This window comes from Tiliqua scincoides, chromosome 8 (assembly GCF_035046505.1).
Source record: "Tiliqua scincoides isolate rTilSci1 chromosome 8, rTilSci1.hap2, whole genome shotgun sequence".
Classification (NCBI taxonomy): domain Eukaryota; kingdom Metazoa; phylum Chordata; class Lepidosauria; order Squamata; family Scincidae; genus Tiliqua; species Tiliqua scincoides.
In genome coordinates, this window is record NC_089828.1 from 34,382,950 (window position 1) to 34,663,331 (window position 280,382).

Sequence of the window (280,382 nt, forward strand, 5' to 3'; positions counted from 1 at the left end):
CTTATTTCCCACTCCATGCTTTCAGTGCTCTCATACACACCAGTCATAACCTGCAGGATAAGCTTATCTTGGTTTGCATGGCATAGTACAGTGTTCTTCAACCTGTGACCCCAATGGGGTCATGAAGCTTCATCTGGGGGTCACGGCAACCTTTCAAAGCCTATGCAAGAGAGGGCTTGGTTACAATCTAAAAATGGTACTACCTTAGGGAAACTGAGTTCTTGACATAATCCTGCTTGCTGTCTTGCTCTGCAGTTCCTGAGGCCAGCCCTGCTTAGGCTGCTATCTCACAGGGCTGTTGTGAAGACACAAGAGGTAGGGGGAAATGGAACGGGTCAAGGTTGGATCGGGTCCTGGGAGGGGGTGGGGATTGGCGATGGGTCCCCAGTCTCATACTTTGTTTTTTGGGGTTGTGACATGAAAAAGGTTGAAGATGATTGGTGTAGTGGTTATGGTGCTGGATTTAGACCTGGAGGATTCAGGTTCAAATCCCTATTCAGCCGTGAATCTGCCTGGGTGACCGTGGGCCAGTCATTATCTCTCAGCCTTACCTACCTCACAGGGTGAGGACAAAAAAGGAGGGAAAGAAGCCTGTACACTGCTCTGAGCTCAATGGAAGAAGGGTGGGTATAAAAATCTGAAAAATAAATAAATAAAATAAATATCCATTTGGATCAGCCCTCTGAGTCAGACATTCCCATTTGCACCACGTCCTTCTTCTCATGACAGGGATAGGGTAGGGAAGAGAACATAAGAACAGCCCCACTGGATCAGGCCATAGGCCCATCTAGTCCAGCTTCCTGTATCTTACAGCGGCCCACCAAATGCCCCAGGGAGCACACCAGATAACAAGAGACCTCATCCTGGTGCCCTCCCTTGCATCTGGCATTCTGGCAAGAGGAACCCCACCACCATAGTATCAATCCGGATTCGGCCTCTCATAGCTCCTGTTAAGGAAAAATGTAGCATGCTATCTCTAATGATGCACTTAACAGAAGGTATAGCTAGGCACATCGCAGAAGGAAAAACAAGAAGGAATGATCTCTGTCCCAAAGGCTCACAGTCTCAAAAAGGGATCTTTTCAGGACCTTTCTTCTGTTGTAGCTTTTCTTAATGATTGGAATTGTTCTGGCACAGTTAAAATGTATATCGATTCAGTTGTTCCAGAGAGCCCTCTAAGGAAGACATCCAAAACTTGACGGGAATTACCCATTTATTAATAACCATTACTTATTTAGATTGGCCTCGTGCATTGTTCCCAATTTTACCCCCTCATGAATTGGCACTGGGACTAATGATACTTGCAGGGCCATAGGCATGGAGAAGGGGTGTGTAGGAAAATGTTCCCTAAGAATATTCCAAGGGATGTGTATTTGTTTTCAAATGAATGGGATCCAAGCTGAATGGGACCCGTTTGGTTCGGGTTGACCTAACCAACTAGGGTTGGTTCCTTTTCTTCCAAAATGAGTAGGTCACTCCTCCAGTAGGCCTCACCTATTATCTCTCAGTCTCACCTACTTCACAAGGTTGTTGTGAGGACAAAAGGAGGGAAAGATCTGGGTACACCACCCTGAGCTGCTTGCAAGAAGGGCGGTATAAAAATGTGAAAAATAAACAGATATCCCAAGGCCTCCTTGCTCAGGTAGACTTCTGCTCCAAGCTGTCCAACCCCCTTCCCCTTGGTGGCCGCTACTCAGGGCCCAAACCTGTCCAACTTTCCAGCACTGATGCAGCTGTGATGCAGCCCCAAGGTAAGGGAGCAAATATTCCCTTACCTTGAGGAGGCCTCCAGGACTGCCCCCCTCCACTGCAGGATGCAGCACATGCCCCATTGGCATGGATGCATTGGCACCAGAAAATTGGATAGGATTGGGCCCTCAGTGTGGTGCACTGTGTTAGGCTGCAGCTTGATGCATGCATACTTTGCGAGTAAGCCTCACTGGACCCATGGATTTGCTTCTGAAAAAAACCGCGCTTCAGCTCCTGTTGTAAAGATATCTGGGGCTGCAACCCCAAGTTCTTGTCACTCAGGCTGCTCATGCATGAAAGTGCCTTGCAAAACACCTGCCATCAAATCTCAGGGCTCTTCTTCCCTGTGTTGTGAGAACTTAGTCACTGAGCCCTACCTAAGGGAAGTTTTTCACCCCCCAGGGAAATGAACGAAAAGGAAAGGAAGTTGTCGTGACCAGCCCGGGCATATTTCTGACTCAGAAGCCCAAAAGTTACTCCGCTGACTCAGCACACCTCTGGTGCAGCTGGGTGCTCAACAAGGAAGAGAGAGCCGGGTTTTTTAAAGCAAGAGAACATGATTGTCAAGATGATTGAGAAGAACAGGGCTGGCCTTAGGAGCTGAGGGGCCCAATGCAAAACATTTTAGAGGCCCTCCCCACCCCCACCCTACTCACCAGGACGAGTGGCAGTGGCGAGGCACCCAGCAGTGGCATCACTATCAACCGCTTCTGGGGAGGGGCAATTCCAAGCCAATTAGACCAAGGGGCAGGTAGGCGGGTCATTCAGTGGCAATGCTCCACTCGTCAGGCTCTCCTTGTGACACTTCGGCATAGAAGATTCCATGCTGGAGTGTCAGCTTTGGAGCGATGTGCCAGATTCAGGCACTCCACTCACTGCCACAGTGTGGGAGGCCTCCAGGAATGGGCCCCAATTTAGACAAATTGGTCAAGGCTGGCCCTGGAGAAGAAGGCCTTGGACTCAGGAAATGCAGGGACAGGGCTCTCTCCAGAGATCACTCGACACCAAATATTGATAGCAGCCAGAAATATTGATCATACCGTAGGTACCATGAACCCTCCTCCCTCTTCCCAGCAGTCCCCTCACTCATCTGAAACATGATCTGGTTGTATCAATATTCTTTTTGTGTGGTGTTTTACTGATGCATATGTGAGCATCGTTAAAAAGCACACCAAAAGAATTCTGATGCAGTCTTACAGATGACCACATCGATATGTTTTCGGCAGTGTGTTATCTGCATGCGTCAATAGGGTGCAATGGGGCAGGGGAAAAGACACAAAGGACTGAAAGGAACTGAAAGTTGCTGTGGCAAAATAAGCATGTTGCAGTATTAATTTTAGAAATGCGCCTCATGAAACTGGAATTCAGTGGAATTCTGGAGTGCAACACAGCATAAGTGAGCCAGAGAAACAATAGAGGAATAGAACAGAAACATCAGGACATTTCTACATACCGCTCTTCTACCTGAGATCTAAAGTCCATCTGAACCCTCTGGAAAAAGACCTCCTGAGCGGGCATACCAAATGCTGCCCCCCACCTGATGATGCACCAGGCTCTATGCCTCCCACTCATCAATGTTCTAGCTCAGCACTATCCTCCCCTCCACACTTCCTCTTCCTCTCTGCCACCCTTTTCCAATCCTTTCTACAGCAGTGGATAAGATTGTTGCCCTGCCCACTTGTGTTGCCGATCGCAGCTGAGTGGCTTCCAGAGAACAAGTCCGCTGATAGCTCAATCCTGACTTTCCAGCACCAATGCAGACGTGCCAATGGAGTGCAGGCTGCATCCTGCAGTGTTGGGGGGACGGACAACAACAACAGTCACAGAGGCCTCCACAAGGGAAGGGAACATTTGCTCCCTTACCATAGAGCTGCAAATGTGCCTGCATGGGTGCTGGACAGTTGGCTAGGATTGGGTTGTAAAACCATGAAAAGCTACCAGACCAGCCCTCCACCCGCACAGGCCTCTGTCTTGCCTCATTTTTTTACCCACGCTGCCACACAATGTTACTGCAACCTGTGGTGCATGGGTGATAAAAACGGCCACTGCAAGGACGGGCCAGTCACATTTTGGAGCTCCTGCTGGGAGCTACAGGAACAATCAAAATGCTCATTTTTTTTCTACAACAACAAAAAACCCAATAACATTGCAATGAATGGGGAATGTGAAAATAGATCTTCACTCTTTGTGTTTATCCCATTTGTTCTACAGCAGGTTTGTTTCGGATGGGTGGAATTCTACACGAATGTGTTCTATACATGCTGGCCATGCTAGAGTGTGAAAGGGCACTGGCAGCAGGTTATGAGATAGTTGGTAAACATGTCAAAAAAGCAAGCCAGTCATTTGAGCACATCTCTCTGGTTTCCAAAATACAAACAGATTTGGCGATGGCATGACTCTAGATCTGGAGTCCCTCCCACTGTCCCTGTGAAGTCATCTAACTGGTTTGGGCTGTAAAGAAGGAAGCATTGCATGGGAACAACACCCCCTGTCCATCGGCGTTTTTTACTTGTGACCTTAAATCGTTCTGATCTCTGACTGCCCCATGGCCCTATGTCACCCAGCTATTCACTCATTCACGTCTTCAGATAATCTCGTTGGGTAACAAGATTAAGGAGATAATCTGCGGGACATTAGTAAGAACTGCAGACTGTCTCCCAGAAATCACAGTCCATATGGGGGCGGTGTCTCCTATAGCCTTCCTTACTGACAGGGTCCCCTATAGGGCACTGTGTATATCCTACCATTCACTCAAAGCAATGAACTAAGTACTAGAGCAGACCTAGGGATGTGCTGGAATTCCTCTCTTGCCAAAATTTTCAGTGGAAAGCATCATTTCAGATAATTCCCGCTCTCTGGCAGAGCAGATCTGATAACTTATTGAGAAGTTTATCGTTTCTGCATGTTCTCACCATTTGCATAATAGCATGTATTTAAATTCATACTTTGTAAAATGACAACAGTTTGGGCAGGAAACAACTTGAAAAATGCAATACAATTCTTCAGTGATAGGAAAAAGATCTAGGGTTTTCGGCAGAGGAGAGTGCAATGGAAAGTAAAGGAAATGGCATGAGGTTTGGACAGAATAGAAACTAAGATGTCTGTCTATCCCTTAGTGGAATTTGATTTTCAACAGTCTCCATCTGATCTTTTGGCCTTTCGTGCAAGATGGTGCCACATTCTGCCTTGAGGACTGGTAGCTTGGAACTGCAAATCAACATGTAGCTTGGACCTATCAGGGTTCATCTAGCTTTTTACTGATACTCATGCACATGTACGACTAGGGGCGCAATCCTAACCAACCTTCCAGCACTGGCATAGCTGTACCAGTGGAGCATGTGCTTTATCTTGCAGTTGGGGGGCAGTCACAGAGGCCTCCTCAAGGTAATGTTTGTTCTTCTACCTCGGAGTTGCATTGCCCTTACCTCGGTGCTGGAAAGTTGGTTAGAATTTAGGCTTATTGAATTTAGAATCCATAGGCTAATGGGTTCTGAGCTGTCTGTGACAGATCAGGAGAGGGATCTTGGGGTGGTGGTGGACAGGTCGATGAAAGTGTTGACCCAATGTGCGGTGGCAGTAAAGAAGGCCAATTCTATGCTTGGGATCATTTGAAAAGGTACTGAGAACAAAACAGCTAATATTGTAATGCCATTGTACAAATCTATGGTAAGGCCACACCTGGAGTATTGTGTCCAGTTCTGGTCGCCACATCTCAAAAAGGACACAGTGGAAATGGAAAAGGTGCAAAAGAGAGCGACTAAGATGATTACTGGGCTGGGGCACCTTCCCTGTGAGGGAAGGCTACGGCTTTTGGGCCTCTTCAGACTAGAAAAGAGACGCCTGAGGGGGGACATGATTGAGAAATACAAAATTATGCATGGGAAGGATAAAGTGGATAGAGAGATGCTCTTTACACTCTCACATAACACCAGAACCAGGGAACATCCACTAAAATTGAGTGTTGGGAGATTTACAACAGACAAAAGAAAATATTTCTTTACTCAGCGTGTGGTCGGTCTGTGGAACTCCTTGCCACAGGATGTTGTGATGGCATCTGGCCTAGATGCCTTTAAAAGGGGATAGGACAAATTTCTGGAGGAAAAATCCATCCATGGCACATACACAAGCCATCATGCGTATGCGCAACCTCCTGATTTTAGAAATGGGCTATGTCGGAATGCCAGATGCAAGGGAGGGCACCAGGATGCAGGTCTCTTGTTATCAGGTGTGCTCCCTGGGGCATTTGATGGGGCCGCTGTGAGACACAGGAAGCTGGACTAGATGGGCCATGGCCTGATCCAGTGGGGCTGTTCTTATGTTCTTAATTGCGCCCTAGGTGAAACAACTCAACAAAAATCTCGATGCAGTCACACATGTGACTGTGTACCACCCCAAATACTTAGTTATTTATTTTGAAACATTTATACCTTGCCTTTCCTCTCCCAAAGAGAAGATGGGTGCCCATGGGGCCAGTGATCTTCAAAACAATAAAACCTAATCAATCAAATCAATACAAACTGGGAGTTTTACTGTATTCAGGTTCAGGGAAAAGGTGGGTCCTTCCAATATTTGATGGGTTGATCCATTTATTGATTTATTTTGCTATGTAAACCACATGGTTGAAAAGCAGTATATAATATTCTGAACAGCCGCAGCAACAACAATAATAGTGGATGGGGTTTCTGTAAAATCTGTATTCTGAAACGGCTTACAGCAAGCGGCTGCTCCTGGATTAATAGCGGCTTCAAGGGAACGGGCAAATTTCAGTAAGAAAATAGTGCAAGATAAGTTACCTCCCATGTCTTTGCGCATCACCGTTCTGATTGGAATCAGCGTCCCTCTGGCTGCCTTTTGTGAAGCCACACATGCGGATGGATAAAACAGCGATGAGGGGTGGATAAAGGCAGAAGTGATGAGAAGTAACAGAAAGCTACAAGCACTCTGTTAACATCTGGGATTTTGACATGGGGGGAAAGGAAGATTTCCAATGCATAGCTTCCCTTATGGGAACAAGTAATTCAGGACTCCAAAATGGGTGGGGAGGGGGAGGTATTTGGATTAAAACAAAAGGAATGGAAGCATTCCTCTTATGAATTGCACGTTGCGCTTGGAGGGACCGGCCCTCAGTGGGAACAGGACTCCCAAACCTTGTTGGTTATGCCAAGTCTCCGCACAAAGATTTGGGAAAATAATAACCTGCTACAAGCATATTCAACAAGTACAGTCAACTTTCAAAAAAGACTTAATGGGACCACGGTGTCTAACCTTACCAGCATCTCCCAGATCATAAAAATATTTCAATCAAACACAAATATATGTGCCTGTATGTTTGTTTATCTAGATGATCTGTCTGCTTGGATGCTGTTGCTGTCATTCCCAATTTACAAAGGTTGTTTGCTTTGTTTTGTGGAAATGTGTTGGCTCCATCCGTAGGCTTTCTGTAATTTAGAATCTGCATGCTAATTGTTTTGTCCCTTTCCCTTTTCTTCTGGGGCAGTATTCTGTATGGTAACGTGTCTTTCTTCTTGTTTGTCTTTTCAAACTAATAATGAAAAAGAGAAAGTGGAGGGAAAGGAAATACTCCAGAGTCCCTCTCCTCTGATGCGAATGGTCCTTCCCTTCTCACATCAGCCACAGCTGGCCCTGGAAGCCAGCTTGAACTTGCAACCAGGCCAGAGTGGCGTCATGTTCAAGTTTGCCTTTGTATTTGGAAACGAAGATGGCGGCAGTACAGAGAGTTTTTGACTCATGCCAACGCTTTGAACGGCTTCTTTGCCACGGAGAGATTCAAGCAAAGTTGATAGCGTCCACCTCCAGGAACGGTTTGTTCCACATCAAAGCAAGGAATTGCCCTCTTGGCCAAGCACAAACTGTTTCAAAAGCCAGCATCTGGCAAGATAAGGGCTGCTGCTTTCAGGGAAGGGTATGCTGGCACTGGCCACTGGTTGGCAACCTTCAGTCTCGAAAGACTATGGTATAAGCCTACAGCACCCAGTATTCCCAGGCGGTCTCCCATCCTAGTACTAACCAGGCCTGAACTTGCTTAGTTTCCAAGAACAGACAAGATCAGGCATCTTGCAGGCCACTGTGCCAGCTGATTCTGGCTGTGCCCAACCAGTGCCAGTAAGAGCATCATCATTCTCCCCACTGCCCCTTGTAGCCACAAAGGGTAGGAGTGTCCGAATTTGCAGGAGAAGGGTGGCAAGCAGAAAAGTAGAAGGGTATAGGAGTTAGAGTATTAGACTAGAAGTGGGGAGACCCATGTTCAAATCCTCGCCACCATGAGGTGCACTGGATGATCTTGGACTCTCTTTTGTACAGTTGAGCCTATCTCACTGGGTGGTTGTGGAGAAAAAAGAGGTACCCCATGAATGCCTCCCTGCTCCTTGGTGGAAGGGTGGGACATATATACTCATAGGACCCACCAGGGGGGTGAAGAAGGGACCTGAGAGGCAGCACAGTATAGTGATTACAAGTTTGAATTTCAACAGGGAGGACCTGAGTTCATATCCCCACAGAAGTGAACACTTGCTCTCAGCCGAGCTTATAGTAAAAGGTTAGTGTGGACGACAAGACACTTCCACCTTCTCCTGAACTCCTTGGAGGTAGGGTGGGATGGAAGTGTACTGTAATTAAACTTATAAAAGACTGGCATGGATTTCGTTTGGATCATATGAGTGTGTTCACACACAAGAGGCCGGTTCTGTAGAAGCAGCCCAGTGTGACTCAGCAGACGATGCCATCAGTCACAGCTCCATTTTCTCATGCATTTGCCACGAGGGATATGACACACACACAGACTTGCAGGTCAGCAGGCTGAGAGAGGCAAGATTCGGCAGCTGCTGGCAATGATCTTCCTGATTCTAGCTTCTCCCTCCCCTTTGATCAAAATTTGCTCAATTGTAGGGTCCTTGGGGCAAGTCTTTTTTTCTGTTGGTTACACCCAAAGTATAAAATACATGAGCCACAGATGTCACAGCTGTGTCTCCTTGCTCTTTCTCAAATGCAGTGTTTTTCACGAGGAGTTCATTCCAGTGCGGACTCTGCAGTTTGAATAAGTGAAATTTGAAGTGAATTACAGAGTTCCAAGGAGAAACATCTGAAACGTTTTCAAAGGAGGTCAAGCAAGTTTCCAGAGGACAAGTGAAATTTCCCAAGTAGGTTCTGCACATCTCTTGCCCATTCAGGGGTGATGCTTGTGAAATTCTCCGCATCTGAATTTCTCTCCTGGATTTTGTAGTTCCAAATCTCCTGCTCTTGTTTTCAAAGTGAAATTATCCTCCAGTGTTGTTTTTCAGTCCTGAATTTTGTTCAGTGCACTGTGCATATTTACTCTGCCACAGCTCAGTTCCTGAACTTCATTCATGCATATTCCTACCTCCCCCCCCCCCCCATTTTACCAATGTGCCTGTGGGTATTGATAAAACACTGCAAAATAGCAGTCTTTATGAGATCATATGTGTGCTTGCATCAAGGTTCTTTTAGTGTGGTGTTTTACTGATGTGAATTGATAAAACATCAAGTGAATGTTGATGATAAACAATGACAAAATGATAAAACATCTTGGCCGGCTTGTATAAAGATTCCCCCAGCGTAGTGCACGGAAATGTTCACATTTACGCAATGGGCCGCATGAGCATTGGTAACATAGAGAAGGGAAAAAGGTAAGCTAAGCTAAAAGACAGTCAGCTCTATGGTCATGTGGGAAACAGGCCAAGATGGGCGGCAGCTGAGAGTGTGATGTGGGTTTCCAAGAAAGCATTGCCTTGAGGCAATGGGGCTATTTAACTGGGTGAATGCCTGCTCTTTGACTGCTCATTCTAAACTCCACACTTTACACAATTCCAAAGAGAGTACACTCCTCCCCCTGCAATGATGGTCTGCACCTCTAGAATAACTTAGAGTGCATGTATGCTCTTGTGTGCATGATGCACAAACATGCGCCTCATGTGCAAATGGGCATCTGTGAACAGAAAAAAGGCCTTTCCTCAATGCTTTGGGGGGGGGGCAGCTCTCTCTCTCTCTCTCTCTCTCTCTCTCTCTCTCTCTCTCTCTCTCTGCTTCACTTTACCAATCAGCTCCTTGACCCCCAACTTAGATCATTTGAACTCATGTATTCTGTGCATGCACCAGTGAGAACAAAGCTGTCATTTCCCACACGTAGCAAAGGTGAATCTGTAATGGCAGGAAATCATTTATTAATTCTTGGATGACATCTGCTCCCCTCCCCTCTACTTTTGATTTCCTGCAGCAGTTGCTTATTCAAGGGATCCAGGGTAGACACTGGAAGGAAGAGGAAACAGGAAACACAGAATAGGCTGGCACTGAATGAAAAACAGTTCATGTTTTAAAAGAAGAAGAAGAAGAAGAGGAATCCCAATGTTGCATCTCTAGAAAGATAAGAATCAAAGCCAGACATTTCCCTCAATGGTGAATGCCTTCACCCTTAGACCCAGGTGTGGTAGTACTGCTGCTACTATCATTTCATTGCACTCTTTATATGCTTGTTGGGACCTATGGAAGTGGTCTTTATTGCATGTTTTTCCTGCACTTCCTCCAAAGAACTTAGGGAGAAATAGTGGGTCTCTCCTTTTATCCACACAATAACTCCTGGAAGTGGGGTTGGCAAAAAGAGAGCAACTAGCCCAAGACCACCCAGTGGATTTCACAGCTGAGTGGGGCTTTGAGCCCGAGACCCCTGATCCTACTTCAGTGCTCTAACCAATACACAGCAGTGCCTCTCTTTCTGTAATTGGAGGCTGAAAACCACAGCCAAAACCATTGCCAGAATCCTTGCTGTAATTAATATTACTCAACATTTTGGCAGCACTTTGAGATACAGGGTGTGTTCCAGAAGTCTCTGTCCACACAGTGCTTACAGTCACAATGTTGGCAGCAGACAACAAAAGGGGAGGAGGGCACGGAGAGGCCGTAAGCACACAGGAAAAACCCTGCTGGACAAGGGCAAAGGCCTATTTAGTCCAGCATCCTGGTCCTTACAGTGACCCACCAGCTGCCTCTGGGAAGCCAGCAAGCAGGAGAAAAAGGCTTATTTCTCTCTCACAATTGCAACTCTGCAACTAGGATTCAGAGGCACAAGAGGTCAGAGTAAGCAAGTCTGGATGGAGAGGTAAGCACTTTGAATAACTGAGAGGTCTTTGCCTCAAGCAGCTTCTCTCAGTCTCACTCATCTGTCTGTAAAATGGGGATAGTAATGATGACTGCTCTACAGAGTTTTTGAAAGGATGACTGAGAACATGAACATGAAACTCTTCAAATACCATACATAACAACGTACAGTAATAATACTGTATTATTGTTGTTGTTGTAATTGGCATTGTTATTTAAGTATTACTAGCTTCCACCCAGGCTCATGTACCCGCCTTGCTTGTGATGGCACTGTTGACTAAGCCCTGAAGTAGAGATGCCACCTTTTCTTACTGGCCCTGCTCATATGCATTTAACAGCATTAATTATGTGGAATTTTTCGGTAGAAACGAGGCAGGTGAGAATGTTTGCTGGCACCGTGAGAGAGCACAATGGCAAGAAAAAAAGTTTTGTTTCTACATGCCAGCTTAAACACACAGGCTCCAAGCCAGGAGAAAAAAGTTGGCAACCTTTGCCCATGATGAACTTGGACATTTTTCCAGGCCTGACGTCGGGTCTGTTCTCCTCTCCAGATTATGCCGGGGGGAATCTAGGCCTGAAATGGCCTTTGTGTGTGTTCCTGCATCTGGATCCAACCCCAGCAGCCGGAAATATTGCAATCCGGGAGTCAAACAAGCAGTGCGCTGCTTGTTTGCCGTTTGGGGAGGGCAGGTTTCCACGGAACTGCCAAGGTTTCTGCGGAAAAGCCCTCTGAGTGTGCAACAAGAGGTCATGCATGGATTGGTGGTGGCGGCAGCAGTGGGGGGGGGAAGGGGTCAACTGCCAATCCCTCATGCCCATTCCTGCCCCCTTCTCCCCCCCCCCGCCACTCCCCTCTCTGCCATTGGCTGGCCAGTAAATAAATAAAAAAGCAAATTAAACAAACAGAGAAGAGGGTGGTTTATATAATCGCTGGGACAGCTTGTTCTAAAACTCTGCACGGATTAAAGGGTTGGCAACAGCTGTCGGTCATTAAACAGGCGGACTTCCCTCCCCCAGCTTCCAACCCCCCTTCCAATTATGGCTGTTCATGTTGCAAAGCTTTCGTGGGGGGGGGGGAGAGAAAGGCAAAAGCCCTCTAGTCAACTTCAGACTATTTTTCTTGCAGGAAACGGTTTAGAAGGCACCCAGGTTTGGGACTGGAGAGAGGAACAGTTTGGGGTGCAGGGGAGGACAGAGGAGGGAATCCATGCGTTCGCCAGACCAAGGCCTCATTGTGCTCTAGGGTTGGTATATTCCCATCAGGAAGCTGGATGGGTGCCAGTTTTTCAGAGTCTGTGCCCAATGGCAGAGAAGGAAGGAGGGGGGCACATTCCTGAACATAACATAAGAACATAAGAACAGCCCCACTGGATCAGGCCATAGGCCCATCTAGTCCAGCTGCCTGTATCTCACTGCGGCCCACCAAATGTCCCAGGGAGCACACCAGATAACAAGAGACCTGCATCCTGGTGCCCTCCCTTGCATCTGGCATTCTGACATACCTGTTTCTAAAATCAGGAGGTTGCACATACACATCATGGCTTGTAACCATAATGGATTTTTCCTCCAGAAACTTGTCCAATCCCCTTTTAAAGGCACTAGGCCAGATGCCATCACCACATCCTGTGGCAAGGAGTTTCACAGACCGACCACACGCTGAGTAAAGAAATATTTTGTCTGTCCTAACCCTCCCAACACTCAATTTTAGTGGATGTCCCCTGGTTCTGGTGTTATGTGAGAGTGTAAAGAGCATCTCCCTATCCACTCTGTCCATCCCCTGCATAATTTTGTATGTCTCAATCATGTCCCCCCTCAGGTGCCTCTTTTCTAGGCTGAAGAGGCCCAAACGCCTCTGTTCAACCAATCCAAGCAAATGTAAAAAGTTTCTCCTTTTAAACTCTGGTATCTTTTTTTCCTTCCATTAAAACTGGAGGCCCCTTATCCTCTGAAGGTGGTGATGATGGGGGATGTTTTCAAAGTGCACATGAGTAAGAATGCTCTTTTTTCTCAGCTGTTGGGAAGGAACTGAGGCTCGAGCAGGGACTCATGCAGGGGGCAACAGCAAGCTTCCTCTAAAGATGCAGGGGATTCTCCTGCAATTCTGCTTGGGGAGAAATTGATGCACCTAATTGCTCCTAATGATGGATGAGCCTAACAGGTTCCCCCTTTCCTCCAGCCCATTAATAGGTGGGGAATATTGGGGGGGGGGGGCATTTTGGTGAAATTGGTGAGGAGAGTGTTTTGAAATTCTTCCAAACGTGCGGGGCAGTCTACCACTGGTTGGTATCAAGTGCTGTCCTTGCTTTTTCTTTTTTCCTGTTTGTTACCCATTTGTCAGCAATGGCAGTGAGCAGGGCCCAATTTATAGTTTATGCTACTTAAACTATAGCTTACAGAATCAATTTAGGAGGGGCCTCTACTGCTGCTGAAAAGTTTTTAAATATGCTAATTAAGAAATCATAAGAACAATAAAGTATTTTGATTTTGAAAGCACTTCGTAATGCAAACAGGCTTAGTGAAAGTTGATGTTTAATGAGTTTTCTGTTGCAAACATAGCTCTTTAATATTTCTATTCTCTCTGCCCTTTCTGTTAGAATAATAAACTCTTTTTGCGAATGTGATGGAGCAATCGTATGCATCTTCACTCTGAAATATGTCCCATTGTATTCAATGGGTCTCACTCACAGGTAAAAGCAAATAGAACTGCAGCCTAATTCTGGTCCTCATAGTAAGAACAGCAACAGAGCTCATCTCAGCAACCAGATCCTGCCCTCAGCTACGATCCCCATGCAAAAAGTCCTAGGAATTATGCTATGTTATAATGCAAATGATCCAAGTGGGTTTCTGAAATACAACACTGGATGCCTATTTATTTATTTTTAGTTATTTTTCACATTTTTTAATAACGCCCTTCCTTCAAGCAGCTCAGGGTGGTGTACATAGTTCCTCCTCTCCTTTTGTCCTCACAACAACCCTGTGAAGTAGGTGCGGCTGAGAGGTTAGTGACTGGCCCAAAGTCACACAGGAAGCTTCATGGCTGAGCCAGATTTGAACCTGGACTTTCCAGGTCTAAGTCCAATTCCTACACCATCCTGGCCGTATTACCATTTTTTTTTTTTTTTTTGGCAACAAAATGTTCATGTCAAACATTAGTCTCTAAGAATTTTTGGCCCACCATGACTTGCAGTACAGAGGTTAAGCAGAACTGCATCCCTGCATCCCTCAATGATAAAGCCACACCAATGGAGAGACAGAACGGACCTTTCCCCCATTGCTGCCTAGAAGAAGGAAAGTCCAGAGTTATGGAATGTGGGGCAGGGCAACAGACAGCCTCTTCTGCAGGTGGGTAATTCTTCCTGCACTTCTTCATAGTCGGGGAATGATCAACTGCCTCAATCATAACCCAGTGCAGAGGCAGGACAATAGTACTAAGTCCAGCCCAGGCCTGTTGGAAATGGGAAAAACCAAAGCAGCAAAACATGCAGAGATACAACAGCCCCCTCCTGCTGTGAATAATTCTGTTGTCTCCCTCTGTCTGCCCCAGGAATGATCTGAGCGCTCCAATCTCACCCTGATGACACAACTCAGTTATACCAAGGGAAGGGATTCTCAGACCAGGGAATCATGCAGAAATGTAAAACGCAGACTCTTCCATAGGTACTCTAGGCTCCCAAGAGCACTTAGTTATTTGATTAATTTATACTAGCAGATCCTTGCTTGGGGTGTGAACCAACTGGCAGACAATGGGCAAAGTTTGGAAGAATCTTCTGGAAGTGTATGTATTTATTTCTGTTTTATCCTACTCCTTCCCCCTCTCCCCAGTTTCTTGGCACAACAACCCTGTGAGGGAGGTTAGGCAGAGAAAGAGGGGCTGGCCCAAGGTAGTCCAGTGAGTTTCATGGCTAAGCTGGGATTTGATCCTGAGTTTCTTCGGTTCTAGTCGGAGACTTTTAAGAACCATACCACGTGAGCTTGTAACATGGGGCTGACTAATGCCATCTCTAAGTGGTATTTAAAGCTCTGTCAGAACAGTGAAAGTCTGGCTGTTTAACAAGCTGTACCACTGATTCGTAAAAATGTAGATGTTTTCTAGAGCTGCAAGGAGATTTGCATGTTGCCCTCTTTCACTCAGTGCAGGTCACTGGTTTAATAAGAAAAGTGGTGTATAAAAGCAGCACATTCGTCATAATTACAGATATTCCTGGATACATAGCCAGTGAACCAGACTTAGTTTTTTTGCTCACACTCCTCCAGCCTCTTTGTTGCTCAGCTCCCATTAAATAGGGAGAAGGTCACTTCCTTTGAGTGAAGCTTTAGGCCGCAATCACGATAAAAACATTTCTTGCATTCTGATTCCTCCAAGATTCAGCCAACGCCTCTTTGGCACATGTCCATCTCCCTCCCTGGAGCTGATCAGCTCCACAACGACCTCTGCTGACCGAGATTCCCTTTCTGTTTGTTTTTTTAAATTTCTTTGGCTAATAAAATAGCTGCCAAACAATCAAAGGATCCATCTAGTCCTTCTTTCCACATTGGCCAACCAATTGTGCCTGGGAAGTCCACAAACAAGGCCTGAAAACAAGCAGAATCCTTTCCCCTGCAGTTGCACCAAAGCAACTTGCATCCCAAGATAGACTGCTCTAAACATGGAGGTTACACCGGCTACAATTAAGAAAATATGAATTGCTCAACTGATTCAGACCAAACAATCCTCCTTTTCATCATCCTGCCCCCAACATTAGCCAGCCTCCAGAAAGCACTCAAGCAACGTGTGAAGTCTTCCATTCTTGCTTATCCTCAGAAGTTGATATTTGGTGGTATGCTGTCTCCGGTAGCATAGCTGGAGGGGGGCAGCGCACTCGACCTGGTGGGGGGGCAAACGGCCCCTCCCTTCAGAGCCATATGGCTCGCTTTGCCACCCTGCCAGGAATGGCTCTGAAGGGAGGGGCCGCTCGCCCACCCCCTTGCCAGGCTGAGTGCTCTGCCCCCCCTCCAGCTACACCACCAGCTGTCTCTGAACATGAATACTCCATTTAACTATAACAGCTAACAGCTCTTGGTAGACCATGAATTTATTGAATCCTTGCTAAAAGTTATTTCATCTAGAGGCTGCATTTCTAGTTATTGTGATAATGAGTTTCACAAGTAAAATTCATGTTCCATGAAAAACTACTTCCTTTTTAAATATATAAGTATATATAACCCAGTGCTAATCAGTTCCATTACATGACTCTTGTTCTAGTAAACGAAAGAGGGAGAGGTTTTCATCTCCATCCGCTCTCTTCGCACCATTCATGATTTTTTGCTGTGTCTGTCCTTTTTTTAGAAACCAGGAAGTCCTCCGATGCTTTTGCTACTTGTTAGCTACTTTAGGGAACTTGATCCAACTCCTCCAACCCCTTTTGATTTCCCATTGCAGATGAAGCTAATTTTCTGGACAACGTTCAAGTGCCAGAAGGCTTTGAATCTGACCTCTTCTCTTGTTCCTGCCTCTCCATGCTGAAGGGAGCATCACCTGTTGGATATCTGCTTGCCACATAAATGCTTAAAGGAAAGCACACTCTTTGAACTTTTCCTGGTTGTTCAGAACGGTCTTGTGTGCTCCTGCACTGCCACCCAGCGGCAGCAAGTATAAAAATGGGGGACCACAAGTTTAAATGAAATCAGTTTTGGTCTGATCTGAATGATCCTTTCTCAGGTAGTGGAAACGAGGGAGTCCTGTTTTTAGATTTCAGGAGTGGAGCATGAAATTCCTACTAGTTGGCTTCTTTTTCCTTTTATTTTTTTCAAGTTATGGTACTTGGTGGTGCCTCTGTGGGCGGTGGTGCTGTCGGCAGCAGCAGCATGGTGGAGTCAGATCTGGCTGGATATCCTTTTTTCCCCAGGAGTGCCATTATCAATGACACCTAAGTATGTGTCACTGAAACAACTGCATATTCTTCCCCTGCTTAATCTGCCTTCATTTCCCTCCCTTGTGTCTGTCTGGAATGTAAGTTCACTGGGGCAGAAATGTGTCCTCTCCTGTGTAAAGTTTCATGGACACTGATGCATCATCATCATCATCATCATCATCATCATCATCATCATCATCATCACTGATGCGATGTCATCAAAAGACTTCTCCAGTAATTCCCAGTACTGTGAGAAAGGGAGAAAAAAATTCCCTTTCTCAACTCTTTTATCCCCCCACCTCTGTGTCTTTTTCCCTAATTCCAAACATTCTCCATTTGCAATCTGAAAAACAGCAAAAAGAAATGAAATTCTTTGACAAGACCAATTCCAGGTATTGGAAACAAATAGCTGGAGTTAGAGGAAAAACTCTGATGAATCAGGACAGCAAGGGGGCAGTATGCTAAATCAGGGGTGTCCAAAGTTTTTGTCAGGAGGGCCAAACCATCTCTCTGACACTGTGTCGAGGGCCGGGGGGGGGGGGGGAAAGAATTAATTTACATGTAAAATTTGAATAAATTTACATAAGTTTACATAAATGAATATATTAAAGATGAGCTTATATGAATGAATGAAGGTCTTGCAATAGCTCAAGGCCTATAAAAGGCCTTGCACAAAACAAGGCTGGCCTTTCCTTTGCTGCCACTGCTGCATCACAGATGTGAAAGAGCAAGCAGTGGAGGGAGCCCTCATCCCACAGCTCACACGAGAGGTCAAACAGTCGCCCTCACGCTAAGAGAAGTTGCGTTGGGCCAGTGCGAGCTTCAACAAATCTCCAGAGAGCCAGGCTCATTGGAGACTGGGGGCTCCCTGAGGGCCGCATTGAGAGGCCTTGTTGGCTGCAAGTGGCCCCCCGGGCCGGGGTTTGGGCGCCCCTGTGCTAAATGTTGCTCCCCTTCCCAGATGATGTGCCAGTCTCCATTCCTCCCAGTCTCCGGTACTTTAGTCCAGCACTCTCTTCTGCCCCATTTCTTCTTTCTGTCTTTCCCCCTTTCCCTCTTCCAATCCAAGGAGACGGGGGGGGGGGGAGCAGCAGATGCAAGTATGTAGACAGAGATAGGCCACCACACCAATCTGCTGCCTGAGGCAGCTGCTTCAGTTGGCCTCATAGATGGACCAGTCCTGGCAAGGGGACACTGAGACTTGTTGTGAGGACATAAGGAAGGAAGGAACAATGTACCCCACCCTGAATTCATTGGAGGAAGGGCTAGCATGGGTCTGAGGAGACCCATTGTGGAACAGAAGGCTTACACAGGTGTAAGGGGATTTAAATCCCCTGTCCCTACTGAAGTCACCCAATCCCCCCCCCCATTCAGAGTGCCTGTATTTGGTGAAGCTGCACCAGTGGAGGAGATAGGACTGGGCTGTAAGACTGTGGCATCTAAGGCTGTAGCTAAAGCTGTGGATAAAGCATCTATGGATGTGGCTGTGTCCAAGATTAAGTAACCATAGGTAGGATTATATGTGCTTATAATATCAGCAAGTTTTCATAGTGAAGTTGTTCAGAGCTTAATGTAAACACAAACTCAGTCCTGGACCTCCTTAAACATGCTCCTGGTCTCCTCCAAAGCATGAGAGTGAACAAAGAGGTCTGACATCAGATACTTGCAGAGTATCTTCTACTCACATCAACAAGTAATCCCCACTCTCCTGGGGTTAAGGAGCAGGGCTTTTAGGAGTTGAGGATGTTGGCTTCCAGGCAGACTTCAGGGCTGGCAGCCATAATAGCTAAAAGAGCACCTCCATGGATGGAAGTGGCTGACCAAATGTTATGGGGCACAGTGTTGTGGTTGTTTGTTTCTTTCCTGATCTCTTTGTGAACTTCCAAGAGAGGACAGATTCCTGGTCTGATGGTCTCTTCTAAAGACATAAAAACCAAAACTCACTTTTTTTTCAGGCTAAATGGCCATTCTGAAGCCCATAGAAGCTGCAGGAGGGTGCCTCTGCGGGTCTCAGAAGAACCTCTGGGGGGTATCCCTGGTATCCGCAGTTTCAGGTGACCATGGGGGGATCCCCTGAGGATACCCGGGCACACCTGTACTATGTGTCAATCCAAGTAAATGGAAGGATCATGTACTTGGAGGATGCTGGCCATTAGCTGTGACCGCTAGATGGAACTTTCCTGTGCAGAACAGTCTACTTCCAAGTGGCCAGTGCTGTAGGCAAATGGGGAGAATCCATCAGTTTTATGCCCTGCTTTGGAGGCTTCCCAGAAATATATCTGGGTGACTTCTATTGAAACAAGGTGCTGGCTAGGAACGGAGAATTGCACCCTTTGCTCTCCAGAAGTTCTGCCCACGACCCATGGAATCTCCATGTTCAAAGACTGTCTACCTCTGAAAATCAGGTGGTGGGGACAAGTGCCAGCAGGAGAGAGTTCGCTGTCTTTAAGTTCTACTTTGGGGGTTTCCCAGAAGTAAATCTGGCTGACCACAATTGGAACACAATGCTGGGCTCAACTGAATTTTGAGCCATTCCCAGTTCTCTCTGCTGCTTTTCCTGCTTCTTATATCACCTTCCCAGAGCAAGAAACTTGCCCAGAAGCTCCTCCTTCCAGAAGCCAGCTGTTAGCATTTCATTTGTGCCCTGGGGTGGGTAGAGCAATTGAGGTCATGAATGCCTAAGCCCTCATTTAATTTTCCAAGGGCTCCCACAGCTTGATGCTTGTCTGCCTGCACTCCTGTTGAGGAAGAGGGAGGGCCTTCTGTGGGAGATGTTTCGATGGGCTTCAAATATCCCTGCTGGCTGTGTACCTGCCACCTTAGCCCTCCAGGTATCCTAGGGATGAGCAAATTATTGTTTCAGAATTTCACTTGGACCTCCATGCTTGGCCACTGACGAAATTTCCTTCCAAAGATATTATGCAGCCTATGACAGTGGGTGATGGTGTCACTCTACAGCAAATGGCTGCTAACACTCTCTCTCTCTCTCTCTCTCTCTCTCTCTCTCTCTCTCTCTCTCTCTCACACACACACACACACACACACACACACACACCCCTCAAAAAGCAAGAAAGTCAAATTTCTAAATTGTTTTTAGTCACATCCCAGGAACAGTATGATGGACAGAGAAAATATGTGATCTAGCTGATGTTCTTAATTGTTGCTAATGGGACCTCCATGTTCAGAGCCAGTTTACCTGAATATCAGGGGCTGAGGACAAAAAAACAGAGGGCTGTCTCCTTCATGACCTGTTTGTGGATGTTTTGGACACATCTGGCCAACAAATGTTGGAAACAGGATGCTGAATGGGGTGGACCTTTTCTGTGCTTTTCTGCACTCCAGCAAGCCTGCTTACAAGAATGTAAGTTCTAATGAAGGATGAGCCAACTCACTGCTAACAATCTGGACAGAGAATGGAGTCTCCACGCCAGGGGGAATCTATCACAGAATACCAATTTTATGAGAGAGAAGAGTTCTCCCAACCATTCCTAGCCAGCATAGCTAAATGGAACCTCCACGTTTAGCAGCTCGCTACCTCTGAACACCAAATGCTGCGGACAAGCAATGGAAGGGGTGATTGCCTTCATTTCCTGCTTGTGGGCTTCCCAGAAACATCTGGCCACTTCTGGGAACATTTATTCCAGTCATCATCCCATTTTATTCACCAACAGCCCAATGTTCTGTCCGATCAATTTTTTAAAAAGACGATGCCTTGGTAGCAGCCTTGCAATATACATCTGCTCCAGCAAGGAGCAGCATGGACTCTTAGGCTCTTCATAAATGTCCAGGGCACTTAAAATCCTTTGGCCGTGACCGCTAGTGTTGCCGATCAAGGCGAGAGATCGCTGGTTTTTCTTTTGCTTGGCGTAACCGCGTCAGGCAGCCGGGGAACACGGCCCACCCATCAAGATCTCTCCTGCCCTCTAGATCTAAACAGACTCCACTCTGATAGACTGGCAATTAGAACATACAGCCTCTCTCTTTTTGCAAATTGTTTGCTTCTGTGGCAGAGTTGCATTTTGTTGTTTGTGTGTGTTTCTTTTTCTCCAGTACCCCTGAAAAAATTTGGGAAAGTTTCAACAGAGAATAACGGACCTTGGTATTTCCCAAAGATCTGAGAGCCGACAGTGTTTCATTTTCTTGGAAGTAAACGTCACTCTTGCACCCCAAAAGATTTCCTAGGACAGGTTGAGTATCCCTTATTCAAAATTCCAAAATGCTCCAAAATCCAAAACGTTGTTGTCTGTTGTTTGTTGCTGCTGCTGTTTAACAGCTGATACAGGTATTCTGATGGTGCTACTGTGCTGCTTAGGGCCCAGTCCAAACTGGCACTTGGGCTGATACAAGTCCCTTGCGCCGGCCCGGGAGTGTCGCAAAAGTGCCATAAAGCGCTGATGCGGGCCCTGTAGAAAAGGTGTCGGCCGAGCTTATGGACAGGCAAGGTGGGACTGTGGGTGAGCGGGTGGGCAGGAAGTGGGAGGCGGTGTCAGGATCCAGCAGTTATGCCAGAACCTGACCCCATTTCCAGGTAAGTCCTGGGCTGTTTGTGCCACCTCATCAGGTGGTGCAGATCTGAGTAGACCCATTGGGGTTGCTGCAGTGCAACACGGGAAACATTCCCCCTTGCCCTGGGCTGGCTTGCGGTCAGCCCCTAACTTGCCCTGGATTCACTGCTGGCCTGCCTGTTTCCAGCACGTTAGGTTTGCACCCTTAGTTACTCTAAACATTTTATTTTTCACTGCATTAATGGTATATATTTTTTTTTTACTGTTAAGTACTTATGTACTTAAGACTTGGGTCCCATCCCCAAGATATCTCATTAGGTACATGCAAATATTCCAAAATCTGAAAAATCTCAAATCCGAAGCACTTCTGGTCCTAAGCATTTTGGATAAGGGATACTCAACCTAAAATGTCTTGGTCCCAGAGCATAGACTGAGGGCACCTGCTTTACCTGCTTTGCTGAATCAGAGGGCCCAATCCTATCCAACTTTCCAGCACCAAAGCAGCCCATGCCAAGAGGGTATGTGCTGCATCCTGTGATAGAGTGACAGTGATAGAAGCATCTTCAAGATAAGAGAATTTTTTTTTACCTTATTTCAGAGCTGCATTGTGGCTGATTGGTGCTGGAAAGTTGGTTAGGTTTGGGCCCTAAGTAGGTCTGATCAGTGCCTGGGGGACCCCATGCACTCTGCCTTGAGTTTCATGCGGGACCAGGATCCAGCATTTAGGCTGGATCCTAACCCCCAATCCCAAGCAGCCCGGCTTTACACTGGGCCACTCGGATCTGCACAACCCCTTTAGGTGGCATGGATTCAAGTAGCCCCATGGGCAGCTCCTGCACAACATGGGGTAAGTGGAATGAATGAATGAATTCCCCATACTCTGAGATGCGCTGCAATCTGGCCCAGCCCTGCTCTGGATACGGCGCAGGCCAGCTGGTCTGCCTGCTCCAGAGTGTGTTAGGATTGGACTGTATGATAACTTTTCTATTAATACTTTGCTTTCCTTTCATAATGGCGCTCAAAGTGAGGTACATTGAGTTACACATGGTCACCTGTCTAGGCAGGGTTTGTGAGGATCCTTGGCAAGGCCCCTGCCGCTGGGCCTCTTCTTCTGTGTGTGGCCCCCTGCTTAATTTTAGGGGCTTCTTATTCGGACATCAGCAAATTATTTTTCCTTGTCAGGCAGCCACAGGCTTTCAGTTACTCTTCCCAAAATGACGCTGAAATAAATTTCATTCTGGAGCATGACAGGCAGAAAAATATGGCAGTCCTCTCTGGTGATCACCATTTTTTCCCCACAATACCCCAGAATGGTAATGCTACAATGGAGGCCTTGTGGGAACAAATGGCAATTGCCAAAGGGCCCAAGGGTGGTCCTCAGCAGTGGGGCATGTCAGGGTGCGTATGTCCCCAGAAGCTGCCCAAGTTACCATGTGCTGATGCTGGAACTGCATCCACACACTGACCAGACCTAGATTTTCTTGGCTTCAACAACATGATTTTCTCATGTACATTTGTGTGAGTGTGTCTCTGTGAGACACTGGTAGTAGTCAAGCCTCGAGCGGTGACTCATACAGAGACACAATTCAACAACTGGGATTGATTTATCCTTAAGGGGCTAATTAAGGGAATTGCCTTTAGGCAGCTTCCAAAGGGCAATGCTTAAGAACACTCATCCTTTGGTGATGTGAGACTGAGCTACCACATAGTGCTTTGAAGCTGAGCAGGAGATCAGAAGGATGAATCCTAACTGCACTCCATTTGGTCATCCTCTGATTGATTAGATATATTGTATGCACCAATCATTTACCTTTTAACCAGACATGTAATTAACATGTAAGGTGTGTATTACCAAATTCTCACCACAGGGACCCCTCCTTTATTTGAAATGCTCAACAAAGGAAGCCAACAGCATACAAAACCAAATTTATCCCTCATTGTTGGAAGGAAAAAGTCATAGTCTTTGATTCCTCATATCCTAGTATTATTTTACACCATGGGCCAAAACAGATGTGACTTTGGATTCCCCTACGTTCCCCCTCCCTTCACAGCAATATCAGCTTCAAGGAGGAGATTTTAAGCGAGAAAAACTGCAAGGGAGGCACACCAAGAGCCCCAGTCTAGAGGCAGGTAGACAAGTTTAACCTGGGATGCTGAGAGCTGGCATTGGTGCCGGGGCAAGATGCCCGATTGCCCTCCCTTCCTAAATTTTCCTACAAATCAGATGTTACTAACGTGTTTTTAATTGACAGTTTTAACTTAGCATGAGCAATATTGAAACTAAATGAAAACATCAGAATGGGATAATCTCCTTACTTTGAGTAGTGCTACTGCATTTCTTTTCTTGTACCTCAGCGAAGTACTCCTCATTTGCTTTTGCTTTTTCTAATAATGCATGGGCATCCAAGGACCGGCTTTCATGATCTCCCTCACTACTATGTGATGTTTTTGTCTGATCTTGGAAGCTAAGCAGGGTCAGGCCTGGTTAGTACTTGGATGGGAGACTGCCTGGGAATACTGGGTGCTGTAGGCTTATACCATAGTCTTTCGAGACTGAAGGTTGCCAACCAGGGGAAATAAACTGCCTGGTCTTTTATTTTAATTAATTCATTTTACCCCCCTCTTTTTTTTTCTTTTCTGTGTTCTTCTGTGCTTATATTTGAACTTCATACTGTTAATTTCACCTTCAAATGATGCCCAAACGCAAGTAGACTTGATCCAATGCCATGTGTTCAAGACACACACTAAATAGAAGGAGGGGCGGAGTTTACTATTGAGGCCTAGGAATTCTGTGAACTAGGGCCTAGTAGTTTTGGTCTCAAGGTGTAAGTTTCACTTTTCCCGTGTCTGAATTGTTACATGCTAGTGCTTTTCAGGGACGTGCGGTGGGTGGGGAAGCAGGTGAGTCAGCAGAGCCTCCCTGCCGGAGTCCTTTGAACAGCACTGCTGCCGTGTGAGGCACCCACAACTGACGCACTTTGCTCTGTGCGTGGGTTGTTGGTGCTTGGGTGCCTCACATGGCAATGGTGCTTTTTGAAGGACTCTGGCGGGGAGGCTCTGCCTCACCTGTCTCACCTGCTCCCCCCACCCACAACACGTCCCTGGTGTTTTTGGAGAATACCTGAGCTGTGTTTCCACTACAGCTTTAATCCACTTTCAATGCACTTCTGTTTCCCCAATGCATTCTGAGAGAACTGTGGTTTATTAAGGAATCTGACAGCTGTTAGAGCTACTCTTAACAAACTATCATCTCCAGAGTGCTTTGGGGTAATAGAAGTGCCTTGAAAAGGCTGTAGTGGAAATTCAGCCCTAGTTAGGCTGAGATTAAGGTACCCAAATTCATTTTGTAATACATTTGTACTGTATAGTTTTGTCATGGCCCAGCCCCCCTGGAAGACCAGGCCCTGGGTATTTTGCTCCCTGCCCCCCCTCAGGCCTGTGCCTAGTTTTTTAGGTTGTAATTTTAAGAACTTAGGTTGCTCTTTTAAAAATTGTGTGTCTTTAATTCTTTTACTCTAATTCTGGTTACTCAAAAGTGAGTGTGTTGAAAGCTTACTCCCAAGTAAGCATAAATAGGATTGCAAGCTTAGGTTTACCTGGGAGTAGGTTCCATTGAAGTCAATGGCGCTTCTGAGTAGACGTGCCTAGGCTATAAATTACTGTTAACCAGCATTCTGAAAGCTTTAAAGATTGAAGGGTGGTATATGGAATGTTTCTCTTTATGGTTTCACTTTTCCCAAAATGTATAGGTCAAGAAAGATTATCTCCTACTCCCAAGTCTTGTGGCACAAACTGGCTTATGCTAATAACTTGCAAACAAAGTACAATGGTCAGAACCCCAAAGAAGCAACAAAACCAGGACCCAGGAGGTGAGATGGTAATGATATGAAACATGACATCATTCATGCATGTATACATTATATGCCAACATATATACAGTAAGTGTGTGAAACATGTAAATGTGTAAGTTTTACATTGTACTGTGTAACAAAATTTGAACAATTTCATGTTTATCTGAATATTTTGATGTTTATTAATTTTGGTGTGAGGATTTCAAAAATGCCGCTGTTTTTGGCGTAGCATCAACAATTTAGCCACAACATATGCTATGCAGTTGTAGGTTACTATATGTACTATAATGCATTAGGCCAGTGGTCTTCAACCTTTTTTGTGCCACAACTCCAATCAATCAATCAATCAATCAATCAATCAATCAATCAATCAATCAATCAATCAATCAATCAATCAATAAGAGACTGGGGACTCACTGTTGGTTCCCCCCTTCCTGGGACCCTATCTGCCCACTCACTGCCCTGTTGCCGTCCACTCCCTGCCCCTGTTACGCCATCCCAGTACACTGTAACCAAATATTCTTATTTGAGAGAACAGAAAAAGTTACCATGAAGCTTGGCACTAGTGAAAGCTATTAGCACAATTGCTAAGAACCTGAGCAGGACTGGGACGCAATCTCCTAGTACTTGAAGGGGTACACCAAATGCCACCCCCTTTACCAGGTGGTGCTCTAGTCCAGTAGTCTTCAAACATTTTCATTCCTGTAAGTTGTTGCAACTTCAAATCCGAGATTTTGTGACCCCTGTGGGGTCATGACACCACGGTTAAAGAACACGGCATCAGGCATTGTTAGACAAGAAAACAGAACTTAAGATGACTAAAAAAGTTTTGATACAAAAAAACCTAAGATTACCTTTGAAATCAGTGCCTCTGAACTGTATAAGGAACATTACAAATTTGACATAAACAATTTTTGTGTTACGCAACGTTATGTAAGGTATCTTTTCACAAAGAAATGTGAGGCATATGTACCTGACCTAGATAAACTACGTATATGTAAATATGTACCTTGTATATAGAACAGAGAGTGTATAAATAAGCATCATGAAAACATAGAAGGAAAAAACAAGGGATTTAAAGGAACACTATGTTGTCATGAAATTTTAATGCTCCAATGATTTATAAATAAGGTCCATTTCTTAATAAATCTGCCTGCTAGTGAGCTGGCCATATCTCTTTTATTATGCGAGCTTTTTCAGAAAGGGTGCCCAGAGGTACATTCATGCCGGTCAGCCATAGGAGAGATTGCTGGAGATTTCCCGTAAGATGCCATGGCAAAGAATCTTTAATAAATAAATCTCTTGATTTTCAGTTGAATATAAGCGCAACTTAACTTATGATGGATTTAACCTATAATGCACAGAGAGTACTTGGATGGGAGACCGCCTGGGAATACTGGGTGCTGTAGGCTTATACCATAGTCTTTCGAGACTGAAGGTTGCCAACCATGGAATCTCACTCACAGATTCATAATATTGTGGTCCGAAATGTCAATAGCACATTATAAGAATTGACACTCTAAATGTTTCTCAAAGTCAAGCCTTCCAAATTGGAATTTGCCAATAGCTGAACTCTTGAAAAGCATCATAGAAATTCCAGCAAAATGAATCCATCAACGTTTTGGATCTAGCTTTAAAGTTTAAAGATGTAATTCTCATCCTCCCAAATTCTTCTTGGATTTTGCAGTATTCAGTGACCTGGTCTTCTCTTCAAAGTGGAACCAATGGATTAAGATATGCAATTGTTCTCAGTTCTTTTTGATTCTTGTGCAGCCTGCAGTTCATGTCTTGTTCCCTCCTGCACATTAATAATGTGCAAATGTGTGTGAAGAAAACACTTGCAAAAAATGCAAACTTTGTTTTAACTGTATGTCTGATTGTGTCAGAGTTCTTATTTTGATGCATTTTACCCATATTCAGGGGCACATGTGAGTGCTGGTAAAACACTGAACAAAAAGAACCTTCAAGGATCATATCTCTGATCATATCACAGTTGGATTTTTGCAGTGTTTTATCCATGTCTGTGTGTGCACTGGTAATGTAGAGGGGGGAAAAAATCCAGTGAACTGAAGGAACGGAAAATGCATCAAATTGTGCATATACTCCAGAATTTTCAAAACTAGTTTAGCTAGAATTTAGAAAGAGAGGGGTACAGTGCAGGGTGAACTTCTGAAACAATAGAGAAACAGAATGGCGAAAATCTACTCTACTCTAATCTAATACACAGGACTTTTCTCATAAACTTAGAGCATGCTTGGCCTTTAACAGAAAATCCACTCAGAACAACCAACATCTACTTACCATCCACCAAGTCTTAGCTGCCATGTCGTAACAGAGTTGCCATTTCACAGTACTCTCTCCTGCCTGTCCTGCGGCCCTGGTGGGTTTTGGGAACTCCATGCCACTGGATGAAACCAGGGCAAATGCCACTTTGGTAGGTCAATCCTACCCAACGCTCCAACGTCTTGAGGTCACTGTCAGCTGCCAGATGGTTTCATTCTGCATCCTTAGGTCAAAAGGAAAAAAAAATCTCTACCTATTTCCTCTCTGTCTCCCTCTCCCTCTCCTTCCCTCTCTCTCTCTCTCTGGATGAAAAGTCAAACAAAAGCAATAACTGAAGGATGCAAAATGGAATAAAATTGCTCCAAAATAAACCAGAGGTTTACAGCTGCTTTTTTTTTTTTTGTGCCTCTTAAACTGTTCTGTACTTGCAAAATGTGTCAGATCAGAAATAATAGCATGAGAGCCATTGCTCAGGCAGGGATGGAGACCATGTCTGATGCTCTGTCATCCTGTTATGGTTTGTGGGTGGCCGTGTAGCCAAAGAAACCAGCCTGGTGGTGTATGACACGGAGGTTGTGTCTCCTGAGGGGGTGTAATAACCAAGGGAACATACACTAAATGGTTGGTTTCTTAGAGTTGTTGTGAAGCCTCTTCCTCTCTCTCTCTCTCTCTCTCTCTCTCTCTCTCTCTCTCTCTCCCCCCCCTTCCCTGTTTATATTTCAATGAATAGAGGGTAGGGAGCAGCTTTCTGGTAGCTAGAGAAATGTGGTTTGGGGAGAAGGGAAGGGGGTCACAAGCACTCCAGCTGCTAGGTTAGTTGGCTTTTCCTGGGAGATGGTAGTCTATTAATGATTATATTCAGAACATAATTACCTTGTTGGATTAGACCAAAGGTCTATGTAATCCAGTGTCATGTCTCCAGATACTTCTGTGAAACTCAGAAGCAAGCTGTCAAGAATCCCCTCTTGGCTTGGTCTTCACAGATAGGCTGCCTCTGAATGTAAAGGTTCCATCAAGCTGGTCGAGCTAAAAGCCAATGATTAGACCTCTTCCTTTGTCCAATCTAGTTTGAAAGCTATCTCAGCTAGTGGCCATCAGAATCTGGAGGTTCCATATAGCCATCATGGCTAACTGGGGCTGATAAGATTCAATTCCCACAAACGCATTGAAGAACGGCCTTGCTGGCCCAGGTTTTCCATGGCAGGCAGCTAGATATTTCCAGGAAGCCCATAAGCAGGGCACCAAGGCAACAGCCCTTGCTTATTTGCTTATTCCAAGTGTTTGGTCTTTGGAGGTAGACTGCCCCTGAACATGGAAACTCCACTTATCACTTAGTTGATAAACATTCCCTTCCTGAATTTGTCCAATCTTTTAAAAAATTTTCTAAGGTAGTGGCCATCACCACTCATTTGTAACTTTTCAAAAATTTAAATATACTCCACATGTCACTCTCAGAGAAATCCAAGATAATCAACATCAACAGGTTAAACCAAATATTGTATTTTAAAAAAAACCAGAACAAAACATCAACGTGATGTTGTTTGCAGCATGACACATCAGTGGAGTATGGACTTATCCATGGCCCTTAGCTGCTAAAATATTGGCTCCTAGGACAGAGATAAGGAAAAGCTTCTTCACCCGGTGTTGAGCTGTCTTATGAAATTCACTGCTGTATGGCTCATCTAAATTCACAGAGGAGCGGCCTGTTGATGGCTATTGGGCATGGTAGCTAAACGGCACCTCTGTGCCTAGAGGTAGTTTATCTCAGAGGACCAGATACTGGAGGCGCATGGAAGAAGGCTGTTGCTTTCGTGCCCTGTCTGTGCTGTTTCCAAAAGGCAACTGGTTGTCCATAGTGGGATATAGGATGCTGCGATAGGTGGACCATAAATTGGATCCAGCTGCGGTCTTCTTATGTTCTTGGGACTTGGGTAAAGTAGCTCCCCTGTGGTGTACCACGACTCAGCAACTGAGGCCTTAATGATTGACATAAGGGGGTTCGGGCCTGCTATGCAGTCTCTCTGTTCCTGGCTGCTTCCACCCCCCCGCCCCATCTGCCACTTTGTGTTGCTGCAGTCATTCCAGGTGGGAGGTAACGTGCCTCAGCAGCCGCACTGTTATTTTCCAGTCCTTTGTAATTGTACATGACCACACAGTCGCCTCAGCCCTTACAACTCCCGGCAAAGTGGCAGCAGCTCTTCAGTGTGTGCGCACAGGCAGCTGGTAAGAAATGCTCTGCTGCTCCCTGCAGATCTGAAGCCCCAGCCTCTCCCGCCCCACAGAGCAAGGCTAGCAGCAGTCCTGACTGAAGGAGACAGAGAACCACTCTTCGGCCAGGCACAAACATGGAGAAACACGGCCCAGTTTTTTGTGCCTCTGTGAAAGGCAACTTCATATGTTCTCAGTGGCTCATGTGAAAGAGGGGTCAGAGCACGGGCTTTGCAACAGGGCTGGTAAAAGACCCTGGTGCCTGAGGCTGTGTGTCAAATGCTGCTGTCCCTTAACTGGTTCTTATGCCCTGGGCTAGAGAAGGAAAACGGGGATAGAGCGGAAGAGGAAGTGCGGAGGGGAGTGTTGGAAGTCACTCTAGCTCACCACTGTCCTTTCCTCCGCACCGACCCCTTCCAATCCAGGGAGTAGGAGCAGCGGCAGTGGAGGCCAATGGGCCAATGGAAGTAGGGCTTCCATAATCTGGCACGGGCCACTGCTGAACCTCCCCCTCCCATCTTCAAACTGCCCCTGGTCCAGGCCACTCCCTACCCCAAACTGCCCATTCTGCCACTTTACCTGCACTGGTGGAGCATCCAGGTGGTCCTGGCACATGCATGGTGCCTCTGGCCATTTCTGCTAGTGGCTCTGTAGGGCCTGATGGCAGGGTGACATTTGCACCATTGCAAAATCACTTATGCATAGCTGGTGGGGGGGGGGGAGGAGGCAAAACAGTAAGTACTGCAGATGCTGCAACACACGATGTAAGCGGTCCCTTCCGCTTGCAGTTGGAGCCATTCCAGGCAGCAACAGCAACATGCAGGAGACACCATTTGGTTCAGCAAGCACCTGCACGTTGCCAATTGCTGCCAGGAATGGCTCTGATGGTGAGTGGGAGGGGCCACTTACACAGGGCATTGCAGCACCTGCAGTAGTTACCGTTTACCCCCCCTCTAGCTATGCTACTGCTTACGGTAGCAGATTGTTAGATCCGCTACCATAACTGGCCCATAAGACTTGACTGTAAGAGACTTACAATTAACATTCACTCAACAGTACAAAGCAATTAGAAATAAGAACATTAGAACAGCCCCACTGGATCAGGCCATAGGCCCATCTAGTCCAGCTTCCTGTATCTCACAGCGGCCCACCAAATCCCCCAGGGAGCACACCTGATAACAAGAGACCTGCATCCTGGTGCCCTCCCTTGCATCTGGCATAGCCCATTTCTAAAATCAGGAGGTTGTGCATACACATCATGGCTTGTAACCCGTAATGGATTTTTCTTCCAGAAACCTGTCCAATCCCCTTTTAAAGGCATCCAGGCCAGATACCGTCACCACATCCTGTGGCAAGGAGTTCCACAGACCAACCACATGCTGAGTAAAGAAATATTTTCTTTTGTCTGTCCTAACTCTCCTAACACTCAATTTGAGTGGATGTCCCCTGGTTCTGGTGTTATGTGAGAGTGTAAAGAGCATCTCTCTATCCACTTTACAGTGAGGGGTTTGGAGTAATCTGCTTTGTCCCCTAGCAGTTGAAATTGAGGTTCCAGACTCTTCCCTCCAGAGGGAAGGGACAGAAGATGGGGAGATAGCATTGTCCTGTGGTAGAGCACCTGTTTTGCATGCAGAAGGTCAGTCCCTGGCAGCATCTCCCAGGCTGGACTGGGAGATATGAACCCCTCTCTGTAACTATGGATTGCTGCTGCCAGGCTGTGCAGACAATGCTGAGATAGATGGACCAAGGGCCTGATTCAGAAGAAAGCACATTCATCAGTCCTGAAGATGCTGAAGACTCAGGGGCTGGATGCTGGTGAAGATGCCAACTCATCCAAGAAACCTCCCTGTTCTCTTCTGGCCTCTGGCAATTGGTGGTCCAGTCCCTGTTCTAGGCTTTTCTCTCTAGAAAGAGATGTAAGTGAGCTTGGTGGCTGACTGATGGTAAACATGGCAACCCACAGAAGCAGCACTTTTTTGATCAGTGTCTGTATAAGGCAGTTTTAATTAAATTAAAAAAAAATTGAAGCTTCATGGTGCTGCATGCAAAAGCTCCCAGGTTCGATCTTGAGTGAAAAAGGATCTCAGGTCTCATTTGTCCTAAAATGCCTTCCTCTACCTGAATCCCTGGATGGAGAAAATATTGAGCAATATATGAACCAGTGGTCAAGCTGAGCATAAGATAGCTATGTGCATTTAACTGTTCACACAAAAGGACTAGTCATATCAGCAACATGGTGTCTGGGAAGTGCTCCAGCTTCCTGCACACCTTACTGATTTCAGCAGCTGTGTCGTGATCTTCCCTTAGTCACTCCACAAAAGCAGTGCTACACACACAACCCATCTGTCAGTTTCAGGCAGTTCAGGTGATGTGCGACCAGCTCCAGTTTGGCTGCCCCAGATCAAACAGTCATGTTGTAATGTATGCTTTTTCCCATTAGAGGGAGTATTCACTCTACACAGCACATCCTCACTGGTCTATACCAGATATTCATCTAGTCCAGCATTGTTTCCACAGGAGCTGCACTCTAGAAGCGCAGAAGCAGGACATGAAGTTCAACAGTCTGTCCGCCCCCCCCCCCTTGTTTTTTGGCTCCCTGGATCTTGTGTCCCAAGGTTTATGGTGTCTGAACATGGAGGTTCCATTTTTTTGTTATTGTTTTGAGTAGCCACTGATGTCTCCTCCACGAATCACACAGAGTACCTCTGCAGTACCACCTTTTCCTTTCAAATCCATTCTCAAACCCCACTTTCCCCAGAAAACCTTTGGCCCTACTATATACACAGTGAAATCTTATGCATGTCTATTCAGAAAGAAGCCCCACTGAGTTCAACGGGACTTACTCCCATTATTTAGGATTTCAGCTATATTCTGTGAATGAAGCCTAAGTAAGCATGAATGACATAATTGTATATTCTTCTCCAGTTTATCCCTACCTCCTGATTTCCCCCTTCCTCTGTCTTCTTTGTGTCAATTTTAGATTGCAAATCCCTTGGGGTAGTGTTTCTCAAACTGTGGGTCAGGACCCACTAGGTGGGTTACAAACCAATTCCAGGTGGGTCTCCATTCATTTCAATATTTTATTTTTAATATATTAGATTTGATGCTACCATAGTATGCGACTGCATTTGGGGAAATGTTACAGACCTGTACTTTTAACAAGCTATTATGTATATTCTTTGAACAATGATAGTAAATGGGACTTACTCTTTGGTAAGTGTGGGTAGGATTGCAGCCTAGGATTGTTAAAAATTTTCCTGCTTGATGATGTCACTTCTGGTCACAACATCACTTCCAGCAGGTCTTGACAGATTCTCATTCTAAAAAGTGGGTCTGGGTGCTAAATGTGTGAGAACCACTGCCTTGGGGCACTTGCCTTCTTATTCTTTGTAAAGTGCCAGACTCACAGATTTGTGTGATAATCAGTTAACCAATCATCAATGTTGTCTTTCTCAAGAGCCATTGAAGGTCTCATTATTACATATGAAGTGATCAACCTCTGTCTAGACTGTACCACTTGAAACTGCAGACTGAAGCTCACACAAGGGAGTAATTCCTCCATCTGAATATGAATCGGTCAATCTAGAAAAACAATGTTTTTAAAATGTGAGTTCTTATTAAAAACCTGGGATGGTGTCATAGTAAAATGAATACTCTCCTCTCATTCCCTGGAGTGAATGCTTCTTCTAAGATAATGTTTGCTATGACACATGTGTAGGTGGCATCAGAAGAAGCATTCTCTCCTATTTCTCACATACAGGATAGAATGCTTCCTCTAAGATCATTCTTGCTATGACACATTTAGAAGTGGGATTCCCCTTCTTTTCAAAACCAGAAAGGAATACCTCTTCTAAAATAGTGCCTGACAACGGGCATTGAAGAGACATTCCCTCCTGACTGAGGGCCCGATCCTGAATGCTCAGCATTGGCCCTCTGCCGGCACTGAGTCTTACATAAGAACATAAGAACAGCCCCACTGGATCAGGCCATAGGCCCATCTAGTCCAGCTTCCTGTATCTCACAGCGGCCCACCAAATGCCCCAGGGAGCACACCAGATAACAAGAGACCTCATCCTGGTGCCCTCCCCTGCATCTGGCATTCCGACATAACCCATTTCCAAAATCAGGAGGTTGCGCATACACATCATGGCTTGTACCCCATAATGGATTTTACCTCCAGAAACTTGTCCAATCCCCTTTTAAAGGTGTCTAGGCTAGACGCCAGCACCACATCCTGTGGCAAGGAGTTCCACAGATCGACCACACGCTGAGTAAATAAATATTTTCTTTTGTCTGTCCTAACACTCCCAACACTCAATTTTAGTGGATGTCCCCTGCTTCTGGTATTATGTGAGAGTATAAAGAGCATCTCCCTATCCACTCTGTCCATCCCCTGCATAATTTTGTATGTCTCAATCATGTCCCCCCTCAGGCGTCTCTTTTCTAGGCTGAAGAGGCCCAAACACCGCAGCCTTTCCTCATAAGGAAGGTGCCCCAGCCCAGTAATCATCTTAGTGGCTCTCTTTTGCACCTTTTCCATTTCCACTATGTCTTTTTTGAGATGGGGCAACCAAAACTGGACACAATACTCCAGGTGTGGCCTTACCATAGATTTGTACAACGGCATTATAATACTAGCCGTTTTGTTCTCAATACCCTTCCTAATGATCCCAAGCATAGAATTGGCCTTCTTTACTGCCACAGCACATTGGGTCGACACTTTCATCGACCTGTCCACCACCACCCCAAGATCCCTCTCCTGATCTGTCACAGATAGCTCAGAACCCATCAGCCTATATCTAAAGTTTTGATTTTTTGCCCCAATGTGCATGACTTTACACTTACTGACATTGAAGCGCATCTGCCATTTTGCTGCCCATTCTGCCAGTCTGGAGAGATCCTTCTGGAGCTCCTCACAATCACTTCTGGTCTTCACCACTCGGAAAAGTTTGGTGTCGTCTGCAAACTTAGCCACCTCACTGCTCAACCCTGTCTCCAGGTCATTTATGAAGAGGTTGAAAAGCACCGGTCCCAGGACAGATCCTTGGGGCACACCGCTTTTCACCTCTCTCCATTGTGAAAATTGCCCATTGACACCCACACTCTGCTTCCTGGCCTCCAACCAGTTCTCAATCCATGAGAGGACCTGTCCTCTAATTCCCTGACTGTGGAGTTTTTTCAGTAGCCTTTGGTGAGGGACCGTGTCAAACGCCTTCTGAAAGTCCAGATATATAATGTCCACGGGTTCTCCCACATCCACATGCCTGTTGACCTTTTCAAAGAATTCTATAAGGTTCGTGAGGCAAGACTTACCCTTACAGAAGCCATGCTGACTCTCCCTCAGCAAGGCCTGTTCATCTATGTGTTTTGAGATCCTATCTTTGATGAGGCATTCCACCATCTTACCCGGTATGGATGTTAGGCTGACCAGCCTATAGTTTCCCGGGTCCCCCCTCTTTCCCTTTTTAAAAATAGGCGTGACATTTGCTATTCTCCAATCTTCTGGCACCGTGGCCGTTTTGAGGGACAAGTTGCATACCTTAGTCAAGAGGTCTGCAACTTCATTCTTCAATTCCTTAATAACTCTTTGGTGGATGCCATCAGGGCCCGGTGACTTATTGATCTTTAATTTATCAATGAGGTCTGAAACATCTTCTCTTTTAACCTCTATCTGACTTAACTCCTTGGTCAGGAGGGGCTGTTCGGGCAGCGGTATCTGCCCGAGGTCTTCTGCCGTGAAGACAGATGCAAAGAACTCATTTAATTTCTCTGCCATCTCTAAGTCTCCTTTTATCTCCCGTTTCCCTCCCTCACCATCCAGAGGGCCAACTGCTTCTCTGGCGGGTTTCCTGCTTCTAACATATTTGAAGAAGCTTTTATTATTCCCCTTAATGTTGCTGGCCATGCGTTCCTCATAGTCTCGCTTGGCCTCCCGTATCACCTTCTTACATTTCTTTTGCCACAGTTTATGTTCCTTTTTATTCTCCTCATTAGGGCAAGACTTCCATTTACGGAAGGAAGCTTACAAGTCTGCCGTAAGGCACACCTGTGACACTCAGTGCCCAGTCAGTGCTGGTACTGGCTCAGTGCCAGTCTGCACTGAACCAGCGCCAGCCAGAGGCCCACCGCATGCCACCCAGAGCAAGGTACAAGCTCTGGGTGTCAGAGAGGTTATTTGAGGTGGGGGGAGGCATTCCGGGGCTGGGGGAAGGCCTGGTGGTATAGGGACTGGAAAGGGACCAGTGGGATCCAGAACCCTGCGTCGGGCCTCCTGGCCCAACACTGGGCCTCTCAACTCTGCACTGGCAAAATAGCCGGCTCAGACTTGAGTAGCCCCATTGTGGGAGTTGGGCCTTTCCCTGGCGGAAAGGGATGAATGACCCCTCCCCTGAGGAGATGCTGGTGGTTGCCCAAAGCCCATAGGATGCAGCAGTAGCCATTTTGTCACTGCTGCTCCTCTGACCACGGGCAGCTCAGGATTGGGCTGAGACAAAGCTGGCAGCCCTAATCTAAAAAGATTCCTGCTGTGATGCATAGTTGTATCATGGTTGTTGGAAGAGTTAGGACGGACAAAAGAAAATATATCTTTTCTCAGCATGCAGTTGGTCTGTGGAACTCCTTGCCACAGGATGTGGTGATGGCATCTGGCCTAGATGCCTTTAAGAGGAGATTGGACCAATTTCTGGAGGAAAAATCCATTATGGGTTACAAGCCATGATGTGTATGTGCAACCTCCTGATTTTAGAAATGGGCTATGTCAGAATGCCAGATGCAAGGGAGGGCACCAGGATGCAGGTCTCTTGTTGACTGGTGTGCTCCCTGGGGCATTTGGTGGGCTGCTGTGAGATATAGGAAGCTGGACTAGATGGGCCTATGGCCTGATCCAGTGGAGCTGTTCTTATGTTCTTATCTAAAAGCAAAGAAAGTTTTGGGTTTTTTCTCAGCTGCAAACTTATGTTCATTCAACCAATCTGTTAAGTGATTAAGAGCGCAATCCTAACCAAATTTCTAGCACTGACATAGCTGTGTCAATGTGGCATGCACTGCATCCTGCAGTGGGGAGGCAGTCAAGGGGCCTCCTCAAGGTAAGGGCATGTTTGATACCTTACCTTGGGGCTGCATTACGGCTTAGGGCGCAATCCTAATCCCTTATATCAGTGCTTTCCAGCACTGGCATAGCAGTGCCAATGGGGCATGTGGTGTATCCTGCAGTTGGGTGTCACTCACGAGGCCTCCTCAAAGTAAGGCAATGCTTGTTCCCTTCCCTCAGAGCTGCACTGCCCTTATGTCAGTGCTTTCCAGCTGGAAAGCACTGACATAAGGGGTTAGGATTGCGCCCTAAGACAGTGCTCGAAAGTTGGTTAGGATTGCGCCCTAATTGAGGTAGTCTGCAATTCTGCGCACATTTTCCTGTAGGATTTTTCCAATAAAACTCTTTTGAATAACTGACTGAGATTATTTTAGTCAGGTGAAGCTGTATTCCCCTTGCAACCACCAAAATTCTCCCAATTTGATAGAAAATCTCATTTTCTACAAAATCTTGTGGCAATTCATAGGGCTTATGTTGCATGAGGTAGCAAACTTGCTGAAGCTAAACAAGTCTCAGCCTGGTCTATATCACAGTAGCAGACTGCTTGATGTATGTGGTCTTGAGCTCCGTGATGGAAGAATGATGGAATAAATATATACACAAAGAATAAAAGAATAAAACTCAACTAGGGAAGAGCAAATTCCACCCATCCAATTCCTTTATTTTTCTATGGTTTGTATAGTTTTTTTTAAAAAAGCTGTCCTGCCTTGTACTCTTTCAGAATTTTTGTTTAATCTGAAGAGTTTCTAAAATTAATTCCACAGATGAACATGTGCAGCTTTCCACAACTTTCAGTTTCTTCAGTTCACTTGCTCCTTTTTCTCCTTGTGGGTTTTACTATACATACATGTGCATTGATGGAACACTGCAAAACAGTGCGTGATCTGCATCTTTAGGTATGATAGCAGCAAAATTCTTTTTGTGCAGTGTTTCACTGCTGCACACACTTGCTTCTGCCCATATGTGAAACACTGCACAAAAAAGAATCTTGTTACAGCAGTACTTACAATCACATCAAAATGGTTTGTTTGTTTGGCCATGTTTTCCAATGTATACAAGTGTGCATATGCCTCAGTAAAACACAGTGTAGTCTTCCGTTCCAAATACAGAAATAAGGAACAAAACAGCAGAGAATTCCTAATTGATCCATTTCACTTTGGACCCATGAGCAGATATTCAGAAGTCCACAATCGAAGAGGAAATATGGACAAGAATTTCAGAACTTGGTGCATCCCTGCTGCGAGAGAGACATCTACTTTACTTTACTTTATACTTCATTGTCATTGTACAAGTACAATTAAATTTCAATGCACTCCAAGACATGGACATAAAACATTTATACAACGATCATACAAGCAAACAATCATATAACACCTTCAGATCCATCCCACATTCGATACTACATATACTACATATACATCTATTAATATAAATATCTTAAAAAAGAATAAAATAATACTCCTGTGTCACTCAGAGATGTAATAAATAGACGATAAAACCCAGTAACCATTTGAAGATACTGCGTTATCATATTCCTGATGATCTACCAGCTAAGGTGTCTTTAAGATACAAAATCTCAGCAGATCAGGTGGTCTTTCATAAAACCCCACCCTCTTTGCCCCTCTCTCTTTCTCCCCCTTCTTCACGCTCCTTTTTTCGTCATCCTGACGTCAGGAGCTGTCCACAGTCCTTGGTGCTGAAGCAAGATGGCTGGCTGCTAAACACGAGAAGGAGGAGCTGTTCAGAAGGATGCAATTCTCTGGCTCTCGACACACACCCTTTCCCAAGCAACCTCCGAGCTGAAAGCCAAGCCAGAAAACCCAACCCGCAAAAAGAGGAGGCCCCTGAGAGAGTATCATGTCTCTACTTTGCGTTGGAGGTAAGGGGAGCTTATTTTATAAGAACAGCTTATGCAAATGCGCGGTTCATGTTCAAGCATCCAGTTGCTCAGCAGGGAGAAAATGGAATGGTTCTGCTGGCCCTTCAAATAAATGGGTTGCAAATGAGGATCTTGGACCACCAGGATCAGTCCAAATAAAGGCGTGGAAGAGAATCAGTAAGAGAGAAATTCTACCATTGTGTGCAGGAAGACTTATCGGTAAAGAGGGTCTGAAAATATATGCACTTCCGCCTAACTGAAAGTGTCCATCTGTCAGTGTAACAGAGGCAGGGTGATGGAGCTTTCTCTTGGGTATGGAACAGAAAGCTCCCCCCCCCCATTTTTTTTTCCTTGAATGGACACTATTGGTACAGCAGGTTGAGGGTGTGGTGTCTTGTTAACTGGGCTGGGGGGGGGAGAGTTTCATCCCACTCTGAAATTGTGAGATTTCAGTTCTACAAGGAGCTAAGCAGGGAAGGATTGGCTGCAATTTCTGCGAGCTTATCCCTCCTAATTGATTCACAGATACGGTGAATTAATTCTCCTTTTCCCCCCCATGCTGGTGTGTAGAGGTGTGGTTTTTGCCTCATTTCTTGAATATGCTTGTTACACTGACTAGATCCATTTTTTGAGACAAGCCATTGATGGTTCTTCTCTACACCTTTCTGGTCTCCCTCTTTATCAATGATTTATCCTTGCTGTCATCACAGAGGGAAGTTTTAAAGGCATTTTCCCTCCCACCCCAAGGCTCCAGCTGTTGTCAGAAATGACAGACATGGCATGATTAGATAGAGGCATTCCCCCACATTCTCCTGTGTTAAAAAAAATGCTAAATGGAGCAATACTGTTATGGCCAACAGAATGTTGGAATTAATTTCCACAAGATGTTGCAGCAGCCACTGGTTCAAATGGCTTTTTAGAAAGAATTAGACAAATCCACAAAGGAGGAGAGCTCTATCAAGGGCTATCAGCCATGATGGAGAACTGGAACTTCCATGGTCAGAGGCAGTGTACCTCTGAATGCCAGGCACTGCAGGGGAATTAAATGGTTTTTAAAAAGGGGATCAAAAGACACATTCATGAAAGAGAGGTCTACCAATGCTATTTTGCAGGTTAGCCAAATGATGCCATATACCACTTGACGTTCCAGATGCTTTCAAAATTAGTTTGCAAAATTCAGAGCCAAAGAACAAGGAACATTGTCACCTACACACCCCACTCTGTGGGACTTCCTGGAGGAATCTGGCATGAAATTGATTGAAATCTGGCATCCTTGATCTGATCCAGCAAGGCTTTTTCTCAAAGGGATTCAATACTGCAAAATGTGACTATTGCTAATAGGTTAGTTGGCTCTATTTTTTTAAAAAAATGGACAAGTTAAATAAATGTATGGAAGACAGTTCTATCAATAGAACTATGGATAGCGCTATTTAGTTGATCTATAAAATAAAAGTATTAAAAAATAAAAACAAATCAATATCAGTGATATTAGCTATGATTGTAGAACAGAACCTCCATGTTCAGAGGCAGTATACCCCTGCACCCCAGATGCTGGGGAGCAAAAGCAAAAAATGGTGGCCATTTTTATGCCTTGCTTCTGAGCTTCCCATCGGCACCTGGTTTCTGTTGGAAAGCTGGACTCATGGATCTTTGGCCTGAACCATCAAATCTATTTTTCAGTTCCTAGAGAGCGAGTCTATTAATGACTATTGACCAGGATAACTAAATGGGCCCTTCATGTTTGGAGGCCAAAGACAAAGCTACAGGAGACAAATGATAGAAGACTGTTGTTGATGTCCTAGTTGGCAGCTTCCTGAAGGCATCTTTGTGACTTCTGTGGAAAACAGGATCCTGGGCTAATGGTCTTTCAACTTGATCTGGTTTAACTATATGCGCCCATTTCAAAATGGGAGTTTTGCAGTTTGCAGAATTCAGAGCCAAAATCTACAAGGTGTTGGTTGGTGGAAGTCCCCCCCCCCCCCAACTATTTATTTGAATAGGTTGGAGGCAGCCCAAGATGTCTACAATCTACATTGCCATTAGACAGAATTGTTAAGCTTAATACAGTATTGTGTTGCAGCATGTGTGATCACCTCAGGTTGAAGAGAAGGCCCCGTTTGTCTTTCCTTCCTTGTCAATATATCCTCTTGATTATCCATTAAAACCATTGGCTGTGTTTGATTTCCCACTCACACTCCAGCTGCATCATCTCCATTCACAAAACCTTGCATGTCATTGCAGGCTTTTCAAAAACAAACAAACAATACTTAAGTGTGCAAATAATCAATTAAGGAAAAAGCAAACGGGAAAAGAGCAGGCAGCTTGCCAAGGCTGGTTACAAGAAACCTAATGCACACTGGGATGGAAATATTCTACACATTCTGATGTGGATTTTCCTGCCAAGACTGGTCCCTGTTTCTTGTCACTCCCTACAAATCACCCCTTGCAGAAAGGGATCGCCTTTCCCATCTGTGGTGTCAGATTCCTGTTCTCTGCTGATCATCTCATGAAGCATTGTGTGTAACTGAATCAAATGAATATGGCAATGAGAGCCTGATGTATGCTTATGAGTGGGGGAAGGTCCTTGCCATAGAAAATGGGGCTGCGTGCTTTTGAAAGAACCACCAGGCCTCTTTGCGCAAAAAGTTTTTGCTGTTTACTGCTCATCAGGCTTCCAAATCTATCAATCAGATTCTTTGGTGCCTGTCAGAAAGAGGCTAGGTGTGCTTGCAGCCTCTGGCTATGACATGCACTTGCTGGGAACAATTTATGAATGAATGTGCTACGGAGGGAGTGAACTGGAAGCAGCAGTAGTACCGTCATCGGCCTGGCTGTTTACATGGGACCTGTGTGAAGTCGACTGCCCTATTCTGGTCCTTTTTAAAAGAGCAGATTTGGATTTTCCTGGTATGTGCTTTCCCAAACAGGAGCATCCCTAAGACTAGAGGGAGGGCTAACCCTGATATTTTTCTGGCTGTTGTTTTTAGAAGGTAGCGGGGTAAGGTGTGATAAGCAGTGGCGGTTCCTCCTGTCCTCCCCACTAATCCTATAGGCCTCTTGATGATGCAGGGACCCAGTGCTGGTGCCAGATCAATAGGGGCCTGGGGCAAAGCCCTGCACTTGGATCCCCATGGTGCCCCCTGCCTGCTCCTAATGGTGTTTTGGAGCCAGTGCTGAGTCTCCAAGGGTTGATCTTAGCCAGGTGACTCTTCAAAGAGTGTGGATCCTTGGCCAGTGCACATCCTGGCTGGCCACTGACTCAATCCCTTGCAGGCACTTCTCGGGGACACTCCCATATACAGATGAGAGTACAGAGGGCAGAGGCAGTGTAAGCCTTGGCTGACTTGTGCCACCACTGCAACAGGTACTAGGGGGTTGAGAAATAACTGGCCAGGTGGACTCTTCCAGGCATGGGCTCTCTGCTTACACTTTGCCCGTTCCCCCATTTTTATATTTTTTAACTCCCAGAATTTATAAAGCAATCTTAGCAAGGGAGCAATGTTCCTAGCTCAGCCCATGCCCTTTACTGCTTGCTTTCAGCTTTCAGGGAGATTGTTCTTACCCAAGGGAGCATTCAGAAAATGCTCCTGCAACCAGAAGTCCACACCGCCACCTGAACTGGTCTAACCAAGACCACTGGCAAGCCTATCAATAATCACGTTGAATGGATCGGTATTAAAGTTTCTATTGCTTTTCTCTCCTTAAAGTCCTAAACTTGTGAATAACAAAAAAGAGCAAAACAAACAAACAAAAAACACCCTGATAAAACAAGAGAGAACCTCCATGGTCAGAGGCAATCTATCTCAGAGTACTGGATGAGTGAGACAAATGACTAAGGAGGGCTGTTGCCTTCATGCTCTGCTTATGAGCATCCCATTGGGGGCATCTGGCTGGATCTTGTTGGCAGCAGAAGGTACTAGATTTAGATGGTCCTTTGGTCTGATCTGGCAAAGATGTAACTGCATTCTTCAAGCACAACCATTCAAAATGAAATCCTTACATTTGGGGGCAGTCTGCCTGAATTCCAAATTCCAAGGAACAAGTCATAAGGGAGGGCTGTTACTTTGGTGCCTTATTAGTGGGCTTTCCAGAAACATCTGGCTTAGTCAGTGTTGAAAACAGGAGGTTGGACTGGACAGACTTCTAGTGCAATTCAGCAGGGCTTGTCTTCTGTGACCACCTCACTCTGCTGCATATGTAAATACAATCTGAGTCAGGTGTTTGGAGTCACTCCTCGGCCCCCTTGTGCGTCTCGCATAGCCCTGCCACCTCCCACTCTTTCCCTGGCTTTTTGCAGCTCCAAGTGGCACCTCCACCACCATTAATTTTGCTCCCTTCATTCCATCTTGGCATTCCCCCACTGCTCCCCCTCCCTCCCGTTGCATTCTGGCCAAGCGTCTGGGCAGCTTCGTTGGTATTCGCCGTGGTTTGCTGCCAGATTTGGCAGAGAGAGCCAATGGGGGAGGGGGGTGGAGAGGAACTTGCAGACAAGCATTTTCCATTCATATATTGTTGCTTGGATCATTCAGGCAGTGAGCTGTTCTCATTGCCTGGAAAGACACTTACTACGCCATGGGGCAGGAGTCATCCAGCTTCCCAAGGCAGCCTTTGCAGAGAGAGACAGCCTTTGTGCCTACTGGTATGCAGAAGGTCCAAGGCTCAATCTTTATTATCAATAGCTGAAACATCTCAGGAAATGGACCTTTCTTTGCCTTTCTGAGCCCCTGAAGAGCACCTCGAGCCTACCACAGCAGACTGTACTGAACCAGCCTAAATAGACAGGATAAGGTCTATTTCATACTGGATAAGGTTCAGACAGGATAAGGTCTGTTTCATACTGTACTGTATGACCAGAGAGCCAGGATGGTGTAGTGCAGGGGTGTCCAAAGTTTTTGGACACTGTTTTGGGGGCCGGGGAAAAAAAGAATTAATTTACATTTAAAATTTGAATAAATTTACATAAGTTTACATAAATGAATATATTAAAGATGAATTTTAAGATGATCTTTAAATATATTAAAGATGAACTCATATGAATGAATGACAGTCTTTATGGGCTCAAGGCCCATAAAAGGCCTTGCACAAAGCAAGGCTGGCCTTTCCTTTGCTGCCGCTACTACATCACAGATGTGAAACAGCAAGCAGTGGAGGGAGCCCTCATCCTGCAGCTCACACAAGAGGTCAAACAGTTGCCCTCATGCTGAAAGCAGTTGCATCGGGCCAGTACAGGCTCCAGCAAGTCTCCAGAGGGCCTACTGGACACTGGGGGCTCCCTGAGGGCCACATTGGGAGTCCTCAAGGGCCACAAGTGGCCCCAGGGCCAGGGTTTGGGCACCCCTGGTATAGTGGTTTGGGAGCTGAACATAGACCTGGAAAATCCATGTTCAAATCCCCACTCAACCATAAAGCTACCTTGGGTTGGTCACTATCTCTCCACCTCACCTACCTTACAGGGTTGTTCTGAGGACAAAAGGAGGAAAGGAACCATGTATACCACCCTGAGCTCCTTGGAGGAAGAGTGCCCATTCCCCCCCAAAAAACCTAGGGGGGATTTTGAGGAAAAACAGTTTGCTGTTTCAATGTGGGGCAGAATGTAGTGGTAGAGCCCATACTGTGAATGCAGAAGGCCTCAGGGAGAAGAGCTAAATGTGATGGCAAGTGTGAATTAGAGCTGATGGGTCAAGGAGTAGTGAACTGTAGATAAGAACTTCCCTGGTCTGAGCCTTGCCCCTTCAAAAAACCCAAGAACAAGCCACTCCTTCACTGCGTTAGCCTTCCCCATCTGCAATACGGGGATAATAATTGCATTGTTACCTTGCAGGGATGTGACAAGGACGACATCAAAAGAATGCATGTAATGCTCTCAGGATTGGCACAAGACCTCCTGGATCCTGGGATGGCATGGCATGGCAAATGCCGCCCCCTTTTTACCTAGTGATGTGCCAGCCTCTGCTTCTCTCATGTCCTGAACTGGAAAAGAAAACGGGTGGCAGAATGCAAAAAATAGGATGGAGGAGAGGCAGGTGCTGGGCTAGAGTGTCTCTGATGCTCAAAGACACCATGCTCCTCTCCACCATACTTTCTCTTCTGCTCCACTCCCCCTTTTCAGTCCAGGGAGTTGGATGAGGTGGAGCAATGGAAGCAGGTAATCCCTGCCAATCCGCCCTCTGAGGCAGTCACCTCAATCAGCCTCATGGAGGGACCAGCCCTGGCAGCACTTGGCACAGAAACTGCTGTACAAATGCTCAGTATTTTGCTCACACTACTGGGCTAGACTAGCCATATATGATTCCAAAGAAGCTGATTCCTGAGAGATCATCAGGAATGGAACTGAGTTTGGTCCCTGAGATCTCCACTCCTGGACGAAGTAGAGCTGGTGGAGCAACGGTCTTACTCCATAGAAGGCAGCTTCACAGGCATGAAGGACTCAAATTGCTTAGCAGTGTGCATACAGAAAGTCCTCAGATCAATCCTTGGTATCCCCTGGTAGAGCTGAAACCCAGGAGAGCTACTGCCAGTTGGAGTTGACAGTATTGGGGTAGGTGGATCAAAGAACTAAGCTACACAGAAGCTTAGGATCAAAGGACTAAGCTACACAAAGATCAGCTACACAGATTCAGTGCTTCCGAACCTTTCCCCAAAGAAGACCTTACTCCTTCAACTGCTTATCCGTCTTTCACTCCTGCAAGATGTGGCAGCTGACACTTCTTAGATGGCTTTGAAATGGGGGATTTGATTTTCCTAGAGGGGGAGAAGTTTCTCACCCTCTATTAGCCATGATAGCTAAATGGAACCTCCATGTCCAGAGACAATATACCACAGAAAACCAGATTCTGGGGAGACAACAAGCGAAGAGGACTATTGCCATCAAGGCCTGCTTGTGGATCCTACTGTGGGAAGCAGGCTGCTGGGCTAGATGGACCCCTGTTGTGATCCTGTGGGCTGCTTCAGTGGGCACCCTCTGCTGCACTCCTATTTTGTGATGTGATCCTGCTATTTCCCTCCCCCCCCATGTGCACTGTTGTTCCAAAACTGACAAGAACATAATCCTTGAAGGGGTGTGAGGAAGGGCGAAGTCACCCCAAAGCAATCTTTTAAATCTTCCTTTAACATTTCCAAGAACCACCCAGAGGGCCAAACAATGGGAAAATTGACCCATTTGGTTCTCCAACAAAACCTGACATTTCCTTTCAAGAAAATGGCAGAAGTGTTTGTGTTCATTAGTAGCACAGCATGGAGCCTCCTTACCATGTCCTCGAGAGGCATTTGCCTCTGCTTAGCACTGGAAATGGATACCTGCTTCCTTGCTCAGCTGGAAAAGCTTTGTGAAACAGACAATTATCCAGTGTGGAGAAAAGAGATAATCCTTTCCATTGGGCTGCCTTTTTAAAGAAAAAAAAAAATGCAGTGCCCTTCTGAACAGCGCAAGAGGTGGTGACAGTAGATCAAACCAACACCCCTCTTTGCCGTTTGCTAAATACACCATTAAAATGTTTCTGGGGGTCTTGTTAACAGCCATCACCAAAAGAGACAGCACTTTGGTAGCTTCTGAGGGCAAGAAATCCAATGAATAGGGTTAGGAGCTGAGAAACTCCAGGTGCATCTCACTCTGGGCTGCAAAATGAAGAGCCTCAAAGCACTGTTGAGCTTCTGACGTTGCCTTCTGCTGGTAAAGATGATGGAACCACCGAGTTAAGTATTGTCTACTCCAGCAGGTCCCAGACTGTGGGCTGTGACCCACTTGTGGGTCGTGAGTCAATTTTTGAAGGGTCATGAAAAACTTGTTGACCAGCACTGTCTATCAGTGGCTGTGCAAGGCATTCTGGAGTGCTACCCAGCCAACATGGGTTGTAGTGCTAAAAAGATTGGGAAGCACTGGTCTACTCCAGTGACTTTCCAGGGTACCAGGCAAGGACTTTTGGTATCTGGAGATACTGGAAGAATTGCACCGGGGATCTTCTGCATTCTCTGCCACTATTACAGCCCCATCCTCTGAGGTCCTTCCAGGTTCAAGGGTGACTCTATCTACCAAGGCAGTTTATTTATATCTGCTGTCTTTGTGAGTTAATGAACCCTCAGAGTCAGAAAGAAGCTATGCCTGAGCATAGCTCAATGGGTATCTGCTTTGCAACTAGTGCAACCTTCAGTTGAAGGAATCTCAGCAGGGCAGGTCCAAGATCTCCTGACCCTGAGGTAGCATGCCAAATACTTCCTCCCTTATGCAAAGATGTGCCAGCCTCTGCTCTTCCCAGTTCAGGACTATAAGTGTTCTAACTCAGCACTCTCCTCCCTTCCACATGTCCTCTTTCTCTCAGTCCTTTTCTTCCTGTTCCAATCCAGGGAGTGGAAGGAGGAGCACTAGAGGCAAGTAGGTGGGCAGAGGTCAGTGTCCCTTACCAATCTGCTGCCTGAGGCAACTGCCTCAGGTGGCCTCATAGATGGGCCAGCCCTGAATCTCAGGGAGCATGGCTGGGACACTTGGGAGTCAAGAGAGATCTAGCAAACAGCCACTGGAAAAGCCACTTAGCTAGGCTAGAAGGAATAAATAGGAACAGTTGCTCCCTCTCTACTAAGGAGAACCACCACTTAAACCGTGCCTCTTTGTCCAGATAAACGGGGTGGGTGTTTCGCGGACTCCCCTGTTCTCTGTTGATGTTCCTCATAGGAGAAGCCCACAGTGCTGGTTGCCTGCTAAGCACAGCATTTTGGGAGGGTGCAGGAGAGCTGCAGCTTTCCTCGGTTCCCTGCAATCACGCCTCCCAAACAAGTTTCTATTTTCAGCATGGAGCCAAAACCGACATCGCTTGCAAATCAGACATTGTTGAGGGCTGTTAATTGTAGGCCTGGCTGATGGTGCGCCAGCCCTGCGAGGAGGGGCACGGGGAGAAATAAATAGATCACTTCTCTCTTCCTCTCTCAGTGACAGCCTTGCTGCATTTTGAAAAGTAGGCTATCACCCCCGTCGAATGAGATGGCATCAGCAGGTGGATGAAACCCAGCCTCTGAGTATTCTTCCCCTCTCAGACAGATAGAAAATAACCCCCAGCCCTTTAGCAAGGGTAGCAGCATGCCAAAGTCATAATGACTCCATAAAGAAATGGCTGAATGCACTGGCTGCATCGTATGATAATCACCCTTCCTCATATGCACTTACTCTCTGTCTGCCCAAAGATCAATGGGTTGACAACCTTTGTGGTTCCCTTTGGTCACAAAGGAGGACAAGGCTCCTGTCACTTCAAGAGTCAGGTGCAAAACATGCAATTTAGGCAGGGCTCAAAAAGGCTGTACTTGTTGAAATTTCTCCCTTGGCTCTTAACTCTCCAGTTGCTGTGTCCCCCTTGTCCTGTGCTCACCCAGCTTCACTTTGTGTCCTCTTTCTGGCCTTCTGGGCAAGGTGGGGACTGGCCAGTAGATCTTCAGTGGGGAAGGGAGGGCTGTATTGGTGGCCATGCTCCTCTGGCCATGCAGCTGGTGGCTGTCACTTATATTTCCTCTATCCCCCTCCCCGATAATTATTTATTGATTGATTACAGTATTCATGTACTGTCTTTCATGTAGATTCGTAGACTTGAGTCTTGTAGATCTGAGGCAGTTTGCATAAGCAGGATGACCATAAACCCCCTTTTTTCAAATGGGTTTTTACTCTGTAAAACTCACAGAATCCTCACATCATGGTGCAACCATCGTCCTGGCTGCACAGCTCTTGCACTTCTGAAGCTTCTGCAGGCAGCTGCAAAACACACACAGGCTGGTTCTCAGGATGTTACCCACTTCTTGCCTGTTGACTTCTTCACACCCCTCTGTCTTTAGCCAGCTGCTTCTGGTCACCCATCAAAGGCAAGACCTGAATTGATCCTGCTTAGCTTTTCCAGGCAAGATAACAGTTCCACCTCCAAACCACACTGCCTGCTCTAATTATGCTGTGTTATCAGTGTTGTTATCCCCAGGGGACTTAAGGGACACATAAATGACAGCCACTAGCTGCTCAGGGGAGCAGTGGCACTGCAAAATTATGTCAGTGGCAAAAAAGGGGAGCCGGGACGAAAGTGCCAGGACAGCTGTTACACTTCCACCATGCCCCCGTTGAAAGGAACTGAGAGTGGAAGTAAACTGTGCATGTAAAATGTGGAAATGAAAGGAAACAGTGGAGGATTCTTCAACAGGTCATGTTCAAGACCCCCCACCACCTGAAACAACATGTCAAAGGCTGGTCCTCTTACCTGGCGGCACACCAGTCACCTCTGCCACTTCCTGAACTGGAAAGCAAAGGGGGATAGAGCAAAGGGGGATGGAGCAAAGTTTGGAGGAAAGGAGTGGGATGAACCAGACTGGGAAGAGGAGGAGTGGCAGAGGCGGGTGCTGCTTGGCAATCTATCACCTATATCAGTTGCCTCAGTCGGCCTCATGGATGGGCCGGCTCTGTTGCTAACGCATTTCTGGAAACAAGACCAGGTAATCTGGAATTCCAGAATGTGGGCAGAAATTTCAAATGGGGAGAATTTTGGCAGCATCCTTATTATCCATTTGAGAGAACCACACAACACTTTAGACATCTGCAGGCCTGTTAGAACATTGCTTTCTCATCATCGGAATGCTGCAATTATTAAAAGGTGGAGTTAATAATAATAATAATAATAATAATAATAATAATAATAATAATAATAATAATAATAATAATAAATAACTAGGTATTTATATACCACCTTTCTGGTTATCAGATTACTCCTCTGACTTTATTCAAGGCAGTTTACATAAGCAGGCATTTCTAAATCCCTCAAGAGGATTTTTACAATCATAAAGGTTTTGTCTTTCAAGAACCAACAACATTTCAGAATGGATCTACCTGGTTTGGTCTCACTTCTGGCCTCCAGTTCTCCCACGCAGGTTGACAAGCAGCTCCATCTCTCACATGGAGGGCAGCCAAGACGCTTCTTGCTCACACCAAGAGCAGGTGGAATCATTCAGCTGGGCTTGTCAGCTGCTTCAAGTTCTCGCCATTCTCAGCCATTCAGGGAGCTGCCGGTGTCCTCGAACTGGCGACCTTCTGATGTTACCCTCTAGAACCTCTACCCTCTAGACCAGACCTCCTGAGCTTTTGTTCACACACACACACACACACACCCATCCTGCTGTTTTGTTTGCCTCTCTTCATTTTTTTGTTTTTTGTTAATTATATAACAATTTGTTCCGAGCTTAAAATGGATCAAATCTGTTCCTGCACCTGGAGGATTGGGGAGTTTGGGCTTTGAAAGCTGCCCAGGCATTGTTAAGTAGAACAAGTTGCTGGCAAAGAGCAGAACCAGGGACATAAGAGAACTGACATCAAAACCGGCATCAAAAGATATGCAAAGGTTTGCAAGGTTAAATACCCCATGTTCAGACTTCATAATGATTTTCTATTTCTTTCTCAGAACCCGATAAATTCTTTGTATTATGAACTGTGTCCGGAGGGACATCCAACTGGTCTCTCTGACATGACTAAGTATGAATAAGACAAGTACTGAAAATCTAACGGTATTATGTAAGACAGAGGGCCAGTACCTTAAATTATGTGAACACAGAAAACTGCTTCCTATGGAGTCAAACCCTGGTCTAGCTCACACAGTACTGTCTACCCTGACTGGTAGCAGTTATCTAAGGCAGGGGTGCCCAAACCCCGGCCCGGGGGCCACTTGCGGCCCTCGAGGCCTCTCAATGCGGCCCTCAGGGAGTCCCCAGTCTCCAATGAGCCTCTGGCCCTCTGGAGATTTGTTGAAGCCCGCACTGGTCCAACTTTTCTCAGTGTGAGGGCGACTGTTTGACCTCTCATGTGAGCTGTGGGATGAGAGCTCCCTTCACTGCTTGCTCTTTCACATCTGTGATGCAGCAGTGGCAGTAAAGGAAAGGCTGGCCTTGCTTTGTGCAAGGCCTTTTATAGGCCTTGAGCTATTGCAAGACCTTCATTCATTCATATAAGTTCATCTTTAATATATTCATTTATGTAAACTTATGTAAATTTATTCAAATTTTAAATGTAAATTAATTCTTCCCCCCCAGCCCCCGACACAGTGTCAGAGAGCTGATGTGGCCCTCCTGCCAAAAACTTTGGACACCCCTGATCTAAGGCTTGAGACAAAGGTCTTTCCTGACCTGTAGATGCTGCCAGGGATTGAACTTGAGATCCTCCACATGCAAAGTAGGGACACTTCCACCAGTGGGGTCGCTAGGGGTGTGTGGGCCGCACCAGGTGACGCGTGGGGGGGGGGTGACGTGCCCTGGGGGAGGACGTGCTAACATCGTGGGGTTAGGAGCTACCACATCATGCCATATACTGTTGGATGTAGAATGGCCAGTGGAGTGCAGTGCAAAAAACAGAATTGAAATTGCTCCTTTCCTTCAAAAGTTATGGCCAAAAAACTGAAAGGAAAAAATGCATGAAGCCCTATGGAAAGTGAGTAGGCATACTTGCTGTTATATATGTAAGTTATGCAGGATTGAAATCCTGCATAAATGATTGGTCCAGACTTATGGCTGGCCAATCCGGTGATGGATTGAAATCCTACCATCCAATTGGCTCTCTAGTTGAGGTTTCAACTTCACCAATCATGGGGAGTCTGGGCGGAGCTAAAGGCTATAAATGCCAGGGGTGTTTGCCTTGTGTTTCTTTGCCAGGTTTTGTTCTGAAGATGAAATAAACATATTGAGCTGTTATATCTATGCCTTCCTTTATTCGCATGGACTCACTATATAACACTTGCCATAGTCCGTCAGAAAGGGCAGGCTGACAGGAATCCAACGACACCAGAATGGTCCTGATCCAGTAAATGCAGCCCCCCAAAAACACCCAAGGAGGTCCCTATTCAGCCCTATAGAAAGCAAGCGAAACCACGTGGCTGCGTTTACTCACGAGTAGACAACCTTGCTTTGCTCCGTCCAAAAGGGCAGACTGAGAGGACTCCAATGTCAGAATGGTCCTGATCCAATGAATGCAGCCCCAAAAAGCCCCCAGTTGCGAGTGTATGGAGCCCTATGGGAAGCGAAGCAGCTTCACGTAGCATTTACTCGTGAGTAGGCAGACGTGCCTTGGCTGGTGGTCAGGCGAGGCAAAGAATGTGAGGACACCAGAATGGTCCCAATCCGATGGGACTGGAGTGCAACAAAAGCCCCAGAAGGCAACCTCCCCCACCCCACTAGAAAGGACCAACAAAGAGGCTTGAACTGGTAATGGGAAAGTTTTCTATTTTGCACTTGCAAAGCTTCCCTCACAGCCCAATCCTACCCACACTTTCCTGGGAGTAAGCCCAACTGACTCTAATGGGACTTACTTCTGAGTAGACAGGCATAGGATTGGGCTCCCAGACTTGTAAAGCCAGGTGGGTCTTTGTATTGATGTGCTTGAAACAGAAGGACTTTAAACAGCACTGGGGGGGCTGGAAATCTCACTGATTCTTTTTTTGGGGGGGGGGGGTTATTGCAGGCAGGCTACAAAGAAAATTCACTTGGTTGAACAGGACTGGCTCCCCCTTATTTAATTATTTCTTTTATTTTAATTTAATTATTTATAATTATTTATTTTAATTTGCTTGATGATGTCACTTCTGGCCATGACATCACTTCCAGTGGGTCCTGGACAGACTGTCATTCTAAAAAGTGGGTCCCAGTGCTAAAAGTATGAGAACTGCTGCAATAAGGTGTTAGTCAGTTGACACGGGTGTGTGTGTGTTTGACTCCACAAGTTTTCAAGATCACTAAAATCAGAATTTGGAGGAATAATACCATCATGTTATATAGCAATCAATGCATAATTTCATGCAGAATGCAATGAAACAAACCACATTGAAATATCTGTGTTCTATCAAAAGGTACTGCCAAAAAACCAGTGGGGGCGGGGCAGTGGTACATCACCATGCCCGCCCACTGCATGGGGTGACGCACAGGCCTCCCGCACCGGGTGATGCAAATCCTAGTGATGCCACTGACTTCCACTGTGCTATGGCCCTTCCTTTGAAAGTCTCTAACCCAGCTCTCCTCATGTTGTTTGGGAATTCCCCACCCTCCACCTGTAGGAACTCTATAGTTCTGCCATGGGAAAGGAAATGCACTCTGTATCTGCACAGAAACACTTTCTAGTTTTCTTCAAATATTGCAGCGCTGAGCAGGCAACTGTATTTCCTGTCTGAAGAACAATTAAGGAACAGTCATAACTTTACACACACAGAGACACACACACACAGAGTGTGCATGATGTGTGTGTTGTATATATAGAAAGTAGTCATAGGGAAAAGGCCCCCTAGCAAAAAATGTTGTGGTAAGGGTATGTGTACATAGGAGAAGATCAATGCAGCAAGAACCTAAACAAATCCTGTCTAATCTGTTTAGAGGCATTTAATCATAAGGCGAAAATAGTTTTATGAACACTGAAAATAAGAATGCTGTGATTGTCAGTCCATCTACTGCCTTGGTCTGAGCACCAGAAGGCAGGTGGCAATATATTCTGCATGGAGCTATTGGGTAGACTGTGACACCCCCCCCCCCGCTTTTGCTTCATTAGTCAAGAGGACTAGAAACTTACTTGTTGATTTCAAGGAAAGCTAATCATTCAGGCACAAGACTGGAATACTGTATAATGTACTTGAGTGGCCTGATCCACCCAGTGCCTGCTTATGGATATGACCCTAGTGGAGGGGTCCCATGCTGGATCAAGCAGTTGTGTTGGGGAGATGGGTGTTTGACTCTTCCCTGTCTGACTTTTCTTGATCTGAATCACTGCCCCCAGAAGTTGCTGGCCTTGCTGGAGGAAAAATTACCTGCACAATAGGAGTATTTACTGATTTATTCATTCATACAGCACCACTTATGCTCATGGTGCTTTGCAGCACATGAAAGTTCAGGTCCCTGCCCTGAGGAGCTCACAATCTAAAAAGAAACACATGACAGACTATAGAGGGAGGGAAGTGGAGGCAAAGTAAACAGGGGAACAGAACATGCATTTATTTTGCTTATACATGTGTGAATATTCTAACCATTGAGGCTATTAGCAGCTTTGAGGAGTGATTTAAATTCAGAAAACAGCACAGGGGAAATTAACTCCTTCTTCCAGCATGCTGCTCTAATAGAAGCACCCTACCACGGCATTTGGCAGAGTCTGGTGTCCCCTCCCCATATGCATATACTGTAAGAAACACATAGGAAGTTATCAGATTTGGAGGGGGTCTAACCTCCTGAGAGGAAAATCTAACCCCTGAAGATGATCATGACGCCCAACATGATTCAGCAGATGCCACTGTCTTAGAGGGCCCACAGGAACTGAGCCCAGAGAAGCCTGAAATCCGGGCCCCATTACCCTCCAGCTGATCCTTGTGCCCCCACCCCATATCACCCTTTCCATCTTCTCTGAGACCTGAGAAGCAGAGAGAATGTCAGATCAGGGCCAAAAGACAAACCTGCCAGGGAGGTGCTGGCTTAACTACCCGATGTCTCACTCCTATTAGGTCTACTTGGGAGAAGGACAAGCAGGCACAGCTGCTGGATCAGGATCAGTCTAGATCCAGGTGGGGTTTCCTACCTTCAGTCTTGCCTGAGCATCCCCTGAAACATAACCTCCCAGTTCTCTTCCTGGCCTCCTCGCCCAGCCCTCTGCTACAGCTTCTGTTGGAGCCTTCCTCTCCATCATATTGCCCTCTCCAACACCAGTTTTCAGTCTGGACCTTCATCCTGAAGCAAACTGCTTTGGGCAATCAGGACCAGATAAAGGGCACAATGACTGCACCTCCTAGCCATGCCCCCATCCATCCATTCAGCATGGATGCGGGCAGCCCCTTCAACACAGGCCTTTGGTGTGTGTTCTGCCTCCCCCTCGTGTGCTTCCCCTAACGAGTTAACAGCCCTGGGATTTTAAATTCTGTATGTGCATGTGTGTGTGCTTGTCCACACACCATCTGGATGCAAAAGCTGACAAAAGATTAAAAATAGCCCCACAAAAGTGAAGAGTAGGAGGTGGAATTTAGCAAGGAGTGAGAAACTGCACAGAATGCAGTTTTCCACACCCAGGCTGGAGAGCAAGTAGCAGAGACCCTGCATCCCTCCCACTGGGTATGGCATCAGGATCTGGCTGGAGACATCTTGCCATCACATGTATATCATCACACCCGTGGCCTTTTTCTCAAGTGATCATCCCACTTTGACTAAACAGGGCAAGAAGGAAAGCAGGAGCACACGAGCTAGTCATGGCTTCTGTGCCAACACACCCTCTGGCCACCGAGCCCCAGGTATTCCTGTGCTCAGTGCTTCTCTGCAGAGGTTAGCAATGAACCAGGGGAGAGTTCCTCCCAGAATTCAGAATCCTGGTGAACCAGAATTCTAAATCATAGGGAGAAACTTTCTATGTGTTCAAATTGAGCAACTGGGGCATTCAGGGCCATGGTCAGGGAGTGCATCAACACAGGACATGGCTAGACAGGGTGCTCCCAGTCAGGACCATTCAAAGACCTCCATGTACATAGGACTGGTCCAAGATTTCCTGATGCTGGGTCTAAAGCTACCTTTCCCTGGTGAGGTGCCACCCTTTGCACCTCTTACTTTGGATTGGTAAAGGAAGCAGGGTGAAGAAAGGAGGAAGTATGGAACTGGGCTACTTGCCTGTCATTCACACTTCTTTTTCTGGTCCACTCTTGTCTTCCTTTTCCAATTGAGGGAGGAAGATCACTGAGACTAGTGGGTAGATAGAGGTGGCCACCCTGCACCAGTTGGCCACTTGTGGCCCATACTGTTGGCCCATACTGCAGCCTGCTTCATGTATGGGTTGTCCCTGCCTGTTGGTGAGGTAGCATGTCAAATACCACCACCAGCCCCATCTGGCAGTGACCAGCCACTGCTTCTACTCCTTCTCCTCCTTCCATTCCTGGTTGTTTTTTTTAATAAAGAGAAATGGAGCAAAAGACAAAATGTGGATGAAAGGAGAGTGGGAGGGTAGAGTGTCATGACACTCTAATCCACCATTCTCATCTCCTCTACACTTCTGCTCCATTCCCTTTTTGAAACCAGGGAGCAAAAGGAGGAGCAATGGAGGTGGGCCCCTCCCACCAAGCCACTATCTAAGTCAACCACCTCAGTTGGTCTCACAAATGGGCCAACTCTGCCCATGCTCCCCTTCTTCCCATGTTCAGGTACCAGAGGGAGAGAAGTAGTGAAGATGGCTTAGAGCCCAAAACAGTCCCTGGAACTGTGGAGGGGTTGGGACAGATATTTTGGAAGCATGTGTCTCATCTTGCCATCTCATCAAGTCAAGAACAATGATGGGAGAGATGGAGCACCTGTTCTCAGGAAGGCTGCTGATTTCTCTCTGTGCCTGACTCCTGTTTGCTTTGATAGCTTTCTTCCTGTCTGGGAAGGAAAAGCAAGCAAGAGTGATGCCCATGATCATTTTTGACCTACCAGAGGCTAATGTATTCAACATTCATGCGTTGATGTGCTGTCAGGTACTTGGGTAAGAGCTCTCTACAAGTACGCACTCAACAGGCCAGTCGTATGCAGACAGATTGGCTGGAAGTTGGGGGTGTTTTTTTGAACAAAGGGAGTCAAACAAAATGGAGCCCATTAGGTGTGGAGCCTATTTGTACTGAAACCTGTCTGTCCACAAATGGTCATGGTTCTGGGCCTCTTTCAAAAAATCTGTTTGCTGCCCATTTGTCTTCTCCCTTCAACCGATGCGAGGGGCTTATGGCCTAGCAGCTGAAAGTCTGGAGAGAGTCTGGGCAGGAGGTCTGGCTCAGTTGGTAGAGCTCCTGCCTTGTATGCCTGAAGATCTGAGGCTGCCAGTTCGAAACAACCAGAAGTACCCGAGAACTGATGACATGCTGATATACTGATGAGCTGACCCTCAGTGGCAGAGAGGAGTTGCCGTTAAGTGGAGCGTGGGAGGCGAAGGGCCAGAGAGAGGCCAGACTGGGAAGGAATCCAGCTGGAACGAGGAGTTCTATGAAAGATTAGAACTATTCAATTGTAAAAATCCCTACGGGGGTTTAGAACTGCCTGCCTATGTAAACCGCCTTGGATTAAAGTCTGAGGGGACAACCAAAGAAAGGCGGTATATAAATACCTGCATAAATAAATATAAGATATATCCAACTACAGTAGCCTGCATACTGGCTGCTAAGGACTGGGCTAGTGTGGCTGCATAGTGTTCAGCCTGCCCTAATTTCCATGGTTCACAAGTCAACCACTGCCACAGCATGTCAGGTTGAGCTTTCACCACATCCCATCCACAGCCAGCCACAAATGGCTCTCTGCCAACTGAGGAGAGGAGAGGGGAAATCCAGTGTTCCTGGAGTGGGGGGAGGGCACTGGCAATGTCCAGAACGCCATGTCACAGCTGCCAGGAACTGGCAGTAATGTAGTAGGTTGGAGATGCTCTGGGTGGTGTCAGGGCAGAAGCAAGATCTTGTCCAATTCACTGCTTGGAACCAGAAGAGAAAACTCCTGGCCAGTTGCCTGCACTGAGGGAGGGAAACCACTTCCAGGAGGGGAAGGTTGGGGGAGTAGAAGATCTTGGTCTTAAAGGGCCTTTTAGAAAAGGGCAAGAGGCTTGAAGGCCATTTTTGTGGGCTTCCCATCTGTGGCCACCTTATATGTGAAGAACATAGAAGGAAAATTTTTTTTAATCATCTGGAGCATCTGGAGTCAGAGAAGATGATGGTACTCCAAGATTTCTAAGGAAAGGGAAGCTGATGTGTGTTGGAATGTAGGTGCAACGCCATCTTCAGGACTCTGGAGTGTATTTCCAGATGCCTGAGACCATTTATCTTGTCTTCTGTGGTACCTGCAGGAGGAATGTCCCTTTACATCACTTCCTTCCTCCCTTCTCTACATCTCCCGCTCTCTCTCTTCCTGACCATCCAAGAAGCATCATCCAGGCTCCAAGTGTCATCCCTCAGACAGCCATTGCTGAGGAGTGTCCCCTTACTCCACACACAGAGAACAGCATCCAGGGTTCTCGGTTCTCTAAACTGTAGAAACTTCTGATACCTCAGACAATGCACAGGATTATAAACTATGAGTTTATAATTTTTCAATTTTCATTGGAAACCTCAACTGCCTTTGCTCCGGTGTACTTATGAATAGCAGCCAACTCGCTGGGTGGAGGAATTTTATTCTACGGGAAAGGGTTCTGCTGCCACTGATTGCTTTGCTTATTAGATCCCCCCTTTTCAGACAGTATCTTAACTGGTTGAAACCAGTTCTGAGACATTCAGGAGCGTGAGAGTTCAGAAGCTGGGGGTAGGTGAGGATCTGTCCTCCCTCATCTCTTCACTGCCTGGAATCTCTGCAACAGCAAGAAAAAGTGATGCCCCTGCAATGGCTTGGAAGTAGGTCAGTGGTTTTCTGGAAGCAAGAGAAATAGATTTAACCCACTCTCCTGGCTAGACTTGAAATAGGATGTGCAAGCAGCATGGAGGGGGGGAGTAAAGGAGTACTGCTGCCACTGTTGCCTTTTGCTTGGGAACCACTCCTTTTTTAAATAATTAAGTATGAACACATGACGCTGCTGAATACTGAGTCAGATCCCCAATAGTACAGCTGTTGATGATATGTCAAAACACTGACCTTTGAACGGCGGTTTCCAACCTTTAGGAGCCTGTGGACTACTGAGGCAAAAATTGAAATAGTTGTGGACCACATGCAATGCCAGTTGTGGGCAGTCTGTAACTCCCAAGTGAGCACTCCCCACAGACCACCAGAGACGGTGGAAAATGGACTGCCCACAGCCGCAGCCTTGAGTGTCTCCACCCTCACTAGTGGTCTGTGGGGAAGCATCTCCCAGGTGAGCACTCCCCCATGGATTACCAGAAAGGGCAGAGAATGGAAACCCACAACTGGTACTTCAGTGACAGCTGCATACAGTCCATTCTCCGCCCTCTCTGGTGGTCCATCAGGGAGTGCTTGCTTGGTAAAGCACTGAAAGTGATCAAAGGTGATATTTTTTTTTCCTGAGTCCTCGCAGACCACTTCTCAAGGTCTTGTGGACCACCTGTGGTCCATGGACCACAAGTTGGGGACTAGTGCATTTGAGGCATGTTTCAGGGTTCCTCTCGAGTTCCCCCTCCTAATAGGAGAAGTTCCAAGGAAAGCCAAATGAGTTTCTCTATGTAAAAGGAGGAGACAGGCTCCAATGCATGTGAAGTTTGATGAATGAATGAGTCTGATGTGATGAATGAGTTCTTAGTAATAAAAAGCACTTATCTGTATAGGAACTCAGTATGAACTCAGTGAAACTTCGTCAAAGATACAGAAAGACATGGGCTCCCATGAACTGGTAATGACTCATGTGCCTCTGAGCAGGGCCAGTTCAAGACCTCCTGATGCAGGACAACACATGCTGCCCCCGGCAGTGACGTGCTAACCTCTGCTCCTCCCACTTTCTGCTGCTTTAGCCGAGGGCTCTCTTTCCCTCCACTTTTCCTCTCCCTGTGTCTCCCTCTTTCTTTTCCAGTCCAGGGAATGGAACCGTGGAGGCAAGTAGGTGGGCAGAAATGGGTGCTCCCCACCAATTTGCTGCCTGAGACAACCGTTTCAGTTGGCGCTGCCTTTTTTGGTTTTGGGGAAGGGGAGTTTTGATCAGTCTAGGGTAGTCTTTGCACCTTTGCTGAAACTAATGTTTGAAAGAGATCTGGTGGTGTTGCAGAGTTATAAGACTTGCAGCTTTTCTTGGACTGGGGTGGACTTCACATATCCCTTGTTTGGATAGAAATTGTCCTGTTTTTGAGATGATTACAGTATATAGGGCCCAGTCCTATCCTACTTTCCAGCACTTTCCACCACAGTGCAGTCCCAAATGTTCCCTTACCTTGAGGAGACCTTTGTGACTGCCCCCCACCACCACAGGATGCAGTACCCACCCTGTTGGCATGACTGCATCAGGACTGGAAAGTTGGATAGGATTGGGCCCTTATTCAATGACTGGAACAGTTAATCAGCAGAGTGGCGGAAAGATGCAAACCTGTACACTCATATCTGGGAATAAGTCCCTTTGAACTCAATGGGATTTATTCTAAATAGACACACATAGGATTTCATTGTAAGTGACTGTAATGGATGAGCTCCCCAAGGCTCAGAGTAATATGAGATATTTCTTCCCCCATCCAAAATATCCTGGAAAATTGGTGTAATTTAATCCAAGCCAACAGAATCAATTCCACACACACACAAAAAGCAACCCCATACATGCCCACTCTTTGGGTCCCCAAGTTGCAACCAATGACTGAGTGCAAATGACTGAGCACAAGCTCTCCATGCAAATGACTGCACATGACTGAGCGTAAGCCCTCCATTTTGCTTTTCCAGATACGACCAACCACATCTGCACCTCTGCAAGGGAAAGATGTGTGGACTTAACTTTGGACAGGAGGTTTATGGGGTGATGCTTTTTCCTATCCAATTTGATTATTCTAGAAACACCTGACTTGAACTGAGTCATAATGCTTCCTTTTCTTTTTCTCCTTCCAGTCAAAAAAGCCAAATTTGATGGCCCCCAAGGTGAGTTTCCTTCTCCTTTTCTTCCTGGTCTTCTCTGGGTCCTGCCTGGGAAGTTATGTGACTAAGGGCGCAATCCAAACTGCACCCTATGCCAGCCCAAGTCCCTTGGGCCAGCCTAGGAGGGTCACAAACATGCTGTAAAGCACATTTGTGCCTCCTCGAGGGGAAGCCAGGCTGGTGCTCCGAGAAGCGCCAGCCTGGGGAGGCTGACATAAGCCTCCACGCCGGCTTCCCCTCAGCTGCTTGTGTTGGCCCGCCTGCGCCAACACAAGCAGAAAAGGTAGGCGTGGGGGGGAGGAGGAGGGAGGGAGGCGTTCTTGGGTGGGGGGGGGAGGCCGGGGGGGGAGGGCGGGGAGAACGGATTGGCTTCAAGCCACTCTGCTCTTGTCAGACTTGTGCCACCTCCAGAAGTGGCACAAGCCCAAGGAGACCCATTGTGGCCAGCAGCCCTTACCCAGGGCTTAAAAGTTTCCCCTTACCTTTGGCTGAGCTGCTTCTGGCCACAATCCTGCGCTGGATACAGCGCAAGCGTCCTTGCTTACCTGTTCCAGTGCAGGTTAGGATTGTCTCAACCTGGAGCTTACTGTTAGCCACATTCTCATTGGTCCAATCTGTTAACCTGTCGGGTTTACCAGAACCATGTTTAAAAAAGCTGGTTGTCAGAGCTGAAGCAGAGGCTGCATGTGGCACTAGAGCTTGGCACTAGGAGCCGGGGTTGTGCCTTTGAAAAGCCATGAGCCAGGAGAGGGGGACCAAATAAACCAGAGCAATGGTTTTCAAAATTATTACATCCATGACCCACTTTCTTGGCCACGGTGGCTACATCACACCCCAGAATGCCTTGCAGCTTCTGGGTTGGTCCCTGAATGCAAGGCTGCAAGGCATTCTGGGGCACAACACAGCCAATAAAGTGGGTTGTGTGCCAGTACTATCTAAAAGCCCCTAGACAGAATGGCTTGCAGCTTCCAGGTAGTGCCAGCCCTGTGACCCACCAAAAATCAGGTCATGACTCTCAGATTGAGAACCACTGGACTAGAGTGTAAGTGGGCAGGGATCATGGCTGTCACTCTCACGGGTCCATATCCTTCTCTGCTCTGGAAATTCCTGCTCCCATTTCACCTCAGAAAAGGGGTTATCCTACCCTGGCCCGCTTTCTTCTCTTCCCCTTTGGCTCTCCCATTGCAAGGCTCCAGGTCAACCTTGCTGCAGAGTGAGTCTCCCAGTCAGCTGGTGTCATCAGCGTTCCCCCTCCAGCTGCTAAATAAAGCACAGGGTGACAGTCCCTCCATTATCCCCAGAGAGTGAGATCTCCAGGCAAGAGCCAGTTGCCCTGACAACAACAGGGAAGCCAGCAGCACCCTCAACTGTGCTGCCACAGCCAACAGTGTCCTCTTTCCCCACTAGCAGAAGGTCTAAAAAGTGGGCAAGAAGGGAACTCCTGCTGTTGGCAGCCCACATCAGAAGCAGCTCCCAACACAGAGACAGGAGATGGCTGATTCCCAGGCCATGCTGCAGCCCAGACAGGACATCTTGTGTTGTTCTCCCTCTGTCTGGGAAGGACGAATGGCCAGATGGTAGGCAGAGTCATTCCAGGACCTAAGAATCTTGTTCTGCCTAGGAAGATGCTCCAGTCTGTGGCAGTGTACGGGACTGCAAATTCCGGTTCTTGTTTTGGAAGCCTCTGACAGCTGGTAAAAAAGGAGGATTAGATAGATTTTTTGGAGGAAAAGTTACAAGTCATGATAACTATATGCAGCCTCTGGGTTTTTGAGGTAGTCTGTCTCTGAATGCTAGGCACAAGGGAATGGCAACACAATACAGGCATTATGTTGTGTTGTGTGCTCGCTCTGGCACCTGGTGGGCCGCTGTGAGATACAGGACACTGATCTACATGGGCCCTTGGCCTGATCTAGCAGGGAACTTCTTATCAGTGGTGTAGCTAATGGGGTGCAGAGGGTAGCAATTGCGCTGGGCAACAAGCTTCAGGGGGGCAAGAAGCTGAGTTTGACACTAGTAGTCAAAATTGTGAAATACCATCATGTTATATATCATTGGAAAGGTAATTTAATGAAGAATGCTATGCAACAAACTGCATTGGAATATCTGTATTCTATCAAAAGTTATGACCAATTAACCAGAAAATGAATACACAACTGCCTTATGGAACAAAAAGTGGATTTTCATAACTCAGAACGGAACTATGAGCTGATTGTTTTGAGAGCCAATGAGATGTTATTATGATACAGCATGGAACCAATAAGCTGTTAAAATGCATCAGCTTTCATTTCCATGTATCATAATACAGTTACCCCTGCTAACTACGTAAAGAGGCATATTTCAGGTAGTGCTTCTTTTATATTTAATAGAGGGAAAATAACTGTCTCTCTTCACACTGTCTCCAACCAATAAGGGGCACACCTTTTATTTATTTACTTAATTAAATTTGATTTCATCATGAGGGAGCTACAAAATGTTCTTTGATCCAGGTAGCAGATAGATTCTTTAGCTGGGGGGATGCAGCAGAGCAGGTGGATGGTAAGCTGCAGTGGGGAGAAGCTAGGTTTTCCCCTGATTTTCACATTTTTAAAAGCCTGGGCATGACATCACTTCCAGTTGTGACATCACTCCCAGGCCATCATTTTGAGCTTGGCACCAGGCTACACAATCATTAGCTATGCCTCTGCTTCTTATGTTGTAAGCAGGTTCCTCCACAAACCAGGTTCTGCATGGGCTCATCGTATTTTTCAAAATCCAGAATTGCCAATCTTGTTTTTGAAGACTTACCCATTCTTTGTCAATACAGGCTGCTTGGGGGAGGGGTTAAGAGTTTCCAGAGAGAGAAATTAATGAGGGATAAATATAGGGCGTTAATCCCAACTGCAGAGCAACTGGGAAGCAAAGGTGATGGGGAAAAGATTCCTTTTTGTTCAACCCAGAGACTCTGTGTAGCTCAGAAGAGTGCATGCATTTTCTTCTGGCTGACTTTGGTTGCCTTCAAATTTACCATATTCCCTGTTTTGTATCACTTTCCCTGGTAGAAAAATTCAACACTTACGTGACTCTCAAAGTGCAGAATGTGAAGAGCACAACAATCGCAGTGCGGGGAAACCTTCCTAGCTGGGAGCAAGACTTCATGTTGTAAGTTCGGATGGGGGGTGGCACAGCAAAGATGGAGATAGATACAGCAAAGATAGATACAGGGCATGCAGTGGAGCGAGAGAGAATTAGGGGCTTGGACAAATACAAATCTATAGATTGGGCTGCACGTTTAAGTCTACATTTCTCTCTTTATTTATCTCTCTCTCAAATAAACATGTATGAGCCTAGAGCTAGAAATGTGCTAGCCAGCTTCATCTACAGTGAACTGTATATCATCATTGAACTGTGGCAAAGTGTGTTGAAGTACATTTGGTGGCTTTTCCATCAGCAGTCAGCAGGTGGTGCTGTTGCGCTTCTGAAAGACTGCTCTGGTAAAGCTATTTTAGACCTTGTGGATGTTTGCAGGGAAAGAGGTGCAGGAATGATGCCAAAACAAAGATCATTATTCACAAATGATCTTAAAGGGTCAGAGCATTTCTGCAGGTTGACTTTCTGAAACAGATATTGGTTTGCTTTTCTTACAGTGAGATTAACCGTCTGGATTTAGGGCTTACGGTGGAAGTCTGGAACAAAGGTCTTATCTGGGACACCATGGTGGGTACAGTTTGGATTCCCCTACGCACCATCCGGCAATCTAATGAGGTACGCATGGAGCTAAGGCCTTGGGAGCCTTCCTCCCAGCATTCAGCCATGATAGTTAAGTGGAACCTCTGTGTGCAGGAGCAGTATACCCATGAGAACCATAACATGGAGACAATCAAGAAGGAAAATTACTTTGGAGGCCATCTAGTCCGACCCTCTGCTCAGTGCAGGCAACTAGAACATCCCTAACAGATGGCCATCCAGCCTCTGCTTGAAAACCTCCAATGAGGGAGAGCCCATAACAGAACAAGGCAGTCTGTTCTAGTGGCAGATAGTACTAATAGGAAATTCTTCCTCGTATCTATATCAAACTTTCCTGTAATTTCATCCATTGATTCTGCTAGACCTGCCCCTCAGGAACACTAGCATAGCTGGGAGGGTGTTAGGCGCTACAGGGCTCTGAGTACCATGCCTGAGGGGGGTGTCAAGAGACCTCCCGGACGCAACAGGAAGTGCCTCCAGTCGCATCTGGGAGGTTTTTGAGGCATGGGGAGGCAGTGTACAGCCTCCCTGAGTCTCAGGAAGCCTCCTGGAGGCCTTAAAAGGCACTTCCAGTTTTGGCCAAAAACTGGAAGTACCTTTTGGAGGCCTCCAGAAGGCCTTCTGAGGTCTGGAGGGGTGAATGGGGGGGGGTATGGGGTGCCAAAAATTTGTGTGCCCCTGGGTGCCAGATGCCCTAGTTGTGCCGCTGCTCAGAACCACCAAATTCAAGCCTTCTCCTTCTTCTGTGTGACTCTTCAGATACTCGAAGATGGCAATTACTGTATACAGTGGACCCTCCTTAATTGTGGGTTCGGCACCTATGGAGCTGACTCAATGCAAGTGCCATCCTGTGCTGGAGGGCCTCAGATGACCTCCCTGACACAACAGGAAGTGACTTCTGGATGCCTCCAGAAACTTCCAGGATCATGGCAACATCATATGCTGCTACCATGTATCTAGCCATACCTCTGTATTTTCACTGGTGGCACTGAATCACACCAATTGCTGGTTGAATTCAAACCTCTTTTCTTCTCCCTCCCAGGAGGGCCCCGGGGAGTGGCTCACCCTTGACTCTCATGTCATCATGACTGACAACGAGATCTCTGGAACCAAGGACCCCACCTTCCACCGCATCCTCCTGGATACCCGCTTTGAACTCCCACTCGGTATGGCTGTAGCTGGGGGTTGGGCTGAAGGACACAAAGATTATTTGCTAGAATATGAAAAAAAAAAGCTTGGAAATGTGCATACAATACTCCAGTGTTTCTCAACCTGTTGTATCACTTCTCATGTACCAATTCTCAGGATGTCTAACGTTGATTTCAACCCATGGCCCTGCCCCTTCCAGTCCCACCACACAGAAGCTCCTGGGAGAGGGGGAAGGCAGGAAACTTTCACACTCTTACCAGTTGGCAGCTCTCCAGCTGATTGTCTGCAGCACTGCTGACAATCAAATGGTGAGTGGGAGCCTGCCGGAGACAGAAACTGATCCTCCAGCCAAAACTGGAGAGGCGGAGCTTCGCAAGGTAGGATCAGCTCCTTGTACCACTGGACAGTAGCTCGGGTACCATCAATGGTACCCATACCACTGGTTGAGAAACTCTGCAATACACTCAACCATTATTGCAGCGTGTTGTTTACTGGTATCCTGCAGCATACATGGCACTCCTTTTCCACTAGCCCATTTGATCCTCACAACAGCCCAGTGAAGTAGGTTATGTTCAGAAAAAAAACTGGCCTGTGTAGTGAGCTTCATGGTACAGTGGGGAGTTGAATAGGGATCCCTTCACCCAATCCTTGTCAAACATAGTAACCGCTACATCAGCAATTTTCAATATTTTTCTTCTCATGGCACACTGACCTCTGTGGTCTTTTCCTCTTGAGATGTTACTTCTGGCTTCTGGGAGACTCTTCTTCTGTAGTAACAAATTGTCTGTCCCTCTTTCTCCACCGACTCTGCAGTCATTTCATTACTACAGACAGTTGCCCTAGAAATAGAACTGCAGAACCCAGAAGAGATTTTCAGCTATTTTCAATGCTGTGCTCCAAACTCCCGTGGCACCTGTGAACCTTTTGCAGCACACCAATTGAAAAGTGTTGCACTACACTAGACTGGCTCCCAATTTTCTATACTCTGAAGCAGACTTCTGATGCAGAGACAACCATGTACCTCTGTAAGTCCACACAACTGTAGTATAGTGGTGACATTCTTTCGCAGTAGTTGACATGATATATAAGGGTGGAACACCATATTATGAGGTCAATGCAGAGTTCCCTGATTCCCCCACTTATGAGGCCCATGAAGTAGTACAGCCCAGACACATCAGTGAAAAAGAATCAAACATGTGGAATCTACTTCTTTGCATTTCTTTGCAGATTTCTGGGCCTGCTTAACCAGCAGAACCCTTGTGGAAAAGCCCCCTTTCCTAGATTGCAGCACTTCAGACTGCAGAAAAGAAATGCCATATCTGAATACTTTTGAACATTCCCCATGTTTAAAAAAGTTGCAAACCTACACACACCTGGGCTGCACTGATCTATATTTCTAAGGGTACAATCCTAACCCCTTATGTCAGTGCCCTCCAGCACTGGCATAGCGGTGCCAATGGGACGTGTGCTGCATCCTGCAGTTGGGTGTCACTCACGGAGGCCTCCTCAAAGTAAGGGAATGTTTGTTCCCTTACCTCAGAGCTGCATTGCCCTTATGTCAGTGCTGGAAAGCGCTGACATAAGGGGTTAGGATTGCACCCTAAATGTAGGGGGCGTTCAAATACATAATCCCCATACCTGAACCCTAAAGTGATCTAGGCCTTTGGCTGCAATCCTACCCACACTTTCCTGGGGGTAAACTCCATTGACTATAATGGGACTTACTTCTGAGCAGACAGGCATAGGATTGGGCTCTATGTATGTGGTTTTTTCTTCATATATTATTTTTCAGGATTCAGTTGATAATATGAACTGGTCAATCTTTCTCTCTCTCTCTCTCTCTCAGATATTCCTGAAGAAGAAGCCCGATACTGGGCCAAAAAGCTGGAGCAACTCAATGCCATGAGAGACCAAGATGATGTAAGTGGGGGAGAGAGGTGTGTGGGTTAATTTATTTTCCAAAAGATCGTCTTCCCTATTTCAAGCAGGAATGCAGATATTTTGGCCTTCTGACTTAACAAGGACTTGTTTCCAAAGTGGAAGCATGCAGTGCTTTTGTTTCCCCCCACAAAATTTCCAGATTTTGTACAGGGCACTATGCATGCAAAGTTGACCTATGCATGCAAAGCATTTTTTTGTGTATTTCCCCCATCTCTGCATTATCAATGTGCACATGTACATTGATAACGTACATTCTTATAACACATGTACGATCTTATAACACTGAAGAAAGAAAGAAAGAAAGAAAGAAAGAAAGAAAGAAAGAAAGAAAGAAAGAAAGAAAGAAAGAAAGAAAGGCCTTGATTTGATCATAAAGCATTAAGTGCTTTACAGGTGCTTTACTGAAGGACATGGGCATTGATGTGCACTGAGGTGCATTTGTGTCAAGATTCTTTTTGGACAGTGTGCAGGAATGTATGTGCACATCAGTTAAACACAGCACAAAAAGAGTCCTCATGCAATCATATGCATGAGTACATCTACATTTTTTTTTCTGCAGTGTTTTAGCAATGCACACCTCTGCCTCAGTAGCGTACAGAGATAGAAGGCACGTATCAATTGAAGGAACCAAAAATGGCAGCTAACTGTGCATGCTCCAATTCCAGAATTAATTTTAGAAATTCTCCTAGTTGAACCCGAATTCCGGAGTGGAAGAAACGACAGAATGGCAAACAATAGAGGAATGGCATGAAGGAAATCTATTTTTTACTAAAAGAACTCAGAATGGAAGTCAGCATATTCTGTACAGTATATAATAGAACAGATGAATTAATCAAGGAAAGAAAAAAAGAAGCAATAGGAAGGGAGTTTCTTAAAATAAGTTGTAAGTAGCCACTAACTTATACCGAGTAAGAATTTTCCTCTAGGTGAGCAGCCATGGACATTTTTGAGAATTGAATAGAATGTTTTTAAGACATTGATAAACCACAGATGATATGCAGGCCCCAATCCTAGCCCCCCACCATCACTTGTGGACTAGAAACTTTTGTGAACTTGTTTGAGAGGCTGTTTTAAATGGTGTCTTATATCTAGAGGTGAATTAGTTCCTAGTTACACAGGTGGTAGTATGTTCACTGCTCATGAGCTGTGCCATTGGGCAGGGAATAGTTGTTCAGCTCTGAGGTCATAGCAGGTCTAGCCAATCAAGTCAGTGCAGTGTAGTGACTAGAATGTTGTACTTAGACAGAGAGATATTGATCAGTTTGTCTTATCTTTTCCCCTCCTTCCAAACAGTTTTCGTTCCGGGAAGAACAAGAGAAGCCACTTCCTGTCCATGGCTCACAGTGCTGTAAGTTGCTGTTGTTTTTTTACTCACTCATGGAATCGTGGTCATACAATCCTGCCTCCCCCAAGGCCCCTTTGCAATTTAGGTTATGGAGTACCCACTCACGCACATACACACACACACACTGTGGGACTCCTATTAAATGCTCTCCCCTGGCTGGAGTGTTAGAGACCAGGTATCTCACTCAGCAGTTTAGGAGGGTTTGGCAGGAGGTGTCCAGAAAAGGAGTTGGTAATTTGGCCAATTTGGCCAATAGAAGTCCCACCTTTTCTTCTTGAGCCTTCCCTCTGTGTCTTCCTACCTCTCCCTTTGTCCCCCTGTGTTTCCCCACCCTCTTTTGAGTCATCTTCAGGCTGTGAAAGTAATTTCAGCAATTGAGGGGGGTGAGGTGACCCGTGAAGTTCACTGATGCTTCTCATCAAGGCTAACACATTTATGTCCTGGAAGACACTTCAGAATGAGAGTGACACTGTAGCTCCATTCCAGGGGGCATTTTGGGACATAAAAATGGCAGCTACCAGCCACCAGCTGCTGGGAGTAGTGGTGTTGGAGGATAGAAACATGCCTTTTTAAAATGCATCCCTGCAAATTCTAGTTTGATCCTTAGAGAGCTTTAAAAAAGAATTAGACAAATTCATGGAGCCCCAGTCTATGACTGTTACAACCATGAGCTGCGAGAGCAAAATGAAGCCTCCATATCCATAAGCAGTCAACCTTTCCAGAGTAGATGCTAGGAACAAATAACAGGGAAGGACTGTTCCCTTCATATTTTGCTTATGAGCTTCTGTGGTGGGTATAACTACAAGGTTCCCTGTTCTCTAATCTCTTCTTCCTTTTGGGGCTAAAAGTACTGACTATGTTTAGAGTTGGCCTGTCTCTTAAAGGGACATGTCTTCTTGGTTTTCTTTGTAGGCAACTGGAATTATTTTGGCTGGGGAGATCAACAAAGTAAGTATGCAAATTCCTCTCCTCCCCAGAGCTGGGTGCACAGTTTCCTCCTTCCTCTTTGGAAAGACCCTCCCTTCCTCTTCCCCTCACCTGAGCCAAATCTATTTTGCACATGTCACCCTTTTTCATGAGAAACAATGAGGTCTTTCATGATCTGAAGAAGATGCAGGCGCTCTTGAGATGCAGGGTGACCAGATACAATGGAGGACAGAATATCTGTACCTTTAACTGTTGTATAGAAGAGGGAATTTTGGCAGGCGCAGCTCAACTTGGAAGGGTTTAAAAAGTGGTACCTGCCAAAATTCCCTCTTCTATACACTAGTTAAGGGTATTCTGTCCTCCAGAGTATCTGGTGCATCTGGTCACTTTGGACTGTTGGCAAAAATTGGGGCATGCCCCCAATAAGGGTGGATTTGACTTCTTCAGTTGGTTGTTGACAGTGGCTGGTGACACCCCAGCTTTGTGGCTGCCTTTAACAAGTATACACAGGCTCCACCCAACACCTCCTGGCACCTGGGGCTGGCCTCCCACTTTCTGGATTCAAAAAGAAAAAGAGAAGAGCAGAAGAAGTGTGGAGGAGAGGACAACAGTGAGTAAGAGCATTTCCAGTGCTTTAGCGTAACCTTCTCTCCTCTGCTGCACACTCCCATTCCCAGTCAGTTCTTCCCCTCTCTTTTTTTTTAAGCCAGGAGAGGGAGGAAGAGGAGGAGGAGTGTCAGTGGGTAGGCAGATGGAGGTAGACCACACCTAACCAATCTGCTATTTCAGACAACCATCTTAGCTAACTTCATGGGATGTCTAGCCCTGGGTGCACAAAGGTGCTGAAGATGCCTAAGGAATGGGACAATGTCAGTCATTGAACAGGACAGAGGTATTATCCTGTTGTTTGCATCAAAACCTCTTAGAGCTGCTTCATACTCACAACATCAAGCAATGCCTGGAAAATGGACCATCACAGATGTACAAGTACAGCATTCATATGACCCTCAGACCCAATGGGTTGGAACTAAAGGTTCAAAGGAATAGAACCTCTGGATCCAAGCAGTGTTGCTGTTGCTTCCAGTTGAGTCAATTCATACATTCAGCAGCCAGCCTCGAAAGTCTGCAGAAGGATGGGCACAGGTGTGTAAACCTGTCCTCAGCTGATGGTGTGAACTGTCTCCAGTGAAAAGGATCTGGGAGGATATGGAAGTTCTCTCTGTGGGGTTTGATCTGTGATGGCTCATTTGGAAACGCTACCCACCGCTTGAACCTGCAACCAACACGTGATGGACATACTTGTGGGAAGGACCCTTAAATTGAAAAGTTAATCTAGTTTGCAAGATTTCACACAATATTTCTTCTTGAGGGTCGTGCTACCCATACCAACCTTAGAATGTCCCAATTTCCATGGGTATTAGCTGGAGCTGGCTTTTGGGACCCTCAGCAAACTTCCGTTCATGGGTTTCTCTTGATCTGAGACCCTCTAAAGGTCATGACTGGTTTACTTTGTAGGATGGGGTACGAGAGATACAACGATATTGGAGTGCAGGAGTCACTACATCAACACCACAAAGCCTGTGGGCACACAGAGGCAGCCTTAAGGATTGGCAATGGGACTTGCTGACTGCCCTGTGTCCTTGGCACAGTGGTGCCAACACCTGTGGAATTGCCTTGGAATTGCCAATGGTCATCATGGCAGCCAATGGTCAATGAAGGATGTTTACAAGCTCTTGAAGCAGTGCATCAGAGCATACCCTTAATTGCTCTGCGATGGATTATTTGCTCCACTTTCAATTATTGGGTTGAAAATAGTGGATACTTTCCCCTCCTTCTCCTTGGATTAATTGCATGGGCAATCCCAACCAGTCAGGGTTCACCCAGTAAACAGGATGACATCTCAATACTACCCAGTCAATCAGATTTTACTGCACAGTGGCACCCCTGAAGGCAAGTGAGAGCAACCAAAAATGAGGGCAGTTTAATGGAAAAGCAAAAATTTTTCACAAAGATGCCAAAAATCGGCAGCAGAAGGAGGCGTTTTTCCAGTGGTGCCAAGTGGCATTCACCTGCAAAGGTGAAGTCTTTGGAGCAATCCTGATTGTATTCAACATAACAAGGACTGCTGATTCAAAGTTAAAGCTGAACTGAAAACAAGACTCAGGGAATACTGTTAAAAACAATTTCTTAACATTTACAAGGACTCAGCTGTGTGGGGAAAACAGTGGGATGTGCTTTAGATACAGAGAGAGCTCCACAATGTGACGGTACCAGAGTTGGCTTTGCTCCTGGAGATCCCAGGGGATGAGAAACCAAAACAGGGGATAGATTTTCACATCTAGGGGATTTTTTCAATCTCTAATCTGTACCCCTTTGTGTACAACCTCCTGTGCCCCTCTGTTCCCTCTCCACTTCATTCACCCTATCACCAAAAAACATGCGACATGCATCGTTCGTGGCCAGTGTATACAGCTTCCTGCCCATTTGTTCTGCTTTTCATCGTGATTCTGTTGCTCTGTTCTACATTGGCTCTGCCTTGCCCTTCATAGTCTCCTGAAACTTCTGAAACCAACTTTTCAAATGTCTTTGCTTTCTTGCTTCTCTCTTATCTAGCACTTTCTTGCCTCTTCTCATGCTTTTTGTTCCTTTGATTCCCTTCTTTCCATAAATCACATCTGCCATTTCCCCTGTGCTAACCAGTGCTCCCTGCCATTTGCTGCTCCCTGCCATTGGTGTTTGACTTCCTGTACGGTACTGCTAATTACTATAGGCACTCTAGACCAGCCATTTTCAACCACTGTGCCATGGCACACTGGCATGCCGCGAATGGTCTCCAGGAATTTGGGAGAGGGTCATTTATCAATAGGACCAGTGGGGGATATGAGCCCCCATTGACAGCACAGTGTGCCTTGTCACTTGTCAAAAAGCTGATTATGTGCCTTGACCATTTTAGTGCCTTTCCAGTGTGTTATGAGATGAAAAAGATTGAAAATCACTGCTCTAGACATTTAGGGATAAGAGGATTTTTCAATTCTGTTCCTTTACTGTTTTATCTAGTTTGCTCTGTCCTGTGTTACACTTCTCCTGAACATCATTTTTAGAGGGAAAAGGAGGGATAGAAATATTTAAAATGAAGAAAAATTCTAATTTTAACTTTCTAAAATTAATTATTGAATTAGAGCAGTGCTTCCCAAACTTTTTAGTACCGGGATCCACTTTTTAAAATGACAATCTATCGCGACCCACTAAACAAAAATAATAATTTTATTTATTAATAATTAATAAATCATTAATTAATAATAATTGGCATCCCAAGGCTGCTAGAGATCTTACATATGGTATATGGGTGTAGATATTTTGCTGGACTTTCCCTAGAAATGGAGTTCAAGGACTGTTCCCCCAAACCTTTACAGTCATTCCAGGGTATCCAGAAGGCTGAACTGGAGAGCAAGATGTGCAGTTAGGAACTTCCAATCCAGACAAAAGGCTGAAACTGGGTTCTCACATGATCTACAGTACAGCATGCCAATTACTAGAGAAAATTGGAAAATGTGACATTTTAATTAGAAGGTATAAATATCACCTCATACCACTGGTTAGCATTCCAACTAACAATTTTCTAATGCAAGGACTGGGTGAGGCTGCTTGCAAAGTTGTTTTTTTAATGTTTCAAAAACTTTTCACAACCCACGAACAATCAGCTTGTGACCCACTGGTGAGTCCTGATCCACAGTTCGGGAAACACTGAATTAGAGCATATGCTTTTTGCCACAGCTTGCAGTTCCTCCAGTTCACATATGTTTACACACACACACACACACACACACACACACACACACTCTTACTCTCTCTCTCTCTCTCTCTCTCTCTCTCTCTCTCATCTGGTAGCAATCTGAATGTAATCATACGTAAGATTCATATGGAAGCTTCTTTTTGTGCTCATATAAAAAAAAATTCTGCAAAAAAGCTACACTGATGTGATAGGACAAATGATTGCATTAGGATTAATTTTGTGTAGTGTTGTACCAGTGAATGTATGCACTTGTGCGCATAGATAAGCCACCATACAAAAAACAAGCTTGATACAAATAAAACAAACGTGAGGACAAGGTTCTTTCAGACACAGCACAAAAATAATTTTAGTGCAATTATATCCTCTCATATCACTTTTGGCAGAGCTATCCAGTGGCGTAGCTAATGATCATGTTGCCCGGTGCAGAGCACAAAATGATGCCCTAGAAGTGACGTCACTTCCGGGTTTTGAATTCATACTCACTTTTCAAAATGAGAGAAATAAAAAATGTGCCACTTTTTGTTTGGCAGGCAGAGCTCGAGTTCTGCAGCTGCCTCACAGTGGGGGGGAGAGGAGGCTGTGGAGAAGCAGCCAGCCTGCTCGCTGGCTCACAGTGTCTGGGGGGGGACGAGGACTGGCAACAGGCAGGTGGGAGGAAGCCGCGCCTGACTGACTGAGGCCCCAATCTTATCTGCATTTACCTGGGAGTAAGCCCTATTGACTCTAATGGGACTTACTTCTGAGTAGACATGCCTAGGATGGGGCTCTCAGACTGTCTGTCTGAGGGGTGCGTGTGTGAGGGGAGGTTGCCCCCCCCCGCACCAGGCAACCGTTTTGTGTGGTGGGCAGAGCTTGAGTCCTGCAGCTGCCTCTCGGGGTGGGGAGAGGAGGCTGTGGTGATGCCGCCACCTGCTCGCTGGCTCACAGGGTTGAGGGGGGAAGAGGACTGGGCGGGCAGGCAGGAGGAAGCCACACCTGACCTACTGAGGCTCTAATCCTATCCTCACTTCCCTGGGAGTAAACCCCACTGACTCTAAGGGGACTTACTTCTGAGGGGACACGCCTCCTCCTCCTTCCCTCCCGCTGCTGCCAGGAGCGAGGTGGAGGCAGTTGCAGCCCCGCAGAGGAAGCTCCCTCACCTCAGAGCACCTCGGTGGGTTGGTTCTTGAGTGGGGGGGCTGCGGCACCAGCACTGAGGTAGCCCACAAAGATCTCCCCCAGCCCCACCAAGGCCTGGGGCGACGTGAAGCTGGCTTTTCTTGCCAGGAGCTTTCCCGCTCAGCTTCTGCCCGCAGCTCTGTCAAGGGCGGGCAGCCTGCACCACACCCCCTTCACTTTCCCTTCCCGCCCAAGTGAGGGCAGCCCAGACGGGGCTTCCCCAACCCCCCTCTGAGGGGCTTCCCTCCTCCCTCCCAGCTGCTGAAGGCTGCTGGGGGGGCAACAGTGTAGTCCGTAGCCGCATGCGTGACTTATACTTGGCTGCATGCGGCAATCACAGCGGACAACTGTTGCCCCCCCCAAGTCTTGTGTGGAAGTTGTTGCCACCCTAGCCCCTGATGTTGCCCCTCCAGCAGCTATAGCCCGGTGCATCTGTTATCCCCCTGCACCTCCTTAGCTATGCCACTGGCTTTATCCCTTTTGTTATTGTCACAAATTCATATTAGTATCATTGAAGAGAGGAATGATGGAAATGAATGGAAAGCTGTGGCAAACCTCATGTGCTCCAATTCTGGAATTAATTTTAGAAACTCACCCACTTAACAAAATTCAGAAGTAGTGAAAGGTAGGGCGGAATAAATTCCAAAACAATAAATGAATGGAATGACTATATTTCAATCATTCCTATAGGTAAGTGAATGGTTGCCATTCAGTCCTGTGGGGAAAAGGAAAGTTCTGGATCAGGGCTAACAAGATTGGGATTTGAGAACCGAACCTGCCTTCCATCTCTAACACCAGCTGGCCTGGCTCATGCTATCAGCACCTGTGGTGTGTGTGTAATGTGTTTATTGTGGATTGAGAAATGCATGGCCCTCCTAAGTAGTCCTTCAATCTGTTCTGCCTCCGAACCTTCACACCACATACACGTTTCACTACAATAACAGTTGCACATTAATCATTGTTATTGATTGCACATTATAACACTTGCACATTCATCATCTCACATTATGTGGTATTGGACCCCTTTTTTCAGATGATGACCCTGACAGCACTGTGGATGACCGGGATAGTGACTATCGCAGCGAGACCAGCAACAGTATCCCACCTCCCTATTATACCACTTCCCAGCCCAATGCATCAGTCCACCAGTACCCCATGCGCCACCAGCAACGAGCATCCCGGGATTCCTACACAGATTCTATGCAGAGCTATGAGATGGACTACGCTGACCGGCCAATCAGGTAGAGTGGGCGGAGCCTGGAACTTTCCCATATTGGAAAGGCCTGAAATTTCCCCAGCATGGGCACTTCCATTAAACAAGGTGTCGCTTATCTTAGAGGAAGGATTTGGTGATAGTTGATGCACAAGGTTTGATATATCAGAGAGGAGCAGGAGGAGACCATATCATGCTGGATCAGATCAATCATGGCCAGCCGATGTACTCCTGGGAAGCACATAAGCTTAGAATGATGGAGATAGCTTCCTATTGTTTGTCCCCAACTTTTGTTTACTCAGAGGTACACTGCCTCTGAACATGGAGGCTCCACTCCTAACTATTAAGGAAAATAGCCATCACTATCTCATCCAACAATTTTTGGCAACAGTTCTTTTTAAAGGGCCAGCTTTTGAACCAGGGCAACAATGTTGGTTTCTCCCCTTAGTGGAATCCAACAAAACCCCAGACAAAACAAAGGACTCCACAACTGAAGCAGAGGGCTCTCTAACATCCTGCTTGTCAGGACAAATGACACAGAGGCTTTGGCAGATCTCTCCTGTTGCACGCCTCAGCAACTCATTCCCACCTGCCTGTGTTCTGGTTTAAGAATGAGACTGAGGCATCTGGCACTGAGAGGCTTCTCAAGATCGTCCTACCAAGGCCTCTGTGCCTTTTCACACTGGAGAGGAAAGGGTTAAAGAATGTTTTGCCTTGTCATGCTCAGGAGAAAGCATGAAGGAGGCATAACAAAGGGAGAGGCTGGGGCTTTGCTGGGGACCAGATCAGAAATTCTTGGGGTGGCAGGTCAAACCCCCAGACTGCCAGTTGCCTATCCCTAATCCAACTGCATACTTTTAAAAGGATTAGCCCCTTCTCCACCCAGTAATCTAGTATGGTGTTTCAGATGGGGCTACCAGGTCATCCAAAATACTGTCTGCAAATAATGATGGGTTTTAGCAATGAATTGTTTTCCTGTCCTGGAAGCCCTCTTGGATTATTTTAAATAAATCCAGGGTAAAGATCTCCACCACCACCCCATACAAGGAAGGACACTGCTCCACCATATTGAAACACGCTGTTCTCCTAATTGCCTACATTCTGAAGTGGTTATAGGCCCAGGAGGATTCTGCCGCATGACTTTCCTGAAAGTCTGGCTCAGGTTTAAGCCCAGTGCACCATCAATGGCAAATCTGGGTGCCCCCCCTTTCCCCTTCCCTTTCCCCACCACTGGCATCTGAAGAAATTTCTGGACATGACATGAGCCATCTTGTCTGTCTAGCATGTGTAATGCCTCTTGTATGCTGATCCTCTTCCTCTTCCCCCCCTCCGGCAGACGCTATGGTAGCGTAGAATCTGCCGCGAACGGGCGCAGCGACGCTGAGTCCGCTTCTGAGTCGAGCAGGCGCACGAGCCGCCAGCCCTCCCTCGAGAGCAGGCGCTCCCTAGACCTATCTGATAGGTGGGTCTCTCTCTGTCTCTTGTCTTTCGCCGTGTGCCTTTTGCAGAGTAATGTGGTTCTTGGTTTTGCAACCTGGGTTAGGCCGTTAGCATCCGTCCAGCTGTGGCAGCCACTACCTCCCCACCTCTCAAAAACCATTTTTGAACTCTCAAAGTTGATTTCAAACCAAGGATGTAGGAATTCCAAACAACCCCCCCCCCCAAACACATCTCTATGCTATTTTCATGTGTCTGTTAGACATGTGTAGAGTGCTTTCTCCTCACAACTGCATAACCGCTAGAAGTCCCAACATATCTCAAGGCTGAAAAATGGGAGCAAGCTGTGATTTCTAATTCCTTAGAAAGAGTCATAGTGGGATACATGTACATACAATTGTCTCGATGGATCTCAATCACATCTTAATGGAAAATACTGGAGATCTACACCAAATTTTACAGTCCATGGTGATAAAATTGCCTGTATGGTCTCTTTATCTGTCCTGCACCCCAATTGAGAGCCCATGTCATTCCTAAATCGCAAGTCAAACTGTCCTCTTTGGTGCAGCACTGTTGAGTCACCATCAATTGCTATGTCCATCAGTGGTTAGACTGCTCGCAAACAGGAGCTGAAATGAATGTTCAGTAGTTGCAGTTGCTGGAAGGCAAGGGTAGAGGGAGAGAAAGAGAGAGAGAGAAAGAATTCTTTACCCAAAAATTGCAAATTGTGAAACCCCGAATTTTTACAACACCCGGTCCTTTCGGTGTTACCATTTCTGATACTGTTGGACTTAGGGACTTTAAAGGGATTACTCTCATATGAGTAATACATCATAAGTGGTTGCTTATTTTTCCACAAGTAGTCCTTCCAATTATTTTTCACAAACAAAATCTGAAAAGACCAGGAATTACAAAAAGAGAATTTGAATTTGGACACTTTAACCAAATTTTAAATTTGTACTAAATTTCATTTTGGCCCTATTTGTTTGGGATTGCTTGACTTCAACTAGGAAGCCAGAAGTCCAGCCTACTGAACTACTTCAGTGTGTGCGCTTGATCCTAAGCACCCTTCCTCAAGTTCAGAAGAGAAATGCAGTGTGCATCATCTATGATTGTCCAGCAATATGAAACTTTTGGTTTGACTAGATCCATCTTTCTGGCCTAGTCTGATCCAATGGAACAGATCTTTACTCCTTTACTGCTTTACTCCTTTCTTTCCTCCAAAGGTATTGAAACATGGTTTTACCAAGCAATTGCCTAGCCACGCAACTGAGACCTCCCTAGTTTCAGCAACAGAATTCAGAAATGGAATAGGCCAAATAAATCTTGTCTGTTCTGCTTGTTTCTCTCCTGACCTCTCCTGCTGCTCCATCATCACAACTGAGCTCAGGAATCTCCAGAATGCAAATCCTTCCAAAATCTCTAGAACTTGTGCCTCTCTCTTCTGCAGCCGGGTCTGAGGCTGAGCAGATGGGCAACCTTACAACTGTGTGAGGGACCTGCCCTCTTCCTATCGCCAATGCTGGAGGTGTGGTTTCGGTTTAACCCAGGTCTGTCCCGTATCATGTTTGCATGTGCTTCCCGTAGTAGCCCTTTGCACTTGCTCAGAGACAGTTTGGTGAATCTGTCATAGTGTCTCATCCAGGAATTAACACTACTCCAACTCTGCCCACAATGAATCTTCTTGCTTCCCCTGTACCTTCTGTGTACTCCTCCCTAATCCCTTTTGAGATTTGCTCCTCTGTAGCCTAAGAGTGGGGGGGGGGGGCATTGAAAATAATTTAAGAAATTCCCCACAGTGAAAGGGAAGGCTTCAACCCCTTTGCCCCAAGTAATCAGTTGAAGGGCTAAAGAAAGAGAGACTAGGAAATGGTTTAACAGATTTGGGGGAGATTCCTAAGAAGCAATTGACCTTCTCATCTCAGCAGAATGAGATGACTGAGTCTTGAGGTGGTGAAATGGACTGTGCCACTTTAACATACACATCACATTTTGAAAACTCAGGGAAAGGGACCTTCCTCTCGGACATGCTAGTATTCTGTTTGAAGGGAACTGGCTTTTGAGCATTCAGAAAACGGCATCCAAAACTTACGGTTGGATGTGACAGAATTCATTTATTACAGCAGGGCTCTACCACCTCATTTTAATGCTTATAAAGATCAGGCCCAAGATGTGCACTGTGAAGAGTCAAATCAGAGTTTCATCTGAACTCAGCTGTATAACTTGATTTTTTGTGCCAGAAAGGTTTTGGAAATGGGATGATAATGCATTTCCATTAAAAAAAAAAAATCAGTACCTCTAGCTTTGGATACTATTTTTCCCTAATGCTGCTCTTCCTATACTGTGTATGGTAAAAGGTCAACTATCATCTTGATCTCAGACACACCAGTAAGTCTAGGGGCACTGACAGTTACATGGAAAAATGCATCTGGTGTTTGCATCCATGCATAGATTTCTAGGCCCACCCCATTGGTTCCTTTATCATTTTGCAATTACACTCTATGCTGCATTACTGTTCTTCTTAATTCACATTTAAATAGAGAACATAGGGACTTAATTTCAGAATTGGAGCATGCACAATTTTCTGCAGCTTTCCATTCCTTTACTTGCATCTTTGCCTCCCTTTGTGTTACTGATATTCGCATATGCATTGATAAAGCCTCGCAGCAAAGCAATCTTTGTGTGATCTTCTCTATGACTTCGGAAAGGTTCTTTTTGTGCAGTGTTTCACTTTCATGCCAGTCTGCTCCTGAGCATTGGTAAAACACTGCACAAAAAGAATCATGATGAGATCCCACAAAGACCGCCTTTTTGTTGTGTTTTATCAGTGCACACTTGTACAGAGGTGATGCAGAGGGGAGGAAAGACAATCAACTGAAGGAGCTAAAGTTTGGGGTACAGTAGGCATGTGCACTACTTTATACAAAATTCAAAAATTAAAAGAACAACTGAACCAACCTAATGCCTCGGTTTTACTTCAGAAAGAAACTGTTAATATGGAATTTGGAGAGAAATACAGACGAGGAGAATTTCTAAAGTACCCTTCTTTGCATTGCAGAAAATGACCAAGTAGTCTAGGAGTTTTTGAAACAAAGTTTCCACTTATGAATGGGTAGGGACTATTTTTCTTTGGTGCTGATGCTTGTGTAAGAGGAGAGTGCCTCTGAGCATGTGTAGGTTGCTCCTCCTTTCCCACCCATGTCCCGAAGTTATGTCAGTAGCTTCCAGTCATTTGTAAACATCCTAGTAGAACATTTTAGAAGTGTAGTATTTAGGATTGAGGTGTTCCCTAAAGCAACAGCAGCCAGGGTCGTGTGTGTGGGTCCTTGTTTCTGTGTTCATGGCTGCTGTCTCTTTGTGCGGCTCGCTGTGGTGGCTTACTTGGATTTGTGGGGCCAGTTGAGGGTGGATCTGAGGGGAATGGTTATAGAAATGGGAATGTCTGGAGGTGGTGGACTGATAAGTCCTCACAGAGTATGTATTTTGTGAAAGGATCCTGTTCAGGGCCAGCTTGCACATTTGATCACCAGTAAACAACTGGTTTGACTGGAGAGATGCTTCGAAGTAAGCTGGGTTTCCATCACTCCTCCCTCCAAAGGACAGCTGACTAGTGGTGTGGTCACAACTCGCACTTTAAAGCCACACCTTTTCCTTACATTCTGAGAGATACTACCCTTCAAGGGGATGGATTTGCTCCTATTGCTCCTTGTTGCCCAGCACTGTGTTACTATGATATATTTGTTCATTCAGTGCATTTTTGCTCCTCCCTTCCTCCAAAGAGTCCTGGATGGTGCTCCATCCACCATATTGACCTCACAACAACCCTGTAAGAAAGATTCATCTGAGAGAATAGCAGCTCATTGCTGAGTGGGGAGACCTAGCTTTGGGCCTGGTTGTATATCATACAAAACAATAACCAAAGCAGACATCAGCCTGGTCAGCTGCTGCAGCCATACATACCTCAGTTGGCTCTGTGTGTTACAACTTCTAAAATAGCTGTGTGTGAACTCCACTCCATACAGAGGCCATGACATGAGCCACAAGGCTTGTCTTTAACATGTGAAAAATCTGCACAGGCCCAGCAAATTTGACCAGATTTTCATGAGATCATTGCACTTCACCACATAAATGACAACGCGTGTCTGCTGTTGCTATTTTGCCTCAACACTTCCTCATCACTCAGCCGCACACAAAAATGGTTGTGTCTGTGCTTCAACTCTTCCTTTTTCACTTTTAGGAAACCCAAATTCACTATCAAGGCACAGGATTTGTGGGAATCGCCAAAGGAGCTCTAATTCAGAGTTCCCAGTGCACTCACAAACATACTGTTCCTGGGTTTTTTGGGTAAAAACCATGGCAGTTTCCACTGGTTTCCCAAATGGTTTCCATTTGTAGATGCAACCCAATGGCATGTCTGCCCAATGTTATCTTGACCGCACAAGTTCTCATAGAAGACAAGTATGCAAATGGCAGCATTCAAAGGTGGAAGTATAATGAACAGATGCCTGTCAGCTTGTTAGGTACCTCAGGCAGCCATTTTGCGAAGTCACAATGAGTCTGGTGACAGGCAGGCTTGAGTGAGCCCAGTGTGACTTCTGTAGGCCCTTTTATAAGCTTCTGTGTATGTCTCTCTTTTTTTCTTGCTTTCTCCCCCCCAAACCCCGAACCCCCACTGCAGCCCCACAGGGAGCAGTCGCTACGCCTCATCAGCAGAGCTGAGCCAGGGCAGTTCACAGCTCAGTGACGATTTTGAGCCCGATGACGTGAGCCTGCGGGGTTCGGAGTTGGATGAGCGGGACGGCGATTCCTATCACTCCTGCCACAGTTCAGTGAGTTATCACAAAGACTCACCACGCTGGGATGAGGAGGAGGACGATGACCTCTACCTGGAGGAGGACGAATTCAATGGGGACTACAGTGAGGATGAGTACTACCCTGAGGATGAAGTAGTGGAACCAGAACTCGAGCCCTACCACGGGGACACATACCAGCAGCAGCAGCAGCAGCAGCAGCAAGCACCACTTGTCACTCCGCCCCAGCAGAAGCCACAACAGGCACAGCAGCAGAAGCCACCACAAGCTCAGCAGCAGCAACAGGTTCAGCAACAACCACCACAGGTGCAGCAGCAACAGGCTCAACAAAAACCCCAACAGGCGCAACAACAGCAGCAGCAGCAGAAACCACAACAGGTGCAGCAGCAACAGAAGCTGCAACAGGCGCAGCAAAAACCACAGCAGCCGCAGCCGCAGCCTCCGGAGCAACCTTTGCAGCAAGCGCAGCTAAAAACACAGCCGCAGGTACAACAGAAGCAGCAACTGCCACAACAAGCGGCGCAGCAGCAACCCTCAGCACAACTGAAGCAGCAGCAGCAGCAGGTGCAGCAAAAGTTGCAGCAACATCAGGAACTGAAGGAGGAAAAGGTGGAAGAGGCTCCTGCAATTAAGAAGGAAGAATTGCCAGTGGAAGAGACACCAGCCCAGGAGAAAGCCCCAGAGGAAGAACCCCAAAAGACAGAGGACAAGTATGAAGTGCAAGATGGAGGAGGGGGGAGGAGCAAACGTTATCCCTTACCAATTCGAAATGCCTTAGGGCACAATCCTAACCCACTTTCCAGCACTGGCTTAGCTGTGCCAGTGGGGCACGTGCTGCATCCTGCTGCTGGAGGGCAGTCACGGAGGCCTCCTCAAGGTAGGGCAATGTTTGTTCCCTTACGTCGGAGCTGCATTCGCCTTATGTCAGTGTGGGAAAATGGGTTAGGACTGCGCCCTTAATTACCATATCTGTTGGGTTTGTAACGCTGATCACCTGCTTTTCCACCAAAGGCTCAAGAACCGACACAGTTAGCAGTGGTTTGATTCAGAATGAACTTGGTACTTAGGAGCTCTCATGGTTCTCCTAAGTATGTGGTTCAGTGTTCTCTTCCAGCTCATAAGATTGGCTTCTGTGTGCTAATGGAAACTTACAAACGTTTTGGCCAATCCCCTGGGTGTTTCAATGCCTTATTGCAGGGGTGTCAAACTTGTTTCATACAGAGGGCCGAATAGCATACCTGGTGCCTGCTGAGGGCTGGAAGTGATGTCATTAGGCAGGAAGTGATGTCATTAAACAGGTCATAACAAAAAATAAGCACTTTTTCTCACTTAGGAACTCATTAGCTGTAAATGACAGAAGAGAAAATATGCAAATCTTGATCATATTTCAAGATATGGGAGAGCCCAATTTTCCTGTGGGCTGCCCTTTCAGCAGTAACTCCTTAGCACTGCTCAGCAGATGAGAGCCTGAGGGCCAGATAAAAAGCTTTTGCAGGCCACATCCTGCCCCTGGGCCTTATGTTTGACACCCCTGCTTTATTGATTCTTGCATAGCTGTTGAGCGTCCCATCTGGTAAGATCATGCCAGGGAAACTCAGAAGGTGTGTCTAGCTCTTGATCTCTGTGTTCTGGTTCCAGGGCAAAAGAGGAGGCTGAGGTCATCGACCCGAAAGCAAGGGCAAAAGCCAACTGGTTACGGGCATTCAACAAAGTCTGCATACAACTCCAAGAGGCAAGTGAGCTGGATTCCAGAACTCCCCAACCCGAGTTAGCCACTGTTTAGAAAAATCAAATAAGGGAATCTTAGGCTGCAATCCTATGCAAACTTGCCTGAGAATAAGCCCTGTTGAAGTCAACAGGACTTACTTCTGAGTAGATAAGCATAGGACTAGGCTGTAAGGCTCCTCTTTTATGTTTCTTTTCCCTATCAAATTGGTCCTCTGCTAGGGATATTTCTTAAATTCTCTTCATCTCAATTTCTTTGTCTATCATGCATCTACCCCCAAGCATCAACCCATCTGTGCCCAAACCAGTTTATTGTGCTTCTGGTGTTGCTTTGAGTTTGCATCTTCTTATGGTCCTGCTCTGAAACCCTTTCCCTTTGTACCTCTTCTCCATTAATTGAGTTGACAGTATATAATTTTTATTTTGTTTTGTTTCTAGACTCCATTCGCCATCTTTTTTCATTTTCTTTTGGCCCCCATGCTGCCCCTCCTGGTCCTTCTCTTTTCAGTTCAGCATTGCCACCGTCCTTGTCTCTGCGTCTCTCTGACCAGGTTTCATCATGAGTCCAGGTAAGTTTATGCAGCTGTCAACTGAATCACCAGAAGCTGTTTGCAGTGCACCTGGGAAATCAGAGATACTTCAAAAATTCATCACATCTGATATTCCTTCTGAATTTTGGAGTTCCAAATTACTCGGTCTTGTTTCTGAAGTTGTACTGATGCATTTGGAATACTCCATTTATTTCTGTGCTTTATTTCCAAAATTTGAACAATATGTGTTCATGCGTGCACATGTTGTCATGGCTTTCAGTCCCACTAGTTCATTCGCATCTTCTGTCCCTTTCACTATCAGTGTGATAAAACACTCCAAAAAAAACCCCCACGGTCTTAAGGGAAGGTATGCATGACTACATTGTGATTCTTTTTGTGTGGTGCCTTTTTGTGATGCACACATACACTGATGTTTATCAACAAAGCAGTGCAAAACAGCCATCTTGATGTGATCCATGAATATTGGTTAAAGAATTTTGATGCAACCGAATCCACAGTCACATCAAAATGATTCTGTGTGTGTGTGTGTGTGTGTGAGAGAGAGAGAGAGAGAGAGAGAGAGAGAGAGAGAGAGAGAGAGAGAGGTGTTTTATCAATACACACTGCTGCATATACATACCAATAACATACTGCAGGGAAAGAATTTCATTGCAGTCATGGATGTTGGTGGATTTGAGACACTGTAAAGGAGAATTTAGTTTTGCAACAGTTTGAATGTGGGTGAAGAAGGACTTGAGCATTGGATCCTGGCTACATGTTACACATCAGAAATAATTGCCTGGGAGCTAGGCTTGAAGAGCTGAGAATGCTGAAGCTTCCTCAGAAAGAGAAAAAAAAGCTTCAGGGGATCATAGAAAAATATAAGTAATGGCCAGGAGCACTGGCCATTCTTCAATAGATAATAACTGCAATTTGCTGCTGAAGGATAAGATAAGCAGAAGCAGGGAAGAAGAAAAGTGGCCAGTGGCTATACAATCTCCTCTATCTAATTAAAGGTCTTTGTGTATTTTACTCTTTTCAGCGGCTACTTGTCCCTTTTGTTTCCCCTCCTAACTCCAAATGAAGATTAGCCACTAGAACAGTGGTTCTCAAACTGTGAGTCGTAACCCACCAGTGGGTTGCAATCTGATTTGCAGCAGGCTGCAGGCCAGCACTACTTGGAAGCCGCAAGGCATTCTGGGGGGTGACAAAGTGGGTTGCAGTGGCAAAAAGATTGGGAAGTACTGCACTAGAGCTAAGTAGAGGAAAAGAGTGAATGGAGAAAGGCAGACAATGATCTCCTCCAGCTAATTTTCCTTACAGGGTTTATCTCTTCTTACCAGTTAATTGCCCAGTCTCCTCCCTGCCCTGACCCCTAAGGAAAAGTATCAGAGATCAAAAGGGAGAAACAAGGGATAGAGAAGGGTAGCTGGTGGCTACCATTGCCTCCAATTTCTGACTTCTCAGCAGAGTCTGGCTTACGCATGGCTACTCTCTCTGCAGCATTGCCCACTATTTTAGATTGTAAATTTCTTGGGAACAGGGACCAGCTACAAATAAAGATGGATATAATGCACTGCCATGCTCTTCTTATTCCATCCTTTGGTCTTTCTCCTTTGGGCGAGGCTGGCCTATCCATGAAGCCACTTGAATGACTTGCATAGTGCAGGGGGGAACAATGAAGTGATGTGGGGTTCCCTGTCCTCTGTGCCTGCCCACGCCCCTCCTCCAGTTCACCATGCTCTGTGATCCTATTCCTCCTTGTTGGAAGCAAGCAGAGAATTGGACCAGTGCAAGCCCCCCTCTTCCTTTAGCATTAACGCAGAGGAAGGGAGGCTGCACCAAAGCTGCAGGTAAGGGAGCAGCTCTGCTTCACCCTGCTTACCTGGCTGCTTTGCTCAGCAGCATCCAGCTTTGCTAAGCAGCTAGATGGCCAGGGTGGCATCAGCAGAGGCAGGCTCGCTTCAGTTGGCCCCCAAACTTCTGCCAGGCCTGCCTGTGAGAATGTACTATAGTCATGGCTGCAGCACTTCACTGGTGGGTTCAACTAATTTTGGTTCTTCCTCTCTTTCAGGCCAGAGGCGAAGGATCTGGGGAATCCAAATCTCTATGGTTTAAAGGCGGGTGAGTTACAGTAGTGAAGTTTGAAACATTCTTGGATGGATCTTGAATTGCTAAGTGGTGCAGGTGCTGCAATGTGGCGTGTAAGCAGCCCCTCCCACTTGCTATTGGAGCCATTCCGGGCAGTAATGGCAATGGAATTGCTTTGATGGCGAGTGGGAGGGGCTGCTTACATGGTTGCAACCCTGCGATATTTATCATGCTGGCCATCCTGTAGCTACACAACTGTGTGTGAGGAGGTGTCATGGATTTTTGTTCTGTGTGTTAATGTGTAAGGTGTGTAGTGCTTCCCCCCCCCTCCAGCAGACACTTAATAATACATCTTGGTATGTGTTAATTGTAAGAGCTAAAACAAATTTGCCTCCACTCCTGAAAAATCACATTCTTTTCTGTAAATATTCTTAAGAGTAATATCCAGGTGTGTAAAGATTTTGCAGTATTTGACAGTTTCTGACCACTGGCAGGCAGTAGCAGTTTATGATGGACAGATCCTGACATGCAATAGTGAACATTTTACAGTACATAACTGCTATCATGCATTAGTGGTCCATATTTATCAGGCCCTGATACATTATTTTCAACAGAATTGAGTGTTACATTAATTCATTCGCGTAACCCATTAAGAGAGGAGAATGTCTAATTCCATGTCATACTCCTGACATATTCCTTCATTCCTGACATTCAAATGGTCAGGTAAAAATTCAACCTCAAAATGCAGTTGGATTTTGAAGTTTTGCAGAATTCTGTTTCAGCCCTAGAATGTCACCTCCAGGTACTTTTTCACCCCAAGTTTGTTTGAAGCAGGAGAGTCACTGCTCATAGTACATCAATTCAACTTTTCTGTGGCAAATAAGCTGGATGGGTTTTTACAACTTTCCGAAAACCTGTTTTGTCCAGAGGCAACAGGAGGACAAAAGAACAGAGAATGGGAAGCAACAGCGCCCTATCAAATCATTATCAACTTCGTCAAAAATAGTATTGCTTGAAGTTTCGGGATTTGGGGCAAAATGAACTCTTAAGAGGGAAAAGACAGGTTGTACAAACTGATTCTCACCTTCTACCTCTGGCTATTTGAGGTGCTTCACGCAAAATGAAAATAGCCTGATTCACACATTACCATCAATGCAGGGTGCGGATGGTAATTGATCTGTACACCAGCAGTCATGCACAAGTATCTTTCAATGCCTGTATACATGATTAGACATCTAGAAGCCCAGTCCCTGTGTCAACTCTCAGAATGACTGTGTCATGACTGGAAAATGTATTCGTGTTATAAATTATTATTATTATGGAGGGTTTTATGACACATGGCAGGGTCTTCTCCATCACAGTCCCTCATTGTTGATCACCAGGTGAACATCTTTTTGTTGGCACAAGCACTCAGCTGAGTTCTTCACTACATTGGATGGTCAGTTGTGTGCTCTCAGGTTCTTGAATCATTTTAGTTATTGGTTTACTCAATTCTGCTTTCTTCCTTTAGATTTATTATATGGATTGTATTAAATTACTGTTTAATGTTATGAATCACTTTGAGGGCCCTTTTGGGTATAAAAATCAGGGGTGGTGTATGCCCCCACGCTGCCTGAATCCCCCCAATGCTGTTGCCTAATGCACACACACACACCCCTGTGGATGAAGGGGAGGGCAGGTGGGTAAACTAGTGGGTATGCCCTGTTTGCCCCTCCTTTTACTCCCCCTCCCTTTCCTTCTCCCCCTGCTCTCCATAGCTTCTCTTTGAAACAAATTGGAGCAACAATGAAGAGAAGGGGGGTAGGCTCCAAATTGCCTGTCCCTGCCTACTTTGGTGCTTTCCCTTGCCAGCTGTACTGGAGGCACGCCTAGAAAGTTGGAAGAGGATTGTAGTACCCAGTGAAGTAGCAGCTTGGGGAGGATGGTGGACAGATGGGCTGGAGGCAATAGCGTAACCAAAGGGGGCGCTGCAGTACTGCATGCACCGCAACTGTGTAAGCTGCCTCTCCCACTCGCCATTGGAGCCATTCAGGACAGCTACAACAATGTGCAGTTGCTCGCCATTTGCACAAGTGTTGCTGTAGCTGCCCAGAATGGTTCTGAAGGCGAGCGGGAGGGGCCACTTACAAGGCATGTTGCAGTGGCGCCCCCCCCTTCTGGCTACACTACTGGCTCGAAGCATGTCCTTTCACCACCCCTCCAACTTTCCATGCAACCATTTCAGTTTGCTTCATGTTTGAAACCCCATAGAAATAAATACATTAAATGAAATATTTATATATTGCTTTTCAATCAAAGTTCACATGGAGGTTTACTTAGCAGAATAATATGCATATGTACAGACATCTCTATCTATGTGCAGTGCATTGTGTGAATAACCCTACTAGGACTTCTGTTGGAGCAGCGGGCTTTGTACCAGTCCTGAAAGTATCTGCTTTTTCCACCTTCCGAAGTCGACCCTGATTGTCTGTCTCCAGCCTCTGCCCCTGTCTCTCTCTCTCCCACCCTCTCCCTCCTCTCTGTCCCTTTGCTACCTCCTGCTCCTGCGTTCTCTGACTCTTTTTGTCTTTTTTCCAGGCCTGGTGGCGGTCTGATCATAATTGATAGTATGCCTGACATTCGCAAAAGAAAACCCATCCCCCTAGTTAGCGATTTGGTGAGGTTTCTTCTAATGTGTTCCCTCTCGCTCTTTCTCTCCCTCCTTCTCTTCTCTCCGGCAGCCTTTGGCTTTCTCTGCTGTGGACCGCAGGATTTTCCGCTGCAGGTCTCGCTGGAGCTGAGTTAATGGAGAAAGGGCCTAACATCTAGTCACATACATAGTTAAGATTCACATCACTTTTCTCTTTGAACAAAGCAGCATTCCAGAGTGCAAGGCTAGAGCTGAAACCATCATTTGTCACCAATCCCAAATCCCACCAATGTTGAAACTCTGAATTCAGCTTGTTTTTAAGTCATTAAGCCCTTCCTTTTAAAGATGAATGCATTTGCTCATCCGACTGAATGTATAAAAACTTCATAAATCTTATTTTCACCACACTGAGTCATTTATAAGAGTCCATGTAATGTAAGAGCTCATGTAACAGAGTGGCCATGAGCTTCAAAGACCCATTTTCATACCCGACCTCATCTACTAGCTCTGGTTGGGCTGGCTGAACAAGATTTGACTTTACATACAAGATTCGACTCTATGCGTTTGAGTCTTTCCCTCCTGTAAATAGCAGCTGCTGCAGGGAAGGGAACGTGATCCTAATTGGGACCTCAGCAAGGAGGGATCTAGCAAAAATATTGTTATGGTCACTCTTTTTATCAACAACACCTTTTTCCGACAGCATCTCTAATGATGTCATGTTAATGGCGAAATATGAACAAGAAATATACAATTTTTATTTTTTGATTGATTGGTTCATTCACTCATTCCCTTCCAAAGTGGAGGTGCCTAAAATGTCTGTTTTTGTATGCAAATAATTGTTGGTTCATGAATTCCATCACCACTATCACAGTATAAAAATATTTCAGCTCTATAAAAACCTGAGATCACCGTCCTCCATTCATTAATCCCAGCTCCAGCGTGCCCCTCCTCATTGAGTTGCCTCTGCTTTGCTTTGCTAATACAGCTTGTTTTGTTCTTTCCTTCTTCTCTTTTCTCTTCCCTGTGATGCTGTTTTGGCTGCGTTATCCCTCAGGGGTGCAGCGGTCAAGTTCCTGCGCTGCATTGACAGCATGCCCGACATTAAGCCTGGACGTAAATCTCTTCCGCTAGTCATCAGCGACCTGGTGAGAATGAGGTTAAAGGGAGAGCACCCTACAGATTCCCTTTCCCCCACTGCCCGTATTCCACAATCCCTCTTGGGAGCTCATTTCAATTGGTGCAAGTGTGGCTTAGAGATGTGTAATGTCCCCTGGGGCTTAGGAATTATTATTATTATTATAACTTGGCATCCTTATAAATCTCTTTTCAACAAAAAAAGACAGTTTTCATAGCAAGATAATTGAGAAAGTAGTTTCTTGCCCCAAAACGGCTCACAATCTTAAAAAAAAAGGCACCAGCGGGGCACCAGCAAATAGTTTCTAGGACAAATTCTTTACAGAAGGCAAGACAAGGAAATTGTCATTGATGGAGCCAACATCTGTCAGTGGAGCTTTGCAGCTTCCAGGTTAGGAGACAGTGTGCCCCTGAATATTCATTGCAAGGGGAGCAATGGCAGGAGAGGGCTATGTCCTGCTTTTGAGCTTCCCAGAGAGAACTGGAGGGCCACTGTGAGAAGCAGAATGCTGGACTGAATGGCCCTTTGATCTTATCCAGCAGGGCTCTTCTTTTGAGATACTCGGACAACCTCAAGATATGGAAGACCAGGAAAAATCAGGAAAAAATCAGAAAAAAGAAACATTTTTCCTTTGAGTTTTTCCCCCTGTTTAAAAAAAAAATATTGTGATGCTTCCAAAATTCTCCTTATTCAAAATCTTACTCTGATGGTGTGCGTGTGTCCCATGTGTCTCTCTGTGCAGTCAGTGGAAAGACACATTGCAGACACTCAAACATCCCTTGCTCCACTATTCATGCTGACTCCTCACTAGGGCTGGAATCTTATATACATGCTTTCTTGGGAGTAAGCACCATTGAACACAATGAGACTTGCTTCTGAGTAGACATGCAAAGGATTGTGCTGTAGTGCCATTAATTTTTGACATGGACAAGGGTGCATTTTCCCCACCATGCGTGTTCCTGATTCTTTGCAAAGAATGAAAGGACAAGTCCCTGCCCCAAAGGGTTACAAGCCTAGAAACAAACAAGGAAAACAACATTGAAAGGGCAAGGAAATGGAGACAAGTGGTAAACAGGATAAGGATCTGCAATTATTTTAGTACAGGAGGATATGTCCTTGCCCTGAGGAGCTTACAATCTGGAAGACTGGTATACAGGAGACTACAGAGGAAAAGAAGTTGTAGGTAGCCTTTCTCTGTAATCCCTGATGAGAAAATGGCCATTGGCGCATACTCAAAGGCACTCTCTTCCCTATCATTATGACTTCCTAAGCTCCAGAATTGGCTCTCCCAGTTCAGAAAATCAGTTCTAGGCCTAACCCTTGGTTTCAACAGATGTTCAAATCATGATCCATGAGCAGTTTTTCCCCCTCCTCTCCATCTTCTCCGCTGGGAGGGATGGAAAGGGGAATGCTGTGCCACCTGCCCAAGCAACGAGCTTGTAAGAGGTTTGGGAATTAGTAGGCTCTTTTGTCTTTGCATAGGGTGCTGTCGCTTTAACAGATGCTGTACGAAATCCTTGTCCAATAAGGAGCATCAGCCTGTCTTCCTGCATTTCAAGTTTCCAGTTTTGTACTTCTCCTGCCTCGTGAACCTTGCTACTTCCAAAGAAATGATCCTTCCTTGTTTTATGAGGCGTACCCTTCACCACACAGCTATAATCAGTAATGCACACCTCGCACCTTTCCTTGGCATGCTCCCCCGTTGCCAACCTCTTGTGTTCTAGCTTCCTGGGGCCATCACTCAGTGGTAGAGCACAAATAGAAGATCTCTGTTGGCAGGGCTGGGACAGGCCTCCGTCTTCCTGAGATAGGACCGGACCATCCATGATGCCAACTGAGGCGATTGTCTGAGGCAGAAGTTTGGCAGAGGTCCCTACCTCCATTTTCCTACTCACCTCCACTGCACATCCTCTTCCTCCCCACTCCCTAGATTAGAAAAGGAAGAGAGGAATGGAACAAAAGGGGATAGACACTCATAGACTCTGACTAGCTGCTCTCCTCCACACTTCCTCTTATTTAAAAGATTTATATTCCATTTTTGAGAGCTCAAGGTGGCTGTTCCCCTCTTTTTCTCCATCCTCCTCTTCCACTCCAGGCAGTGGGAAGTTCAGAGGCCTGCACATCATCAGATAAATGGGAATAGCACTTGGTGTGCCACCTCTGGGGCCTAGAAGTCTCAGGCCAGCCTTGGCCTGAGACCTTGGACAGCCTCTGTTGTGCAGAGTAGAAAATACTGAGGTAGACATATGAGTAGCTTAGGGTAGAGTAGCATCCAGTGATAGAGCAAATGCATTGCACCTAAGATCTTGGGTTCCATCTCCAGCTAAAGGATCTCAGATAGCATGTTGGGAAACGTCTGCAGTAGACACAGCTGGACTGGGCTGGATGTGCCAATGGTCTGACTAGTACTATCTTCCTATATTCATGAAGAGCTTCTACAGTTCAGAGGCAAATGCTTCATATGGGGGGGGGACCAGTTTCAGTCTCCTGCAAAAGTTTCTTGGGTGGCAGGCCTTGACTGCCTGAGAATGTGGCCAACGATCAAACCAGATCTAAAGCAACTAAGGAGCAAAAAACCTAAAATTTCTTCTATTGTTGATAGAAGGGCCATGACTAGGGATTTCAGATGTCATTTGTTAGGAAAGGCCTCTTTGCCAGTCAAGGGGGACAATCCTAGAACAGATGGACCAATAGTCTAAGGCAGATTCATATGGTTTAATGACAACCCACCATTGCTTGCTTTGGGGAAGAGCCATAGCTTGATAGGGTAACGCATGCGTTGCAGGCTAAACCTTGCCATTTGCTGTTTCTGGAGCATGCAGAGAGGGATTCAGGGGGCCAGAGGCAGAGAACAGAGCCTGGGGCATGCCAACGATTGTGTTTCCAAAGTACTCAGAGCATTTTGTGTGGCCACTCATAGATATAAGTGGCTCAGGCTAAGATAGCAGGCTTGAAGTCACAGTTATATAGAGACAGCCAAATCCCTATGGGTTCTTCAGATCTGTGGCTCTCAAACTAGCTATTGCTGTGCACTCTGAATGTGATCCCCCTCTGAAGTCCTGGTTGCTGTGCAAAGTCCTCCTCGTTTGGAGGACAGGGATGCTCTGGACAGTCACGTCATCTGCCTGGTGTCCCAGAAGGCTATGTGATGAGATGTCCAGGCAGACGTGACTGCCAAGAGTGTCCCTGTCCCCCAATCAAGGGAGACTTCACATGGCAATCAGGTGGAACCAAAACGTCTGTTCGCTGGGTGGACAGATCCACCCAAATGCTGGAGCCTGCTCCCAGGCCACGGTTTACACGGCCTTGCTCCAGATCACCTGGTCTAGTTGAACTGGTAAGCTGCATTACCCTCTCTGACCATTATCTAGGTGGTGCAGCGGAGCAGCCAGGATAGCAAGATGGCTAACTTCCTGTGAGCAGTTCCTAATGGTAAAAGGGGTAAGGTGCTGGACCTGGCTGCTCTGGTTCAAGTCTCCCTAGTACCTTATAGTACTTGACTCATGTAGGAAGGGCTACCACCCCCTGCTTACCTCTCTCTTTCTAATGCCCTGCTTGCAATGTCTAAATTTGACTGTTCTTCCTCTGTCTGTCTTTTGCCCGAGCACCTGCTCCTTTCCTTTGGTGCCGCTGCTTTTTTTGTGTCTTCTCCCTCCCTCTGCTGACTGGCTAGTCAGAGGGGATGCTGATGCCTCTGTCTTACATGTGGGTACCAATATTGGGGGGACTGAGGTTGGGGGGGAGGTATGGTTATGATTGAACAGTTGTGTATATGCATGCTGTCAAACAATGGACTGCAATCCAGGACATACGGATGATGGAGCACCATTGGTTAATGCATTGGTGGGTATTCTATGGGCCTGTTGGAGTTCCTTTTATTCTGAGACAGTGTGATATACAGGTCATTTCCAAGCAGTCTTGGAACCCACCCACCCCCAGTCACCCCCAGTCATGCCCCTGCCTGTAATGTTTCCACATGCAAAAGTTGGAAGGAATTTTGCTGAGATGGGGGAGGAGAATAGATATTCAGCTGTGCACTCAGACCTCAATAAAGGTCCTGTTCCAGACCATTTGCTGCTGGAACCAAGATGATCAATGTGATGAGGTCAGAGGTGGGATAAAGGAGTATGATCCTGTTCCATATGCTGATCATTTGCTGATGTGGACCTGCCCAGACTTTATACCCATGAGGAAAAAAAAAAAATTCCTCCACAGGGTATAAAAATGTATTGCTGCCATGCCCAGCCTAGATCAGAGGACAGGTCCACCACAGATGGTGTGTTACTTGAGGTTCTACGAAGATGTAGGGCTTGGCTGCCCTTCGAAGTTTAAAATCAACCTTTATATATTAAAAGGTCCTTGACAGTTTCAGGAAGATGATCAGACTAGAGCTTTTCAGAGATTTCATGGGAAGGGACCATCCTAGATGCAAGATGAACACTAGTGTCATGTACTTGATATTCTCTATGGCCAAGGGATGGTGAAGTTAAGAGAGTACTGTTGGTCTGCTTCACATGGAAATGGGAGATGAAGGAAAGCATTAAGGATGGTGAGCCCAAACCCAGCAGGAAGTAGCTCAGTAGGAAGTAGCTCAGAGAAAAAGGTTAGAATTCAGCCAAACCTTTCTTGGGCTTGTTCCTTTCTGGTTGCCAATGGGAAATTTTGGCAGGAACAGCTTATTGTCTTTCAGCTTGTTTTAACACCTTCTCCTTATCTTGTTCATTTTCTGCTGCTCCAACTTTACAGGCGATGGTAAGTTGATTTCGTTATTTATTTTTATCCCATATTTGTAGATCTGTTCTCTTGACACAAGTTGCTCCCCTTGACTTGGTTCAGAATTGGTTCAATGTGCATGAGCTTTCTCAGTGAATATTTGGAGAAGGCGTCCTGTTTTCTGTGCAGTCTTAATTAACAGAGCGTTAATTATTTTCTTTATGCTTCCTTCCCACAGTCCTTGGTCCAGTCCAGGAAAGCTGGTATCACGTCAGCACTTGCATCAAGCACTTTAAACAATGAAGAGCTAGTAAGTGTTGTCTCACTTTATGGGTGTCCAGGTTCAAGGCAACGGGGAGAGTAAGAAGCAGGCACAAGTGTTCTGATGACAATGTAGCCTGCAAAAATAACTTTGGGGAGAAATAGCATTTGGCTGCTAATGCAGGAGCACATTCTGACCAGGGCACATCTTCACATTCAAAGTCAAGTAAGGTCTAAGTAACTCCTCAGCCTAAGTGCCTGTGTGTTTGTTCTTTGTTCTCTCCCCCTTAGAAAAACCATGTTTACAAGAAGACCCTTCAAGCCTTAATCTACCCCATCTCCTGCACAACCCCCCACAACTTTGAGGTGTGGACGGCCACCACGCCCACCTACTGTTACGAGTGCGAGGGCTTGCTCTGGGGCATTGCGCGCCAAGGAATGCGGTGCACAGAGTGTGGGGTGAAATGCCACGAGAAGTGCCAGGATCTCCTCAATGCTGACTGCCTGCAAAGTGAGGGGCACCTCTTCTGCTCAGAAATGACTTGGAAAAGGGGGGTTGTGTGACAGGCAAATGGGAAGGGGGAAGTGAATCTTCAAGCCCCAAAGGAATGAAATTGATTACAGTCATGTGTCTCTTGAGGGGGGTATGTTCTGCGAAATGCATCATTAGGCAATTTTATTGTTGTGTGAACATCATAGAGTGTACTTACAATGGTATAGCCTACTACACTCCTAGGCTATATGGTATAGCCCCAACATTTTAACACCGTGATCTATCACCCACAGCTGCTGGGTAGCGCCCCAGAATGCCTTGCAGCAGCCAGGTGAAAAAGGCAACAGCTAGCTTTTGCCAAGTGCTTGTGCTTCTCTATATGTTCAGGAGCGGCAGAGAAAAGTTCTAAGCATGGAGCAGAAGACCGGACACAGAACATCATCATGGTGCTGAAAGATCGCATGAAGATCCGGGAGCGCAATAAGCCGGAGATCTTTGAGCTGATCCAGGAGATCTTTGCCGTCTCCAAGACCACTCACACCCAGCAAATGAAAGCCGTCAAGCAAAGCGTCCTGGATGGTACCTCCAAGTGGTCAGCCAAGATCAGCATCACAGGTATATGAGCAACCTTGCTAAATGAGGAGGCACACAGGCCAAATTGTGATGTTCATGAGAATTCCAGGCCCCACCAAATTGGCAGACAGGACTAACCATAAAAATTCATTGACTCCTTGTAATGACAATTGTCTTCCGATATCCAAGTAGTAAAGCTGTGTAAAGAATGTCCATGATGAATGTAGGAAGCTGCCCAGCCTTATTCTGAATAAGACCATTGAGCCATCCGAACCAGTATTTTTCTACTGTTAACGGCATCCACTCTTTAAGGTCTTGGGAGGATAGAGATCCCTTTCTTATTACTTGCTGCCTGAAATCCTTGGAGATGCTGAGAATTGATCAGTGCTGTGGTTCTTACACATTTAGCACTGGGACCCACTTTTTTGAATGAGAGTCATTACATCCGAAGTGATGTCATGGCCGGAAGTGACATCATCAAGCAGGAAAATTTTTCACAATCTTAGGCTACAATCCTACCCACACTTACCCAGGAGTAAGTCCCATTTACTATCATTGTTAAAAGAATATACATAGTAGCTTGTTAAAAGTACAGGTCTGTAACACTTCCCCAAATGCAGTCACATACCATGGGAGCATCAAGTCTAATATATCAAAAATAAAATATTGAAATGAATGGGAACCGACTTGAAATTGGCTCGTGACCCACCTAGTGGGTCCCAACCCACAGTTTGAGAAACACCGGATCAGTGGATCCTGCCCTATGTGAACTATATGGTTCTCACCAACTGCTGATGAGGCAGTCACTGTGCCTGGGCTATACCTCTACGAGTGGGAACTCACATTTAAATTCTCCTTCTTGCAGACAAATTCCCTGCTCTTGGAAAACTAGCTAAGAAAGTTTGACTAGAAATCCTGGCCCTGACATGCTAGTTTCGCTGAGGAGGAAGTTTAATGTTTGTACAGAGAAGCTGACAGTCATGCAAGCCCGTACCTCTGCCGTGGTGTGGGCTCAGATTGACCACCTTATCTACTGTTTGTGAGAATGAGGCTGACAGATTATGAATGGGGTGCCATACTGAATCTATCCAAAAACTTCAGATTTCTGAGGTGACAACTGCTGACTCCATTAGATTGCCAGCTCTTAGAAAGGCAGGGACAGGAAACAAAAGTTGGTACCAGTAAAGGAACAGAGGCCAACAACAGCCCAAAAATGGCCTGAGTTTAACTTCTGCTGCTCATCCACTTAACAAGAACGTTGGAGAAATGGAGTCATGCTGAGCAAACTGGCAATGCTGAACTTGTTTTCTGATCTATTTGTCACTCACCGCTGTTTTCTTTTGCTTTCTCTATCTATGTATTGTGTGTCTTGTGGGGGCTGTGTCTCATGATGCTGCTTGTGTGTGTGTGTGTGTGTGTGTGTGTGTGTGTGTGTGTACACCTGTGTGTGGGGGTGTGTGTTTGTATGATAGTTGTTTGCGCGCAAGGCCTGCAGGCGAAGGATAAAACCGGCTCCAGCGATCCATATGTTACTGTCCAGGTTGGAAAGACCAAAAAGAGAACGAAAACCATCTATGGAAACTTGAACCCTGTTTGGGAAGAAAACTTCCATTTGTAAGTGACCTGTCCAAACCAGACCTCTCACATCCTTTGGCTGTTGTGTGACCTATTCCCATCCCAGTGCCATTGTGGTGCAGGCCCTCAGGCATTGTCTGGGGCCTGCTTTACACCTGAGGCCTGCATGTGCACCTCCTCCCCCCCCCCCTCCACATGTCCAGAAGCTTGAATGCCTTGAAGAAGTGGCGGCACAAAGGAGAGCTCTTCTCCATCTTGCCTGCCCAGTTTTGGCAGGAGATGGAAAGAGAGTTCTTCATGCTGCAGCTGCAGCATCAGTTCAAAAGACATCACCCTTCTCTGCTGCAACCATTGCATCTTTTTCCCCACCTGCCATCATCCAGTAGGCATCCTGTGACTTAGTGGGTGACAGGGTGGGAATTAGATGCCAGAATGCTCCATCTCCTTTCCCAGATGCTGGCCCAGCTTTCCAATTTGACTAGGGGTGCAATCCTAACCCCTTATGTCAGTGCTTTCCAGCACTGACATAAGGGCAGTGCAACTCCGAGGTGAGGGAACAAACATCCCCTTACTTTGAGGAGGCCTCCGTGACTGACACCCAACTGCAGGACGCAGCACATGTCCCATTGGCACTGCTGTGCCAATGCTGGAAAGCACTGACATAAGGGGTTAGGATTGCGCCCTAGGTGTATTGGACCTCTGCAAGGCTGAGGTCTAATTCATCTACGTGCAACTGTACCATGCAGTTCTGTATGGTACGTGCAACTGTACCATGTTGATCTGGTCCTGGGATTATGCAAGAAAAACAATCTCTTCTATTCACTTTGGTTCTTTTTTACTCATTTTAATGTATTTCATCTTCCATTTGTTCATATCATTTGTCACATTATGTCACATTTTTTGCAATTGTTCTCATTTTTTAATATTGAAAAAGTGAAACTCTTATTTTAACTGTTGCTTTCTCCAAGTGCTCCAAGGTACAGCTGCAAGTCCTGGTGGTAGCCATTCCCCACCACCCCAGATGAAGTGTCATTATAGGGCAGAACAATGGCTACTATCATTTAAAAAAATGGTGGCTGCCAATGGATCTCCCAACTGCAGCCTTTTTGATGGGGTGATACTTGTAGAAGGTTTATCAGCAAGCTGTGAACCCCATTCTGTGGACCCCATGAAATGCTAGGGCTAGCAATGGAGTCCTTTTGCTCTGAGAACTCATATCACATTCTGGGATGGTCCTGTCAGAAAGGTGGTGGGACACAAGACCAAGAGATCCTTGTCCCTAATTAAGCAGCCCATGTTCTGAAACTGAATCTCTTTTTGTTCCCCTGTTGCTGCTTCTTCCTGCCAGTGAATGCCATAATTCTTCTGACCGAATCAAGGTACGGGTTTGGGACGAAGATGATGATATAAAGTCTAGGGTCAAGCAGCGCTTCAAGAGAGAGTCTGATGACTTTCTTGGCCAGACTATCATTGAAGTACGGACACTGAGCGGAGAGATGGATGTCTGGTACAACTTAGGTAAGTACAGCAATGCTTCCAATAGTGCAGAAGATATGTCCTCCAAAATGTGAGTGGTATAGAATAAATAGTTAAACTAATGGACAGGAAACAGAATGCCCTTCTCCCATTGGCTAGAATGGTTTCAATCACACCAGGACAAAGAGTGCTGTAAACACATCAGCACTAAAGGAAGCAACATTATGGGGGGTGTGACTATGGCTAGGAACATAAAGTACTCCAGTAAAGAAACAGCTTGGGAATATCACTCCAGTGCACACTTTTGATTCAGTGCACACTTTTCATTCAACTAAAGATGAGTGGATTCTTTCCATTCTGTACCGCAGTTAACTGCTTTTTAATTCTTTAGTTCCATTTAATATAATAATGGTGCTATATTGATTGCTGTTGTTGTATCTGAGATTCTGACAACCTTGGATCCGTTTCAGGTGAATTCCACAAGGGGCGCAATCCTAACCCCTTATGTTGGTGTTTTCCAGCACTCACATAAGGGCAATGCAGCTCTGAGGTAAGGGAACAAACATTCCCTGACTTTGAGGAGGCCTCTGTGAGTGCCACCCAACTGCAGGATGCAGCACACATCCCATTGGCACAGCTATGCCAGTGCTGGAAAGCACTGACATAAGGGGTTAGGATTGCACCCTAAGACTCTTGGATTTTGGAATGTCAGAATGGATTTTGCACTTGCTCCCTAAATTGGAAAAAAGAAAATAGTACAAAAATATGTTTTTAGATACAATTCTCAGTTTTTAAAAGTATGAAAATATATCATTTTAAATTATGAAATTGTACCGTGCACTTTTTCATAATTGCATCCTGCATTAGTTTACTAGTTAAAATTTTTTTTTGACTAAGGAATCTTTTGAGTAAGGAGAGTTTGTTTTTTCATTTTCTTTCTGTGTGCTTTTACTGCAAAAAGACAGCACAAGAATTTCCACTCACCAAGATTGCAAAATGTATCTCTGGATCAATAACATATTTCAGCATTTTGAGTTCCTATAAGCATATCCACTCTAGCAGAATCTCTGAGTTGAAATCCAGCAAAGGGAGAATCCATAAACATAAGCATAGATTGAACCTTAATTTCTTGCAATGACTGTATCATGTGCTTTTGCCCTGTCTTCATCCTTGAGATGAATCATTCTCCACCAAAAAGAAGAATTTTGACTCCAGGTGTTATGTTGTCTACTCTCTTCTCCACCTCTGACCATTTCAGACAAGCGGACGGACAAATCAGCAGTATCTGGAGCCATCCGGTTGCACATAAGTGTAGAAATAAAAGGCGAGGAGAAAGTGGCACCGTATCATGTGCAATACACCTGCCTCCACGAGGTGAGTAGGGTGCCACTTAGTAGTTGCAATGTCTTTATGGCAGCAACTGAGAGACTTCTCTGCAACATTTCTATCCATCTTTGAGGCTTGAAAAATGTAGTTTTTCTGGACAACTCAGTAGAGATGCCAGAGTCTTCGGAAATTACATCTTCCAAGGATCCTGGCACCTAGGATACTATCATGAGTGCATTCAGTAGCATTCCAGATGCAAAGACCTCTTGGAAATAAAGTTTCTAGGGCATTAGACTGTTAAGGTTGGAAGGAACCTTGGGTGTGTCCCAGTGTAGAGCAGGGGGCAAAAAAACAGCAGACACAACAGAGTCTTTGAATGTGCTGTTGTATATTAGAGCAAGGAGTTGCACACACAGAGTAGTCAAAAAACAGTTCAGGTCATACACGTAGAGTACAGCAGTCCAGCATTACCTTATCCAAGTCAGTATCCACAAATCACAGTCAGTCAGTCAGTCAGTCCAAGGTCATTTACAGCATATACACACACAGTTATCCGATCATCAAAGTGTCCGGCAGCAGTACCACAGTTTACACCTACTGCATGGGTGGAGCTGCAGACTAAGGCTTAAGTAGTCCAAGCACCCAGTCAGAGTCTGCTCAGTTAACTAGGGTGTGGCAGGCACAGGTGCAGTGTAATTCTGCTGACTCAGTGTGACTCAGCTGCCTGCAACTTTCCATGAACCAACTTGTTAGCTGTGTCTCTGGCTTTGCATGAACACAGAGCTAACATAGACATCTTTACAAAGTACAGGTGGTGCCTTTTTATCCATGGCTTTAGGACCTGCAGTTTTACCTCACTACAGGTCCCGAACACGTGGATTTGCCCCACCTGTTGTCTTCTGATCCCAACTGGAGCACAACTCTGGTCACATCCAGAGACTGTTCTGAGGGCCAGGGAGACTGTGCATGGCCTCCCTGACCATAAAGAGGCCTTCTGAGGCCTCTGGAAGGCCTCTAGAATTAGCATTCCAGTTTTCAGTCAAAAACTGGAAGTGCTGATTTTTGGTCTTTTGGATGCCTTCTGAGGGCCAAGGAGGTCGTGAGCTCAGGTGATCTTCTGGGGCTTCCAGAAGGCCGAAAATTGGCACTTCTGGTTTTCCACCTTCCAGAGGCCTCCTGAGGGTTACGGAGGCTGCACACGGCCCGCCGGCCCTCAGAAGGGTCTCTGAACACAACCAGAGCACAGCTTAAGTCACAGTCGGAGGATAGGTGCAGCAATCCACAGATTTGATTAGCCATGGATTTCAGTATTCATAGCAGGTCAAGGAACGCACCACCTGTAACCTAGTGCCCTGGAAACTAAACATTCCAGGACTATGTATCAATTAGTGCATGTCCAATTTGTGGTCCACATGAGGGTATGAGTATTTATGTTTACTTTTTGTAAGCTGCATGGGATGGGGGGCATGGAATTGTGTGATATTGACTGGAGTAAATAAGAGAGAGAGAGAGAGAGAGAGAGAGAGAGAGAGAGAGAGAGACTTTCTAGGGGCTTGATTCTTGATTCCTAAAGCATTACCTCTTGCAAAATGTCATCTTCTGAGCCAGATAATAACAAACTTCAGAGACATCACAGCAAATTGTTCCTATCCTTTGCATGAAGGAATCACCTTAGTTAATCTCCTCTGATTAATGTTGTTTTCTCTCCAAACTGCACTATAGAACCTCTTTCATTTTGTGACGGACATCCAAAACAACGGCGTGGTAAAAATCCCAGATGCGAAAGGGGACGACGCTTGGAAAGTGTACTTTGATGAGACTGCCCAGGAGATTGTGGATGAGTTTGCAATGAGATATGGAGTGGAGTCTATCTATCAGGCTATGACGTGAGTTCCTGCGGAAAATTCGTCCAAATCATACCCTGGCTACTTGTGATATTCACCACATGAGTCCAAATGGGCTCCATGAGTGTATATTTCTGGAGTTTAGATTGTGTTTGATATGCTGATTCAGTGCAAGATGCTGGAACCTACACTACTTTCCCTGATAATTGGCACAACTGGAGGCCATTCCTTGTGATCTAGAGGTTACTTGCAACAGTTGAACATACTGAATCAAAGCCATTGGTTCATATAGCTCAGTTTTGTCTCTCACAGAAGTTGTCCGGAGTGTCTTTTCACAGCTGCCTCTGGAGAAGCTGCTAGTAGGGGTTTAACCCAGGGCCTTCTCAAAGCTGCTGTCCTACCTTAGCATGATAGCCCCACCCCCCAACATTTGCTTAGGTTCAAGGAAGACATAAGGGAAATCCTTCTTCACAAGCATGCAATCAATTTATGGAATTGATTGCACATCACCATGTGTTGTAATGGGAGCTTAATTTATTGGCTTAAAAAAATTATTATTTTTACTTCTAAACTATTATTTCTACTAACCATTATTGCTAGGTTGGCTGTTGAGGAGTGATTTACCTCTGAGTACCAGATGCTGGTGACAAACAGGAGAGACTCTCTGCCTTGTCTCTTGCTCAAGAGCTTTTCAGTGGCCCCTGTTGTAACAAGAATGCTGGACTAGATGGATGGTTGATCTGACCCAACAGTGTTTCTGTTAGGTTTGTCATTAACTATTAGCAATGATAACCAGATGGAACCGCCATGTTCAGAGGCAGTATACACCTGACTTGCCAGGTGCTGGGGACAAACAATAGATGTCTATCACCAACAGTCAGCTTGTGAGCTTGGAGACATCTGATTGGCCAGTGTGGGATGCAGGATGGTGGACTAGATGGGCCTTAGGTTGGATCCACCAAGGCAGCCCTTAAGTTGTATTCTTCGTAGCTGGCCTCAGGGGGTGCAAGTGTCCCAGCTCACACAGCTTCTGCTTTCTCTTTCCCACAGGCACTTTGCCTGTCTCTCCTCCAAATACATGTGCCCCGGGGTGCCAGCAGTCATGAGCACCCTGTTGGCCAACATCAATGCTTACTATGCTCACACCACTGCCTCCACCAACGTCTCTGCCTCTGATCGTTTTGCCGCTTCCAATTTCGGGGTAAGTCCGATGGTGCGTAGATCACTCATTTCTTACTTATTACTCTCTTTCCTCTTTTTTTGGGAGGGAGGGGGGTGCATGGTGGTAGAGAAGGCCTTACCAAAAGAAATCACCACAAAGTACCAAATTATACCTCTTCCAAATTTTTATGTGCACAATGAGAAAATTAAAAAAAGCCGTTTCTTTTCCCCTGTAGAAATTTTGTTGATTCTCAGAGCTAAGACAGTGTGGGCCCCTACCTTTTGCCACCTTTGTGCATAGAAGGAAACAAAGAGGGATCATTTTGGTGATATTTTGAAGGGGGATGCATACTGGGAATGAATTTCAAAGATATGGACCAGCAGCACTCCTCTCCCATTGATAACTTCCTGGTGGCCACCATTCCCCCTGCCCCCATTTGTGCTATGTCATCCTAAGATGCATTCTGGGGGAAAATAGTGGTCCTCACTAGCTGCTGCTATTTTTCCTCAGAAGTCACCAATGCACAAATACTAAATTCATTCTGAGGGGGCTTCTGGGGAAAAAACGGCAGCTGATGATACTAATCCAATTCAAAACCTTTATTGGCTTAATAAATAGTGCACAAAACCAACAATAAGTAACAACTACCAAAAAAAAAGTACCAAGAAGAGAGCTGACAGTACCAAGAGCTTCTGCTACTGCCACCAGAAGACACAAGCTTGATCTGTTCCCCAAGCAGACATCCAAGAGGCAAGACTAGTCAAGGTTACAACTGCTTTGAAAGCATCAAGTGAGCAACGTGATCCGATGGCTGAAGGAGGAGTGAGATCTTAAATACTTTCATGCCTGGATTCCATCTCCACCTGGATGTCTTCCAGGACAGCCTCTGCCTTAGAGTCTTGTACTCCTCCTTCACTTCATAACATTCATCTTGTCCCATTGCTAGTTCCAAGATGCAGGCTCAGGGGAACCTGATGTTCCAGGCACTGGTAAGGCCGGCTCTGTGAGGAGCCATGACTCTGTGCTGGCTATGTGATCTCCCATTCTGGGGTCTTGGGCTCCCCTATATCTGGCATGGGGGGGTCTCCTGGCTTGTGGGCTTTGGCCCAGGCTCCAGAGTGGGTTTGAGGTCTGAGACACTGTCCAGGGCTGGTTCTTCTGACTCAACTGTTCCTTCTTCCTCAGAGTCATTCTCTCAGCATGGGTCAAGGGTGAGGATACCAGCAGTAGTGAAGAAACGCAAAGGGGATCAGTATTAAGCCACCCAAAGTTCTTCCAAAACTTTGACCCAATGAACTTCCAGCACAGCTCTAGAAAATATACAACCTCCCCAAAAGTTTAGTATAGAGTTTTGCACATCCTCTTTGGCTGAAATTTGCTATAGAAACTCCTATAGAAACATCACAAATGAATCTTCACTAATAACAGAAAGGATTGGGAATTGGAGAGTTTGGGACATGAAAACTACCAAACTCATGATGCAGTGTGAGTGGGAGCGAAGGCTAATCTCCAGATATATCTATGTTTAATAACAAAGGCCAACACACATTTTGCTGTCTTAAAAGATAGACCTATTCCTGAGTACATATGGGGTGCTGATTCAAAAAATGGTGTCCATTTTGCCCTATCTTGTCTAGTTTTGGAGACACGGCATAGCCTCACTGATGAATGATTCAAGCAGCTTCATTGTGAAGAAGCCATGACTCAGGCTCCCTCACGAGGAAGCTGCTTGAACCGTTCACTAACTATCTCCAAAACTAGGCATGATGAGTCAAAACTGATGCCATTTTTTGAATCAGCACCCCAAATTCATATAAAACCACCATAAGTTTGGGAAAAAGTTTTTCTGACCCTCAAAATTTGCAGGTCTGTGTAACAGAAAAGTAATTGGTGAAAGAGAAATTATAAGTAATATTACCTTGCCAATTCTGTGGTGACCTTTTGTTAAAGCCTCTTGTAGTGGTTGTTACAACCTGAAGCCTGGATGGAAAAACTCTTGGTTTATTGGTTTTGAGATACCCACTAATGGGTCCTCAATTTATTATATTTTATATAATAGAGGGGGCTTTTTTGAGGGCCAAAAGATGGGTCATAGATCTTTTCATAAATTCATTTTAATCTGACTCTTCCTTTAAGGATCTCAGGTCAGTGTCCATAGATCTCCTCCCCACTCCCCTTTTATTCTCACAATACCTCTGTGAAGTGAGACTGAGAGAGAACAACTGGCCTCAGGTCACAGGCAGTGCAATCCTAACTTGTGCTGGGACAGGCAGGCCAGCGGGCCTGCACTGTATCCAGGGCAAGTTTGGGGCTTACTGCAGGCCAGCCTGGGGCAAGGGGAAAAAATTCCTCTTACCCCACGTAACACTGCAGAAGCCCCACTGGGGCTACTTGGGTTCGTGCCACCTAAATTGGTGGCACAAATCTGAGCAACCTGGGGCTGTCTGGGAATAAAACTTGGATGTGGCATAAGTGCCAGTTCCTGGCCCCATCTCCTGCTCACCTACCCACAGAACCGCCTGCCACCTGCCCTCCGCCCACTCCAAAACACCACCCTCCTGCCTCCTCCCCACCCTCTGTACAACCCCCCCCCCAAGACCCCAGGACTGGCTGAGCTCGGCCGTGCAAACTCATCCTGCCCTAGGCCCACATCGGCGCAGGGAGGCCAGTGCATGGATGTGCACTGGCCTGTCTTCCCCAAGAGAAGGTGCTTTATTGCACTTTCGTGACACCCATTGGCCAGTGCAAGCATCTTGCGCTGGCCAAGCAGGCGCATTGGATTGCACCCTAAGTGTCACAACTGCTTGAAGATTTGAACCCAAGTCCTATTCCAACATCCCAACTACTATACCAGGCTGCCTTTCAAAATCTTGAAGTAGGTTGGACCTGGCCCTGCAGAAACATGACGAGCTGGTCATATATAGAGAGGTGTGTACAGTATATATGCATATCCAAAAAAACCTACAAGATTGGCTATCAGGAGCAGAATCCAGCATTCAGAATAAGCTATGCTTCAATTTTTAATAAGGCCAAAAAAAGACAACCAAACGAGGAGTTAGAACATCTTCCTTACAAGGAAAGGCTACAGTAGTTGGGACTTTTGCGCATAGTATAGAAAAAGGTTTTCAAGGATGAAGAAGTGTTCAATAAAGGCATATAAAGTGGAGAAGGTAGGAAGGGAGAATTTTCCCCTCTCTCTTTCATAATACTAGGGCACCCAGTGGAACTGATGGGCTGTAAATTCAGGGTAGACCAAAAGAACTATGTTTACAGGCAACACAAACTAAAAGTATGGACTCTGCTTCTTAAGAAGTTGTAGATGGCTTGAAAAAGAAAATTAGGCAGCAGTCCTATCCACATTTACCTTGGAGTAAGCCCCATTGACTACATTGGGACTTACTTCTGAGTAGATATGTCTAGGTTCATGGACACCTATCAAAAGCTATGAGCCATTAGGGTTATATGGAGTCTGCATCTCCAAAGGAAGTTTACCTGAGATCAACAAGTGCAGGTGACAGTGGGGGATAGTTGTTGCCTTCATGTCCCTAGGATGGGCTTCTGTAGGCATCTGGTTGGCCACTGTGAGAAACAGGATGCGCGATTTGATATACCTTGGGTCTGATCCTATGTTCCTAAAAAGGTAGACACAAAAAAGGGAATCAGCAGAATAGGCCCAAGTTGTGGGCCTGAAGGAACCCGATTTAACAATTTTGCTGAAGCAGGAGAAGGCTTGAATCTTGTCAGTGTCCGCATGGGAGACCCCCTGAGAGACCTGTGTATACTGCCTTGATCTCCTTGATGGAAGAAAGGTCAGAAATACCTTTTAAAAAAATGAAATTAATGCATTTCATATAGGGGTCAGGGAGATGTGCTCTGTGGGCTTTTGTAATTACTTGCATTTCTTCATGCCCATAAAGCAAACAAATGTGCCTATGGCAATTGCAGAATTCCATTCTTCACATTGCAGAATTTGTGACTGAGTGAGGGAAGGGGTGATCTACAGCCCTGACCGTGGCTTGGTCTGTATATACACGCTCAACCAACTATTCCACCAAGACAGTTTCTGAAGGGCAACAGGGTTCTGTGTAAAAAATGTGGCAGAGTCAAAAAGGAGCCCATTTGTGATCTCATTTCTCTCAGTGCAACCTTGTAGCCTGTTAGGGCTGATGTAAACCAATAAGCATGTGGCACAATTACAGAAATACCTCCTAGCCTATCTTTACTGCCTGAATATTTTTGGCTCCTATCTTGTGCTAAGCGCTGGACAGAAAAAACACAGAAGGAGGAAAAGGGTCCCTGCCAACTACAAGATGACTTACTATCTAATTCAGCGGGACATACAGAAATGACCATTACGTTATTCATTTTCATTATGCATTTAATTATACCTTTGTACTCACATTAGTACTTCTTTCTTTCTTTCTTTCTTTCTTTCTTTCTTTCTTTCTTTCTTTCTTTCTTTCTTTCTTTCTTTCTTTCTTTCTTTCTTTCTTTCTCTCTCTCTCTCTCTCTCTCTCTCTCTCTCTCTCTCTCTCTCTCTCTCTCTCTCTCTCTCTCTCTCTCTCTCTCTCTCTCTCTCTCTCTCTCTCTCTCTCTCTCTCTCTCTCTCTCTCTCTCTCTCTCTCTCTCTCAATCCTGGGGATTGCGCCACTGCCTTCCCCCACCCCCACTGCCTCCTGCCCCTGCAAGGACTTACAGCGGTCCAAACTCTCCTAGAGTGTTTGAAAACTGCTGGGGTAAGGGGACATCTGTCCCCTTGCCCTGGGGTAAACCCCAGTAGCCCCTATGAGTCATCTCAGACCTGTGCTAGTTATATCATTCGTTCAAGTCTGAGTTGATCCATTCTGGTGGATTGGGCCCAGGAAGGGGGTTAAGTTTAGGTGTGCGCCATACCCATCCCTAACCCATCTCCTCCATTCCACCTCCTCCCCATCCCCTGCCCCTCTGCTGGACTTATCTGGTCTGGTATCCATACCAACAGCCACCAATGGGTTCGAGAAGGCTGCAGCTTTCCTGCCAGTGTACTGGCTCCCTGCGCTATCGCAAAGCACTTTATGATGCTTTTGCAACAGGCTATGACAATGGAACATGTGTTCTGCCAGCACAGCACTTGAATAGAATTGGACAGTCAACAGGAGAATTCATTTGGGAGACCACCTCCTGATGGGTGTCATTTTTTTTTTAACCTAGAATGCCCATTCTCCTCACTTCCAAAGTCCCCACACTGTTGAGGGTATATTTTATTCCTTCCTTGCCAGTTGGAGAAGATCTTTGTTGCAGAGCTGACTCAGGAGAGCCAGTCAGTATGGTCAATACTGAGCTAGATGGACCAGTGGTCTGACTCAGTGGAAAGTCTCTATGTTCCCCTGCATCCCATGATAAGGTCCTAGAGAGAGAAAACACCCTTCATTTTAAGAGTGGGTTTTAAGGTGCAGAAAGGTCATGCCTTATCATATGAGGGAGGAACCCATAGCTCAGGGGTGCCGCATATGCCTTGCCTGCAGAAAATCCCAGGTTCAGTCTTCTCTTGAAGAATCTCACGTAGCAGGAATAGGAAATACCCTGTGCCTGGAGAACTGCTTCCAGAGCAGACCACACTGTGCTAGATGCACCAATAGTTTGACTTCCTGTAGGGCAGTGGTTCTGCACGAGGATCCACTTTCTAAGTATGACAACCTGTTGGGACTCCTGAAAGTGAGGTCATAAAGCAGGAAGTTATGTCATTAAACAGGAAGTGACATCATTGTGCTGGCAAGTCCAGAAGTGATGTCATTAAGCAGGAAGTGATTGTTTGTAATGAATCACACTTTCTGAATGTAAAAAATGTAAAAATCACATTTTTAAAATAGCACTCATAAACAGCCCCACTCATAAACACCCCCATTTGCAGAAATGGTTGGCTGTTTGTGTGTGAGAGAAAGCCATTAGAAATGACTAGTTTTCAGCTATTCACAAATGTGTATTATTATATCTCTCTGCTGGAGGCACAGAGTGAGCAGCTTGCCTGAGGTTGCCTGCAGCTGAGGAGTGGAGCCCAGCCCAACACTTCCTTTGCCTAACAATACCAGCAATTGGTGGCAAGCAAAACACTCCACTGCATGCACTCACACAATGTCATGCAGAATGAGGCAGGCAGAAAGACAGAGAGACAGGGATGGGGAGGGAATGGAGTAAAAAAAAGATACTGCAGAAATACACAGCACCAAATTAATTTTAGGGTGAGATCACAAGGCTGAGTGAATGGAATGAAAATTTGGTGGATGACTGGGGTGTGGAGAAACACAAGAAGGGGGAAAAGAGTTGGAGTGGAGGTCTAGCAATAGACTGTGACCTGCAGCCAGCTCCCAAAAGCCCTCTCTCCTTTCCCCCCTGACACTCTTCCACCATCTTTCAATACAAGTCCTGACTCTCACTCCTTGGCCTTTCCCTATCCTTGCCCCCCTCCCAAATATTTAAATTTCAAGGCCCAGACCTTCCTGATCTACAGCTGCAGGTATCGTTTATGCCTGCAAACCCTCATTTCTACTTCCCTACCCCAAGTTTATGCCCCCTCTTCATCCCGATCTCTTCATCTTTCCCACGTGCTGAGAGTCACCTGGGAATGCACAGGGAAGGCGCAACATGCCCACTTGGAGAGACACCTGGGAGAGACTTCACTGTATGAACACACACACACACACACACACACACACACACACACACACCTTAAGACAAGCTCAAGGCAAGGCTAGTTTCCCTTGCAGCCAGAAGCATTGAGGATGTGGCAGTTTAATAGGGAAGGTTCTTCCCTAGCCAAAAATTCCCAACTGCTAAGTTTTGCAAAGGGGCCCCAGCAGGTGCAGGGAGTACAATATCTTTCATAAAGATAATAAAGAAAGCCTACTCATTACCAAACAATCACAAAACATTGCTCCAAAAACCACTAAAGCTCAGCCTCTCATTGTGTTCTCTCTCCCACCTCACTTTCTCACCAACCATGTCTTTGAGCTCTGCCTTTCAGAGCAATGTTGAGCTCTCTGTGACCCACCCTATGAAAATTGGCTTGCAGCCCCCTTGGGGGTCCTGACCCCCAGGTTGGGAACCAATGCCTTACCCAAAGGTAAGGAAACCATTGATTTGTTGTGGTGCTGTTAAGCGAGGTAGAAAATCAGCAGAGACGGCATTTCCAAGTTCACATCACCACCACTGCTGACTGAGGCTGCAATCCTATATTCAGTTACCCAGGAATATGTCCCATTGAATTCAGTGGGACTTACTTCTGAGCAGACATGCCCAGGATTGCACTGTAAGTAAAAAGAGAGGTTTTAGGGCTTACCTGTCTGCAGCAGCAATGAGAACTCGGGTTTTGCAGCATCTCCCGCCTTCTCCACAGACAGCTAATTCCCAAACTTCTTTTTTTTATGTAGTCAGCAGCAGTGACGGGAACCCTTAAGTGCCATCGCTGCTGTCACTCCTCTTAAGGGGGAAAACATTGTTTCCCACTGTTCTGTGGGGGTCACAACTCCCCCCCAGGCTGGGAAACATGCTGTAGGGCAACTTCTTATATTCATATGCTGTATACTTTGACGCCAAATGCTTTACTTTATACTGTATACTTTGACTCCCCATGGACCCTGTAGTCTTAATATGCAGCCAAGACTACAAAATCCCATGATGCAATGTTCACAGGCACAAGCGCATGGGAACCAATTGTACTAACGTGGCTTTCAGTGCCTCCTCTGGAGCACCATTCCATGAAAACAGAATCCCAAATTCCATTACAGGATGAGCATTTGGGTGTGTGTGTGTGTGTCTGAGAGAGAGAGAGAGAGAGAGAGAGAGAGAGAGAGAGAGAGAGAGAGAGAGAGAGAGAGAATAAATGCAGTAATAATTCAGTGAGGCACATGTGGCTTGCACTGGAGAATGTGAGTTCAAATTCCAGCCCCTTTAACTGACTCTGCCACAATGGTTTTAACTTAACAGGGCTGCAAGGAGTTTTAAGAACAGGGTTTCTCTTCGTCGTGCATTTTTCACAGGTCGGCCAGCGGTGGCATGTTCACACACAGTTCTTTGACTTGTGGTCAGAGGTCATACAGCACCCATTGCTAACATGTGGCATTCGCATGACACATATATCTGTGGGTTTCCCTTTCCTTATGAAAGGAGTCATTTCTCTTTTGTTACAACTGCAGACATAATCCAGGAGGGAGGGCAGGTGAAATTCCTGACCACTTCTGTAATGTGTGTAAACAAGCCCTGTATTTAGTCAGTTGCATTCTGTGCAAGGCAATGAGGGCACCTTTAGGTCTCAGTCTTTTTTTCTTTCTGTTGTCATTTCCAAGTTGCACCTGCAAAAAAAAAAAAAATCGTTTTGATAAAGCAAATGTTAGGCTTTGTACAAATGTTTCTTTCTTTCTTCTTTTTCCTCTCAGAGAGCCTAAAAATTGGGCGTTTTCCCTCCCCCCCAAAAACCAGACTGTCGCTTTAACCCTCTGTGTGCCGTGGCCGGTGCTAAGGCGTGCTACGGAGGCTGTGTTGTGGCGGATATGCATCTGTGCTCTCTTTTGCAAGAACCGCTTCTCGTTGTCTCTCGTGCATTAGCAATAGATGAGGATGCAGGCCTGGGGTGGGGGGGGCAGGGGAGAGGGCTCAGCATAGGGGTGGAGGAATAGTGGGGAGGGGTGTGGTGGGGGTGGAAACTTGCAAGATAGGTGGGGCGAGCAGCCAGCAATACGGGGTGCTGGAAGCACAAATCCTAGTGGAACGGGGCTGAAAGTTGGAAGCCACTGCAGTCATAGAATACGCAAGAAGGTTAGGTGAGATTGGAAGACAGCTGGCAGTAGGAAGAGAGATTGAAGAATGGGCTGGGAAGGAAGGCTTATTTTAATAAGTAATTAATAATGAGTAATAATAGTTAATAAGCAACATTAATAAGAATGGTTAATCATGCGTGACAATCATGAATAATTAATGTTAATTGTGATTGTCATAGGAATGCATTCATGTTCCCAGATATGCAAGAACCTCAATATACTGTACACAACACATTCCAGAGTTCCATAAACAAACAAAAAAGACTTCAAGGAGCTTGCACATCAAAACGGCCAGTGATATAAACCCTACAGGATAGAAGGATGCAAAGGGCTAAATGTTAAATAGTGATGCTTGGAAAACACATGAGAGTCAAACAGGTGAGGCAAGTTGGGGTGGATGTAACTAAGGGCGCCATCCTAACCCACTTCCCAGCACCGACATAAGGGCACTGCAGCTCCAAGGTAAGGTAACAAACATTCCCTTACTATGAGGAGGCCACCATGAGTTCCACCCAACTGCAGGATGCAGCACATGCCCCATTGGCACTGCTATGCCAGTGCTGGAAATTTGTTTAGGATTTGGGCCTAAATGCCCCAACTTTACTTGATAAATGGGAAGAGTAGGAGAGTTGAACTCTCAGGTAGCTTCACCTGGCTGGGGCCAGATCATCAACATGCATAATAAGTTGTTTCCAGAACTTTCACTACACTCTAGCCATGAGATAGTAGCCCAGAGCAGAGCTTGGCACATGAAGAGGTGTGTCTATGTAGATAAAAAAGAGGCTCAGTTCTCAATGGTTCCCACTCATATCTATAGGATATCAACAGGGGACAAGGTTGAGTTGAAGGCAAACGTTGACCAGACATTGAGATCACCCAGGCATGGCCAACATTTTGCCCTCCACCCACTGGTGTCAAGTGTACCCTGTTATTATTCTCCCATAGAAATGAATGGTTGCCAAGCAGATGATGAAAAATCAAACACTATACACAGAAACAACATTTTAAGAATAGGCACATCCAATCATGTACAATGACAATGGATGATCCAATCTTCACCCCAGAGACTGTGTACAGAGAATGTACACACACACAATACATATGCACACACTTGCTGGTTCCCTATACATACTATCCAGGCCATCCCTCACATGTCGAAATATTGTGCTAATATTGCTATGGGGGAATAAGTATAGCCTCTGCATGGAAGCCACCCACTCAGTGCCACTGTGCTTATTTTGCACACGATGGCCACATATTGCATGTTGCACATGGGTGTACATATGTGACATTATTTTACTAAATAGCAACCAGAACTAGGGTGTTGGCACCAAATACAGAGCAGCAGAAACGTGTGGGGAAAAGTGATAATCAGTTAGGGGAGGGGGCTAGTTTGCCCCATAATTTGATTTAGGGTGCAGTCCTAACCAACTTTCCAGCACTGGCCTAGCCACAATGCTGTCCCAAGTTAAGGTAATAAATATGTCCTTACCTTGAGGAGGCCCCCTTGACTCCTCTCCACTGCAGGATGCAGTACATGCTACATTGGCACAGCTATGTCAGTGCTGGAAAGTTGGTTAAGACTGTGCCCTAAGTAGCTTGGGGCTAGGGGGAAGGTCCCCCTAGGGGGTGTCTCCATAGGTAATTTTTTTTTTCCAAATGATTGTTTGCTGTCTGCATGTAGTGTTGCACCAACGCTGAGTCTCTTGTCCCATCTGCTTTGCTCAAGGTTCTTGGGAAAGGGTGGTGGGGAATGTGTGAACCAGGGAATCCTGGTCAAGGTGCCCAATAGCTTGGACATGTCCTGATTGGGCATGTGAAGGTAGAACACAGGAACAGGTTCCCACTCCCACTTTTTTACCCCTGTTTACAATTATCCCTCTGGAGTGAACAACTTGGAATTGCCCTGGAGCTTATAGTTGTGGGCACAGCTGTTAGGATTGTCTCTGGGCTCTGAATCTGTTATCTCAGAAATCATGGCCCCAGTCAAACCAAGTCCTAAGAATGGGCTGCTCTCACGTTTCACCGAGCAAGGATTCCTGCACTGCATCATGTGGCTAGTCCCCTGCCCTAAGGTGCATGCAGTTAAGCACAGAAATAATCCCAGCAATGGTAGATGGCCAAAGTCTGCTACACACTCTTCTGTGCAAATCCCAATTTGTGCAAATTCAAAATAAATAGCTGGGATGACGTGTTGATGAGAGGAGGTACTCTGTCCATGTTTAGAGGTACCATAGAGGCCCCCAAGATTTTGGAATCCAATTAAGCCATGGATCTTTTGATCGAATTAGATCAGTCCTGGAGCATGAAAAGCTGAGTTGGAAGGAACCTCCACTGAGAGAGATGAACAGACCAGTGGCCATCATGAGATAAATTGGCTAGAGGAGGTGAAGCAAGATGAATATGCTGATAAGTAGTCTGATAGCGGCCAGGTTTTCAGCCTAGGGCAAAAAGTTGCTCACTCTAAGGAGCCTGGCCAGAATATGTAGTTTTATAGGAGCAGATGAAACTTCTTTGGCCTCCTTCATCTAATCCAGGGGTGCCCAAACCCCGGCCCAGGGGCCACTTGCGGCCCTCGCGGCCTCTCAATGCGGCCCTCAGGGATCCCCCAGTCTCCAATGAGCCTCTGGCCCTCCGGAGTTTTGTTGAAGCCAGCACTGGCCCAATGCAACTACTCTCAGCGTGAGGGCGACTGTTTGACCTCTCGTGTGAGCTGTGGGATGAGGGCTCCCTCCACTGCTTGCTCTTTCACATCTGTGATGCAGCAGCAGCAGCAAAGGAAAGGCCAGCCTTGTTTTGTGCAAGGCCTTTTATAGGCCTTGAGCTATTGCAAGACCTTCATTCATTCATATAAGTTCATCTTTAATATATTCATTTATGAAAACTTATGTAAATTTATTCAAATTTTAAATGTAAATTAATTCTTTTTTCCCCCCGGCCCCCGACTCGGAGTCAGAGAGCTGATGTGGCCCTCCTGCCAAAAACTTTGGACACCCCTGATCTAATCTGATAAATTATCAATAAGCTGCAGTGCCTCCTTTGGCCACTGGAATTGGCGGCGCTCAAGAACAGCAGTTCACAGAGATATCTTCTTCCAGAGAGCTGCCACCAGGCACAGAGAGTAAGGTGGTTGGCTGTTGCCTGAATCCACTGAGCCAATTTCTCCAGTACCATACGCTTACAGGTTTGCCTATAAGACTCCTCTTATAATCTCAACATGGAGCATAAGGCAATTGAGCATACAGCCAATTTACACTCCAGGGTGGATCTTCCTAAATCTTCAACACATAAACAGGTGGAATTAGACCTGCTGTTTTTGCTACAGAATTTAGGCAAGAGGGAGAAAGTTTCTGAACCCCCTCCTAGAAGTCATCTGCCCCAATGTAAAGTGCCCCTTGTGAAAAGAAGATTGCTGTACCGTACATCGCTTGCAAATAGGGGTCCAGAGAAAAGACTTGGGCAATCTGAAGCTCAGAAGAATATAAGCTGAATTGGACACACCAGGACAAAGTGACCTTTTGAGCCCATACTGTAGGTGCCCCTTGAGTTTCAAAGAGGAGAATTTCCAGACTTGTGCCCCATGGACAATTCCCTGCCCTGAGGTGCATGCAGTTATTTATTTATTTATTTATTTTAAGCTAGGGCTTTGTTCCTTCATTCAAAGACTCTGGTATTGAATCCTTTTAGAACTAGAACTATATAAAGAGTTTGGGAAGCACGGGTGGGGGGTTGGAGCTCCCATTTCTTTAACTTCATTTACCTGCTTCTGGGGCCTGTCTCTTTTGACAGAAAGAACGGTTCGTCAAATTGCTGGACCAGCTGCACAATTCCCTTCGGATCGATCTTTCTATGTACCGGGTAAGGAGGTCTCCCATGAATGTATATGTGCATGCTCAGGGGGTGGGGAGAGAATTATCCAGATTAGCTGAGGGCTGATCTCCATATTGTCTATACTCCTTTACAAATTTATTTCAATTAAGTAATGGGCCAAAACATATATAATGAACCAATGGTCAATCCAATGCAGCACAAATTCCTCCATTCCGAAGCCAGCGTGGTTTGCACTGCATCCCATGGGGAAATTTAGCAGGAAGAAAATCTCCTTGGGGTAAGGGGACATTCATACCCTTCCCTAAGGAAAGCCTCAGCCTTCACAACAGGTCTACTTGGACCCACACCAGCTAAACCACTGGCACAAGTACAGGTTGATCCGTATTGGTGGATCAGGCTTGAGAAGGGGGATAGGATACAATGCGCACTGCCAGTGCTGATCCGGTCCCCCTCCCAGGCCCAATTCACCCACCCCCATTGCCATCTTCCACCGTTGCCACCCTTCTGCCCCATCCCCACCCTCGCCTCACTCCTCTGCCGCTCAATGGGTGACTTACCTCATCCAGCATGTGCTGCTCCTTACACTGGCCTGGCAGGAAGGCCCTTTGGTCTTCCCGCCAGCAGGCCTACATGGTATACCGTCGGAATGTGCTTTACTGCACATTTGCAACAGCACGCGACAGCAAAGTGCTTGTTCCACCAGCACAAGCCTCCATTAGGACCGTGCCCTCCATTTTCCTTGAATTGGGTGACAACTCCCAAAATCAACAACCATTTAAAAAAACCCCAAACAACTGCTCAATTAATTGGAGTTTCCTTTTGAGATGCTCAAGAGGTTTCAACCAATTGTACAATGTCATCCTGTCTGCATTTCCCAAGGACTCAGCGCCATGCAGTTCAGTGGGAGTGACTTCCAGGTAACAATACAAAGCATTGCACTACCAGTGGTGCAGCTTTGACAGTCAGTTCATAAAGGAGCTGGAAAGGTCCATGCAAACAGAGATGAGGGGTGGCACAATGTCAAGAGTGGCTGGGAATTGCTGACAGCACAATCTTATGCATGTCTGCTCAGAGGTAAGCCCCACTGATTTCAATGGAACTTACTCCCAAGGAAGTGTGTACAGGTGAATGTTGCCTAGTAACACTCCAACCAGTGATGGGCCACATATGCGACGCTCTGTCACCAATCACTGTTTGCCCCCCCCCCAAGCCTCCGAAGCCCAGGGCAGCTATGCTCCCCTTGCCTCCAGAGGCTTTTCTGAGCCCTGCAGAGGGCGTTCACATCTGCACGCTGCCTCTGCAAGGGTCAGAATGGCTGAAAAGACACAACTCCAGGGGCTTCCCTGGGCCACAGAATGCCTTATAAGAAGCGCTGCTTCTGAGGGTCTCAGAAAAGTCTCCAGAGGTGAGAGGAGCGCAACTGCCCTGGACTTCAGGGGCTTGGAACAGGTGACATCAATTAACATTAGCGTCACTTGATGACAGGAGTGCAGGAATGCATCCTCGTTGTTAAGTGACGCACACCTGTATAGAATTGCAGCCTGAGTTTTGTTGGAAGCACTGAAGTACTCTTTCTCTTCCTTCTCTGGCAGAATAACTTCCCTGCCAGCAGTCCGGAAAGGCTGCAGGACCTCAAATCGACTGTGGACCTCCTGACCAGCATCACCTTCTTCCGGATGAAGGTAACTGTCCAGCAGCCCCCAATCCCCTCCCTCACTTTGCAAAGATTATTGAGGGTTACATTGCGAAGCTTGGGCAATTCAAACCCTTGCTCCCAAATGCTTATGGTGGCCCCAGAGAGGTTTCCCGTTGTTCACTCTGGACTACTGACTGTGTGAAATCTGTTACACCAAAGATGATAGATAAGTCTTGTGGTTCCTTACAATTGGCTTCTGTGGATGAGAACCCACTTTATCACATGCATGCTTCTGTTAGGGTTGGAACATTCTAGTTCAGCAGTGTCACACTTTAAATAAACCAATTGTGTATGTGTGTCTTAAACGTGTGTGTGTGTGTCTTAAACATGTGTGTGTGTGTGTGTGTGAGAGAGAGAGAGAGGAATGAGTATTCAGTTAAATGAACATACAGATTATGCTTTTAAACACTACGATGGTCAGCATCTGATACGTTTTGGAGAGGCAAGACTGATGGCTGAATCAGTGTTTTAATTAGTATATCTTGTCATTGGCATCCTGAACATGGAATGCGACCGCAGGAGATATCTATAGGAGATATAGGTGCTACAGCTCCATTGTTTTGGTATATCCATGCCTATACCCTAGCTTAAATGCATGTAATAGGGCCAGTCTTCTGGTATTTCTGATTTTGGTTTCCTTCCTCCCCCACTGTACCCATTTAGGTCCAGGAGCTCCAGAGCCCACCACGAGCCAGTCAGGTAGTGAAGGATTGTGTGAAGGCCTGCCTCAACTCAACGTATGAGTACATCTTCAACAACTGCCATGAACTCTATAGTCGCGAGTACCAGACTGACCCAGTGAGTTCCACACAAGGTTATATAAGGCACTACAGATCCCAAACCAGACTGGTACACAGGCTCAACAGCTAGTTTTTCAGAACAGGGACCTGCTGGTATCATCTAGGGATGCTTCTGAAAGTCTCCTCATCCAAATTGCTCCCTGGATTTACTCTTTTAGCATTTCCTGCTTGCTTTTTACCTTCAGCCAACTGCCCTTGCCATCTCTTTCCAGGATCCAGGAAGCAGTGAATCTTTTGTTCCAAGGATAGTATGCTTCTCGACCTCAGCATCTTCCCTGGGGCCTCCAGCTTCCAAGAAGGAGATGTGAGGGAATATCAGGTGGTGTTTCAAAGAATAATCATATCATGCTGATTATATGTCTTTTCTTTTTGAATTCACCCCTCTTAGACCAAGAAGGGTGAAGTGCCACCTGAAGAGCAAGGGCCCAGCATCAAGAATCTTGATTTTTGGTCCAAACTTATCACCTTGATAGTGTCGATCATCGAGGAAGATAAGAACTCATACACACCCTGCCTCAACCAGTAAGTATGCAGCAGAGTAAGTGCCAAAAGAGGCGACTCAAATTTCAAAGCCCAACAGAGAATCTGGGGTGCAAAACATTGTTGCTTCAAGTGTTGCTGCTTCTTCCTTCTCATTCCACCTCTGACCTCTTTCCAGGTTCCCTCAAGAGCTGAATGTTGGAAAGATCAGTGCTGAAGTGATGTGGAATCTTTTTGCTCAGGATATGAAATATGCAATGGAAGGTGAGTTCCCTAGCAGAGCTGTAATTAGGGCAGATCCTGAGGGACACCTGCCCCTGGTGCTATGCCAAGTGGGGGCGCGTGACAGCCCCCTGGCTCTGTCCTTGTTATGGAGGAGGCACTGGGGACTTTGCGTGCCCACCTGTGGAGGCTCCAGGCTTCTGCAAGGGAAGGAACGGGGTGTACGAAGCCACTGTAGCAACTGCCCCCTCTTCTGAGACTGGAAGTGACATCACAATGTCATGTGACATTGTGGCATCATTGTCCCAGGTGTCGGGACAGTGCATTTTGGCTCTGATCTTTGTATTCCTTTGCCTTACCATGTCCGATCCATCAACCCAGGAGTCGTAAAGCAGGTAAAGCATCAAAGGCCAGATCACAGCAAGCTACATTTTGAGTAACCGTGAATCTCCAGAAAACTAAGTTCTCCTTTGCATACCTCTTGCTTACTCCCCCCTTTCTCGGTGTCTCCTCTCCAGAACATGACAAACATCGCCTGTGCAAGAGCGCTGATTATATGAACCTGCACTTTAAGGTGAAGTGGCTGTATAATGAATATGTCACTGACCTCCCTTCCTTCAAGACCCGGGTTCCCGAATACCCTGCGTAAGTACTAGTTTGCTTTCCCATGTTTAAGCCTATAATGAAATTTCAACAGAATTTCCAAACTTATTCAAATTTCAAATTTTTCTGAATAGATCATTTTGTTACTTTTATTGTTTCTGAATGTCCGGAACCACTTTTCAGGGCGTGATACCATAGTCTCCCAAGACTGAAGGATGTCAATGATGATGTTTCTGAATGGTAGTCTGTCCTGTAGCCCACTGCTTTTCAGTCCGGGTTTAACTAGGGGAAATTTCTAAAATTCATTCCAGAATTAGAGCGTGCACATTGTTCTGCAGCTTTTTGTTAATTTGCATTTCCCCACCTCCCACTGTGTTAAGCATGAGCACATTGATAAAACACTGCAAAAAAAAGCATTGACAAGATTGAATATGTCTATTTGTATTAGGATTGTTTTTGTGCCATTTTGTGGGCCATGAGTTCTTGAACTCAGTGGCGTCGCTAGAGTGGTGCAGAGGGTGCGGGCCACACCGGGTGACACACAAGGGGGGTGACGCGCTAAAGTCATGGTTTTAGGAGCAACCCCATCATGCCATACACTGCTGGATGCGGAATTTCCAGCGGAATGCAATGCAAAAAACCAGAGTGAAATAGCTCCTTTCTTTCAAATGTTATGGCCAAAAAACCGGAAAGAAAAAATGCATAGAGCCCTATAGAAAGTGAAACCAAGTCGTATCGCATGTTTACTCGCAAGTGGGCATACTTGCCATAGTCATACTTGCCATACTTGCCCAGAAAGGGCAGGCTGAGAGGAATCCAATGACACCAGAATAGTCCCTATCCAATGAATGCAGCCCCCAGAAAACACCCAAGAAGGAGGCCCCTCCCTCCCAGCTGCGAATGTATTGAGCCCTATGGAAAGCGAAACAGCCTCATGGTCGTGTTTACACGTGGGTAGGCAGATGTGCCTTGGCTTGTGGTCAGGCCAGGCAAAGGGGAAAGTGAGGATACCAGAATAGTCCTGATCTGATGGAACTGGAGCGCAACAAATGCTCCAGAAGGCAGCCTCCCCCCCCATCCCCACTAAAGAGGACAACAAAAAAGAGGCTTGAACTGGTAAGGGGAATGTTTTCTATTTTGCACTTGTAAAGCCAGGTGGGTCTTTATCTTGATAAGCCTGAAATAGAAGAACTTTAAACTGGGCACTGGGTTAGGCACTGGGGAGGGCTGGAAATCTCACTGATTCTTTTGGGGGGTTGTTATTGCAAGCAGACTACAGAGAAAATTCACTTGGTGGAACAGGACTGACTCCCCCTTATTTAATTAATTATAATTATTTATTTTAATTTGTAACGCTCTTCCATCAGCCTTGTTAATGGGCAGGTTCAGTGGTATTCCCTACTCAGAGAGGAAATGCAAGTGTGGTAGGGATTGCATTGATACTCTAATTTCTTTTTCTACTGCATTGGGTGACGCGAATCCTAGTGACACCACTGCCTGAACTTTGGCAAAATGCCACACAAAAATAATTTTGTTACAGTCATAGATAAGATCACATCAAGACTGCTTTTGTGTAGTGTTTTAAAAATGAACCTGTAGTGGTGTGTTGTGTTCGCTGTTGTATTTATACACTCCCATTTCAGTTCATTCATGTTGTATCTATTGTTCCACAAACAACATTGAAAAAATGTGAGCATAAGAATTTTTAAAATGTAGCTAGAGGAGGGGCAAAGACAAAGAAAATGAAGAAACCGAAAGCTGCACAATGCTCTGTGTAAAATTCAGAAACATAAACCGGAATAATAGAGAATTCCGACTGCATCCGTTCCAATTTAGACCAGCAAACCAAAACTGCAAGGGAAATAGCAGTTTCTGAGAACAGAAATTTCTGAGGGGAAATAGCAGTGAGGAGAATTTCAGAAACATCTCTGTGTGTTTTGTATTTTTCTGTCACCGTTTGTGTTTTAAAGCCGAGACTCCCTGGCTTGGCTTCAGTCTCTCTCCTTTCGTTTTCTCAGGTGGTTTGAGCCTTTTGTTATACAATGGCTGGATGAGAATGAAGAAGTCTCACGAGATTTCCTGCATGGAGCCTTAGAACGGGACAAGAAAGATGGGGTAACGTGTCACATTAGAGATTTATCTTGTGATGTGTGGCTCTGTCCCCAGAGGAAATATTTTGGTGGAATGGGGAGAAGGTGATCAGGGAGCTGAGGTATTAAAAATTGGGGTTAGTCCTGCTTCAGATTGATAAATTTTCCTTTAATTCTTTGGTTCAGACCCTAAATTTTAAAAGTGGTTTGAAACCTGGTTCAAGCAATTTGCAACTCTTTATATCCATTTCATCCAGAATATTCATCACTTTTGCTTGCATTGTAACTATAAAATGAACAATAACCATTTTACTTGAGAGACAATTTTTTAAAAAACATACATACATACATACAAAATACATACAGTAGGATGTATTTTGCAAACAAAATACATACAGTAGGATAAAATAGCAAAATAAAACATTAACAATCAAATTGAAAGCCAAGTACCTGATAACCGAACTGCTTATTCTGAACCTGTTACCACTTTTTGTGTTTAAGGACTTACAGCCCAATCCTGAGCTGCCCGGAGCTGTGGGACCCGGAGGCTCCACAAAGGGCTCCCACCGGATCCAGAGCCTCCCGTGCTACTGCAGGAGGCTCCTCGGGAGAAGGGGACGTTCGTCCCCTTCCCCCAAGTAAGGGAAGCAGTCCTGCAATGGTACTACTCACTTTAGCGGCGACTGTTTGGTTGCCACTAAAGTGAAGGTGCTCGTGTAGGGCAAGCAGCCCTGCCCAAGCGCCTTGGATCCAGCAGAGCTCGGCTCCACGGTCCCGCCTCTCCCCCGCCACCAGGAACGCCCCCCACACCCTCGACCACACCTCCCCCCTCCCCGGAATGCCTCCCCCACGCCCCCGACCATGCCCCCATTTCCTATTCCACAGCCCAGCGGTCACAGAGACCACCGAGCCGTGGAACTTGGGTGCCTGACGCGCACTGGCTCAGCGGCAGCTGGAGCTGAGCCAGCTCCGGCCAGAGCCCAGTGGTAAGCCCCACAAACCTGCCTTATGGCATGCTTGTGACTGTGGTCCGCGCGGGCTCTTAGGCTGCAATCCTAATCACACCTTCTTGAGAGTAAGCCCCATTGAATAAAATAGGACTTACTTCTGAGTAGACCTGGTTAGAACTGTAGACCTGAGTTTGACTCCCTAGTGTTGAAACACAGAGTCAATAACAATAGGTATATTTTTAAAGGAAAAACTTCATTACAGGGTCAATCTATTGGAATCCCATCTCTCCAGGGTGGTCTGTAATAGAATCTGGCTCTGTAAAAAGATCTCAGACCCTTTTCCCCCCTCTTGTGTGTTTCTCCAGTTTCAGCAAACATCAGAGCATGCTCTCTTCTCCTGCTCCGTGGTTGACGTCTTTTCCCAACTGAATCAGAGCTTTGAAATCATCAAGAAGCTGGAGTGCCCTGATCCACAGATTGTGGGCCACTACATGCGGAGATTTGCCAAGGTAAGGAAGAAATAGGTAGGGGAACAGCAACATCCTTGGACAGGCTCCAGGCAATGCGGTCCAATTATATCAATAGTCATCATTCACTTTGGAAATTCAGGATTTTCACCATTTCACGTCATAGTTGCTGGGCAGTCATCCCTTTGTTAGCCAGTGTGCTCATTAATTGCCCAAAATTGCTGGGTGATGGGAGCTAATGGTTTGGAGATAGTTCATGACCTCCTTGTGAACTTGTGAACAACTATCCACTGTTGGAAAAAGGATATGGGACTAGATGAATGCTTAATCTAATCCAACAAGGCCATTCTTTGGTTATCATGTTTTAGATCGTCTTCCTCTAATCCTCTAACCCAGTGATTTTCAATCTTTTTTGTCTCATGGCACACTGACAAGGTACTAAAATTGTCAAGACACATCATCAGTCTTTTGACAATTGATAAGGCACACCATGTTGTTGGTGGGGACCCACATCCCCCAATGGCCCTACTAATAAATAACCCGCCCCTAAACTCCCATGGCACATGTGCAGACCATTCATGGCACATCAATATGCCACGGCACAGTGGTTGAAAATGGCTGCTCTAACCCTTTGCCACCTTTGCTTTCAGACAATAAGCAATGTCCTGCTGCAGTATGCTGAGATCATCTCTAAGGATTTTGCCTCCTACTGCTCCAAAGAGAAAGAGAAAGTGGTGATGTATCTTCTTTCTTTTGGGGGGGGGTCTTCTCCCCCTTAGCATTGGGGAGGGGCAATAGCTCAGTGGGCTGAGCATCTGCTTTGCAAGGGGATGGTCCTAGGTTCAGTTCCAGCCACAGGCAGGGTTAGAAACAAGCACTGTCTGAAACTCTGAAGACTTGTTATCAGTCAGTGCAGATGGTACTGAACCATTGAACTACAGCCTGCTACTATATAAGGCAGCTTCCTCTGTTCCTTTTGCACTCCACCTTAAAAATGTTGTGTACTGTAGACTTTGAGGCTCAAGGTTCAGGTTTCCTCCCACCTTGTTTTGCTTAGCATCCAATCTGATAAAGAGTTTAGTGGAACTCAAAAGCTTTTTCAATGCCTTGTGATGTTGCAGTCAGTCCCAATAAAGGGAATGCCCTACTTGATCTTTTGAATGTTAGTAACAGTGATTTTTCCATCTCTACTCCAGCCCTGTATCCTGATGAACAACATTCAGCAACTGCGTGTCCAACTGGAGAAGATGTTCGAAGCCATGGGAGGGAAAGAGGTTGGCATTTCAAGCTATCTTCATAAACTGGGGTGGCCCACCCATGTGTCTGGCTGGAAATGTCACTTTGAGTGGCAGGTTGAGGAGCAAAATCACGGAGGGGGCGGCTAGCCAGCTAGTAGAAGCCCCCAACTTTCATCTGGCCACACACCATGCTTCCCTTCCTGCCACCTGTCCAGCTTCTCCATCTGCTGCTGCTCTAGGATAGGAGAGGCTTACACTTACAGCTCCTCCTACAGCTGTGCTGCTCCTGCAACTCTTTCCCCAAGCAGTTTCCATTGTGCTCAGGAAGAAAGCTGCCATCTTACCTCCCCTGCCCCTTCTTGTAAAGCAGCTAAGTGGGGAGGATGCTAGGAGCAGAGAGGTTCTGCTCCCAGGATTCTCCTCATATTTTACAAGGAGCTTTGGGAACCATGGAGGAAGTGGTGGAGGTGGACCATAAAATATTGACCAGACTTCATCCTTGGAATGTGAATAGTTCCTCCACATGTTATACTTTCTACTCTACTCTCCAACCCTGACCATTTCAGGTGAACAGATGAATTCTTTAAACATTCCTGTTTGGCAGGCATCCAGGATTATTAGCTGACATATTGATCCTAAAAGATTTGTGGGCTGGTGTTGCTGGTCTGGACTGAAAAGTGCTGAGTTCCCAGAGCAACTGACTATGCCATGACATCACAACAGCTCACCCTATAAGAGTTGCAGGCTTCACTGCCACAAGAGCAATAAAATATAGATATAACTCTATAACAATGGCATTCCCTCTTTTCCCTGTTATGCTAGAAGGGCTAATTCTGTCACTCCTAATGACATCTGTTGCCTTCTGTCCTCCCAGCTGGACACAGAAGCTAGTGACATTCTTAAAGAGCTGCAGGTGAAACTCAACAATGTCTTGGATGAGCTGAGCCGAGTGTTTGCAACCAGGTATGGGTAACTGGGAGGGGGGCAGAATAGTATGTGATTTTACATATGTTATTACATTCCCCAACCTTTGACAAGGGGGGCGGGGAGAGTTGTAAATTGGTTTAAATGATCAATCAATACAAAACAAAAAAAGGCTTGCTAGATAATACCAAGGATCCTTCTGGACCAGGATCTTGTTTCTAACACTGGTCACTGTCACAGTCTTGGGTTTCCAACAGTTCATATGCACCTCTGTCTCACAGGCTTATCTACTCTCAGTGAGTCAGAGATGCAGAAATGTTCTCTATACAGTCTATACAGTTTCTATACAGTCTATACAGGGGTGAGTATCCCACCAACTCAAGAGGCATATTTCTCATTGGGATAGCAGGGCACACTTCTCAGCAAATAAGCCTCACATTCTCTATTGCTTCTAAGCACATCTCTACCCTACGGGCCAATGTCCCCAGTCAGGTGAGCGTACAGTTTCTCAGCGCCAACTACCCTCTGGTTGGTGCCACCACTCCCTTAAATGCCAGTCCTCCAGCTAAGTTGGAGTCCTATGGGCTAACTCCCTAGCCCTTGTAGAGGTCCCAATCCTATCCAACTTTCCAGTGCTGCAATGCAGTTCTGAACTAGGGGAAAAAATGTCCCCTTACCTACGTGACTGTCCCCCCACCATAGGATGCAGTGCATGCCCTACTGGCACAGCAGCATTGACTCTGGAAAGTTAGATAGGATTGGGCCTTGAGTCTTGCAACTCCAGGGACCCAAGCCTCAAAGCTCTGGTTCACTTCAGTAGTTTGACTGAATGGTCCAGGCGAAACTTAGATGGATCAGTTCCTTTACAAGCCTGTGAAAACATACAGTAATCATTTGTTTAAAACAGTGGTTCCGAGTCTGGGGTACGTTTACCCCCAGGGGTACTTGCCAATACCTTTGAGGTACCTGAAAAAGAATTGAATAATGGTCTATATTAGAATGCCTTGCGGGGCTAATATGAGAAGTACAATTTATGGAAATGGGCTGCCAAGGGGTGTGCAAGTGAAAAAATGTTGGGAACCGCTGGTTCAAATAATAGAAATATGATTACACATGACTGAAAGGCAGTTAATTACTTGAGAGAATAAATACATGCACATACAATGGTAAAACAAACCTAATCTCTTAGAATAAATTAAACCTAACACTCACCTGGACCTTCTAGTTCCTAAGCATAGGCAAAGGGCAACTCTTCAACCCGTCATACCAGCTGTGATTGCACACATATTCCATGATGGAAAGATGAAGATCAGCTCCTCCTGCCCTAAAAACAGGCTTTTTTGACCTTGAGAGTAACTTTTGTCCAACCAGAAACTCGTACCAGCCAAAGCTTGTAGAAGATGACCTCACTGGCTGATGCAACTGCTGGGCAATCTCTCCCATCCAACTTATCTAGAGAATCACAGCTGTCTCTTGTTACTCTGGGACACCTTGGTACCAACCTGCTTATCACATTTCAAAGCTGGACTGGCACAAGGAGGAATGATAAATTGCTCACTACCTTCTAACAAACCATTTTCCCACAGCTGCTTCAAAATGGCTTCTGGCCTACAAGATGGAGTTTGGCCTTGCCAGTGATTTTACCATATTCATTACAGTCACCCCCTAAAAGAGAAAAACGCACACTCACAAATCAGATGAATTCACATTCATGTAATCATGACAGGAATGATTATAGCCATAATAACTAACATGACACTTCCAGGGATAGGCTACCTTGGAATACCAGATCCTGGGAACACCCAAGAAAGGAAGGATATTGTCTTCATGCCCTTCTCATGAGCTTCCTTGGAAGACTTTGGTTAGTCATTGTTGGAAAGTGAATACTGAACCAGATGGATGGTTCAATTCAACAAGGCAGTTCTTGCATTTTATCTTATGAACAGGTACAATCTGGGTGGGAAGATTTAGCTGCATCATGTTCAGTGTTGAGACTCCCAAGAAGAGGTATTGGTTGGGGCAGAAATATTGCCTTTATGCCCTACTCCTGAGCTCACCAGAGGCATTTGGGTGGCCACTATTGGGAAAAAGGAACTAGACCGAATGGACCTTTGTTCTGATCCAGTAGGACTCTATTCTTAAGATAGCTCAGAACAGGACCTCACTATACAGGGACTCTCTACCCCCAAATGCAAGTTGTTGAGAACAAACAGCGGGAGGGTAGGGTGTTTATGCTGTGCTTGAGGGTCCCCTGAATGGCATCTGGCTGGACACTGTTTGAAATAGGATGCTGGGCTAATCTTGTCCCACTTTAGCAAGGCACTTCTTATGTTCTGTGCTCGATAAGGGAGCCTGCCTATGGTTTTGCCAAGCATCTGGTGAAGCCCATCCACTCTCCTTTCAGCTTCCAGCCACACATCGAGGAATGTGTAAAGCAGATGGGGGATATCCTGAGCCAGGTGAAGGGCACGGGAAATGTGCCTGCCAGTGCTTGCAGCAGTGTGGCCCAGGATGCTGACAATGTGCTACAACCCATCATGGACCTCCTGGACAGCAAGTGAGTGTGAGCCAGGTGGAGCTGGTGGTGGGAAGGGAGAGCCTCAACCATTGATGTCCTGGGTGTGTGTATCTGTGACCTTTTAAAAAATGTTATTTGTATAACATTTTCTGGAGTAAGAATATTGGCTACAGTGGGAAACTTTTCAGCCCTTATGGTTAGGTTCACTGGACACCAAAGACCCTAGTTCTAGCCCGGGGTGCCCAAACCCCGGTCCTGGGGCCACTTGCGGCCCTCAAGGCCTCTCAATGTGGCCCTCAGGGAGCCCCCAGTCTCCAATGAGCCTCTGGCCCTCTGGAGATTTATTGGAGCCCATGCTGGCCTGACACAACTGCTCTCAGCATGAGGGAGACTGTTTGACCACTCGTGTGAGCTGTGGGATGAGGGCTCCCTCCACTGCTTGCTGTTTCATGTCTGTGATGCAGTAGCGGCAGCAAAGGAAAGGCCAGCCTTGCTTTGTGCAAGGCCTTTTATAGGCCTTGAGCTATTGCAAGACCTTCATTCATTCGTATAAGTTCATCTTTAATATATTCATTTATGTAAACTTATGTAAATTTATTCAAATTTTACATGTAAATTAATTCTTTTTTTCCCCGGGCCCCCGACACAGTGTCAGAGAGACGATGTGGCCCTCCTGCCAAAAACTTTGGACACCCCTGTTCTAGCCCTATGGCCACCTATAGGGGTGTGTGCTCATGTTCAGAAATCATGGAACTTTCACCAAATGGGGCCACATTTTGTTCAGGTTCTATGCATCCTGAAATAAACATGCCTGGGAACCACTGGATACACGTGGGGCAGGAGTCTGTTTCTGGGTCCCCATCCAATTTCAGGGAGGTATATGGGTTATTTTTATTAACTGTTCTTTTAACCCCTACTTCACCTCCACAATTATCAGTGGTGTCAGGAGCTCCAAGGCACAGCCACCTCCCGGAAGTGACCTTTTTTTTAACCCCTATCCAGTCTAGGATAGAGATTCATCCCAAGGCTGTGTGGGAAAAACAAAATCACAGCCATGATGAAAAACTGGCAGCTGCTGCTAGGCCCCAAAGCAAATGGGAGTGAATCTAAAGAAATCCAAAAGCAAAAACAAAGAGCCCTGAAAGAAAATGGGGCTCTGAAAATGAAAAGACATTCATTTCACATTCCCAGCAACAAATCAGTTTGTCCTCTTTCTCTCTTTGGCCTGTTTTCCTCCAGCCTGACCCTCTTTGCGAAGATTTGCGAGAAGACAGTTTTGAAGCGAGTGCTAAAGGAGCTCTGGAAGCTTGTCATGAACACCATGGAGAAGACAATTGTGCTTCCGCCACTCACTGACCAAACGGTGAGTTCTAATGACACATAAGGTTGAGTTCAAAGGATGAGCTATGCCTCTTCAATCCATCACTGCTACTGCTCCCTAACCTTCTGGGAATGTAGACAACCTGACTGTATAGGAGGCTAACTTGGGAATCTAGCTGTGAGGACTGTTCTTCTCCTACTGGCACACTTAAGCTTTCTGAGAACCTCTGCATTCATTTGAAATGAACACGTTTCTAGCCCTCAAGGTAGTTTTTTTCTTTTTAATTTTTTTTAATGTACTGTAGAAATTGGCAAGTTTCTGCTCCCTGTGGAATACTGTCTAAAATAGCATTCTCTGGGAAGCAACAGCAGAGGAAGTGATTTCCTTCAAGCCCTGCTTGTGAGCTTCCAGGAGGTTTCTGGTTGGCCACTGTGGAAAACAGGACAGTGCTGAATGAACTTTGATCAGGTCCAACAGGGCTCATTTGATGTTCTTAAGACATCCCCTGAGGAATGTCTGGACATTGCTGCACAATCCATGGTGCAAGGATTTGATAGCCCACAAGGATGGACAGAACAAAGCATTTTGCTTCAGTCCAGATGCTACTTCACTGACTTTCTCCTGCTTCCTGGGCCTACTTCACAGCAGTGGTTTTAATCTAAACTCTTAAATGTCTTTGGCTCCACCTACCTCTCATGCTGAGTACAGGTGAGGTGGGTTTAGAGGGATGGGTGGGAGAACAGCCAAGCTGGCTCTGAACATGAGAAAGAACTAAATTTGGCACGAAATGAAATCTACCCTTGCATGCAGTGTTTGGTGCTCCTGCTGTTCAGATAGAGTGGTCTTGCTAGTTGCTGTTCTACAGTAAGTGAGCTCAGAGGCTGTGTTGCAAGAAGCCTGCTGTAGGTGGCTGATGCAAATCATTCAGCAATAGCTGACCAGAATCACAGATCTCCTCTGATCACATATCTCATCAGTTATGTTAGGTTAGCCCAGGGGTGTCAAACTCATTTCATACAGAGGGCCAAAAAGCATTCATGATGCCTGCTGAGGGCCAAAAGTGATGTCATTAGGCAGGAAGTGATGTCATTAAACAGTTCAGGACCAAAAATAAGCACTTTCACTCACTTGGGAACTCATTAGCTGCAAATGTCGGAAGGAAAATATACATATCTTGATCATATTCAAGATATGGGAGAGCTCAATTTTCAAGTGGGCTGCGCTTTCAGCAATAACACCTCAGCATTGCTCAGCAGCTGAGAGCCAGATAAAAAGCTTCCACAGTCGCATCCGGCCCCATCCGGCCGCAGTCGCATCTGGCCGCAGCTGCATCCAGCCCCCAGGCCTTATGTTTGTCACCCCTGGGTTAGCCCTTGCTCTGTTAATTAATTGGGTGTCTATTTAAAGAGTAACATTCTTGCAAGAGTAGAGATTGTCCTGATTTTGTGAACCTTAACTTAGTGGTTTGCATGATAGTGAGAGAGGAGGAACTGGGGGGAGGGGGCTGTAACTGGGATCAGTGAATGCAAAAAGGTTGTATTTTCTTTTTGTGTGGTCTCTGAAGGAGCAATCTCTGTACAACCACACTAAAGACTCCTTGATTTTTTTTTGTTTGCTGTTTGGGTGAGATGGAGGTGAAACAAAGACAGCTGTGTTTTGGGAACCCAAATATGGGAGAAACTTTAAGAAGAAGTTACTAGAATTAGACCCAAAGTTCTCCGGGCTAAGCATTGGAAAAGGAAGATAGCGGAGATGGTGATGAAAGGGAGGGGTGATGAAAGGGAGGGGTGATGAAAGGGAGGGAATGTACACAACTTCTTCCACTTTTCTTCAGTGCTGCCACATGTGTTTTCTAGTGGTTGTGGCAAGAGTTATCTGGGTGGGTGACATTTTTCCTACAGTGCCTTTCCTAAATCTGCCCCCAGTCACCAAAATTCTCTCCCACCTTTCACTGTTCATGAATGGGGCCGTGAAATGTGCATGGCCATTTCAGCTTGACCTGACAAGATCTCTGATAAGGCGCGTTGTAAGAGAGCTCACAAAATCTGCAGACTCTGAAAGCTCTCCATTTTGTTTGTGGGTTAAGAGAGCTAGCTGAACAAGATTCTAGGTAACTCAGATCTACAGTTTTGCAAGCAGCTATTGTGAGACTTTAACTGAGCTATCTAGCAAAATTCTCCACTTATTTCCAGTGAGCCCCATTTCTCAGTCAGCTCAGGGGGAAATACCATGATGAGAATTGCTAATGCCATAGGGCCCAATCCTATGCAACTTTCCAGGGCCAGTGCAGCTGCAATGGGCTAAATGGGCTATGTTAGAATGCCAGATGCAAGGGAAGGCAGCAGGATGCAGGTCTCTTGTTGTCTAGTGTGCTCCCTGGGGCATTTGGTGGGCCACTGTGAGATATAGGAAGCTGGACTAAATGGGACTATGGCCTGATCCATCAGGGCTGTTCTTATGTTCTTATGCAGTACAGCCCTGAGGCAAGGGAACAAGTATTCCCTTACCTTGTGGTGACCTCCATAACTACTCTCCCAACAGAGAGTACACACGCCACATTGGCAAGGCTACACCAGGGCAAGAATCTTGGATAGGATTGGGCCCTGAATCTTCAGTTCTGCCTTTAACTCTCAGTACAATGTACCCTCAATTCAATGAACTAATAGGGGATAGGGGCTGTCCATTAATGCCGGAAGTCTGTTAAATCCAAAAGTACTAGTAATGACGGACACGTGTATGTGCAAAACTTACATGAAAAGTTTTAAAATGAAGAGTTCACTGTAATGCAAAAGTACCATGTTTAAAGTCATTCCTTTGTTTTAAAATGTCTGTTGTACTTTTCTACCAACAAGTCACTTAGAATATATTTGGAAATAGAGTTTGAAGATATATAGTAGTGGTTTTCAAACTCTCAGGGAGTTTGAAAACCACTCTAAGTTCTGGCGGGGGCGAGGGGAAGGCAGCAGGGGCGGGAGGAAGGCATCAACGCAATCCGGGGGCTCACTCAGGGGGCTGCAAGGGCTTGGCTGCCCTTACCAGAGCCTCCTACAGCCTACCAGAGGGGGGGGGTGCAGAGAGCACTGCACAACTGTCTGCAGGGCTCCCTGAAGCTGAAGAAGTGAAAGTGGAGCGATCGCGCTCCACTTCCGGTTTTGCGGAGGCGGGGCGTGATCGCTCCGCTTTTGCTTTCTAAGCTTCGGGAAGCCCTGCAGATGGTCATGCAGAGCTCCCCTCACCCCCAGGAGGCTGCAGGAGGCTCTGGTAAGTCCAGCCAAGAACCTGCAGCCCCCTGAGTGATGCAATCCTGGGGATCGCGTCGCTGCCTCCTCCCTGCCTCCTGGCTGCCCCCACCCGTTAAGGGGGCAGAGGCCAGGGGCCTCAGGCTGGGGCATCATGACCCTCCAGTTTGAAAAGCCCTTCTATATAGCCTTTTTCGCCCTTCCTTCCTTTGGACCATGGGATGGGGAGAGGCTTGGGGGCGGAAAGGGTGGAGTCTACATTTCCGGTTTGGGAATTCCAAGAGTTGGTGGGTCTTCATGGTGTGCACCTGTGCACGTAACAAGGGTGTTGTCTTTGCGCTCTGTACTGTGCAGGGAAGCCATCATGTGTACTGCTTGTGAGGGATGTGGGTCAGGAGGGGCTAAAGTTGGGGGGGATGAGAATGGATTGAGATGGGGTGTGTCGCATCAAAGGTTGTGGCCCACTCACATAACGGTTGTTCTTTCTAATTGCTCCGCTCCTCACACCTTGGCAGATGATTGTAAGTACAGCAGCTCACCCTGTCTGTCTTGTTCGTCTCTCTCTCTCTCTCTCCCTCCCTGTCCATGTGCCTTGCGTCTAGTTACTCCCAACTCCTAAAACAATATAACAACTCAAGCTGGTATTTCTGTTGTTCTGTTGTGGCTGCCTGCCCTGTCCCCTGTGCCTTTTCTCCCTGCTCTTGCCCCCCCCCTCCAAATGCCTTTGCCTCTTCTTGTTCTGTGATCCCCACCCCTTGTTGCTGAGCTGCTTCATGCCAGCTATAATGTCTTGGTGGAAAAGTCTGCTCCTTCCCCCACCCCATCAGATTTCTATGCCTGGGTTGCTTCCCTGAGGCATGGGGTTGCTGGGGGTGGGGCTGCCCCAGAAGCGGTAATAATGAAAAATTGGGCATTGTGATGGTTCACTGAATGGGGAGGGATTTGGCTTAGAAGGCCTTCCTTTGAGCCAAATTTGCTTCCTGCCACCATCCTGTAAACTGCAAAAGGGGCATTTATCACCACAGCAGAAGGGATTTTTGGGAGAAAACTGAGCTTGGAGGGTGCGTGCCAGAGGGTGTCACAGGGCATGCATCCTCCAAGGCATCCTTGCTCTTTGTGTCCCTGCAACCCACACTCCCAAGCACAAACAACCATAGGTTTATATATGCACAGTGCCCTAGTTGTGCATCTTCTGAAGACAATTTTCTCCCATTAGCCCCCAAACCACTCACACATTCCCAGGCACATTCCCTGTTGGTAGAGGGCCTCTCCTCTCTTCCCTTAGAAACCCAGTGGCCCTTTTAATACCCTACAGCATTCCTCTGAGGGTGTGGTGATTGAAGCACCAATCTGACTGTAAGACTGCTAAAGCTTGCAATTGGCACCAGACTGTTGCTGGAGCAACATCCCAAACTAGCTGTTCTGGGTTGCCTAATATCCAGCTTGATTCTGCATCCAGTCCCACTGTGAGCTGACCATGGTACTAATTTCCCATGAAATATTGTACTCCTCTGAATCAAGTCAGTACCTTCCTGCAGGCCCTAGTCTAGAAAAAGACACTTTGGGAGAGAAGACTTTTTGGAAATGTTCCTGGCTGTAAAAGTTAGCCTTCCAATTGAACTCTGGCAAGGGGAACCTTCTCCTAACATATGTGAACATGTTTTGCAGATCTTTGTCTCCATTCTGGGAAGAGCTCCAAAACTCCCAGACCAAAATTTGGCCTAATGAGATGTGCTGCCAGTTTGTGAAGGGAGATGCCCACAAGTCTGTTGGTGGTTCCCACAACCCATTTCCCCCTCTCTTTTAATTGGTGTACCAATCTCCAAGATTCCATTTGTAATCAATGGCATGTCACTGAAGAAGAAGCCATGGACACCACATATCAAAATGCTGGCATAAATCAACATGGAAGGCAGCCCAGAGGTTGAATTTGCCAAAATGTGGATTTTGCTTTTAAGCCAGAACTGTGCATATTCTCTGATTCCTCACAAATGGAATCTGGTATTTCATAATCTGGTATTGGGTGCAGGAATCAAAGCATCTCAGCATCTTTTAAAACAACAAGTTTCTAATCCTTAATAATCTGCATTATTTGCTATCAGAAAAAAAATGTTACAGTAAGGTTGATCCCTGTTTGGATCCCGTCATATTTCTTTGTCTGAGACTCTGGCTACATGTTACTCTCATCATTTGGAAAGCTGACATGTGTAAGCAATACTGAAAGCTGCCTTGAAGACAGGCAGAGGAAATTGAAGGAGATCATAGAAATACTGGCTACCTTTCTCCATCCTTTGTTGAGTTCTGCTTATCTCTGGTGGCTAATTTTCTTAAGAGCCTGGGAGGGGATGATGATGATGAACAGTATTTATATACTGCTTTTTAACAAAAAAAAGTTCATAAAGTGATTTACAGAAAAAATCAAATAACAAATGAGTAAGGGACAGTCATCTGCAAATAAGATATAAAATATGCATATATTAAGTCTCCTAGGGATTTGCTGGAGGAAATTGTCAATCTGTGTGGCCACCTTTCTACATCAATTTTTTTTTTCCATCTCCTGATCTTATCTGAAGTGGCTAGTTTCCCCAGGTGCATTTATCTCTTCTGACCTGCTGAGCTAATTGTCCCTTCTCCTCAGCAAGGAAAAGAAATAGCAACTAAACAAAAAACAAGATAATAATAGTTATAGAAAAGTGATCAGAGGCTCTGTAATCTCCTCCAACTTCTTCTGCCAATCACTGGGGAAGCCTACAGAATTCTTAACATACACATTCTCTGGCTACTTGACTACTTTTCAACGGACAAATGTGATGTGTAAGCCCTACCCCCACCACAGACCTGATCCAAAGAGTTCCATAATTTAGCTGCTATTGACTCAAGAAAAACTACGCCTGTTAGGCTAATTAAGGGCGAAATCCTAACCCCTTTTGTTAGTGCTTTCCAGCACTGGCATAGCAGTACCAACAGGACATGTGCTGCATCCTGCAGTTGGTTGTCACTCACAGAGGCCTCCTCAAAGTAAGGGAATGTTTGTTCCTTTATCTTGGAGCTTCATTGCTCTTATGTCAGTGCTGGAAAGCACTGATGTAAGGGGTTAGGATTGTGCCCTAACTGTCACACTTAATTTGCCCCTTAGAGAATTCCTAAAATTATTTCCAGCATTGAAATATGCACAATTTACCACAGTCTTCAGTTAATTTGCTTCCTCCCTGTGTAACACAATGTTGCTGATATACATGTGCATATTAAGAAAATGTTGCAAAAAAACTACCCAAGGCCCCAGTCAAAGGTGTGTGCGCTGCATCCTGTGACGGGCTGGAACAGTCACAGAGGCCTCCTTAAGGTAAGGGAATGCTTGTTCCTCTACCTTGGGGCTGCGTTGTGGCTTGTTCCCTTACCTTGAAGTGCTGGAAAGTTGGATAGGATTGGGTCCCAAGCTTCTTTTTGTGCAGCAAGGAGTGTGCACATGCACTCCTTGGTATTTACTAAAATGCCAGAACCGTCCAAAAAAATCTTGATGCAACCATGCATTTTTGCAGTAGTTGATCAATGCACATATATGCTTTGGTAATGTAGAGGGGGGAAAGACACAAATGAGCTGAAGTAACTGAAAGCTATGACAAAACATGTATTATGCACAAAATCTGAAGGAAAACAGCGAAACAACAGAAGATTCCTATTGCATGAGTTCCATTCCAGAAACAAGATTCAGGACTTTAGAATTTGAGAATCCAGGGAGAAATTTGGACAAAGAGGATTTCAGAAGCATCCAGAGTTATGCTTTATTATGGGGTAGCTCAGTACCAACAAAATGTGGGGGGATGTTGGGCAAGGCACCCTCTTAGCCTACAAGAGGAGGGTGCTAACTGAGAACTTGTGCACATTCCTGGTGCTTTGGAAGCAGAGGACTTGTTGCCAGTTTTGGAGTTCCATCAACTTTTTGCTTTCACCATCTCTGTGAACCCAAAGCTGAGATAACCAAAATCTTTATTAGTAACACTGCATCCATATATGTGGTACTTTACAAAGAACGAGAGGGCAGGCCTCTGTCCGAAGGGACTTACAATCTAAGCCACATTGGGTGATTAGAAGGTGGAGGACAGAATGCATATTTAAATGAAACATATTCACACAACTGAGGATGGGAAGGGAAACTGAGACAGGATCAACTGGAGAAGAATATGGGACTACCTACTCTCCTCACTCTAAGTTAGAAATAATGCAAGCTTTGTCGTCACAATCTAAAAGTAAAAATAAGGTAAAGACGTACTACTGTGAGATTAAAGGGAACTTAAGGAAGAAGAATTATTTGAATAGCTGTCAACATGCACCAATGGAAATGTTCCTCTTCATTGCAGGCAGAATTTTTGGCTGCCACTGGAGTCATCATTTCTTTCTTCTTGAGTATCTCCCCTTCCTTTCTTCCCAGTAAATTATTTTCATGCTTAGACGTTCTATAGCAAATTGATCAATTTGTGGTATTGTTTCTACAGGGGACTCTCTTAAGAAAGCATGGCAAGGGAACTGAGAAGGTAACTAGCCATTCTCGTTTCTTGACTGTCTGTCTGTAGCAACAGGGCCTCCAACTGCATCTAAAGTGAAATGTCAATATCCCTTCTTCCCCCTTCCCTGCAGCCAAGCTTAGAAGGCAATGAGAGATGGAGGAGGTTTCTGAGGCACTGAGACTGGAGAGGCCTGGTCATAGTGTTTGGTAGTTGGTGTTGTCAAGATGTGTGTCTTGTGCTGTTCTTTGTCTGAGTCAGGTGGTGTCTGAGGACTCGTATGTGTAGCATGGATTTTGGTCCTGTAGGGTTCCATACATTTGTATTCATATCATGCAGTGGTATGTGTCACAAGGGATGTGATGCACCAATGTGATGAGTGAGACCTGTGTAGTTCTATGTTATGAGATGCTGCTCTGTAACAGCATCTCAAGAAGGGTCTAATATGCTGTTTATTATATTGTTGAAGTAAAACAGGCAAGTGCTTGCACCGATGAGCATACAAACTAAACACTGAGCGGGAAATAAAAGCAGAGGCTTAAGACCACTCTCTCCCCCCCCCCCCCGGGTCCCTTTTAGAAAGTACAGAACATTGAACCAAACCAGTGTTTTCATTTTCTTTCATTATGAAACAAATCCAGACAGATCCAAAGTAAAATAAGGGGCATTCATTTTATTTGCTTTTGTAAGGAAGAGCTTACATATAGTGCATCAGCATGGCTGGTCTTAAAAAAAAATTACATTGGAAAAGAGCAGCAGAGCTTCTTCTGCCTCCAAGCAGCCACCCATTTTTTCTGCAGTGTGTCTCAGATTTCAGCATACTTCTGGAGCATTGTGGAGGGGAAATAGTGACTGCCTCCAAAACATGGTGACCCCATGAACAGGTGCCATTTTTTCCACTAATACCCAGAATTACTCTTTAACTTTGGCAATGTGAGGGAGAAATGGTAAGGAGGAAGTAGCCACCAGAACATGACCATTAAAAATGAGCTCCGATGCTCTTTAATTTAAAATAATAGTATATCCTGTCACTATACCTGGGGGCTGGGGATAAGAATAGGCCCTCAGTTTGGCTGTACTTGTCGTAAGAGGCGACTAAACAGCCACCGGGTAGATGGGGCTCGTCAGCCTGGGAAGGCAGCTCATCTGAGAGAAGGAAAACTCTGATCCCAAACCTCCACTGCCTTGTGGCTACATCCAGTTATGGAAAAGGCTTCAGGAGTCAACCTCGAGGCAAAATCCGGAGCCGGAGTCCCTGAGGCAGTTCATGGCTGAACACAGTCACGTTCTGGCAACTCCTGCGACGCCGCTGGAACCAACCGTATTGGCCTCTGCCTTTCCATTGGACTATTTCAGCGATGTGGAGAGGGGGGATTTGCTGCATGGGTAACAGCCTATCCTCCATACCTACTTTACCCAGGCTTCGCGCACTGGAGAGGACACTCTGTTCCAGAACCACCATTCAGAGCGTGACACCATAGTCTTCCGAGACTGAAGGATGCCAACAATACCATGAATGAATAAGGCCGCCCCTTCAAAAACAAATAGGGGTAACAAAAACAGACAATACTTGTTATGGAACGCATGTAATTTCTAAGAGATTAATGAAGATAATTACTCCCTATATTTTTCCAGAGAGTTAGAAGGATATGAGAAGAGACATTGTTGCCCATGATGTATACATTCATCCCATTATCATCTCTGGGAAACGGGGATTTTGCTTCCGAAACCAGCCTGATCACAGTGGGGCAAAAGAAGGGACTGTATAAGGCTGCGATCCTAACCTCGCTTTCCTGGGAGTAAGTCCCATTGAACACAATGGGACTTACTTCTGAGTGGACCTGGTTAGGCTTATGCCCTAAGTCAGATAAACGACTTGCACCAGCCTAACTGATAGTTAGGATTGCACCCTAAATTAGTTATTTTCAACTTCTGGACTACACACACAGTCTCTTTTGGAACACTGTTGCTGGGAGAAATCAGTTAGAAAATGGACCACTTACAGCCCAGTGGGATGCACGCTGCATGGGGGGAGGGGGTACAGTCACAGAGGCCTTCTCAAGGTAAATCAATGTTTGTTCTCTTACCTCGGGGCTGCATTGGTGCTGGGAGGTTGTTTAGTATTGGGCTGTAAGCTATTGCTGAACATCTGTAAGCCACTTTGGGAGTCAATCTTGGTTGCAAAGCTGGATATGTCTAAAAGTCTAACTACAATTCCCAGAGGTCTTTCAGTGGAATCCTCGTGAATGAAACTGGCATAGAACCAACTACATTTGTAGTGTAGACAAAACCTTGAACAAAGTTTCCAGGCTTCTTGGGGGTGGGGGTGAATGGGGTATGTGGTTTAAATATGTTAGACACAAATCAGCTGGCTAGGAAATCAACCTTTTCAGGAATGAAATCCTTGAGTGGCAATGGGGAGTGGGGGCTGTATGTCTGTTGTGGTGGCTGTACTGAAGATTCTGTCATGGTATAAACACTGCTGTTCTTTTCACAGAGTAGGGTGAAGCTCCCCAGCCACACAGAAGTAAGGACACTCCATTTAATTCTTAGCCTGCTTGGTCTCTTTCCCCTCCTCTCCTTTGTCCGTAGATCTCCTCTGTCCTTCTTACCTGTGATCTTTGCGCCTATGCCCATCTGTCTTCTTCCCTGTCCTTTCTTCTTCTCCAGGTCTTGCTGCCTGGAACTGGCTGCTGTCTTTTTTTTCCAAAACCTGTGCTGAATCTTTTGTGTGTTGATCTCTGTTCTGAACCAACAAAAAAATCCTTCTAAGTTCCAAGTCTGTTTCTCAGCTTGCTTGCCTGCCTGTCTGCATGCGGGAAGGGGTGGGGGAAGGAAGGGGATGGATTGACAAGGTGGATATCAGAACTAAAGGAGTAAGGATGGAGGATTGAGAGATAGGGAAAAGATGCAGCCATTTGCAGTTACTTTCCTCTGTAGCAGTTTGCTTTTTTTGGAAACAGCTAGGGACCATAGGGGATAAGACATGGTGTTCTGGGGAACAGGGTGCTTAAACTTCCATTTAAGTTTAAGTTTCATTCCCTTAATGATTCAGAATTTCAGTCTGTGCTGCATTCCAGTCCTGTTAAATTCTGGTTTAGTTAGGAAATTTTCTGAAAGAAATTCCAGAATTGGTGCGTCCAGTTTCCCAACAGCTTTCAGTTCCTTCAATTCGTTTGCATGTTTGCCTCCCATGGCGCACAGACACATTGATGAAACATGACACAAAAGTACTCTTGCAGTGATCATACCTATCTTTTTCTGCAGTGTTTTAGTGATATAGTATACACAAGCACTCCTGAGTGCTAGAAAAACACTGCCCCAAAAGGAACTTGATGCAGCCTGACATATGATCACCGCAAGATGACTTTTTGCACTGTTTTATGAATGCGCATGTGTGCATCTGTAATATGTTGGGGAAGAGTGCACATATGAACTGAAGGAACTGAAAATTATAACAACCTGTACAACCCGTCTAGATAAAGTTTGGGAATTTAAAGAAATGGAACAATGGAGGGGTTCTCATGCATTGGTTCCACCTTCGGGTGATTCAGAATTCCAAAATTCAGGGAGACAGATGGGGAGAACTTTGCAAGCATTGCTAGATATGAAAGTAATAGCCAGGATTTCTGATCTTAGTGATTAGAGGAGCCTAAGGGTACATTCAAAGGCTGGTTGTGAGAGTTGATATTAGGGTCTGGTGTCTCCAGTGTGGTGTGTATTCTGTTATACTACAGTTATACCATGCAAATGCTAAAGTTAGTTCAATGGTAGAGTACCTGCTTTGCAAAAAGAAGATCACAGATTCAGCCCCTGGGCTGGAAGGATTGCTTCTTGGGGAACTGCTGCCAGTCAGTGTGATAATACAGAGTTAAATGAAGTGATAGATTGACTTAATAGGAAGCAGTTTCATAAGTTCATATGATAGTCTGAAGGATTTCAGCCTTCTGTGTAAAGCGGAGATTTCAGTACTTCAGGTGACAATGCAAGGATTGGAATTTGCCTCTCCTGTGGCAGGGGAACTTTGGAGAAGCTGAGGGAGGGTAATGGTGGGGTTCTCAGCAGAATACCCAGGTGACAATGAAAATGAAGGATTTAAAACATGCAGTCTTGAATCGGGCCCAGTTCTGAAGAGGAACGCTACAAGAGGTATGGGAGATGCAAGATTTGAAGATTGCTATAATAACCCTGGTTCAAATCTTCATGTTCCTCACTGATCTCTCACCACTCAAGATGCTACTCAGTTGGTGAGTCGCAGCTGAATGTATGAACTCCCCTGATGGAAACTTGTTGGGTCTGAGATGCTCTGAAGCCTCCGTGCCAGTCCATGATGGCTCTTTCATGCATACCAATCATCAGCTCTTGATGCGGCTGTTCTCTCAGAATATTCAGGGTCATTCAAGGAAATTGTTGAGTGGTTATAGGATCTGCAGTTCAAGACAGGGTCGAAACAGACAAAAGAATGTACTTCATCACAGGCTGTGCCATGAGCATGTGGAACTTACTGCCTCAGTGCATGGCCACTAACTTAGGCTGCAAGTCTTACTTGTTGTAAGTCACATTCAACTCAGTGGGGCTTACTTTTGAGTAGAAATGCCTAGAATTGCACTGTTAGGTAACTTTTTAAGAAATATAAAACAAAGATTAGACAAATTCACAGAGGGGAGTTCTCTGAATGGCTAGCCAGATTTAGTCAAACTTAGGGCCTTCATATTTCAAAGCAGCATACCTCTGACAGTGTCATGGGGGATGCTGTTGAGACAATAGCTTTTATCGCATGCAGAGGCCAATACAAATGGTCTTCAGCATCTTGCCCAGCTTTTAGGTTTTGGGGCGGCATCTCATTGGCCCTTGTTTGAGACAGAATGCTGGACAAGATGGAACTTTCATCTGAACTGGCAGAGCCAGTCTTGTATTTTATGGTAGTTAAGAATGGAAAATACATGTTCATAGGCAGTGTGCCTCTGGGCCATTACATGCCGGGGCCAAGCAACAGGTGTGTACTGTAGTTTTGATGCTCTGCTTATGGACTCCCTGGCAACATCTGGTAAGAAACAGAATGCTAGATTAGATGGACTTTTGGTCCAGTCCAGCAGGGTGCTTCTTAAGGAGGTCTACCATTACCAAATAGCCATGATAATTAATACAAATTTGATGAACAGGGGCAGTCTGCCTCTCATTACCAAATGAAGAGGATGAGGAACATGGAAAGGCTGTTGCCTTTGTAAAGGCATCTGGTTGGGAAACTGTGGGAAACAAGATGCTAGACCAGATGGGGTAGTGCTCTGATCCAAGAGTGCTATTTTTATGTCCTTTATGGCAGTCATATATTTGCAGACCTCCAGAATCACTATGAGGAGGCCAAGGAACCAGTAATACCAGAGATATGGGGAAGGTCATGTATCTGCTTGAAATAACCTAGCAAAGCAATTCTTATTTTCTCTTATAATCCAAAGCGGTGCTGTATATCTAAAATGAAAGAAGCTGCCTTCCAAGCCTTAATCACATGCTTTGACCTGGAAGTACTTTCATCTCATTCTAGATAGTTGAGCTAGAAATGGGTGAGGGGAAACAAACTTTTCACATGCTCTAAAGCACCCTCTGCTATTGCTGCTATTACTAAACACTATGGGGAGCTGATCAGGTGCTGAAAAATGGAATTTGGTAATATCAAAAGCAAAGATTAAATGGCAGAATGCCAGAAGCAGATTAGATATCTGGGCAAAGAGGCACCTTTTAAAGTGGTGCCCTCTTATATTTAGCAAGAGGAGAGCAACTCTCCCTTTTCATCCCAGCATGGCGTTCTGCATCTTTTTCTTTTTTTCTTTTTAGATTGTAAGTCTTTTGAAGACAGGGAGCCAGTCATTGAATTTATTTTGCTATGTAGACTGCTTTTGTGAACTACTTTTTGTTCGAAAAGTGGCATATTAATGATAATAATACCCCAAAACCTGGAAACATCTGCACACCTTAGATGTGATTGAAATAACCACATATGAGCTGTGAAAAGTAACTTTACTCAAAACTTTTTTACGCTGATACCTCTAGATATCCTAGGTCCTTGGGAAAGACTTGATATTTAGAAAATGCCAGACACTGTCAGGTGGGCTGTGACAGTAATAATAATAATTAATAATTAATAATAAAGAATGCCTAAGGGACAGACCCAGAAGTTCTGGCTTGCTTTAGTTTCCCCTTGTTCTTCTAGAACAGTGATTTTCAGCCCTTTCCATCTCGCAGCACACTGAGAAGGCACTAAAATTGTCAAGGCATACCATCAGTTTTTTGACAACTGACAAGGTACACTTCACTACCAATGGGAGGCTCACTTCAAAAAATGGCCCTACTAATAAATGAGTAGGAACCAAACTCCCACAGCACACTTGGAGACCATTCACAGCACACTAGTGTGCTGTGGCACACTGGTTGAAAAATGCTGTTCTAGAGCAGGGCTCTCCATATCCCAGCCTGCAGGATGGATCCGGGGTTCGGAGAAAGCCCTTCCTCCATGAGAGGAGCTTACTGTTCCGCCATGACACTGCATGTGTTTGAAATGGAACAGATCACAGAGACGCTCTGGGCAGTTGCATCTGTTGCCCAGCATCCCAGAAGGCTGTATCACAAGATGTCTGGGCAGATATGACTGCCCAGAACGTCTCTGTGACCTGTTCTGTTTGAAAAAACATGCAGCTCCATGGCAGAACAGTAAGCTTCGCTTGGGATAGGAAGAACACAGCAGTCTCCAGACCACTATTCTAGGGAATCATCTTCTTAAGACTGAATATAATATCTTTTAGGACCCAATCCTATCCAACTTTCCAATGCAGATGCAGCTGTGCCGATGGGGCATGCACTGCATCCTGCAGCAGGGAGGGGTGCAGTCATAGAGGCCTCTTCATCATAACGGCTGCATTGTAGCTGCATCAGTGCTGGAAAGTTGGAGAGGATTAAGCTCAGAGTTCATTAATGTGTGAGGAAGGTGTGAGGATTTGCGGATGTACATTTTTCACTTAGACACAGACTGTTAATATAATTATCATTTGTTTGGGATTGTTGACTTTCAAAATCTATTAAATTTTTTTAAATGTAATTTAAAACTTAAGAAGGATTAGGGAAGGTTGGAAAGGGGATGTGTTTCGTATGCAGTGGAACCTATTCTTGAATGTCATCTTTTTAAAATGTAATGTGACTGTTTGCCATGCTAGATAAATGGAACCTCCATGCACAAGGGCAATCAACCTTTAATGACTAAATGCTGGGCACAAGGAAGATGGGAGACCATTGTGTTCTGCTTGTGAGTTTTCTGCAGGCATTTCTAGCTGGCTTCAATTGGAAAAGGATGCTGCTGGTGGGAATTGGGGCCTGATGTTGTTTACTGAGGGTGCCTTCATGCTTGCTTATGGGCTTCTGCACCAGAGGCCTCTAGTGGCCACTGTAGAAAACAGCATGTTGGATTAGAAGGACCTTGCATCTGATCCAGGTGTGCTCTTATTTGGTTCTTATGTCCCTTGACTCACTGAGGGGACTACTTTTAGGCTCTTCTGGGCAATGAGCTTTCAAGGAGGCATATGCTGATGCCAATAACTACATCTGTGTGCAGTATCCCCTGTGTAGATAATGCCAGTGTCTGTCTGCCAAGCACCCATTAAGCAACTGTGGTTGGCAGCAGTTTCCCACCCATGGTAAAACAATCACCATTGTAGAGAAAAGGTCTTCCCCAGTAGCTAGCTACTGGAGTTTGTCACCATAAATTGAGGGCAATGATGTTGAATTCAAGAATTCAATACTGGGGCCATGTTTTCCTCACAAAGGGCTTCAATACAAGAGTCTTTGCCTTTTTATTCTCTTTCTTTCTCCCCCCCCCTTCTGTTCTTTCTCTTGCACTGCAGGGTACACAGATGATTTTCAACGCAGCCAAGGAACTGGGGCAGCTGTCGAAACTCAAGGTAGGGAGTGGAGAGTAGGAGTAGCCTAATGGTTGGAGTGGGAAGTAGTGTGGGGAAATGTGCTCCACCCAATTAGGGGAGCTGGGAGAGGAGCCAATGGGCTCACATGAACCTTACACCTGTGCCCCTGACCCAGCCAATTAGACAAATAGCATGGGACACACACACTCTTTTGCAGAGGTTATGGTGACCCTTGATGGTGATGCCTTAGTACTCCACCTTCCCATTTATAGTGAGAAGGAATTGCTAACGAGCTCTCAAACAGAGTTTGGAACAGGGTTTACTGGATCAATATGCTCTGGTGACAATATTCATTGCAATCGGTTGGGCGGTTCAGAAGCCTTCTTGGCACCTCTTTGGATAACATTTTTGGTCCTTGTAGTTGCAATGATGAATACAAAGATCTAACACAATTTATCCCATATTTGTACCCTTTGTTGTGCTAAAAAATTGATTACCCCACGACTATAGCCAACCTTTCCCAGAAATATCTCTAACTAGATGTCAACTAGTGGCGAACAAATTTCCTTCATTCTGCCCCTTTATTGTTTTGAATACAATTTATTTATTCTCCTGCTCTGGAATCCACTCCTAATGAATTCCTCTTTGACTAGGATAATTTCTAAAATTAATTCAAATATTGGAGCAGTTACAGTTTGGAACAACTTCCAATCAATTTCCATTCCCTCCCCCCACCTAGTTAGTGATGTGTATGTACACATTGATGAAACACTGTAAACAAAAAATCTTGGTGTGATTGTGTGTATGGTTGCCTCAAGATTCTTTTTCTTCTGTGTTTTACTGATGGGGCATGTGCACTTCCAAGGAGAGACCATACAAAAAAACTCTTGCCTCAATTTTATGTGCAGATCACATCAAGATTGCTTTTTTGCAGTGCTTTGTCAATGCACATGAGCACATCAGTAAGAGAAAATGCACAGATGAACTGAAGGAATACAAAACTGTGGCAAACAGGATATGCAGGATATGTGTATACAATTCAGAAACAAACAGTAAAGCAATTGAAGATACCACTGGTTCCATTTTGGAAACAAAACCAAGATATTCAGAAGTCTGAAATCCAGAGAGCGTCAGAGGACAATTTTTTGTGTTTTTTTTTTAAATTTATTTCATTTATTTATAATAATAAAGGAAAAGGAAAGGAAAAAAAAACAGTAAAAGAAGAAGAAAAACAGATAATATTAAAGATACATTAAAAATATTAAAAAATACGAAGCTGATAATTTTAACGCATACCTAGTGTAAAACCAAAACATTTCATCAAAATGTTCAGTGCATGCCAGATCTTATCCCTTCCTTTAAAAACCTTCCCACCCCTTTCCTCTCCTCACACGTATACCACCAAAATAGGTGGCCATATATCTCAGGAGATCCACTGGCAATTGGACAACCTATCAGGGGTAAGTATGAAATGTTTTTACTTAGCACCTGCAGGCTGTCCAATCACACACATACTACACCATAGTTTGCAGCACATGCCTTTTTGGTGCAGCTGTGTCAGTGCTACTGGCGGGGTTAGGATTGGGCTGTGTCCCTCACAAGCATGGAAAGGGGGAGGAGAGGGTTAATTGTAAGTAATGGAAGGGAAACAGGAAGTAAATGTAGGATTGGGAGCCACTAGGAAAGGCAGAGGAAAGGGAAGGTAAAATCCCGGAATGACCAGTGGTTATTGGCCGCATTCCCTCCAACTGGAAACCGTCTTCAGGAAGCAGAGTGCTAGAAAATGCAGGTGGGTCCTCAGTATCCATGGGGGATCTGTTCTCAGACCCCCCCCCCCAGTTATACCAAATTTTGGGGATACTCAGATCATGATCTTTGCCCCATTAACCCCTCCGAGAGGGCTTTCTGAAGCCCAGAGAGGCAGCGCTTGTCTGCCCACTGCCTCTCCAGACTTCAGAAAGCCCTTCGGAGGGTTCATGTGGAGCCGAGTCTGGGAGCCAAGTCCAGGGGACCCACATTGGGCCAGATCCATGGATGTATAATATGTGGATAAACGGGCTCTACCTGTAGCTTCCGTCCACTACCCCCAACTCCCATCTTGCTCACAGCTTAAGGTATGCATAGAAAAGGAGGACCCCACTCTTCTGAAAAGCAAGGACCTTATACAGACAATCCTTTTCCTTCTAGGACCACATGGTGCGTGAGGAAGCCAAGAGCTTGACACCCAAACAATGCGCTGTGGTGGAGCTTGCCTTGGACACCATCAAGGTGAGAATTGTGTGGGTACGTGTATGTATGTCTCCATCACCTCCCAGCTCTCCAAATTTGAGGTCTCAGCCATGGGCTGGTCTTCAGCATGTGTCTGTGTAGTGAACCAATCTCTCCTCTCTCTCTCTCTCTCTCTCTCTCTCTCTGAATTCCTTTTCTCTGGTGTTCCTGATTGGCAAATTGGAGAGAGCCAATGTAGGAAACAGGGTAGGATGGACTGGGAGGTCCTGGGTTCAGATCTAACCATAGACAGCTTCTATTGAGTAGCAGTGGATTGTGCGTAGGACTTAGATATGGGTTCAGATTCCTTCTCCACCATGAAGTTCACTGGGTGGTCTTGGGCAAATCACATGTTCTCGCTGTTTCTCTAAACTGCCTCACGGGGTTGTAGTAAAAAGAAATGCAGGAGGCATGGTTGCCCAGCCAGAAGGGACAAGGGACGTGAACAGTGTGTTGGGGGGGGGGAAGCTAAAGAACTGGCAAGGCATTAATCCTGGCTAGGGTTTTGGATCAAAGTAGGGTAAATCTGAGTTCAGATCTCTACTGAGCCATGAAGTTCACTGGGTTTACCTTAGACTGAGAGATGGTAACAGGTTCAGCCTGCTTTGCTGAGTTGTTGTGAGAATAAAATGGGGGGGGGGAATCTTGCATTTTGCCCTGAGTTCCTTGGAAGAAAGGTGGGAAAGGGGGATGAAAAAGTAATAAATAAAGAAAATTAAGCTACCTGGATTGTACAGTTTTCCACAGAGATCCAGCCCACCATCACTAAGGTCTGCATCCCAAGTCCCCTGTGGTTGATCATGGCCCAGGCAGACACTGACCTGATTTTGATCATATCTCCCCCATCCCTTTTCCATCAGCAATACTTCCATGCAGGAGGCGTTGGGCTGAAGAAAACCTTCCTCGAGAAGAGTCCAGACCTGCAGTCATTACGTTACGCCCTCTCGCTCTACACGCAGGCCACAGACTTGCTCATCAAAACCTTTGTCCAGACTCAGACCGCTCAGGGTAAGCACAACTGTAAACAGAGGAGGGAGCAGGCCACGAAATGGGGAATGCCCAAGAAATGGGGAATGCCCTACAGGCCACTCAGTCTTGGGGTCAGGTCAGGGCACCACAGCAGCTCTATGTTGGGGGTAAAAGCTCTTGAGGAAGCCGCCTATTCTGCTGAACGTGTTTTAAGATTTGGCCGTAGAGCAGTGGTTCCCAGACTGGTGAGTTGTGACCCATCCACCCGGGAAGCACTTGTCCCTGCCCCTGTAAAGAGCAGGGAGGGGGGAAAGGCAGCAACACAATGCCCAGGATCGCACTGCTGCCAGGGACAGGAGGGGGGTTTCTTATTTACCTGCAGTCAACACTGCAGTCCTGGAGGTCTGGGGGTTGCTGGGAGCCCTCCAAAGGGCTCCTTGTGCCTTCAAAAGTGTAAAAAAAAAAAAGAAGAAGAAGCAAGCACTTCTGGTTTCATTGCAAATAATGGTTACTGGGAACAAGTGGCAGAGGAGGACTGTTGCTTTCTTGCTTTGCTTGTGGGCCTTCCAGAGGCACCCGACTGGCTACTGAAAGGAACAGGATGCCTTTGGTCCAATCAAGCAGGCATTTTCTTAAGTTCTTAACCATGTTCTTACCCCTGCAACGGGACAGTACAAAACCAGGCACAACAAAGAAGTGAAAGCCTAGATTGCTTCCCCCAAACCTAAAACCCTTGGCATGAGTTTGGTTAGTTCCAAAAGGCATTTGTCTCCCACCATAATATTCTTTGAATTGGTCTTGTTATAACCTTTTTTTTTATCCTCTAGCTACACTTAAAGCCAGTGTGTCTCCCTGCAGTAGCTGATCTTTCTTTTCTTTTTCTCCCTGTCTCTACCCTTTTCATTCTTCCTTGTGCACATTTTCTCTCGCTTTCTGTCTCACATTTTAAACTATCCCTTGTTTCTCTCTTTATCTTTTTTCCTTGCCCTTAAATCTTTCTTTCTTTCTTTCTTTCTTTCTTTCTTTCTTTCTTTCTTTCTTTCTTTCTTTCTTTCTTTCTTTCTTTCTTTCTTTCTTTCTTTCTTTCTTTCTTTCTTTCTTTCTTTCTTTCTTTCTTTCTTTCTTTCTTTCTTTCTTTCTTAGTTCATGGTGGAAAAGGTGTTAGGTTTACTCTTAGTGAAGAAATATATCCTGAGAAGGGTACGTCTTGCACCATCCTGACACTCGTCCTCCTCCTCCTCATGCACCCCTCCCAGCCCCCCTCTTCCCAATGCCCCGGCCAGGGCTAGTAAAAGGCTTGGCACACAACTCCTATGGCAAAAGAGCTGTTACTAGCCCTGCTCCGGGTGCTCATGCCCCCACTTTTTGCTCTCCATATGCAAGCGCATTGAATGTATCAGAATGACACCCCTGGGATGCAGACTTCCCGGTTCAAGCGCTCATCACAGGACCGAGAAGTCGGGAGAAGGGGGAGCATCTTGGAGCACCGGTGGGGCAGGGAAGGAATCCATGTGGGATTGCTCCATTGGTTTGTCCGCTCTTGTGCTTGCGTTTTGGCACTTGGAAATGATTGGTTGGTCCCTGAGTTCCTGGAATTGAGCGAGTCTCTGCATGTGACTCAGGGTGGAAGGGGAAGTTGGGATGGTGGTGCAATTGTGTGCGTGTGCCAGGATGTGTGTGAGTGTGGTTCTACACTTCTTGTTGGCAAGAAAAGAGCAAGGCATGCGGGGGGCACCTCTTCAGCATGTAGGGGGCAAAGGCTGTGGATCCAGATTACAAAGGTTGACCTATGTTCTGTCATCACCAACCATTTGCGCAGGAAATGACGCTAAGCAGACCAGGTAATTTTTCTGTGGCTGCTATAGGAGACTCTGAGGCTTGACCAGACATCTCCAAACCTGAAGCTGAAAGTTAGGTTGCTCCAATTCTTGGGTCCATCACCTCTGGTGAGATATAGCTTGTCCACAATCAACGGGAAGCAGAACTAAAACAGGGATTTGATGCAGCACCTAGGCTGTCATACCACTGCTATAACATAGCAGTACTCTGTGATGGTCGCCCCTGAGACCAAGACCCTTCTTGAACATTGACTCAGAATTAAGTCCCATACAAAAAGGTCCCCTGCACCATCAATGAGCAGCTTCCCCTTTGCCACTTCTAACCCTATAACCACTGTTCAGTGCAATCATGTCATTGCTGAAGAGTCCCTATTATGCCATGTTAATTAGCCAGCTTCTGCTCATCCTGGGGAGGGGACTACTCTAAGTACTGCTTTCCTTTCTGTTTTATCCTTTTCTTTTTAGAGAGGAGAAACAACTTTGTGGGTTGCAAGCTGTGAGGATACTCCTCTAGCTTAGATGGCATTAACAGGGGATGAGACACATTCGAGGAGGAGGAGGAGGAGGTGAGGTCTGTCAATGGCTCTTCACCATGATAATGATGTGGAATTTCTATACCCTGAGAGGATCTACATCAGAGTACAAGTCACTGACAGTGCAATCCTATCTTGCGCTGGAACAGGCAGTCCAGGAGGCCTGTGCTGTATCCAGCACAAGATAGGGCCTCAAAGTGGCTCAGCCAGAGGCAAGGGTAAACTCTTCCCCTTACTCCCGGGTAAGCCACTGCAGCCCCAATGTGTCTTCTCAGACTTGCGCCACTTTTGGAGGTGGATTAAGTCCGAGGAGAGCGGAGCAGCTTGAAGCCACTCTGTGCTGCTCGGGGAATGGGCTTGGGATCCTGCATAACTGCCAGGTCCCAGCCCTACCTCCTGCTCCCCACTCGCCCACCCCCAAGACCGCCCTCCCCCAGGCCCAAATGCCTCCTCCCCACCATCCCAGAGCCTTGCATCAGCCAAGCTCAGCCGATGCAAGGCTGTCTGTCAAGGTTGGTGTGGAGGCTGAATTCAGCCTCCGTGGGCTAACGCACATCCCTGCACCAGCCCAGCCAATTCCCGAGGAGGTGCAAATATGCTTTATGACATGTTTACGACCCTCCTGGGCAGGGCACCTTATGATTGCGCCCTGAGTCACATTATAACTCAGTGATAAGTTACGTAGTGGAAAAAGCGAATAGAGAGCAGTTTTTCTCCATCTGTCATAACTAGAACTCAGCTCACTGTCATACCTGGGGGGTCAATAGGTGCAAGCGCTCCTGGGCGGCATGGCTAGGGGGTAGCACCATTCCTATCCATGCTGCACCTGCTGCCTTCCCATCTGGAGTCCTGGGGGAAACCCAGAAGTGACATTTGAAAGACCTGAGAAGGCCTTAGAAGGGAGGGTGGCACTTCCAGGCTCGCCCAGGGGCAGCACAGTGGCCAGGACCGCCAGTGACTCGGCTTCCTCCGACAGAATTGGCAAGTAGCAGGTTCAAGAGAGACTGGATGAAGAGGTACAGCTTTGTGCAGTATCTAATTGAGGTTGCAATCCTATGCACACTTTCCTGAGAGTAAACCCCATTGAAGACAATGGGGCTTACTTCGGAATAAACAAGCACAAGATTGTGCTCTGACTTAAAGAAACCACTGCAGCCTGATGCATTGTTACTCACTAGCTTCAAAGGCTCTGAAAAGAGATTAGATACATCTATGGAAGAAAGGCCCATAGGCAGCTATCATCTATGATACTAATTTGAACCTCTGTATTCAGAGACAAGTCTACTTTTGAGTACCAATTGCTGGACAGGGGCAACAGCTTTCATGCATTGCTTGGTGGCTTCATGGAACCAGCTGGCTGGCCATTATTGAAAACAGTATGCTGGACTAGATGGACCCTTGGTCTAATCCAGCAGGGCTCTTCTAATACCACCCTAATATAATCTTTAACACTGTGAGTTTGCCTTCTCTCCCAAAAAAACACTGGGAACTATAGTTCTGCAAGGAAACAACAACAAGGTCTTTCTAACCCAAAATTCCCAACCTCAGGCCAAACTACACTTCCCATAATTTCTTGGAAGGGGGAGTTATGACTGGTACACGTAAATCATAAAGACATGTAGAGCAGATGTGCCCTCAGACTTGCATCTCCCTCACATCTGCAAGCAAACAAGAGTAACTGCTTGATATCTGAACAGAAGAGCTTGCTGATGTTTGTGTTTCAGTGTGGCTAGTTTTGCTGAGCATGTCCAACTCAAGGAAATTATGTTACATCATCAATTTTGACAGGGGAGCAAAAGACCTCTTGAATCTGCCCTAACTCTGAGATCCACAGCCTTGGCCTCCTTTTCCCAGAAACGTCACCTTTGGGAAGCCACAGAACGCATAAGTCATTCTTGGTTCTGTCTTTTTCCCAGCCTTCACCTCTTTTCATACCTCTCTTCTTCTCCTTGGAACCCTCCCACGCCCCCACATTGGACTGAAGCCTTTCGTATGCCATACCCCATGCTGAGGCACCCGGTCTCCAAGTTTCTCTTCCCACTTCTTCTTTCCCTTTTGCCTTTGCTGCATGTGGATTTCTGCAGTGGGAGAGCCTGTTTGAATGACCAACCAATATTTTGAATCACGGACCACTAAGGTGGACCACAGACCACAGTTCTGAATGGGGATGTCCACAAGAGGGCTCCACTGCTGATGGACTCAGGTCATGGAAGCTTCTTAGCTTGGGATTCTGAGATGCTGGAACATTGGAGGGAGGCCAATTTGGCAGATATAAAACACAAATGCCTTGCAAAATAAAATCCAAAGGAATTTAAAAATTGATCTCTCTGATTTTGGCAGGGCTCAAAGTGAAATGCAGTGGAGACAAGTAAGGAGGCAATAATGAGGGGAACACCATAAAGGTTTATAAAATGACACCTGGTGTAGAGAAAGTGATGAGGCTTTTTTCTCACTGTCTCTCATGACACGAAAACTTTGGGTCATCCAGTGAAATTGATGGGAAATAGATTACAGATAAACAGAGGGCAGACAAACATGGAACACAATGAACATGGAACTCTCTGCAACATGATGTGGTGATAGCTTTTCACTTAGATGGCTTCAAAAAGACGTTTGACAAATTCATGGAAGAAAAGAAATCTGCTACTGGTTATTAGTCATGGTAGCTAAATGGACCCTTCATATTCAGAAGCAGTGTACCTTTGGATGCTACTCGCAGGAGAGCAATGGCAGGAGAGAGCTGTTGTGAACTTCCCAGAGGCATCTGGTTGACCACTATCGGAGAAAGGATGCTGGACTAGATGAGCCTTTGGCCTGATCCAGCAGGGCTGTTCTTACATTCTTACAACTGTTTTCAAGTTCATAGATACGTGCAAAAACTCCTTGAGAAATTTTAAAGAAACTCATTTGTCCTCCTTTAAACGTTATCAGATGTTTCACCTGAGAGGAACCCTGAAATTTGCTTTGATTTGCACTTCTTCAAAGTATTGGTACCAAGCCTAAATTAGGCCCATGGTATTTCTGGGAGAAATGACCCCTTTCTGGATCAGACTGGTTTCATTTGAGCTCAGACCCAATCTCTAGATGAGATAAAAGCCAAATCTGCTAGGCTGGCAATTCCTGGACTGGAGAAAGCCTTTCCAAAAACAGGAGATTCCTTCTGTAAATATTTTAAAAAGGGGAATATTATGTGCCTTGGAGGTGAGCAATGGACCTGAGTTCTTCATCATGCTGGTGGTGGGACAGTCTGATACAGGATAGAATTTGAGGTTGCCACCACCAGCAACCAACTTCCTGAACTACAGCTCATACCTCCGTCCCTTTGCTGTGCAGGATCTGGAGTGGATGACCCAGTCGGAGAAGTCTCTATACATGTTGAGTTGTTCACCCACCCTGGCACAGGAGAGCACAAAGTCACAGTGAAAGGTCAGTATGCAATGATGGCTCTCCAAGGGAGGGCACCAGAATGAGGTCTCTTGTTATCTGGTGTGCTCCCTGGGGCATTTGGTGGGCCGCTGTGAGATACAGGAAGCTAGACTAGATGGGCCTATGGCCTGATCCAGTGGGGCTGTTCTTATGTTCTTATGGCTAATTGCTTAAATGACTCCCCACAGCTTGGGGAAAAAAAAGAATATAAATGGTGCGAATTCTTATCATCATCATTGCTCCATTTCTGCAGGTGACACATTACTAATCACACAGCCCAATCCTATGGGCTCCTAGTGCTGGCAGAACAAATGTTGTTCCCCCAGTCTTCCTCAACTTCATTATTTTGGGATGATGAGACTGGCCTACCCTAAAGGACTTGTGAGGGTGCCTGTAATGATGTGTATGATTTGTGCTGAATATTGAAAACTGTATACAATATGTAGCTTAGACTGAGCTCACTACTTAGCAGTCAACTTCCTCAGTCTGACCTCATGGTTGCTCTGCCTCTCCCTCTTTCTCCTGCCCACCTCCCCTCTCCAGTGGTGGCCGCCAACGATCTCAAGTGGCAGACCTCTGGCATCTTCCGGCCCTTCATTGAGGTCAACATCATTGGGCCGCACCTCAGTGACAAGAAGAGGAAGTTTGCTACCAAGTCTAAGAACAACAGCTGGTCTCCCAAATACAACGAGAGCATCCAGTTGTGAGTGACTTTTGGACAGAGGCAGGGTTGTATCATTCTGTGGTCTTGAGCATAGGATTTGCTCCTGATCACAGAATTATTGAACTCAAGTATCCAGAGTTTGGGTTCAAAGGAAATTATAGCAGCATCTAATGGGGGAACTGATTTTTCCCCAAGCAGTGCTGGGAAAGGTGCAATTCTGCCTGCAGCCCTGGAAAGCTGCAGTTGTGGGCTGCCTGCTAGGAAGATGCAGTTGTGGGTTGTGTGCTGAGAATGGGAAATTGCAGTCTTAAATTGTGGTCTGTGGGTTGGGAAGGTGCAGTTGCTGGCCGACTGCAGAGAGGGTATAATTGTATATTGAATGCTGGAAAGATTCAATTTTTGGCAAAAGGTATATTACTTTTGTCTAAGAGGTTTGATCTATTTCAGCAAATTATTTATCATAAGAGCCCCCCCCCCCCACCAGCCCCAAGTAAAAGTTTCCCAGCAGTGGGTGCCATTAAGTTTCAAATATGAATTATATTACCACACACTGCTCTGGACACGTGCATTGCAGTCACAGATTACAAGCCATGATGTGTCTGTGCAACCTTCTGATTTAGAAGTAGGCTGTCTCTGAGTGCCAGATGTGAGGGAGGGCACCAAGATGCAGGTCTCCTGTTGTTCTTGTGTGCTCCCTAAGGCACATGGTGGTCCATTGTGAGATACAGGAAGTTGGACTAGATGGGCCTTTGGCCTGATCCAGCAGGGCTCTTCTTATGTTTTTATGTTCTTCTTATGTTCTTACATGTGCCTCCAAACACAAATATTGGCATGAAAGGTAACGGATTATAAAGAAGGAAGGCAGTCCAGGATAATTGATATACATTTTATTGAGGGATTCAAATACAATAGAGGTGGGGGGAAACAAGCAGAGAAACTAGTATTCAAAATGTTTCTGAAACTAGTCAGGTATTCAAAATGTTTCTGAAACTGGCCAGGCAGAGGCTAGTGCAAACATCTGGGTTTCTGGCCCTTAGCTTGTAAAATGACAAGGTGAGGGGGGGATCCATACGGATATTCTATTGAACAATGAGAGAGAGGTTTGGGATTTCTTAGGGAAACCTCTATTTGCATTCAAAGTTAAAAAGGAGGGGTGAGTCCAGTCTGCAACTAACTTCTGGGAGAATAAATGGAAGAATGCAAACTTAGAGAGAGGGGGAGAGAAAAAGACAGAGAAAGTGAGAGAGAGAGAGAGAGAGAGAGAGAGAGATGCAGTGTAGCCCAAAGAATAGAGATAGAAATAAAAGAATGCAAATACATGAGGTCCCCACGTTATGGATATCCAATTTGTGGACATCCCAAGTTCCAAATGGCCACGTTGGCACTTTCACACAGGCATAGTCCACTTATCCTTGTACCTTTGCACAGACTTACATTCCATTCCAACTTCCAGACAAACCTCTGGAACGGAACCAGGACGCAAGCTGGAAACTTAGTGTTTTCCTCTGAGTCTGTTGGTTGGCTCAATGATTCGCCTGAGACAGGGATAGACAAAATGGGAGTCCTTTTACATTAGCACAAACAGAACTCTGAGAGCCCAATTCTATCTAACTTTCCAGTGCCAGTGCAGCCTTGCCAACAGGGTGTGTACTACCTCCTGAGGTGGGGAGCAGTGGCGTCGCTAGGGAGCACAGGGGGTGCGGGCTGCACTGGGTGACGCGCACGGGGGGGGGGTGACACACTAGTGACCAAAATAGCTAAAATTGTGGTTTGTAGGCATAATACTATCATGTTCTATACAATTCAATGCGTAATTTACAGCAGAAAGCAATGAAAGAAACCACATTTAAATATATCCATTCTTTCAAACATGGCCAAAAAACCAGGAAAAAAAATGCAAGTGTTTTGTGTAATAAAAAAGTACATTCACTTAATTCAAAAGGGACCAATGAGACTGATCGTTCAAAGTGTCAATGAGAGCCAGGCTCGACAAGCACCTGTTAGAGATGCTATAAGAGAATTTTCTGCCTAAGGCAGGAGGTTGGACTAGATCAGCGTTTTTCAACCACTGTGCCGCGGCACACTAGTGTGCTGCAAGGCAGCCACAGGTGTGCCGCGGGGGCCAGAGGAGGCAGGCAGCAGACAATAGCCGCCAGTGGAGAAGCAGTTGCTTTGACCCTCACGCAGCAGGCGGAAAAGAAGCAGCCTCGGCTGAGCAAGAGGAAGGCTACAACCCGATCTTCATTTACCTGGGAGTACTTCTGAGTAGACACACCTAGGATTGGGTATCAAGTCCATTCTTTGCCCTGTGTGCTGACTGGGCAGCGAGAGAAGCCTGGAGGAGGTCTTGGCTGAGTGAGTGAGAACTAGGGAACCAGGGGCAGGCAAGCAGGTAGGAAGCCAGCAGCCTAAGAATGGGCTGGCCTTCGAAGTCCCTTCTCCTTGCCACAGTTGCCTGCAGCTTCCCAATACAACCCTCCCTGCCTTGCCTTTGCCTTTCAGAGGAAGCACGCTGGGACACAATCCTATCCACACTTTCCTGGGAGTAAGCCCCACTGACTATAATGTGACTTACTTCTGAGTAGACATGCCTGGGCTGGGCTCTCAGGACCCTCTCCTAGCCCCACTTTCTTGGGAGTAAGCCCCATTGACTATAATGGGACTTACTTCTGAGTAGACAGGCATATGATTGGGCTTTTGGTCACACTTTTTCTGAAATACAGGAGCAGGCAATGGGGAGAAGAATGTGAGGCAAGTGATTCTGGACCTTTGGAAGGTGCAGACATGTGAGGGGAGGGATAGCAGGAGAGGTGCTAACTGCAGTTATGAGATGGGGGGCATGTGCCTCTGGGAGGGGGTGGGATGGGGGAGAGGAGGAGAGAGAAGTGCCAATTGCCTGCTCCTGTATCCTGCTCCTGCACTCCTGTAAAAGAGTGCAACCAAAAGCCCAATCCTAGGCATGTTTACTCAGAAGTAAGTCCCACAGGCACATTCCCCGCCCCCCCCCCAGTCTTTGGCTGCAATCCTAACCACACTTTCCTGAGAGTAAGCCCCATTGAACAAAATAGGACTTACTTCTGAGTAGACCTGGTTAAAATTGTGCCCTTTGTCATGTAATGATTTAATTGTATTAATTATATTAATTAAAAATTAATTGTAACGTAGTAATTTAATGTAAGCAAAAAAACTGGGAGTGTGCCTTGACAATTTTAGTGCCTTGACAGTGTGCCCTGAGCTGAAAAAGGTTGAAAATGGCTGGACTAGATGATCTGTTAGGCCCCTTCCAACTCTATGATTCTATGACTCTGTGTTATTATGACACAGCATGGAACCAATAAGGTGTTAGTAAGGTGACACCCTCAGGGGGGTGACACCACTAATGACCAAAATCACTAAAATCATGGTTTGTAGGAGTAATACCATCATTACATACCATTCAGTGCATAATTTACAGCAGAATGCAATGAAAAAAATGTTGAAATATCTGTGTTCTATCAAAAGGTATTGCTAAAAACCAGCAGGGCACGACAATGGTATATCACCTGGGTCATTGCCCCGCCCACTGCATGGGAGGAAGTCCATCATGGGGATGTCATACTGCCCTCCTGCACCGGGTGATGCAAACGCTATTACACCACTGGTGGGAGGCAGTCATGGAGGCCTCCTCAAAGTAAGGGAACATTTGTTCCCTTGCCTCAGGGCCACATTGTGACTACATCAGCACTGGAAAGTTGAACAGGATTGTGCTCTTAGTTTACACACCAAAGATGGAGTAAAACAAGAAGTCAATTTGGAGGTAGTTTTCTAGAATATTTAATCAGATATTTCCATGTGAGATGAAGGAGTTACGTTAGCCAATAAGAACTAACATCAAGTATAATCCGTTACATCACAGTTTTAACCTGATTATCCCTCAATCGGGTTTCCTGAAGAGGAAAGAAAATTAACTAGATAGATATCTTTGTCCCCTTTTAATAAGATTAATTTCTGCTGAAATTTGGAACATTTGTACTGAACTTCTGGAAACATTTTGTCTCAGGTTGGTGGAGACATTTCCCTGTCAAGGCTTTTGTTTACTGAGAGCAAACGTACTGCAATGTTTGTGCCATTGTTTTCCATGACCCAGATAGGACTAAAAGTTCCAGTCACTCTTTAGGTGAGGGAGAACAGGAGTTATTTTAAACTCAGGTCAAGGCTTCAGACCTGTCCGGCCAGGACCAGGGGTGCAAATGTGCTTCCTGTGACCCCAAAACAGGAGGGCTACTTGCTTACAAAGAGTCCCCCACCTCTTTGGCATAAAGCATTATCATATTATACATATGTATTACGGGCAAAAATTGTATCTGTTTTCCCCTCAGTGGCTAATGGAAACTTCATGGGTAGGGGGCTGGATCCCACTCCCGTGTTGCAGTCCTAATTCCCTCACTGTTGCCTTTTGTCAAATAGAAAAAACATTGGGAGATCCAGGCATGGAACTCTGTCTCCTCTAGTTTGGTCTTAAAATACCAACAGATCAATTGGTTAGGCCATGAGGTTCTAGAAGTTTCTGTTGGCTAAGAATGACCTGGTTTGGCCTCTTTTCTCTCCTCCCCACCACCCCCTTCTGCAGCACCCTGGGCACTGAAACTGGACCAGAGTGCTATGAGCTGCAGGTGTGCGTGAAGGACTACTGCTTCGCCCGGGAGGACCGCACAGTGGGCATTGCCAACCTGCAGCTGAAGGACATCATGCAGAGGGGTAGCTGCGCCTGCTGGCTGCCACTGGGCCGGCGTATCCACATGGATGACACAGGCCTGACAGTGCTGCGCATCCTTTCCCAGCGCAACAATGATGAGGTGGCCAAGGAGTTTGTCAAGTTGAAATCAGACACACGCTCAGCTGAGGAAGGCAGCAGCTAAGGGCCCCTCCAACCCCTTTGTCCCTCATTCTGTGCTCCAGTCCTTCCCGTGCTTTGCTAGAATTGCCCTCTCTTCCCATCCTTTGCCCTGCCTCTTTTATACAGCCATGTCAAAGCCATAGAGTTTGCAAATCTGTCCTTTCTCTGCCCCGACCCCCCTTCACCTTTAATTTGGGAGCACGGCTCCCACTGCCAAGGATCACGCACATGCCCTCCCCAAACCCACTACCAAACATATTGCACACAAGCCGTCTTGGGGCATAGGTGATAGGAAAAGGTATCCCTTTCTGGAAAGGGGAACAGAGGTACCAGCAGCTTTCTGGATCTTAATCCATCCACCATCATCCTCTCCCTCCTGGCTGCTAGCCATGATGGCTATGTGGAACCTTCAGCTGCAGAGGCAGTATGCCACTGAATGGCAGTTGCAGGGGTAGATGGAAGGGGGCAAGCAGAAGGGGGGCTTTCTTCACATAGACGAACAGGCCTTGCTGAGGGAGAATCAGCATGGCTTCTGGAAGGGTAAGTCTTGCCTCACAAACCTATTAGAATTTTTTGAAAAGGTCAACAGGCATGTGGATGCGGGAGGACCCGTGGACATTTTATATCTGGACTTTCAGAAGGCGTTCGACCCGGTCCTTCACCATAGGACTACTGAAAAAACTCCACAGTCAGGGAATTACAGGGCAGGTCCTCTCCTGGACTGAGACCTGGTTGAAGACCAGGAAACAGAGAGTGGCTGTCAATGGGCAATTTTCACAATGGAGGGAGGTGAAAAGCGGTATGCCCCAAGGATCTGTCCTGGGACCAGTGTTTTTCATCCTCTTCATAAATGACCTGGAGACAGGGGTGAGCAGTGAGGTGGCTACGTTTGCAGACGACACCAAACCTTTCTGAGTGGTGAAGATCAGATGTGATTGTGAGGAGCTCCAGAAGGATCTCTCCAGACTGGCAGAATGGGCAGCAAAATGGCAGGTGCGTTTCAATGTCAGTAAGTGTAAAGTCATGTACATTGGGGCAAAAAATCAAAACTTCACATATAGGCTAATGGGTTCTGAGCTGTCTGTGACAGATCAGGAGAGAGATCTTGGGGTGGTGGTGGATAAGACAATGAAAGTGTCGACCCACTGTGCGGCAGCAGTTAAGAAGGCCAATTCTATGCTTGGGATCATTAGAAAAGGTACTGAGAACAAAACGGCTAATATTATAATGCCGTTTTACAAATCGATGGTAAGGCCACACCTGGAGTATTGTGTCCAGTTCTGGTCACCGCATCTCAAAAAGGACATAGTGGATATGGAAAAGGTGCAAAACAGAGCGACTAAGATGATTACTGGGCTGGAGCACCTCCCTTATGAGGGAAGGCTACGGCGTTTGGGCCTCTTCAGCCTAGAAAAGAGACGCCTGAGGGGGGACATGATTGAGACATACAAAATTATGCATGGGAAGGATAAAGTGGATAGAGATATGTTCTTTACATTCTCACATAACACCAGAACCAGGGGGCATCCACTAAAATTGAGTGTTGGGAGAGTTAGGACAGACAAAAGAAAATATTTCTTTACTCAGCGTGTGGTTGGTCTGTGGAACTCCTTGCTGCAGGATGTGGTGATGGCATCTGGCCTGGATGCCTTTAGAAGGGGATTGGACAAGTTTCTGGAGGAAACATCCATTATGGGTTACAAGCCATGATGTGTATGTGCAACCTCCTGATTTTAGAAATGGGCTATGTCAGAATGCCAATGCAAGGGAGGGCACCAGGATGCAGGTCTCTTGTTATCAGGTGTGCTCCCTGGGGCATTTGGTGGGCCGCTGTGAGATACAGGAAACTGGACTAGATGGACCTATGGCCTGATCCAGTGGGGCTGTTCTAATGTTCTTATGTTCATATTTGTGGGCTTCCAGGAAGCACCTGGCTGGCCAGTGTAAGAAAGAGGAGACGGGACTAGATGGCCTTTCGTCTGACCCACCAGGGCTCTTAAGTGTGTTCTTATGGAAGATAGGTCTATTAACAGCTATGAAGTGGGATACCTAAATAGAACCTCTGTGTATATGCATAGTCTAGCTCTGAATGCGAAATGCTGGAGGATAAGCAACAGGGAACGAGTATGGCCTTCATGCCCTGGTTGTAGGCTTCTCAGAGGCACCTGGCTGGCCACTTTTGGAAACAGGATGCTGGACTAGATGGACCTTTGGTCTGATCCAGCAGGACCTTTCTTAAATTCTTCTGATGCTTGTCTGTGCCGCAGACTTGAGACTAAACCCCAACCTGAACTGCTGAAAAAGAAGTAAGCCTCCCTTATACCCATCCCCATTTTGACAGGACTAAAGGAACGGGATTTCTGTCCACATTAGCAATATCTGAGCCAGGTTTTTCTTCTTCTTCTTCAGTATTGCCATTGCCCAACAAGCATGTCAGTAAAGAGGGGCTGACTGTCACATGCTCCTCCCAAATGCTCAGCCTACAGGGACAGAGCTACCTCTTCAAGAAGCAGAGTTGCTTGTTCATTGAGCCCAAGGCATCTGCCTGTTTGGGACTATGTCATGACTACACCCACATCACCTGATATTGGATCTTTCATCTACACTCCTGTTTTTCTTTAGAAAGGACTTTCTAAGTTAAAAAAACAGAGGTGGGGAGGGCTGACCGAGCCCTTCACAGCCCATTTCAGTATCTTTAGCCCCTTAAGGAGAGGAAACAATATTCCCGTAGACTGTCTCAGTATTTGACATCAAAAGAAGAGGCAACCACGGGGAAACCAGCTTTTCCTATGGCAAAGCTCTGTCCCTTCTTACCATAGATGTACATGGTGTTGACTGTTATTTGATGGCAAGGAATGCTGTCCTCACATGCCTCCCGCCAGCAAACTTGTAGGCTCCAGCAAGTACATGCTGGTTCACATGTTGGAAGAATCGAGGCAGTGAAGGGCACTTTTCCCCATCCTTGAAAAGCAATCACATAGAGTCCACCCCTGCCCTTTCCCATGACGGCTAGTTATCATCCTTGCTTTATCATATGCACAGAAGACAGGGGAAGGGGCTCAGTGAAGACTTCCGGGGGCAAGAGGGATTTGATAGGACCAAATGAGGTGACATTTTATTAGTGTTCTAGAAGTTCTTGGTGTAGGGGGCATCAAGGAAGAACAGGTGGAGATATTTAAGAGAGTGGAACACTGAACGGGGGTGTTTAGAAAAGTTAAGCACCCATTTTGACTTCCTTTAATCCCACATTGGCAAGGGGGGGCCTCTTCCTCAGGCAGTGCCAGTGTTAACATCCCATCCAGTTCTGCCCATCTGCTTTGTCGGTGGATGGAGCTCTTCCCAAATTACAGGTTCACTGATCATATTCATCTGCAACCCACAGCATTGCTGTCCATCACCCACCAACCAGCCAATTACATTGATCAATTCAATGCTTTGGCCCCCTCCAGCTTGTTCCTCTGCCAAACCATGGCAATCTGCCAAGCCCTTTCTTGTTTCCTGCCTGATACAGAATCAGCCATCACTAGGCAGCTCTACACTGCAAACCTGTTTCAGTTGAATAACTGTCATGGCTTCTCCCAAGAAATTCTGGGAAATGTAGCCTATCATAGGTACTAAGTATTCTCTGATAGAGAATTACAACTCCCAGGCTTCCCTGGAGAGACAAATAGCCATTTTGAAGCAGTAGAGAAGGTCAACTTAATCTCTGATTTCCTGGGTTGCATCTCCTTTCTTGCACAACCTTTCTTGTTAGCCTCCTCCAAACAACATGTGACCCCAGGTCCAGTACATCCTTTCTGAGATATGTTGGCCAAAACAGCCTTCTTCCTCATCCCCCTGTGATCATGTTAGGTTTTTTAAGATAAATTTCCATACAATATGCCTGGGACCAAAGTGTCAGAATTTGAGTTGAATGTTTACACACAAATGCGCAACCCACCAAACTTTTATAAATTGTATTGATCAGAAAATTACAATGGAAAAGGGGGGAAAAAATCAGCAGAGGGGTAGACAGCACCGATTTCTGTTCCTGTCCTTGACCTGTTGGTCACTTGACAAACGGACCTCATGCCTTCCCTACCCCCTCAACCATGCCAAAAAAAGCAAAATGAGAAGCCCTTAGGTGGATGGTGGTTGTCTGCCTGTCCACCGCCCCTCTGAATTGATTCCCTCCTCAATCCTTTCTGTTTGGCATGTGATTGAAACAAAGAAGCAAAAATTAAACAACCTGAACCATTCAAGTTATTTCGTGTAGCATACACGTCTTGGCAAATGTTTCATGTCGCCTGTTCTGTACATACCTGGAGTGGATTGAACAATGGTTAACCAACAATGGATGCATGATAGTGAGATGTTTTGCACTATTTTGAAATTTTGGGGCTCTATACAAATATTTTATTAACTGAAATTAAAAAAAAATGAGAAAAATTTGTCCTAAGTCTCGACTTTCTGCTTCTAACTTGCCTTCTCATTCCTCAGCAGGAAGCCTCCCTTGACTCTTACAAAAATAGGGTTGTTTTTGTACATTCTGACTCAGGAAAAGTGGAAGAACACTACTCCTGTGGACTGGTCAGATGTCACCTGGAGAACACAGCCTGCTGCAGACCTTCTGACATGTGCGGTAGCACAGCAAATACCGCTCCCTCTTACCTGGCAGCATGCCTCCACTGCACCCCCTCCTACTCCCTAGAGTAGGGTAATGAGTAATGGAATAGAAGTGTGAAAAATGTTGGGAAATGGGGAGGTAGTAAAGTAATACAGTGAAAGCCCCCCTTCCCATGGTAAAAAGTTATCTCCTACCACCCAGGCTAGTTGCTACCAATAAAAAACACACAAGATTGGAGGTTTGGTTAAGGTTTCAAAAGAAATACAGTTCATAGTAAATTACATGCATCTTCTGATTAAGATAAGGAAGTCCTAAAGTTGTTTCCTTTGTGTGCAAGTATGGCGAGGATGGCCCACGTGCAAAGAGCTACAGCTGTGCACATCCTTCTCCACTGATCTGGAGAGGGAGTATATGAAAAGGAGGGATGAAGGAAATAGAGTTAAGGGACACATCTGCAAGAACCAAAGAGAAGACGGGTAGATGATCTCAGGTGACCAGAGGGTACACTGCCCCCCAGAGTCCTGCAAGTGGCATTGCACTCAAATTCCAACAGAAAAGAAGAGATTGGCAAGCTCGAACCCTCCCACTCCATTCCCTGCTTTGATTTCAGGAGGTGAGAGGAGTGGTGGAAGTAGGCAGGAGGACAGAAATGGGGATCTCCTGCCAGTCTGCCACCTGAGGCAACCATTTCAGTTTGCCTCATGGATGGGCCAGCCTTGACCGTGTCCAGTTCTAGACATTGTGTTTTAAAAAAGATGTAAGCAAACTGGAACAAGGTCAGAGGAAGGCAATGAACATGGTCAGGTGCCTGGAAAACAAATCCTTTGAGGAAAGATTGAAAGAACCAGGTATGTTCAGCATGGAGAAGAGAAGAGTGAAAGGAGACAGGATAGCACTCTTCATATATTTGAAAGGCATAGCCACATCAGAACTGGTGCAGCAGGGCCGCCAGGCTCACGGTGTATCCAGCATTTCAACTGAGCAGGCAGGAGGTCCCCTCAGGGAAAGTGAACATTTGTTCCCTTACCCCATGTCAAGCACCAGCCTGCCCAATGGGGCTACTTGGATCTGGACCAGCTACTTACCTGGCCCAGAACTGAGTTGCCCCATGTTAAGCTGGTAGGCTTAGAGCAGGGGTTAGGCTGCAGCAAAGGCCTGCTCCGCCATCCCTGTCCTGTTCCACTCCCCCCCACCCCAAAACATTCCCTCCCTGCCTCCAGAACACCCTCCCCCTGCCTCACCCTGCACAGCACAATACTCCCTTGCCCTGGCAGCTGTCGAGTGGGATGTGGCGCCCCCAGGAAGGCACAGGCCTCCCACCAGCACCCCTTAATCTCCAGGTGTCAAAAAGCACCTTATGGCCACAGTGCCAGCACTCAGTCTATAGGATTGAGCTCCTAGTCTGCATAAAACCTCCTGCGCTCTATCTTAAAACTGTTAACCTGCAGATCATGGGGCTCTTTCATCATCCCCAAATGTGACCCTCTCCAACTTTTTGTTGGCTCAATATCACACTTGGAGTTTGGTGGAACTCAAATGTTTTCTCACCACTTTTATGATATTTTAGTTGGTCTCATCAATAAAAGTCTTATTGGTAGCATCTCCAGATGGGGCTAGGAAAGAGTCCAGTCTGAAATCCTGGATGGGTGCTGCCAGTTGGGGTAGACAACATGGAACCAAATAGGCCAATAGTCTGATTTGGCATGAGGCAGCTTTAGATGTTCACCCTGGCATGGCTTATCTATTTACATACTTTAAATAAAACGTTTACATTTCAAGGGAGTAGTAGCTGTGACGCAAAATATCCCACAAAACACCTACAATTCTCAAGAGTGCCAACGACACTGAGAACCTTTCTAGACCTCTTGCCTCATCAGCACTGCAACCATAAGCACCCGGTGTGGAACACTGCGAAATACAAATACTGTGTACAGCAGTGGTTCCCAAACGTTTTACCACCAGGACCCACTTTTTTAAACAAGACTCTATTGGGACCTACCTAAGTTTACTAAACTTTTAAAAAAGGAGTTTTTGAAAGAAATAATGTTTTTGTTTGTCTGTTTATAAATCATAATAACCAGAAAAAAGACGCTCAAACATTTATCTCTCTATATTTACACATACTTGCAAACTGCAAGAGCTCAGCTCCTTGCAAGGGCAATTAGCAGCTATCTTGCAAACTGTAGGAGCTGAACTCTTTGCTAGTAATTTGCAGCTACAGTATCTCATTTTTGCATAGCCTCAGAGCTTGAGGCAATTAATTATCTAATCACCACCAAGAAAAGGTTACGACCCACCAGTGGGTCCTGATCCACAGTTTGGGAATCACTGGGTACAGTACCTGCACAGTACAGTCCTTTGCTCACTAACACTACAACTCCCGGCATGCCATAGGGAAGCGGTAAGACCAGCCCATTCGCGTAGTCACTTACTATTGCGCATGCGCAGAATCGGTTTTCCTTTTTCGTTGGACTCATCCATTTTAGCGGAGTTTGGGGGGACTTTAGTGTTTCCGTTGGCCGTTCCCGAAAGAGCCTCACTATCTTTAACTTCCTTCATCCGTGAGAAGGAAGAATTGAAGTGTCTCAATGACTGAGGTCTGTTGAGCCGATCGCTGGATTTCTCCCCAACACCCCCATTTTGGGCTACGTTTGGTTCAGTCCGACAACATCTTGAGCGGCGCCCTGGAGGCGAGTGCGCATGCGCTGCCTCTGATGGGAAGCGCGTGGAACTTGGGTGAGTCCTAATGAAGGGAGGGGGGTTTGAGTGGCTGTCTGTTGCTATGGTGAAGAGTTGGGGAGCAGGCACCTGGCCTTTGTTGAGGGAGGGGCGGTCTGGGACAGCCAGCCCACAGTTGTGCACGTTTGATACAGGGACCTGCGGTGGGTGGGGAGGCAGGTGAAGCAGAGCCTCCCCACTGGTGTCCTTTGAAAGGTGCTGCTGCCATGGGAGGCATCCAAGCACCCACAACACATGTGCTTGCATTGGGTGGGGATGCAGGTGAGGCAGAGCCTCCCCACTGGTGTCTTTTGAAAAGTACTATCACTGTGTGAGGCACCCAAGCATCCACAACCCATCAGGAACATGTGGTGGGTGGGGAGGCAGGTGAGGCAGAGCCTCCCCACTGAAGTTCTTCAGAAGGTGCCACTGCTGTATGAGGTGCTCAAGCACACACAACCCACATGCAAAGCGCATGGGTTGTGAATGCTTGAGCACCTCACACAGCGGCAGCACATTTTGAAGGACTCCAGTGGGGAGGCTCTGCCTCACCTGCCTCCCCATCCACCACATGTCCCTGATGGATACCACCAGTGGTACTTGACATGGTATCTGGTGGTACTTGTGGGACCTCCAGACATCTGCTGCCTGGCAGCAAGACAAGCGACATAACATGACAAACATCAGTAGGAGGCTTGGCTTGGTGCGCAGAGCTCCAAAGCACGCTTTTCACACACTCTAAAAAGCCCTGCTGTCCATCCTGAGCTTCTTACTGGTGGTTGTCATGTCGCATCTGGTCTCCCCGCTGGCGATGACTTCATCACCAGTTACTTTCACTGGGACTTCCAATAGGTCAGTGTTTCTCAGACTGTGGGTCGGGACCCACTAGATGGGTTGCGAGCCAATTTCAGGTAGGTCCCCATTCATTTCAATATTTAATTTTTAGTATATTAGACTTGATGCTACCATTGCATATGACTGCATTTGGGGAAATGTTACAGATCTGTACTTTTAACAGGCTCCTAGGTATATGCTTTTAACAATGATAGTCAGTGGGGCTTACTCCTAGATATTGTTAAAAATTTTCCTGCTTGATGATGCCACTTCCGTCCATGACATCACTTCCAGAGGGTCCTGACAGATTCTCATGCTAATAAGTGGGTCCCACTGCTTAAAGTTTGAGAACCACTGCAATAGGTGGATCATGCAAAATGGTACGGGGGGGGGGGGGGGTTTCAACATTGAGAGATGCTGCTCTGCTCTGCCCTTTTTGGGATAGGGCAGCTAGAATGGCACGCAGTATTCAAATGCAGTCGCACTTTAGATTTGTTCAAGGATAATACTGTACTAAAATTTCAAATGGCAAGAAATTGTGACTGAGATTGAAAGGGCTTGTACCTTCCCCTGGGTTTTCATAGCAGAGTTGCTTGTAACCTGGGTGTGGTTCTCTTCATATGGGTGGAAGGGTGTATGTGAATGCTATAATTTAGTGATCTCCCAGAGTGGCAAACTTGCTGTTTTACCGCGTCTTCTGTAATTGGCGTGGCTTCAAAGAAGCCACCTCAAACTCAAATTATATACCCATCACATTACGACTGTCAAGAATCACCTGCAAGCGCCTGGTGATAAAATTTTACACCCCCCCCCCCAAAATTGTCTTTTTAAGTCTCAAATGACTAGTAAACACTTTTCTTTTTTTATGGACTCAAGCAAAGCATAAACAAAAACACAATAGCATCTGAGTTTAAGACCTGACAAATTTCCAAACTCTTAGCTAAACAGCGTACTGTAATTGTTTCCTAATTTAAAGATCTGTCCAAGATAGGCATTGGCGAGTCCCTTTCAAGAGAGTGGTTTGACGAAATGTTTCCTTTGTTCTTGGTTTAGGTCTCTGTGGCGTCTGGAAGTAGTTGTCCCCCTTCCCTTGAGAGGTACCTGTACCTAGCCGCACACCATGGTGACGGAGAAGGAAGTTGAGCTAATTGGCAGGACCCTGGTAGACTCTGGGCAATCCCTGACATCCCGCTTCCGGGCACTCTTCACCCTACGCAACCTGGGGGGTCCAACAGCCATCGAGTGGATCAGCCGAGCCTTTGAGGACGACTCGGCCCTCCTCAAGCATGAGCTAGCATTTTGCTTGGGCCAGATGCAGGATGAGCGAGCCATCCCAACGCTTGTTAGCGTCCTGCAGGATACCCGTCAGGAACCCATGGTCCGACATGAAGCAGGTGAAAGAATCTAGGAATACACGGGTGGGGAGCTGAGCCATTAAAAATGTGGGTTTGCTTCCCGTTCATCAGAATCTTTCTAACTCTCCATTTCAGGTGCATCACTTTAAAAAGTGGTTCTACAGCTGGTTCAGATACTTTGAAACTGGTTTAGAGTCATTTTACGCAGAATAATATCAAACTTTCCCCCCTTGTAGTGGAAGTCTCTCAAATGAATAAGGTGCTCTTTGAATCTTTTATTGCAGTCACTGACCAGTACATAAAATATAAAACTGTGCACTTGAAAATATCAGTACACAAGGAATAAAATTTAACAATTATACAATTAAAAACATTGAACTAAACAATCACTGTCTTCAGAAGACCCAAACCCAGCACCCATTCTCAGCGGCAAACTTCCCAACGAAGGCAGCAACTCTACTGAATTTAGTCCACTTTCAGTATCAGTGTCCTGATGCGTATCGCTGAAGCAAAGAATCTCGCAACATTAAAAGTAATAGTTGGACTTGTGTCAGAAAGCAACAAGTTCATATATTGTTGTTGTGTATGTCCCAAAAAATGGATCAGCAATGGAGTGATAAGGGTGGCACGGATGTTCCTGTAAAAAGAACAGTGGAAAAGCACATGTTCAGTTGTTTCGATATCTTCTGATCCACAGGGACATAGACGTTGGGTCCAAGGTATCTTTTTGTAATGTCCCTCTGACACTGCTGAGGGGAGTCCTTGGAGGCGGGCCACTGTAAAAGCTCTTCTGTGCTTATAATTCTCCAGCTGGACAAGGTAGTGTGGGTCATCAACAATATATTTAAGATCTTCCCTGACATAGAATTCAGAAACATTAGAAACATCATTCTGCCTTTCCATATCAAGGATACGTTGTTTAATGGTTGCCTTTGCCCGTTCATATCCCATATCTGATAAAATTATTACAGAAAATCCTAGGGCAGCTATTTTCTGTTATATTAAGTACATCCAGCTGGACTTATAGGTATCATGCAAAACTAGAGGCACAAGACCTGCTGGTAAATACCAAAGTTTGAGCCAGTATGAAAGAATGGCTATCCAGATCTTAGCCTCTATTTTAATCTGGCCTGTCTCCAGACGTATCTTGACATTAGATATGTCTCTTGGGACCTCCAGTACCGCCCTCAGAAACTTAGATTGTACCCTCTCCAATGTCTTAATATTTGGGGGTGGCCCAAGTTGGGAGCCATACAGTAGCTGAGCCAGTGTCTTTGCTCGGAATAACCTGAGGGCAGCTGGGAGATAATGCCCTCCATTCATTTTCATACATTGTATGATAGCAGAGGAGCTCTTTTGGGCATTTAAGGCCACATACTCTCCATGCGCTCTTCTAGAGCCACTTGAGTGTATTATTACTCCCAGGTATTTAAAGTAGGACACCTGCTCTATCCTGATGATGATTAATAATCCATGACCGCAGCTTAGGCCTCCTAACAAAGGTCATAATCTTAGTTTTTTGATAATTAATCATTAACTGATTCTCCTCACAGTAAGTTGATAGCTTTCGCAATGCTCTCCGAAGTCCAATGGGGTCCTTGACAAAATGGCTGCATCATCAGCATATAGCAATACAGCTATATGTCTCCCTGCAATTCTAGGAGGATGTAAATCCATGCTGTTTAAATGGCCCACCAGAGAGTTGATGTAAAAATTAAATAAAAGTGGGGCCAGGATGCAGCCTTGTTTAACCCCCTTTTGAGTTGGAACAGCATTTGTGAGGTGGCCCTGAGTACTACATCTCACCTTGAGAGTAGTGTTCCTATGTAGAGCTTGAATAAGAAGAAGCAAGCGTCTATCGATGTTAGAGGCCTCCAGCTTTTCCCATAACTTGACTCTCGAAATTGAATCAAAAGCTGCCTTCAAATCAATAAAGGCTGCATAAAGGGAGATCACTTTATTAGAACTATATTTCTCAATGAGATGTTGTAGCACCAAACATTGATCGATAGTAGTATGGCCCTCTCTGAACCCTGCCTGTTCTTCTGCGAGCATTCCCTCTTGTTCTAACCAGTCTTTAAGCCTTCTATGAAGATGACGTGTGTATAGTTTACTAATAATACTTAAAAGACTGATAGGCCTATAATAAATAATAATAACTTTATTTCTACCCCGCCTTTCTCCCCGAAGGGACTCAAGGCGGCTTACAACATAATTAAAAACAATTTAAAAACAAATAAAAAACATATTAACACATACTAAAAACAGCAATCAGAGTAAAAAAAATAGGTAAAAAGAGCATAGAGCAGCAGCAAGTCATAAAAGAATCAGGCCTGTAAAAAATATTAAAAGATGTTAAAAAGATGTTAAAAGGCCAAGAACTCAGAAGGCCTGTTTAAACAGAAGGGTCTTCAGGCCTTGCCGAAAGGTCTCAAGAGAGGGAGCCATTCTTAAGTCATATAATTTGCAGGGTCTTCTCTGTTGCCTTTCTTGAAGATAGGGACAATAATAGCAGCACCCCAGTCTTCAGGAATTTGGCCCGTTTTGTCAATGTATGAAAATAATGAAGCTAAAACTGGGCCCCAAAAACCAAGATTATTCTTCACTACTTCAGGTGGGATCAAGTCTCCACCTGGTGCTTTGCCTGATTTCATCTGAGCAGCTAGTTCATGGATTTCTGTTACAGTGACTGAAGGCCAGGGTGGAATCTCTGCAAAGTTCAGATCATTGTAAACTACGTTAGAGTCTTTGTAAAGATCATAAAAATGTTGCTCCCAAGTTCCAGAATGAATATGGCAGTCTAATGATGTAGGCCCACAGCTGGAAGAGATCTTTACCAATTTCCAAAACAAAGCTGAGTTCTTAAGTTTAGCTGCTTGGATCAAGCCTGTCCAGCTTTCTCTCAATGCCTCCTTTTTCTTTTGCTTTAACAGCTTCTTATATAGTTTTTTTTGGACAAGAAGATCATGAGCCGCCTTTAGATCTGGGTCGGCTTTATAGAGTTTATAGCTGTTATATAGTGCTTTTTTTGCTGTGACACAATCTCTATCAAACCATGCTTTAGATGTTGGATAATACCACTTTGAGGTAGAATATATTTTAACATTAAGGTGCTGTTTCAACTCATTAGTCAGTTCCTGAAAGGTGCCCACTAGATTAGATGCTTCCCCAGTATGTGTTAAGGATTTTTTAAAATTTTGCATACTATCTGAGGCAAATAGAGCGCGGAATTCAGAATCCTTTTCTGAGGACCATTTAGTGCGACCATGTGTTCCCCCCTCCGGAAGTAAAACAAAGTTATAATATTTGGTATTCCGTATTTGAGGGCAAGACACTTTCAAAAGCAGTGAGACAGGTAAATGATCACTGCATAAGATAGAGAAAACCTCCAAGTCTTCTAATAAGGGAATCAAATTTGTAGACACCATAAAATAGTCTATCTGGCTTATTCAGAGTCCGGAGAGATATGTATGTTCGGCTGGGTGATCTTTCCCAAATGCACCATTTAGAATGTGCAAATTAAGCCTTATAGTCATTTGCTTCAGCAAGAGCCCTGCATAATTAGATTTTAGGTCTTTAGATTTCCATTTTAAAAGGTCATCTAATCCTGGGGTGGAGGGATAAAGGTAAACCTTTTGTTGGGCGTATAGAGTATAGTCATCCGGTCCCAATCTAGCATTAAAATCTCCTCCCAGGACCATATATGCATTGGGATGGGACTGAAGTAGGTTAGTTATATAGGCTTCAAGTTCAGTCCATAATATTCTAGTCTGTAATCTCTTTCTTTGGGGAGGAAGATATACATTAATAATTAGCAAAGCTCCCCAAGTAAACTGAAGCATAATAGCCATAGCATAATGCTTAAAAGATGGAAGTGCCCTTGTGGTTACACAGAGCGATGTAGCAACTAGTACTCCCAGACCTCCTTTACATCTTCCACGTCCAACCCCAGGGGTTGCTCCCAGCGAATAAGAATTAAAACCGTTAAGGAACAAATCCCCTGTAGTCCAGGTTTCTTGGAGCATCACTATGTCCTTAGTAAAAAGATATTCTCTAGAAGAAGGGTCTTGTAATAAGCTGGTCCAACCATTGACATTCCAAGTTATATGACTAATTTTGTTTATGCACTGGTCTGCCACCTGTCAAGAAAAAGATGGAACATGTTCTTCTATAGGTAACCTTCCTGTTCCTTCAGGTGCTTTAACTGGAACTTCTTCATTCAAGAAAATAGGGGAGATCAACTGGTTCTCTCCCAAGAGAGGGACCTCTTGGGGGTAAAATGCCTCAGAGTTTAAGTTATATTCCAATTTCCCTAGGACAGTAGAAACATCCTCTTGACGCACCGAGGTTATCTGGGAGTTCACTACTGAACCATCCTCAGGATCCGTATACATCTGAGTGTTTACTAAATTTTGTAATCCTACTGAGTTCCCCTTAAAGGGAATATGAGGCCTCATTGTCAGTGCAGAAATTATTTTTTGTGAGAGAATCATCTCTGTCTCCAAGGCCTGCCCACCTGGAGTTTCTACCTCTCTTCCAGCCGTACAGACCTGTGACATACATGTCAAGGAAGGATCTTTGGGGGTACTGATAGAAATTGCACCATCTGCGAATGATATCAGAGATAATGTCTTTCCTGGACAGACATTCATCATTTCTAAGGAATCTTCAGTAGATGCTAAGAAATGGGACGAAGCATCAACCCGTCCCATAAATTTGACCGACTCTGCATCTGCCTCCAAGGACATATCTATAAGATCAGGATTTGGGTCTATAAAATTTTCCATAGGCAGACTTGACTGGGGAGGGAGTTCAGAGCTTGGCATATCACTTTCTCTTTCCAAGTCCCATAGTTTCCTGAGATTTTTCCTTCCTGGCTCAAGGAGCATGTCCAACTTGCTCTTTATAAGAAACAATTCATTATGTTTGGGTAGTTGGCTGCCAATCAGCTTGTTTTGTTTATCTCGGGGAGGCTTATGATTGCTATCTAAGCCAGCCTCCTTCTCTAATTCTGGGTTCTTTGATACTGAAGCAAAGCCCTTAGTAGATTTTTTAATTCTGACCAGGGCATTGGTTCCCAGTTCTTTAAAGACTCGTTGGGCGATTATATTGTGTCTTCTCAATAGCTGTTGTAAATGGAAAAGTTGCAAGGCCACCTCTGGTGATTTAAAATCCAAAAATAGCCTTTTATAACCATCCAAGGAGGGGAGAAAGTGGAAGTTTTTTAATTCCAAGGGAGATATGCTACGGCTCAATAGTTCTTCCAAGGAAGTAAATATGCTTTTCTAATGTGACCAGAGTTGGGCATCAGTTCTAGGGATACAGATTACAATCTGTTTTGCTTGGAGCATTCTTTGAACTTTCCCTGATGGCTCATACTGTGAATGGCGAATTCCAGCCGAGCTGGGAAGGGAAGTGCATGAGGATTTCGCAATAACAACCTCATCTTTCTTATCTGTCTGAAGCATACTGAATGGTAAATCTCCAAGCATTTGAGTCAGAGTCACTAGCTGCTGTTCAAATAGGCCCATTTTCCCCATAATAAGGATCAAGGACTCAGCACAAAGGTAGCAAATATCCCCCATATGATTAAGAGACCAATTAGTCTGGTTAAGGGGAATGCGCTCCTTTTTTCCATTATTTACATTCTGCCTTAAACCTTTGTGCTCCTTTTATCTCCGTGGGGAATGCAGGTAAACAATTTTCTGTTTCTGTATCAACATTCGAAGCTGTAGCAAAATCCTCAGCAGTTTTACTGCTGTTCCGAGTACTCACAGCTTGTTTGTCTCCGCTGGAAGGGAGGAACTTATCAATTTTAAGCTGTTTCTTCTTGCGTTCCCTCTCATCTTTCTCCTCATTAGGGCTTATGGCATGTTGCCTCTTCCGCAATCTCTTCTTTCCTTTAGCTGAGATAGAATCTTTATTTGTCATGTCTATGGCTCCAGTTATTTGAAAACAAACGGGAGCTAAGTCTGGAAGATGTTACTCCATCGCCATCTTGGCTCCCCCTCTTTTTTTAACTTGACAAAGTAATTGATTATTTTAAACTGCTTTTCAGTTTAATTAATCTTAATTTTTCAAAGGTTTTTACAGACAAAATACATGCACAGATTAATGTTTTGCTCTATTTTTTTAAATGACATGGCTGAAACCCTGATTATTGAGCCAGCGACCACATTTTGCATCGAAGGGTTCAGTTTAGGTTTACTTACAGTTCATTTGGGGGGGGGGGGAAAGAAACTCAGTGATCTGATTTTTGGTTGATTTGAGTTCTTGACTACTAAGGTGTGATGGGAGAGCTATTCATATCTGCTACTTCTCCTCACACCACAACCCTTTGGCTTCAGCCAGGTCAGGTAGGGCTGTGAATTTTCGTCATCTCTTCCTCCTGGGCTCACTCATCTCCTTAGCATTATGGGTGCTTGTCCCCTCTTGCCGTAACTACTGCTTTTATGAAAGTTCAACCATTGCAGGAACCAAAGAATCCTGTATTCTCACAAGCCAAATCCCTCCCCCCCACCATGCAGATAGTGCTTTGGGACATTCCCAGTCCTGGGACATGAACCAAAGTGAATCTCTTCCATGCTCATTCCTCCCCTCTGAGCCATCTTTAGCAGAGTTTCAGCTGTGTGCCACTGGAACACAAGCAGCTGCATCAAAACCTGGACTTTGTTGCCCAGTGAAACATGCTGTTGTGTGCTGTGTTTGCAGCTGACCTGAAAAATTCCATCAGAGTGTTGCCTTTTTAAAGCTTCTAAAATATTTCTTTACTCAGCGCGTGGTCGGTCTGTGGAACTCCTTGCCACAGGATGTGGTGCTGGCGTCTAGCCTAGACGCCTTTAAAAGGGGATTGGACGGGTTTCTGGAGGAAAAATCCATTATGGGGTACAAGCCATGATGTGTATGCGCAACCTCCTGATTTTAGGAATGGGTTAAGTCAGAATGCCAGATGTAGGGGAGGGCACCAGGATGAGGTCTCTTGTTATCTGGTGTGCTCCCTGGGGCATTTGGTGGGCCGCTGTGAGATACAGGAAGCTGGACTAGATGGGCCTATGGCCTGATCCAGTGGGGCTGTTCTTATGTTCTTATGTTCTTATGTTCTTAATCCCCTTGGGGCAGGGACCTATTATACCAGTGCCATATGAGTAGATTTTGCAATATAAAGACATAGTAATAATAATAGTCAGACAAGAGTTGTGCAAGGCAAAAAGTTCAATCAAAAAGGAGATATGCTAGCAGGACTGTTTGTTCCTCTTTTAACACAAATTGTAATTTTATCAACACAGGTAGGCATGGTTTAGCAAAAAGAAAAGGGGGGGTTCCTTCTCTTGCTCTTCATCCTTCTTGGAATTTCTGATTTGCATCCTACTCTTTGCAGGTGAAGCTCTAGGTGCCATTGGGAACCCTGAAGTGCTGGACCTCTTGAAACGGTACTCTGAAGACCCTGTTATTGAGGTAAATGTGACCGGCTGCAAGGTCTGGAATTTCTCTGCACATCTAAGTTGGGGCTAGGTGTAATTGAAGGGAGTGTGAAAAGTGAAAGCTTTGCACTCACTAATTTCAGGAATAGATGAATTTGTAGTGTGTACTTTGGGGCATAACTGATGCCAGTTTTGCCAGCAATAAGGAGAGGCAAGGAGTGACACCCCATTCCCCTCTAGCACTGGAAATCATAGTTACATCTTACACACTCACAAGATGTCAGCAGCATCACCCAGGTGTGTTTAAGGGGCTATGAGGTTTAGAAATGTGTGTGTTTAAAGTTGAACATGAAGGTTCTTGGGAAGCTCCTTGCTCTGCGCGACAGCTAGAGATGTTTGTTTCCAGTGAGTAATTGCAGCCCAAGTTTTACCGAACACAATGGCCTGAGTAAGGTAAATATCATTTGAAAATGGTTTCAAACATCTACCAATAGCATATTTGCAAAGTGCAGTCACTAAGAATTGGGTGCCCTGGAAAAGAGTCTCTTGACTAGTTCATGTATTTAAAGTTTGAATTAGAAGTCTTTCATAAATATAAAAACATATGAATCTCTTGGGCATTGGTCTGTCTAGGTCAGCGTCATCTCTGCTGACTGATAGCTACTTTCCTCGGTTTCTGAAAAGTCTTTCCCAGCCATTCCTGGAGATGCTGTCAGAGATTAAACCTGGATCCTTTTGCATACAAAGCAGGCCCTTTGTTGCTCTGCTGTGTCCCCTTCTTGCCTTCACTCATATCACATTATTGTTACACTCGTTTGTCCTTCCTTCTCAGCATATGTACCCTGCTTTTCAACCAAGGCTGATACCTAAAGCAACTCACCATTAAATTCCATTCAAAGATGCAGGATGATGGGGTGGGGGGTTCTTTTTGTCCCTGGCAGTTGATGATAACATAGTCCAAGATCTTTCCTCCAGAGAGAAGGGGCAGAATAAGCAGCAGATGAACTCAGGGAGGGAGGGGCTGTCAGTGAAGTGCCAACCCACAGCAGCAGCATTTTCTGAGGCCTGCAGCATCTCCTGTTCCCAGGCAGTTGGAAATATCATCCAGGTTCTTCCTTCCAGAAGGAGAGAAGTGAAGGAACTGCAGATGGGCTTGGGGGGCTGCTTGATAATACAAATGCCAGCCCACCCAAGCAGCCCTCTCAGTGCTCTAGAAGTTGGGGAAAAACTTGACAATCCATTGGCAACGCTGCTGCAATCTGTGTAAGGAACATTCTGGAGGATAAATCTCAGTCTTCATTTTCCATCCCCTATAGGTTGCTGAGACCTGCCAATTGGCTGTGAAGAGGCTGGAGTGGCTTCAGAAGCACACAACCGAATCTACCCCCAGCCCCTATTGCTCTGTGGATCCAGCGCCCCCTGCCGAGGAGGGGGATGTGGGAAAACTGAGGCAGATCCTGCTGGACGATTCGCGGCCGCTATTTGAGCGGTACCGGGCCATGTTTGCACTACGGAACATTGGGGGAGAAACTGCTGTCCTTGCTCTTGCAGATGGTGAGAGTTCACACTTCCTCGTCTAGTCAGTGTGTCTTTTTGTAGAGGTAGTGGGGAGGGAGGGAAGTGGGCAAAAGTAGCATCAAGATCTACTGGTGGATTATCACAGTGTGATTTTTCGTAGATCGGCTAGGATTTCTGATGCTTAGTTGTTTCACAACAGCCTAACTGTATATTTCTGAATCTCAGTATTCCCTACCTGTGAAATGGGACTTTATTCTTAAGACACTATCTTTTTTCTCTTTTGAATATTGGAAGTTTAAGTTTTAAAAAAATGTTTGCCAAGGCTAGACAGTGCTAATAATTGCTTCTCTCTGAACCTCAGTATGTCCTAGCTATAGATTGGGTGTATTCATTGTTTGCTGCTGGCCAGCTCTTTGTGTAACTCCATTGGCCAGTCTGTAGAATACTATGCTGGAATCCCTGATTTGTAGTAATTCAGGCTGCAATTCGATCCATGCTTACATGGGAATAAGCCTCATTGACTATAATGGGACTTACCTCTGAGTAGACATTCATAGGATTGGGCTCCAGGACATAGGTTTTGACTTGTGTATGCAGGTCATCCCAGTGTGTGGCTTGGGGGGGGGGGTGCACTGAGTAATGCCACACCACTCCCAGAGCCATCATTTTGCATATGGCTCCTCTGCCAGCCCCCTTTGCACCTGACTGTGATTGGTGGACCTCAGGGCTCTTATAAAAGGAAAGTTGGTTTTGTGAGCCTGGAAATCTGCTCAGCTTTCACGTTGTGGCTAAAAGTTGTGAGATGAAGAGTCCCACTTGGAGTTCCTCTGCCATTGGCTCACTAGACAGTGTTGGGCAAACCACTTTCTCTTAGCCTTGCCCTCCCTCAGCACTGTTGCAGAAGATAACCTTGCTATATCTCTTCTTCCCCACGCCCAGGTCTGAAGTGTGGCAGCGCCCTCTTCCGCCATGAAATTGCATATGTCTTAGGGCAGATGCAGCACGAAGCTGGTGTCCCACAGCTGATAGCTTCATTGGAGTGTACTGCTGAGAACCCCATGGTGCGTCACGAGTGTGCTGAGGCCTTGGGCTCTATCGCCAAGGCCCCTTGCCTGGCCACACTGCAGGCCTACGCCCAGGACAAGGAGCAGGTGGTCCGGGAAAGCTGTGAAGTGGCCCTGGACATGTACAGCTATGAAAATGGCACAGACTTCCAGTATGCTGATGGACTTGGCAAACTGCAGAGCTCGGACTAAAGGGGGTAGCAGCTACCCATCTCTCCTCTGCCACTTTTCTTTGGTTTGGGGGGGGGGGGAATTTCACCATCATTAAGCTATTTTTCTCTCTCTCTCTTTCTCTGTTTGGTAGTATCTCTAGATCAAGAACTTTGGGTTCGGATGGTGATGAGACAGAGTTTGGGGAAATATTTCTGTTTAGAAATGGCTATGTCTTTTTTGTGCCTGCACTGATAGTTGATGGGGCCTAATCTCTCTTGGGCAGATCTTGGGAGCTCCCCATGTAACTTGTGACCTACCAAGCTGAACAAATGCAGCCTGTCCATTCAGCTGTCTGCTGAGCGCTTGACAAATTCTCCCAGCCACCCATAATTTGTCTTGTTTCTTTCTAGTCTCTTGGGAACTAGAAACTTGGAACACTAACCATTTCAAGAAGCAGAAGTAGTCCCAGGCTGTCAGCAAAGCCAAGAGGCTTATGTAGTTCCTTACAGGCGATCATACCTGTGAGCAGTGTCTAATTTGGTGGGTTGGAGTTTCTTCAGGGGCGGGTTGGAAGCTAGGTCGCTTCTTCGCAAAGACCTGCAGCAACAGTTTTCCTGTCTCTATTTGGGTTGTTGTTGTTTTTTTTGAAATATTATTTCATTGCTTCCTTCCTCTTTTCTCTTTGTCTAGAGTACTTCCAGCTCCAAAGTTGGTGAGTCAATGGAAGCTCCTTTGACATCACTCCTTGCTTTCAATGTTGGGTGCTGTTTTGTGCTGGCCAGTTGACCATTCAAAAGTGATCACATCTTGGAGACCTAAGCTGCACATTTTCTGCCTTCTCTCCTGCAGTGACTATTGATAGGGACCTACCAAGAACACTGGGGGATTAGGAACACTGCAGGGCCCACATTCATTATTACTCAGAAGTCATGCAGGGAAATGGGTTATTGGCTTTCCATCAGAATACTAGAACTCGGCTTATGAACAAACTTTTAAAACCAGTAGCTGTTCAGTTGCTCTCAACTGCAGCTTGTTCGGCTCCTACACTTTCCATTTCCTTTTTGGCTGTGCTCTGAGCAGGGCATACTGGGAGTTCAAGAGGTTTCAGTGTTGGGGTGCCTTCTCATCTACCAACTGGGTTGTGGTGGGTGAAAATGGGCAATCTTTGGACACTGCAGCAGTTCTCCAAGCTGGAGGTGGGTTCCATGTTAATTTGACATATGCACACCCCCAGAATTCTTTTTACATAAGTGGCATGTAAAGGCTTGGGTGTTTGTTTTTCAAGTCAGAGTGAAGGATGCCAGGAAATAAACATGGTTCTCAAAATTGGCTAGGTTTGTATGGTTCTGTTCAAGCAGAAGAATTGGATATGGGCTCCAACACAGAGTTTCTGATAGCTGAGGACTACCAAATTGAAACTGGAGGCCTGCTTCACACTTAGACTTGGGGAAGAAAAGGTTAAACTTCAGGGTGCAAGAATCAGGTCGCCCTTTCCTTTGAAGAGTTTACTAGCCTGGTGTTTCTTGAGGACCCCACTATACCTTCTTGCAGTGGCTCATAGTCTTGTGGGACATCAGGTGTTTGCAATGCCCTCGTGAGCCTCAGCTGGGGCTGCCACCTGTATAATCCTGTAGGATGCCAGAATTCCAGGGGGTGAGTTCCATGGGTCTTGCACCTGAGTAGACAAAGATAGAATTGGGCTGTCAGGCATGTTTCACACATGTCTCTGTTTTCATCTGTGAAATGTAGGGAGGTAAGGCTTAAAACCCACCTATGTGCAAGTCCAGACTGCAGAGGAGGGTTGGTTGTGGTAGGTTGGCTATCAACCCAGGGCAGCTTATCTGCTATTACCGATCTTATTGAGGATCCTCAGTTAACTTCAGAGGAAAACTTGGATCGAATGAACAGCCGTCCTGCTGATGGGCAGAGTAGGGAGGAGTGACCCTCCCCCATTCCATTATTATTCCAAACATTCACTCCATTCTATGTTCCACTTCTCCATAAGATCGTTTTCTCTAGGAGAATTTCTAAAATTAGTTCCAGAATGGAAGCATGCTCAGTTTGCAATGCTTTCTCTGTATTGATATCCCCCCATCCCCATTTTACAGATGCACAGTGACAAAATGTTGGAGGGGAGCAATTTAGATGTCATATGCAGAATTACATGGTGTTTGTTTTTATGCAGTATTTTATGAAGCTGCATGTTTTCACTGGTGAAAACCCTGCGCCGAAGGAACCTTGGTAGTGTCATATGTAAGACCACAACAAGATGGCTTTATTGCAGGGTTTTGTCAATGAATAGTATTTATGTAGCATTAATACGGAGGGGAAGAAAAAAACACAGAAGGCATCTTATGTCTGCATTTTAACTCGTATGTACAAAATATTGACATTAAAAACCAGAACAATGGATGATTCTTAATGCATGGTTCTACTTCAGATAAAAGAGCTGATACTCCAAAATCCAGGTAGCGATTCAGATGAGGGTCATTTTGGTAGTATCCATAGGGCAAAACCTGGAACCTTGGCTATCCTGACATGACACTGAAAACTTGCTTGAGGTCAGAGCTCCTGGCTTGGATTTAATGGCTAGCATACATCATCCAGGATCATTTTGGACAAAGGAGCTTTTCTTTGAATATTTCCCTCTGCAAGAGGAGTTTAGGCTTCAATCTCTCTCAATCCTCTTTTTTGTTGTTGTTGTTGTTGTTATAAACCTATTAATAACACTGTGGCTGCCCAGCTTTGGGCAAGCTTTGGGCTTGCTTCCTGCATGAATTTGTAGACAGATGCTGACTCGATCCTTTCCTGAGGATGCCAGTGTGATCTGTACTGATCCGGCCCCCAACCCTACTCAGAGTTCATACAGGAACATTATTTGCTTCTGATTTCCCTTCCCTCCCTTGTGTTGAATTTTAAATTGCTTTCCTGCAGAGGTCCTGATTAATCTGTAAAGCACCATTTATGTTGATGGTCTTATATCATTGCAGTGGAAAGCAAAAATGGGGGTTATTTTGTTATGCTAATTATCTTGGCATATTGCAAACAGAGGAGATCCCTTTCATGCTGGAATTAGTGGGAAAGCAGTCACACTGATTTTTTTCCTTGTGCATGTATGTGGTCTGCGTGTGTCATCACTGCGCCATCTAAAACATTGGGAGTACATGGTGCTTTAGTGTCTTCACATAACTGGGGAAAATACAGGTCCTGGCCCTGAGAAGCTTACAGTATTATTTAGGCCTTTGTTCGAGCTCAGGACCAAATTGCATGGTACCTGAAATGGGTAATGTGATCCAGAAGACCTTGAAGAGTCACTGCCAACCAGAGTAGACAATACTGGGCTAGATAGACCAGTGATCTGTCTCCATATGTGGCACCTTCATAGGTCAGATCTGATTTCTGCAGGGACTTTCCTGTAGCCAGCAGAAAAGGCAAATTCCCTGTGTGTGTTCTTGCAAAATGATTGACAGATGCTGCAGGAAAAGACAATGCCTAAAATAGTGGCTTGTCTCCCCTTTCCCTCCTCCCCCTGCAGACTGCCCCAAATCCCTACTCTTCTCTCTCCCTCAGTGGGTTCCACACCATCTGTTTGTCCGATTTAGCGATCATCCTGGGAAGGGGGGGTGGGTGAGGAAGTTGTGCTTTATTGTCCTTGCTGGATCAGCAAGTGCAACTGAAGCATAGCAGGTGTTTAGTCCAAAGGTGTGCACGCCCCCACCCAATTTCAGAGCTCCAATTTGGGCTTCTATAACTATGAAAAGCTACAATAGGGCACTATCCTACTGCTGGCGTGGTGAGCTTGCCTGAGCCTTAGGAAGGCGTCGACACCGAGAACCAGGGGCATTTTGGATCTGTACTTGAGCAGATGATCAATGCTGCGGTCCATCCGGCTCTTTTTGTATCCAGGTAAGACCATGACTTCTTGTAAATTTGGAAATAAGACAGGCTTGAAGTTCTAGGCTGAGGAACGAATACTAGCTCTTATTTTTGTAGAATCAACGATGGCAAAACAGATGATTCTGTTGAAGCATAAACTTTTCTAGCTATTGTCCTGGTCAAAGAGGTGTGGCAGGTTTTCTCAGGCCTTTCTAAATTGGCCAGACCTGTTTGACCAGAGATGATAGCCAGCCAAGAAGAAATTGGCACATATTCCCTGGGGAAGTTGTACCCTGTTGCAACACCTTTGAGTGTGAGAAGCTGTTACTGGTCCAACTTGCGCCTTAATGCCAGAAAGGGGTTATTTCTTCCAAAGTTTGGCACAGGGTTAAGTAGCAGGTGCCTGCTTATGCATGTACATTTTGTGGGTTCGTTTCCTGGCATCTCCTATTAAAGGATCTCGGTTAGCAGGGCTGACATTTCTCCATCGGAATCCTGGAAAGCTATTGCCAGTCAGGGCAGGACAATATTGAGCTAGTGAAACAATGGTCATAGCGCAGGACAGCTTCATGGGCTCAAATATGTTGGTATATATTTTGAGTACCTTTTGTTGTGAAGCTGGGAGACGTACATTTCTGCTTTGGAGGCTGCAGCTGTCAGCCCCTTTTGCTGGTGACTCAAATCGGACTCCTCCAGGCAAAGGGATGGTAAGTAATTTCTCTGCGCACCAGTGGAATTCATGGCCACAAGCCAGGGCAGAGTCAGCCTCCCTTGGTGGGTGGGGCAGCCACATTTCTCAGTGGAGCCACAACTGGCCTGCAAGTGAAGTGTGATGAGTCAACTGCTTCAGGCAGCAGGCTGATGGTAGGTGGCACAGGGGCAGGGCTGTGAGCCACCTCTGCAGGCTGCCATCCACCTTTCTAGCCTAATCTGGTACTCCACCCACTGTAACGCCTCCTCCAAATCTTGTACTTTCCAAAAGGCAAAGGGCAGCTGAAGGAGATCCAGAAGAACAATTGGGTTCATGGGAGGAAAACCCTAAGTCAGGGGAATAACCCACTGTAAACCACCCTTAGGGAACCCCCTCAGCTAGGTGTTCATGAAAAACTCACCCTAAGCCTGAGCAGAGCCGTGCAGGACAGGGGAGGAACGTTTGATGCACTGCTGCATTTTTGCAGGGAGAATCAGCTGCCGTGGGCTTATATGTTAATAACTACTGTATGAGTGTTCCTGTTCTTAAAACAAGCTCTCATTCTTTAAATGGAGGCTGTCATGTCACTGTCACAAATTTTAAAGTCAATTTTCCCCAAATCCTAGGTGGAATGAAGCAGCATTCTAAGTGGGACAGTATAATCCCTGGCCACAAGGTGTGGCAATAGCTGCTAGCTTAGATTATGGGGTGTTTGTGAGCAAGAGAACACAGTGGGAGAAAAAGCATGTGAAAAATAGCTCTCTCCACAGTTATCAGCCATGATAACTAAATGAAGCCACCATGATCAGACTCTGTCTACCTTGGAATAACGGTTGCAGGGGAGGGGTGCATTATACAACAGGAAAGGGCTGTTGCCTTCATACTCTGTGAGCTTTTTGAAGGCACTTGGCTGTCCACTGTTGGAAACAGGGATGCTGGGCTAGATACACCTTTGGTCTACTCTAGGGGTCTCCAAATCCCGGCCCACAGCAAGCCTCTATTTGGCCCACGGCCAGCCTCTGATCCACTGAGAGCCTCTGGCCCAGTTGACCAAACACGAGTTGTGCTTTGGGCTGTGTTGGTGTTTGGAGAAATCCTGGACATTTGAGCCCATTTATTCATTCATCTTAAGTTCCATCTCCAATGTATTTATTTAAATTTTATATTTAATTTTTTTTCCAGCCCTTGACACTGTGCCGGATATTTGATGCAGCCCTTTGGCCGAAAAGTTTAGAGACCCCTGGTCTACTCCAACAGGACTCTTTGTATGTACTTTTGGAGGAACTTCCGTTTCTGTGGTTGAGAAATTCCATTTGTTTCTTTCCCAGTATCCACAAGCTGGTGAAGCCCAACCAGGAGACACTGGTAGGACTGAGTGCGGGCTTGTCAAGACAGCCTGAGGACTGGAGAGCTTTTTCAAAGAGGGTAGTGACTTATTGGCAAGACATGCAAAGTGATGAGCCAGGGGTACACCAGCACTTAATGCAGTCCCAAGAGGGAGAGAGAGGAGTTGCCCTCTTTACAGACTACAAGCCCCCTCCACTGGATTCCATCCATCTTCCTCGTTATGTCTTGTACCTGCTGATGGCTGTCATCATTGTGGTGGTGGTTGCTTATGCCATTGTGGGCCACCTCATCAATGACCTGATCCATGACTTTGCTGGTGAGTGGCTAGTGCTGGGATGAGTGGGATTCACCCTGCGCATGACTTTATTGCTCCCAAACTTTGCTCTAGCTTGCATTCTACTCCTCTTGAACTCCCGATATAATCAGGATAATTTCTAAAATAAATTCCAGAATTGGAACATGCATATGCAGTTGGTTGCAGCTTGCAGTTAACTTAGTTGTTCCTCCTCCCTCATGCCCCATGTTACCATTATACACATGTGCAAAATTAAAACACTGCCCAAAAAAATTAGTGTGCCTGAGTGTGTGACTGCATTAGGATTCTTTTTGTGCAGTGTTTTAACAATGCACAGGGCTGCAAGTCTGTGTCACACTCTTCTGTCAACATACACCATCGAATACACCATCAGCAAAACACCATACAAAAAGAATTTTGATGCAATCATGCATGTTAATGTCCACCTTTTATCCCGGTTTGTTTCCCATTAGTAAAACTCTAAAGTAAACCTGATGTGATCCCAGAAGCCTCAAGTGCTTTAACCCCCTGATTATTTTGACTGCCCTTCTTTTGCACCTTTTTCAACTCTGAAGTATCTCTTTTTTGGGATGGAGCAACCAAAGCTCCAAAGGACCTTCCAGATGCAGGTGCACCCTAGATTTGTACAAGAGAAATTACAAACTTGGCAGTTTTATTCTTTGGGTTGTCCATCCATGAACCAACTGAGGCTATTGCCTCAGTCAATGGATTGGTGAAGATGCCCACCTCTGCCCCATCCTCCACCACTCCTAATCCTTCCCTTGATCCATTGGCTTGGAGAGGAAGTATGGAGGGGAAGCAAGTGGTGGACTAGAAGCCACTTCCTTTTCCACTCCATTCCCACTTTCCTTTCCAAATCTAGTAAGCAGGAGGGGAACAGCAGGAAGTAAGGAGGGCAACATTTTGGCATGTTCCCTAAGATGCCAGGAGACCTTGGACCACCTCTGTTTAACTGTGACCCCTTCCTAATAATCTTCAGCATGAAATTTGCCTTTTTCACAGCTGCTGCACTCAGAGGTGCTTGATGAATTTTTGGTGTTCTCTTTCTGTCTGTCTGTGTCTGTCTGTCTGTCTGTCTCAGACTGGGCTTTTGGGCCCAAACTAGAAGAGAAGAAATGGCTTGATGAGGGGCCAGAGGAGAATGAAGTTGGGACCACGGAGGATGCCTTGGAGTGGCAAGAAAGCCCCCTCGCCATGGTGGTGGACAGGTGGGACTGCCACGCACCCTATGCTCTGCCTGGTACAGGAATCTGTTCAGCCTCACCCCCAGCCCTTCTATGTCCCAATATCCAGGACACTGACAAGGAGAGAGATGGTTGAAGTATTCCTTAGGCTGGGCCTTGGCAGCAAGAATCACAATTGTAAATGTGATGGATTCACCATCCCTGGACATGAACTTCTTCTAAACGTAAGGTCTGGCCTGACTACAAGGACTTGGACGTATGAAATTTGGACCTCTTAAGAACTTAGCTCCTCTCTAAACAAAGCTAGAAACCAGTCTGAGCATTTTGCAACAGTTCATTTTGCAAGCAAATGAAGACACCAGAACTGTTTGCAAGGATGTGGCTTCTCTGAAAGCCAACTGGTGAATTGCTGAGATTATAGTTTCCAGATCTCTTTAATTTTGACCAAGAACCACCTGTTTAGCTCAGTCTGGTTTACTTTGGTATTCCCTTCACATCAATCAGGAGGTGGGGCAGAAGAGGGATGGATGATTTGTTGTCTGTTTGTCTTTGTGAAAATATAACATTTCAGTTTTTCAGAATTCTTCTCTTTATACAGTCATAGGAAGTAGAGAGCATATGCTCTTCATATGTTTCTACTAACTGAGAGAGATAAATGTCTCTATATATTTGAAGGTCTGAGGAAGGGGCATGGAAATGGCCAGGTTGATGTTTTGCCTCCTGGTTCTTGTATCTTTTGCTCTGTGTGTGTGTGTGTGTGTGTGTGTGTGTGTGTGTGTTCTTCTCCCTGGGGAAAAAGTGAGAGACTTGAACCATTGGCCATGTTTAGTTGATAAAAAAATATCAAATATCTGTACAGAAACAGCTGGAGAAAAATATCCAGATAACAGATTTAATCATTTAAGAACCACAAATTATTGAAAGGAGGGTTGATAATGTTTTAATTTTGTAAAAAGAAAAAAAGTACAATAGTACACTGGGTGGGAATGAGGGAGCAAAGTCGGGGCAGAACTGTCAGATCAGATGAGGTGGAACTCGAGGCAGCTGGCAGGTCAGGGCCAGAGCAAGAATGGAACCTGACAGGTCAAGATGGAGCTAGGAGAGTCTAGCCAGACTTGGACAGAGCCAAAAGCCAATGCATCTCTTAGCCCAAGTGGTACAGCTACCACCGTACTGGAGCCTGAAAATCCCTTTGAATTCCATCTTATGATGTCAAATTTCACCTGACATACTTGGGCAGGTGGGAACCAACATAATTGCTGGGTGACTTTGGCCCTGTCCAGGTGGATCTTTAGGCTGAAATGGGCCCCATCCAAGCCAATGTGCTCTGGGCTATGCCCACCTTCCCTGCTGCTAGGCATTGTGGGGGGGGGGGGGGGAGAATGTTGGCTCCCTTTGGCCATCTTGTTTATGATTACCAACATTCTGCTTGAGAAACCCAGGTGAAGCCAGGTGGAGGTAGAGAAGACCCATTGGTTGTATCAATTAAACGTTATGGCCTTTCTTTATATGTTGTTGAAGTTATTTGAAAAATGTATACAGTGTTCCCATCTTTAGCTGAAAATGCTGAAAGCAGCTTCCAACAAATAGCAATACAAAATAAATATTTGTTGCTAAACTGTTGCTCCCTGGTAGAAAAGTTTGTCTTTGTGTTCCTTTTTCCCATTCCCCTGCTAAAACCCAGTTTATTTAGAAGCCTCTCTTCCCCCCACCCCTGGGGTGGCTGCCTTCCTCCTTTCCTGTTGCATTTCAAAGGTCACTGAAACAAGGAACTTGTTTTTCCTGAGGACACAGGGAAAGCTCCTGCTTTTTCTGCTTCAAAAAGCCAGTCACTGCTTCAAGCAAACTGTTCTGTCTGCTCTGTACTCCACTGCAGTTTGGCCTGGAGATGGTACACACATGGCCCTGAGCTATGCTTTTGTACAAGATCAACTGCTGTTCTGGTTTTTTTTTCCCCTTAAGAAAAAGTACCTGGAGTCCTACATTTTAAAAAAACATGATTCTCGGAAGGATGTCAGTTTGTCTCTACACACAAAGCCTTTAATGGTGCATAGCACACAGAAAATTGGCACTGCGTTTACAGAATTGGCAGAGGATGGTGTCTAAGAGACATGGGGGGATAAATAGTTCTATGCTTGCCTTTGATCATTGTTCTTCTGTTATGCTCCAAACTGTTCCATTCTTTCTGAATTCAATTTTTAAAATTAATTCTGGCACTGTAGCATGTGCAATTTGTTTCAGCTTTCAGTTCCTTTGGTTAATCTGCATCTGATTTCTCTTCTATGTTATCAGTGTGCTTTAATAAAACACTGCCAAAAAAAAGCAATCTTCTTCTTCTTCTTCTTCTTCTTCTTCTTCTTCTTCTTATTATTATTATTATTATTATTATTATTATTATTATTATTATTATTATTATTAACAGTATTTATATACCGCTTTTCAACAAAAAGTTCACAAAGCGGTTTACAGAGAAAAATCAAATAACTAAATGGCTCCCTGTCCCAAAAGGGCTCACAATCTAAAAAGATGCAAATGAATACCAGCAGACAGCCACTAGAACAGACAGTGCTGAGTTGAGGTGGGCCAGTTACTCTCCCCCTGCTAAAAAAAGGAGCACCCATTTGAAAAAGTGCCCTTATGATGCGTATGGCTGCATCAAGATCCTTTTTGTGCTATTTCACCAACATGCATTTTGGTAAAACAGCTCACAAAACTATCTTGATGCAGTCGTATGTGTGATCACATCAAGGTTGCTTTTTTTACTGTATTTTATAAAAACATATATGTACATTAGTAATCAGAGGAAAGGAAGTGATTAATTTTCTACAGGATGCTGTGCATGCAGTTTACCACAGTGTTCAGGTCATTTGAGTCTTCCCTTCCACATCACCAGTGTACTTGTTCACGTTGATGTACACTGCAAAATGTACTCCTGATGTGTTCCTATGTACAGTTGAATCAAGACTCTTCTGTGTGGTGTTTGACCGTTTTGTGCATCACTACAGCATGACACCAAAAGAATCTTAATGTGCTCATACCTACGATTCATAACGATTGCTTTTTTGCAGTGTTTTATCAATATATGATGTCTCAACGTATATTGGTAACATGCAGCGAGGTGGAGAGATGCAGATGAACTAAAAACTGCAGCAACCTCCATGCTTCAATTCTGGAATAAATTTTAGAACCTTTCCTAGTTAAACCAGAATTCAAGAGCAGTGGATCATGTTACAGAGTTCATTTTCCAAAGCAATTAAGGAATGGAGCACAGGAAATCCTCTGAGCTTCACAATGGGATATAGTATTGTATAATAGCTAGTAGATTTGTATTCTGACATTGTAATTTCATGATGTGAGGGGCAAAGTCCAGCTTCAGGGACACTCCTGTTCATTATTTACTTCATAATTTTGCAGCTGGTGTATTTTGCATTCAAAGTACCAGCCCACCCTGGCACAAATTAACTCCCTGGACTGGTGCTAGCCACAACCTTCCTTCCTATATTTGAAGCCTTGTCTCTTTGAGGATTAAATCAGCATGCTCGCCATGGATGCCCGGGGCGTGATCTGTTGGCATGTGCCCTTCCCCAGGTAGGCACGATAATAGTTGAAGCTTTCGCCCAGCAATCTCACGTGAAGCCAGAGCCACTCAACACCAGCCTAGCAGAGCCAGTTCAACAAGGCATTATTGGGTGCCCTTTGATTCAGAGTCCACAGTCAATGTTTCAAGAAGATAAACCTCCGTCTCTCCAGCAAGTCAGAATTGACAGGAGTTCCAAGGCAGACCACACAAAGCAACCCTCAAGTGCCAGGCTTGATCAGCATGATGGAGTCATCCATATGCATGGCTCTCCTTCTGGGACTCGTTCTGGCCCCCTGCTCTCATGCTCAAGGTACAGTGCCTGATACTGGAAGAATGGGTGGGGGGATTTGACTATATGAAGTTGCTTTAGACAGAGTCAGATCCTTGGTTCATCTAGCCCAGGACTGCCTACATTGACTGGTAGCAGGTGTTCAAGAAGAGGTATCCCAGCCCTAACTACAGCTGCTGAACCAAGGACCACCTTCATGTAAAACTTGGGTATTGCCAGTGTTCCAAGGCAGGTTCCAACAGGCTGAGCCATGGTGAAGTGAGAGACCCAGGGCCCAGTCCTATCCAACTTTCTAGCACTGATGCAGCCCCATTGAAAGAAACATTCCCTTACCTTGAGGAGGCTTCCATGACTGCCACTCCACCACAAGATACAGTGTGTGCCCCATTGGCATAGCTGCATCAGTGCTAGAGAGTTGGATAGGATTGGGCCCTCAGTCCGGAGACAATGATATTTTCAGAAAGCAGGTGGTGGTATCATTAACTGTGGTGTGTTTACCTGCCTAAAATCCTGTAATTATTATCTTATTTCATGTATTTGGACCATCTTTATACAAGAGGTTTTAGAGGCAATGAGAGAGTAATGCCCAGCCCCAAGGATCTTACAGTCTTTTTAAATTCCTGGTTTCTGACCCCTGTTCCTTGACAATCACCATCACAATTTTTAAGGGGAAATCTCAAAATGTTGTTGGCCTGAGTTGTTGCTGTTACTGTTTTTGTGGTTCTGCTACCTTTGCAGAAAACTCTAAGAGTTAAATTTCTGGCTGTGGAATGGATGAAGTTAAGATGGGCTCTGCTGGCTCAGATCAAAGGCCCATCTAGTCAGCTTCTTGCTTCCTAAGGTGGTTGACCAAATGCCCTGGGACAGTGTTTCTCAAACTGTGGGTCAGGACCCTCTTGGTCCCCATTCATTTCAATGTGTATTTTATTTTTGATAGATTTGATGCTACCATGGTATATGACTGCCTTTGGGCAAATGTTAAAGATTTATACTTTTAACAGACTACTATGTATACGTTTTAACAACGATAGTCAATGGGAATTAATGGGACAATGGGAAACTCCAAAGTCAGGGAATTAGAGGGCAGGTCCTCTCCTGGATTGAGACCTGGTTGAAGGCCAGGAAACAGAGAATGGGTGTCAATGGGCAATTTTCACAATGGAGAGAGGTGAAAAGTGGTGTGCCCCAAGGATCTGTCCTGGGACCAGTGCTCTTCAACCTCTTCATAAATGACCTGGAGACAGGGGTGAGCAGTGAGGTGGCTAAGTTTGCAGTCGACACCAAACTTTTCTGAGTGGTGAAGACCAGATGTGATTGTGAGGAGCTCCAGAAGGATCTCTTCAAACTGGCAGAATGGGCAGCAAAATGGCAGATGCGTTTCAATGTAAGTAAGTGTAAAGTCATGCACATTGGGGCAAAAAATCAAAACTTTAGATATAGGCTAATGGGTTCTGAGCTGTCTGTGACAGATCAGGAGAGACATCTTGGGGTGGTGGTAGACAAGTCGATGAAAGTGTCGACCCAATGTGCTGTGGCAGTAAAGAAGGCCAATTCTATGCTTGGGATCATTAGAAAAGGTATTGAGAACAAAATGGCTAATATTATAATGCCGTTGTACAAATCTATAGTAAGGCCACACCTGGAGTATTGTGTCCAGTTCTGGTCGCTGCATCTCAAAAAGGATATAGTGGAAATGGAAAAGGTGCAAAAGAGGGCAACTAAGATGATTGCTGGGCTGGTGCACCTTCCTTATGAGGAAAGGCTGCGGCGTTTGGGCCTCTTCAACCTAGAAAAGAGACGCCTGAGGGGGGACATGATTGAGACATATAAAATTATTCATGGGAAAGATAAAGTGGATAGAGAGGTGCTCTTTACACTCTCCCATAAGACCAGAACCAGGGGACATCCAGTAAAATTGAGTGTTGGGAGGGTTAGGACAGACAAAAGAAAATATTTCTTTACTCAGCGTGTGGTTGGTCTGTGGAACTCATTGCCACAGGATGTGGTGACGGCATCTGGCCTGGATGCCTTTAAAAGGAGATTGGACAAGTTTCTGAAGGAAAAATCCATTATGGGTTACAAGCCATGACGTTTATGTGCAACCTCCTGATTTTAGAAATGGGCTATGTCAGATGCAAGGGAGGGCACCAGGATGCAGGTCTCTTGTTATCAGGTGTGCTCCCTGGGGCATTTGGTGGGCCGCTGTGAGATACAGGAAGCCGGACTAGATGGGCCTATGGCCTGATCCAGTGGTCCTAATTACTCCCAGGTAAGTGTGGATAGGATTGCAGCCTTTGCAATGTCTGAAGAATTTTTTTAAACAGATCAGGAACTGCTTTGAAGGGTTAGGAGGGTTCTTCTTTATTTTAAATATAATTTTAAACTTATACTTACGGTAAAGTTTAAATTTACTTACTTAAAATCAATCTAATTGTCATATGGAGGTTGTTAAAAATTTTCCTGCTTGATGATTTCACTTCTGGCAATGACATCACTTCCAAGTTAATGACATCACTTCCTGTGGGTCCTAACAGATTGTCATTATAAAAAGTGCGTCCTGGTATGAAACAGTTTGAGAATCACTGCCCTGGGGAGACCCACAGGTAGAAGATGAAGGCAACAGCCCTCTCTCATTGTTGCTCCCCATCAAGTGATATTCAGAGGTAGACTGCTTCTAAACCTGGAGGCCCCATTCAGCCATCAGGAGTTGTAGCCATTGATAGACCTCTTCCTTTCAATGATTTTGTTAGGTCTTTTTTTAAGGCATCTAAACTAGTGGCCATCACCACATTTGTGGCAGCAAATTTCACAGATTAGATCTATGTTGTGTGACAAAGTGCTTCCTTTGGTCTGTCTTGAATCTTTAGTCAGTGAGTTTTATTGGATGACCTGGGTTGAAATGTCATAAGGAGAGTCCCTCTGTCCACTTTCCCCACACCATGTACGTTCATGCACTTACCAATGCATGGGCATGAACAACTTCCCCTTCCACATACAGAAAAAAGGCCAGTTTTGCACTGCTAGTGACAGTTGATGGGACAATGGATGTTCTCCCGGCACACCGTTTTGTCTGTAAACCTCTTTGTGAACATTTTGTTGAAAATCAGTATATAAAGGGTACTGTTAAAAACAATAACCTTTGGCTGGCAGCCGTGTGCAATAGTGACTGGGTAGGGTTCAAGTTGTAAACATTGTCAGGAGGATTAGAGTGTTTACAAGAACATCCTTATTTTCAGCTCTGAAATCTTAAGAGGGTAATGCACAAATTACTTTGATCTTTATCTCACTGATGCCTACAGGGTCCATAACCAGTACCACGGAGGGTTCCAACACACTGCAGCCCTGGTTGGTGGGATTGACTGCTGTTGTGGTTTTCCTGGGTATCGTGTTCGTGGGGGTCCTCATCAATAAATCCTTTTGCTCCAAGACCAAGTAGGTCTCTTTTCTTCTTATCCTTCCTTAATTCCTTGGGCCATTTCCCAAGTATTAAAGCTCCCACCCACGAAGCACAGTCTGCAGACTTCTCCCAGTGTTGGAAAATGGGAATTGCTATCTGGTACATCCAGTTAAATAAGCTTTTCAACAGAAAGCTATAGCTTATAAAGGGGGTTGTAAGGACCTTTCACAACAGGGCTTTCCTAGTACTCTTTCTCTGGATAAGAACCCTACTGGATCAGGTCAAGGGCCTATCTAGTCCAGCTTCCCATATTTCACAGTGGCCCATCAGAGGCCTCTGGAAGCCCACAAGGAACACATATTCTATTGCCGCTGCCTTGCATCTGGAAGCCCACAAGGAACACATATTCTATTGCCGCTGCCTTGCATCTGGCATTCAGATATAGGCTACCTATACAACCTTTAGATTTTAGAGGTTCCTCTAAAACCTCTTATGTTCAGTTTTCATTCAAAATTAAAAAGCAAATTTCTAGTCCTTTTGATTTTTTTAATTAATCATTTATTATATAAAAGACGATGCAAGTATTGGCAGAAACTTTTAACAAAACTCTTATATTGTATTGGCAACCTTCAGTCTCGAAAGACTATGGTATCGCGCTCTGAATGGTGGTTCTGGCACAGCGTCTAGTGTGGCTGAAAAGGCCAATCCGGGAGTGACAATCCCTTCCACACCGGGAGCAAGTGCAGTCTGTCCCTGGTCTGTCTCCCTGACTATGGGCCTTCCTTCTTTGCCTCTTAGCCTCAGACTGTTGGCAAAGTGTCTCTTCAAACTGGGAAAGGCCATGCTGCACAGCCTGCCTCCAAGCGGGCCGCTCAGAGGCCAGGGTTTCCCACTTGTTGAGGTCCACTCCTAAGGCCTTCAGATCCCTCTTGCAGATGTCCTTGTATCGCAGCTGTGGTCTGCCTGTAGGGCGCTTTCCTTGCACGAGTTCTCCATAGAGGAGATCCTTTGGGATCCGCCCATCATCCATTCTCACGACATGACCAAGCCAACGCAGGCGTCTCTGTTTCAGCAGTGAATACATGCTAGGGATTCCAGCACGTTCCAGGACTGTGTTGTTTGGAACTTTGTCCTGCCAGGTGATGCCGAGGATGCGTCGGAGGCAGCGCATGTGGAAAGCGCTCAGTTTCCTCTCCTGTTGTGAGTGAAGAGTCCATGACTCGCTGCAGTACAGAAGTGTACTCAGGACGCAAGCTCTGTAGACCTGGATCTTGGTATGTTCCGTCAGCTTCTTGTTGGACCAGACTCTCTTTGTGAGTCTGGAAAACGTGGTAGCTGCTTTACCGATGCGCTTGTTTAGCTCGGTATCGAGAGAATGAGTGTCGGAGATCGTTGAGCCAAGGTACACAAAGTCATGGACAACCTCCAGTTCATGCTCAGAGATTGTAATGCAGGGAGGTGAGTCCACATCCTGAACCATGACCTGTGTTTTCTTCAGGCTGATTGTCAGTCCAAAATCTTGGCAGGCCTTGCTAAAACGATCCATGAGCTGCTGGAGATCTTTGGCAGAGTGGGTAGTGACAGCTGCATCGTCGGCAAAGAGGAAGTCACGCAGACATTTCAGCTGGACTTTGGATTTTGCTCTCAGTCTGGAGAGGTTGAAGAGCTTTCCGTCTGATCTGGTCCGGAGATAGATGCCTTCTGTTGCAGTTCCAAAGGCCTGCTTCAGCAGGACAGCGAAGAAAATCCCAAACAAGGTTGGTGCAAGAACACAGCCCTGCTTCACTCCGCTTCGGATGTCAAAAGGGTCTGATGTGGAGCCATCGAAGACAACAGTGCCCTTCATGTCCTTGTGGAAAGATCTGATGATGCTGAGGAGCCTGGGTGGACATCCAATCTTGGGGAGAATCTTGAAGAGGCCGTCTCTGCTGACCAGGTCGAAAGCCTTTGTGAGATCTATGAAGGCTATAAAGAGTGGCTGTCGTTGTTCCCTGCATTTCTCCTGCAGTTGTCTAAGGGAGAATACCATATCAGTGGTGGACCTGTTGGCTCGGAATCCACACTGCGATTCTGGATAGACGCTCTCTGCAAGTACCTGGAGCCTCTTTAGTACAACTCGGGCAAACAGCTTTCCTACAACGCTAAGGAGAGAGATGCCCCAGTAGTTGTTGCAGTCACCCCTGTCACCTTTGTTCTTGTACAGCGTGATGATGTTTGCATCCCTCATGTCTTGAGGTACTCCACCTTCTCTCCAGCAGAGACAGAGGATTTCATGCAGCTCAGTGACGATGATCTCTTTGCAGCATTTTAGGACTTCAGCAGGGATGCTGTCTTTTCCAGGTGCCTTGCCAAAGGCAAGGGAGTCCAGGGCCACGTGAAGTTCTTCTAGGGTTGGTTCACTGTCAAGCTCCAACAGCACAGGCAGGCACTCAATGTTGTTCAGTGCTTCTTCGGTGACTACATTTTCTCTGGAATATAGCTCAGAGTAGTGCTGCACCCAGCGTTCCATCTGCTGCGCCCGATCCTGGATGACCTCGCCTGTGGCAGACTTCAGAGGGGCAATTTTCTTCTGTGTTGGACCTAGGGCCTGCTTGATACCATCATACATCCCCTTGATGTTGCCCGTGTCAGCTGCTATCTGTATCTCGGAACAGAGCTGGAGCCAGTAGTCGTTAGCACATCTCCTGGCAGTCTGTTGGACTTTGCTGCGAGCAGTTCGGAGGACCTGCAGGTTGCGCTCACTGGGACAGGCCTTGTATGCTGCTTGAGCTCTCCTCTTTTCCTCAATGACTGGTGTCAACTCCTCAGAGTGGGCTTCAAACCAGTCTGCCGCCTTGTTGGTCTTCTTGCCGAATATGGACAAGGCGGTGTTGTAAACGGTATTCTTGAAATGTTCCCATCTGTTGGATGTGTTTGCGTCGGCCGGGCCTGGAAGAGATTCCTCAAGCGCTTGTGCAAATTCCTCCACTTTTCTCTGATCCCGGGTCTTGCTGGTATCAATGCGAGGTCTTCCTTCCTTTTTCGTGTGATACAGTCGCTTTGTTTGCAGTTTCACTCTGCTGCACACCAGGGAGTGGTCAGTGTCGCAGGCAGCACCATGATAACTGCGTGTGATCTTGATGCTGGGAAGGCTGGAGCGTCTGGTGAGGATCAGGTCGAGCTGGTGCCAGTGCTTTGATCTTGGATGTCTCCAAGAGACTCTATGTTGGGGCTTTGTGTTGAAGAACGTGTTGCTGACACAGAGACCGTGATGACAGCAAAACTCTAGCAGGCGTTGGCCATTTTCGTTCATCCTCCCAGTGCCAAACTGACCTAAGCAAGTGGGCCATGAACTGTTATCAGCACCAACTCTAGCATTGAAATCGCCGAGGATGAACAATGGCTCTTTTACAGGGATTTTCTTGACAGTGGTGGCCAGGTCATCATAGAATTTGTCTTTGGCTTCTGCTGGAGACGACAGAGTCGGTGCATAAGCACTGATGAGAGTGATAGGTCCTGCTGATGACTGGAGCTGCAGGGACAAAATTCTTTCACTTCCCACAGTAGGTGGGATGATGGATTTCAGCAGGGTATTTCTGACCGCAAAGCCAACGCCATGTTCCCTGGTTTCGTTTGGTGGTTTTCCCTGCCAGAAAAATGAGAAATTTCTCTCCTTGACAGATCCGGAATCTGGCAGCCTAGTCTCTTGAAGGGCGACGATGTCCATCTGCAGTCTGCTCAGCTCCATGTCGATGACAGCTGTTTTGCGTGCGTCGTCTATTTCTTGCAGGTCATCAGAGAAGCCAGGTGTCATTGTCCTAACGTTCCAGGTGCCCAGCTTTAGGGCAGTAGTTTTCTGTTTTCTGTTGCATGGTGCAGAGTTGTCGATCCGCTTGTCGGTTTTCACCCTAAACCCCACGCACCCCATGAGGTTAACGGACCGTGGCGAGGCAACACCTTACTGGCTGGGGACTGCCCAGCTTAAGGCGGGCGGTAGCTGCCCAATGAGATGCAATGATCTCTCCCACCGTCGGAAGCAGCCCCTGGCGTCATGCTCTACGCCAATCGAGCAAAGACTTATAACCGGTAAACTGCTGCTTCCCGTGTTGTGCCGACGCCGTATGGCGAAGTTGGAGTGTCCTCTCCAGTGCGCGAAGCCTGGGTAAAGAAGGTATGGAGGATAGGCTGTTACCCATGCAGCAAATCCCCCCTCTCCACGTCGCTGGAATGGTCCAATGGAAAGGCAGAAGCCAATACGGTTGGTTCCAGCGGCGTCGCAGGAGTTGCCAGAACGTGACTGTGTTCAGCCATGAACTGCCTAAGGGACTCCGGCTCCTGATTTTGCCTCGAGGTTGACTCCTGAAGCCTTTTCCAGAACTGGATGTAGCCACAAGGCAGTGGAGGTTTGAGGTCAGAGTTTCCTTCTCTTAGATGAGCTGCCTTCCTAGGCTGACGAGTCCCATCTACCCGGTTAAAAAAAAAAAAACTCTTATATAAAGAAAAGAAAATTGTGCAAAGGAGTATATATTATCAAAGAAGTTATTACTCGGAAATTCAACCAACATATCCAGTAAATTTATAAACCATCCAGTCTCCAAAATTTGCAAAGACAGAATAAACTATGCAAAATTTTAAATAGAATACATTACGCAAAATAGAGTATGCAAATATGTTCAAGCTACACATAATTTATGCAGGTTGCTGAAATCAGCTCTCCTCTTGGTGCAAGTTTTTTACAGCATTGACTACAACAAACAGCCTTGTCTATATTTTTTCTGTTTTTTAAATAAGGGACATGTCAAAAATGAAAAATTTAAACAGATATGGGGGGGCCTGTTACTGTAAGATCTCTCTCTGTTATTACTGTCTACTGTCCTACTTTTGAGCTACCTAGAAGGATGGGTAAGTCTAACCTCAAGAGGGGCTTGCCTCTCTAATTACTGCATCCTTTCTGAACACTGAATCAACTACCAAAGAGAAATATCAAGTTGCTAGTCCCTGTGGGGTGCAGTCAAGTAGTCTAGAAGCATTTGCAGTGCTACAGCTAGGAAAGTGGGGGTCTGGTTAATCCTTTGACTGGGACATCACCACTAGTCTCAGATAAGGGCAAGCTTTGAATTTAATCAATACATATTTGTTAATGTTGCTAGTTCTCATGAAAGTCTAGAAACCATACAGCTAGAGCAAAGAACTCAGAAGTGTGTGCAGAAGGAGAGAGCCAGTGATAAGTTGTAGTATTTGGAGTGCATTTGCAAGCTGCTTCTTTCCCATGTGCCCCCTTATTCTTTGACGATCTTCCTCTCTTTGCAGGGACGATAAAAAGGAAGATATGGCGGCAAGAACCTTTGAACTTGGGTAAATATAATGATTTTTGGGGAAGGGGAAGAGATATGTGAGATTTGGGTTTACTCCTTGCTTAAAGCAAAACACCCTACAAAACTTCCCCTGGGATCTATGTCTCTCATTCATAAATTTGCACCCAGTCTTTTTTCTCATTTGGGATCAGCCTATACCGTGCACCCCCTGCATTCCAGGTCACATCCTTTGGCATTGCCCCTTTTGTGATGACCATCTCCAGCAGCAGCTGTGACTTTATAGCCCAGCCTGGAGTCAGAGATGGACTTTGAAACTGTGACAGGGCACAGCTGCCTCAGCCATTCATCAGGCTTGATGCCCCCAGGCAACTGCCCTCAGGCATTAGCTCTTCTCCTTAGGTAGATGTTTAGGTCTAGTGTCCATCTTCAACCCTCTCTTCTGGGTTTAGACATTTGTCTCCACAGAGAGGCTGTCTACTGGCAATACTACTCATCTCCATTTTTCTTCTCCTCATTCTCTCCAGAACTTCCCCACATGCATTTGACAATGAAACCCTGGAGATGGAAGACGAGGGATCTGTTGAAGGCCAAGGCCGGGAGCAGAAAGCGGTGGAGGAGAAATTGACCTCCATGTGAAGGGTACCCAGAGACAGATGAAGGAGGAGAGGAAAACAGAGGTGGCCATGACATAGCCCAAGGGTGGCCAAACTTTCTTAATGTAAGAACCACATACACTAAATTTCAGATGTTTGAGAGCCACAATATTTAAGAAGCATTTAAATTCTTAAATATGTACATTTACTCACCATGAACATCAAACTTGTGTTTTAATCCAGTGAACTCTCAGTTTATATCCAGTAAATAATTATAAAGCATGAAAATTGTTTGCTTGCCGTTTATATTAATTGTGATACAAAAAAAGGCGTTCAGCCAACAAATTTCTATGAGCCACACATTATATGTCACAGAGCTACATGTAGCTTATAAGCAGCTGTTTGGCCACCCCTGACATAGCCCTTGTTCCATCATATGATGCCACTCTGGCTTCACCAAACCTTCTGGCCCCATTGTACACCTGTCCTTGATCACCCTGCCCATCTCTCCCAGCTAATCTAAGCCATGGGTTTGACTGAAACATGGGATCCCTCCTGTTTTGTTAGTGCCTCCTTGGCAGATGGGTGAATATCAGAAGGAGCTTTTTCTCCCATCCATCCACACTAGGAAGAGAAAAGCAGCTCTTTCTGACCTAAAATGCTCTTATGTCCTGACCAAATCTGCATTCCAAGTTACCCAAGGAGAGGGATACTTCTAAAATTATCCTTTCCCAAATTTATCTCCAGATATTGAATTGGGTCTGAATTATATGGTGTTGTTTCAAAGGTGAACGGATGTACAGTCAGTTTTCTTTATATGCAAATTCACTTATCTACGAGGGCAGAATTGCTACCTTCTCTCATTATCTGCACCTCTGTTCTCATTATCTGCTATGCAGAGATCTTCTGGAGCCTGCAGGAACCTTCAGAATGGTGACTGTGACCAGCATGGAACCCTTTAAGTTTCATTTTAAAGGGGTCTGTGCTTGTTGCATGTGACATTCTGAAGGTCCCAGCAGCCTCTGCAAGGTCTCGGCATCATTCAGAGATATTTTGGTACTTTCTGCTGCTCTTTGCAGGCTTCCTAAGGGTCTCTGCTGGATTCTTCTGAGGGTACCACTTTCCCTCCTAAGTTGTCCCTTGTACCTTAACCCCATTGTACCTAACCCCATAGGATCAAGTGGTTGTTATCTGCAAATTTGCTATCCACTAGGGTTTCCAGAAACCTAACCCTAGCGGATAACAAGCTTTAACTCCCTGATGAATTTGTTTTTCTCTCTGAATTTTTTACAGAGTGTTGTGGATGTATAGTCTGTCAAAACTTTTCTAATTCTCTTCATTTGTAGCTTCCTTCCTTGTGAATTAGTAATGCACACATGTCCATTGATAAAACAAAATTTAAAAGGCAATCTTGATGCAATCATATGTATAATTACGCTAAGATTCCTTTAGTGTTGTGTTCTGCCAGTGTGCAGGAGTGTATGTGTGTATCAGTAAAAAAAACCCTCAAAAATCTTGATGCAAATATATGTATGATCAATGCAGATTGCTTTCTTACAGTGTTTTGAGTGTGTGCATTGGAAGCAAAGACTAGGGAAAATGTAAATAAACTGAAAATCTAAAGTCAGCATTGCCTTCTCCAGTTCTGAAATTCCATTCCAGAAATGTGCTCATTAAATCCAAATAAAGGAGGAGCAGTACACAGCACAGAATAAAATGCAAAACAGTAATGAAACAGAATGAAGGAATTCTCATATGTGGGAGAGAGTAAGCAACAAGAATTTGGGGGGGGGGGTGTGATACAAGAATCTGCAACATTTCTTGGATTCCACTAACAATTCAAACCCAGTTGCTTTAAAACTAAACTAGCTCTCAAAATATTGTCCAGTACTACTTCCTCCCTTGCTTAAACAAACAAACAAAACCCCCATTAAATACAATCTGTTGATTGGGGGGGGGGGATTCTTGGTGTTTTTAGAGGGATGAAGATTGTGCTCTTTTTTTTTTTTTAAATAAAAGAGCCATATAAACATTTCATTTTGAGTGTAAGCTCCTGGGGGCAGGGGTCTATCTTTTGTTTTAAACAAAAACAAAATTAAGGGTGAGAATCAAACCTTGGATTAGTGCAGTGGTTCCCAAACTTTTTTAGCTATCAGCTCCTTTGACCTACTGGGTCACTGGTCACAGCTCCCCATTAGAACTACAATCCTATACATTGTATAGTGTAGTGGGTTTTTCGTGAGGATTCCACTGCTCCCCTGGCTAGTTTCTCTGACTCCCTGAGGAGCCCTGGCTCACAGTTTGGGAACCAATGGATTAGTGGAGAGGATTTTTAGGTTTCAGGTTATGGCTTTGTCCATACAAATGGATCTTGGCACCAGTGTCTAAAAATAAACAATTAGCGTCATGGCATCTAGTGGCTGCTTAAGAATTTAGTTTTTCTCTCTAGGCATAAGGGCTAGGAAATTAATAAACATGTAGTGCGATCCTATGCATGCACACAGATGGTTGTTGTTGACATCCTTCAGTCTCGGAAGACTATGGTGTCATGCTCTGAATGGTGGTTCTGGAACAGAGTATCCTCTCCAGTGCGTGAAGCCTGGGTAAAGTAGGTATGGAGGATAGGCTGTTACCCATGCAGCAAATCCCCCCTCTCCATGTCGCTGAAATGGTCCAATGGAAAGGCAGAGGCCAATACGGTTGGTTCCAGCAGCGTCGCAGGAGTTGCCAGAACGTGACTGTGTTCAGCCATGAACTGCCTCAGGGACTCTGGCTCCGGATTTTGCCTCGAGGTTGACTCCTGAAGCCTTTTCCATAACTGGATATAGCCACAAGGCAGTGGAGGTTTGGGATCAGAGTTTTCCTTCTCTCAGATGAGCTGCCTTCCCAGGCTGACGAGTCCCATCTACCCGGTGGCTGTTCAGTCGCCTCTTACGACAAGTACAGCCAAACTGAGGGCCTATTCTTATCCCCAGCCCCCAGGGGAAAGTACACAGTACACAGATGGTACTATATGAAAAAATAAATGGTTTAGTTAGTTGGTAGTAAGTCCCACTGGGCTTACACTCAGTGTTTGCAGGGCTTACACTCAAGTAAGCATGCAGAGGATCACAGCCTGAACCTGCAATCTTCTGCACTTACTTGGGATTAAACCCTATTGAACTAAATAGGACTTGCTTCATACTAGATAAACATACTAGGGTCAGGCTGTAAGGGACTCGAGATGTTGAAGCTGCTTTGTCCCAAAGGTCACTCTCTGCACTTGTGGGACAAAAAACAAGGTAACAAACAGGGTAGTGCACAGTAACAGCCAGTCCTGGGGAGGGGGTGTCACTCAGGAGAAATTTAGGCCCAAATAAAGGAAGGAATCCTGGGGAAAACCTACAGAGGAGAATGAGAGGCCAAAGGCAGGAGCCTGGGCAAAACTGAGGCATAGGAAAAAGCAATTAGCCCCACTAAAAACACACCCAACTCATGCTGCAAAGTTAAGTGTGTGCCCTGCGCATATACACCTTGAAATTACTGTTCTGCAGGAAGTACAACCAGATCCTTGGGGAGATTAGAAGTTTAGTGCATCCATTGTTTCAAACCACTTTGATTGGTTTGCACACAATGCAGCAACTGCTCAGTTTCGGTTCATCAACACATTGTGCTTTCAGAGCCTGGCACAGGCCAAACTGTTGCTGAGGGATCATGTTGGCAACCTTCAGTCTCGAAAGACTCTGGTATCGCGCTCTGAAAGGTGGTTCTGGAACAGCGTCTAGTGTGGCTGAAAAGGCCGATTCGGGAGTGACAATCCCTTCCACACCGGGAGCTGGAAGAACCCTGGAAGTTCTTCTAGGGTTGGTTCACTGTCAAGCTCCTCCAGCACAGGCAGGCACTCAGTGTTGTTCAGCGCTTCTTCGGTGACTACATTTTCTCTGGAATATAGCTCAGAGTAGTAGTTAGCACATCTCCTGGCAATCTGCAGGACTTTGCTTCGAGCAGCTTGGAAGGAAGCTCGGAAGGAAGGGCTGAGGGAAGGGCACCACATTACAGTACAGTACAGTACAGTACAGTACATTCCCTTTGCTGAGGGAAGGGCACCACATTACAGTAGTGGGAAAAAGAGCCCCCAGCCATGAGTTACAAGGGTCTGTGTGTGTTCTCAGTGTTCTCAGTCCAACCTTGCTGTAAGATGCGGGGTTTTAGAAGCACACAGGAAGGCTCTGATTTCCAGCCGTGAAGTGGGAAAGGGTGCTAGTCACATTCCCTCCCTTGGACTCCACAGTGGGGTCTTGGGTTTGATTCTCTGGGACCTTGTGATTTTGCTCTGAAGAAGAAAAGTCAAAGAAGATGCTGAGTCACAACTGGAAAGTGCCCCACCTATAGCAGTGTATCCCCCCCAGCTGCTTCCCCCCCACACACACATTTTTTTTTGTCCTGCACCAGAAGTGCAATATGATGCATCAGTCAGAGGAATGTGGTTCAACAGCACTGGAGCCCAGCTACACAATCAGGGCAAACTCACATACCAAGGTATCTTTACTCAGAAGGAAGTCTGGCTGCTTTCAGCAGGATCCCCTGATTTACATTTTTTAATAACATATACAGGCATCATGCTTTTAGAGCTTCAGGCTGCAATCCTATCCACACTTTCCTAGGAGTAAGCTCCACTGGCCATAATGGGACTCACTTCTGAGGATTGGGTAGGATTGGGTTCTCAATCATTTACCTGCATACAGAAGCACAAATAAACACACCCCAGTCCCTGAATTCTCACATGTGCAAAAGCAAAAAAATAACTATTCATATTTGGGGAGCATGGCTCTTAGAGCCCAATCCTAGGTGTGTCTACTAAGAAGTAAGTCCCACTATAGTCAATGGGGCTTACTCCCAGGTAAGTGTGGCTAGGATTGCAGCCTTAGAGACCAAGCCTTGGCATGTCTACTCAGAAGTAAGTCCCACTGTAGTCAAGGGGCTTACTTCCAGGAAAGTGTGGACAGGATGGCAACCGTATTGGGACTCTAAAAGGGCGAGCGTCAGTGTGGCTACTCAAAAGCAAGAGTTGGGTGGCATTTACTCTCACGTAAGCCTGCACGTCGCAGCTCTGAAAGCAGCTGGCCTGGAGTCCCACGAGAACCGCTTTGGCAGACGAGCAAGGCGGCTCTTGGGGGAAGCCTCGAGCGGGCCGCGCTCCCTCCGCCCGCTAGGCGTGGCTTCCCTGCCCCGCAGGCCCTCCATTGGTCCTCGTTGCCATGGGCTGCCCCGTGGAGCCAGGAGGAGGAAGGGACGCGGAGATCAGCTGGAGCCCTGCTGCCCGCCTGGGGGCGCCGCGGAGCCGGCGGGGGACACGCGGGCCGGCGGAGCCGAGGGAGTTTCCCGGAGCGCATAAAAGCCGGCCGGCCGGCGCGCTCATGGCTGGGGACGCTCCGCGGGTCGCCCAGACTGCCCCTCGCCTCCCGCGCCGCAGCTGATGCGCCCTGGCGGTGCGCTTTTACGCGCGGCTGGTGCGGGGGAAGGGAAGGCAGGGCGGCGGCGCCCTCCCGCGCCATGGTCGACCCGCAGCCGCGGGCTCTGCCTCTGCGGGCCCGTCTGAGCTACGCCGTGGGGCACTTTCTCAACGACCTGTGCGCCTCGATGTGGTTCACCTACCTCTTGATCTACTTCCACTCGGTCCTGGGCTTCAGCACCGGCAACGCGGGCGCGCTCCTGCTGGCGGGCCAGGTGGCGGACGGCTTCTGCACGCCCCTGGTGGGCTACGAGGCGGATCAGGCCGGCGGCTGCGGGCGCTACGGCCGCAGGAAGTCCTGGCATCTGGCCGGTAAGGGTCGCAGCGAAGGTGGGCTGATGGGCTGCGGCACCGGTGGAACTGCTTGCGACAGGGCACCTTGCCACTTGGCATCTTAGTCTGTGGGTGGCGTCTTGGTCTGTGGAACTCCTTGCCACAGGAGGTAGTGATGGCATCTCACTACTTGGCATCTTAGTCTGTGGAATTCCTTGTCACAGGAGGTGGTGATGACATCTGGCCTAGATGCCTTTAAAAGGGGTTTGGACAGATTCATGGAGGAAAATTCCATCACAGGTTACAAGCCATGATGGGTGTGTGCAACCTATTGATTGTAGAAGTAGGCTACCTCAGAATGCCAGATGCAAGGAAGGGCACCAGGATGCAGTCTCTTGTTGTCTTGTGTGTTCGTTCCCTGGGGCATCTGGTGGGCCCCTGTGAGTTACAGGAAGCTAGACTAGATAAGCCTTTCCCCTGATCCAGCAGGGCTGTTCTTAGTGAGAGTTGGTGATAACCAGTCACTAAGCATCTCAGAAAAGGGGAGATAGACAGAAGAGATGTTGGATCAGACCTCAAAACTCTCCCATGTTGCTTGCTGATTAGTAATTGGCGATAGACTGCCCCTGCACATGGGAGCTCTGGTTAGCTGTGTCTGGTTAATAGCCATTTACGTATATGCTTGTTTTCCTTGTGAATATGAGCCTTGCTGGATCAAACCCTAGGTCTGTTCAACCAGGCCAAGCTGGAGCATGAAGGTTCAGATCTGTCCCTTGTTGGTTTATTTCATTCATAATGAATTGGTATCCTATTAACCCATTTCTGCCCAGCCCACAGGTGTACACATTTGATCCCTGTTGCGTATATGCAACGTTGGGCAGAAATGACATAAAGCAAGGCCACTGTGGCTGATGAAATCAGTAGCACAGCATAACAAGCAGATGTTGAGCTTTCCCAGGCAAGAGGCCTTGCTCTGCTGGGCTTGATGGTTCTCTCTGGCCCATTTGTTTTTGGTCTGCATCTGGCTGACACTAAGGCTGAAACTAATTTTGTTCAGCCTGCTTTTCATAGCCTGCTTGATATTGCTGCTTGCTTGCTGTACAGGCTATAGTGGTCTAGTAAATGCAGCCTCCATCATCTGGATGGCTGACATCCTCTTTAATGCGCAGAATCAGTCATTCTTGAGTCTCTGATTGAGAGCCTGAGCCAGGGTGATGCTGATCTTTCCCTTGCTGAGATGCTCTTCCTGAGGAGCAGAGGGGCAACCACCAAAGGGCCTGTTTCTCTGGCCAATAACTAGGAGGTCAGCTTGACAGTTCCTGGGCTGGTTGACCTGGCATTCAGTGATAGATGCTACTGGAACATGGATGCTCCATTTAGCTATCATAGAGGGACACTCTGGACTTCTAGAGACAGACGTTGTAGTTTGGAGTTGCTCATCTGGCATTCTTTCCCTTATAGAAGGCAATGGCCTTCAATGGCATGCTGTGCAGTACCCAAACACAGAGTCCAGTGGCTAATTGAGAAAATCCCTGTACTCTGTAAAGGAAGCACCTAGCAGAATTTATGAACTTAAATACTGCATATAAAGTATAAAGGATCAGATGCTGCAGTGCCTGTCCAGGACTTCAGATGGAGAGAAGGATCATTCCTGTCCACCTACTCCATAGAGGCACAGGGGATTGAACCTTGGACCTTCTGTAGGCAGAGCAGTTGCTCAAACATTGAGCTACAGTCCTTCTCAATGTTGTGGTGGTCTAGAGCAGTGATTTTCAACCTTTTTTCATCTCATGGCACACTGCTAAGGCACTAAAATGGTCAAGGCACACCACCAGGTTTTTGACAATTGCCAAGGCACACCATGCTGCCAGTGGGGGCTCACATCTCCCATTGGCCCTATTAAAAAATGACCTTCTCCCAAATTCCTGTGGCATACCTGTGGACCACTCACGGTACACCAGTGTGCCACGGCACAGTGGTTGAAAATGGCTGGTCTAGAGAGTCAGAACAAACAGAAGTAAATATTTCTGTACCCAGCATGTAATTAATCTGTGGGACTTCTTGTCACAAGATTTGGTTATGACACCTCACCTAGATTCCTTTAAAAGGGGGATTGGCCAGTTTACAAGTCACAATGACTGCATGCAACCTCTGGTTTTATGGGTAACCTGTCTCTGAATATCGGATGCAAGGGAGTGATGACAACGGGATACAGGTATCTTGTTTAGTGTACACCTGGAGGCATCCCAGGTGGGCTACTGTGATATACAGAACCTTTGCCTCATCTAGCAGGGTGGTTCTTAGGTTCTTATTTTCTGGCTTCTCCAAACTTTTTAAAAGTTGTCTTCTGATTAGAACCTCTGCCATATTTTTTTTTATTCAAAAAGCAGATAGGGATGTGTGGGTAGAAGGGACTGCAGGACAGATAGAGGAGGAAGTCTAATTCCTCCTTTGTGGCATGGCCCTGATCCAAATCACCTTCCCCCGAGCTAGTTGGTGATGGAGAGGAAAATATGTGTGAACTAAAAAATGCTGGTTAGTTTCTCTTCTCTTCTGTGGGGATCAAGGCTGTGGTGTTGGGCGAAGCATTTAGATCTCCCCATAGCCCCTCTCTGGACTTGAGTGTGCACACATGCACCACCACCCCCCAGTTGCTGCCCATTTTAATTGTGGCAGTCCTGCATTGTGTCTAGTTCGACTCTTGGTGACTGCAGCAAAATTCGCACACACAACCTGGGAAGCCCAAGGGGAAACAGTGCCACTGACTGAATGCCTGACGTTAGTTCTTGTTGGCATCCTTCAGTCTCGGAAGACTATGGTATCGCACTCTGAATAGTGTTCTGGAACAGAGTGTCCTCTCCAGTGTGCGAAGCCTGGGTAAAGTAGATATGGAGGATAGACTGTTACCCATGCAGCAAATCCCCCCTCTCCACATCGCTGAAATGGTCCAATGGATAGGCAGAAGCCAATACGGTTGGTTCCAGCAGCATCGCAGGAGTTGCCAGAACGTGACTGTGTTCAGCCATGAACTGAACGGAGAGGATTTTTAGGTTTCAGGTTATGGCTTTGTCCACACAAATGGATCTTGCCACCAGTGTCTAAAAATAAACAATTAGCGTCATGGCATCTAGTGGCTGCTTAAGAATTTAGTTTTTCTCTCTAGGCATAAGGGCTAGGAAATTAATAAACATGTAGTGCGATCCTATGCATGCACACAGATGGTTGTTGTTGGCATCCTTCAGTCTCGGAAGACTATGGTGTCATGCTCTGAATGGTGGTTCTGGAACAGAGTGTCCTCTCCAGTGCGTGAAGCCTGGGTAAAGTAGGTATGGAGGATAGGCTGTTACCCATGGAGCCAAACCCCCCTCTCCACGTCGCTGAAATGGTCCAATGGAAAGGCAGAAGCCAATACGGTTGGTTCCAGCGACATTGCAGGAGTTGCCAGAACGTGACTGTGTTCAGCCATGAACTGCCTCAGGGACTCCGGCTCCGGATTTTGCCTCGAGGTTAACTCCTTAAACCTTTTCCATAACTGGATATAGCCACAAGGCAGTGGAGGTTTGGGATCAGAGTTTTCCTTCTCTCAGATGAGCTGCCTTCCCAGGCTGACGAGTCCCATCTACCCGGTGGCTGTTCAGTCGCCTCTTACGACAAGTACAGCCAAACTGAGGGTCTATTCTTATCCCCAGCCCTCAGGGGAAACTAACTGATGTTAGTGCTTGTAAACCAAATCATAACATTCAGTTAGGCTTGATCCTCTTCTAGTTGTTTTGCTCCCTGGAGAGAGTAAATATGATGACTATTTTTCCTTCTCTTGCAGTAGAGGTTGGAGGTGGCTTCTATAACATAAGATACGGAAACCATTTCAGGTTATTCCAGAAGCTTCCAAACTACCTCTTTCTGCACCTCTGGCAAACAGAATTTGGCAACCAAGAGAGACTCCAGTTTACAGTCATTTCTGTTGCACATTGTGTGTTATGGGTGTCTTGGATATTGCAATTGGTTGGTTTCAAGCTGAAAGTGGGAAGATCAGAGTTCAAATACCTGCATTGCAGGGATGCTCACTGGGTGTCCTTGGGCCAGTTACTCATTCTGAGCCTAAGCTTCTTCACAAGAACAACCACCACAAGTCCTGTGGCACCTTAGAGACTGACTAATGCAGCCATTTTCAACCACTGTGCAGTGGCACATTGGTGTGTGCCACGGGTGGGCCACAGGTGTGTCATAGGAATTTGCGGGAAGCTCATTTCTTAATAGGTCCAGTGGGGGATGTGAGCCCCCCACTGGTAACATGGTGTGCCTTGTCAGTTGTCAAAAATCTGATGGTGTGCTTGACTATTTTAGTGCCTTGTCAGTGTGCTATGTGATGAAAACGGTGGAAAATCGATGGACTGATGTCTTGTAGCAGAAGCGGTCATGGGCTAGAGCCCAGTTTTACAGATGCATGAAAGGTTGTTTTCAGTAGGGCGTGTGTGTCTGAAATGGCCAGGGAATGCAAGACCTAGCCTGACATTTCTATGCAAAGTGGATCAGCTAAACCTTGTGATGACGGTGGCTGTAGGTAATAACTGCATCAACACAAGTTAATATTGTAATGTGGCAGAAATGCATTGTTCTGATTCAGGCCTGAGAGGGTAGTATCAAACTTCATTATAAACTCAGACTTGGCCGTCTCATGCTGGAGTCTTCCTTGATGAGGTTCCTCTGCTGAGGAATGGCCACTTTTCAGGTTAGCAGCAATGTGTCCTGGGAGGTTGAAATGTTCCCCTGCGGCTTCTGAACATTGGGAGGGACTGCAGTTCAAGGGAAGAGCATCTGTTGCATGTGCAGAAGACCAGCGTACAGGTGAGCAGGGCCAACTCACCCTAGAAGTGGGGTGAAGCAGCTGCTTTGAGCAGCAGGCTGGGAGAGGTGACAGGTGAGCAAGAGGAGAATGGAACTGAGAAAATCTCAGCATTGGAGAGGAGGAAGTAATAATAATATACAGTATTTATATACCGCCTTTCTTGGTCTTTATTCAAGACTTTATTCAAGGCGGTTTACACAGGCAGGCTTATTAAATCCACGCAGGGATTTTTACAAATTGAAAGAAGGTTCTCTCTTTCAAGAACCACCACATTCAAGCTGTTACACTCCGATCTGGTTTAACATTCTGGCCTCCATCCTCCCACGCTCCGAGCAGATGGAACAGCTCAGCTGCAGCTTGCCAGCTGCTTCAAGGTCGCACGGTGCCGGTGGCCTTGAACTGGCGACCTTGTGGATGTTAATCTTCAGGCAAATGGAGGCTCTACCCAGTAGAGGTTCTCTACCCCAGAAGTAGGGGTTACCACAAGCCTGTTCCTGATTTGCTGTCCAGAAGATGATTCCTGCTGCTTTGCTGCTGCTGCTGTCAGGTGCTTCTCTAACACAGACTAGGCACAGAGGATCCTGGGGCTCCCAGAATCCTCCCTGGCTGACCGGTTTTGAAGAAATAAGGGAATGTGTAGTGGGGATTGGGGCCAGGACATGAGTGCATTGAGAAAATGGGGGCACGGCAGAGTGTGGGCACTGCTTCCAGTTCTGGGCTTGCTTTGGCCAGACCTGCAGGTAGCACAGACAGCAAAGTTTGAAAATGCGGGCCAGCTTGGTCAGTGCTGCTCTAGGTGTGATTTCTACTGCCAAATCTGTGTCAGTCTTGCGTAGAGAGTGTTTTGGGTGAAGAGCAGCTTGGCAGGAATTCTGGGGAGCCTGCATTTTTGCAAGTGAATTCTGAAGGGGAATAACTGGCTTGAATCTCTTCCCTTCCTCCCTGCCAAAAAGAAGAAGAAAACCTACTCTGTTTTAAAGGGCAGCTTGCAAAATCTATACCTGCTGAGGCTTGCAATATGAGATGTCTCATCTAACCACGCTTTCCAGGCTGTGGGCAACTCAGTGGCAACACAAACACTCGTGGTACTTGTGAGGGTGACTCAGTCCTTCCAGTGTCCCTTGTGCTTTTGCACCCTTCTCTGGCAAAATCTCGTCCTGGATTTCCCAAATCGCATTTTCCTTCATGATTCCTCCCAGGGTTGGGTTCGGCCTCGAGTGTCCTCTTTTTAGTTTGAGAAGCGTTTGATTCTCCTTCATGTGTTCATCCCGGACCTAGGTTCAGCTCCAAGTACCTTTATAGTTTGAGAAGCATTTGATCTCTCCCTTCCCCCCCCCCCCAACCAGCTGACTGAAGTGGATTTTTGTCTAGCTGACCGGAACTCTCCAAATCCAGGTCAAGTTAGTGGGCCTCTGCTCTGTAGTGGAGTGTTTTTGTATGGCAAGTCCAGGCTGTGGAAATACCTGCCAAAGTCCACCTTGAGGCAAGAGTCACGCTGGCAGGAGTTCTTTTTTTTCAGTGACCGCATCACTACCTCGAGGACAAGCTTAGATCAGATGTTCACCCTCCCCCCCCCATGCATCAAGCTGTAGCTCTTATTTCTTTTTGTGGAAAGGCTACAGTATGGGGGGTTAATTCAGGGAGAAAAAGGGGCTAAGTGGTAGGGGTTGGATCATGCCAAGAAGCCTTGAAAATTTTGCATGGCGTAGGGAAGTGGAGAGAAAGAGGTTTCTTAGAACCAGGGGTTTTCTAGTGAAATCAACTGGACATCCAGAGCAGTTTCAGTTCCCTGGAAAAGAACTTCCCTGAAACTAGCTTTTGGACTCAGGATCTGCTTGACTTGCTACTCATTCCTATAAGGCTTTGGCTGGAGAGCTCAGTTTGACTGAGTGTTGAGTTGCTGCACTGTCTCTGTGTGGCTTAATCTTAAGAGGTGTTAGGAGGCTTCGGCTGGGTACCGCCCAAGATGAGTAGCCTGGGTGCTTGTGTCTGATAAGGGCCTACTGGAGAAGCCAGATAGCAGAGGGAAGTGATGATTTAAGGAAGAAATTGGAGGCACACAATTGTGCTGATGTGGCCTGGTTTTTTCCCTTACAGTAGGAGTTTGCTTTTCACTTGTGTAATGGAAGGCAGAGTATGTGCTGTAGGGGCAGCTTTTGTGATGAAAGGAAATCAAAGGCAGGGCCTTTCTGTGTTTTGCCAAATCTCAGGATCTTTAATCATCCAGGTTAGAGGTTAGTGACCCTTCCTCAAAATGTTTGCTTCTAATCAACCAGGCTATTGTCTTTATGGGCCAGATTGGGACAAGGGCCTTGTTTTGGTCTGTCAAACTTCTAATGCAGGGGTGCTCACACTTCTTTGGCTCGAGAGCTACTTTGAAACCCAACAAGGCCCGGAGATCTACCAGAGTTTTTTTTACAATGTTCGCGCCATCATAACATATAACATTTATGTGTACAATGTATGTTGGTGTACCTTGAGCCCCACTGAGTGTAACAGGACTTACTCCTGAGTAGACATGCCTAGGATTAGGCTGTGAGGCTGCAATCCTAGCCACACTTACCTGGGAGTAAGGCCCATTGAGTACAATGGGCCTTACTCCCGGCGTTTCCTCCCAGAGGCACCTGAAGGGGGGGTCAGCACTCTGATCTACTCATTTTGCCTCGCGATCTACCGGTAGATCGCAATCCACCTATTGAGCACCCCTGTTCTAAGGCTTCCGGTGGTAGATGGTATCTCTAAGGAGATGGGTTACAAATTGGAACTTCATCCAGGAATGAGGTGGTGTTATTGGGGCTCAGGAGCCTGTGTGCTACTTTTGAACACATTAAAGAGCTGAAGAAGGTTGCCCCAAGTGCTTAAGGGGGAGAGAGGCTTTTGCAGGTATGATGGATGTGGTCAAAAGAATGTAGCAGGAGCCTTGTTAGCTCAGTGCAAAGGTTAATCTAGTCCAGCTTTCCGTGATAGCTAGCCAGATGCTCATTGGGGACACAGGCAGTAGTTCTTGCATGTTGCTTGCCCCTAAGCAGTTGATAATTCAGGGAGAATGCCCCTGTGTATAGAGGCTGTCCTGTTAATGGCTGTTGATATCCTACCCTCTGTAAACATCTAAGAAGAGCCCAAGAAAGCAAAAGTCCATGTAGTCCAGCATACTGCTTCCCGCAGTGCTCAACCAACTGCCATTGGGAAGCCCACAAATGGGGCATGAGGTCCACAGCCTTTTCCCACTCTTCCTCTTTTGCCAATGGTGTTCAACAGCATTCTGCTCCTGCACATGGAGGGTTCCACTGGGACATCCAGGCTAATAACCAGTGAAAAATCTTTCCTCCCTCTTGAATTTGAACTACTGTCCCTCAGCACACCTTATGGCAGTGACTTCTGCAAGTTAATTGTACATTTGTGTACAGTACATTCTTTTGCCTGTCTCAGATCTGCCCCTAGTCCTGACTGCCCCCCTCCCAAGTTGACTAGAGAGGAAAAATGTCTCTTTCCACGCTATGCATGACCTTATAAGCCTCTATTTTTTCTACCCTCTGCTCTCCAGTTGCCTAAACTAAAAAGTCCCAAGAACTTTAGCCTTTCCTCTTGGGGGAACTGAAATGTGGTCCTGGTCTCCCCAGGCAGCCACAAATTCAAAAGCTGCCATACTTGAGCTGAGAAGCTTCAAAGGGAGGCTCTACCTGAAGCTGAAACCTGCATCCTGATTTGATCCAATCAGGAATGGGAATGGCTTTACTCATTAAGGAAAAGTAATTGTTCCTCCTTATGTGTGGTAATTTATATATGCGGCCCCTTTTTTGTGTGTTTGATAGGATCTCTTGCTTTCTGGAATGAATCACCCAAGAGTTCTGTCTTGAGGCATTGCGAAACAGTTTGGTTCAACCTGAAAGATGTGTTATCTACCAGAAGCAAACTGTTATCTGCCAGAAGCAAACTGTTAAGCAGACTGTTGCGCTATGCGTCTTGTGTTGCTTGAGAATAGGTTCCTGCTGTATCTCTTGCAATCCATGGGCATGATCATCTTGTTCCCGATCTGGGTCCAGCCCATGAAGGCTCCAATAAGAAAGCACTGTTCGTCTTGGTACATTAATTTAATTAACTCAGCATTGCCAAGGAAGCTGTTGTTCAAGATGTGGCGACCGTTAATTCAGAAGTACTTGAGAACGCAAGCACTCCTATTTGTGTGCTCGCCAGTAGAATTGTAGACAAACCCAGGCCTGTTGGCCAAGGCTTGAATGTAGAGTGTCTACCCCTGCTGCTCCCCTGCCCCCCTCCCAAAACAAAATGTTCACCTTTGGGGATAAGCATGGCTGCAGCAGTGAGCACTTCTGGAGCCCAGATGGCATCTTTTCCTAGTGCAGATTGGGATTACCAGTCCCAGAAATCTCAGTGGGAAGACTGATGCTATTTGCAACATTTCCACTTGGGAGGAGGACCCCTGGAGGCCCCTCTCTTGAATTGGAAATACTGTAACAGAAAAAGCATTGGTTTCCCTTTCAGAGAATGTTAGCAGCAACTGTTACCCTGCAGATGCCTGATCTTGTCTGATCTTGGAAGCTAAGCAAGGTCAGGCCTGGTTAGTACTTGGATGGGAGACCGCCGGGTGCTGTAGGCTTATACCATAGTCTTTCGAGACTGAAGGTTGCCAACCAGCCTGGGGTTACCATTCCCCACCAGGAATGGTGCTGGGACCTGGAGGTGTTCACTGCCACCTTCCTCACCCCCAAAAGTAGGCATGAGGCTTGGGGGGAGGAGGAAGATGGCAGTGGATGCCTTGCATTCAAGTCTTGGAGTGATTTGCTAATGTGCAAAAGACTCCCATGTTTTGGTGAACCTTTGTGAGCCTTCAGATGAGCTGCTTACACCATCACCAGGTTCCATGAGTGTTCATTTGGAACTTGCACAATGCAGGACTTCTTTTTGAACCAAACTCTGGGATGCGCATGCATTCCTAGATTACTTTATCTACCATTGCTGTTGTGACTTGTTAGAATATAAATCGTGTTGATATGCCAATAAAGGTTTCAGAACAGAACAGAACATGTTAGAATATTTTGTATCATGATCACTGACTGTACTTCTTGCATTCTGTAGCCCTTCGATCCCACCTTTTTTGATTGTTAAAGAAATATTCCTCTGTATTTTGCTTCTGGTATCTTCATTTAAAGCGGATGAAGACTTGTGCTGAAACAGATTGGCTAGCCTTTTGGGTGCTACAACACTTTGCCGTGTTTATTTAAACAGATAGAACAGAGTTTCTAACAGAGAGAAGCCTTTCCCATCTCCCATCCATCCCATCCACCCAGAGCTCATGATGGATGTATCTACAAAATGGGGAAGTCCCCAGGTGGAATCTCATCTTGCCATCATCTCACCAGGTGGCCCTAAGTCAAGGCAATCCCTCTCAGCCTTAGTCTTTCCATCTGCACTATGGGGAGAATGCTTACTGACAAGGTGGTTTTAAAGATTGTAGCCCGGTACTATACCTGAAGCACTTTGAACACTAAAAAGTGCTGTAGAAATGTAAAGAAGGATTATTATCTGCAGTTTGTTAACTGAAGATGCCAGGGATTAGACCAGGGATTTTATGTGTGCAAGCAGTTCTCTGCTACTGAGCTATGCTACTTAACTCTTGTCCTTTTCTTTTGTAAGCTTATAAACTTATGGGCTTTTTATTTTTTTACAAGAGAAGTAACTTTTTATCCATTCAATATAGGGTCTCAATGCAAACAACAGCCCTGAAAGTAGACCGGTCTGATTATTTCTATGTTGCAGATGAGTCTGGGAATCAGATTGATCTGAAAGCCCCCCTAGAAAGTTCATGGCAGAAATTGGGTTCTTTTCCAGGGACTTGCTGGCTCACCACTCAGTACAGTCACCAACACTACACTAGTTGTCAGTGAGGCTTGTAAATAGCCACTTGTCCGGGGGTGAATGAGAATCTCCTTCAGTCAACTAGGCAGGGAAAGATTTTAAATAAGCTGCAAAGTTTTTTGTGTCTGGGTTTCTAATTAGCATAGACACGTGTAAGGAAATAGGCTACTGTATACTCTTGTACAGGTTAATGCTCACAGAAGTCCTACTGTGTTTATTTGGACTTCAGTGAATCAGTATGCCTAGGACTGCAACATTAATGGGCCACTTTTTGTGTGTAAGTACAATTGTCAATTTCCAGGCTCCCCAAAGTTCTTGAGGACTAGTATCTTTTGTAGACTTGTTTGCAAGGTTTGTGGAACTCCTTGCCACAGGATGTGGTGCTGGCGTCTAGCCTAGATGCCTTTAAAAGGGAATTGGACAAGTTTCTGGAGGAAAAATCCATTACGGGGTACAAGCCATGATGTGTATGCGCAACCTCCTGATTTTAGAAATGGGTTATGTCAGAATGCCAGATGCAAGGAAGGGCACCAGGATGAGGTCTCTTGTTATCTGGTGTGCTCCCTGGGGCATTTGGTGGGCCGCTGTGAGATACAGGAAGCTGGACTAGATGGGCCTATGGCCTGATCCAGTGGGGCTGTTCTTATGTTCTTAAGGTTGTTGTCGGGAAGGAGGTTGGGCTGTTGTAACTTTAGTCTCCTTCCTTTTAGCAGCAGGGAGCTAACAAGGGAAGGAATATTTGAGTGCCACCTAACCAGAGTGTGACGTGGGGGTGTTTTCCATTGTCATCTGCTTTTAGTGTGACTGCTGTAACCTCAAGCATATTGACTCTCCTCTTTTTGAGGAAGCTGAAACTACCATCTGGCAGAGGGTGGGGAAGTGACTTTTCAGCTGAAAAACAAGAGTGGGATGCTGATTGGTCAGCTGGCATTGCTTATTAACTCACAACAATTGGCAACAATGGTGGGTCAGAATACCTTGTGACATCTGGGTCGCTTGGTCATGACTGATAGAATCAACACATCATGCCTGAAATTAGTCTCGCACAACAGAAAACCACTTCTAGATTTTACAACCTGAAAGTAATAAAAAAAACCTGGCAATCAGATGATGGGCTAGCCATGCAAGACTTATGACTCATAGACTGGCCCATCTATTCCAGTACCCTGTGTCTCCTCCTTAAGGACAGGTGAGGTTCCTGGGGTCTGTACATAAGTCAGGGAGCCAGTGTAATTTCAAAGACTTGCCTGTGGGCAAAAGTATAATCCTTGGGTGTCTTGGGCCAAAGCAGTTACACTGCAGAAGGATGCTGTCGTAAGAGTGTTCCTTTGGTCTTAAATGGGCAGTCCGACACCCAGAAACAGATAGATATATAGACAAGCCTACACTTAAGGTGCCAAGTTTTGACTTGCCTCACCAGCACTGGAAAACTTTGAACAGGATCCGTACCCTACATGGTGTAAGTCAGGACTCAGTGTTTAAGTGGGGGCTAGTATCTACCCCACAGTGTGATTGCGGGTTCTCCCGCCAAACCTTATACCACACTGTGTCTGGCTGCAAACTGAAGGCGTATACTGGCCTATGACTGACATTTTCAATGAAGGTAACTCTGTCCTTGAATGGCTGGACGAACTGGACATTGACATTTGATCTAGTTTAATTGTTATTTAAGTCCATGTAATATATGCCACACGCTAAATAAATAAATAAATGGTCTTGATTTCAGTTGTATTAATAATAATTAAACTATAAGATTTAGACTGTAGTATTTTCTCTGTTTGCTTTTCAAAGAGAGCAGGTGGCAGCTGTAGGGGGCCTTGATCGAACTCTGCTTTAAGCCTCCTTTGCTTAGCGGTGGTAAAATGAAGCTGTGGCTTGTCACTGAAGTCGCCTCTGTTCAGGGCCCGCACTATTAATGCTCCTCTCTGCCTTGCAGTATCTCCACTCACCCGGTGCCCAATCAGCCTTGGCCACACTGACTGCTTCCTCGGTCAGCTCCCTCCCTTTTGCCTCCCAGGAATCCCCGGATTTGCTGTGTTCTCCAGTGTCGTCAAGCTGCTGTTTTTCCCCATTGCCACAGCAGGGGGCCACTATTCTTCCTAGTTGTTGAGCTGCTCTGGGTTTCTCCAAGCAGCTTCCTGTGTTCCGTTTTGCCTGTTGGGGGACCTTCTGTGTTGCCTGTTCAAATTGGCAGGAGCTCTCCAGGGTCTGGGGCAGCAAAGGTCCTTTTCCAGCCCTGCAGTTGGAACTCATTTGGAGGGGTTGTGCTGGGGCCTAAGCTTGTGGATTGGCTCTAGAAAAGCAAGGATGATGTGTACGGAAGGAGGAAACCAGTTCGCCTGCACAACCAATTGGATCTGTCTTGTTTTTCCTGCTGTCAGGATGCATTATCGCTTGATCCAGGAAGACTGGAATTTCCTCCTCTGTCTCTCATGGAGAGCAGTGTGTGTGTGTGTGTGTGTGTGTGTGTGTGTGTGTGCCCGCGCGCGCGCACGCGCGCTATGTAATTGATGCTCTAGTAAAATGAAGCATGTGTAGGTGCGTTTTCCTGGCTGCCACTAGAAATCCCCTCCCTCCAGGGATCTTATCCAGTGACTCTGCTTAACTTGTTGTCAGTTTCAGCATGTGGATTCCTCTCCCTGGTGGGTGGCACTCTGTATCTTTCTGAGTGCCTTTGGAGACAAGAAGGGGACTCAACCTGCACTTCCCAACTGAGAATTGCTTCAGAAAATGTGTGCCAGACTTTGTTCCGCTCTCTTGGCATTGGAGGGAGTTTCGGTGTCGCAAACTTGCAAGCAGAGGCACTAGTAGGCGTTTTTCCCCAATGCTATTAATAGCTGGATGTGGCCCTGATCTCTTCCCACACTCTGGCCATTAAGCTTTCACACAGGAAAACACAGGGCCAAACCACGTATGTAGATGATCCTTATTCTGCCCAGCTAATAGAGAATCCTTTCCAAGGACATCCATGTGTTCAGAAAACTGCAGCCAGATTGCTGACAGGGACCACATGAAGGAGCTCATCGCTCCCATCTTGCAAGAACTCTACTGTTTCTGGGTCCACTTCAAAGTGTTAGTCATTGTGGCTTGGTTTCTCTGGGCCGATTTTTGCATGTGAATTTGTCCATCTTTTAGGGAGGTTCTGTTATGCCTTCCTTTGACTGAGGTTCAATTGTTGTGCATGTGGGGCAGAGCCTTCTTGGGGATGACCCCCTGGATGTGGAACTCCTTACCACAGGGGTTTGTGATCACCTCACCCACCTTGAAGGGATTCTAGTTCCACTTCTTTCACCAGGCTTTCAAAGGGTGAAGATAGCCTGGGGTCAGTTTGTATACCCTACTAGAAGTTTGCTTGCTTCTGTAGTTTTAAATTTTATTTTTAATGGTTTGTTTACAAGTTTTTTTTGTATTGTACTGCTAGCTCACTAGAGGTTTTGTGAAAAGTCAGGATGGTGTAGTGTTTCTGGAGTCGAACTCAGACCTGGATAGACCCAGGTTCAAATCCCTGCTCAGCTGGGAAGCTTCCTGGGTGACCTTGGGCTTGCTTACCTCAAAGGGTTGTTGTGAGGAGAAAAGGAGTGAAGGAACTGTGTACTCTACCCTGACCTCCTCAGAGGAAGGATGGTATAAAAGTGGGATAAGAATAAAATAAAGAAGTCATAATGAGCATGTCTATTGGTCTTTTCTGGTGTTTTGATGTGTTTTTGGCTTGCCTTTCTTTCCTCTCCTGCAGGAACCATCTGTGTCATTTTCTCCTTCCCCTTCATCTTCAGCCCTTGCTTAGGTTGTTCCGAAAAGACACCTCAGTGGGCTTCCCTCATCTACTACATCCCCATCATCGTCATCTTCCAGTTTGGCTGGGCGGCTACTCAAATCTCGCACCTTTCACTCATTCCAGAACTGGTCACCAATGACCATGAGAAAGTGGAGCTCACAGCTTTCAGGTAAGGCCCACAGTAGTGGGTGGAGCCAACCCAGACCTCAATGGTCATTTTTTTGTTTTTCATCAGTGGCTCTGGGTTATGATGGCTATGTGGAGCTTCTGTGTTCAGAGGCAGTCAACCTCTCGGTACAGGGGACAGTTGTGGTAGAAGAGTGTCGAGTATGTAAAAGGTGGTCCTAAGGCGGCCTGCTAGCCAGCTTTTTATTGGAGGCTTCTCTACATTTAAAATTCTGGTACAGGTTCATTAGTAACCTGAACCAGAGAGTTTAAAAAAAAAAAAATTCAGCAATCAGTTCAGAAAATTGGAACTAGTTTAGATCCATTTAATACCAATAATCTTAACCTCTTTGGCTCACAGTGCAACTCCAAGAAATGAGTACAGAGAACTATTTAACTTGAGAAATATTATTGTAAAGAATTTTATATAAATATTTACAAACACAATGTATACAGCAGGATAAAGCACATTAATCCAAATATGAGAGGCAGGGGAATGGGGCAATGGTAGGAAAGGGCCATTGTCTTTGTTCTGTGTTCTTGGCCTTCCCAGAGGCAAACTTTTGGAAATGGGGTGCTAGATTAGCCTGGCCCTTGGTTGGAAAGCTGAGTTAGGTGTAGCTCTGTTGATCATGAGAACTGAATGGAAGCTCCATGTACAGGTGCAATCTACCTTTGCTTCAGAATGGTGAGGACCAGGCAACTTGGAAGAGCTATTGCCTGGCTCATGGACTTTCTGGAGGTGCTATGGGGAAATGGGATGCTGGACTGGGTGGTTCCATCCAGCAGGGCTTTGATTTCATTTAGATAAAATGTTACCTGATCTGCCCTTGGAGCAAGCCCACCTTCCACCAGTAGAGGGCAGCATTTGCTTGTATCCAGCCTGGGCACAGAATTCCAAACCAGGAGCTTTCCCCAAGAAACCTTAGATGAGGCTTTCCTCGGGTGGATGGCAATTTCATACTGGCAAGGTATTTGTTTTGCTTTGAGCGTCCCCACCGCACTGAGCATCCTGATAGCCCTTTATGATGACAGCTCAGCATGCCAGTGCATGCATCGGCTTCCTGCAACAATTACCAAGCACTGATTGGATTTCTAGGCCTTCGCTTAGAACTGGGTACTTTGCATTAAAATACAGAATTAAGAACTCTTCTGAGGAACCCACCAGAGAGGTTGTTGTGGCTGTCTAGCTTTCTCCAGGACTGTGTGCGTGTTGCCTGTCGGTGGTGCATAGGTAGCCATCAGTCAACAGTAGAGAGCAGGCTTTTCCTCCTGGTGTTCTTGGGTTCAGTCTTTAGTCCCTGCCTTTAAAGGCTCTCAGAAGGGCTGGGAAAAGCTTCTCTCTGCCTGAGACTCTTTAGCGATGCTGCCAGTCAGAGACAGTCCTGAGGGGTGGATGAGCCAATGATCTGATTCCTTATATTAAGTGTGCTCGGGGTGCACCGTTCTGGAGAAATGAGGCTTCTGTGACAATATAGCTTGAAACAAACACGTGAAGCTGCATTACCCAAACTTGAACCATTGGTTCAACTTGGGCAGTATTGTCAGCACGGGCTGGCAGCTGCTCTCCAGAGTTTGGGTCAAGGGTTATTCCCAGTCCTACCCTAGAAATGTTGTCAGGGCTTGAACCTTTTGCACACAAAGTAGGAGCTCCACTGCTGCTCCCTTCCCATGTTTAAGTAAATCAATTCGATTAACTCAAGGCAGGGTGAACAACTAGCATACCTGGGGAGGTCAACAGGGGCAAGTGACCCCAGGGGGCACACCCATGGGGCACCTCTCACAGCCATTCAGGGCGGTTGCCTGTCTCTCACAGCAGCCATCCGGAAGTAATTGTGGTGACGTCATCAGAGCCCTGGGGCAGCAGAACACCCAGCCTCGGTGTAACACTGTTGATTGCAGCTTAATCCTGTTCTGTTTAGTTTGCTTTGACAAAATTCTGTGCCACCTGATAATGTCTAGATGAGTATCCCGTCTCTTATTTCTTCCCCCCCCCCTCCAGATATGCTTTCACGGTCATGGCGAACATCACTGTATATGGGGTGGCATGGCTGCTCCTTCACTTCCAGGCGGGCCACACGAAGATGCCAGACCACACCCAGCACCTTGGGAAGCACGACATCCCTATCTTTCGGGTGAGTAAGGGGTGCCTGCTAGGCTTGGGACCAAGACCGTAGGTCCGTAGGTGAGCGACCCTCCTTGATGCAACCATTGCTTGGATGAGAGACCAGGAACATGTGCAGATGGGGGGTGCATGACCTTGCCTGGTTGGTGCCTCACAAGTATTTGAAAAAAAAATGGTGGGATGGGCTATGTTGGGGGGGGGGAACCAAGTCACTGTTTTTCCTGCTCTGGGGAATCGGGAGAACTGCACAGTCCAGTTAAACCAAATTTTGGGTGCCTGGACAGTTGGGGGAAGAAGAACAAAACATTAACAGGAGGGCAAAAGTGCTGTTGCCTTTGAACGACTCGGGAGATCACCCTGAGATGATCTGAAGATCCAAAGTGCTGATAGAGCAGGTAGTAAAATAAGGGGAAATTGGGGACTTTTACCACACCTTTTAAATTATCCAAAAGCACTTCAAGTGATTATAATAATCAGAATAACTGTCTTTACAGCGATGTCCTCTACTACTCCTGTTCCATGTCAGATTTTAATAACAGCAGCTTATCCACTGTAGAGCCTCCTTGTACCTTTGACAGTGTACCTTTGGCCCAAATCCTAACTGGCTTTCCAAAACTGGCATAGCTGTACCAGTGGGACATGTGCTACATCCTGCAGTTGGGTGTCACTCACGGAGGCCTCCTCAAAGTAAGGGAATGTTTATTCTCTTACCTCAGAGCTACGTTAGCCTTATGTCGGTGCTGGAAAGTCTGTTAGGACTGCACCCATAGACTACCAGATGCTGGGAACAAATGACAAGGGAGAGCTTTTGGTTTCTGGCTATGCTTCTGGGCTCCCTCTTGTGGCCCACCAGATGCCCCTGTAAAAAGCAGGACAATGAATGAGATGGGTTTTTATTCTGTTCTACAGTGTGACACTTGCGTTCTTATGATGGGTCTATCAATGGCTATTAGCCCTGAAAGTTCACCAGAACCTGTGTGTCCAGTGGCAGTTTATCTCTGGATACTACCCAAGTGGGGTGAAAGCCAAAGCATTGCTATTGCTTTCATGTCCTGCTTGTGAGATTGCAGAGGCTTCTGGTTGGCTGCCAATGAAAAGGGACACTGGACTCCATCCGGCAAGGTGATTCTTGTATCATAGGACTACAGTTGTCCAATCTCTCAGAAGTTTTGAAACCATGAGGACTAAAAACAGAACTTCTGTGTTTGGAGGCAGTCTACCTCTGAACACCAGATGTTTGAAAAGGACTATTACCTTTGAGCACTACTGGGGGGTGCTTTCTGGAGGCCTTGGGGCTGTAGGAAATGATATGCTAAGCTAGATGGACCGTGCTTGGCTTGATTCAGCAGTCAGGTCTCTTCCTGGGATGATGCAATCCAGGCAAAAGACACATTCAGATCTGAGCAAAGAGAGAAGCATGATGCTTTTCTGACTCAGGGGTCCTAGAGGGGGCATCTCCAAATTTTTGTGATTTAATTGGAATTTAACCATCCTCTTCAGTTGCTGGATCCAGGAGGCTATAAAATGAGTGAGTGGAGAGAATTGTGTATTCAGGGTTCCTCTCTCACTTTTGTAAAATAATTTTCTTTGGGGGGAAAAAAAGAGTACCGTGGCATGGAGAAGTACTTTAAAGTAGGCAACTTTTAGTGCTGTTTTTTCATTTCTTGATATTTTTTAATTAAAATAATTTTTCTTTACTAGCAGATATATTCACATTCCTTTGTATATTACAGTGGTATTCCTAAGCTGCATTCCACCTCTAAGGCCTTTGCAGCAGGCTTCTTTTGAAAAAGAAGAAATGTCTTGGGCTTGGCGGAGGGCACTCTGCATGTGGCTTAGAGGCATGATTAGAAATTATGTCAGAGTTGCCTGTGGCTGGGACATAACTTGTGTATGGTTGATGGGAGGCAGATCACCACTACTTTTCCTTGGTCCTGCCTCCATTAAAGCCGGAGGCACTTCTTTTTTGCAGCATCCCATCATTTCCTCTTCTTCCTTCCCAGAACCTGTCTCTGATTGTGGTGGGAGTAGGTACCATCTTTTCACTGCTCTTTCATCTCGGCACTCGGGAGGAGCGACGCCCCCTCATTCAGGTACCGGAACCTGATGAAAACACGCCACTGCTGCCTTCTGACCGGAAGAACCGGGTTCAGCCCCTCCTTCTTTGGAAGCACTGGCTCCTGGAACCAGCCTTCTATCAGGTGAGTAGAGGGAAGGCTGTGGGGGTGCACATAGCTGGGGGTTGGGAGGTATTATCTCTTTAGGCAAGTCCTTTCTAAGTCTTGAGGAGTTAGGAATGTTGCCCTGAAACCCTTGGCAGATTCTAGAGAAAACTGTAATGGAGCTATTAACAACCAACCAACATTAATGGCTCTCCATATCTTGGGCAATGCTCTAAGCCAGGGGTCTCCAAACACTTTGTAAAAATATACAATGTGGCCCTTGTACTGAAGTTTTACATATTTTCACAGGCTGAAAAAAAAATCAGTTTTACAAATTTAAAGTGAAATTTAAACGAAAGAATAAATTTTACTTGGATCTTCTTTGTAATCAGCATGATTTGATTCAGAAGAAAAGAGAAATGTGACAAGTACAAAGAAACAATGCCATGCTTACTCTGAGAAATGATATCTAGCGTAAAAATGTCAAATATTAACAAATACTCTGACAAAAAAATCTGAGATAAAATTTTGTGGTGAGCTAGAAGTGGCCACCAGGCTGTAGTTTGAATACCCCTGCTGTAATTGGACAGCACTCAGGTACATTGAAGAGCATTGTAGCATAGCCACCTTCTTTTAAGTCTACTACCATCAGTGCCAGATTGAGGGTGAATTTTTGGGATATCCATCTTGGAAGAGACATTCCCTCTCTTCCCCCACACAGGAAGGAATGCCTCTTTTAAGATGTTTGTCGTGTGCTGTGTTTAATGGTTAGCTAGAAAATTAACTTCTAAAAAATGCTGAAGTTACTAGCACAGTTCGATACATGTTTACCCTGAAGCAAGTCCTGTTTTGTTCACTGGAGCTTACTTCCTAAGTATCTTCAGGATTGTAGCCTGAGGGTGTCTCTTCTAGTCAATCAAAAAAAAATTTTTTTAAATTCCTGTAATCCAGCTAACTAATATCCTGAAAGAATGTATCCTAATATACAGTCTAGTATCCGGAAAGGAGATGTATCCTAATACAGGTCCAGCCTATTTATACACAGATTTTTTATACACTGATTTGACTCAACACAAAAGGCCCCTGCAAATGAGAAGGAATGTGTTGATCCCTGGAGAAGGGGAAAAATGCATCCCTTTAAAATCAGTTTAAAAAACTGAACAGTCCTTTGACAATAGCCTCCTTAATGAGAGAGAGGGGGGGGGGCAGCTGACTGACAAACTATCAATCCTTCTCTCTCCAGGTGACCCCTTCCTTCCCCCTGGTGAAAAATAGATACTTTGCATTGGTGAAGGGAGGGGTCGGAGTGAAGCCTTTCTAAGCACTTTGAGAGAGACTGATTGTTGGATTGTCATTTTAATGACTCTATCTTAACATCACAAAGGTCAGCAAGGTTGCTTTTAAATCACTGGAGCAAAGAAACTTTGTTTTTCTAAATTGATTTGCTATAGTGCTATAGTGTTTTTTTTTTGCCATCCATGTGAGTGCTTGGAACCCACAGGAATAATGAGGCTCAACCTGTATATGTATCCAGAAAGATTTGGTCAGTGCTCTAAACTCTGAGCAATCATTACATAAGCTGTATGTCTCCTTTAGAACAGTGGTTCTCACACATTTAGCACTGGGACCCGCTTTTTAGAATGAGAATCTGTCAGAACACACCGGAAGTGATGTCATGACCAGAAAATGACGTCATCAAGCAGGAAAAATTTTAACAATCCTAGGCTGCAATCCTACCCATAATCACCCAGGAGTAAGCCCCATTGACAGTCATTGTTAAAAGAATATGCATAGTAGCTTGTTAAATGTACAGGTCTGTAACATTTCCCCAAATGCAGTTACATACTATGGTACCATCAAGTCTAATATATTAAAAATAAAATATTGAAATGAATGGAGACACACCTGAAATTGGCTCGCAACCCACCTAGTGGGTCCCGACCCACAGTTTGAGAAACACTGCTTTAGAAAATAATGTATGCTGGAGATGGAGAAGACACTGTTAACAGATCAAACTCTGCCTCAGAAATGGGGAAAAAAATATTATCATTGCCAAGATTGTTTCGTCTTATCTCTGGCAGTGCCCAAGCATTGGATGCCAGCCAAGAATATAGTGGCTGGGTCTTACTGACCTGAACACCATGCACTGAAAACCAAGGTGGGAACAATTGCTCCTCACATAGTAACATTCTATTTCAGAATTCCTGCCAAGACCAGAACATCTCAGAATCTTCTGGAGAAGCAAAATAAATTTCTGTAAGACAACTGAAAGTTCTCATGGGGAATTTTCCATATCCCTGCCACCTTGAAAGGAGATCAGGCACTTAAACATTTCCATTCTGTTCTTTTATGTGGTCATGATAACACAGTAGCCTGAATGTCTCCACCAGAATGTCACAGTGCTCTTTAAATACATCTTTATCTCCCACTCCTGGCTAGCACAAATGAGTGCTTCTGAAATTCTCCCCATTAGAGTTTCTCCTTGGAATCTGGAATTCTTGGAACCAGGAATTGCCTGGTTCTTTTAACAAAGGGGAATTAATGCATTATGAATCTTTCATTGTAGAAATGTTTAACTTTTTCCAGCAAACTACACAGCTTTTTTTTTTTTTTCACAGCCTTCTGTGCATGCCTTTTCCCTCTCTAACCTCAGGAATGCACAGTAATAAAACACTGCAAAAAATTGTTCTTGAGGTGGCTGTGTTGTGTATTCTTCAACCAAGATTCTCTTCAACCAAGAGTTTTATCTATGCGCTCATGTGCATTGGTAAAATGCCACACAGGGATTTAGATCCACAATTGTGTCAATTTTTCTTTTTTCTTTTTTTTGTGAGTTAGCAACCTGGCTGTCATCATTCATATGATTCCATCCCTCTGTCCAGGTGGCAATGCTGTACATGTCTACCCGGCTTATTGTCAACCTCTCCCAGACCTACATAGCAATGTATCTCACCAACTCTTTGCTGCTCCCAAAGGTGAGTCTGACCTATAAGGGCAGTGGCAGGGGTGTGGGGCTCTCTGACCTGCTCAGTAGAGCTTTGAAGATTCTCTGTTTCTGGTTGTCTGGGCAACAAGAACCAGGCTACCAAGGGATGGAATTCTTAGTATCTCCACTGTGTGTGGCTGGGCGATGGGTGGAAGTGTGGAGTACTTGATGCTCTTTTGCACTCATATACTTGCAACCAGCATGGGCAATACCAGACTCTTGTGGGATTTGTGTGTGTGTGTTTAAGCCAGGGGTCTCCAAACCCCGGCCCAGGGGCCAGATGCGGCCCGCAGCAAGCCTCTTTCCGGCCCGCAACCAACCTCTTATCCCCTGAAAACCTGTGGCCCACTCAGCTGAACATGACCAGAACTGTGCTCTGATTGTGTCTGGAGGATGTTCTGAGGGCCAGAGAGGTTGAATGAACGAGCCCATTCATTCATTTATTCGGTCATCTAAATTCCATCTCTATTTATTTAAATTTTATATTTAAATTTTTTTTTCCGGCCCTCAACACCATGCCAGATATTTGATGAGGCCCTCTGGCCAAAAAGTTTGGAGACCCCTGGTTTAAGCAAAAGGTCTGCCATTTTGGCAACTTGAATTCTTTTTTCCCCCAAAGAGCAATGCTCTTTCTCTGTGGGGGGAAAAATTGCCTTTTTCTCCATTAAATTGCAGTTAGCCCACATCTCTTGATAAGCTGTATGCAAGAGAAGGGGGGGAAATCATGCTGTCTTTGCTGCTTTTTTAAAAAGGCAATGATTTCTGCCCTGTTGGCAGTGCCATCCTGAAATGTTGACAGGCTGGAGCTTGCCCCTTACCCAAAATGTCTTTAAAAAAATAAGTGTAGAAAATGCACAGCCTGTCACTGTAATCCAAGCCTTGGCTCCTCCTCTCCAGTCAAAGGAAACACTCGTGATTTGGTCCCCCTTCTTTTCCCCCAGAAATTCATTGCCTCGATCCCCTTGGTGATGTACATCAGCGGCTTTCTCTCGTCCTTCTTAATGAAAGCTGTGAACAGACGGATTGGCAGAAATGTGAGTAGTTTGAATGGGCTTAGAACATGTGACTGAGGTATGGTGGGGACTAGGTGAAGATGTTTTGACTGGGACTGACTGGCAGTGGCTCTCCAAAGTTTCAGATGGGAAGCGTTTTGAGCATTACTTGCAGATACCAGAAATTGAACCCAGAATCCTGTGTGTGCAAAGCAAAAGATCTGCCACTGATCTGTTCCCTGCCCCCCCACCAGGTGCCATGCATCCAAACACCTAAATCCTAATATGTGAAAGGGCTGCAAATTGGCTCTTACTTGGGAAATTCCCTTACAGAGAGTCAAACTATTGGTCCATCTCGTTCTGTCAACACAGATTGGCTCTCCAGGGTTCCAGATACAACTTTTTTCGTCTGCATTACTTGGAGATGCCAGAGGTCTTCTGCATATGGAACCTTCTTGGCCGAGCATTTTTGATCTATGAAGGGAAGTTCTGGGAAGCCTGGAATGGTCTCCAAAGGGCCTCAGACCTCTCTCTGTTTTGCACTGGCTTGCTCTTCCTTGCTGCCACTTGTGACGACCACTCCAGCACCATTGTTCTTAAGTCATGGTTCTTCCTGGCTGTATGTTCCACCCAATCAGGGATCACATAATGATGTCATAGAGGCACATAGCAGAATAAGGGTGGTTCTTCCTGCCCTCATTCAGTGCAAGCAACATTTTATACCTATCCCAGAACTCACCAAAATGGAAGTACATTTCACAGGGGACAGTTTTTCACACTTCCTATCTCCCTACTCTGTGACCACCCTAACTTTGACACACACACACTTGCTCGCTCACTTTGGTATTGATAAATCGATAACTGTAGCTGGTAAATCTATACACTGCAAGTATGCACGTTTCTGTTTTAATGTACACATGTTTTTGTTATTGTTGGGGCGTGCCTCCTACGTGTGCGCTGTTTTTCCGGCACTGGTTGCAGTAGTTGGCTAGGGGGACTCCACTGGGATGCATAGCTGGGAGCATATGCACGCACGCATGTGAATGCCAAACTTCACACATCAAAGTTGTGCCCCAGCATTCCCCTTGAAGAAGTGGATGTGGGATGCATTTCTCAAATCTCCCACGGCAGCCAATGCCAGCAGCAGCAGGTGACCAGCAATGTCATTGCTCCAGCACTGATATCAGCAACACTGGATGCAGGGCATACAGCCTGAATCACATAAAAGTTGTTTTCCTCTTGGATGTAGTAGATTTGCCTGGTGTGAGTTCCAAAATGCCAGCGCCATGTAAATCAACCCTGTGAGGGTACCAGATGTTTATGTGGTTTTGAGGTTGCCATCCGCTGTCCCATTGCTGGGTCCCTTCCTTGGGGTGCTATGCAGCTTCTGGCATTGACTGTGGTGTGTGCATAATGCAGATTTCTCTGGCCCAGGTCCCACAGTGTAGATGCTACATGAGTGTATGATACATGCCAGCTTCCAGTAAAGGCTGTGGTAGAAGCAAACAGGCAGCCCAATCCTATCTGTTCTGTGAGCGCTGGCTGCTGTAAGGCAGCCTTAAAGTGTGCTCCGGGAGCACGTGCTGCTGGAGCACCAGCAGGAAGGCTGGAGCCTTCCAGCACATGTCATCACTGCACTGCCCCCCCCAAGCAGGTAACTAGCATGGGGGAGGAGCAGAGGTGGGGGAGGCTGCAGCTGATCTGATGGTGATGGCATGAGCTGGATCATCTCTTCTACCCACCTCCTTCCTCTTCTTGGTCTTGTGGCAGCAAAATTGCTGGCACAGGTTCAAGGAGACCCATTGCAGGGCAGGAGATTTACAGAGGGAAAAGTGGATTTAAATCCCCTTTAAATCCCCTTTCTCTTCCAAAGCCTCCCACTTCCCCCCCTCCCCATGGATACAACATGTGCCTTTTTGGCATAGCTGCATTAACGGGGGGGGGGAGAGTTGGAGGATAGGATTGGGCCATAAGGCTGTTTTCCTAGTGGGAATTTCTTAGATAATCCCATGAAGGCAAGGAGAGCTGACTTCCTCTTATTTAAAAATACTTAGCATAGTGATTGAATCTTCCCTTTAGCTGGCTTTCTAAATGTCTCTCTTTCCCTCATCCAGCTCACCTACTTTCTGGGATTGCTGACCATCCTTGCATTCTCCTCCTGGGTAGCCCTGACGAACAGTATAGGTGTGGAGGTTTATGGGGCAGCTGTCTTACTTGGGGCTGGCTCAGCCACTATCCTGGTGACATCGCTCTCTATGACAGCTGATCTCATTGGCACCAACACGGTAGGCATGGGGTTTGCGCTACATAAGCACCAAAATTCAAAGTTCAGCAACCGACTTTGCTACTTTTTTTTAAATAGTTTCCAGTCCCTGTGTCTGAAAAAAAAAAAAGCATGGGGAATTCTTGGAAGCCCAATAATGGTGGGGGAGAAGGAGGGTAGGGAAAAACTGGCTCAGGAGACAGATAGGGAAGTGCTCAAAGTCTGGGTAGAGGATTGCTGTGTCTGGCACTGCTTTTTTGTGTCTTACAATTAGGAAACTGCCAGTGTGGAAATTAAGGATCATCATCAGATTTTAAATAAATCTTAGCCAGTGAATCACATTTAAGTGTGAATTGATGATCGTATGCAGAGAATCCAACAATACTGGGGGGGATGCCTTGTTTTTAGATAGTAACATCTATGTTTCAGCAGGTCACATCTTAGCATCCACCTATAGGAGAGTGGAGAAGATGCTTTCTTAAGATAGTGCCATTCCATTCTATTTGGAAAGGAGGTATGCCACCTGGTCAGTGGCAGCATGGAGAGAGTGGATGCGTCTTTGCCAGCATAGCAGTTTTATGCATATTTATCTCTTAAAGCGGCTTTTGAACTTGTGATGCCTGCTTTAATCAGGGATACCTTCTTAAGAGGCTGTTTCCTTTATTGCTTTTCAACCAGAAGTTCTCAAATAGCAAAGAAATGAAAATTGACCCAACCAATTTAAGAGCTTCAAAACAAATGGTGCAAAGACTGCAGCCTCTGTGGGGGTGGCAGGAGATCATGGTTGGCCCTGTTCCAGAGCCTAATGACTTCCTGTTTCTTTTGACAGCACAGTGGGGCTTTTGTCTACGGGGCCATGAGTTTCACAGACAAAGTTGCCAACGGGATAGCGGTGATGGTTATCCAGAATCTGCATCCTTGCCCGTAAGTCCAAGCATTGCCTGCTAGTCCATTCCCAAGGTGAGCTCTGCAAATAAAACTGCAACAATGGAGAACCTGCAAAGAACTCGTACTAGCTGCAATGTGACTCTCTTGCCCACATGCTGTTGTGTCGCTGCTTTGTGGTGTGAAAGACAAAACTTAACTGCTTTTCCATGCTCTTCTTTCCTTGCATGGTATTAGTAGTGCCACTGAAGCCTGGAAGAAGCTTGTGTGCATGGAGGATGTAAGAGTGTGCTGGGGGTGGAGGCGGTCGAAAGGACTGGGCAAGGTCATAAAATGATAGTTCTCTGCAATCTCCATGTGCCTTGAGGCAATCTACCTTTGAATACCAGATATGAGGGAATAAATGGAAAAGGGATATTATCTTCGTGTCTTGATTCCAGAAAGTCCACAAGCATTTTAAATGGTCGCTATTGGAAGCAGGACACTCAGTTTGATGGTCTAATCCAGCAAGACAGTTCTTTTTTTTTTTTTTATGAAGCATGTACTTATCAGCTATTGAACAGGATAGCTAAATGGAACTTCCATGCATGGGAGCAGATTATTTCTGCTTACAAAATTCTGGGAGCAAGCAACATGAAAAGGACTTCATGCCAGCTTATGAGCTTCCCCACAGCAATTTGGCTGTCCTCTATTGGAAAGAGGATGCTGGACTAGATGGGCCTACATTGGTCTGATCCAGGAGGACTCCTCATTTGTCTTGGTGACCAGCAAACAGGGCCTTTTGGTTTTGGCTGCCTGGTGGGATTTGCGTTTGGGGAAATGACCAGGATCCTTCTTGTCTCGTCATACTTTGCCTTCTCCCTCTAGGACTGCACTCTGCTGCACTAGCTGTGTATCCTTCTACCACTGGGTTATGGTGGCAGTCACTGGTGGCATGGCTGTGGTCGCAACCATCTTCCTCGCCTTCATCATGATATGGCCGATTCGCGTCCGGTTCTGTAAGTTAGCTTGGCCTTGAAGGGGTCCAGAGATGGAAGAGAGGGGAAGAAGAGGGTGGGAAAAGTCAGGGGGTAGTGAAGTGGTGACCTGGCTTTCTCTAGACTTGCATCTGCTGCTGGATGATACTGTCCTGTCCTTCTGAAAGACAGGAATATTGTCTGCATGTTGAGAGCGCTTATGATTCCGTGAAAGGGCATACAGGGTATTGTGGGACAGATGGAGGTTGTGAAGATGGGCCACTGAAGCCCTGGATGATGGCGCTTTTGATTGCCAAATGTTTGGAAACACATTTCTACATCCATGAGGACTAGGAACATTTAAAAGATGACAAAGAGAAATGGGGATACTTGAAATCTTAATTTCCCTTCTCTGTGCATTATTTTACAAAGAGCAGAATCACTCATCCCACCCATGCCAGCCTCATGAATGCACAGGTAGTTTTTAATGTACAGGGACCTTTGAGTCTTTCAGTATTTTGCAAACTACCAGTGAGTGAGTGTATAATTTTTTTAAGTGATACATGGTGAAGAGACACTGATTCAAATACTTCTGGAAGAAGTGTGTGTGTTTCAGAATTTTTTTCAATTTATTTTTTTTTGAAATGTTTATCAAAACGTTTGTACAAAAAAATCCCATACTCAGTTGACAACTGACTTACATTTTTCATTTTGCTCACAGATGACGTTTCGGTGACAGGACTGGTGGGAACAGGATCAGAAGAACTTGGACGTCCTGAAGAAGGAGAGCATGCCAGTGCTGTCAATTGACACTTGGCTACTGGGAAGGGAGGGAACCAAAATAGACAGGGGACGGGGAGAAAGAAGCTTGACGCAGAAGACACAAAGACCAGGCTCATCTGACACAGACTCGTCTGTCATTCCTTCTGTGGACTGATAACTTTGACAAGTATTTCTTCTCCTCCCCAGATGCACCTTTTGCACACACCTCTCATCTCCCACAAATTGGGGTGGTTTTTTCCCTACTGCCCTTTTTGTACCTTTGACACTAGTTACTTTGCCTTGTGAAGGAACAAACCCCTCTCCAAATCCCCCTTCCCTCCCCCATACTGTCCACATGTCGAGAGCACTGTGGTTGGACTTCCTTTTTTACCTAATTGTATGTGTCTATAAAATATTATAAATAAAGGGTGTTTTTTTTAATAAAGAAAAAACAAACTGCCTCAAAGAGGTTTTTTCATTTGTATGGCTTGGTTTATGTTGGTTGGGATGTTAGCTTGCAGATTTCTCACTGCTTCAGTGAGAAATGGGGTGAGAAATAGCAGTGAGAAATAGCTATGGGATGGTGGTGTGGCAACACATTACTGTCACTGCCCAGAATGGCTCTGATGCTAAGTGAAAGGGGCCACTACATGGCACTTTGCAGCACCTGCAATATTTACTGTGCCCCTCCCCTATAGCTATGCCACTACGCTGAAGAAGAGGGTAGATCCATCTAATCAGAATCCAAACCAGTATTGCCTGCTCCAGAGAGTGACTCCCAGTTGGGGCCGTTTCTTTTGGATAACAAAAGAAAAGAAAACAAAATGGAATAAATACAGCATGCCAGACTCTTGTTGTGTCTGATTTTTCACTTCCTCCTTTGGTCTCCTGCAACTGTAACCAAACTCCTCTCATTAGTACAGCTGACTTTTCCTCAACTTCCACACCACCCAGTGGCAGCTTTGCTTGCATGGCAATTGAATCAAAAATTGGAAGCCTCATCAGTCATCGCAAGCCAGTTTGAACCTGCCTGAGCAGGATCAGGTCTCCAATTCAAGGGCCACCAGGGCAAAGAAAATGACACGTGAGCCAGGGTGGAGCATGGAGGTGAATGAGGGAAATGGCAACACTCGATATACATTGACAAAGCCAACAACAGAGTATAGACCTGAGCAACTGTGATGATCCTCCATGGCAACAAGTGAAGAGAGAGCCATTACTCCAGATCTTCATCCCAGTAAAATTCATGCCTCAGGATCCCTAGATTTTGCAATGCGTAAAAATAGGAGGGTATTACTTACTCATAGGGCTTCTCAAGCCCATCAACTCCAATGTGAAGGGTGTGCCCTGCTGAGCATGGCCAGTCCTCCCTGATAGCCCTTGGGCTGAAGAAGTTCTTTGTAGGCAATCAGTCATGGGGAAATCCCGGTGACATGGGGCCCCCAACACCCCTTGTTTACTTGTTCACATTGTGTGCAATCCAGGATGTAATAATGGGCTCCGAACAGCATGCCCTAGCCAAGGCTGCCACTAGCCCATACATCACCATTGTGCGCATTAGAAATGAGTGCTCCTGCCTCACAACTTGATTTTTGGTGTGCCACAGGGCCAGTGCTACCCAGAAGCCACAAGGCATTCTGGGCCATGTTGTACTCCAGAATGCCTTAAGGCCTTGCATTCTGGGCATGACCAACAATAAAATGTTTTGGAACTGTGAAGTTATATTTCTTAATAATGCAGACTCTAATCCTTCTCTCCCCTTCTTGCAATGGCCGAACCTGCGTGTGTGTGCACAAGCACTCACAGGTAGTGAGTTGATTGTGAGAATTAGAAGCCAGGGCAGGGAGGGTGCCCTGGATGTGGGGACCCTGCAGGAGTCCAGCCACTCTTCCTCAAGCAGGTTAGGCAGAGAGTGAGCAAAGCTATAGAAAAGGGCCTCCTTCTGCAGGGATTTTTGGTGCTGGGTGGGAATGGAACCTAATTTGCCTTGTCCAACCCCCTTTGAGCTCCCTCCTTCAGAAGAGGCTGAGGGGCAGAGATGCCTACAGGCCAACAAAACAGCATTGGGAACTCGTGCAGAGCAATTCTCACGAGATGTGCAGAGGGCTGCTGGCTTCCCTTGATAGCTTTCCAAAGAGGAGAGACACAGGAAGAGAGGTCAGGGTCACTGGCTATTTTACTAAGGACAGCACTATTGAATGTCTGTGAGTCTCTGTGTGCAGTCCCATCTCTGAATGCAGTTGCTGGGGGCGGGTGGGTGAAGCTTCTCTCCCTTCTTGAGGACTTCCCAGAGAAATTGGCTTGGTTACTGTTCAGATGCAGAGTGAGCTGGACCTTCATCCAGCACACTTTCGTCAGCTTCAGGAAGACCCAAAAGCCACCTTACCTGCTGCACGTGCAATTGTCACCAAGTTCACGTAAAGGGCAGGTTTCCCTTGTACAGTTGGGTTTGCCTGTCTGTTGAGCAAACAGGCACTCGGAGGTGAAAGCTCAGCCTGCACTTACAGTCAGGCTGGAGAATGATTAACCTGTTTCCCAACAGTAAGCACAACACCTGTTACCTGTCCCTTATCACAGGACACCTGTAGGACATTGCAGTGCTAGCTGAGCCCCTGTGACTTGCTTCCTCTCTTTTATAGGTAGCATGACACAACAACTCGTGATGCTTCTCCGAAGCCAAGGAGCCAGCCACAAAGAATACAGCAGAGCTGTTGATGTGAAGGCCCTCCTCAGATCTCTGAAACTGAATGTCACAGTAGCTAAACTTCAGTATGTGCCACTGAAATAACTGCAACTGCTTCCCTGGTCTACTCCTGCAGCTACTCCCTTTCTCTCCCTCTAGTATCTCCCTTGTGTTAATATCAAGACTGTAAACCTTTTGGGGCAGGGACCTGACTTGTACTGTGTAAAGGGCCATATACACTGATGATGCTGTAATGATCCTGTCAATCACAGAAGGAAGCTGGAGCAAGTAGAAGCTTCCCCTATCAGTTTACGTAGTTCTGTCTGAACTCTAGAGAGCCCAAAGGGTTTTTCTTCCCCCCCCCCCCCCAGCCTTTGCAAACCCTAGATTTGCATTGAGGGATTATAAGAACATAAGAACAGCCCCACTGGATCAGGCCATAGGTCCATCTAGTCCAGCTTCCTGTATCTCACAGCAGCCCACCAAATGCCCCAGGGAGCACACCAGATAACAAGAGACCTCATCCTGGTGCCCTCCCTTGCATCTGGCATTCTGACATAACCCATTTCTAAAATCAGGAGGTTGCGCATACACATCATGGCTTGTACCCCGTAATGGATTTTTCCTCCAGAAACTTGTCCAATCCCCTTTTAAAGGCGTCTAGGCTAGACGCCAGCACCACATCCTGTGGCAAGGAGTTCCACAGACCGACCACGCGCTGAGTAAAGAAATATTTTAGAAGCTTTAAAAAGGCAACACTCTGATGGAATTTTTCAGGTCAGCTGCAAACACAGCACACAACATCATGGCTTGTACCCTGTAATGGATTTTTCCTCCAGAAACTTGTCCAATCCCCTTTTAAAGGCGTCTAGGCTAGATGCCAGCACCACATCCTGTGGCAAGGAGTTCCACAGACTGACCACACACTGAGTAAAGAAATATTTTCTTTTGTCTGTCCTAACCCGCCCAACACTCAATTTTAGTGGATGTCCCCTGGTTCTGGTATTATGTGAGAGTGTAAAGAGTATCTCCATATCCACTCTGTCTATCCCCTGCATAATTTTGTATGTCTCAATCATGTCCCCCCTCAGGCGTCTCTTTTCTAGGCTGAAGAGGCCCAAACGCCGTAGCCTTTCCTCATAAGGAAGGTGCCCCAGCCCCGTAATCATCTTAGTCGCTCTCTTTTGCACCTTTTCCATTTCCACTATGTCTTTTTTGAGATGCGGTGACCAGAACTGGACACAATACTCCAGGTGTGGCCTTACCATAGATTTGTACAATGGCATTATAATACTAGCCATTTTGTTCTCAATACCCTTCCTAATGATCCCAAGCATAGAATTGGCCTTCTTCACTGCCGCCACACATTGGGTCGACACTTTCATCGACCTGTCCACCACCACCCCAAGATCTCTCTCCTGATCTGTCACAGACAGCTCAGAACCCATCAGCCTATATCTAAAGTTTTGATTTTTTGCCCCAATCTGCATGACTTTACACTTACTGACATTGAAGCGCATCTGCCATTTTGCTGCCCATTCTGCCAGTCTGGAGAGATCCTTCTGGAGCTCCTCACAATCACTTCTGGTCTTCACCACTCGGAAAAGTTTGGTGTCGTCTGCAAACTTAGCCACCTCACTGCTCTACCCTGTCTCCAGGTCATTTATGTCTCCAGGTCATTATCATTACAGAACTATCATTTGTTAATTATTATTACATCTCCACTCTGTTTGATGCTTTGCAAATGACAAGAGGCAGGGTCTCTCCCTCAAGAGATGTACAATCTGTACAAGGTCACAAGGGAAACAAAGGAGAAGGCAAGGAAGGGAAGTGAAGATAAAAAGAGGAAGATGATGTGTTCATTTAAGTGATGTGTACTTAGGCTGCAGTGACGTGCGGGGCCTCAACTTTTCAGGAAACACTTGAAGGGAACGAACAGGCAATATCATGAAGATATTCAAGGCTGGTTTCCAGGACGGCTCAACCTGCAGCTCCTCTTACTTTAGAAACGAAACATTTAACACCACTGAAGGCTTTAGAAACGAAACACCAGCATTTAGCACTTAGTCTCTATGATAACCAAACATTCAACACTGGTTTCTCAAGGGCTTGCATTGTCCTGAACTGGTAGGTGCCTGTTCTTAGCTTCCCCCTGTGAGTCTTGGGTAATTTTATACCAACTCCTTTTTTCTGTGACTTGCTGGTTGCTTAGTTTTGGAGGAAGCCACAAGGGGAGTGTCTTCTTCATTCTATTTTGTGGGCAGTTTAATCTTTTCAGTCAATGTTCTTCAGCTTTGGGGTTGTGACCCCAATGGGGTCACAGTTGTGGGGTTAAGGCAACTTATGGGAATGAAATGGGTGGAAGACCACTGGATTATAGCACTATCAGGTAAAGGGAGAGGCACCTGGTGTACTTCTTCAGGGACCAGGAGACAGTGTTCCAGTCCTGCTCAGGTTCTTAGCAATTGTGCTTAAATAGCTTTCGCTGGTGCCAGGCTTCATGGTAACTTCTGCTTTCTCTAATAAGAATATTTGGTAACAGTGAGCAGTGCTTGGGAGGGCAAAATGGGGGTGGGCGGATAGACTCAGAAGGGGGCCAGGATCGACAGTAGGTCCTCGGACTCATTCTTTATTGGAATTGTAGCACAAAAAAGGTTGAAGACTGCTGCTTTAAGCTCTTGAGTACCTCTTTGGACACTGTTCCCTTACATCTGTGGCTCCCAACCTGGGATATGCATATCCCCAGGGATGCATGCCAGGATGTGGAAAAAAAAAATTGAATAATGGCAAGGAAAAGTACATATGTCAACAGTGTAAAACAAGATACCAGTCAAAAAGTGTGAAATAAATTCAGTGTTATGATGAGTGGCAGTGCAGGTTTTCTTTGTTATTTTAACCTGGAGAAAAACCTGCGTTGTAACAAAGCTTACCAAATGGTGAGAAGTCCCTCCCTAAACAGTGAATTGTGAACATGCTACTGCAGTGCATGTGCTTGGTGGTATGGCCCCTCACTACTTCAGCTCTCCTCCACTTTGCCAACATTCGAGTTCCCTTGGTACACTGGTACCAGTGTATATATAAACAGGCACTTCAGACAGTCCAGTGAGCAGTGTTCGATCAATGGGTTCTTCAGGGTTTTCTCTATGTATGGTAGTCTTTATCATTGTTTTAAATTGATATTTCAATTTGTATATTATCAGATATGTATCAGTGGTTAAAAACCAGCTTTTTAATCCCATTATTGGGCCATTTATTTACAGTTACAATATATAAATTTGAAATGACCGCAGCTATATTAATTACAAACATTTCACTAATATGAAGAGTAGAATTTATAGAAATGGGCTTGCCAAGTGGTACACAAGGGGGGGGGGGAAGGTTGGGAAGCACTGCTTGACATGATGACACTGTTTTGGAAAGTGAAAGGCATCCTTCACCCCAGGGGATTGTGGGTCGTGACAGCACAGAAGATCCTTGCACTACGAATTTCAATTGCTGCAAGAACAGGGCCAGCCCAAAAACTGACACCTGAGGCATCATGCCAAATGCTGGCCCCCTCACCCAACAATGTGCCAGCCCCTGCTCCTCCCATTCTCCAATGACTGAGTTCAGCACTCTTCTCTCCCCTTTTTCTCTTTCTCCATGTCCCCTCTTCCTTTTCCAAAAGGTTGTGGAGGAAAGAGAAGCAGAGGCAAGAAAGTAGAGAAGTGCACTTCCCCCCCCCCATCTGCTGCCTGATGGAACAGCTTCAATCGGCCTCATGGATGGAGCCGGCCCTGTGCCTAAATATAACATTGCCCAATGGGAGTGAGCTAAAAACCATCAAGTCCAACCCATATGAAGCAAAATAATCAGCAACAGAGTCAGACCTCTGTTTTATCAAGCCCAGTACTGTCTTCCTGATCGGGTAGTAGCTTTCCACTGACTCAGCTGGAGGGGGGTGTCTTTCTCTCGTTTCCTTGGGATGAACCTGGTTGAACCTGGAACCTGACATACTAGGAATCTGCCACTGTGTTATGAGTGATTTCTGAATCTTCTACTTCTCTCTATGCATGTTCATTTGTGTCTTTTCCCCCCTTAATGGTGAGCAAATACGTGTTGATTAAAATGCTTCCAAAACAAAGCCTGAGGCTGCTGGTTTCTAGGATCACTGGCCTGTCAGTGACTTCTCAATTTCTCAGGCAGAGAGAGAGAGAGGTCTTTCTCAACAGATCTTCCCAACTAGAGGTACCAAGATATGAACCTGGAACTTTCTGCATACCAAGGAGATGTTCTACCATGGTAATTTCTGATGAACATAATGAAATTACCTTCTACAAACTTGCAACATTGGTCCATCTAACTCAGTACTGTCTAACCTGACAGTCAGAACCAGCCCAAGACCTCCTGGCACCTGAAGTGGCATGCCTTACCTGATGATGTGTCAGCCTCTGCTCCTTCTCTCCCCCCCAGTTAAGAAGAAGGAGGAGGAGATGGATTAGAAAAGGAAAAGTAGTAGAAAGATTTACTCCCTGCCTCAGGAAGTGGTGATGGCATCTTGCCTAGAAGCCTTTAAGAGGGGATTAGACAAATATCTGGAGGAAAAGTCCATCATGGGTTACAAGTCGTGGTAGGTATGTGCAAGTTCCTGATTTTAGAAGTAGGCTTCCTCAGAATGCCAGGGAAAGCACCAGGACACAGGTTGTATCTTGTTGCCTTGTGTGCTCCCTGAAGCACTTGGTGGGCCTGTGTGAGATTCAGGAAGCTGGACTAGATGGGCCTTTGGCCTGATCCAGCAGGGCTCTTCTTACATTCTTGGAGGAAAGGAGAGGTGCTGTAGCCCACCACTCTCTTCTTCACTTTTGTTCTTCCACTCCGCCCCCCCTTCCTTTTACAATCTAGGGAGGAGGAGTGCAAGTGAGTGAGCAGACAGAAGTGGTCACCTCCACCAGTGACCTGCCTGATGCAATCACTTCAGTTGGCCTCATGGGCGGGCCAGCACTGCTGGCAGCAGTTCTCCAGGACTGTAGAGGGAGATCTTCCCAGCCCTACCTGGAGATGCCTGGGACTTTCTGGTGCCACTGAGCAGTCGCTGCCTCTGACTGAAGCCATTCCTGGAGATTTTTGGCTTTTCCCAACATGGTGTAATGTTGGCAACTCCTGGAGGTCCTGTTAAAATTGCCAGACTTGCTTTCAGTGGTCACTTTCAAGAGAACTGGGAACTCCAGAGAGTTGGCAACCCTATTTATGAAACCAAATGTGTGCAGGGAAAAGATACCTATGCTGCAGTCCTTGAATGCAGCATAAGGTTTAAATCAGGCCCTCGCTGCCACATGTGCAGTTAGTGACAGGCTGGTATAGCACCACCAGGGCCATGGATCCCTGTAGTGCTAATGCTGCAGTCATAGTTGAAGCCGCCCAATTTATGTAACACACTGGCTGCCAGAATGCTTTTTCTTGCGCACCATTTTTAAATGGAATAGAGAGGGCTTCAGCTGCACCTTGAATGGTTCAGACGTACAAACAGATTCGGCAGCCGACAATCTCTGCGTAATGTTTCTGTGCCTTTTGGGGTTGTGCAAGCGTCTGTGTGGGGGGGAGAGTTGTGCGGTGTCGGGGGGGGACACAAGGATGGCACCAAGTATATAGGTGTTGCATCGCTGTTGGCAACGACAACTGAGCTGGCGGTTTGCAAGGGCACGTTACCTCCTGGGCAGCAGAGGAGTCGCCTGCTGTCACCGTGGTAACTGTTTGAAGGATGTGAGTTTCCAAGTAACTCTGGCATGGTGGGGGCGATGCTCTCCTCTTTCCAGGGGCCCTCTTCAGCTCCCCCTAGCCATCACCACCACTGCCGGTTTCCTGGTTTGCCTGCAGCCGGTGAAATCCCAGGCTGAGCTTTGGACTTTTCCCACTCTGCCTGTTTATAAAACAGCTGCCAAGTAGGATCAGAAACCAGGCTGGGAGGTGGAACAAAGCAGGTGGACTTTTCCCGGCAACAGAAGTGAAAGATGGACAGTGACAAACCTTCCCTAGATGCCTCCTTGAAACGGCCAAGTGAACTGTAAGTAAATTTGTCCCTCCAGGGAGCTTAGTGCAATTAAAATCCTTTGTGTAATGTGGGATGTGTGTGTGTGTTGATTTGCAAAAATACTTTGGCTTCTTGGGTGGTTGATTTTTCTTTTTGTTTTGATGTACTCAAGGTGCATTATCTTTTTTTCCAATGTCCCAATGGCAAACAATTTATTTCCCATCCTCTTCTCTAATTACGAGCTATTATAGATAATAATTGATATCCTAAAGCAGAATTTTTCAACATGTGGTACCTGTACCACTGATGGTACTTGAGGTGGGATCCAATAGTCCTTACAGCACTGAGGACCTCTCAGATCCCTGCCGCCTGGCAGTGAGACCAGCAATGCAACGTGACTAACAGTAGTAGGAGGCTCAGCTCCGCGGGCAGCAGAAAAGGGTGGCTGCCCCCCCTGGCCCCAGGTGCCAAGCTGCAGGGGAGTATCGAGAGGCCACCCTAAGATGTTAATGGTGGCGGGAGTGTCCCTGGCTGCAGAAGTGATTTGGCTAGCACTGACTGCAGCTGCCCACAAGAAAAGTATGTCTATTGGTGGTATTATATATTTGAAGTTACAAGTTATATATAAATAGATAAATATACAAACTTATAAAGTTAGCCCATATGTTGTATGTATACAGATCAAATCAAAAACCTTTATTGGCATAAACAATAAAACCAGGGTGTTAGAAAAATATCTGTGTACGTTAATTAGACTCAACTTCTTGAGATAATTCTTGTATAAATACAGTGAATGTACTCTGCCATGTTGGTTGTTAAAATCTCATTCCTGCCGGTTAGTAACAGTCTAACTGTGTCAGTTTCAGATCCGTTTAATGACTTTTAAAAAGGGTATAAGTCGTGGCTCCGTAAATCAGAGTAACAATCACAGTTTAGTAAAATATGAGATTGCATGTATACAATATTCAATACAAGAGAAAGTTGACTGTCTGAAGGTCTTCTCTGGCCATTATTATTATTCAGTTCATGTCGTGACAATGAATGAAAATAATCTTTTCATGGGTGGAGTGCCAAAAATATATAGGCCCTGGATGCCAAATGGCCTTGTTACGTCACTGGCGGGCAGGGCTTCAGCGTGCACTTTCTGCATGCTCAAAAAAGCCCTCCCATCAACCCTGAGCCTCTTACCTGCAATGTGTTTGTTGCATCACATGTGTTTGTTGCCATGTCTGACATTACCAGTTACTTTCGGTGGTGCTTCCAGTAGGTGGACTGTATAAAGTGGTACAGCAAGGGGGCACATGTTGAGAAATGCTGTCCTAGAATGGGAAAGAATGCTCAAAAGGGCAATGCAGATGATCAGGAGATGAAGGCAAAAGTGTTTGGGGCTTTTTAGTTTACAAAAAAATGATAGTAAGAGGGGACGTGATAGAGATGTATAAAATTATGTGTGCATGAGAGAGGTGCAGGGGGGCCTTCCTCGCTCTCTCCTAATACTAGAACTACACGTTGACTTGAAAGCAATTCTCATTGTGTTCAGTGGGGCTACAGATCTGAGGAAAGTGGTTGTAGGATGAAAACCGTAGTAGCACATCCCAGCCAAAAACAAGAAACAAAACTCATCCCCACTTGGTGTAAATTAGTACGACTCCACTGACTTTAAGTATCACATTTCAACAATCATAACTGACACCAGGAAAGGTCAACAAGAGAGGACCTTTTTATATTCTCTCCCCCCCCCCTTTTTGGTTAGTTATCTGCTCTGCTGTTTTCTGTCAGGTGTTGTGTTTTGCTGGCTACTGCTTTTGTGTTGCATCTGTACGGATTGCTTTGAATGCTGATCGCTGCTGTTATTGTGATTGTTGTATTTGAATTTACTGTTGAAAGCAGGGCCTGCCCAAGACCCCCTGGCACCCGAGGCAGTGTGCCAAATTACTGGGTGAGGTGCCAGCCTCTGCTCCTCCAGGTGTAGGCAAGTGGAGAGGGAAGTGCCCAGCGGAAGACAGAAGTAGGCAACCCTGCCAATCTGTGGCTGGACAGCACAGTCCTATGCATATCTACTCAGAAGTAAGTCCCATTGTGTTCAGTGGGGCTTACTTCCAGGAAAGTGTGGATTGGATTGCAACCTGAGAGAATTACTTCAGTTGGCCTCATGGCAGGACAAGCCTTTGTTAAAGGCAGCCCTGGACACCTTGATATTCAGGAGGAAGGGGAGGATATAAATCTTTTAAATACATAAATAAATGAATGTGAGGACCTTACAGAACTCACTGCCCCAAGGTGCACGATGACATGTAGTTTTAAATGGTTTTAAAAGGTTAGGCATGTTCAGCATCTCACTGGCTGCTAGCCATGATAGCTTAACAGAGCTTCCACATTCAGAGGCAGTTTACTTTCAAAGACCAGTTGCTTGGCTGACAACAGTGCAACAGGCTGTTCCCATCTTGCCCATATGGTAGGCATCAGGTTAGCTTCAGTGAAAATGAGGATAGTGAATTAGATGGGCCAACAGAGCTAATGGTGTTATTTTGAAACTGATGTGTATGTAAAAGCATAAAATGGAAAGAGGGTTTGTAACAAAAATCTTACTGGGGTCTAGGAGGAATTGTAGCACTGGGTAACACAATTGTCTCAGGTGTTGGGCCACCTTGACCCTGATATGTGAAATAAATAGATCAATAAATGTCCTTTCTGATGAAAAGCTACAACTCTACTGGTTGGCAATGAGCTCAGATCCATTTCCCTACATTGTCTGACTTTTTGCTCACGATGATCAAGGCCCTTCTGAGCCATAAATGTCACTTTATGGCCATGATCTCACATGGTCCAGAGATCAAGGCAAACAAAGTGTAAAGGAGGAAAGTGACTGGTGTGAACTTGAACAAACTTTAACTGCAGAAGGAGGTAGTGTTGTTGACAGCTCTCTCACCTTCTCTTATTTACTGTAAAGTTTCTCTTTAGGGCTAAACTAGAACTGCATCCTTCCTCTCTCCCTTGGTGAGCTTTCCCAAATCAACTGAGTGAGTTTTTGGCATGGGAAAAAAAAGCAGACTATGAAGGGCACTTATAGGCCAGTGACTATAACATCACCAACTGCAAATTCTGTTCCCCAGTCCCCAAAACAGATCTGCAAACGTTTTCAGTTTGTGGGTGTGTTTGTTTTTTCACGGCTCTTTGAAATCATCAGTGTGCAGCAGCTGTCCAAAAGGCACATTCCATGCTAGGGATGATGAGGATAGGAACTGAAAATAAAACTCCACATATTGTACACATCTGCTTCTGTACACATCTACAGAGTGGCCATATTTGGAATAAGAGATACAGTTCTGGTCTCCCCACCTCAAAAAAGATATCAGAGAGCTGAAAAAGACACAGAAATGGGCAGACCAAATGATCAGAAATCTGAAGCAACTTCCCCATGGGGAAAGCTGAAAGCATTTGCTGTTTTTGAGTTTAGGCAAAAGATTATTAAGAAGCAATGTGATAGAGGTTTGTAAAATGCATGGAAAAGTGGATAGAGATACATCTCTCTCTCTCTCTTAGACTAGAAGTCATTCAATGAAATTGTCAGTAGACATAGCACAGAAGACACTAACCTCGCTGTATAAATTTAGGCAATTCACTGCCACAGGCTTGGAAGTTTTCAGAGGGAACAAGACCAGTCCATAGAGGATGATAGGTCTCTCGACAGCTGTCAGGTGATGGTAGCTGTGTAGAACCTCCATGTTCAGAGATAGTCTACCTCCAAGTACCAGTTGGCTGGGGAATGCCTCTCAGGAAACTGAGATACCAAACTGGTTGGGTCTTTGATCTGATGCAGCAGGGAAGTATGTGAACGTTATATATGCACATACCTCAATCATATAAATGCTACTCTTATTTTTAAGCAGAGAGGGAAGAACACTGGGAGGAGGAAAAAAAATAGTCACGTCTTAGAGCCAGGAATACTGAGGCACTTCCACATTATAATTTTCTGTGTTTCTGATTAAACAAGTCCTGACACAGAAACATGAGTGTGTTTTATGGGAAATGTTGCAGGCAGACTAGTACCCTCTTGTTTAGGGTGTGGTTTTTGCTCCATAGATGTTGCTTGCATTTCAAGAAGTGGGGATTTTGTGGGAAGAGGGGAACAGAGTAATCCTTCCTCAGAACCATAAGCCCAAAGTTATTCCTTCCCCAGTATCTCAGTTCCACTCACACTGCATCCCACCATTCTGGAAATAGATGTTCTGTTGGGAGCCAAAAATACCGTCAGCTTTGGAGAAGGCGGAGAAGCAGTGGGAGTCTGGCATGCCAAAAACAGAGGGTACTTTATTATACCCTCCTCAAAAAAAGGAAATTATTTTGCCATGGCACTCACAATGCTTCTTGACGTGCTTTCGTAGTTGTTTTGTTGGTTTTGTGAAAAAGGAGGCCCTAAAAAAAGAAGTTAATATAAAATAGCTTTTGGAACAGCCCAAAAGCAAGAAGATGAGAACAAAGTACACACACACTGTCTTTGTTGAAAACACCGTAGGTATAAGTGTATATGTGTATATATACACAGTAGGTATATGTTTTGAGAGATGAATCTGGTTATTTAAAATGAATTTTAAGTATTGGAGTTGTTCAGAGGAGGAAAGGTCTGTCAATGCTTGATTTGATTATATTTATATTCCGCCATTCTTCAATTATGGAATTCAGGGCCACATTCATGGAATTTCCAGACAGTCACCTGACCACTAACCAGAACCTGATAGGATTTATAGACTCTTGGTCACTGCATGGAACCTCCATGTATAGGCAGTCAACCTCTGATTGCCAGTACTGAGGCCAAGCAACAGGATAGGACTCCTTCCTTCACACCATGCTTGGAAGTATATGAGACTGATCACTGTTGAAAACCAGATGCTAGATCAGGTGAGTCTTCGGTCTGATCTAGCAGGGCCGCTTTTTTTGTTCTTGAATATAGTATACGTCTCTAGACCCGTTGCTGGGAAGCAGCAGCCCTGTTAGGGCTATTGCCTTCATGCCTTGCTTGTGGGCTTTGGGCCACCATGGGAAAGGAGACATTATTCAGCAAAGTTATTCTTTAGTATGGTAAATGGAACCTCCATGACAAGAGGCAGTCTACCACTGAATATTGGTTGCTAGGGAGTGAGGGTAGGTGAAGGGCTTCCTAGAAGCATTAGTAGGAACAGGAGGCTGGACAAGATGAACCTGAGGTCTGAATGGGTCAGCAGGGCTCTTTCATATCTGCAGTTTCATAAGGGCTCTCAATGACATGCGGTGGTTGGGGAGTCAGGTGAGGCACTGCCTCCCTACAGAAGTCCTTCGAAAAGTGGCACCGCCGTGAGAGGCTCGCAAGCATCCCAACCCATGTGCAAGCGCATGGGTTGGGATTCTTGTGTGCCTCACACTTTCGAAGGACTCTGGTGGGGAGGCACTGCCTCACCTGCCTCCCCACCCACCACACGTCCCTGGCTCTTATGGTACCTCTCTTTCCAACACATGTCCAGCTCTCCTAAATGCTTTGGTTGCCTTTTGATGTCCAACCACAAGAGGGCGGTTGTCAAGCCCTTCAATGGAGTGATTCAGAGTCACTCCAGATCGGCTCCAGCAGTGACCCAGAAGAGCTCTGTCCTGCTCTGACGGTGGGTGCTGACGACTCGACTCGGGGAGGCTCTGGGACTCGCAGCCTCAAGTCAGGCAGCTCCGGAGGCACGTCTGTCGCTCCATCTCAGGTCCCCCTTTTGAGATGGGAGCTGAATAAAGCCTCGGAGGGAGGGAAGGAGGAAGGAAGGAAGGAAGGAAGGACAGGGAAGAGATCGAGCGGACCGCCACGGAGGCTGCTCCCCTCCTTCCCCACTCACCACGCGGGCATCGGATCTGCCAGGATCAGGCTGGCGCAACGCACCTCCAGGATGGTGAAGCTGGGAGTCTCCACCGGACCCGAGAGCCTCGACCTGGCCAATATCAGGTAGTAGCTCAGCCCACTTCAGCAGTCGTGGACTCCCCAGTCCTTCCAGTTTAACCCAGTCTTCCCCCCCCCCCCCCGCTAAGAGGAACCCAGGAGCCCTATCTCCCAGCTGGATCTCCCCCCCCCCCGAAGTATTAAGGAAGCCTAAGCATCTATTCCTGGCCACATCCCCCCCCCCCCTTTGCTCCAACCTTCACCCTGTGTCTTCCATTTGGGGCTGTATTGAGGACCCAGGTGTCCTGGCTTCCAGCCAAATTTTCCACTCCAGTGTTAAGCTCCTCCCAGCACTGGCGAAATGAAGGGTGCTGACTTTCAGCCAAACCCTCTCTGATTTCAGTAAAGATCAGGATCTTCCCCACCCTACCCCCCACAAATCCAGGTAGATGTTTTGGTTTCTGGCTAGACCCCCCACCAGTGGCGTACCTAGGGGGGGCCAAGCACTAAGTTTTGCAGGGAGCCTCACCGCAGAGTGCAATGGGCTTCTCTCCCCCTTCTTTGGAGCTACTGGGGTCAGTGGCGTAGCCAGGGGGGAAAGCACTAAGTTTTGCAGGGAGCCTCACTGCAGCGTGCAAGGGGTCCCTCCCCCTCCCCTTCTGAGCCATTCCGGGTGGGGGGTGGCATTCCATTCACCTCCCATCCTCGAACACTATGGTGAAGCTCCCTGCAAAACCTACTGTGTTGCCCCCCTCTGGCTACACCACTGCTCTCCACCTCTCATAAGTAACATGGAAAGTCCCTCTGATGTCCTGACTTTCCCAAATGCTTTTACTCCAACCCCATCTCTTTCCCCCATCTCCCCCTTCCAGAAAGAAGGCAGCATTCTGTGGATCATACCATTTTGGGGAATGTGAGGTGTGGGAGAAAACCTTGTTTTAGTAAGGCAAATATACAAACGAGGGTGGGGGAAAGATGACTACATAGTACACTTACTTGATGGTCTATCTCAAACATAGTTACAACTGTCATAAATAATAGCATGTCACCCTTGCGGATTGTAAGCTCCTTGGGGCAAGGACTGGCCCACATTGCATAGAAGTTGGAATTAGAACTACTATTGAGTGTCTAGCATTAGCAAAATTCCTTTGGGACACCTGGAAAGGGTGTGAGCCTACAGGTGATGTGACTATTGGCTCCACCAGCAACACACAAGATCATGCTTGACTGTTCTGAAAGATTGATGAAACAGGGCCAGTTGGATTTCCACTTGCTGTGTCACTTGTCCCCATAGAGGAGGGCCTGTGAAGGCACTCATCCCCAAATTTCCAACTTTCAAGTTTCTAGTCCTCTTTACTTGTGGTCTGCATACTTGTGGTGCTGGGGGAAACCAGCAGGCATTCATTGTATCCATTTGCCCAGCAAAGCTAGCCTCAGCTGTCCTGGGTTCTGGCCTATGAGTGCAGAGACACTGGGGTAAATGACAAGCACTAGAGCAACTAATTTGATTAATTAAGGGCACAAGCCTAACCAGGTTTACTCAGAAGTAAGTCCAATTTTGTTCAGTGGGGCTTACTCTCAGGAAAGTGTGGTTAGGACTGCAGCCTAATTTGATTAGCATCTAATATTGTTCAAGTGGTTTCAGCACTGTTATATGCCTCCGTGAGCTTTGAAAAGGCAGAGTATAACACTTTTAAATAAATAAATGTAGGATATTTTGTTTTTAAGCATTGTCTACTTTTTTTGGTCTTTTCGTTGACTAAAAATGCCCCCCCCCCCCACACACACACAATGTCTACTTACAGGCCTGCAAGTTGAAGGGAAGGAAAAGGTATTCCTTATGTAAAAAAAAAAAAAAAAAATTGCCTATGTAGGTGTGGCCAGGGGATGGAGCTGGCAGAGAACCTGGTGGGTTAGACAGGGATGGAGCTTGGAGACATCTGGTGTGGAGCCAGGATGGGTAAGGGTGGAGCCAAAGCAGAACCTAGCACAGTGGTTCCCAAACTGTGAGCCAGGGAGCCCAGGGAGCCACAGAAACCAGGCCAGGGAGCTGTGGAATCCTCACAAAAAAACCACCACCCTATACAAAGTAAAGGATTGCAGCAGTAGACCTCTCCCAGACTCACGCCTGGGACAAAGGTCTGCAATGCTGCCCCCCCCACGGGCTGTCATCCCCCCCACAAAAGCCGCCCCCCCACTCACCTGAGGCTCACGAAGCCTCCTGTGACCTCCACCCGCGTCTGGGAAGCCTCTCTGAGGTTCCCTGACACGGAAAACCGGAAGCACAGTTTCTGCCCGTTCAGGAGCCTCAGAGAGGCTTCCGTGGGGTCCTAGCAGTTCGTACCCGGGATTTTTGCCCCATTGAACCTTATGGAAGGTCCGCAACTGTAGTATTGTAGCCCTAATGGGGAGCAGCAGCCAGTGGCCCAGTAGGTCAAGGGAGCCACCAGTCGAAAAAGTTTGGGAACCACTGACCTAGCAGATTGGGAAAAGCCTGAAGGTTTTTAGTGGGCCATGGATGGAGCAGGATGTGTTGAGGGTGGAGCTGTGTACATTTTGGTATGAAGCCAGATGGGGCATACATAAGGGCCAGAAGCATCTGGTGTTGTAAAGGCTGGGTAAACCTGTAATTAAAAAATCTGGTGAGAGGAACTAAGGTGTGCAGCACATGCATGCATTTAAGTGAATGAGGAGCATCAATGCATAACTTTGTTTCCAAGCACTGTTCAAATTGCTAGTTTTGACTTTTAAAACCCTTTACAGCTCCGGACCAGGATATTTCCTTCCCTATAATCTGTCCGAACTTCTGAAGTCATCAGAGGGGGTCCTTTTAACTGTGCCATCATTGATGGAGGTAGCTGCAAGGAACAGCGCCTTCCAGGTGGCGGCACCATGATTTTAGAATGCTCTCCCCTTGGAATTAAGAATGGCACCCTCCTTGGAGACCTTTTGGAGGGACATTAAGCTTTTTATTTAGGATTGTGTTAGATAGGTGACATGATGGGCTGGCATTTTAATAAAAATTTTAACTGTTTTATGGGATTCATTGGGGGTTGTTTTGTTTTTATTTTTTATTTAATTCTGGACCCTGCCTTGATTGCTCTCACCAGGAGCAGTGGTGTACCTGGGGAGGTGTTCCAGGGAGTAACTTGACCCTGGGCAGCACATCTGAGGGGGGCGTTGCTGCCTCCCCCAGCCATGCTGCCTCCTCCCACCAGTCCCACCCCACTGCCTCCTTTCCAAAGGCCTTTGGAGGGCCGGAGAGGCCATATGTGGCCTCCCCGAGTCTCTGAAGGACTTGTAAGGCCCTTGGAGGGCCAAAAAAATCACTTCCGCTTTCTCAGGGAAATCGGAATTGATGTTTTGATGCCCTTAGAAGACATTTGGAGGGACAAGGAGGCAGTGGGCAGGACCAGTGAGGGGGGACGGCAGCCCAGCCACTGGGGGGATGCAGTTTGTGGTTGTGGCCCCAGAGGGCACCGGGGCCAAGATCACCACTGACCAGGAGAAAGGCTGAATATAAATTCTTTAAATAACTGTCAGTGAATCCTTCATTCATGTTTCATTAGTTGCAAGTTATTTAATTGCCTAAGATACCAATAAATATAATTTTATTTATTGTTTCAGAGTTCTATTCCGCCTTTCCATTTAAATGAGTGCTCGAGGCGGCTACCAAAATCCTTGCAATTTAAAACACTTAAAATTTGCTTTAAGATCAATTTTTAATGAAATTAAAATCCTCCCCTCGGGGCACGTCACCCCCCCCCCGGCACGTCACCTGGTGTGGCCCGCACCCCCTGGCAACACCATGGGACTAGAGACTTACTTTTTGATTTTTGAATGAAAGGTGGAGATTCTGGGAAGTCTCCATAATTAAAATGAGAGCCAGGATGATGTAGTGGTTTTGGAACTGTGTGTACACCTGGAAGATCCAGGTTCAAATTTGCCTTGATGCTTCCTGGGTGACCTTGGGCCAGTCACTCACTCACTCTCAGCCCCACCTACCTCACAAGGCTGTTGTGAGACACTGGCGTCGCTAGGGGGTGCGGGCCGCACCAGGTGACACGTGGGGGGTGATGTGCCCTGGGGGAGGACACGCTAACATCGCGGGGTTAGGAGCTACCCCATCATGCCATAGACCATTGGGTGTGGAATGGCCGGCGGAGTGCAGTGCAAGAAACAGAATGGAAATCGCTCCTTTCGTTCAAAAGTTATGGCCAAAAAACCGGAAGGAAAAAATGCATGGAGCCCTATGGAAAGTGAAAGTGAGCCGTATCGCGCTTTTACTCGCAAGTATGCGTACTTGCCATAGTCTGCCGGAAAAGGCAGGCTGAGAGGAATCCAATGACACCTGAATGGTCCCAATCCAATGAATGCAGCCCCCCAAAAACATCCAAGAAGCTCCCCCCTTCCAGCTGCGAGTCTGAGCACGTGGCCGCGTTTACTCGCGAGTAGGCGGACTTGCCTTAGTAGAGGCAGGCTGAGAGGCTCCAAGGACATCAGAATGGTCCTCATCCAATGAGTGCAGCCCCAAAAAACTCCAGAGAAGGAGGTTCCTCCCTCCCAGCTGCCTCCCTCCCAGTCTATGGACCCTTATGGAAAGCAAAGAAGCCTCACAGTCGCATTTACTCGCACGTAGGCAGACGTGCCCTGGCTGGTGGTCAGGCCAGGCAAAGGGGAATGTGAGGACACCAGAAGGGTCCTGATCTGATGGAGCTGCAGTGCAACAGAAGGCAGCCTCTCCCCCCCCTAAAAAGAACAAAAAAGAGGCTTGAATGGTAAGGGGAAAGTTTTCAATTTTGCACTTGCAAAACCAGGAGGGTCTTTATCTTGATGTGCTTGAAATAGAAGAACTTTAAACTGGGCACTGGGAGGGCTGGAAATCTCACAGATTCTTTTTTTCAGGGGTGGGGAGTATTGCAGGCAGGCTACAGAGTAAACTCCATTGACCACTATGGGACTCTGAAGTCATGCATAGGAGTAGGCTCACAGGCTGCAATTCTACCTACACTTTCCTGAGAGTAAGCCCCATTGACCACTATGGGACTTACTTCAGAGTAGGTTCACTTGGTGGAACAGGACTGTCTCCCTCTTATTTAATTATTTTATTTTAATTTAATTATTTATAATTATTTATTTTAGTTTGCTTGATGATGTCACTATGGCCATGACATCACTTCCAATGGGTCCTGGACAGATTGTCGTTCTAAAAAGTGGGTCCTGGTGCTAAAAGTTTGAGAACTGCTGTAATAAGATGTTAGTAAGTTGACACGGGGAGGGGGGGTGTCTGTGTGTGTGACTCTACAAGTTTTCAAAATCACTAAAATCAGAGTTTGGTGGAATAATCCCATCACGTTATATATCAATCAATGCGCAATTTCATGCAGAATGCAATGAAACAATCCACATTGAAATATCTGTGTTCTAACAAAAGGTACAGCTAAAAAACTGGTGGGGGTGGGGTGATGGTACATCACCATGCCCACCTGGGGTGTTGCCCTGCTGACTGCATGGGGTGACACGAATCCTAGTGACGCCACTGTTGTGAGAACAAAAAAGGGGAATGAACCGTGCACCACCCTGAGCTCCTTGGAGTAAGGGTGGCACAAAAATGTGGAAAATAAATAAATGTCCCTGGTTTAAGCCCTGTTGCAGGTACGCAGGAAGCAGGTTGTGTCTCCGGGCGAAGGTTGTGTCTGTTGTCTTGTGTGTTCCCTGAAGCATTTGATGGGCTACTGTGAGATACAGGAAGCTGGACTAGATGGGCCTTTGGCCTGATCCTGATGGGCTCTTCTTATATGGTGTCCAGGTGAAATTTGACATCCAGCTGAGAAGCAAAACTCTTGATTGTCATCCCTGTTTGCAAGAAACTGAGGTTCAAAACACTCCATTGTGAATCCTGGATTTCCTCCTTGAAACACAATTTCTTGGCCAGCAATCAGAGGTTAGAAGGTAGGCTGAGAATTGGATAAAGCCCAAGTATAATCACTCCTGCTGGACCCAGCTGTTCTTACACAGGCAATTCCCCTTGTGGCTTGCGGAGGAATTCCAGGAATGTGGAAGCTGCCAGGCTAGCTCTTGTTATGTAGCCTGTATTCTGTTTTGCCAAATAGAATTTATAAAATTAATCCCAATTGCCATTTCCAGCATGGAATTGTTCCTGGCAAAATCTAAGCATTTTACTTTCCATAATACCTGCATGCTTGTTCAAGGCTGGCAGCCAGAGCTTTGTTCAAAGGTTGCTAAGGTTGGACTTATTTGAAAATCCTCCCCCCCCCCCCAAAGTGGTGATTTATTTCTGCTTTGCAGGTGAAACCATAGAACTTGCTCCAAATAATCTTGTGAATTGGTGCGGTTGTATGTTTCTTGAAGTGCCCTCTGGCTATTTGACACCTGATAACATTGGACAGTTGAGATGTTGATATTGTATGGTTGACATACAGTGGTGTTCAGTATTTGTTGACTACCATGCAATAACATTGGAATAAGACTATATTTGATAGTTGATATTGAGGTAATATTTTATTTAGTAAGCTTGTGCTTACCCAAGTCCAAATGACTGAAAGATACCATGTGTGTGTGTTTATGCTTCCAGTTTTCTTCTTGAATTGATGAACTTGATTTACTCCACTTACAATGCTTCTTCTAAAAAATTGTTTAAAGCACTGCTTGCATATTTGTGTGTGTTTTAAACCCTTCATAGTCTTTTGGAAAGTGGCCGCTGTTCTGAGGAAGTGGGATTGTGACATCACACAGTTGCTAGCCAATCGGCACTGAGCACAGCCAGATTGTGCTTCTAAGCAGTGGAACTGTTTTCTTCTGAAATTGACTTTGGAGAGGAACAGATTCGTGAATTGTAAACAGTTTGAGCATGTTTTATGGTGCACCAATTCCTCTTACTATGCTCATATGTAAGAAAGTCAGAAGAGCCCTGCTGAATCAGGCTTCAATATCCAGCTTCCTGCTTGTCCTGGTAGCCAGCCTTCTCACCTCCAGGGAACAGCCCTCTCTCCCGCTGTTGTTCCCCAGTTATTGAGAGGTATACTGCTCTGACCATGGAGGTTCCATTTACCTATCCTGCTTTAGTAGATTTTATTGCAGGGCAAAGGTCACACAAATTGTATCCAGTGCTGTTTTCCTTCTCCTATCACCTGAGATGTTACATAAAATGATAGCAATCTTGAGTTATGTATCAGTGCAGGGCTAATCATTTGCACAATCCTTGTTGGCAGCATAATCTGTTTAATTGTTGCTAATGATAGGCTTGCATGACATCACTTGGAGCAAGCAAGAATTCAGCAAGTAAATCAAAGAACTGGTACATGGTGGAATTGAACGTTACCCCCCATGCCTTTTTTTTTAACCTTTGAAATGAATCAAACACACGATTAATTCATTTTAATCTGAATTATTTTTGAGAAGGGGATCTTTTTTACTTGCTGGAGATCAGGCTCTCCTCTGTCCCCCCTCTCCTACTGAAATCTTGTCCTCTGAAATCTGAAAACTTGTCCTCTGAAATCTGTCCTCACTGAACTTCAAAGTGCACCCATCCCTTCACCTCTGTTGTCCATCTGTAAAATGGGATGATGATGTTGACTCATTATAATAATGTTGGGCGGTTCTGACTGGAGTGACTGTGCTTGAGGAAGTGCTGGTAGCCACCTGCAACTTAGGATGAGGGAGGGCAGGATGACATCATTAACCAAACCTCGCTCCTTCCCCAGTGATGTACCTGATCTCTTTGGGAAACACAGGAAAAGTAAAAAGAAGATGGCAGAGCAGAAGAAGTCCCAGAGTTTGGAGGAGCCTCTCAATGAGGGACCCAGAAATGGACCCAATCCTCCCTTGTCTCGGTGAGTATAATTCTGAGGGGAATTTTGATATCTCCCTGTGTGCCGTGGTCCTGACTGGACGTGCATCTGTATCGCTATTATTTAATTTCTTTCTTTTTAAAAAATTGTAGGTGATTCTGATTGAGGGTCTCTTGATTGAGGGTCTCTTGCATTCCGTTTAGTTTGGCCTTATGTTTGTAAGCACCTCTGGGCAGGGATCTGTCTTTGTGAACGTACAAACCACTGTGCATATTGAAAGTTCATATTGATTACCATGATTGCTGCTGCTGCTACTGAAAATACTGAAGACAGACATATTGCACCATAGTAATGGTGGAGGCAGACATAATATAAGAGTCACACCATGGTGTGTGTCCTGTTTTTCTAACTTTGCAACCTAAATGAGAGACAGACATGCCAGGAAACAGTTTTTAAGGATTTTAAGGAGAATGTTTCAATTTGGCAAATGTTCACTCAATAATGTTGCCATAGTTACTAAAAATACATGCAAAATGTCATTTTAAGCAGTTTTCCTCAGAAATAAGTCAAATGGTGATCATTGGGGCTTACTCCCGGGTAAATCACACTTATTGAGTGTAAGCCCCATTGAACACAGTCAGACATGAGTAAGGGCCCAATCCTATCCAAATTTCCAGCACTGATGCAGCTATGCCAATGGGGCATGTGCTACATCCTGCAATGGAGAGGCAGTCAGGGAGGTCTCCTCAAGGTAAGGGAATGTTTGTTCCCTTACCTTGGGGCTGCACTGTGGCTGCATCAGTGTTGGAAAGTTGGATAGGATTGGGCCCTAAGCCTGCAATCCTCATGTTTTAATAATAATAATAAATAAATAATACAGGTATTTCTATACTGCCTTTCTTGGTCCTCAGATTTCTCCTCAGACTTTATTCAAGGCGGTTTACATAAGCAGGCTATTTAAATCCCCGTAGGGATTTTTACAGTTGAAAGAAGGTTCTATCTTTCAAGAACCACAACATTCAGATGTTTCTTTCTGATCTGGTATTGCATTCTGGCCACCATCCTCCCACGCTCAGAGCAGATGGAATAATCCAGCTCAGCTTGTCAGCTACTTCAAGGTCTTACGGTGCTGGTGGCCTCAAACTGGCGACCTGCAGATGTTATCTCAGGCAAATGGAGGCTCTACTCTCTAGACCAGACCTCCTGCCCTCCTTGCCTTCCTGCCCTTTACTTGGTTTGGTTGAGTTTACTCTCCAAGAAATGTGCATAGAATGGCCTCCTTAGTTTTAAAAAGGAAAAGGCATAAGATCTGAAGTTTTGGTGAGTGTTTTTTGTTTTTGTTTTAGTTTTTAATGACAATTCTGAATTCAAACACTAAGTCTGAAAAAGTTGGAAAGGCAAAAACAAACTTGTGCAAAAATAGTCACTCCTGCTGTATTCTCCATGATGTATTCTCCATCTCCGTTTAGATCCAAAACATACGATCCCTCCTTCTCCAAAGAGGTAGAGAAAGAAGCTGCCTTGTCCCAGCACAAAAGTGCAGCCTCCAATGTAAGTCGTGGGGAAAGCTATTTATTTAAAACATTTATACTCCGCCTTTCCAAATGCTCAAGGTGGTTTACGTTACTTGATAAATATATGCTGCAATATAAGATTTTTTTTAAAAGTTTAAAGATTTAAAATCTAAAACATAATTGTAAAGCCAGCACTGCAAACAATATAACAATTCTAATGACAGTGTTTTGCATGCCATTTCAGGCACCAGGAGGTCTTAGGCTAATCCTGGAGATATAAATCCATAATTTTAATATATTTATTTTATACCTACATCAATAATTTTATTAATATTAATAAACAGTGCTTAGAATGCCTGAAAGTCCCTCAATAAATACTAAGCATAATTATAATGATTGTTCAGTGTTTTTCATATTCTGTCTCTAGACTTGTAGCACATGTCATCATAAAAGTTCAGTGCAGGTATTTCTCAATCTGTACCTCCCACCAGCTAACCCATCTCCTCTTTTGCCTCTTTGCCAGCTGATGAAACATGCTTCAAACTTCCACCATGTCTTTAAAGATCTCTCAGAAGAGGAGGCACTCCTGGACAGTGAGCATTTAATTGCCCAGCAATTTATCCTGGTGTTTGTTTCTTGTCTTATTTTGGGATGTGTTTTGCATGAAATGGAAAATAATTAAAAAGTTTTATAACAAACAGTCATGGGAACACTGGGCAGTTGGGACAATTTGCAGCGATAGCAATTGACCTGCAAGTGACAAATTCAGCAGACAAAGAAGGACTAATGTGCAAAACACATTGTTTGCAGCTCCCAAAATATCTCAGTTGTTACTGGAAAATAAATCTTGGAACCAATATTTTTCAAACAAGTATTCTCTAAACCAGGGGTGTCATATAGTGGGTGGAATAGTATTCATGGTGCCCGCTGAAGGCTGGAAGTGACATCATTAAGCAGGAAGTGACATAATTAAGCAAATGATGGCCAGAAGTAAGCACTTTGTTCTCACATATAAACTCATTAGCTGCAAATGACAGAAGAGAAAATGTGCAAATCTGGTTCATAATTTCAAGATATGAAAGAGCCCAGTTATCACGCTGGGAGAACCCAATCATAAAAGGGTGGTGGTGGAGAAATTGCTTCTGGGGGCCACATCTGGCCCTTGGGCCTTATGTTTGACATCTCTGCTCTAAATCATAGCAAACATTCAGTATTCTCAATAGGCACTTATTTAAACAACAGTGAAACTACGATTGCAAATGTCATTAGGAATGGCTGAATGCATAATGTCTTTGATTACACTGTGTAACACAAAACTTGTTAGTTGAATTTTTAATTATTCTTATACAATTCAGAAGTGTGGATTCCAACAGTAATCTTAGTTTTTTATATCATAAAAACTTTTTTTTGTTATCTTAAATTTTGTGTTTTTATTGCATTATGCATTGTAATAGATTTTGGGGTAGTGTAACTGTTGATGCTGTTAAAAGTGGCATTTTTGAACTCTTTGCACCAAAATTAATAAAGAAACAACAACATGTACATATGAAAAAGAAATAGTTCAAATTTTATTGCACAGTGTTATCTGCTAGCAAAGCATAGGAAGCTGTTTCCTTAGAGACCCAGCCCTCATGTCTTGCACACGTGCACAAGCGAGTGGGGAATCACATTTTTTTTTTCTTTTTGTTGCTCATTTCTTTATCCATTTGAGTATTCCTGCCTTTCCATTTCCATTTCCTTCTAGGTAGCTTATGACATTTACAAAATAAGTACAGTAATAAAAATAGGCATGGAAAATAAATCTCAGGCTAACACAACTGAATGAAAAAGCAATAGTGAAGAACAGGGAAATTCAAAGTACAAGCAGGGTGAGCAACACCAGGCCTATCTGAACAAAAACAAAATGAAACAAAACTTACAAAGTGATGAACAAGGATCACTGAGGGGGCCAAAAGGCTTCCATAGAAATGGAGTTCCAAAGCCTGGATGTCACGACTGAAAAGGTCCTGTCAGAAGCCTGTCCATTTCACTCCCTTCCCCACCAAAGCTCTGAAAAAATGGACACACTGAGTGGGGCCCCTGGTTTTGATCCAAGCGTGTGGACAGATTGGTCCAGGGTACCGCAGCCCTTTAATTATCCTGTTTCCAGGCTGTTAACAATTTTAAAGGTGATAACATGATAACAGGAATAATGTGCTCCCACACATGGTTGGCAACCTTCAGTCTCGAGAGACTATGGTATAAGCCTACAGCACCCGGTATTCCCAGGTGGTCTCCCATCCAAGTACTAACCAGGCCTGACCCTGCTTAACTTCCAAGATCAGACAAGATCAGAGATGTGCAGGGTAACATGGAGCGTAAACAAAACAAAAATGGAGCATCTGAAAATGGATCTCTTATTGCTGTCTGTCTGGATGTGTTTGTAGTAAAAAGGGGCCCATTTGTTCTGAAATAAATGAATAGGACTCAAGGAGTCAAGACGGCGCAACTTCCTAACCTCCAACCCTGTTTTTCCCCCTTGTTCCACAGCCTTCTCATGTGCCTGGCAGCGGGATGTCCCTTATCATGGCCGCCTGTACATCTCCCACCACCACGTCTGTTTCTACTGCAGTATGCTGCGACGGGAAGTGAAGGTGAGGTTTTGAAGCTGGAGCAGTTGAGTCTTACCATGGAAGGCCACGGTGGGTCTGTTTCAGGGAGGACCTCATGGGTTTAGGTTCACACTTAGATACCTGGGAGGAGCAGACATTCCATGTCCCATTCCAGGGTCCAGCCTGAGGTGGTAAGATCAATCTTCTCTCCCCCCCTTTACATGGCAATGTGTCAATCCATTACCTGAGGCAACCGCCTCAGTTGGCCCTGCCCATTCCTAATGTTTTGGAGTTTCACTGTGCCCCAAGTTCCAATCCTCCTGAATTTCAGATCAACTAGGAGAATTTCTGAAATGTTCTGTAATTGGGAAAAATAGATTTTTTTGGGGGGGGGGGGGTATAGATTTTTATTTAAAAAGTTTCATACTACAATTGGGGTAATTGGGTAATTGTAATTGGGGTGTGTGCAATTACAGTTGTCAACTTATTCAAATCACTAGCATCTTTCCACTGTTCTACACCACCTGAATGCTTGTGTATTGATAAAACACTTCAAAAAAGTGATCTTGATGCAATCATATGTATGAATATATCCGCTAGGGCAGTATTCTTCAAAGTATGGGTCACAACCCCAGTGTGGGGTCACAAGATGCCTTTCACTGGATTGTGAGGTCAAAATAAACAACCCAGTTGCTTCATGCTTTTCCACTTCCCAAAATTTATCCTGCCTTTATTTGCCACTCTTTTACATTTCCTCCACCCCACCCCACCTTGCCCCTGGGGGTGGGTCTTATGAGAGGATATCCATCACTGCCATTCCCTTCATCAGCCACCACTCAGCTGTGATTGTAGTGGCAGGTGGTGGTGATAACATTGCCCTTGCACTGGGTCATGGGGGGAAAAACATTTGAAGATCCCAGCTAGGTTTTGATACAGACATCCATGGTCCTCACCTAACACTAACAACCATGTACATGTTTTCCATAATGATTAGCCCTGAACAACAAGGGGAGCAAGAATCCTCTTGAGTCATCTCTTCCACCCCCGCATCACCCACTTTGTTCTGTAAGCAGGTCATCATTCCAGTGCCAACTATCAGTGTCCTTAAGAAAGCCAATACTGCCCTCCTGGTACCAAATGCCATCAGGATCCGTACAACTGAAGGGGAGAAGGTGAGTCCTGTGTAGAATGGAGGGAGAAAGATTTGTATATCTGTTCTATGTATGACAGAAACCCAGAATATATTCCATATCTTAAAAATCTTAGGTGTCTTTTTTTTTTTTTCCTTTTCAATAAGAGACCCAAGTTGCTAGTCCTTGAGCTTATGCTTGAAGGTCTGAGAGCAAATAATTTCAAGGTGAAATCTGTAAAGATAGGAAGAAATGTAGCAAGACTTTCGGCATAGTTGTACCTTTTTTGCATAATTAAATCAACTTCTCATAGTGCTGGGAAGTGGTAGGTCTATTCAGCTTTGTATCATTTCACAGAATGCTGCTATCTTGGCACAGAATGTGGGTTATGGAGTTAGCAGAATTGTTGCTATGTAAATATTAAAAGTAAATAATTATTAAATTTTATCATGATTAAATAGTGGTTTGTTTGTATGGAAATGAGATCACTGAGGTGAGCTGTCAAAGCTGTCGGCTTGCATTCATTCTTGAGCCTTTGCCATGCTTAAAAAGCATGGCGAGCACTCTTTGCCTCTTGGTTGCTAGTCATGCAAATAGGTATGAGAGGAGAGTGTAGATTGATGTTGTGGCTGCTGATGGCACAAAGGCACTGTGTTTACTCCTTAAAGCAACTCCCTTGAGCATCAGGATTTGGGATACTAGTCAATGACTATTAGTCATGATAGCTGAGTTGAACCTTCATGTTCTGAGAAAATATACCTTGGAATATCAGTTGCTGGAAAACCAGAGCAGAAGTTATTTGCCTATGTGCACTGTCCAAAGGCATCTGGTTGCTACTATGGGAAATGGGTTACTAGACTCAATGGAGCTTTGGATCAACCCAATGGGGATCTCTCCCTGATGTTAGAATTCTGTCATTGTTTCCATCCCTTCTCCCTCAGCTTTCCAGTGCTACCTCTCCTCCCCAAACCATGAGAGGATTTGCAAGGATAAGACAGGCAGGCAAACATACTCACAGAGATGCAAGATGTTATTGTGTACGAGTCTTGTATAAACACATGCTTGGATTCAGCACTGTCTCAAAGACACTGGTGCCTTGTGGTCTTATGCAAGAGAGGCCAGCGGGTCCATAGCCATTGACATTCAGAGCCCAGGCTGCTGTCTCTACCTCTAGCAGGATCTGTTCATTCTGTTTGCTGCCTGCAGTGATTGAGCATTCCCTGTCTCTCCATCACAGTTCCTGTTTGGATCACTCCGTTCACGGGACAGCACTTACCAGCTCCTGCGCTCCATTTGCAAACACCTCCCGGTAACTAAGTCAGCTTTGACTGTCCTAAGTTAATTTTATGCCCCCTACCTTTACAACAACCCTGTGGGGTCAGTTAGGCTAAGAAATTAGCAGCAGGCCACTCAGCGAGCTTTATGAAGTGAAGATTTGAATACATGCATCTTCAGTCCTAGTTCAACACTCTAGCTGCTTCATTGGTGGTCTGTGCTGCCAGGTCAGATACAGCAGATACTATGAGTTGGCAAGACTTAATAAGCCAGTCAGCAGCCTTTGCCCCTTGGTGGCTAGTCACGCAAATAGGACTGAGAGGAGGGTGCAAAATAATGTAATGGTTACTGAAATCAGATCACTGCAGACTCCCTAAAGCATTTGAATGATCCCCAAAGCACCCAAATTACTCCCTAAGGCACCCTAGGAATTATCTAGATGAATGAGTATTTGGCCCACCTCTTCCCCACCCCAGACTTCCCCAGTTTCATGGAGACTGATGCTTGGCCTCCTTCTCCTTGCCCTAGGATGGCAGCCAGAACGGCAGTCCAAGTACTTCTCACACCAGTTCAGAGCATCTCCTCAAGATATCCCTGGTAAGAGGCTCTGTGTGGGGCATTGGGGATGGGAGGGGAGTCGGGAGAAATGAACCTCCACTTCCATGCATTTCATTTTTAGGAATTGTTAAGCAGGGAAAAGAGCTGGGAAATATGCAGAAAGGATAACCCAAATGCTTAGAGGGTTCCCAAAGTGTGCAGTGCCTCAAAGGCAGTGGTTCTCACTCCTTTAGCACTGGGACCCACTTTTTAGAATGAGAATCTGTCAGGACCCACTGGAAGTGATGTCATGACCGGAAGTGACATCATCAAGCAGGAAAATTTTTAACAATCCTAGGCTGCAATCCTACCCACACTTACCCAGGAGTAAGTCCCATTGACTATCATTGTTAAAAGCATCTTCATAGTAGTCTGTTAAAAGTCCAGATCTGTGACATTTTCCCAAATGCAGTTACATACCATGGTACCATCAAGTCTAATATATTAAAAATAAAATAATGAAATGAATGGGGACCCACCTGAAATTGGCTCACAACCCACCTAGTGGGTCCCGACCCACAGTTTGAGAAACACTGCCTTAGGGCATTGCAGCATACTTACGGGAGAGCTGTGGGATGTCCCCCAGGGCCCTTCCAACCTGTTTCTCTGGGCACCGCCATCTTGGGTCTCACAAAATCTCATGAGATTTTGGCACTGCCATCTTGGACCTTGCCAGATTTCAGGAGATATAAGTTGGTGGTGTGGTGCCTGGCTGAACCAGGAAGAAGAGGCAGCGAGGGGCTTCGCAGCCCAAGTAAGTTTGGGAACCACTGACTTAGGGGTTGCAGTACCTTCCCTACAAGGACGGTCCATAGCACTGGAGCCTTCTATGTTTATGGGGGGGAAAGATGACTAAAGGGAGGACATATTTTTTACAGTGATGAGTAAAGTATAGAGAAAAATGCTGCATTTGTCTTCATCCTCGTTTTTCTTTCCTTGTAGACCTCAAGGGAGTTTGATCCCAGCCATAATCTGCCAGAAGACGAAGAGGTGCCTGGTGAGAGCCTCTTCCCTCCTTACTGTTCCAGAATGCCACAGATTCATTCCATGCTTGCCCCATCTACCCATTGGTCCCACACTGAAAGCTCACAAACCCAGCTCCTTATGCACTCCTATGCAACTGTTCTAGATTAAGGAAGTCTTGGGAGGAAGCGGGTTGTGCACATTGTGATCCTTAATCAGCCACAAACTGAAGTGTTTTGGACAACTATATCTGCAGCCCAGATACACACACACACCACTTAATGCATCCAGTCCAGCTGCACTGGAGTACAGAAGGAGAGATTTGGGTTCTGATCTGAAAGAGAGCAGAAATTTTTCTCTGCTTTGGTTGAGTTTCTGCAGTCCACTTGAAAGATCTCTGTGGACAATGGTTTTTCCTCCCGCCCCCTATTCACTGTGGGTCATCTTGCTTCACAGATGGGGCAACCAGGATAGAGAAACCCTCAACAATTCAATTGCAGCAGCAGCAGGTAGCAACTAGCAGAGGTGAGTAGGATCCAGCCTTCCCAAGGTGGCTGACTTTACTCCTCCATCCGCTAATGAAATGCTTCTTGGATTTCCCTATGGGTGGGGTGTATAATGTTTTGTCTGAAGCCTGAACAGTGGGGCAGTTTTCAATGGGTTGGTAATAGTTCTGGATGATTGGCTGATGTATAATCTGTGGGATAAGTGCTAGTCTCCTGTTTGCTTGGAATCTCTCTTCAGCTTTTGGAATATAATATCCAGCTATGTTTCCACCAGTCATCCCAAGCTATCAGTGAAGCAACAGATGATCAGCCAGCATCCTTCACAGCATTTCTGTGGATTTTGTTTTAAGTTAATTAAATTCTCTAGGGACTCCTCTCTGTCTTGGTCCCCAGGCCTTAATTATCCTTTCTCTCTGCAGGAAGAGGGCAAGTTAAAAAGTCATCGACAAGTTGGTGGGACAACTTGAACCTCCTCAACATTGTCATCCTTATCTACTTGTTCTTGTGAGTGGATGGGCATTGCTTGGTTGAGAGGTGGGGGTAGAATGGTAGAGGTGGAAGGGACCTTGGAGACCATCTAATCCAACCCCCTTCAGCACAGCCACCCTAACAGATGACTATTTAGCCAGACATATGAAGCTGTCTTATGTCAGACTCTTGTTTCATCTCACCTGGAAACTGTCACCTCTGACTGGCAGTGGCACTCTACACTTTCCAGCAGGGGTCAGCTTTGCCACAGAATTTTGGCACAAAGGTATTCTGTCCATACTTAGAGGCACCCTGTCATTATTGCTAGTACACATACTACTCAGTTTAGACCTGATACCAAAAGCAAGCTGATCCATGGACAATTCCCCCCAATCTTCGACCAGCTAAACCCTTTTTGGGGCTTGATTTGCGGCTCATTTGGGGTTTTTACACCTCTGTCTCTTCCTCAGGGTGGTGGTTCTGCTCCTTTCCTCGGGCTACATTGGTCTGCGCATCGTCCAGCTGGAGGAGCAGCTCACTTCCATGGGTGCCTGGCCTGAGTTCGACCTGCAGCATCGGTGAGTGCTTAAGCTTTTGTTAAAATTTATTTTTATGATAGATCAAAGAAAAAGAAATGGTTGCTTCAGCTTGAGGAGGGAGAGAGAGAGAGCGCGCACAGTAAAACCTATGCGAGGACCTTCCTAATAGAGTCAGTAAATACAGCAGTGGACTAGAAGCCTCAGTGATAAACAGCAGTGTGGGGCAAGGGACATTATGAAGAATTGCAAGCAGGTTTATTTTTCATCTATAAAACATTAGAAAGTATGTTTCCCCTCTCCTTTTTTCCCTTCAAAGGCCATGAGGGCTAGAAACTTGATTCTTATAAAAACAAATAAGTTAGACCCTTCTAGTCTATCTGCTGTAACCGTGGTCATATTCAGCACTCACCAGGTCAGCTCCTGCCAGTTTTCTGGTTAGATAACCTGGTGGGTGCAAGTCAATTTTTCCCCTATGAGTGTCTGCCTTGTGCTATATCCCAGGGAGAGATTAATACCACAACCCTATGCGTGCTTTACTGGAAACAGACCTCTTTGAACACAGCGAGACTTACGACTAAGTAAACATGCACAGACTTGCCTTGCATTCTGAGATGAGAATTGCAGCTTAGTATCGACAGACCTGCAGTGGAGTCTCAGCACATGCTGCCACCCTTGATCACGCCACCTAACGCCAGCCTACTTGGCCACCCACACACAGGCAGAACCCTAAGGCTGCCGCCACCCCCTTGCTCGAGCCAGAACCTTGTCTCCTCCCCCCCCCCCCGAGCATTTCCAGAGAAGTAGGCCACAGATAGATTGCAAAATCTGGCTTCTGTCTCTTGCACAGGAGTGCACAAGTGCCTGTGCCAAAACATACACTCCTGCCAGCTTCTCCCAAGGGGCAGTCCTAACTGCAGTTTGGGAAAACCTGAGTGGGTGGCAGAGACAGACAGACAAAGGGCAGAGAATGACTTAAGCCTCCAGTAAAATGCACACAGCTTCACGAAAGGACGCCTTGTTGAAGAATCTCAGCTGAAGCTCCAGAAGGACATAAAATGACCCTTGCTAGATTAGGACAAGATCCAGCAGCCTGTTTCCAATGGTCCTTCCATTGCCTGTAGCTGGCTTGCAAGCAGACGATGAAGGCACACCCCTCTCCCTTTGGCTGTTGCCTCTCAGGCTGGAGGTGGCAAACAACCATCATGATGAGTAGTCATTGATATGCTGTCTGGGAAGCATAGCACCCTCTCCCCCCCTTCCCAAAAAATCCACTCCCCCCCCCCCCATTTACAGAGCATTTGAAAACATCCCTCCTTCTGCTCACTCAACTTTGTGTCATTAGGAAAAGGTGATTCAGTGGTGCACCACGCTGAAATGAATACCAGAAGGTGGGATGCTGAAGTCCATTGGCCCAGCTCAGTTGCCTGCCAAACAATTCCTATTGTGGGCTTCTTAAAAATCTTTTTTATTGCCAAGACAAAACTGAAAGCTGTTGGGCTGCCCGTTCTTTGCAGCAGCCATTCCCACCTCTCCTCAAGGTGGTTCTAGACATGATTCACTGTTACCCACTTGCCTTGAGGGGCAGGAAGCAACATCATACCCCCAAAGTGATGTGGTGCCCCACCCTGGCTCTTTCTTGCCAGGCAGCTTTAAGGCTCAGTCTGTTGCCTCACTTTCTGGATGTATTCTGTTGCAATTCCAGCCCCTTTTGGGGGTGGCTCGCCCTTCACACCCATTGAGGAAATATATTTTGGTGCTGAGCCTGAGTGAGAATGCTTTGTACAGCCATGACTGACACACTATAAAGCCACCACCATGAGGAGGAACAGCTCTCGTTCAGTGGGTCTAAGATTTCCTGGTGGCCAAGGTAGTGTGCCACATACTGCCTTTAGCTGGTGGTGGTCCAGCCCCTGCTCCTCCCTGGCTGGAAAAAAACCAAAGCCAACCCACAAAGTATGGAAGAAAGCAGTGGGCTGGAGTGTCTGACTCTCTAGCCCAGGCATCTCAAACCAGAGGGCCGCATCAAATATCTGGTACAGTGTCAAGGGCCAGAAAAATAAGTAAATTTTAAATATAAAAATTTAAATAATTAGATAAAGAACTTAGGTGAATGAGTCCATGAATGGGCTCAAAGTTCCAGGATTTCTCCAAGTACCAACACACATCACAGAAATAAAACACACACTCAAATGGACTCCCGTTCCCACACCCCACAAGCAGCTTATTTACACGCACAGAAGTAAATTCCTCAGAACCAGCACATCACAGGAAATACCCGGAACATGTTCTTCTAAGGCCTTCAGAGGGCCCAGAAAAGGCATTTCCATTTAACAAAACAAAACAAAACAAAACCAGAAAGAGATGTTTTCAGGCAAATGTTTGCAGCCATTTTGGTTGCGCATGGCCTCCCCGGTCCTCCGAAAACCCCCTGGTTGCATTTGGTTTCAGCAGGCCAGAGGCCCACAAGGGAACCACAGGCTTGCTGTGGGCCGGATATAGGTTTGCTGTGGGCTGTATCCAGCCCCTGGGCGGGGGTTTAGAGATCCCTGCTCTAGCCTACTATTTTCTGTCCCTCTTCACTTTATTCTCCAAGCCAGGGAGCGGGAGGAGTGGCTGGAAGGCAAGTGGGTGAATGGAGGTAGGTGATCCCTGAGGCAACCACTTCAGCTGGCCTCATGGCTGAACCAAGTCTGGGCAGGACACAGACTTTACCTGTGGAAGATTCAAGGTTCTGTTCTGTAATCTCAGGCCACAGGAGCTGTGTGTTTCTATCCTGGTGCTCTGGAAAGTCACCACTCAGTTGAATAGATACTAGTTGGAAGCATCAGAACTGCCACAGTAAAACTGCTAAATCTGACCTTACATGCATCTCTTTTCTCTGTATTGCCAACAGGTATAAGGCAACATGAGGCAAGCTGGACCCAGTCCTTGATGGAGAGAGCAGCACAAACTTATACGGCTATCAATGCCTTTGCCAAGAGTATACTGTGTCCTCAGCCTTGTGCCAAAAAACTCCAGGAGTTCTGTTAAGTGGCACTACTGCACCACCTGAGGAGAAGAGACTATATAGGGAATGCTGAAAGACCCTAAAATGATACAAAATGTACCAGCTCCAAGGTAGACAGGGGTGGGGAGGGTACCAAAATACTTTTGGAACACCTTCTTGGCCAAGAAGACACGTACCCAGTAGCATCCAGCAAAGTGCACCGTGCCTTGAAGACCTCTCTTTTTTGGCAAAGAGATCCCATTAAGCGAGACAAAAAGGACACTTCCTCTCTTCTTCCCTTTAAAAAAAAATAATCTTGCAAATTTGTATTTAGTGACAAATCCTCCATGGTTGGAAGAAGTCTCCCAAATGCTTTCAGACTGTCAACTCCGTCCCCATTTAGAAAACAAACAGCTAACAGGACCCAAGTCCCAAGCCTCCATTTTTTAAAGTGATCTACCTGCAAGATGCTGGGAACAAGCAGTGACAGATCAGAACTTTCGAGAGCTCCTCTTGGGGACTTCTTAGGCAGCATTGAATTGGCTGCTGGAAGGAACGGATTAAGGGACACTGTAGAGTGTCAGACCCAAGTGTAACATTTGCCTCTAAACCTCTATAGATTTTTCACCAAAGTCATGTTGGCTTCAGAATTAATAGGCTGGGAAGGGGTTGGATTCCTTTTTGCAGATTAATTTATAAAGCTGCAGTTTTAGGGTAGAATAAAAATCCAGCTATTTATACTGCAAACTGTCATGGTTGTTTATTAAATGCAGCAGAATGGGTGGTGTGAGAAGTAGAGGCACAGGGTGAAATCATGTCAGCCAGTGTCCATGGTGCATTAGTTTTACTGCTATGGTATATCACAGGGGTGGGTGACCAGAACACACCACATTACAGCCCTGCTGCTGTAGTTAGGCTACTAGTAAAGCCAGAGCTTCAGACACAGGGACAGTGAATCTCTTGGAGCCAGACTGGATGGGGCTGCTAGCCCTCTTCAAATGAAATGGTAGGTGCTGGTCAGTAAGTAGGGTTGCCAACTCTCCAGCTTTAGCCTGGGGGCTCCAGGAGTTTTGAATCAATCTACAGGTGGCTACAAAAAAGCAGTACTGGAGATTTCAAACAGAACCTCCTTGGCTTCATGATGTGTCATGGGGGGGGGGGATATCTCCAGGAAGAGCTTCAATCAGACTTGTCAACCCTACCACTGCTGCAGTTAATTCCTGTCCTAACTGGTGTTGTTCACAGCTATTCACCAGCATATGATGGAGCAGAGGAAAATCAGCTGTCATAGCCTAGTGCTACAGTGAGCTTTGCATGCAGAAAGACTCAAGTTCAAGCCCTTGCATCTACAGATAGGACTACTAAAGATCCCTATCTGAAATCTTAAGAATACCAAGATGAATGGCTCAATAAGCCATTGAGCCATTTTCATTTGAGCCATTTTCATTTTCATATTCATGAATGAATAAGCCATTCATTCATTCATTCAGCCAGCAAGAAGAGGTTTTACTGGTTGTTGGTCGAGGGCTGGTGGCTGAACATCCTCCAGGTACGGTAGTCCTTGGCAGTGTAGACTGGTGTGTGGAAAGAGAGGTAGGGGACATAGCCAGGCTTCCCCTTGAGCTCTTCAGCACAGCGGTTGCGGTTGACAACTAGAGGGACAAGGGAACAGAAGGAGGGGATTAGAAGCAAGCCAAACTTGTGGCTAGGAGGAGAGCCGCCCATGATTCCCTTGGTTTTTCAAGTCTTATAAGCTTGTGGCCTTGTGCCAATCCATATGTCTTCAGCCAGCCTCATGCCATAAGTGGCACCAAACAAAAATATCCAAAAGTGAGTTTGATTGCATAACCTGCAGGGGGGCTGCACAGCTGGAACTACTCCAAAGAGTGGCAACATTTTGAGTTTAGCAGGGAACTTAATAGAAACCCATGTAGGGTAGTTCCAAGAGAGTCATATCAAGTCATGCCTGCAAGATTATGAAATCCTCATCCAATATTCTCTTTGGATTTTCAGAATATGTTCACTTTACGTTAGAAAGATCTTCAATTGATCTAGCGAAGTCCTCTCTGCACTGACCAGAAGGCGCTTTTTAGGGCAGGAGTCGGCAACCCATGGGCTAGATCCGACCTGCCACCCAAAGTCATCCAACCCACACGGAGCTCAGCTTTGGAGGCAAAGTGATGTCATTGCAGAATGTCTGGCCCCTTTGCCCAAAAAGCTTGCCATTCCCTGCTCTAGGATTTTGTACTTCGGCCTCTCCCAACCCTGCCTGGAGATGCTGCCAGGACTTTCTGTGTGCAAAGTAGGGATTCTATCACTGAGCTACAATCCCTTCCAAAGTTCCAAAATACCTGCTCTGATTTCCAGCGCAGAACTTATATATCTATTATTTCATTCTGAATATGTCAGGCTTTTGTAAACTGAGTTTAGCAAAGTTTCAGTGCTTTTCCTCTACTTTATGTTCAGGATGCACACATGTTGACAAACTCCGACGTTGATGGGATAATGTGTCTGATTGCCTCGAGAGTCCTTTTCCTGGGGTGTTTTGCCAATGCCCCCGTGTACATCAGAACAATAGAACCGTAGAACACTGAACAATATCCTGATGCAACCACACAGTCATTTATGAAGAGTGATTTTGTGACTTTTTTAGGAGCAGGGATTTTTTCAATGAGCATGTGCACATAGTGGGCTGCATGGAGGGGGTGCAAATTGGCTGTAAGCTGCAACCAAATAGCACATATTCCAATTCCAAGATTATAAAAATCCTCAGTTAAACCAGAATTCAGAAAGGAGTGGAATGGTGCAGAGTAAAATTCCAAAACAATAAAAAAGGAACAGAATGAAGAAAATCCATTCATCCACATGCAAGAAGGACTGCATTTTGGTCCACTCTGGTTGCCAACCATAGTTTCACCAACATCCAAGATCCCTCAAAGAATTCCCTTCCCGTGTCCCCCTCCCAGCATGTTCCTTACCATATTCCTTTCCAGGAATGTACTTCTCCTGCCACAGAAAAGCACCCCAACGAGTGCTCGGGTCCAAATATTGGGCGGGGACAATCGGATCGTACCAGCTGCTGTCTCGCAAACGCTGAGCATAAGCTGAGAGAAGCACAAAATGAACATGAGCCAACCCTGTAAAGCTATGGTACAAAAGGCCAGTAACATCCTTGGCATTGTTTACGCATCCACATTTTTCAATTTATCTTTCTCAAGGGAACATAAGACCCCTTCCAGATGAGACCAAGGATCCATCTAACTCAGCAAACTACTTTCAAAAGACAGACTGATCTGTACGATACCTCTAAGATGCTCGTACGCAGGGCTTGGAGGCAGTGGCCTCTTACATTGTTGTGTCCAGTGTGTTGGCAACCTTCAGTCTCGAAAGACTATGGTATTGTGCTCTGAAAGGTGGTTCTGGCACAGCGTCTAGTGTGGCTGAAAAGGCCGATTTGGGAGTGACAATCCCTTCCACACTGGGAGCAAGTGCAGTCTGTCCCTGGTCTGTCTCCCTGGCTATGGGCCTTCCTTCTTTGCCTCAGACTGTTGGCCAAGTGTCTCTTCAAACTGGGAAAGGCCATGCTGCACAGCCTGCCTCCAAGCGGGCCGCTCAGAGGCCAGGGTTTTCCACCTGTTGAGGTCCACTCCTAAGGTCCACTGGGCCTTGTTGTGCCCAGTATCTATAATTATAATTATAATTATTTATTTATTTATTTTATAATCCCACCTGTTGAGGTCCACTCCTAAGGTCCACTGGGCCTTGTTGTGCCCAGTATCTATTATTCAGAGGTACACTAAACATGGAGGTGCCATTTAGCAACATCATGTAGCAGGGAGTTGCACCACCAATTAATCATACATTGTCTTAACATAAAGAAGAGAATCTCCTCCTTCCATCTATAACCATCATGGTTCTAAAACCACTTGCACTAGCACAATGCCCATCATTTTGAAGGTTGAGGCCACAAGAAAGGATTCATACACAGCATGGACACCTGGCATCAGAGTCTTGGGGGAGGGGGAAGAAAATATTGAAGGTAGGAGGGAACCCCTAAAGCCCAGCAACATTATATAAAACTTTACCAGGGGGAAGAGACCTCTCCCGTTTGGCATGGGACTTCAGCCAGCGGTGGTACGGTTCTCGGCCGATACTCTTGGTGAGTGTATACCAGGCTTCGCGATTGTGGCTGTTGGTTAGGCCTGTGTACCAGACCTGAGGGCTGGCATCCCACCCCATGGGGGTGAACTTCCAGCGAACAGCCTCCTTTATGACGGGAGCATTTCGTGGCCCTCTCAATGACAGATACTCATCGCTGGAGAGAAGTACCAATGGTAAACATAGTAGACCCCATAAGAGAACATAAGAGAACATTAATAATAATAATAACAACAACAACTTTATTTTTACCCCGCTTTTCTCCCCGAAGGGACTCAAGGCAGCTTACAACAGGTTAAAATAGATTAAAAATAATTTAAAGCACATAAAAACATATTAACACATATCATAAAAACAGCAGTCAGATAAAAAATAGTCCGGTAAAAAGAGCATAGAGGAGCAGCAAATCATAAAAGAATCAGGCCTGTAAAAAATAGAAAAGATGTAGAAAAGATGTTAAAAAGGCCGAGAACTCAGAAGGCTTGTTTAAACAGAAGGGTCTTCAGGCCTCGCCAAAAAGTCTCAAGAGAGGGAGCCATTCTTAAGTCAAGGGGAAGGGAGTTCCATAGCGGTGGTGCCACTACTGAGAAGGCCCTATTTCTTGCCGCTGCCCCACGTACCTCCCTAGGCAGCAGCACTTGTAAAAAGGCCTTCTCTGATGACCTAAGAGGACGAGCCAGATTGTACGGGAGTAGGCGATCTCTAAGATACCCTGGCCCAGAGCAGTATAGGGCTTTAAAGGTCAAAACCAGCACCTTGAATTGGGCCTGGAAACTTTAGATGACTAGATTAAGATAGAGCAGGTAAACACAAGTTCAGATTCCCATTCAGTTTGAAGCTCATTGTCTCCGCTCACCCTCACAAAGGTATTGTGTGGAAAAATGGGACAAACCCATCAGTCACCACTGAGCTCCTAGGAAGAATGAAATACGTTATGAAATTAGAAAATGGTTAGTGTTCAGGCATGTGGATGCAGGAGAACCCATGGACATTATATATCTGGACTTTCAGAAGGCATTTGACACGGTCCCTCACCAAAGGCTACTGAAAAAACTCCACAGTCAGGGAATTAGAGGACAGGTCCTCTCCTGGATTGAGACCTGCTTGAAGACCAGGAAACAGAGAGTGGGTGTCAGTGGGCAATTTTCACAATGGAGGGAGGTGAAAAGTGGTGTGCCCCAAGGATCTGTCCTGGAACCGGTGCTCTTCAACCTCTTCGTAAATGACCTGGAGACAGGGTTGAGCAGGGAAGTGGCTAAGTTTGCAGACGACACCAAACTTTTCCAAGAGGAGAAAACCAGAAGTGATTGTGAGGAGCTCCAGAAGGATCTCTCCAAACTGGCAGAATGGGCAGCAAAATGACAGATGCGTTTCAATGTCAGTAAGTGTAAAGTCATGCACATTGAGCCAAAAAACCAAAACTTCACATACAGGCTAATGGGTTCTGAGCTGTGTGTGACAGATCAGGAGAGAGATCTTGGGGTGGTGGTGGACAAGTCAATGAAAGTGTCAACCCAATGTGCAGCAGCAGTGAAGAAGGCCAAATCTATGCTTGGGATCATTAGAAAAGGTATTGAGAACAAAACAGCTAATATTATAATGCCATTGTACAAATCGATGGTAAGGCCACACCTGGAGTATTGTGTCCAATTCTGGTAGCCACATCTCAAAAAGGATATAGTGGAAATAGAAAAGCTGCAAAAGAGGGAAGCTAAGAAGATTGCTGGGCTGGGGCACCTTCCTTATGAGGAAAGGCTACGGCTTTTGGGCCTCTTCAGCCTAGAAAAGAGAAGCCTGAGGGGGGACATGATTGAGACATACAAAATTATGCATGGGAAGGATAAAGTGGATAGAGAGATGCTCTTTACACTCTCACATAACACCAGAACCAGGGGACACCCACTAAAATTGAGTATTGGGAGAGTTAGGACAGACAAAAGAAAATATTTCTTTACTCAGCGTGTGGTTGGACTGTGGAACTCCTTGCCACAGGATGTGGTGACGGCATCTGGCCTGGATGCCTTTAAAAGGGGATTGGACAAGTTTCTGGAGGAAAAATCCATTACGGGTTGCAAGCCATGATGTTTATGTGCAACCTCCTGATTTTAGAAATGGGCTATGTCAGATGCAAGGGAGGGCACCAGGATGCAGGTCTCTTGTTATCAGGTGTGCTCCGTGGGGCATTTGGCAGGCCACGTGAGATACAGGAAGTTGGACTAGATGGGCCTATGGCCTGATCTAGTGGGGCTGTTCTTATGTTCATATATTAGCAGATCACCTGCTTCTGCATACAGACTAGCAAATCATAGAAAGCGTTAAGCGTGTTCATCATTAAGCACCACTATTAAATGTCAAATTAATATACCTATTGTATGTACCATGTTGAAATGGGGAAAAACCAAGAAGGGTTTAAGTCAAGGTTGAAAATGAGGCAAAACCCCGAGGACTATTTTTCTAACACAATCCGTAGAAAGCAACAGCAGCAAAAATGATTCTAGCAACTGTTCAAAATTAACAAAAAAAATTTCCAGAGCACCCCAAAAGAATTAGGTGCTGGAGACACACACTGGCTGGGACAGAAAAAATTAAAACAAAATTTACTTAGCCCAGAACAGCGCGGCTTGTTCAATATGTCTATAATTACTTTGAAAGAATTTGTGCTCATGGATTTTCAGATTAAAGTCACAACCTGAAACCGATCCTCGCCCCTACTTCCAGCACAACTGCAAAATGTTAAAATAGATATTGTGCCTTAAGTTGTCCTGTGGCTGGAGGACTGCAACACATTCTTCACTGCCCTTGAAGATCCTTTGTAAAACTTCAGTTGGTACAGAATGCAATTGCTGGGTTGTGAGATGATTCAATCCTGTCTTGCCAGTCCCTTTGCAGTTGCATCAGTTACTGGTTTGTTTCTGGGCATGATAAGGCAGTTGCAGGTAATTCCTGGAAGGCCCTACAAGAGCCAGGGCCAAAGTAGCTGAAGACTGCCTTCCTTCCTTTACCCATCCATTAAGATGGGAGAGAAACTGGGAGAGAAACTGTCATGGGTGTCCCACTGTCCTCTGAAGTTCCATAGGAGATGATACACAAGGAGATCTACTCAGTGGTAGCCCCCAAATTGTGGGATCCCTGCTTTCTTGCATGCAACTGCCTCCTCCTTTCTGGTGTTCCATTAAAGACTAAGGAGGGTGGCCTGATTTTGCTTGACTCAATGATTTTTGTTTTGTTTTGCTGCTTGTTTTGCCGCTTCTTCTAATTAATTATGCATTTCATAACATTGTAAAATTACCATGAATCCCTTCAAGGGAGAAAGTCAGGGTAGAATTTTTTAAAAAATAGATAATAATTTGGGGGATTCCCAAGTTGACTGCTATTCTTTAGTTGGATTGATTGATCTTGACTATTAGAATCATTATGTTATTGGTTTGTCAGGATAACAGACTTGCTATTCAAAATATTCATCTTTTAATTATATTTTTTGGACATGCAAAATATCCTGTAAAAAACAAGTTAAAGAAAAGCAGGTTGGAGTATTTTAGAGACACAAATTTGGGGGGGGGGGGGGAGGTCACATTCTGAAATTGTACTAGAGACCAATGACCAATCCCTTGTTTATGGTACATTTTCTGTTCTTTGAAAGTTGGAGTTTCACTTTGCAGGATACCTCAAGGGCTCTTGGAGCCAAATGAGGGGTCAAAATTTTTAAATAGGGAAAAACAAATTTTGAGATTATTCAGTCACTCAAGAAATGCAATCAGTGCATGCTCAGAGACACTCCTTTCAAATGCCCCAAGTGCAGAAACTAATCCTGAGGCTTGGAAATATGATTCCCTGCGCTTGCCATATACAGATTGGGATTGTTTGAACTGACTATAAAGTCTTGCAATTAGGCCAAAATTAAAAGTCAACCACCCAAGAGTGATAAACAAAATTAACACTTTGCTTGTGAAGGAGGGGAGAGCAAAAGAGGGGAACCCCACAACCATATACCAACCCACATCACAAGTTTCAGCGTCTAAAAGACGTGGACAAGACAGTCCTCAGATACCAAAGGCAAGTGATGTTGCTCAATTCACACAGATTTGCAATGTAGCATTTTTTTTTTTAAAAGGAGAGACTCACCTGTACAGCGGAGTGGGAAAATCAGTCTCCAAGGTACTCTGGGGCACATACGGCCGATCTAATACCAAATCCCGATACGTTAGACTATGGGAATTCATTGTCAAGCTGTGGTGGGCCCCATCCAACCCACTATAGTTTTCCTCTGCTAGCAAGAGGTAAAGTGAGGAGGCTTACAATTGTTTGCCATGCACACCTCTTGGCAACCATCTCCCTAGCAACAAGACAGGCAGGCAAACTGAATGAGATGTTGAGAGCCATGTCAGCAGCTTTTGGGGAATGCTTCTGCTTACCAAAGGTTTGTGGATAGAGTGGGAGAAGGGTTACCAATCCCTTTAGAAAGCCACAAGCAAGAGAGGGAGGGGGGGAGGAGAAAGATTACCCTGAACATTCCTTACAGCCAATATGATTTTCAGCATAAACACCTGCTATTTAGTCTTTTTTATTTTACAAAAGCTTTTTAGGATCCCCATTTTGTAAGCTGCCTTCAAAACAGTGGGAGAAAAATCTAAAAACTCAGACCTCCCTCGATCTCAAGGACTTCTCCTAGTTCTGTGACTCAACAGGATGTGCTGCACCACTGAAGAATGGGTGTTCCCACTGCACATAGGAAGCAGCCTCCTCTTATATCATCTAATCTGACAGCAGCTCTTCAAGATCTCATGTAAAGGCACCTCCTGTTCCTGTTACCTGAAGCCATTAAACTGGATACAACAGGGATTGAAGCTAGAGCGTAAATGCATGATTTCATTTGAATTACAGGTGGGACCTCGGTATCCACTGATTTGACTCACCACTGATACTGAGGTCCACCTTTAAATGCCTTGTAACAAGGAGAAAGGCACCTAAATCCAATTTCCTACCATCATGCTGTTAAATCATTTCATTCCACTAGATTCCATTATTCACCCCATCTAGTGACTGAATGCAAAACAGCATCTATACAAATGCATTCTGGAGCAACAATGGTGGAGCAAGAAACCTGGAAGTGGGTCTTTAAAGCTATTTTTTCAGTTCTGTATCCATTGATTTTCTATCCACTGACATCAAGTCACAACCTGTATGGTGTATCTTCTTTGGAAGTTGGATAAGACTGGCCCTCAATCTCCCAAGAAATGCAACCAGTGCAGCCTCAGACGTAGTCATTTCAAACGCCCCAGTGCAAAAAACAAATCCCGAGATTTGGAGCTATGTAGGCCTTTCCCTTACAGATAGAGACCTGATGTGGTGTAGTGGTTGCAAGACCAAGCTGTGAATTAAGGTATCCAGTTTGCAGCTCACTTCTGCCCCAGCCTCTGGGATAATACTTGCCTTACACGGTTGTTGTAAGGGTTACATCATGATGGTATATATACAAAATGCAATACAAATGCTAAGTATCACGATGATGCTGCCTTGCAAAGTTAGACCAGTCTCCTCTCCTGACTTGCAGAAGCTCTCTGGGATCTCAAGTAGGCCTGCTACCAGATTTCAGAAATCAAATCTGACTCAAGACACTGAGAATTCTAACCTTAAAAAAACAGGAAGCATATATGATTATGGCAACTGCCACTATGGACCAACCAGGAGTACCTATTTCCTCCTTGCTTCAACTCCTGGGACATATAGCCACTAGGAGGGCAGCAGGCTTAAGGAAGCTTACAAGGTTGATGCTAAAGAGCTCCAATTCTTTGGAAGCATGACTTTTATATGTAGAAATGGTGCTTTAAAGCAAGGGGTAATAGTGTGATCTTTAAGTGATTACACAATAGTGGGGGACAGCTAAGGTAAAGCAGAACTGCACCTCATTGGACTTGTGTGTTTGACCAGAACACAAAACAAAACATAAAGGCCACTAACTGGGTCAATACTCAGTTTCCAGGCTTGAAAGGAGCCATTAGTTATTTGATTGTTCTCTGTAAACTGCTTTGTGAACTTTTGTTGAAAAGCGGTATATAAATAATACTGCTGAGAATGGACTCAGTTTCATTTCTAACACCCAGCAAAGGGGGAGGGGGGAAGAGAAGGTGGAAGAATTTTCCCAGTCCTGAATAAAAACACCACACAGTTCAAAGAAAACCTGAAACTCACAAGTCCTTTTTTAATGCCAGATACATTAAACTTTACATATCAAGTTACACGAGTTTGCATCTCCACTGGCCTTGCACCACATATGTAATAAAATGTCAAAGAAAAAGACACCCAATCCCAAATATACAAGAGTTCAAGCTCTGGCTGGAAAGTTACACATACCAAAAAACAAACTTGTGTGGTTCATCCCCACCACCCCCTTGCTCATTTAGTTTTACAAAGCTAGCCAACGTGCTGCAGGAAGATCACCTCTTAAAACTGCCACCCATATGAAGATAGAACATGGACACAAAAATGCCAGTCAGTCACTTCTTTATCAATTCCATGTCAAGGGGAATGGACCCACTGAGAGCAAACAGAGGCTACATATTTCTTCTGAGGGAAAACACACTTGAAATGGCGCCATCTTCAAGCCTGCAGGCCACAGCTGAGAAGTTGATGAGAGAGATGCAGAACTTCGGTAAGATGTTGGTTTGGAGGACACTGAGTGGACTCCTTTTCAACAAGTGCTGGATGGTTCAATTTGGAGGATCACATACCTCAGATGCCTCCAAGTGGTTTGTGGGCCAGCCATGTGTTCAATCAGTCCCCAGACAAAAAGACGCACAAGTGGTAAGTGTGTGGGGTTGCCCAAGCTGCCCAGGATTTAAAGGTTCTCTTGATCCTATCTTTGCATGCTACTGGATATGGCTTCTTCCCCTTCAAAGCACTTTTGCCACTGCAGACGAACAGAATTCCCCCCCAGCACCACTTGTGGCTTCTGGGACTGGATTCTGTTGGACTGTCCACATAACAGGGCAAAGGATTACTCCTGCACTCACACAAACATTCTGGGCTCCCCCCAAAACACATCAGAAGAGCAAAGAGGTGGCAAGAAGGGCCCCCACCACCAAAGAAAGAGTACAGCCAGGCAACCATTGGCAAAACAGGACAAAACTGTGATGGGCTGCTGAAGTGCGAACTTCAAAAGCAACACACAGAACACAAGTGCTTTGGGCCAAACACAAGCACACATAGCACACTCCACAAAGGGCTCCAAAGAATGCTTCCAGGGAGGGAAAAAAGCTATCTATTTTGGATTTAAATTAAAAAGCCATATGATTCACATTTAAGTTTCAGACAACAGAAGAAGCCCTTCTGAAAACATTTTCCAAAAAGGAAGAACATGTACAGTTCTTAATGTCCAAACTAGTCAGTCATTGGGTCCAAGTTTCAGGGCTACATGTTCCCTTTTTGCACCCTGATGCCCTTCCCGACTTCTTGCTTGGCTTCACAGTTCACTTCCAAACCAGAACTAGGACCAAAATCTGAAGTCAGTTTTCCATTATGCTTTGGACAAGTCAGGAAGTTAGGAAGGAAATCTGAGCCCAAAGACCGAAGCAGGAGAAAAGAAGGGGTTTGACCGAAGCAGGAGAAAAGAAGGGGTTTGAGACTCAGGCTCACATGCCTAATGGCCAAAACTATTCCTTAGTTGCTACGGGTCCTCTCTTCCCCCATCTCCTCAATTTGCTTCCAAGACATCTGAATGTCAAGTCCATACCTCCCTTCAAAGTTTCAGCCAAAATCAAGACAAACCTTGAACACTCAATAGAATTAGCTTTCTTTTTCTGGTCAAGATTCTACACTTGTTTACCTGGAAGCAAATTTCATCAAAATCAGTAGAACTTCATCTTCAGCAGGTGAAGCATTGTCTTGTCATTCCAGGTGCCATCTCTCCCCCCCCCCCCCGCACCCCCAAAGGTTGAAGTACTTGCTTTCTCCTTTCAGCATTGCCATCGCAGCCTAATTCACCAGGTACCTGGTTGTTAGCTCTCTAGTAAACATCATAGTAAACCATTTTCATAGTCAGAAAGAACAAGTTTTCAAATGCGGGGGGGGGGGGAGAGGGAGAGGAATCCCTACCCTGCAAATGCCCTCCAACAGCTTCCCACCTTTGCTCTCAACCTGTTCTTTGCTTTCCCACAGTTGCAATATTTCCATCGGATCTGGCTTATTCTCTACA

The 280,382-nt window shown here is 45.8% G+C and overlaps 6 protein-coding genes and 1 pseudogene across 6 annotated transcripts; 5 read left to right on the top strand and 2 right to left on the bottom strand.

Moving 5' to 3' along the window:
* The first annotated feature begins 58,397 nt into the window (after window positions 1-58,397).
* On the top strand, window positions 58,398-159,301 carry UNC13A (unc-13 homolog A). The gene is made up of 44 exons (XM_066635597.1): window positions 58,398-58,533; window positions 60,066-60,095; window positions 63,134-63,233; window positions 63,719-63,836; window positions 64,861-64,984; window positions 66,814-66,891; window positions 68,218-68,256; window positions 69,166-69,201; window positions 75,165-75,372; window positions 76,681-76,806; window positions 81,460-82,301; window positions 83,224-83,324; window positions 85,922-85,971; window positions 88,516-88,594; window positions 94,654-94,725; window positions 94,968-95,187; window positions 95,557-95,784; window positions 97,215-97,356; window positions 98,666-98,835; window positions 100,052-100,167; window positions 101,842-102,005; window positions 103,014-103,164; window positions 115,707-115,775; window positions 117,341-117,430; window positions 118,108-118,242; window positions 118,633-118,766; window positions 118,903-118,988; window positions 119,465-119,591; window positions 121,568-121,664; window positions 122,955-123,098; window positions 123,707-123,790; window positions 124,253-124,330; window positions 125,169-125,257; window positions 127,623-127,775; window positions 128,976-129,099; window positions 136,790-136,828; window positions 139,296-139,325; window positions 144,688-144,744; window positions 146,893-146,973; window positions 147,834-147,981; window positions 149,086-149,142; window positions 153,647-153,739; window positions 154,283-154,442; window positions 159,013-159,301. Exons 1-44 carry the CDS (start codon window positions 58,398-58,400, stop codon window positions 159,299-159,301), a joined length of 5,694 nt encoding a protein of 1,897 aa, XP_066491694.1.
* Window positions 159,302-168,490: 9,189 nt separating this feature from the next.
* DOHH (deoxyhypusine hydroxylase) lies at window positions 168,491-179,929 on the top strand. The gene is made up of 4 exons (XM_066636538.1): window positions 168,491-168,831; window positions 176,171-176,247; window positions 177,530-177,767; window positions 178,671-179,929. The coding sequence occupies exons 1-4, from the start codon at window positions 168,558-168,560 to the stop codon at window positions 178,985-178,987; spliced, it is 906 nt and encodes a 301-aa protein (XP_066492635.1). The 5' UTR covers window positions 168,491-168,557; the 3' UTR covers window positions 178,988-179,929.
* Window positions 179,930-184,720: 4,791 nt separating this feature from the next.
* Window positions 184,721-188,183, top strand: SMIM44 (small integral membrane protein 44). Its single transcript, XM_066636240.1, has 2 exons — window positions 184,721-185,178; window positions 186,260-188,183. Exons 1-2 carry the CDS (start codon window positions 184,962-184,964, stop codon window positions 186,496-186,498), a joined length of 456 nt encoding a protein of 151 aa, XP_066492337.1. The 5' UTR covers window positions 184,721-184,961; the 3' UTR covers window positions 186,499-188,183.
* A 16,650-nt stretch (window positions 188,184-204,833) lies between these two features.
* On the top strand, window positions 204,834-233,524 carry MFSD12 (major facilitator superfamily domain containing 12). Its single transcript, XM_066635834.1, has 10 exons — window positions 204,834-205,318; window positions 219,733-219,943; window positions 221,942-222,074; window positions 224,068-224,265; window positions 227,109-227,201; window positions 228,154-228,246; window positions 230,319-230,489; window positions 231,297-231,391; window positions 232,220-232,350; window positions 233,030-233,524. The coding sequence occupies exons 1-10, from the start codon at window positions 205,048-205,050 to the stop codon at window positions 233,116-233,118; spliced, it is 1,485 nt and encodes a 494-aa protein (XP_066491931.1). The 5' UTR covers window positions 204,834-205,047; the 3' UTR covers window positions 233,119-233,524.
* A 13,743-nt stretch (window positions 233,525-247,267) lies between these two features.
* LOC136658750 (GRAM domain-containing protein 2A-like) lies at window positions 247,268-266,260 on the top strand. Its single transcript, XM_066635600.1, has 13 exons — window positions 247,268-247,719; window positions 255,378-255,506; window positions 256,934-257,015; window positions 257,502-257,571; window positions 259,508-259,611; window positions 260,643-260,741; window positions 261,937-262,008; window positions 262,503-262,571; window positions 263,514-263,568; window positions 263,991-264,059; window positions 264,460-264,544; window positions 264,979-265,086; window positions 266,227-266,260. Exons 1-13 carry the CDS (start codon window positions 247,268-247,270, stop codon window positions 266,258-266,260), a joined length of 1,428 nt encoding a protein of 475 aa, XP_066491697.1.
* LOC136659622 (5S ribosomal RNA) lies at window positions 259,222-259,341 on the bottom strand (annotated as a pseudogene).
* A 3,215-nt stretch (window positions 266,261-269,475) lies between the features above and the next one.
* TEKTIP1 (tektin bundle interacting protein 1) lies at window positions 269,476-276,411 on the bottom strand. Its single transcript, XM_066636556.1, has 4 exons — window positions 276,314-276,411; window positions 272,119-272,348; window positions 271,012-271,137; window positions 269,476-269,685 (listed from the first exon to the last, which is right to left on the bottom strand). Exons 1-4 carry the CDS (start codon window positions 276,409-276,411, stop codon window positions 269,540-269,542), a joined length of 600 nt encoding a protein of 199 aa, XP_066492653.1. The 3' UTR covers window positions 269,476-269,539.
* Window positions 276,412-280,382: the final 3,971 nt, after the last annotated feature.

Bases quoted from the DNA above. Each gene is read 5' to 3' on its own strand.
- UNC13A (XM_066635597.1), top strand. From the start codon at position 58,398: ATGGATTACCAGAAAGGGCAGAGAATGGAAACCCACAACTGGTACTTC. The intron at 75,373-76,680 runs GTAGAGTGGGCG...CCCCTCCGGCAG, and splicing joins TACGCTGACCGGCCAATCAG to ACGCTATGGTAGCGTAGAAT. The intron at 115,776-117,340 runs GTAAGGAGGTCT...CTTCTCTGGCAG, and splicing joins TCGATCTTTCTATGTACCGG to AATAACTTCCCTGCCAGCAG.
- DOHH (XM_066636538.1), top strand. From the start codon at position 168,558: ATGGTGACGGAGAAGGAAGTTGAGCTAATTGGCAGGACCCTGGTAGAC. The intron at 168,832-176,170 runs GTGAAAGAATCT...TACTCTTTGCAG, and splicing joins CATGGTCCGACATGAAGCAG to GTGAAGCTCTAGGTGCCATT. The intron at 177,768-178,670 runs GTGAGAGTTCAC...CCCCACGCCCAG, and splicing joins TGTCCTTGCTCTTGCAGATG to GTCTGAAGTGTGGCAGCGCC.
- SMIM44 (XM_066636240.1), top strand. From the start codon at position 184,962: ATGCAAAGTGATGAGCCAGGGGTACACCAGCACTTAATGCAGTCCCAA. The intron at 185,179-186,259 runs GTGAGTGGCTAG...TGTCTGTCTCAG, and splicing joins CCTGATCCATGACTTTGCTG to ACTGGGCTTTTGGGCCCAAA.
- MFSD12 (XM_066635834.1), top strand. From the start codon at position 205,048: ATGGTCGACCCGCAGCCGCGGGCTCTGCCTCTGCGGGCCCGTCTGAGC. The intron at 224,266-227,108 runs GTGAGTAGAGGG...CCCTCTGTCCAG, and splicing joins TGGAACCAGCCTTCTATCAG to GTGGCAATGCTGTACATGTC. The intron at 231,392-232,219 runs GTAAGTCCAAGC...TTCTCCCTCTAG, and splicing joins CAGAATCTGCATCCTTGCCC to GACTGCACTCTGCTGCACTA.
- LOC136658750 (XM_066635600.1), top strand. From the start codon at position 247,268: ATGCTTTGGTTGCCTTTTGATGTCCAACCACAAGAGGGCGGTTGTCAA. The intron at 257,572-259,507 runs GTGAGCATTTAA...CTTGTTCCACAG, and splicing joins AGAGGAGGCACTCCTGGACA to CCTTCTCATGTGCCTGGCAG. The intron at 260,742-261,936 runs GTGAGTCCTGTG...TCTCCATCACAG, and splicing joins GTACAACTGAAGGGGAGAAG to TTCCTGTTTGGATCACTCCG.
- TEKTIP1 (XM_066636556.1), bottom strand. From the start codon at position 276,411: ATGAATTCCCATAGTCTAACGTATCGGGATTTGGTATTAGATCGGCCG. The intron at 272,349-276,313 runs GTGAGTCTCTCC...ACTTCTCTCCAG, and splicing joins TTTCCCACTCCGCTGTACAG to CGATGAGTATCTGTCATTGA. The intron at 269,686-271,011 runs GTAAGGAACATG...TTGTCCCTCTAG, and splicing joins CATTCCTGGAAAGGAATATG to TTGTCAACCGCAACCGCTGT.